Source organism: Cheilinus undulatus, linkage group 8 (assembly GCF_018320785.1).
Source record: "Cheilinus undulatus linkage group 8, ASM1832078v1, whole genome shotgun sequence".
Lineage (NCBI taxonomy): Eukaryota > Metazoa > Chordata > Actinopteri > Labriformes > Labridae > Cheilinus > Cheilinus undulatus.
In genome coordinates this window covers 25,293,125-25,581,482 of record NC_054872.1, presented here as the reverse complement: position 1 = coordinate 25,581,482, position 288,358 = coordinate 25,293,125, and the positions used below count along the sequence as shown (strand labels likewise).

The 288,358-nt window shown below is 39.2% G+C and overlaps 12 protein-coding genes across 17 annotated transcripts; 9 read left to right on the top strand and 3 right to left on the bottom strand.

Moving 5' to 3' along the window:
- Positions 1-5,447: 5,447 nt before the first annotated feature.
- On the top strand, positions 5,448-7,225 carry sp8b (sp8 transcription factor b). The gene is made up of 2 exons (XM_041794158.1): positions 5,448-5,468; positions 5,885-7,225. The coding sequence occupies exons 1-2, from the start codon at positions 5,448-5,450 to the stop codon at positions 7,223-7,225; spliced, it is 1,362 nt and encodes a 453-aa protein (XP_041650092.1).
- Positions 7,226-16,757: 9,532 nt separating this feature from the next.
- On the top strand, positions 16,758-25,411 carry macc1 (MET transcriptional regulator MACC1). The gene is made up of 5 exons (XM_041792800.1): positions 16,758-16,851; positions 19,245-19,366; positions 19,451-21,498; positions 22,862-23,050; positions 23,132-25,411. Exons 2-5 carry the CDS (start codon positions 19,252-19,254, stop codon positions 23,333-23,335), a joined length of 2,556 nt encoding a protein of 851 aa, XP_041648734.1. The 5' UTR covers positions 16,758-16,851; positions 19,245-19,251; the 3' UTR covers positions 23,336-25,411.
- Positions 25,412-52,000: 26,589 nt separating this feature from the next.
- twist1b (twist family bHLH transcription factor 1b) lies at positions 52,001-53,280 on the top strand. Of its 2 annotated transcripts, none has more exons than XM_041792721.1 (2): positions 52,001-52,565; positions 52,841-53,280. In XM_041792721.1, exons 1-2 carry the CDS (start codon positions 52,152-52,154, stop codon positions 52,877-52,879), a joined length of 453 nt encoding a protein of 150 aa, XP_041648655.1. In that variant the 5' UTR covers positions 52,001-52,151; the 3' UTR covers positions 52,880-53,280. The 2 variants fall into 2 exon arrangements, with proteins under 2 accessions (XP_041648655.1, XP_041648654.1); XM_041792720.1 differs by having other exon boundaries at positions 52,001-52,683.
- Positions 53,281-92,432: 39,152 nt separating this feature from the next.
- Positions 92,433-115,934, bottom strand: hdac9b (histone deacetylase 9b). 3 transcript variants are annotated; one of them, XR_005992264.1, is made up of 12 exons: positions 115,471-115,934; positions 108,145-108,386; positions 107,636-107,804; positions 105,207-105,339; positions 104,956-105,077; positions 99,417-99,548; positions 98,970-99,085; positions 97,307-97,429; positions 96,600-96,777; positions 96,269-96,477; positions 93,194-94,332; positions 92,433-93,130 (listed from the first exon to the last, which is right to left on the bottom strand). XR_005992264.1 is itself a non-coding variant. In XM_041794212.1 (11 exons), the coding sequence occupies exons 1-11, from the start codon at positions 115,577-115,579 to the stop codon at positions 93,982-93,984; spliced, it is 1,884 nt and encodes a 627-aa protein (XP_041650146.1). In that variant the 5' UTR covers positions 115,580-115,934; the 3' UTR covers positions 92,433-93,981. The 3 variants fall into 3 exon arrangements, 2 of the variants coding, with proteins under 2 accessions (XP_041650146.1, XP_041650147.1); XM_041794212.1 differs by having other exon boundaries at positions 92,433-94,332; XM_041794213.1 differs by lacking the exon at positions 115,471-115,934 and adding an exon at positions 115,191-115,459 and having other exon boundaries at positions 92,433-94,332.
- Positions 115,935-143,840: 27,906 nt separating this feature from the next.
- ankrd28b (ankyrin repeat domain 28b) lies at positions 143,841-163,190 on the top strand. The gene is made up of 28 exons (XM_041793426.1): positions 143,841-144,019; positions 148,389-148,472; positions 148,984-149,062; positions 149,558-149,628; positions 149,741-149,941; positions 151,621-151,708; positions 151,808-151,950; positions 152,087-152,299; positions 152,590-152,668; positions 152,776-152,890; positions 153,058-153,140; positions 153,288-153,351; positions 153,428-153,496; positions 153,585-153,725; positions 153,868-153,979; positions 154,065-154,091; positions 155,790-155,864; positions 155,956-156,157; positions 157,902-157,989; positions 158,076-158,193; positions 158,486-158,705; positions 159,002-159,089; positions 159,179-159,262; positions 159,371-159,516; positions 159,639-159,721; positions 159,869-159,951; positions 160,073-160,164; positions 162,165-163,190. Exons 1-28 carry the CDS (start codon positions 143,993-143,995, stop codon positions 162,446-162,448), a joined length of 3,159 nt encoding a protein of 1,052 aa, XP_041649360.1. The 5' UTR covers positions 143,841-143,992; the 3' UTR covers positions 162,449-163,190.
- An 8,083-nt stretch (positions 163,191-171,273) lies between these two features.
- LOC121513110 (sialoadhesin-like) lies at positions 171,274-183,940 on the top strand. Of its 2 annotated transcripts, XM_041792631.1 has the most exons (10): positions 171,274-171,397; positions 171,487-171,849; positions 175,256-175,546; positions 177,026-177,277; positions 179,803-180,054; positions 182,179-182,439; positions 182,526-182,613; positions 182,835-182,927; positions 183,103-183,175; positions 183,261-183,940. In XM_041792631.1, exons 1-10 carry the CDS (start codon positions 171,349-171,351, stop codon positions 183,294-183,296), a joined length of 1,758 nt encoding a protein of 585 aa, XP_041648565.1. In that variant the 5' UTR covers positions 171,274-171,348; the 3' UTR covers positions 183,297-183,940. The 2 variants fall into 2 exon arrangements, with proteins under 2 accessions (XP_041648565.1, XP_041648566.1); XM_041792632.1 differs by lacking the exon at positions 179,803-180,054.
- A 3,200-nt stretch (positions 183,941-187,140) lies between these two features.
- On the top strand, positions 187,141-194,988 carry hacl1 (2-hydroxyacyl-CoA lyase 1). The gene is made up of 17 exons (XM_041793863.1): positions 187,141-187,439; positions 187,680-187,784; positions 187,871-187,911; positions 187,991-188,071; positions 188,186-188,258; positions 188,330-188,407; positions 188,528-188,622; positions 188,724-188,836; positions 188,977-189,112; positions 189,321-189,426; positions 189,624-189,707; positions 190,271-190,372; positions 190,484-190,638; positions 192,532-192,690; positions 192,779-192,886; positions 192,966-193,152; positions 194,753-194,988. Exons 1-17 carry the CDS (start codon positions 187,389-187,391, stop codon positions 194,783-194,785), a joined length of 1,707 nt encoding a protein of 568 aa, XP_041649797.1. The 5' UTR covers positions 187,141-187,388; the 3' UTR covers positions 194,786-194,988.
- Positions 194,989-196,757: 1,769 nt separating this feature from the next.
- colq (collagen-like tail subunit (single strand of homotrimer) of asymmetric acetylcholinesterase) lies at positions 196,758-208,813 on the top strand. Its single transcript, XM_041793865.1, has 17 exons — positions 196,758-196,917; positions 197,443-197,552; positions 197,808-197,915; positions 198,639-198,683; positions 198,836-198,862; positions 199,609-199,680; positions 200,268-200,330; positions 200,428-200,454; positions 200,551-200,595; positions 200,697-200,732; positions 200,820-200,900; positions 202,615-202,711; positions 203,310-203,440; positions 204,102-204,221; positions 204,326-204,467; positions 204,635-204,737; positions 206,961-208,813. The coding sequence occupies exons 1-17, from the start codon at positions 196,809-196,811 to the stop codon at positions 207,028-207,030; spliced, it is 1,386 nt and encodes a 461-aa protein (XP_041649799.1). The 5' UTR covers positions 196,758-196,808; the 3' UTR covers positions 207,031-208,813.
- A 7,036-nt stretch (positions 208,814-215,849) lies between these two features.
- On the bottom strand, positions 215,850-230,333 carry plekha8 (pleckstrin homology domain containing, family A (phosphoinositide binding specific) member 8). Its single transcript, XM_041793499.1, has 13 exons — positions 230,169-230,333; positions 229,609-229,725; positions 228,344-228,499; positions 226,544-226,665; positions 226,169-226,327; positions 226,019-226,059; positions 225,639-225,757; positions 221,651-221,996; positions 220,779-220,864; positions 218,379-218,437; positions 217,978-218,179; positions 217,826-217,887; positions 215,850-217,737 (listed from the first exon to the last, which is right to left on the bottom strand). Exons 1-13 carry the CDS (start codon positions 230,206-230,208, stop codon positions 217,540-217,542), a joined length of 1,707 nt encoding a protein of 568 aa, XP_041649433.1. The 5' UTR covers positions 230,209-230,333; the 3' UTR covers positions 215,850-217,539.
- Positions 230,334-230,569: 236 nt separating this feature from the next.
- Positions 230,570-232,064, top strand: fkbp14 (FKBP prolyl isomerase 14). The gene is made up of 4 exons (XM_041793942.1): positions 230,570-230,907; positions 231,158-231,309; positions 231,400-231,527; positions 231,612-232,064. Exons 1-4 carry the CDS (start codon positions 230,711-230,713, stop codon positions 231,768-231,770), a joined length of 636 nt encoding a protein of 211 aa, XP_041649876.1. The 5' UTR covers positions 230,570-230,710; the 3' UTR covers positions 231,771-232,064.
- Positions 232,065-239,844: 7,780 nt separating this feature from the next.
- Positions 239,845-278,349, bottom strand: chn2 (chimerin 2). Of its 2 annotated transcripts, XM_041792713.1 has the most exons (13): positions 277,739-278,349; positions 261,862-261,900; positions 260,200-260,255; positions 256,167-256,198; positions 255,859-255,972; positions 255,476-255,746; positions 246,268-246,351; positions 245,266-245,350; positions 243,862-244,035; positions 243,571-243,648; positions 242,849-242,986; positions 242,653-242,758; positions 239,845-240,953 (listed from the first exon to the last, which is right to left on the bottom strand). In XM_041792713.1, exons 1-13 carry the CDS (start codon positions 277,785-277,787, stop codon positions 240,782-240,784), a joined length of 1,398 nt encoding a protein of 465 aa, XP_041648647.1. In that variant the 5' UTR covers positions 277,788-278,349; the 3' UTR covers positions 239,845-240,781. The 2 variants fall into 2 exon arrangements, with proteins under 2 accessions (XP_041648647.1, XP_041648646.1); XM_041792712.1 differs by lacking the exons at positions 261,862-261,900; positions 277,739-278,349 and having other exon boundaries at positions 256,161-256,198.
- A 4,090-nt stretch (positions 278,350-282,439) lies between these two features.
- On the top strand, positions 282,440-288,005 carry cpvl (carboxypeptidase vitellogenic like). Its single transcript, XM_041792422.1, has 13 exons — positions 282,440-282,577; positions 282,769-282,938; positions 283,015-283,136; positions 285,366-285,480; positions 285,603-285,661; positions 285,791-285,870; positions 285,991-286,057; positions 286,147-286,269; positions 286,424-286,555; positions 286,688-286,786; positions 286,906-287,079; positions 287,225-287,407; positions 287,483-288,005. Exons 1-13 carry the CDS (start codon positions 282,573-282,575, stop codon positions 287,579-287,581), a joined length of 1,428 nt encoding a protein of 475 aa, XP_041648356.1. The 5' UTR covers positions 282,440-282,572; the 3' UTR covers positions 287,582-288,005.
- Positions 288,006-288,358: the final 353 nt, after the last annotated feature.

Genomic DNA, 288,358 nt, shown 5'->3' with positions numbered 1-288,358 from the left:
ATGTAATCAACGCCAATCAGATGATCCACACTCTCAGCAAATGATGCAACTGTGTGTTGTTTTAACATATCTGTTTATCAAAAACACACACCTGACACTTGGTAATTACACTTGATCTCAGAAAATATTATCACCTTTGGAGAACATGTTTCATTATCACATCTATGGCAGAAAAGACTCCGAGTTGTTTGTGACAGATAGTGCAGAAGAATCAGTGTGTTTTTTTGAACAATACGAGTTTACCTCACTGTTAGGATGACATAACAGAAAAAAGCAAACATTTCTCCGTCCTGTGCCTCTCGTCAGCTTCCTCCACCCACACTTGAGAGGTGACAGGCGTGCACCCGGACTTCCATTATTATCCAACACAGCAAGAATGCCTCCAGGAGGATAATTACTGAAACTTGAAGAGCCGGGGCTAATCCTAAGTACTTCACTTTGTATGACTGGCTCGCCCGCCTGTCTCTTAGACTGCCGCTCACACTGACAAAGTGCAATGTTGGGCTCAGGGAAAGTCAATAAGAAGACCTCATGGCCCACAGATGGAGCAGGCGAGCCAAATGGTGGCTAATACACTGATTTGTGTGTTTATCATAAACAGTGTGTTTTTAACCCTGTCATCTATTATCTGAGCAAAGGAAAAGCATCATAACTTTGTAAAGGCTTTAATAAAAGCCTAAATTGTTCAAGATGAGGTATTTTTAATACAGCCTTCTGAGGATACAAAGAAACAGCTACAAAAGTTAAGAATACGTCCCTCCTACTGCTGTGAGACCAGCTTTGACAGACAGGTGCTCAGACGGATCATTAGCACCCTGTCTTGACATATTTGTGTGACAGAACCATCACGACATCCACCGCAATTCTGAAGATGTTCGTTATTTAACATACAATTATCCTAATATAGGGAGACAAACTATGCCCATCAACATTACCATTAAGGTAGTTTCCTTGAAAACCAACAACACAGACACTCGGAACAAAGAAGCCAGGTTGTAAAAACAATAACCAACTTTCTAACAGCCTAGGAAAGGAGGAGGAGGAGGAGGGAAAATAGCCTGGCAAGTTACTTTTATGATCTATTTTTTTAATGTTAATTGATTAAATATACACTGGAGGCTTTCTGTTAAGATTTTTCCTTCACATAGATACAGCTAAAAGAGTTTTTGCCATTCCTCTCCATTCATCCCAGAAAGAACCAGAGGCTCCCGTCATGCCACACAAAGCTCCAGGAACAGCTGGCTGATCGATACCCGACAAAGGCTCAGAGGTTAGAGCAGTCAAAAGATTGTTAACTAGCCATTTTATCTGCCAGACATTTATATCATTGTTTATGGTTCAGTGAACCCCTTTTGGTGCAGGCCATGCTGCACACCTGTGCTTGGAACACTTTCAGGGCCTCTCAGACCACTTTTGTGACTTCATGGGCTGAGAGAAAAATGACACATGATCTGAAATAAAATACTTTTAAACAGAGGGATGGATGCAGGTGTTTATGTGTGTTTCCCTGTCATTAATATTCTTATCAACACTTCATCAGTGTCAGCAGCTCTTTGAAAAACATGTGTCATGTATATCAAGATTGCAGCAAAAGCATTAATATGTGTATGTTTTAGGCTTGGTGCCATGCGCAGGTGTGAAAGACAGCCTGTATTTGCACATTCCTGCATATGCATGCTTGTTTATGTTTGTGTTAATATGAGTGTGGCTGTACCATGCATCCCAGCCTGGCCGGCTAACACATGGCTCTGCTGCCATTGCTCTGGCTCGTGTTGTGAGTGTCCCTGCGGGCTGGCAGAGAAGAGAAGGGAGAGATCCTCTCTGCGGCTCACCCAGGCGGAGAGGGGCTTCCTGCGCGTCTTTTGTCACACCATTTGGGCCCTTGTGTCTGTGGGCTGCCCTCACTCTGCTCTGGACCCACTTGGCAGCTCAGGGTGCAGACGGACATCTGCTGTTTGCAACCTCCTGGTGAAGAGAGAAAACAACAAGCAACAGAGCTACTCACTCTCTGCCCTGCATAGAGAGGACAGAGACAATGTTGATACAGCAGACAGAAAAATCTATCTATCTATCTATCTATCTATCTATCTATCTATCTATCTTAATTCCTTGCAAATTGAAATAACTTTGTATCAGACCATTTATAATGTACCCAATGTATTTTATTTGAAAAACAACAGTTTAAAATGTGACAAATTTTGACTTGGGGTGCTTTCTGTAAGGCATAAGAACTCCTTTAATTTCAGGTCACAGCCACAAGTAATTACCTTCCCAGAAACTTTCTGATAAGAAGGCCCCCACATTATCACATTGCTTTGTAAACCTCCGCATTTAAGTCGATTTCTGCATCTCTGGTTTTGACTCCTTTCTCCCGGTTCTCTAAGCAGCAGTGATTCTGCAGCACGCAAAATTGAACACACTTTGTTCGTGCTCAGCGGCCCAGAATAACTCGGTCATTATGGTGTGGAAAGGGACAGGTTTTGAGTTTGATTTCATGATGGTAATATAGCCCCTGTGCGTAGGAAAAAAGAAAGCCTTCAATGGGGACATCTGTTCAATGCGGGCTTACAGTTACAGCCGCGCGTTAAAGAACAACCTGTGCGCACCATATGAACTAACGCCGACCCTCCTACATGCTGAAAGCAACAGGCAAAAAAATGCGTATTTGCGGAGTAGGGCGCTGAGAATTAATCAGACATTTAGATATTTAGAGTGCATGTGGATTAAATATCTCTTACAGCTCCAGCACGAAGACGTTTCCTGTCGAGGAGTTATCACACTGACCTCTGACATCAGTCTTGCTGGGATGATCACTTGGTAATTTGTCACCAGAGGCCAACATGTCCCCTGTAGCTGCAGCTCAAGCCTTGCTCTCCAAATGCGTAAAATTAGTATTACGGACAATACTTTGAATGGTCACCACCTTTAGTGAGGGAATAAAAAGGGTAAGGGGAAAACCAGAATTACGCACAGATTTTAACAGATAAAATAATACCAAAACCATAATCACCACCAATGTATGCACATTAACACTTTTACAAGGAGAGTAGGAATAAGCCGACTCTTCCACCAGGTAATCCCTAAGTGAATATCCAGAGTTAGATTTCTCCTGCACGGTGCACAGTCACATCGGCAGCAGGGGATGTGCTTTCCTCTGCAGAGAGCAAACGTCGAGGGTCAATCAATGAAGGCAGCGCGGAGTGAAGCAGCACGGTACGTAGGTTTTTATTCTCGTTACTTTGTCAGATTTTTTATTCGCCCCTAAACGCGTCTGTACCAGATTTACACAGCTCGCTATGATGGTTTTTGTTTGTTTGTTTGTTTGTTTGTTTGACTGGTTAGTTTGACGGGAATAAAAAATAATGAGTGAGCAGAAAACAGATCGATACGAGTTCCTTTCTTATCTGCAGCGTCAATAAGGCAAGTGTGTGTTGTTTTTTTCCGGTTATCTTAAATCTGTCCTTGCTTTTCTATAAATTAATGTCTTATCCTTATCCATCATGCGCCATATAATTAATTAAATCGACACTTTACGCGCGAGCTTAAGAGCAGGATTAAAAAGAAATGTCTTGAAGTTAAGATTGACACTGATTCACGAATTTAATAAATACCAGGAAATTGTTTGAATTCTCTGCAGATGTTAGAAAATATTGACATCTTAATAAAAAAAAACGTGGTTTGAGAATAAAAATAAAAATAAGTGCATGTGTATTTCTAAGAGGTTTTCTTTTTCATTTTGTGACATTTCAGTCATTTTGGCCCTTTGCTACTTTTTCTATAACTTTATTTTTTACGCCTGAAGGTAAAGCGGTGTAAATTAATCCAAAAGCTCTTGTCCAATCCTAGAAACACAAGAATTAATCAGAGAGTCCATCTATCACGCTGTGTAATAAAGGAAGCGACATGGGTTAGGCAGATGATGTGATGAATAATCCCTGGTCGTTTTAATTAACTTTTCCCTGTCCTGTAATGACCAAGCTGGTCAACAGAGCCGGTCAATAAGCATGTTAATATCAAACAAATAAAAGTGCGGATGATTAAAAACCTCCTGCGTTATTAAATTTGAAATTCAAATGAAATTTATGCCTCCGGTGCACACTGCATGCTAATAGCGCCCACAGTCCCAGGGTTCAACGCGCGTTTAGCCTACAACTTCTTATTATGTAACAGCAGCTTTCCCCTATACATTTAACTAAATGTCACTGTGCAAAGTGATGAACCCATTCAATAAAAACAGCTTATTTTGTTTTCAGCCTGACACGGAGTATGAGCTCTTACTTTAATAAATTATCTCTGCTAACCTGGCGCACCAACACTGTCAATATACCATCTCTACAGCTAGCTCATTTCTTAGCAAAATAATCCAAAATAACCACCCCCCTCCCGCCATCTTCTTCGTGTGTTGTTTTAAAAGCATCATAAAAATGAATCATCCTCCAGCGGAATGCTCCATCCACCACGTTTTAATCAAAACAGCAGAAGATAATTGAGCACAATTACAGTAATGTGAAAGTTTGAGACGGTGTAATATAGGAGCACCAGCAGAACAAGGCAACCGTTGTATCTTGTGTAATAGTTTGTGTATATTAACTCTTCAGAAGTTAAAGCATGCAAAAATCCCGCGGGGTTATTTATGCCAGAGTCAAGTGAAGTTTCGATAAAGAGGGAAATGAAAATACACAGCATACATTTTAAAATAAAGACACAATTTGAAGTTTTAAGAGTGCAAAAACTGGCAGTTTTAAATTGATGTAAAACCTCTATACTAAAATTATAATAAGTTAAATAGAAACGTGCAGGATGACGTGGAGTTGAGTGACATTTTAAGCACGCTCAGGCTGTTGATGAAAAAAGATGGCGTCAAACTTTTTTACGCTGAAAGATCAAACTGAGGAGCAGCGTCGTGTTTAAAACGTCAAAAATACGGTTAATTTCGAGTTAAATGCATTTAAAGTAAACTCTGTCGAGTTGGGAACTTTCAGGTGTTGGTCAAAGTCTACCAACCTTTTTTTTTTTAGCCTATCACAGTCCACCTACATGACAAAAGCCAAACTCATCGTCCTGCTTTCATCAAATTTATGGAACGTGATGTTCTGTAAAATTTCAATAAGTGGCCCCCTAATTCCTCCTTCCTAATTCACTCTCATTTAACTTTACCTTCCTTCCGCTGTCTTTTCTTATGGAGGGGGCGGTGGGGGGGTGGAGGAGGGTGGAGAGCTGTCTGAGGGCGCTCTATTGATGACCTCACGGTGGTTTGTGTGGCGGTGCGGCGGGACGAGGCCGCTGATTGGTCGCCCGTGTCACAGCGGCACTTCAAAGCCCGGAGAGGAGCCTACAATTGTGGAAGAATGGGCGGAACACATCATTGTATTGCACACCTCTAAAAAAACAGTGCTCTGATTCATAAATATAAAAAGATCCTCTGAGGAGGGCACTGTTTTTGTGTGATGGCAACTTCACTTCTAGGGGTGAGTCGAAAGGACTTTTCTTGCTGGTTTAATTAGTTTTTGTCATTGTCCGGCGGAGGGGGATCAAACTTACAGCAGAGGCAGAGCGTCAGTCATATTTTTCAGGAAAGCGGTTAAGTGTGAGAAAGCTCAGACTGTGAAATACAAGTTTGTGTTTTCCTTGCTGTCCTGTTTGGCATGCATTTGTAAGCGCTGCTGTGTCGCGTTTAAGTTCTCTACTTTCTTTTTGTCCAGGTAGGAGGTGATAAGAATCTACCATAAAACTTTTAAAACACTAACAAAAAGCTCACTAATCTCAATCGAAGACTAACTTTTTCTCTTTGGAGCTAAACATTGCACATAGAAGTCTCAGCACTGAACCTGTTTAACTTGTCAGACTGACCACTCACTCACTCTCTGCTTTTCTTTCCCTCCAGGAGGAGCCGAGGTTAGGATCGACTCCTTTAGCCATGCTAGCTGCAACATGCAACAAAATAGGGAGTCCGAGCCCTTCACCCTCCACTATTTCGGATAATTCCTCGTCTTTTGGAAAAGGCTTCCACCCGTGGAAAAGAGCAGCCGCCGCGAGCAGCTGCAGCCTCGGATCCGGCCTGTCCGGCTTCGGGGTGTCCCGTAACGGATCCGGCATCACGGACTCTTTCGGCACCAACAGCTCAAGTGGATCGAGCGCCTTTTCCCTCACCTCCGGGACCTCGTCAGGTTCACACTTTGGAAACGATTACTCTGTTTTCCAGGCTTCTGTGTCGAGCAGCTCTCAGGAGTCCAGCCACCAGCCTGTCTTCATCTCAAAGGTGCACACCTCAGTGGACAGTCTGCAGGGCATCTATCCGAGGATGAGCGTGGCGCACCCATACGAGTCCTGGTTCAAATCGTCTCATCCCGGGATCCCCACAGGAGAGGTCGGCACCACCGGAGCGTCCGCGTGGTGGGATGTGGGAGCGGGATGGATTGACGTTCAGAACCCAAACGGAGCAGCACTACAGACGTCCTTACACTCCGGTGGGCTGCAGACGTCCCTGCACTCTCCTCTGGGCGGATATAATTCTGATTACTCCACTTTAAGTCACTCTGCGTTCAGCACGAGCCCCTCTCCACACCTGTTGACAACCGGCCAGCACCTGATGGACGGTTTCAAGCCGGTGTTATCCTCTTATCCGGACACGAGCCCCTCTCCGTTAGCCGGAGCAGGGGGGACTATGCTCTCCGGGGCACCACCTGCGTCTTTAGCGGGGTCTCCGAGGTCATCCGCCCGCCGGTACTCAGGCAGAGCCACGTGCGACTGTCCTAACTGCCAGGAGGCGGAAAGACTGGGACCGGCGGGCGCGAGCCTCCGGAGGAAAGGTCTCCACAGCTGTCACATCCCCGGCTGTGGAAAGGTGTACGGAAAAACGTCACACCTCAAGGCGCATTTGAGGTGGCACACCGGCGAGAGGCCGTTTGTGTGCAACTGGCTCTTTTGCGGAAAGAGGTTCACGCGCTCCGACGAGCTGCAGCGACATTTACGCACGCACACCGGGGAAAAACGGTTCGCTTGTCCGGTGTGCAACAAGAGATTCATGCGGAGCGATCACCTGAGCAAACACGTAAAGACTCACAGCGCCGGAGGGTCCGCCGGCTCTGGCTCCGGGGGCAGCGGAGGAAAGAGGGGAAGTGATACCGACAGCGAGCACAGCGCGCCGGGGAGCCCTCCGTGCCATTCGCCCGACCTGTTGCACCCACCTGAGTCCACCCAGGGAGTGGGCATGAACGGCCTCTAAAAGTCCCTAGAGTGAAGTAAAATTAACTGTAACAACAAAGTGTTGTGATGTCCGAGCGGACCTGAAAGTGGACATACTTTAGTGTATGCATACGTTGTTATTCAACGAGAAAAGGCCTAAATCCTTGACTTTTTCCAAGTGTTTCAAGCTAAAAATAACAGAATAAGCCGTACCATCACAATTCTCTCATTAATACATCTGAAGTGTAATCATTTCTTGTGGGCACACTGGGACAGGGCACAGCTGTTTTTTTTTTTTTTTAAATTTTGCAGTATGATTTAAAATTGATGTTTTATTTCCTTAAAATGCAAAAACAAAAACAACAACAACAACAAAAAAAAAAACACTGCTGTGAAAAATGTAGGCCTGCAATGCAAGTTGTGCTACTGCTGTCAGTCATATTGTTCAAAACCAAACTGTGGCACTTTATTATCGAGCAGGAGATGTGCAGTTTAGACGGGCTGCTCGGTGCGAACAAATACCTGTAGAGTTTGGGCTGGCATAGGTTCCATTTATGCGTCTGCTCCCATCATCAGCTGTTGGTTTTTTTTTTTTTAAATCTCATATTAATTCATACACCACAGCCTACATTAGTGCGCAGTCTGTAAGTAAAGCAGCTGCAAAAATGTGTTGTAAATACTGAGAAATGTAGGTTAGAAGAATTACAGCCCCATGTAAAGGTGAGTAATGTATTTGTCCAGGAGACGCTGATTTTGTATAGGTATTTCTAGTTGTATATTGACTCTAGTAAATATTTGAAATATACGATGAAATGTACTTTGATTTTTCTTTGACATGATAATGAAATGTATTGTGGGGACTTCTATTTAACCAACAGTTTTTCTTGTATTTAGGGGTCTATCATTAGGCGCACTTTGAATTTATTTGTAAAAGGTTTTGGAAAATCAGTTACTGTTTACCCACTCGTTTAATTTAAGCAAGCATGTTGTAAAGTGATTTTAATTTTACAATGACTTTTTTTTTTCCTCCTCCGAGAATGGCTTTTTATGTGAGCCACTCAATAAAGTCAGTATGGATTCAGATCAGATCAGCTTTGTCTTATTGTCGAGTCGACTAAAATAATGAAACAGCATCGAGTCTATTTGATTATGTTAAATTATATAATGATAATGTCTTTTATTGTGGAATAATGCAGGTGTTGCTCTCTTGACAGCTCAAGTTGTTTTAGGCCAGAGTGGGAAAATGGCCTATGGCAAGACAAGGGCCTCACCTTCAAATTAAAGTTTTTCTAATTACAAAATTACGCAATTAAATGAATAATAATCTCTATCAGAAAGAATTATTAGTGCTGTGGGATTTTTCTCTGTCAAATTAAAGGTCCGGGTCCTTGTATGATTTTTTGTTGAGCGTGAAAATGGAACTAAGTTCCCTGAGGATGGAGTTAACGCAGGTCACACACCATCAATTTTGTCAATCTACGACTATAGTGCAATCCAACCACTCCTTAACAGGCTGTCATTTACTGTATTTACAAAGATACATTCTACTATTTTTTTCTGTTGTGTTTTGTCCAGAATTTCCTTCAAATTCAGAATTAAGGTGGTTTCAATTCCTTGTGATCAAACTTTTTATTTAGGCACAATTACGCACACGGTTCACGAGGCACAAATCAATGCGTAATATGTTGTGTCAACGCGCAAACGATTAAACTGTCTACATTATTATTTTGATATTATGGAATTTAGTCCATAGTTAAGTTTAAGGAAATTGTGGGTTTGAGTCTCCTTACTCCCTTTAATTTGGGCTTAACTTGAAATGAAGTTTGAGTTTATTATTCTTAATTTAATGTTTTAAATAATCAAACTTCTGTTCATTTTTGTATTAAAATTATTTCTCTTTTCTTGTACATGTTGCTCATTTTATATATTTTATATAAACGCAACAATTGATTTTACGCACATACCTGAGGCCTTTATTAAACTTTATAAGCTTTGATTTTTATTATTTTTCCACATTTAAACTGATAACAGAGATGCCCCCAGGTTTCCCTTTTTAAATGTGTTTTGTTGGTTTCTTTTCCGAGTTAAATTTCTCAAACCCAGTTATCGTCTGAGCCACAAGGTTGGACATCATCATCTTAATTCGGGTAAAAATAATAATACTGAGCACGGCCAAAATATGATCCTTTTTCACGTTTGATTTTTTTTTTAATTATACATTTTCGGTCTCTGGCTGATCGTTATCATGAACTGAAGCCAGGGTCTTTCAAACTTCTGTTCTCTGTGCTCTTTATGCGCAGCTTTGTAGCGCCATCTAGCGTCTCCATGCTCAATAACACACCAGGAATTCAACTGCTGTTAGAAATGTTAGATTTTGGCATCTGAGTGAGCTCTATTTTAGTTTTGTCGTGTGAAACCATCTTTAAACTTAAGACTGTTTGTGCAGAAGTCTTGGACAGAACTTTGAGGGATTCATTTAACAAAGCTGGAGTCAGAGGATGAACACTTCCGCCCTAATAAGAACTATGAAAAGTGATGACAAAAGTCTGTCTAATCCAGTGGTTTTCAAACTTTTTTTTTTGTCAAAGGTGCACTGAATATCAAGCCAAAATCTCAAGGCGCACCATGTTCATATATTTGCAAACTTGCCACTGTAACACATGTAATAGTATCTTTATAGTTGTAGTAATAATGTATGGTTCTAAAAATGCCCAAGGCACACATAGACTCACCTCAAGGCACACCACTGCACTTAGCTGTTTGAGAACCACTGGTTTAACTAACCAGTAGATTGTAAAATAACATATAGTGTTTGATGTCACTGTCTGAGAGGCACACAGACTCTGAAAACAGAAGCTTAGAAGTGAATGGAAAACAACTAGAAAGCTTTACAGTGTGCCTATCATCACCTACATCCAATGTCCAAAAGCACATCTAATGAGAGTGATGGATATTTCTCTGTTTATCGGACATATTCCCCAATTACTGTTGCAAAAAAGGCAAATGAAAACACAGCAAAGGTTTCTAAAATGTATATTTTTAAGGCACTAAAAAGACCAAAAGCAAAAAAAGCATATACATATAAACTCAGTTAATTCTGAGTAGGGGCTCGTTTTACTCGTGCATCTTCCTGTTAATTACCACTGTTTATGTGATGATGGGGAACTGCAGAAAATGCTGCTGAAACCACAAAGTTTAAAGAGACACCTGTAAAAGTTCAATAAAAAACTGAGATAGCAGAGCGGAGGGGCTTTGGGGTAATCTTGCAGTTGGATTTGAATACGAGAGACATTTACAGAGTCAGTATCTTTATATTTTTTACAAAAGATTTTTTTTTATGTGCACGCCAGAACAAAAATTTCTATTTACCTTTAGAACTTGAATTGTTTGGTTATTAGAGGAAAAAACATGAATATATATGATTTTTTAATAATTTATCCTTTAGAAAACAGTTTAACTTTCTTGTTTTTTATATAAAATTCATTTTGTTACAAAAGGAGACACTGTCACTGAGACAATATCAGGAAAAAAAACATAACGCATGAGTGATTTAAAGAAAACAGCAGTATCAATAAAATACTGGCTACTTTAACTTAATTTGATCATTTTTTAGTCATTCAACAAGTGTTTGGTGAAAAACAAATAAATAAGTGGTTGAGACAGATGACTAGTAAAAGTTAGAAATTTACCATGCACAGGGTACTTTCAGTCTTTAGTCTCACTTTGCATGGCTCTGTGTTGTCATGTCATTAACACCTTCCCAGAGTGTTGCAGCCTCACCTGAGCCTCACACAAACATCCTGCCACTGCCTCAGAGAGGGGGTCCATACTCGCCAGGGCGAAGAGGCCTACAGCCAAACGGGACGAAGGTCACAAGATCTCATGGTGTGTTGGCAGCCAGTCACCTTGGAAACATTAAAGAGAAAACATTCAAAAACTTGACTGTGTCAGGAAGTTTCCTGGTCAAGGCTTGGTGGAAATACAAAGTGATTTTGATATAATGACTTACATGTTGTGCATTCCAGTCCTATTGGCCTATCACAGGGTTGTGGTGACATGATTCACCCATCATGCATCTATGGACAATTTAGAGGATAAAACTCTGTCACCACACTGTCACTGTCATCAAACAGTGACGGTGTCCCGGGAAAGACAATTTGACGAGGTTAGGAGGCGAGTCAAAATAATGAACAGAAATTACTGCAGCACTGGCACGGCTGCTCTTATTATGATGATTTCAGTGAATTACATTCACAGGTTATGCTATATTTCTGTCTAAACAGAGACTGAATGACACTGATTGTTGCTCTACTGGCTTTCTAAATCCCAATTCAATGATCCCAATATGCCAGTGTTGTTGAAAGCAAGTGTGAGTTCTCAACAGGATCAGTGTATCATGCCTAGGTGAAAATAAAGACCAAAGGAGGTATTTTCTCATATGATATGAAGGTAAGTCTATGCAAAACATTTGAATCTTCTCAACCACAAACAAAACAGAACAATTATGACTCAATTAAATGAAGCTAGGTCAAAATAAAAGCAGCTTTGTTCCTCTTTAAGCCATTTAAATAAAAAAAAAAAACAAAAAAAAACTTTTGCAGCAGATTAGGCCACAACCAGCATAATGTTGGCAGTGATTCAGGCCTTTACCGTTTAATCTGATTCTTTGCCTTTTTGTCAGAGATACCCCTCAAGACGACATTTAAAAAATACCCTGTTTGTAGCAAAATTTCCAGACCACTTAAAAAGGTGCAAAGAAGAAAAGAAAATATAACAATAAAATGAAGAACTTTAACCAGCAACCCACCAGTCCCCAACCCAAGTTCCTACACTCTAAGCTACTGCCACCCTGGCAATGCCATCCATGCTCTCACATCAATACTGACCGATAGAGACCATTATTTTGTGATGTATAAAGGAAGATCTAAAAGCTTACAAGGCACATCAATTATGCAACCACCAGACAATAGATAGGAAATTTGTCAATACCTGTTGCAAGAATGCTACACATTGCATGTCCTAGGGCTGCTCAATAATGGCAAAAATCATGATCATGATTATTTAATTTGGGACTGAGATCTCGATTATGAAGCACGATTATTCGATTTTACAACATCTGCAAGAACAAACACTGAAACATTTTAGCACATGACAAAACCTAGGGACAAAACAAGCATAACACAGCATGCTGAACAGGAATGGTTCAGTCACATTTATCTTGTTTTTATAGTCGCTGGAAACCAATATCATATTGAAATTGAAACTTGATCATTGTCCAGCCTTAGAATAGTCTGAGCTTTTTATAGTGAAAATTTTTAGGTTTTTGTTTCATGTTAAAAATGCCTTGAATCTTTAAGTTTGGACTGTAAATCAAACAAAGCTAAAAAAATCATTATGGACTTTAGAAAACTTGGATGTACATGATAAAGAAAATAATCAGCATATAAATCAACTATTAAAACCATCTCTGTGATGATTCTCTGTACATTCCTTGTGCATATTATGACAGATTTAGACATTGTTTTTTTATTCATGTTTCATTAACTCATACTTTTAAATACTCTACAATTTCTACATCTTTGTTTGGCATCTGCAGAGCTTCTCACTTGATAGTATCTGACCAAATGAATGATGGAGAAATAGCTCCACCAAGTGGCAACAACATGTATGTTTCACAATCCTGAGCAAATGTCAGAGAAGTTAAATATAAAGTGCACATTCAAAAAACACTTCTTTCTATTAACATGTTTCCTTATACAGACATATAAGATATCATTGTTGTTGCATGCATCTTTCACAATCTGTGCCTCCATTTTTATCATTTCATTTTAATACATTAGTATGAAATATAAAAGACTGTGGTTTATTGTGGTTAAGAAATAAAAAAATATGTGATGTATTCTGATTTAAATTACTGCAAACACACTGTGTTTTAGTGATGATCTGTCATATATTATTGGGAGGCAAAGTTACTGATGTGAGTTACTGAACAAAGTTGTAAAGTTACTCTGTCATTTAAGAATTGCCATGCCAGTTACAATACCAGAATTTCAAACTTGATATGATAGTAGCTCAAATCTGACATTATACATGTTTTGATACCACAGAATAAAAATAGAAGTCCTCAACACCATCAGTGTGAAATATCCTTTTTTCTAAATTGCTGATTCCTCTTCTTAGTATCTATCTTTTGAAACAGATGTAGATTTTTATAGCTTTGACACTTTGAGATAAAATCTTTCATCAAAATAAGGGATTGCATACATGTTTTATGAAAATACATGGTTTAGATTTAAAGTATTAAAAACGTTTAGAACTTTAATCCAACCAGGTAGCCCATATGTAGACAGAAAAACATATTACTGTACAAAGTCACCTTACAGGACCATACACTCTAAAAACAGGTATGAGGGCCCAACATTGAATGGTCAAGTAACAAGTTTCACAGCTTTAAGGGGCCCAGATAAGGGGCCCAGCTTACTACCTCGTGTTGTCATTTATTTATGTTGATACCCCAGAAATCGTTGGCTCTACTTAAATCTCCATGTTCACTTAGTATATACCTTACACTATTTAAGAAAGCCAATGTAATGTGTTGCATCAACTAGTTAAGTTTTAAAAGTGCACCCAATTCTTCAAAACTTGTTTGCTCAACATTAATCAAGTTAGATTTTTTTTTTACAGTGTAACTTCTGTTACTTCCTAGTGTTAATAATCTCTGTCCCAACATGACAACTTCCCTTTTCTGCAATATGAATTCCTTCCAGAAAACTGAAAACATCGTTGGTCTTACATCTGAAATCAGATAGGATAACCATTGCAAGCCACAGTGCAACAGTCGTCATTACAACTACCACAACAAACAGCAAAGCAGAATGCAACCTTCATTAATTGTTTAAGCAGTTTTGAACAAGAATCACAAGTTTACCTTTTTTGTTTAGTTTTTGCAGAAAAGCACAGAAAAACTAGGCACAAAAGAAAAAACACTTCATTTTAATTTCTACTTGGTTTCGACTCTGACTCTGCTATAGAATAAGCTGTCTCTGTTTGGATTAACAGAAAGTTCTAATCAAAATAAGCTTTTCCAGTTTTTTTTTCAGAGGTGAAAAGTAGCTGAATATAGTTACTTAGATAATATTAATTGCGTAGTTTTTTGGGTACTTGTATGGTTTTGAGTACATTTTGAAATCAGCCATTTTTCTTCTACTCAAGTACATTTTAACCAGAGTAACTAACTTTTACTCACGTCCAACGATCTTATACTTTTTCCACCTCTGTTGACTACACAGTAGCAAAAAGAGACAATGATTCCACATCACATCCCAAAATAGCTGCAAAAACTAGAGATATCTCAGGGTTAAACAATTTAGAGTTGATTTTAACTCTCAAAGTGTAATTTTAACTCCATTCTGAGTGAAATGGTCTTTAGTGTTGGAGTTATTTGACATTGTTAATTCACCAGTGTTAGTTCAACTCTACATTCAGTTGATCTAAGTAGATTGGCTCTGCACAACAGGAGGAATTTTGGACCATTCTTCCTGACAGAGCTGCTTCAGCTCACCCATATTCTTAGGATGTTTGATGTGAATGGCTGTCTTGAGATAATTCCACGGCATCCCTGTTGGATTCAGATCTGGGCTCTGACTGGGCCACTCCAAGAGGTGGATTTTCTTTTTTGAAGCCATGCTGTAGTGCTGTAGCCACCCTGACGTTATCCTGTAGGATACCTTGATAAACTTGGGAATTAATTTTCCCCTTGATGATGACAAGGGGCCCAGGTCCTGGGGCAGCAAAGCAGCGCCATACTTCACTGTGGGGTTGATGTTTTCATGTTGGAATGCAGTACCCTCTTTACACCAAATATAGTGCTGCTTGTTCTTCCAAAACAGTTCTACATACTTTCATCAGTCTACAAAACATTTTCCCAGTAGTGTTGTGGAGTGTCAGGGTTCCTTGGCAAACTCCAGGTGTGCAGTGATGTGTTTTTTAAAGCAGCTTCCTCTGTGGGGTCCTGCCATGGACATCATGCCTGTTCAGTCTTTAGCACAGGTTAGACTCATGAACAGAGATGTTGACGTGTTCCAATGATCCCTTTAAGCCTTTTCTGTTATTCTAGGGTTCTTTTTTACTTCTCTGATCATCCTGAGTTATGGCATGGATTACATCAGCAGATGCTTCTCATGAAGAGCAAACTCAATTCAACACCTGGTCCAAATCTCCTTTAAATGATTGGAGTTCAGGTGTGCTAACTCCTGACTCCATTTAGCTCTTTTTGGGGTCATTAGCCTAAGGTTCACTTACTCTCTCCAGCGGCACTGTGGATGTTGATTGGCTGTGATTAATAAACACTTTAAATGTTATAACTGTTTCTGTGGTATTAGGTTAAGTACATTGTGTTCGTCTTGTGACTTAGATGCAGATTTGATCACATTTGATGACCAATTAATGCAGAAAACTAGGTGAACTTCAAAGGGTTCACATGCTTTTTCTTGCATCTGTATTATAGAGGTGTGGCTTTACCCCAACAACCTAACCACTAGCACAGTTAGACCCCCCAAAAAACTCACTTTTTATTTTTATTTCGTAATTGTAGAGAGGGCAAAAAGCAGTCAGAGTTCTCAAATCAGCCACAAGGGAGCAGAATGTGCTTGTGCCTTTTTTTTCAATGTCAGATGATACAAAATGATCTATGTGAAGATAATGGATATTCTGCAACTGTGATATGCCAGGAAAAAACATTTTGATATCTAACATGCCCACATAACTTTAGTGCACTTTAAAGCAATCATTGGTCATACTCACTGGGTTAAAAAAATCAGTGCTTCATAATGTTTTACACATAACTCCATTAACATGTTTTTATCTCTTATCCATCCAGCTTTTACAATAGTGACTGTTGCAATTATAGAGGTGAAATTTTCACCTTTTCATTCTATTCTCAGTCTTCAGAAATGAACTGCAAATAGGTTTAATTATTAGGTTAAGATCAAATGTGATGCAATAGTCTCAGTTATTGATCTATTCAGAGCTTCATCACAGCACACAAGATATCATGAATTGTGTCTGTGATTTGATCAAGTCCTGTTAGCCTGTCTTCATAGTTTTGGCCCAAACCTACTGTAAATCAACACAGTGGCGCTGGTGCCAGACAGTAGCTGAATAAAATAAATGTTCTTCTCCAGCCTAACGACGGTCTAAATGGTCTAAAAACACGCACATGAACACCTGCTTCTGTGGTGTATATGACTTGATGCTGTGCGACTGCAGACGCCATTAATGTTTTAAATTGACTCATACTTTGGTTATCATTCAGCTAAACACTAACAGTTAGCATAGCCTTGTTTTCTGCGTCTCTTTGACCAATTAGTAAGCCCTAGCCTGTGTCATAGCATGCTTATCACTGCAGTCAGACTCTAGTCGATACTCCAAGTATCGCTCAGTTTCAGGTGCTGTAAGTCTCGTGCGTAAACATAGCGCTGCCTTGTGGGTATTGTAGGCCCTCACCTCCAGTGGCCACTCCTCCGCCACGCTCCTCTGTGCTGTTGTAAACTCTCAGTCCCAAAATGCTCCGAGCAGAAGCGCAAACAGAAGAGTAAATGAGGAGGAGGTACGCCCTAAACAAGAAGTGTAAATGATAGTTGGCTCAAGCAAAAGTCTCTTCTGAAGGTAAGGACACTTTTTCTGTTTTGCCTTTCGAGCTTTAGAAACGTATTCATTAATGTTTACATGATAGGAAGAGTTGGGTGTGCTTGCATAGATGACATTAAGCTGTAATAACTATCCTACATACACCTGTTGAGACGCTGACGGTGAGCTTCAGTTAGCTTACATTGATTTAACATCTGTACTGCTCAGTGTTTCTTTAAATTATCTATGAATGCAGGATAAATTTGACATTTTCAGATGACTGGATCTAAACGTTGAAAACAAGAACAAGATATATTATATTGTTGTGGTTGCTGCTGTAAAAGAATCACAGTACAGTGACTGGACTAAAGTAACTAAAGGAGCCTGCCATGCAGTATTTAATACAGTCTACATTATACTGTTACTGCACTTTGATCACAGCAAAACGCACTGAGAGAAGCGACTACTGTGTCATAGGCTTGACAAGACCAACCTGTTTTTGTGCACTGGTGTAAGAAACCACATTATTAATGACTGACTCACTGTGACAAGTCATGAATGGGTAGTGTCCTTTTACGCAAACAAGTGACAGGCTGAAGAGTTCAGGCTTTCTTCTGAGATTTGGAGCAGTTTTGTGTGACAGGCAGAGAGCCTGGGGCTCACTGTGCTGAATGAAGGAAACACATATCCGAGACTGAACAATATTGTCCTATAGACATATGTTTTTATTGTCTACTATTGCTTGTGCAAAATATGTCTCCTTAAGATGTGGAACTTGCAACTGTTTTTTCATCATCTACTTTCCACAATCCCTTGTTAAATGTCATACAAGTGATGCCAAACTTAAGACCTCTTCTATTTTTACCTCAAAACTCTAAGATTCTCAGTTTGCCATCAATAATACAGGAAAACATCCAAATCACAGCGATATTTTGCTGGGAAAACTACCAACTATTCACTACACAAGTGGTTCCAATTAATAGTTCCATGCAAATATTTGTGTTTATAGTTCATTTTTGTGTTGCTAGCTGCTTTTGTATGTTCATTTGGCTATGTAACTTTACCCTGATGTTACAATGCCAAGTGGGACGGAAGTAGTAAACATATATCACTAACATTAACACAAAAAGGACATACAGACTAACAAAAGGCCAACTGTATCACCTTCCACGCAATTTACAAGATAACACATATTAACTTGTAACCCCTGTGTCAAAGCATGTATTATATTGCCAGATGCATGCCCCTATTTACTATAACAAGGGAAAACTATTTAGTATCCATGGTTTTAAAGCTCTTACTAGTGAACTTTGATATTTATTTCTTTAAATGATCCCAAATTAAACATTTATAAAGAGAAGAACTTGCATTAATTAGCTGTTTGCTTAATTAACCATTGCTGTCAGTTTTTGAAGACTAACAGGAATATTAAAGGTGACATATTTTACCCTTTATATTGTTCTCAGAGGTCACCAAAACATGCCTGTGAAGTTTGTTGCTGAAAAAACACTACAGTATTGGATTTTTGCATGTCTTAAAAGCCCTCTGTTTCAGCCCTTCTCAGAACAAGCCGTTTCTTTGTCTGTGACTTTAAATGTTAATGAGCTGTCTGACTCTGCCCCTGACCACACCGCTCTCAGGAAATGGATGTGGCACTCCTGATGATACTGACACTTATACCCAAAGTTAACCTGACTGAGATTTGAACCATCAATATCCCAGAAAAAGTCAGCAGGTTAACCCACTGAGCTATCCAGCATCTCAGCTGGCAGCTGAGAGGAGGATCAGCAGACAAGCGTGGAACTTTATTTCAAGTGGGGAGGGCCAACCAAACCTTGAGGCAGGTGCTTACTCCCCATGTGACATCATTAGGGTAAAATCTGAGAACGGCTTGATTTAGCACACATTTTCTGAAAGGTGGAGAAAGAGAGAAGGGAATTGATTTTTCTGGTATTTGAGGGGATTGTGGACAGGCCAGGGGCACATATTTTGTTGGAAAAGCCTGAAAAGTGATTTCTGCATAATATATCCCCTTTAATGGATGTGACTCTCCTGATTCTCCTCTGAGCTGGCAGCTCAGAGGAGGATCAGGAGAGAGGGGCAGAACTTTCTTCCAAGCAGGGAGGGCCAACCACACAAAGAAGTGCTAACTCCCCGCATGACATCATGAGAGGAAAATCTGAGAACGGCTTGTATTAGCAGGGGGCGTTCTGGTACTTGAGGGGATTCTGAAAAAGTCAGGGGCACATGTTTTTGCTAGAAAAGTCTGAAAAAGTGTTTTTAAATAAGGTACTGTGGGTATAAATTTAAATAATTTCTCAATGATCTTGGTTTTTGTTTAAGGAAAATTTTGAGATCTTTTTTTTTTTTTTTTTGAAAAGTAAAAGCAAGCACAATTAATGGAAAATAAATAATACATTTTTGGTTTACAGATGAAATATGGCAGCTAGAAGAGCCACATCCTTCCAACGCTATGGAAGTCTCATGCGGAGTAAATCTGAAGGGACGCTGATTGATCTGAATGACAATACTTCAATCACAAACAATGCAAATGGTAAAACTGTCTATACTTTAAAATTTTACAATCCTGTCAAAATTGTTCACATTCATTTTAATCAACCAGCGATATTTTCCACAGGTGGATACGTGAAACAAGTAACACAAAACTCAGAGTGGCCACTTTTACAGCCAGAAGTTGCACTTTCATCACAGTCGAAAAATCCTTTCTGGAACAAACTGTCAGGATCAAATCCTTTCTTGGATGAAATTGTCCAGGGCAGTACGGACAAACACATTTCTGACACATCAAGTGCAAAACAAGACCATGAGAAACAGGCGGCTACAAATAATGATGACGCCATCAGCACGTCTTCAGATGAAGGCAATGTAGGGAACTTTTTGGAGAACAAACACAAAGTGAGCAACCGATCTGGGAGATGGAGAAGTGCTTCAGACATTCTGGATGATCTGGAGAGAAAAGAGCCAAAACGTGAGAACAGCTTCACACCACCTGGGCCAGTGCTGAATCCAGATTTCGAATGGCTAAAGAATGACAGAGAGGCTTATAAAATGGCCTGGCTGAGCCACAGGCAGCTCACACGCTCGTGTTTGGACTTAAATCTGATGAGCCAGAGCCCAGGGTGGGCTCAGACCCAGGCCTCCAACTTTCAGGTCATATCTAAGATCGGCCATGCTGGTGGCACAGTGCAATTACCAGACTCTGAAATCAGGATCATTATTCCAGAGGGTCACGTTCCTCCGGGTGAGGTCCAAGAGGTTACACTAAAAGCAATGCTTGATCCTCCTCCTGGACTCAACAACAATTACATGACCACTATGAGTCCGCTTCTAGAGGTGGTACTCAGCAACATAAACACCAAGGAGCGCATCTCTCTGGAGATGAAGCTGTCTGGAGAGGTCAAGAGTGATCCAACAAGTCAGGTGATGACTACTGTGGTTGGGCTGGTGTCTAATAAAAAAGAGGGACCTTATTTAAATGTAAATGACTGTAAAATTCACAAGAACAAGATGCAGATGAAGCTGCAGGACTTGAAGACACATTTTTATGTGGTTGCAGTTGCAGAGGCCTCTGCAATCCAAGCCCCTGCTACATCTGTTTGGGATTACCTTGACCGCAAAATCACAGTAGCAGTTTATGGTCCCAGGTTCATCCATCCTTCATTCAAGGTTGTCGTAGTTGTTTGTTGTCATGAGGATGTTCCACCCAAGCTTCCCTTTTCAGCAATCTGCAAAGGGAACAAAAACCTGCCTCCACTTGTTCTGCAGCTTTGGGGAAAAAACAGTTTCAAACCAGACAAACTGAACAACCTGCATGTTGGGATAAACCTCAAAGACTCCATGTTTAAAATCCAACCTGAGGACAAACTGAAAGAAGTGAGACAAAGTCAGCTCAAAATAGGCACAGTTCTGCATCTGCCAGTTGCGTTATCATGCGCAAGTACAGCAGAAATGACTCCTTTCAAACTAGATCTAGAGGTGAAGGATTCCAACTCAGCCACTGTTGCAAATTTCCAGGTGCCTTCCCCTCCTGCAGCATCTATTAGATCAGAAAAGCGAGTTCAGAAACCCTCAGACAAGCGAATTGATCTGGCAAGAACTGCACCTATTCCTGAGGAATCTGTTCAGGTTTTCCCCAAATTCGCTGACAGACCTGTTAACCTACAGTGGTATGGTGTAGCTCTGAAGTCAGTTCTCCGTCAGCCACGTGTAGAGTACCTTCTAGAGTACTTCAAGGGGGACACAGTGGCCCTCCTATCCAGAGAGACTGTTAGATCAGTAGGTAACTCAAAAGTCAAGGAGTGGTACATCGGATTCCTCCGAGGCAGGACTGGTTTGGTGCACTGCAAAAATGTCAAGCTCATAACCAGAGACCAAGTGATCGACTACACCGGGATTCAAATCACCACAGAGGTCCTCTTGGACAACATGACGCTGCCTTTCAGGAAGCTCACCTACATGTACTCTGCCATCCAGACACTGGTCACTGAACACATCCCCAGCTGGAGAGGATTTGCTGATGCTCTGGGGTTTAGAAACCTGTCTTTGGACTCCATCACACGGCGACACGCTGAGACCGAGGCAGATAAAGTAGCAAGTGTACTGGAGAAGCTGAAGGAAGACTGCCATGCTGAGAGGACCAGGAAGTTTCTGCATGAGCTAATGGTGGTAAGTTGAGGAAACAATGTGTTTTAATAAATGATGTAATCTTAATGAAAAAACGTATTTATCAAATCCACCAAATCAAGGAGATGCCTGTGCAGATGAATCCTGAAATAGTGAAATCATAGCCTGTACTGAGTTGATAAAGCAAAATGATGGTCTGCAAGATTTATCTTGTTTATAGCACTATGATTTTTATGTGTAGTCTAAGTACCATTGGCCATTTACATTGGATATATGTAGGAAAACATTCAACACAAGATAATGCATCTGTAGTAACACAATCCTGAAATCTTTAAAGTTGGTCATACTGTTTGAATTGAAGCTATCTCTGACATGATCAGAAAATAACTGGACCAATCATGTGTCATGTTTGATATGTTGTTCTCTTCCTTTTACAACTGAAATTGATAAATATTGGCTGGCGACCTCCAGCTACCAAATTATATTTGGTATGAATTAGCGTGGGAGTTTTTAAATGAAACTTTCCTGGCAATTGTCAGTACTCAGTTTTGATTTAACAAGAGCAGTGGGAGCACTCAGATCGTGACTGAAAATCAGACTCAGCAGTTGGTATGTTTACAAGCACAGGCAAGTCAAGCTACAGTGGGCTGTAGGCTGATTAGGCTACTTAATGGGACTACTGCCCCATATCCAACTATACAAGCAATGGGAGAAATCTATTTATTGATTGAAGTATATTTGACCCTGCTACGGATGGTGATGATACCCCCCTTTTTGAGAGGTACCACTGGACCTTCCTCTGGTCGACCTATTATGTCACAACCAATCCACAGCCACCGTTCTGCGCTTTCCTTCCATCGTGTTCTCCAAAATGTTTCACTCCTTCAACTGACTCAAAATAAATGGTGCATCTTCATTAGTCTAAAAATGTGTTGTTCTCCCCCTACACTACCCATGCTAATGCCTTAATCTTGTTTTCCTCCTGGGTTTTTTTCTATTTGTACTGTTTGATTAATGGGTCAAAGACTGGCGCTGGAACTAAAACACATGCAGAAAATGCTTAGCACAGTTTGGGTCTGATCAGGGTGTATACATGCAAGAGTTAAACCATCCTCCAGCATATTATCTAGATGTGTTGGCTTGACTTTTTTGACATAGTACGACCTAAGTCATGTAAGATACGTGTTGACATATAGTTTTAGTCAAACTAACAATAAATCAACTTTTTTAAACTCACACAACACACATTGGTGTAAAAATGCTGGGCACATCTGAAGCCCTTAAAAATTAGCTATGTCTCCAACAAGATGACAGTCAGTGGGTTCCAAAGTTGCAGCATTTATGTTTCATGACTTGCAAATATTCATGTGATTGTGAGAGCCTCTCTTTGTGGTCATCCCTCAAGGGCCTACTGAAGATGGATTCTGTGAATCTTGCCGCCCAGCTGATCCAGAACACGGTCATTTTGTCCACTGCTGTGGAGCTTGGAGCTCGATGGCGGGAGCTTGCTGAGAAGATGGGAAAACTTTCCAGTGCTCAGATAGCCGTGTATGAAGCACCACATCGAGGGAAGAGCGGAGAAGTTGGTTTGCAGGTCAGCTCAAAGGCATACTGTGACAAACCAGTTAATAATTATAGAAGACAATTCAGCTTATTTTCCTCTGTTCTGTTTCAGTCAATGTGGAAGCCTGCCTATGACTTCCTGTACTCCTGGAGTCTGCGTTATGGGGACAGCTACAGGGACATGATCCAGGACCTGCATCTGGTGCTAGACAAAATGAAAAACCCTGCCACAAGGCAGTGGAGGCAGCTGACTGGTGTCCTCATCACAGTAAACTGTCTCGATGTCTTTCGAACCTCTGCATACCCAAATTCCTAAATCTTGATGTAAATGCACTCTAGTGATGAGACAAACAGCCACACACTTGAGAAACACAGAGACATGCTCTGTTCATTGGCTGATAGTAAGTAAGAAGACATAGTGTTTTTAATAACAAAGTGAAGAAAACAATGATGCGCCCTAATGTTTTGTTTTTTCTTTGAGCAAAAAAGGGAGACCCACTAGTTGCTTAAGAAGTCTGATAGTGACCCTACTTCTTTGATTTAAAACCTCAGTTTACATTTTCGGACCCTCTTTTTTTAAATTCTTCATATGAATGAATCTGTAGGCAAACCCCAAGTTATTTGGTATTTGTAGTCATAGATTATTTTATTTTGCTGGTCAGCAGGCATTGGCTGTATTCAGGTACTTTTCTAGGGTCTCAGATTACTAGTAAGGCTGTTAACAATAACCGTTGCTGGAAAAGGAAGTAATTGTCCCAAGTTATATTGTCTGGATTGTTTTCAGAGAGTAGCTAATGGGTTTTGACATTTAGATTTTCTTGAGTTACTGTTTGTAATTTCATCTTTAATACATCATGTTAACTTTACAATGGTGCCATTTAAGCTAAAATGGTTAATAACGAGGATGTGCTTTCAGACTTTCACCATCGACTAAGATAAAGGAGAGCACACTATGTGTGTGTACCCTGTCATCCAAGATGGTGTTGGCCAAAACGCAGCACTGAAGGTTTCAAATTTAGAGTTCACAAACAAATGGAGAGATGGCTACAGCAACTCTGCTAATACTGTCTGAGCATATGTTACACTGAAAGGTTATGATGTTACATTGCTCTTTTTAATGCCTTATGTGTTTAATTCTTTATTTATACTTATTGTACACGATATATCTGAAGCAACTTTTTGATATTCACAAGGTACTTGCACTACATTTAGATCTCACTTGGTGAGTGCATAATATTTTGTCACAATTTTTAAAATGTGAAGGAGTGTCACACCATCTGTGGTTCAGTAGAAATTGAAGATGCACCTATGGCTTTTCTCTACATGTCTGAGAACATGTGATTAAGTCTGTAGGTGTACCATAATATAGTTTAAAGTTTTAAGGTCAGTAGGTCAGATGTCCTAGATATCACTCATGTTGACTGTTGTATCCAAATCCAGATATTGCTTCCATCTTTTATGCACCAGTTACATTTATTGTCTCTATGAATCTGCACTACTGAGAAAAACATGCTTCCTTTATTAATCCATCATTTTTATTAAGATCTGTATAACCTGTACTAATCCTGTGAAACTTTATACCAGAGGGAATTTTAGATTGTAGTTTTCTGATGTACATTGTAAAAAGTTAAAGGCCAGGGTTGGTTTACTGATAAATGTGAACACTTTTGCTAATTGACAATGTCAGTAGTGGGGTTTCCATCCACCAGGTTTAATGGTTCACACAAAAATGCCTGGAGATGCTGCAAATTAAAAATACTCAAAGTATCATGTTTTTACACTTAGAGGAGGTGGAAAAGTTGTTATATGAAAAGAAAAAATGTAACTTTTTTTGCATTGAAAAAAACGTAATAAATAAGCAGTAATGTCTAATAAGCTTAAGTTAGCACCCAAGACTGCTACCAGAACTCTTTTGAGAGAAAATACTGTAGAAAAAAAAAGAGAAAAGTTGTTCAAAATTCCCTTCTCTCTGGTGATTGCTTCTCTAGTTTCCATGATGTAGTCTGTTGGATCGTAATGTAACACAGAATGGAGCCCTTTTCTTCTGCAATGCACCAGCTATTGAAAACAAGCATATATACACATTCTCTTTTTAAGAATTTATAAAAATACATATATTTTACAATAAATTTGGATGGAAATCTCACTTATAGTTGCAATACTGACATTGATCTTTATTGAAGTTTGTGTGCTAAAGATGAAATTGTTTTACCAAAGGAGGTTTCCTGATTCCTGTAAACAAACCATACAGGTTTTACTGTGTATGTGTCATACTATAGAGGAGTTCAGTGTGTTTATTTTTATACTGTGACATTATGTTGTAGAATTGTAAATAACACATTATTTCATACTGTACCATGTGAGAGTTACATATTAAACATAATGACATTTATTTGATGATTTATTGCCAAATGGAACCTCATTGTTTAGAGTGCTGCCATGAGCAGTGTTACATGCTTTTAGTGTCTGAAATGATGGATACTGAATTGAGATGAATAAATATGAAGCGTGGAAAACTATCAGATCTGTTAACCCTTTTATGCATACAGTAATAGGCATGAGGATTGAATAAGTCATTTCACTCAGTCTTAGGTTAACTTCTATGCATTGCAGTTGCAAAACTACTTCAACTTTATTTAATCACTGTTTAAAACCTGACTTAAATGTTTGCAAATTTAATCTTTTCAGTTGAGTGGAAAAAAGAAAACAAATTCCCTGAAGTGTTTTACACTGATTCTCTGTTTGCTTTTTCCTGCACTGTTTGTTTAAGCTAGTTTCTGCTAAGAGCATTGTTTGCTGCTTCTCTATCAAACACAGCAGAGGATGTCTAACTGACTTTTACACATCGAACAGCTTGGGAAAAATAAATCACTATAACTGTTAAGAGTATCAGGCATCAGATAGACCTGATTTAATCTCAGAGCCAGGATTGTACAGTTTGTGTTGGTTTGGTCAGCGTGCAGAGATTTAGCAAGAAGATGGATCATCTAGGGTAAAATGAGCGGTGTGAAACATTGGATGTAAAATCAGAAGTGAGTCACCAGTCCAGTCATTTTCTGCATCTAACTCCTGAGCTTTTATGGCTCATCGCCAGATAGGTGAGGCTGGAGTATTATGTTTCCATGGTAGCCATCCATCCAGGCCATTCTTCTGAATGAAATGGCTCAAGGACCCTTTGTGGGATCATCTTCAAACTTTCCACAGTCTTCAACTTTGAGTCAAAGATGACCTGATCTGATTTTGGAGACAATATATCAAAGGTCAGGGTCATTAGGCCTTATGTTCATTCCTTGCTTATGAATGTGATATTTCTAGGACGCTTTTAGGAATTTTCTTCAAACGCCGCACAAATGTCTTTAACTCATGGAAAAGCTGATTCAGTTTTGGAGACCAAAGTGCCTTATGTTCATCCCTCTGATAAATGTTTTCTATAAATCACACACAAACAGAAACCACCCCAGACCTCCTCATCCAACATCAGTGCCTGATGTTATAAATGCTCTACAGAATGAATAGGCACAAATTCCCTGAGACTCTTCAAAGTCTTGTGGAAAGCCTTCCAAGAAGAGTGAAGGTTGTTATAGCAGCAAAAGGGAGCCAACTCCATATCAAAGTACATGTATTTGAATACAATGTCACTACAGTCCCTGTTGGTGTAATTCTCAGGTGGCCGAATACTTTTGTCCATATAGTGTATGTAACTTATAAGGAATGCTTGCAAGTACAAATGCTTGGGCCAAGGTGATAAAGTAATGTTAATGTCCTATTTCTGATAAAACATGAAAAACATTTGCAACACATAGCACATAAAAGTACAACGCAAACTCTCCAAGGCGTAAAGAACACACACACACACAAACACAGAAAAAATTTCCACAGACCAGACCTTAAATATAAATATAAACCTTATTTAAAGTATTTAATTGACTTAAATAGATTTCCTCAGAGAGACAGACAGCATTGTATCTCTCTGTGAGTGCTGCTCTCGCTGCAGCCTTTATTAGAGGAAACAAAGGTCCACTGTTTTCATGAGCACTGACCTTGAGAGTGGGTCAGCTCAGAGAAAGGGTTCACAGTCAGTTTATCTACCTGAAGCTCAAACATATGACTCATCAAGGCTCCAAAGTTAACGAGCTACAGAAACAAACATTACTGAGTAAATATCAATACTGAAGAAGTTCTATAGACATGAACGTTTTAACACAATAATGTCATGCTCAGCTCTGGTGTAACAACAGAAGTAACTGAAACATGAGATAGCAAAGTGAGTTATGGACATGTCACAACACTAAAACACAGTCGACAACAGCTCAAATTATGGCTACAAAGAAAAGCTTTAGTATTTCAGTGTCTCAGCTATAATCCTCTTTATAGTAAACATGCGCTGTAGTTAGCATGATGAGTTATTATATGTTTATATTCTTTATGTAGTAAAAACAGTAGCTTTTCCTGAACAAAAACACACAGGGCAAAGTCCTGATTCTATTTCAGGGAGATGAGTGAAAGAAATGAAAAATGTTCGAGGCTTCCAGTTTTTAGATGGACAATGCCTTTTGAGATCCCTTTTTTCCAATGCAGTGAGGTGTTAAACTTTGTGACTAATGAATTGTGACCACTTTTGTTTTGGGAGCTTTTTATAGCTGCAGTCTGAGAGTGCAGATAAGAGTTTATTAGAATTGGGCAGAGATGGCCTAGCTGTTAGATCACACCACAAATACAAAGGCTATGGTCCTCCAAGCCTACCCTGTCTGAATAAAGTTATCAAAGCCACAAAATAACAATCAGAAAAAGGAGGTTTATTAGGAAGTATGTTTTTGTCTGTCTGAAATTGTACTGATAATTTTTGTCCTCAGAGCATTCCATTACAGTGCACAGTCCATGTCATACTGACATTGTGTTTCAGCAATTTAAATAACACTTCAATATGAGTAGTACAATTAAAGGTGTATAGATGTATCAGCAGGTTTTCTTAATCAATCAACCTTTATATATGGATATATACATATATACTTAAAAATACAGTTAACTGCTTGCTGTCTTTTCTTCCATCTTTTTTTTTTTTTTTTTTTTTTAGCAAAGACAAGTTAGCAATTGTCAAGGTCAACAGGAAGTAGGTCCATAGTAAGTAGCTGAGAGGGGGCATATCATCTACTGCAGTGAACCTTAATTTTTTCACATTTAAGTCTTGTTATTCATTTTTTCATTCCATGTCATTATCAACATTATTTTATCATTTGTCTTCAAAATAATCAACGGTACTAGGATTTTGCTATCTTTATACATTCCCCTTTAGTCAACATATTACATCATGGCCATTCTTGCTTGCCAGTCTTTACAGAGGCCTATAGGCTAACTGACTATTTTTCAATGACAACATGGTTGTTGCGCTTTAGCAGCTGAATAATTTTCAGTTTGTTGGTATTTTCTTTTTTAAAAAAGTCCATCTTAAAAGAAAGCAGTTTTCAGAGATACAGCCACTTTATGATCTCTTCATATCCTTAACAGTGGCTGCTTGATTCTCATTGGCTACCATGGTGTTTGGTATTTTGAACTGATGGACTGGGATGTGAAGTGATTATGAAAATGTATCAACATGTCATTAAAGTAGCATTGTCACAAATAATTTTCATTTATTCATTTGCCCCCCCTTTTTGCTTCAAGGTCCTCAACTCCCCAGGGTGTCAGGAGCTCCAGTTTGAAAACTGAGGTAGGGTGTCACCTTTGTTTTGAAGCACTGCCCTCCTGTGGCCACAGACACAATGACAGCTACTTTCCCAAAGCAGCTGCTGATAAATCCTTTTGCTCAACTCTGCAGTTTTTTCTTTTTTTCATGTGACTTTTGTTTAAAAGCTTACTGAAATGTTTGAAATGTAACAAAGAAACTCACTTAAGTAAGAGAACAACATTTCTTTATGTAGAAAAACTAAATACTGTACAAACACGCTGTAAACATCCACAGTTTCTGTTTGACTCTGGGCTATTTTTAACTGTAAAGTTGAAGTAAATGTCAAACATTGTTAAAGAAAGCACTGCCTTTGTTCATTGTTATGGGCATTATTATTCTGAATGACTCATTTCCCATCAGCAGAAAACTATTTTTGCTTTCTTGGACTTTTTTGGATTTTACACAGTCAGTCCAGGAAAATTAACTGTACCACAACAGAGAAGCCACAACACTTCAACTTGAGCAACTGGCTTTTTTTGACATACCACACTGACTCATCCTCTTTTTTGCGGTAGGTCACAGCCTGAGTCCTCTCTTTATGAAACTCAGACCACTGTCTGTATTATGTTTGCCCCCCCACCATAGCCCCAACAATAACTTCTTTGGAAAGCTAACAATATTGTTTCTCTATAATCCAAAGAGATTGTTTAGACTCTTCACAAATCACTGAATGTTTCTGTCCACAGCTTTTCCAGACTGCTGTTGTGTTTCTTTCATCGTTGTGTGGCAACATGAGCCACTGCTGGTCCTTATCACACATTAACACATTCATATCACCATGACTCCTACCTTTCAGCATGAATATTCAACTGTATTCATTAAAAAAACATGCTAAAACATGTTTTGTCTCCAGCAGGAGAAAAATGTGACTCTGAAAATCTTTCTCACAACACATTCTTGGATGTAGCAGATTTAAAGCCCAGTAATGCAATGATCTATAAACTTATTCTGCTATGAATGTTATGTTTTTTCAGCATACAGCATGAATGCTTTGTTTTATATGTAGCTTACTAAATATTTATAGCAGGTAACATTTTAAGATCCCAACATTCTCCTGGAGAGTGAATGAGGTGAGACTGCACAAAGAAAGCCCATCTCAGCTGCTTAATCAGCTCAGGTGATCCAGGAGGGATTAGGTAAAGGTTACCAGGATTTGATTTTCTAAAAGTAGAGAAAACATGCTGACACTGCTGTTTGAACTGGCTCGCTTCTCAGCTCACAAACAGCCAAGAAAAACGTCAGTTCGTTATTGCTCTAAAGGGTGAAAATGTTGATGATACCTCTACTGAGAGAAAGTTTTAATTCTATGAATTCACTAACTGTACCTTTAGTATTGAAATGCAGGGGTGTAAAGGAACTAATCACATTCACTCAAATTACTTTAACCAAGTAGTTTTTCATGCACTTTTACTTTTTTGAGTTCATTTTGAAATCAATATTTTTCCTTCCACTTAAGTAAGTTTCAACCAGAGTAACTGTATTTTTATTTGAGTACAACACTCTTGTACTTTTCCTCCTCTTTTAGCTGCACGGTAGCATATACAGAGTCAATGGACCTAAGCTCTACCCACTGCGATTACGAATCTGAGGGAGAGAGTTCCCATCATGCCCTCGGGAAGAGTGTTTAGGTGTGTTTTGTATATGTTTAGTTGTGTCTGGATGTTGCCTGTTGGGGTTCTTCTACTCATGTTTCCAGTGGATTGTGTTATTATTGTTGTTAGACACATTTGCACCACGAGAGAAGGTATCCACTGAGTTAGAGTTCACATCTGTGACTTCCAGGTGCTCTGAAAGGATGTGTTGTGCATTGGTATGCATCACCTTGCTATGAAGTTGACTGCATTGTTCTTGTCAAAGTGAGAAGGGTGTATCTGCAGGCTTGCAGGCATTAGTTTCAGGTCTGCAGATTCAGGACCTTAGAAATAGGACATGTGCATTGTTTATGAGCATTTGTCTGAATACAGATAGCTAGCTATTGCTATTGCTACCATTTACAACTAACCTCACAAAGCAGATGGATACGCCCGATTCCGTGTTTCTCACTGGGGAATCCATCTTGCAAAGCTCCAGTCTGAATCGTTTGGGCCCCGTTAGAAAGTGACAGGACCAATCAGTGTCGAGGGGCAGTACTTTCGGGCGCAGTGGAGTCATGACATAAACAAGCAGCGACAAGAGGCTAGTGCACTTATGGTAGAAGATGGCGTGGATGCTGCTAAAGCACCAGTTTTATCAGAACTTGACAACATTTCTTCGTTAAAAGAAGAACAAAGAACAGTATTGAGATGTTTTCTTTTCAAAAACTACAAAAGTTGTTTACTGGCATGTCTATAGTCACCATGGTTCGCGTTATGCAGTTCTCTATGAAGATAACTCCTTCGGTAGGGGCGCAGCTTGATAGTGGCTACATCATGAGTTTTGTTGCTCTGATTGCCCCATAAAGATGTGACAGATAGAAGGTTCATCCAATCACCTTCCGAGTTTTTTTTTTTTTTTCAAAGGCTCTGCTTTTTCCCAAATGCTGTCAGTGAGTTGTTTACCAGATGGATGTGTCCATCTGGCATGCCAGGTTAATTTACAACAGCAATGGGCGATAGAGCAATGCTTTCATGTTGTTTTTAGTGGAAATTTTTAAAAAAAAGTTTGGATAAAGAGTTACAGATTTATTGGTGGATCAAAGATGTTGGGGGAAACAATGGTTTAACATGTTTAAAACAGTTATATAAAATGGAAAAAAAAAACATCATGAAAAATGACTTCAAGTTAACTTTAAATTCCTGCCAATCAAAGTCATGTCAACTCAAGCAATTTAATTGCAATGCTCCTCTACTTCGCTGGGTGGCGCTGTTGTGATAAAAAAAAAAAACACGGGTTCTATTTCTATGGTCCTGAATCTATGGTCCTCAAACTGCTGCCTGCAAGCCTGCAAATAGGGACTATTGGTCAGAGGAGACCCTTGCCACAGATTTTCAAGAGTCAGTGCAGCTCTGTCTTGTAAAAGTTTCACAAGTGTAGTTTAACTATATGCAGTGATATATACACTTATACAGAGTTAAATTTAACGATAGGAATTAAATTAACACTGTCAATGTTTCTGCGTATTTTACTTTATTATAGAGGTGTGACTTTACCTGAATAACCTGGTTGGAGATCTATTCTCTTGTTGTTCTTGCCAATAAGGAAATAACATGTTACGGTACAACTCCTCAGTTGCTACTCAGGACTTAAATTTTAAATTAAATACTTTTACTTGAGTAGATTTCTAGACCAGGACTTTTACTTAAGTAAATTTTAACTAGAGTAAATATACTTTCACTTGAGTACGATACTCGTGTTCTTTTTCCACCTTTGCTTAAATAGTTTAATCTTTCTTCAGTAATTTAACAAAGAAATCTGCACTTCAAAAGCCACAATGAGCTGCCTTTTTATTACTGATGAGTCATTTGCTGTATTTTATTTGGTTGTCACTAACTGTATTTGAGGAGGGGATTCAAAATAAGTATTTCTATAGGTAATCCTTAAAAGTATACATAGAAAACAAGGCTTTGCATTGGTTGTATCACCTTTACTCATGGAAGGAGAAGCTTCAATCCAGTGGGTGGCGCCATTGAATTGATAATGGGTGAGTTTCCTGCTTAGTACACAGACATTCATTTAAGTGAGTCTCCCGTTTTGTTAACCTGCACTGATGACCATAAAAAATGAATTAAGTATCCTGAACTACTCAGCAGCATGTCACAAAATCACATTGAACTAGACACTGCTAAAAATACTTTGAACAAAAGTCTTACATAACTACTGTAACAATAAAAGACAGCAGATGTAGTTTAGTAGATTTATAATTTAAAAATAAGAGCAGAGAAAGGAATGGTTGGATTTAGGGGTCCTTTTGCTATTTTTACTCTTTCAAGCTTCTCTATACATGCTGACATATGCCTCATATACATAACTATGCTAGCATAGTCCAAGTCCAAACAGTTTTACTGGGATTCTGCAGCCAGCAGCCAAGGGAGCGATCCACAAATCACTGTTATGAACAGAAGCATTCCTCTGTCCTCTGGGGTATATAAGGCTTCATTTGGTTTGCCTCCATGATATATGTTGAGGGCAAGAAGTCATTTAGCTTTCAATTTATTAGCCTGCTGATTTATGCACACTGCAAAAGGTGCTGCTAGTGTCTCCTACACCCCACCACCCCTCCACTTCACCCTCCCTCTAACTACCCCTTTTCTCATTGCACCTTAATAATGTGGTAATGGATGATGTGAAAGCTGAGAGAGTTCAGCAATTAGAAAAGTCAGAAAAATAAGGCTTTACAGAGCTGCACTTCATTAATCAGCTGTGTTTTAGAGACTCACTACAATAATTCAGCTGCCTTTCTAAGCTTTAAAAGGATTTCTGTAAATATGAATGGATAATCTTTCTGCGAACAGCTACATCTGTGATCAGTTTTGTTCATATCATAGAGATACACACTCTGTTGTAGTTTTATAGATTTTTAGTAGTTTTTGTGTTTCCATTTTTATCCAAAAATGTTTGCGGTGTATGTTACAAGGTGTCGATCGTTGCCCAGAGTTCAATGCCTTTGTGCTGACTAACAGCCTGTTTGGAGCCTCTTCCTATGACCACCGCTGGGAAGGAAGAAGCTCTGTTACTAAATGACTCACACAAAGAAAAAAAGAAACAACCTGCAGTGTTTGGCAGCGTTCAGAGCGACTTTGTGAGTAATCACCATCCACATCCTTGGACACCTCACTTTGCTCTCACTCTCACTTTTTCCATCAAGAAACCTCACAGAAAGAAGAGCATTTCGTCACTGCAGAAAATCATGATGAAGGTTAAGGAAGAACTAAAAGACACAAACAAGGCTTAAAGGATTTCTGATAAACATCCGAGGAAGCGTCCGCATCTCAGACCACAACAAAGGCTCTGATGTAGAGTGATTTTTTTGCAGTCAGAGGATTAATGGCAGTCTTCCCTCTGTTAGTAGACAGTTTATTTGAGTTGATGTGATCACATCCTACGTCGCAGTAAGAGGTTTTGTCAGGTGTACCATGATGGTTCGGGGGAGGTGCAGAGGGGGCGTGTGCTGACAGGTCTGATGTACCAACCGTGACATTCTCAGTGTGACAATGATGTAAAAAACAGATGGAGGAAGGCTGGGAATCAGACAGGGAAATGTTAAGGATTTCAGCACAACATCGTGATAATGAGCACTTCACAAGTGGCCCTCAATCATGTCTTATTATTCAAAAGGAGACATTTTAAACAGACTTTGTTTCATCCTTAAACCACAGACCTTTCTATTCATACTATACACTGCTGTTGTAAGCAGTCATCTGGGGACTGTTAGAGTGACGCTGTTGGAATTAGCATCTTGACAAGAGGAAATACTCTTACAAAAATGTATTAAAAGCAATAGACATGCATTCAGAAACAGAACAGTGATCAGAATTCTGGCTCTTTTTAGTGATCTGGATCATTTGACTCAGCTCAGTAAGAGCCAGCTCTCTTGGCTACCAAGCTTCTCTTTTTTTGTTTCCAATTTGGCTTTTAATGGAACAGGCAGAAGCAGCAGTGTTTTGACCTACTGTATTAATGTGCTTCTATTTTACTTAATTTGTGCTCAATTGTTCTTCAATAAATGAAAAATGAAAATATACCGTCTCCCCAAAATGTCTTGAAGGTGGCTGAAACCTGCTAACTGGTAACATCCCTGGTATAAAACGTTTATTTTATATCGTCAAGCTCCAGTCCTTAGTGAATGGTGTGCCTTGTTGTAGCAAAAAAAAATTCATTTATTCTAGGGCTGTCAACTTTAAAATTTTTTAAGTGTGATCAATCTAAGATATACCATAGTTCATCACTTTTTCACTGCTACATTTTAAAATTCCTCTATTTGCATTTGTTTTTGTTACATTTGGGATTTTTATACATTCTTCAACTTAAGGTACTCACTTCCTGGTTAGATACAGACCTGCCTACAAGGACCTTTGGGTTGATTCAAGATTAGGACATTAGCAGGGGAAAAAGGAACTTGTTATGGACTGAAAAGGAAAAAAGGGAATGTTAAAAATGTAAAATGTTCATATAGCATGGTGCAAATTACTTTGATTTTTTCCACTGAGCTGGGTGTGAAGTTTTTCTTACAGTGACATGAAACATTGAGGTGCAGATCAATGTGGCCACAGAAGGTAGCAGTAGCTTCACCAAGGTGCGTTGAAAGGGACAAATAGTTATGAACCTTAATCACATTGCAATTAACGTATTAATACTAACACCCCTGCTTTACTAAAAAAACAACCAAACAAACAAAAAAAACCCAAGATAAAATAAACAGGAAACTGGCTCTCTAACAGGACTATCTTCTGTTGTCAAAAGAGACCAGTTAGATTACAAAGAAGGGTAAGGGTTAAGAGACCAAAGGTTAAAAGTAAAAAACCAGACTTGGTTAACCTGATTTTAAAACAGTTAATAAAGGTGAGTACACAGTCTGCTTAGACTTAGACCTTCTGAAAAGAATCTTAGAGTAACAAATGCCTCAAATTTGGCTTCCTTATAGTATGGGGACACAAGGCAACTATATTGATTTTTTACAATGATCAAAATTTTAAAATTACTGTTTTTATTGACTTCAAATCTGAGAACTAGTTTCAGCCATCTTATTAGTCTTCAAGTATAATATTTTTCCCTTTAAATTAGTATGTGGAATATGAAAGCAGTATAAAAGCATCTATAGTTATGTAATATGTCTTGTCCATAGAACATTAAAGGTACACTGAACTATTTTCTTCACAACTACTGCTGCTTATTTTTATACAGACACATTCTTGTTACCAGCCTTTCACTTAAAGAATGTCCAGCAGATGGTGAGAACAGCCGCAGCTGCAGGTGTTTACATGTCACAACATCCAGTAATGTTTTTAACAGATACAAGTCTTCAGTATCTGAATAAAGTCCACACAATCCCCTCTAAAACAACAGCACTACAGGTTACCCTAGCAAAGAAATAATGTAATGTTGATTATGCCGATAAGTAAATCGTTGATGTGCCTGACTCAAGGGGAAACATTAAGTTTATGTAATTTATCCTTCTCAGTGCTGTCCTAAGTGGATGAACTGACTTCTTCTGGGGATCCTGAGCTGGGTGGCCATTACAACACAACTTCCACATTGATGAGTCAGAGTAAACAAAACCATGAGAAGAAAAATAACGGCACTCAGCTGAGAGTGATGAGATAAATCCCTCACAGAAGAGTGTCTTCTTGGCTAATTTCTGTCAACCAGAAGAGGGAGGGACAAGCAGGCTGTAGGGTTCCTGTTCCTAAAACAACAGAGCTAGAGAGGTAGCCTATTGTGTCCTGACAGATTGCTCTGACTGAAGGCGGAGGAGGAGGTCGCCTCTGACTGACACACAGGGAGGAGCAGAGGTGAGCAGAAATCTGGGGGAGATGGGAACACAGCTGCGGTTCAGAGGAGAGTTAGTGCTGTTACTACCTCATATAATTTAGCAGTGACTGCTTGAAAAGGTCCTTGAATTTATTTTGTTTAGTGTATGGGACTGAAAGCCACATCAATAAACTCTTAGAGGGTGAAGTAGAACACCATGTCATTTTAATATATTAATACATATTCAAAACATACACAGTAAAAAGAAATAAAAAACATTGTGTTGTGATCTCTTGAATTACGCCATAAAGCAATGTCAATAAATAGACGGGGACACCAAAATTACTCCATTTTGAAATCAATATGAATGACTTAGGCCAGGGGTGTCCAAACTTTTCCACTGAGGACCACATATGGAAAATTAACAGGTTGGTGGGGCCTCTTTCATATACCTCACCTGTAGGATATAAAGTTAGTAAATCCACCACTGAACCTCCTGTCAGGATTAGAATGATGCTCTATGCATGAGAGAGGGGAGACTGGCTGATGATATGTATACCATTTACAGTGTTGTCTCAGTTTATTAAAAAAAGAAGCACATCAATAAATTCTCCTGTCAAAATGTTTGTTTACAGAATAAGCCCGATAGCACTGCCTAGTGCTGAAACCAAATAAAATTAGTTATTCTATTATTCTATTAGTTAATCTGCTGTGTGCCAATAAAAATGGGCCAAGGAATGCATTTGGCCCTTGGGCCATAGTTTGGACACTCCTGACTTGAGGTATAATGATGGTGGAGCTTTGCTGCAGTACTGGAATTGCACGGAAAAGGCGCATCTAGTTAGCTATTTATCCTTCACTACATCTATCACTACATATAACAACTGGCCCACCTGTCTGTCCATCTAACCTATTCATCTCTATATATCTCTCTGATTTTTAGTTAGCCAATGTGATCCTCTACAGATTTTTTGGCAGATGACAGGGGACCCTTCCTCAGTCCTCTGATCACTCCCTATGTCCGCACCTCCCTCGCCCCCACACCTCTGCCCATGATCCCAGTGCACACTATTCATCCTCATGTGCAGCTGGAGCACTCTGTTTGACCTCCCCTCTCCACACAGAGCCCTTATTACTGGGGCTGGTAGGAGTCCCAGCAGCACTTGTGGTTTCAAATGAAGAACCACACCGGACTACTGACAATATGCGGCTCATCACTGACATAAGTCAATGTGACATTGCATGTTATACTGCTGTCCAACTATGCTTCAAGCCTCACTTGTGGATAAAGACACTGTTGTTACAATTCCAACTCTAAGTTTTTGTTTTATTATGTTTGGAGTATGAGGGTGACATTCCAGTCAGGTGGTCTTTGACAAGCCAGTTATGCTCAAAATATGACAAATAAAATGAGAGATAGCTCATGGAAGTGTGACAGCAGTCTGTAAGAACTATTTATTCACTCATGTATCTTTGTCATCCAGTATGCACCTGCAAAGCACTTTGCAAGTGGGTGTGCTCTTGTGAAAAGACCGTCTTCCAAAGATACTAAATTAAGATGACAGTTTTCAGAAGTCTTGATATTGGGCTAATAGAGTAATTATGTCAGATCCGAGTGTTGGACTGCCATCAAATCCCAGCACTGAATTGACCATCTTCTGTAGTAACAGAGTAGAGAGACACATGTATTTACTGTGTAGTCTCACTTCCTCTGCATGTCTCATCTTAAACTCTAAGTTTTTATTATAAAGTTAGAAAGATGAAATTCAACATTTATTTGGGTCAGTATCAGACAGTAGACTGAGCAGGGTCTGTAAACTGCTTTGTATAAGCATAAACTTTTCATTGGGACTATTCCTTCAGAAAAAAAACTATAAAACCAGTTGACAGTGAGGTCTGTGAACCATCAGGAGTAACTGGGGCATTGTTTCTGGTGCTATGCTGCTGCTGGGTTTCATCTTTTCCTTCTTTTTCTTCCAAACGAAATAGCAATGTGCATGCTTAATACCAGCAACCCTCGGTACACTTCAAGCTCTGCTACATAAAACTACACTATAAGCATCAATTATTGAGTTTGCAGGCCAGTCCCTCTGCAGGGTCTATAACATCCTAGGCATCACAGGGGCCAGGAGGCAAAGAGCCATCAAGGAGGCCACTGGGGTGGCTGAGGTTGCCTCAAAGTGACTGTGGATCAAGAGAATGGGTAGGGTAGCGCTACCTGGACACAAGCTGGGGTTTGATCAACCTCAGCTGGGTCACCAGGAAGAGAGTGCACGACGTTCGAAAGACCTTAAACACTTGAGGACTCCAGGTAACATCACTGATGATGTGTCCAGGTTGCATCACTGGTGGATGTATGTCACAAGTGGTCTAATTGTTGAGTTAGTTTTTTGTTCTCATAAATAGCTCTAACCATTTTGTTCTCTGACAGGTCATTGTGTTATTGAAGGCACAAGCCACTGTAACTCTTGTGTGTAGATGTTTTTTTTCGCAAGCATATGTGTGCAAAACCATATCATTTCAACATGTAACATTCTTTAGTTTAAACGCAATGATACATAACTGGAGGGAAAAAATGCAAGCAACACCTCTTATTGTGAGGCAATAGACCAGATTTCCACTGCAGCACTTTTTCTCTAACTACAGTAACAGCCTTGTAGTCCTGAGCTGTTCAAATAATGTAAACACATACAGTATAAATGAACATTCTTGTACTGTGATATCATTTGCTATTTAAACAGCAACTCAAAAGCCAACAGACAGAGGAATTCTTTTCAGACTGTATTTTCTATTAAAAACAACATATTACCATCTAAATTTAAACATCTCTAGCTTACAGTTTCTTAATAGTAATGCAGGTCTGCTGACATTAGTGCTAGCTATCGAGCTAGTAGCTAGTGGTAATGTGAATGGACAGTGAACTTACAGAATTAAAGCTAACTGTGAACAATGTAAGCTAGCAAACAGACATTTTCACAAGCTAGGTTAAATATTGGCTATGAGCTGGTTAAAATCTTTATGAAAAATATAACTTAACTGTGTTTTGTCTTCCTCAAGATTTTAAATACTTGTCATCTAATGTTCTGATAAATAGCAAAAAAAAGCAACATTTTAGATCCATGCATTTTTTAAGAGGCAATAAGTGGCAACAAAAAAATGTAACCAACGCAGAAGTCCAACAAAATTGCATTTCCCCAAGATGCCCACATGGCTGGCTGCAAAAGATGCAGAAACAACATTAACATTCATATAAAACTGCCCACTTTGAAAGAAAGGGATTTTTTTTTTATATAACTCTAAGGAAACGTACTGAGGAACTAACTAAGGAAAAGAGTAATGTGGCTGCTTTCTACACTACACTTAAGGCTTGCTACATCTCTACCTCTTTTTCTTCATCTAGGTTGACCAAAAGACACCTGAGTCTGTGGGTCCATCCAAAAATTCAACGAAAAATTATTCCCCAAATCTTTTCCAATACTCTTTACCTTTACCTTGATGAAAAACACCACATGGGTAACGGAAAGGCGGGAATAACATTATAGGAAAGGAGAACCGCAGTCATAAGGGAAATCTGACTGCACTCAATCCAAACAGATGTTGGAGACGTGAGGTAGGTTCATCTGTGAAAACGACGTTTTGACCTTTATGGCAGCAAATGAAATGTGAAAACCCCAAGATTTTCTCAGGACGAGGCATTGTGACTGTCAAGGTTAAAACAGCGGAAAGGTTTAATATCTCTTAATCAGAACTCTCTACATAGTCAGTACGATAAGAAAAAACATATTTAAGACCTTTTATTTTTGCAGCAGTGTTAATTAAATTGTTTTAAATAGTTTTATTCTCAACCTATACATTCGATCTTCAATTTTCTCTTGTTCTGTTAAAGTCTACTTTGGTTCTGTCCTTCTCGCTCGTTATGTACTAAGCACTATAAACCGCAAATTTTCAAAAAAAAAACTTTTTTTGGTCTTTCATAATGACAAACAAAATCATCAAAATATGGCAATATGCCAACTTTAACATCATTCAAAAATCAGAAATTATACTTTGAGATTTTTGCAATTAACTTTCATTACACAAAATTTAATATTTCACAATAGCACAATAAATGCAGTTTAAATAATAGACTGAGTGACTGATTAAATATGGATAAAAAATGAAAAAATGAATGAAATGAAATGAAGTGGCCTAGCAAAATTCACATGTGACGTCAAATACGAAGGCCATGCTTTTATGGTTATTAAATTCAACACTTTGAAATACAGAAAGTTGAAATCAACAGCTTTCAAAAACATCTAAAAAAATAAAGATCACTGCATATTTCATGGAGGAGAAATTGACTTTTAAGATAACCTTTGAGCTTGGGTATTTCTCACCTTTGTGTGATTTGTGCAACAAACAGTAATAGAGTCCTGTTAGACTCCTAAAGTTGAACTAAAGTTTGAGAACGCTACTGTAACTCTGAACAGACATTCTCTCTGTACGGGTCAATGCACAGGTCTTCACGCTAGAGTAGACTGGGTGCATTTGTGTGTGGTCTGCTGGGTGGAAGTGGCTTTATAGACAGCTGATGGCACAACCAAGAAGACTTGAGGCTTGGGTTTTGCAGTGGAACAGATACAGAAGATAAAACTGATTTTGAAATTAAAATCTCCATGAGCAGTCAGGGGTTAGTAAGTGTGAGTAACATGCAGGATTCAGTGATTCACTGTTTTTATTATTCCTTCATAGTATTGTGTTGTTTTGTGAGTAAAGTTAGACTGGTGAAACTCTTTCTCAAACCCTTGGAGGAAGCCCTGTGTTTGTTTTGAGTGTGTGTCAGCCTTTGTGTGTGTGTGTGTAAAACAGAGATTATACTGCTGGGATGCCAGGTCTTCCACAGACCCCACATCACCCTGTGCTTCAAGCTGTGAAAACATACTGAAGTTTGTTGGTTCTTAGTGGCTAATAAGGTGTCATTGTGCGGTGGAGCTGTCTGATATCCAACAGAGTCACTAGGGCGACATGAATAGATTTAACAGAACATCTATCACACTCACACATGTGCAACTTTTAATGATTGAAATCAGCCATTTGTTCTTCAAAAATTCATACTTTTTATGAGATAAGATTCCAGGAACGGGTTGGCTTTAGTCTCAGACAAAGTTAAACTGTGCTCTGTTGCAGGACTACCACGATTAGAACCTGCAACTTCAAAGCAGCTGGCTTTCAAAGGCTTTCTTTTACAGCTAGCTTCAGGAGTCCTGGCTCCTATGTGTCCAGACAGCTTATAAAGGCCTGTTTTCATCCTCACCTCCCAATTCAACACCCCAGATCTGCTCTCACCACCACTCCACTGCCATTATCAGAAATCCCCTGATATGAAGTCTGGATTTCTCTGAAGAACAGGGCATTTTGAGACAAGGGAAAAATGCTGTCATCCACCTCTGCTGTTTGACCTTGTTAGTCCTGAGGGTTGATTAGAGGCTATCTGGGACTTCTCTTTGAAGAACACACTCCCTGTCTTTTCTCATCCCGAGCAGTTGATCCATCTTGGCGAGCTGGCACTGCACTCATTGCGGTTAAACTTTTAATGGAGTGAACATGAATATCACTGTCAACTGTGGGAGCCTCATACATGTGGAGGACTGCGGTTTGTTATTTCAATAGATATGAGTAGGCTGATAGAGAAACACAGCCTTGCAGGGCTCGAGCAGAGAAAATAGACAGGTCTCTGTGGATCTGGATCTGGCTCAGGACTCAGTGAGTGAGAGCCTGAGTTGTGTCTGCCTTGATGTGACCTCAGGGAGGGTTCGGTTAATGATGCTCTGGGGTCACTCATGACCTGGTGTGTCAAATTGCATGAGTCAGTAATATACACTTTACTTTATCATAACACCCACTCACAGCTCTTTGATAAGCACAACAGTTTTCTCAATGTGATTTTAGCTGAGCGTACAGAATGTACAGTAAATACATTAAAAACAACCAGCGCTATTCTCCTCTGTATTCTCCTGATTGTCAGGCCCTGAAAGTCACTGACTGATGAAGGTTTTGTCTTTATTAAAGATCAACACTGGAGGAGTCGTCCTGTGATGACATCATATTCCCGAGAAGCAGCTGTGTTTTCTCAGAGTCACTTCGGCAGCAAAGAGCTGAACTCTGCAAAGCAATCTGCCAAGAAATGTAAATTTAAAATCCGTGTCAATATAAGCCTTTGCATTTTTGTTCTTCTAAAACAGGGGTTAATGGTGTTGCCTTATTGCAGACAGGGGTTTGAGATGCTTAATGGGCAGCCACAACATCCCCAGTTAAAATCTGCCACATGAAATGTGCAGGTTTGCTGTTTTTATTTAAAAATAAAAGTATAAAATCATAAGAGCTGATATGTGCTGGGGGAAATGCCTCAGGTATTCTGCAAAGTCCTCCCCAGTGACAAAGATACTCTATCAAGTGTAGTCATGAAAATAAGTCAGCAGGAATGCCATAAATGTGACAAGAGTGATTAAGACACGGAAAGAAAAAAAATGGAATCCCATATGTTAACTTGATATAGATATAGAGGTAGTAGAAGTATTCATAGTAATGAAGAAGTAAAAGTGCTTACAAAGAACAATAAATATTCAAATGGTCCACATTTGTAAGGAACGGGCATTTGTGGGATGAGCAGCAGAGCTGAGTTTGTGGGTTGTGCCTATAAAAATTTGGCCAAATCTTCTCTGCCAATGCCCAAAAAGTTAACCTACCATTGACTCTTGATTTATGGATTGGACGATTAAAGTAAGATAAGATAAGATATTCCTTTATTAGTCCCACAAGGGGAAATTCCAATTTAAAGCAGCAAAAAGTATCGTAGAAAAGCAGGCCATTGGGACAACACAATAGAAATAGAGGACAAATAAAAGTAGTGTTACAAGAGCATTAACAGGAACAAATCAGGTACCTGATCTTCAGCACCTAGGAGTACCAGAGGCTCCCAACAAGAGTCAGTAGCAACAGCAGAATAAACTGTTTGGCAGTGGTAGAGAAGATCTGGCAAATTTTTCAGGGCAACTAACATACTTAGCCCTGCTGCTCATCTGACAAATGGATGTTCCTTACAAATGTGGTGCCATTTAAAAGGGAAATAAGCAGGCTTTCCAATGGTACATTGTTACAACAAAGAAATAATGAACCAAACACACATTTTCTTAATTTTTGTGCCAGGTTTATTTGGTTTGGATGGTTTTGCTAACACACTGTAATAATTGCAAACGGACAAAAAGACTTTACATGACTAACCTACGTGATACTCTCATCAGCTACGTGGGTTACATGTCTATATAGTTTACATTGATTGGTGATGTCAGCATGTTGAATAATGCCCTAGCTTGTATTGTGTAAACAATGAATGAAATAGTAATCTTCGCCTTCATATTACCGTTGATTTACTACTACTATCAGCACAAAACTGAAGATCAGTACATATGGCTAGGCCGAGTTCTCCTTATAAGCTTCCTCATTGGACGACACCTTCATCGTAGATAGGAAAAGAGAAGAGTATGAAATCCTGCAAGCCATACCAATGCTGACGCAGGGGAGAAGGTGAGTGGGGTGATTAGTGGAAGCACCGCTTTTTCGCAGAGCATTGCACATATTCATATACTGCTGCCACAGTTTCTTTATCTTCAGGTGGTACTGTTCTCCCATCCTCTTGTATCCAAACTCTTTTTCCATGGCTGAACAGCTGCATGCATCACCAAGTCCAATAGAGTGATCTACACAGATACTGGACTGTGGAGCAGTGGAAGCATGTTCTGTGGAGCAGTGGGAGCATGTTCTGTGGAGTGACGAATCATGCCTTTATCGTTGTGGCAACAGTTTGGGGAAGGTCCTTTTGTATTCCAACATGACTGTGTCCCAGTGCACAATGTAAGGACAGGGTTTGATGAGTTCAGTGTGGAGGAACCTGACTGACCCACACAGAGCCCTGACCTCAATCCCACTGAGCACTTTTGGGATGAACTGGAACTGAGATTGTGAGCCAGGCCTTCTCGTGCAACATCAGTGCCTGACCTCATAAATGCTTGACAGAAGGAATGGCACAAATTCCCACATAAGCACTCCAAAATTTTGTGGAAAGCCTTCCAAAAAAGTGGAGATGGTTACAGCTGCAAAAGGGGGAACAAATTCATTTTTTAAGTAAATTTATTTGGATACAATGTCATTAAAGCCCATGTTGGCATGATGGTCAGAAGGCCAAATATTTTTGTCCATATGGTGTACATTTTTTTAGACATTTTATGCCTTTATTTCAACAGGGGGACAGTGGATAGAGTAAGAAACATAGATAGTGGGGTATGAGCTAAAGTCCAGACTTGAACCCAGGGGCACAACTGCATGCACAACCTAACCACAAGGCCATCTGGGCCCTAAATCAAATGTAATTTTGATAAAAAATAGTTAACATCATTATTCAAGAAATAATACACAATTTATTTTCTGTTGCTTCAAAAATATAGACCATTTTAAATTGCGAACCCCCTTCTTCTAATGGTGTTAGGTTTGTGTGTTTGTAATATGGACATCATGGGCCACTGTCCTCATCCAAGTAACAAGTAAACACCTTTTCTTTGGTGTAAGGGGGACATTGCATTGATAAAAATTAAAGTATATTTGGACACTTTACACTATACAGTACAGTACAGAACATTTATTCTAAGAATTTATTCATTTTTGGTTTTTGTTTTTTTAGGGGGAAACCAGAGCTCCCGGAGAAAACCCTTCACAGACACAGTGGACCATGTGACGCCCTGACAGACAGAAAGCTACCCTCTATCCATCAGGACCTCCTATGACCCACTGTGCTGCCCAGGCCTGTTACAGCCTTTATGAATCTGGAGAAGGGAGAGGGCTGAGTGTGGCCACTCTCTGCTGGTCTTGCTACCTCTTCTCCATCTTGTTCTGATGTTGGCATGATGGAGTGAGGGCCTTTTTAAACTTCCTCCATGTTGAGATGTTTTCCTCTGCCTGTCTTCTTAACTCGTCCACCTCTCTCTGCAGGACAATGCAGCAGGACGTCTTCCCTTCCAGCTCATTCTCCAGGCTCTCCAGCCGCTTGCTGACTGCGCCCCTGCTGGAGGCCTCCTTGTTCATTTTCTGTTCCAACACCAGGTTCCTGTCCTCCACCTCTGAGACCTGAAGCCTGACACCACGTAGCTGGTTTTTCAGAGTGTCAGCTCCCGACGTTTCAGCCTGCAGATGGCTGGTCTTAGATGCAATGAGGTCTCTTGCGTATTCAGTGTCTCTCCACAGGACCTGGATGTTGCCTTTCTCAGTCTGCAGTTTGAATTCCAGGTCACGGCCGTGGCTGGTCTGTACCTGCAGCTGAGGACCCATATCTCCTTCTTGAGAGTCAATCTCGGCCGTCAGCCTCTGTTGGACCTCCTGAACCTCACTCTACAGGGAGTCAGACCTCGACACTTCAGCCTTCAATCAATCAGTCTAAGAAGACACAAGATCCAAGAGCTCTTGTATTTTTATGGGATCGACTGATTCCTCCTTTGGTGCTCTGGAGGCTGGACGTGAGCTGGTCTTCAGTTCAGCGTCCTCCTTTGGAGATTTTTCAACTAAATATGACTCTCTGTCCTCATCAAACCTCACTTCCTCCTCATCCTGAGTGGGAGGTGCCACACTGAAGTCCCACATGTAAATCTCTAGCTGCTTTCTGAGGTTTTCCATCTCCCTCTCCATGTCCTTTTGGGCCTCTATTTTAGTGTGCTGTACCTGCAGCTGATGCTTTAAAGCTTTCAGCTGCATGGCAGTGCTGGCTTCTTTTTTTGGAGGCCTCTTCTGGCAGGGTCTTGTTCTCCTTCCCCAGGACTTCTTTCTGAGCTCTCAGTGTCTTGTTTTCCTGCTCCAGGACTTCCTTCTGAGCACTCAGTGTCTTGTCTTGGAGTGAAACCCCTGAGGCTTTGTCCTGGAGCTTTTTATTCTGAGCTTCAATGACACCGATGAGCTCCTCTTTGGTCTTAATGGATAAAGGCCAAAGTTTACCTCAGTGAAGGATGGATTCAGGTGCTTCAGCTGTTTCTTCAGCATCCTGATCTCTTTTTCACCCTCCATCCTCTGGTTGTTCTCCGGCTTCATTGCCTCATGGAGATCATTGATCTTTTTTTCTTTTTTGTCATTCTCAGTCTCTAATTTCACTTTTGACAGTTGGGGATGGGGTCCACAGTAGGGATATGGTGGTTGTGGGGGTCCGTGGTAGGGTGGCGGGGATGAGGGGGTCCTCTGTAGTGATTGTGGTGCTGCCTGGGACCTCCTTCCTTGGGAAGCATTATCTTGCTCCTCTGTTGTGACTTCTTCAGTCTGGATCTCATCCTCCATTTCCATCATATCCACCCAGCTCATTGAACTAGGCAAGAATGACAGTGTTCAAAATTATGAACCATGTTATACCGAGAGCTGTGAGCGCGGCAATGAAGGGTCTTTTCACACCTGAAAGTCCAGATCAAGGTTCACATTTTTGGTACATTCTATATAAACTTAACACAAAAAGTAAGAAAATTACTACTAAGTTGATTATTTCTTTGTTGTAACAATGCCTCTTGGCAATAAATCTTGTGTTGTTGGAAAGCCTGTTTATTTCCCTTTTAATATCATAGGAGTGAAGGCTCAAATTATGAGCAAGTACCTCTAACCCGTTATTAAAGGTGCAATGTGCAGATATCTGCACTGAAATGTCTGTATTAACAAAAAAGTCTTCTCCTATGATATAACTTTGAGTTACTACACAACCGCATTAGTTCCACCAGTTTTCAAATCCAGAGAAATTCTTTTTTTTTCTAGTTGTAATAAAACATGCCTTCTTACAGTGGATAACATGACAGAGTCACTGTGACGGACACCACTAGTTCATCATTCACATTGAAACCCTGGATGTTAAGTACAGTGTTAATTTTGACAGCTCTTCTAATACATCATTTTTAATTTTAGTCACATTTTAGTTATTTCTATCCTTTGTATTTTTAATCTAGCTTTAGTTGCTGAAATTTCAAAAACATTTTACTCTTGTTTTAGTCAATTAAAAGTCCTCACATTTTAGTCTTTACTTTTAGTCAAGACATTTATTCTCTAACCTTATCTGGTACTAAATCATGGTAGTGAGTTCAATACACCCTGCAAAACCTGGGATCCCTGCTTTCTATAGCTGAGAGGCAGAAGAGCTACAGATATGCTGTGTTTTGACAGGTTTACTCACAGTAGAAAAATATAATTGATTTTGAATGTCTTACAAAATCTAAATTAAATTTTAGTCTCATTTTAGTCATCTCAACAAAAACTTACTAACTGTCAGAGTTTTAGTTGTTAATTGTATACTTTTAGCTGGTCTTAGTCTGGCCTTTATCTTGGAAAAAATGTAGTCGACAAATATATTTAGTCATAGTTTTAGTCGAAAAAATTAAAACTGGTTACGTAGAAGACCGCTAGGGAACTGCTACTGGAAGCTGCTGTATCTCATTCATGCTTTGTACTGCTTATTTTTGATGGACATCATTCATTCTCTGCCATCAGTTGTGAGTTCAACACGGAATGAAACAAGGAACTCCATTAGCCCAGACCATGACAAATTTGTAGTTCTAGTTGGCATTTCCAGCTTGTGTAGAAACCAGATGCACTGCTAAGTGTGCCAACCTCCATGACTTATGGCATATTTACAGTACACTTCTACTACTCATCTTTTGTCACTGTTTTGATTGACAGCTCCCTGGCAGCAGATTTTACATCTTGCATTTCAGCCCTGTACTTTCGAAAATATTGACTGCTGTGTATTTCAAAATGTTCCACACTTTAGTAATTTTCAACACCCATGTTCTTACAGGATGCAATCTTTGTTATTTAATGAATAAGAATATTGAAAAGTGCCTGAGCTTCAAGAAGTATTACAGCTATTCACAAGACAGGTGTTGAGGATAAGAATGAATCCATCACAAATTAGTACCAAAACATTGCCAAGGTATTTGTGTGGTGTAGACAGTGTGTGGGAGCCTGCTTGCAGTTTTTGTAAACAAAAACGAGAAATTTCCCAACATTGGCTACCTTGGACTTATAATTTTGTGGCCACACTGGCATGAATCTAATTTTATTTACACCAGTACGTTAAAATCGTGACAACTCTATTGGCGAATCCATTACTTTATGATTAAAAAAAAGACAAAAAATGGGGGGGGGGGCTTAAAAGCATACTGAATCAAACTAATAATGTTAAAAGTCAGTCAATCCTTTTATCCACTCCCTGCATAAACAGTAACACATAATTAAGCATTTATTCTAAAACAGGACATTAGTCTGTTAAAACTACTGACTTGTAGTTACTTTCATTTAGAGACCAAGGAGAAAAAATATGGTAAAAAGAGTTGGGATTAGATGGTGGAAGATCTGCCTGTTTACCTGCAAGGTGCAGTGGGGTACTGTGCCGAGATCAGCACCATGGACAGAGCCATGCAGGTACTCTCACCTTGAAGAGGCTTCAGCTGCTATTTTTCAGGTTACTTCAGTCAGCATCAATATCTGCAGAAGTGAACACAACAAGCTTTCAAGCTTAAAAATGTATTTAGAATTGCAGCACAGTTATCTAAATAGCTGGATGAACATTTTTGTGCAGAAAAAGCCAGTAAAGTGGTAGCTACTGTGGAAAAAAGTACAATATCTGACTCATTAAGAAACACTTACACAAGCCTGTGTTTCTCCTGGAACAATACTTTACTCTCAACCTCCTCCAGGATGTAAATGGATGTTCACTGGTGTTGTGACCCCTGACCCTGACTGCCCCCCTTGTTTCCTGAACCAGATGCTGCTTCTGTGGACCACAGGCTTCTCAACCTAAACAAAGTAATCCTCCACTAAACAAGATGGATATTGTATCACCAACCCAGTAAATACCAGAGGCTCTTAAACACAGAGCTGCTCTCTCCTCCTTTCTGACCCTACAAGGGGAAAGATGAAGTCTTGTATTGTTTTACGCATGAACAAAGAAACTTTATTTCACTGTTTGACATAAATTTTGTGGTGAAGTACCGTATACAAACACATGCCCTCTTGTGGGGAATATAATTAGAGCATGCAGGAGTTCTCAAAGTAGAAGTTTGAAAATGTGCAGAGCTGGCTGCATGTCAAAAATGTAAGATTAGGATCATATGTTCGCTATATGACAGTCCTTTGATCCAACTTGATTTAAGCAAGAGTGGATGGAAACATAAATCCAAAAATCCATGTGGGTTCAGCCAACAGGGATGTGCCAAAGTTGCACAATATTTAGTCTAAACAAAGAAATGTCGACTCACAACTATTTGAGATTATAGCAAACACATAGCATGAGAATGAAAAGGAACTTTACAGCAGACGTCAAAAGGTTGATGAAGAATAGAAAAATGGGTTTAGTGCATCCATATCAGCATGAAATGGACAACGGTAACTACATGTTAATTTAACTATAAGCGCCCGCTTCTGAAAGTTTGGTTTGAAAATTAAGCATGTTTACCAAAACAATCAAACTTAGTGCTGCCTTGCCACCACAGTGCTCTATAACCCGATGTAAACAACTGTGAACTGGTCAAAAGCTTCTCAGAAGGCAGGTTCAGGTTCCCACTTAACCTGCCTTCTAATACTGAATCTCAGGGTGATGTGATTGAATTTGTGTCTTAAAATTACCTTGAATTCTTTATTGATGATTCTCTGACATTTATGCTTCATATTGAGCTACTTGTAAGGAAGTTAAAGTTGCTTCTGGGCTTTTACTTCAACAATACGTCTTGTTTTTCTTTTGCTGCAAAGAAAAGACTTGTTGCTGCCCCCTTTATGCCTTTGATTGATTACAGTGATGTTCTGTATGCATGCACCTTCCAAATGCCTTAAATCTTTGGATACTGTGTACTATGGGGCATTGAGGTTTATAACCCATCTTAAGACTTTAACTCATCATTGTACTACGTATGATCGAGTTGGTTAACCTTCTTTGATTACTCATAAGCCAAATCATTTTAGTACTTATCTATAATACGTTATTAAACCTGCTTCCATCATACTTTTGTGATTTTATTCATGTGAAAAGTTCTGGGAGCTACAGTCTTCGCGCTGTGACTCAGTCACAAGATGTACTTTTGCTCTCTGTGCCCAAAGTCCGTCTTGAGATGGATAAAAGGAGTTTTAGGTATGCTGCTCCTGAAGCCTGGAATCTTATGCAGAAACGTTTGTCAAGGGGAGCTGGCCTCTTTAAATTCTTTTAAAAGTAGATTGAAGGCATTGGAGGACGATGCATCAAGTTATTTAATGTTTCATGTCTGCATCTCTGTTAATAGTGCCGCTGCCTATCTTGGTCAGGACACTCTTATAATGAGAATACTGATCTCAGTGATGCTTTCCTGGTTAAAAAAAGAAATAAAAATCTCAAAGGAACAGCATGGTCTAGCACTATTTTGATCTAAAAACTGGGATAAAGTTTTCCAGATTACATTCACATGTAACTGAAGAACTGTGTGACAATATTCATCACAGGAATGGTGACGTCAACTTGCCAAGAGGATCATGGGCTGGCAGGGCTCGCACTGCTAACATTAGCCACATTCCAAACCAACTTTGCACCATTATGGTGTTAAGTGGTTTACAGAATGTTTACCTGACTTAAGACTAGTTGGCTTAACGCAATCCGATATGAAATTATAAAACTACGAACATCTCTGGTATAAGACTAGTTACTTTCAGTGATTCACATGTGTATTATGAATGTAAATATAGGGCTTAGAGTGAATTGAATAGCATTAAAATATATTCTGATTAACCCAAAAATTCACTAAGGGCAACTTTGCACACGATAGCAATGCTAAAGCCCCTCCAAAACAAAAAAAAAAAACAAAAGTCTTCATGTCAAGCAAATAATGAAGTGGACTAAATTGACTTGAGCTTGTATATCACTTTTCTAGTCGTCTGACTACTCTAAGTGCTTTTATAGCACAGGTCACATTTACCCAGTCACACCCTTTTACTCCATTCACTCCACATTCATACAATGATGGCTGAAGTTAATGGAGAATTGACCATCAGTATTAACTCACCCCATTCATACACACCCATGCACATTTGCATGCCACAACAAAGCACTGGGAGCAAATTGTGGTTGTCTTTCCCAAGGACACATCGACATGTGGCATCAGGAGCATCAAATCAAACCCACAACCTTGCAGTTGCGGGCCATCTGACTCGACCTACTGAGCCAATTCCTGTGTGTTAAATAGACATACTGAAACAATGAACACCTGAGTGGTAAAATGGCATAAAATAAATAAAAATGTATGTTCTGTGGCAGAGGAATGGATGTTGCACCCTTTATGAGCAAACTATATTTTTAATTTCTGTAAGTTACACCTGGACCAGAGACATGTTGCATCAAAAAGAATTTGAGCTATGATGCTTACAGGAGTCTATGAGCAAATACTGGTGGGTTTTATATTTTTGTGCTTAATCACAATTCAAAATGCTTTCACTACAGCAGAAAAGCAGTTTTTTATTATATTTTATATATTTTATTATATATATCTATGTATCTCTTTTTTGTATATAAATATATATTCCACGTTTTAATATTGTCAATATCACAATAAACTACTAATATTACAATTATATTATCTAAAATATTAGAATTGTTTTTGACTCATTTAGTCTAATATTGGAAGGGTACAATGTGAAACTGAAGTTGTCTTCTCCAACTCGGTATCATCAGCCTTTCAGATACTCCCTCCCCTCTCCTCACGTAATTCATCTTCTTAGCCAATCACATCCCTCCCCCGAAAAAAGTTTACGCCATACAGCCTATAAGAAGAGCCTAAGTTTCTCAAGTATCGGAAAAGACTTGTCCTCCCAGGAACACATCTATGGATACTTGGGTGTCTTCACAGAAAGTCAGAGGACCTACAGGTGGACTATAACGCCGTGACTTCATGAGAGGAAAGTAGTTGTTTGGGGGTGGACACACTTTTTGTGGGCGCCATCTACCCGGAGAGAGGAGATGTCTGAGGAAAACCTGGGGGAAGAGTCGGGCAGCTCTCCTGTCTCTCCTGTGGACAGCCTGAGCAACAGCGAGGGGGAGCTGGACCGACAGCCGAAGAGATGTGGGAGGAAGAGGAGACCGAGCAGGAAGAACGGGGAGGACTCAGATAGCCCGACCCCTGGGAAAAGAGGGAAGAAGTCCAGCAGCAGCAGCCCGCAGTCTTTCGAGGAGCTCCAGACGCAGCGGGTCATGGCCAACGTGCGCGAGCGCCAGAGGACCCAGTCTCTGAATGAGGCGTTCGCGGCCCTGCGGAAAATTATCCCCACTCTCCCCTCGGACAAACTCAGCAAAATACAGACGCTAAAACTCGCAGCCAGATACATTGACTTTCTGTGCCAGGTGCTGCAGAGCGACGAGCTGGACTCCAAAATGGCAAGTTGTAGTTATGTGGCTCATGAAAGGCTGAGCTACGCCTTCTCTGTGTGGAGGATGGAGGGTGCTTGGTCCATGTCAACATCTCACTAACATCTGGATAAATTATGCCCAAATGGTACGCTTGATTTTTAGACTAATAATGCATGATCCAAGCCTGAAAATATGGGATAATAACCCACTAAAACTAGCTTTAAGTCTACATCTACTGTGGTTTAATGCAGCTTGGGAGTTTCTACACAGTCTAGTGATAAATAATGCATTTTAACCCACAGGTGACTGCTGATTCTACTTCTCTCATTCTGACGGGATAAATCTGGAGTCCAATGCTGGATACATGGGATCACTATTTAAACCTAAGACGACTGAAGCTTTTTCTTACTTTTCAAGAGGCCTGTCAGGCTTCTGCAGCCGCAATGAAACTCTCTCATTCTGACGTGATAAAATGTTGTTGACGACGAATGTTTAAAAAAAAAAGTGTGTGATTTTTAATGCATGCCTTTGGACTTGTTTCTGTGGAGATCAAAGCACATTGTTGAAGCACATTGTCTCTGTTTTTGGTGTGAGACTGTCAACTGGTGGTGTAGCTCACATTACAGGCCGATTGTGTGGATCTAACCTGTGCAAAATAATAAAAAAATATTGTCAGATTACATTTATTTATTTATTGGGGAAACGAGTTACATCGTGGGAAAAATCCTGTGTCTGAAATATACAAATGCATTCCTATTTTTTATTATCGTTTTTGTAAATGTTTGTACATTTTTGCATTAAAGAAAACGACAATGAAAGTGCCCCTTCTCACTTTTGTGCTGATGTAATTTTATTGTGAAAGAACATGATAGAAATATGGTAGCAAATTAAATGAAAAATTATATGACATGATTTTTTTTTTTTTTTTTTGCATGTGTCACGTGGACTAAACTTCACATCAGATTTTATTACAAATGCGTCAGTCAGTTGGGAAAACACGAGGAGATATTATTGGCTCACACAAATGCGTTGGAGAAACAACAAGCTATTACATTATATAATATCACACGTCCAAAGATAGAAAAAAAATCTGGTTTTGATACAAGTTTGACCTCGTTTAAAAGTAAAAGTATCAAGAAAATGCCAATGTCAACAGTTAAAATGTGAAGGAAAAAGTTTTATTGTTTTATTGGAAAAAAAAATCTGATGCAGAACAAAAACAAGGCCAGTCTGTATAAACTTTGTTAAAATTCCTCTTTTAATTAAAGATTTTGTCTACAGCTTCTCTCCCTCTCTCCGTATTTCCCTGGGTTTGTTTACTGTTGGATTAAGGAGTAGACTTTAAGCTCAGTCAGTTACACTGGGGTCATGTCAGCCTGCTTTTAGGCCCACTTCTGGACTATTTTCGTCTTATAATCCAATAGAAAACATCAATCAGTAAGATTTTATGTCTGTAATAATAGAAATTATTTTGCCAATTTAATTGTAATAATCCCGTGTGATTTTGCAGACATGCAGCGCACAGCAACGTAGCTTCCATCTGAGATTTCGTGCGTCCTTACGCATGCCAAACGGCCCAAGAGGGTAACCCCGGGTATTGTCACAAAATAAATCCTTCTTGGTGTTATCGTGCTGTGATTGGTCTCAGTAATCTGGGAAAGTGTTTCCCACTGTCCAAATCAAAGTGTGTGTCCGTTTGAAGGTGTGTAATTGGCTTGCGAGGCATGTATGGAATTCCCAGATGTCTATGAAATTTAAGGAGGCCGTGAAGGTAGCTTATGGGCTACAGGTCTGCGCGCGCACACACAGAGGATACTCTCATTTAAAGTTTGGTCTGCCTCACACACAAACACACACAGTCTACATCAACAAACAACCTTTTTAAAACTTTCACGTTTGAGGGTTTTCACTCACTACCAGATAAATAAACAGGGTCTTTCATAAATATTAGCTGTAACCTATATGTGACAAGTAAAAAAAACAACCTCGGGTTTTCTTTTATAAAAACATGCTGCTTTGACGCAATGCAAAAAGCTTGAATACGTTTCCTCTCTTTCTGCAGCAGAGAGGATATGGAGGAGTTGGCAATTGACACGATGCAGAGGCTCAGAATGAAACCTATTTAGACCAGATGTTAGTATTTTTAAAAAAAGTCACGTGAAATGAGCAGATGTTCAGAGCGAGCAGCCGCGCTGCGCGTTAGTGCTCTGTAGAGAGAGAGAGAGAGCAAAGAGGAGCTGTGCGTCCACACTTTCACACTCTGCTGTTTAACCAAAATGTAATCCTCTGAGTTTGTTTCTGATGGATTTATAAAAGGGGACACCTGCGGGGAATCAGAGGAGCCCGCGAGAGGGTGAAGGTAAGCTTAGAGAAAACAACTAAACAAAGAGAGCCGGGAAAATGTTTGATGGTGTCAAATGTTGACTTGTTTCTTTTTTTAGATGTGAGGTTGAAGATGTTTCTTAAGCTTCAGAGTTAACGTCGAAGCTTCAGACTTTAAAGAGAAGTGTAGTCTGCGTGTGTGCGAGAGGAGCTTAGTTTTTGCGTGAATACGTGAGTGTGTGTTTGTGGAGGGAGGAGGCTTGGAGGAGGGGAGTAACTGAAAAAGCGAAAAGAATTTATCATCCAGCTATTGGGAGAAAAAAAGAGAAACATTCATGACACATATTTTCCTCTGAGTCTGAGCGGTGTCGTACATGTGCGATAAGTTTAGTAAGAACAGTGACGAATTTAAACGTAGGATCAAATTACTTCAGCCTACTTTCTCCTCGTGTTTATTAATTTAACTGTTGGGAAAAAACATTCCCAGATTATTTGATATAATAAAGTGTTTTTTGCGTTTTAAAAATCCTTCAGTGTTTATAAATTGTGTGTTTGAATAAAAATTTACACACAGCCTATTTGACTATGTTGAAAATACGTTTTACAACAACTATCGTCAATAATTTAGAAATCCTATCACATGAATACACTTAGTTCTTTATATTGTACTTGCAAATAAATATATAAGTAAAAAATACAATGATGCATAAATAAATAGGCTACATAACAGTAAAAAGTAATTTCTCATTTTACCTCTTCCTTTCCCCGTCCGCTCACGTGCACTAGCTGACAGGTGATACGTCACGAAATGCTCCGCATACAATTCACGTACTTTTTTTTTTCGTTTATCTAATTTTGCAATTTCCTGAGTAATTTTTGTCCCAATGGCATGTAATGTTGAAAAGTTTGGGTTTTATTTTTTTGTTGTTGTTTCTTTTTTTTATTCATAGAATTTTAATTCGATTTTCGAAGTCCATGGTTCATCGTCAATTAGTGGGCAAGCCTCATACAAATAAATAAATACATTTAAAGCAAAAAATATTTCCAAAAAAATTCAAGCTGTTGCATTAAACGTTTATTTCTGCAGCCCAGAGCAGGTGCAGACTTTACAGCCAACTCTAAGTGATATTCCAGACTTTCCATTTTGAGCCTCAGTAAGAAATAAAAAATCCTCTCAAGTTGGTAATCAGCCTTTTTCAGGCCCACACACAGTTTGATCCACACCTTTAACAACACATCAGAAGAGACATATTAAAGTGGAGAGATGTCATGCTGTGTGGAGATCAGCTCAGAGAGCAGATTTGCAGGCAGCGAAAAAGACTGGAATTGTGTTTTCCTGCATCCTTAGTCTGACTATTGCATACATTTACATCTGTAATGCCACTCTTTGTTTAAGGGGATATTTTTACTCCATTTGAAAGTAATCAAATTACATTTAAAACCACGTATATTGTGTGCCACCCCCTTCATAAAAATCCACATAATAGTGAGGAATCTCATGATTAATTAGAATGATAAAGAGGAGCCTTAAAAATGGGGAATCAGAATTTTTATGCAACATGGAAACAGTGACTGTACTGACATTATCATTCCAACATTAGTCAGACTGCCGTTAATGTGGCTGATTTCAGCAGAGAAAAGAGATTTTTTTTTTAATGTGGTGAGTACAATTCGATGGGCGTTGACCGATTGTAATCGCTAATCTTTCTATCTTTGCACATGTGTAACAGACAGCAGATGTGCATGTTGTTTTTCCTGATCTCATGCAGCCACCTGAAGCTCCATGGGCTTTTTCACATATCAGCAAAATGAGAAATAAATAAATAAATGAGGCTGTCAAAGACTAGAGGATTAAAGTCATACAAACCACTCTCTTGTCCCCTGACTGGAACATAATCATGATAATGTACAAAACCATATTATGAATGTAACACTTAGGAGAAAACAAGTGTAACAAAGTCAAGTCATGGCATCTTTTACAGTTCATGAATTATTATTTGCCACTTGATTTATAGTTGAAAGTTCTATTTGTATGAAATGTTTAAGAGCATATCATGCTGCAAGTGTAATGTGTCTTTTAAGCTGACCTTTTTTTAGAAACCTGCTCAATATCAAACACCTAAAACTGTCTTTATAAGAGGCAGAAACAGGGATGAGAGAGTGGGGAATGACGTGTGGTGAAAGAGCCACAGGCTGGACTTAAACCCTTGTCGCCCAGGGGTGCGACCTGATCATTAGGCTTTCTGCGCCCCAAAAGCCTGCAACCATTACAGCAGACTCTGGAACCCTGTCTCCAACCTGGCATGGTAAAAATACTTAGTAAAATAGAAATACTGTTTTGCAGGTTCATCGGTGCTCATATTTAAATTCTGCAGGCACCTCTGGTGCCCTACTTGATTCAAGTAAATTTGTCAAGAAAAACAATAAAAAATTTTCACAGTCACAGAGAAAAATTTTCACAGTCACAGAGAAAAAGTTTCTATTTCAATAATCAAGAAACTCAGATTATATTGTGTTTTTTATCATAAAAGTAGAAAAACAAAAAAATAATTCAACTGGAAATTTGGAGCCATTAAATAACGAACTGTACTATACTGAAAGAAGACAAGCTGTTTTTTTTTTCATTATTCCTTTTTAAGGTTTTTGTCACATACCACAAAGCTTTGGTTCATTTTATAAAAGTTGAGGTATGATGGATGTCATAGTACCTGTGGAGGACACAGCAGATGTAATTGAAGCCTTTAGCTGTTTGTGAAAATGTTAACTGGACACTTAAATAAACCTGGTTGAAGGCTTGTGGACACACACTGTGTTTAAGCTGGCAAATTACAGATTTCAGTTGAAAATATGAAGCCATGACAGGTCAGCGTTTCATTATGAGGAATGACTCCATGATGAAGGCATGAGATGTGATTCTATCCTTTGATACTTCAGTCAAACGTGTGCACCTCGTGTTTACACTGCTGTGTGTGATGCGTGCCACCCAGGCTGCAGACAAGACACGGATCAGTGTGTTTTAGAGGGATACACAATGATGTCACACACAGGAAAAGGGCTGCAGAAGGCTTGGCACCTTTCAGGATTGGCTCCATCCCTATTGGCTGAGCAGAAACGCTAGAATAATAAACAGGCAATCAGAAGGCAGCGTGAGCGTACACAAAAGCAAAGCAAAAGTTTGCAGATAATAAAAGCAGATTTTTCACCCGAGGGGGATGATTATTTGTGTTCTTCAGTTGTCCATAAATAGAGGGCCTCTCACAGGAAGTATAAACACACAGACGGAGCGTAGGGGGGGATGCAGTCCAACACAGTGATTTCAAACATTCCTGTTTATGTTCAATCAAGTTGGAGCGTATATATAAATATGAAACTGAAGAGCCAGTTTGTGCATGAAATACAAAGGGTTATTTTCTAAAAGAAGAGGAGAGAAGAATTTATCTGTATTTACAGAGCGTAAACTGTGTGATGAGTGTGAGTCACACATCTCATAGAACACACATCCATTCCCTTTCCCACCAGAGTGAGAAGTTTTTAATTCTTTATAAATTCTGTTTCATTGTCAGAAAATAAGCACACATTTTTTTGCAATATGTCTAAAAAATGTGCTTTTCTTGGATGTAAATAGAAACTGAACACAATTTGTGTCTTATTGAAGCCCCTGAGTAAAACATGGAGTCTTTGTGCATGACTTGGAGGTTAATCAGACTCTAATGATGCAGCATCCCTGAGGGCGCTCCTCTTCTCCCTGGGTATTAATCCTATTGGCTTCATTAACCTGCAGCCCCACCAGTATTCCACCAACACTAAATACCAGGACTCTAATGTCACGCTGATAAATGATGTGTTGTTACCTAGAGTTACAATGACTTCCTTATTCCCCTCCGGCGTCCTATACACGTCATTCTTCTGTGATTAAGTGAATTCCTCATTAGCAGTAGTATCATATCAGTGCAGACAATCAACTGCAGCCCAGAAAAGTGTTGTAATACAGTCTGATAATGGTAAGTCAGGATTAATTAATACCAGGGCTGTCATATAAATACATTTTTAATTGTGATAAATCTCAGAATTTTTGAGTTGAAAGTGTTTAGCTCCCCATTTTGAAATTCCAGTTTTGCATTAAAAATGAAAAACCAAATTTCATTTTGGATTTTTATACTGCCTATTAAGGCAATTAACTTTCTTGTGGATACACACCTGCATTTATTTTAAAAGACGATAAGAAAATTCAGGTAGATCTGCAATTATGAAATGAAGTTTTCCACAGAAAAAGGAACTTGTTATGGATTGAAAAGAAGATACTGAAAAAGTTAAAAGTCAATATTTGATAACATAAGGTCCAGATGACTTTTGGCTTGTCCACTGAGCTGTCTGTGATTTTTAAAGTGAAATGAGACATTAAGGAGCAGAAGTGGGGTTATTTTACGTCACTGTGGCTGCAGGGAGAGGCTGCAGTGGTTCAACCCACACTGTGCTGAAAGGAACAATAAAGCATGTGATTAATCGTGATTTTTTTTTAAAGAAAAAAAAATTAATTGCTATTAATGCATTAATTCTGAGAGTCCTAGTTAATACTGATATAGCCTGTTTACATAGCAGTCCCTGCCATCAGCGTGGAGTAAATGGGTGTAAATGGGTGAATGTGACCCATGTTGTTAAAGCATTTTGATCAGCTTGATGACTAGAAAAGTGATATACAAGCTCAAGTCTATCAATTTTGCTAGTAAAATAAAACAATAATAAGGCCTATTTCCTACCCAGTAACAAAAGTAGTCCTAGACACAAAGTTTGGGGTATTTTCTCATGTCAGCTATCCAAAAATTGCATGCAAACTCCTGCATTCTGTCTCTGCACAACACATTGAAATGAAAGAAACCAAATGCATAAGTGCAATATAGACAGTATGCAGGGATTTGAACATTTTAAAGGTTTCACTCCCCTCCAATGCACCTTTCTTATGAATTAGATGTAGCTCCTTTAAAAGCTCTTTTAATGCCATCTTTATGAAGACTGCTTTGTTTGACTTCACGTGGTATAAAAAAGTATAACAACCTCAGTGCACATAGATGCAGAGTTGAAAGTGGAATCTCACAGATAAGGGATGTTTTGTTTATCTATATGGCTATGGTTGGCAAAACTGGACATAATTCATGCCAGTGTGCAGTGGAAGTCCTTCAGAGCTTTCTCCTTTCAGTAGAAGCAAAAAATTTTATTTGATTTAGTAATTTAGCAAGGCCACAGAATTAGGTTTAGTCTTTAGAGGCTTTAAAAAGCAATAATTACAAAGAAATAGGAAAATTAACATAGTTCAATCACACTGATTTATAGAGTAGAAAAAGAATAGGAGTGTAACCGCAAACTCTGTTTCATCTGCAGGAAACATAACAGCGTGGTTGAACTGCTCACATAGACTAAGCAAATGAAATAAGAATCTTGAGGACCTAACTCTGTCATACGGTGTAAAGAGGGAATTAGATGTTCTATTTTCCTTCATGTTTTCCCAACCATTGCCATGCATTCGTCACCGAGTTGTAAACAGGCTAAGTTGTGTTGTGTGCATCTCTAGGCAAGTTCTCACCTGGCTTCAATGTACTTTATAAGTTCTGACTCATCGTTTGTTTCCTCTCATCCCAGCAGGACGTCCGTGCAGGACGCTGACTCCTCACACGTCAGTCGTCAGGAACCTTCAGTCCACCCACCGAGGAGCCGCCCTGAGAGAAACAAATGATGACATCGGGAACAATAGAAACAATATGGAAACAAACTCATAGGGCTGTATGCATATTAATGCGGTCAGCTTCATGACTGTTCTGTTGGTGTTTATAGCTTATTTTAAAAAGTAAGATTTGATTGCATGTCTTAATTAATTTCAGCATTAACTGATATATCTATATTTTGTGTCAAACCAACCAAAGCTAAATATGATTAGAATTTATCATTATTTCTCAAATGTTTTTGACTGGTTGCACAATCCATAAATAAAACATTAAAAAGTATAATAAAATAATAAAACTACACATATTTACACAGAACTGAATACTAACTAAATCATAAAAGTGTATAAGCAGCCCGCTTCACTATTAAGAAGAAGCTGCTATAGCTGTAAATTCAGTTTAAGACCCCCATAAAGAGCCCCCTGATAATCTGATTGTAAGACAACCTAAACGTGGACTTATCTCCTCTATCCGCATGTCATCAGGATGCTGACTCGTCCTCCACAGCAGAGGGCCAGCTGTTTGTGACCTCAGTGCTAAATCAAGTTCAAAGAGGACCACTGGTGTTTGGCAGATAGTTTTACATCAGGGCAGAGAGAGAGAAGAGTGTTTGGCCGACCTCTGGCTCCCTCTTTGATTCACAGATCTTTGTGACCTCTGGCAGAGCTGAGAGCCAACGCTTAAAGCTTCATTCATACACACAACTCAGTCTGATAAGATCAGAGAGACAATGACTGAAACTTTGAGCCACTTAACTATCTATTCATTGCTTAAATGCCTTGTATATACAGTTGAACATTAAAGAACTTAGTGGTAATTATTAAACAGACCACTTAAAGGTCTAAAACAGAAAAAGTACCCATCAGTGGTCAGTCTTATGAAGTAAACCTCCTCAGTAATTCACTGAAAACTACTTTTATCAATCTTTGCAGGATTGCAAGACAAACGCTAATTAAAGTTACATTTTTCCATTGAAACTTGTTGCGTCACTCTTGCATGACTGTGTGAAATGCTTTTGGAGGTGGGTGTTTTGCATTGTTGGCATGTTACTTTTGTTTTTTATCCAGAGGATATAAAAGAGGAAATAAAACTTCAAACACTGCTGCAACGAATCAAATCCCTGTTTATGATTTCTATGGCTCACTTAAGAGTTGATTGGCAGTTATTCAGCCTTCCCCCTTCATTCTTTTCAACAAAATATGAAAAAGACGTCACAACCACAGTATCTATCATGTGAAAGGAACAGCTCAATCTGGTCTTATAACACAAAATAGTCTGGTAGCAAATGCATAGAACATCTCCCAGGAGCAAAAAAAAAAAAACCCCACACATTAACTTTCTATAGATGATGTCTGAACAAGACAGGAAATGTATAAGAAAAAAAGCACTGTGATTATTTTGTAATATTTGGATTATTGTTATAACACTGGATAATGTAAGCTGTTCAAATTGCAGTTATCATGGGACAAAACTTACTAGATAAATAAAATGCTGATTGTAAGCATGGTGAAGGTTGATTATTTAGCATGCACTAAGTTGTTTTTCATGTGTTAGTCAAAGGATGCAGTCATAGCGCGAAAAACAGCGTCTTACTGGAGCAAAAGTAGCAAAATAATTGTGAAAAGGGATATTGATGGGATAATGAGGTACTCCACTGTAACCTTGACTAAATACTGCAGAAATCTGCTGTTCTGGCTGTCCTTGGAAACATGTTTCACCGAGTAATAGAAGAAATGTTTGAAAGAGCCAATGCACGCACAGGTTTGCTCTGCTGTGTTCATATGATGTGTTATTTTACTTCGTTTCCCTGACCTTTAACACTTGCCCCAGAGAAATGCAAATGCCCAAAGAACATAATGGCTCCCTTCCTGTGTAAAAATGAGACCGTAAAGGAAGATAATTAGAGTTGTCATGACAACAGGGTCCAGCAGGCTGACGGGGCCGTGCTCGCTTGCAGAACTTCAAACGGTATCAAAGCTCGACCACGGCTGGTACGCAAGCTCTGGTTTGAATTAAGGGCTCTCAGTCTCTCTCTCCAAATTCAAGATCAATATGGAATACCCCCTTCAAAAAAAAGAGGAGAAAATGGAGAAAAAGAGCCCAGCTACTCCAGGTCCAGACAGACGTAGAGATCTGGATTTCATTAGAAACAATTATCTTATCTGTTTCATCTCAGCACTGCCCCAAAGCATTGGCAGGCAGACCAGTGGGCTCTTTGCAGTTTGAGGAAGCCTGCAGCCAGCCAGAGGCCTGTGGATCAGGTCATTAAAACACTGCTGCCCCCGCTGCTCGTGATCAAATATTTTCATGCTTTTGTAAATAGGTTTTCTTCTTTCAACCCCACAGGACACAAAAAACACAACTTTTCTTCCCCCAGTGTAAGGATGTCAGAGATTTTGAAAGGAGTCGCCCAATTCACTGTTGCTTTTGCTTCCAGGTGAATCTGAAGAGACAAAAGGACTGTCTAAATGGCTCCAATACACTGCCACTGGACAGTGTGAAAGAGTTTGAATTCTATTTATGGTACTTTAAACAAGAAATTACTCATTGCTAGATGCTCAGGACTTTTAAGTTATGGTATTGGTATCCTTTTAAAGCAGGAAAACAGAAAATGATGTCATACTCTCACTGTGTCAGTGGCACCAAGCCTTAAGAGTTTATTTGCTAGTACTCATGTGACATCTAGCCAATCAGACTGTGTTGTACACAGGACATTTGGTGAGACTGTGGAAATGAAAAATAAAGCCAAAGTGGAAGACAAACTTTACAGTGGGACCAAAGAAGCGCACTTTTCTACCACTTTATCTTACCAGTTATCAGTAAGATAAAACACAGATAGCAATTATCTGCCAGGTGGATCCCTACTCCCAACAGCCCTAAAGTGGACTATGACTGCTACATGCTTTGTGAACTTGTCAAATAAATACTGACAGATCTGGCAAAGCTGCATGTATATTTCAGAGTCTTGACAGCAACACTCTACTCTAACCAGTAGTGTTAATTTTGTCAACTAAAATTATGACTAAAAATGTTTATCAACAGCCTTTTTTCCAAGACTGGACTAAGAGAAGCAAAAAACAGATCTTCAATGGCGAAAAACTGACTAAAAGTAAGTTTAGTTTTTGTCAAGATTACTAAAACTAGACTGAAATGTAATTTAGTTTATGCTGCACGTTCAGCTCCCATATTTCACCCCTGTGGGTAAATCTGTCAAAATACAATGCATCTGCATCCCCTCAGCCTCTCTTCTGTAGAAAGCAGGGACCCCAGGCTTGGCAGGATGCATAGAACTCACTACCATGGTTTAGTGCCAGATTCAGGCAAGAGAATAAATGTTCTGACCAACAGTTAAGACTAAAATGTGAGGACTTTCTATGGACTAAAACTTGACTAAAACTATAAAGGTAGAAATGTCTAAAATGGGACTAAAACTAAAAAGGCATTTAATCTAAAGGGTAAGACTGAGAATAAATTTTTAAAAAGCTTTCAAAATCATCACAGTTTAAAAGATGGGAACTGTCTCTGCAGTAACATTGCTGAAATAAAAAGCATCACAGAAATACTTATGGAAAATGCATCTGGCCACTTTTTGCTAATAAAAAGAGCAAAGGCTCTGCTACTCTGACAGCCCTCCATGTGATACATAACCAGACCCAGGGGGCAAGTATTAGCTTAGCATAAAGACTGAAGACAGGGGGAAGACCTAGCTTGGCCCTGTCAAAGGTAAATAAATCCACCTGTTAGCTCCTGCACAATTAAAAGTTCTCCATATTTTTGGGCATTCACACATTTCACTAATAGGACAGTGGATAGAGTAGGGAACCAGGTAATGTTAGGGAGCTAGGGGTCAAAGGCAAACAGGGGTCGACTGCTTAAAGATCATTTGTATATCAGACAGGACCTTGGTGCTAGGCTAAACCCATCACCTCTTGCTTAAGATTTTTTTAAGGAACATTATAAGAAATGACGATACAATCATGTTAATGATCCACAAAGCTGGGAGCTACTATAAAAAGAGAACTTGTGTTTTTGATTTCAGTGGTTTTAATCCTGACTCCTTTTCCATCAAAGTCTGACTATTTTTATTTAGAGTTCTGAGAAGGAGAGCACTAATGTTTTTGTGGTGCCATTTCTCTTCCACACGTTATTGATTAACCTTTTAGGAAATTCATCAAGTCTATCTTTGGCTCAATGAATAACAAATAACTGAGAACAGCTAATGCTTTTTTTTTAAAAGTGTATTGGTTTATCAGTTACAGCACTAAATATATATTACTTTATATCAATTACTTTTTGACAAGCAGATGCCACAGTTGGATTATGAAACATCCTAAAATTCCTACATATTACTGTGACAGGACTCCAGGAAGGTAACTTTCTGTAAAGCCTAATATCCATCCATCCATCCATCTTCTTCCGCTTATCTGAGATCGGGTCGCTGGGGCAGCAGCCTAAGCAGGGAGATCCAGACTTCCCTCTCCCCAGCCACTTTGTCCAGCTCTTCCCAGGGGACCCCAAGGTGTTCCCAGGCCAGCCGAGTGACATAGTCTCTCCAGCGTGTCCTAGGTCTTCCCCGGGGTCTCCTCCCTGTACACCCAGAACACCTCACCCGGGAGGCGTCCAGGAGGCATCCGGACCAGATGCCCAAGCCACCTCATCTGGCTCCTCTCAATGCAGAGGAGCAGCGGCTTTACTCCGAGTCTCTCCCGAATGGCCGAGCTTCTCACCCTATCTGTAAGGGAGAGCCCAGACACCCTGCGGAGGAAACTCATTTCAGCTGCCTGTATCCGTGATCTCGTTTTCTCGGTCACAACCCACAGCTCATGACCATAGGTGAGGGTGGGAACGTAGATCGATTGGTAAATCAAGAGCTTTGCCTTTCGACTCAGCTCTTTCTTCACCACGACGAACCGGTGCAGAGACCCCATCACTGCAGACGCCGCGCCGATCCGCCTGTCGATCTCTCACTCCATTCTTCCCTCACTCGTGAACAAGACCCCGAGATACTTGAACTCCTCCACTTGGGGCAGGGTCTCATTCCCAACCCCGAGAGGGCATTCCACCCTTTTCCGACTGAGGACCATGGCCTCAGATTTGGAGGTGCTGATTCTCATCCCAGCCGCTTCACATTCGGTTGCGAACCGTTCGAGTGAGAGCTGAAGGTCACGGCCTGATGAAGCCAACAGAACCACATCATCCGCAAAAAGCAGAGACCCAATCCTGAGGCCACCAAACCGGACGCCCTCAATGCCCTGGCTGCGCCTAGAAATTCTGTCCATGAAAGTTATGAACAGAAACCGGTGATAAAGGGCAGCCCTGACGGAGTACAACCCATACCGGAAACGAGTCTGACTTACTTCCGGCAAAGCGGACCAAGCTCTGACACTGATCGTACAGGGACCGAACCGCCCTTTTCAGTGGGTCTGGTACCCCATATTCCCGGAGCACCCTCCACAGGATTCCCCGCGGGACACGGGCAAATGCCTTCTGCAGGTCTACAAAACACATGTAGACTGGTTGGGCAAACTCCCATGCACCCTCTAGGACCCTACCGAGAGTGTAGAGCTGGTCCACTGTTCCACGACCAGGACGAAAACCACATTGCTCCTCCTGGATCTGAGGATTGACTATCCGACGGACCCTCCTCTCCAGGACCCCTGAACAGACCTTACCGGGGAGGCTGAGAAGTGTGATCCCCTATAATTGGAACATACCCTCCTGCCCCCCTCTTAAAGAGGGGAACCACCACCCCAGTCTGCCAGTCCAGGGGCACTGTCCCTGATGTCCACGCGATGTTGCAAAGGCGTGTCAACTAAGACAGCCCTACAACATCCAGAGCCTTGAGGAACTCAGGGCGGATCTCATCCACCCCCAGGGCCCTGCCACTGAGGAGCTTTTTGACCACCTCGGCGACCTCAGTCCCAGAGATAGAAGAGCCCACACCCAAGTCCCCAGCCTCTGCTTCCCCATCAGAAGGCGTGTCGATGGGATTGAGGAGGTTTTCGAAGTATTCCTTCCACTGACTCACAACGACCCCAGTTGAGGTCAACAGCGTGCCATCTCCACCATACAAGGTGTTGACAGCGTACTGCTTCCCCCTCCTGAGACGCCGGATGGTGGTCCAGAATCTTCTTGAAGCCGTACGGAAGTCGTTCTCCATGGCCTCCCCGAACTCCTCCCACGTCTGGGTTTTTGCCTTGGCAACCTCTGAAGCCACAAACCGCTTGGCCTGCCAGTACCTGTCAGCTGCCTCTGGAGTCCCGCAGGCCAAAAAGGCCTGATAAGACTCCTTCATCAGCTTGATGGCATCCCTCCCCGCCGGTGTCCACCAGCGGGCTTGGGGGTTACCGCCACGACAGGCACCGACCACCTTACGGCCGCAGATCCTATCAGCCACCTCGACAATAGAGGTACGGAACACAGCCCACTCGGACTCAATGTCCCCCGCCTCCCCCAAAACATGGTTGAAGCTCTGTCAGGGGTGAGAGTTGAAGCACCTTCTGACAAGGGACTCCGCCAGACTCCCAGCAGACCCTCACAATACGTTTGGGCCTGCCAGGTCTGACCGGCATCCTCCCCCCACCAGCGGAGCCAACTCACTACCAGGTGGTGATCAGTTGACAGCTCCACCTAAAGCCTAATATTGCCAAGAAATTACACGTTGATAACAGAGCTTTAGAAATGCTAGAGGGTGAACTTTATTTTTCTTCTCATAGTGCTTGTAGCCTTTGTGCTAAACTAATCCAGCAAGCTGGTGTTTGTGTCTCCTTCAACCAGTATGAACGAGAGTGTTACTGATCCACTAATTCTACATTTCAATTTTAAATTTAAAAAGCAGGAATGTTTGACTTAGAAGAGACCTTTTGGAAAATAGCTGCTTCTTCCAGGATGGGATGCCCTTTGTGGTGAATGGAGGAGGTGGGGGTGGAGGTAGGGGAGATGGCAAAGCAGCAGAGAGGGATATGAGGCCCAGGCAGGACCTAGAGCTGAAATTGAGAAGTCTCCTCATCAGGGGTTAGGGATCATGGGCAGAGACTTCCCTTCATCACAGCCAGGTTTGGAAATGCAGAGGACAGCATGGGTCAGCCGAGACAGCCCACTGTGTGCCGTTACCATGGCAAACATCCCATGGGCCAAAGAAAATAGATGACAAGCACAATAATATGAGGTGTAATCACGAAGGTCAGTTGCCTGCAATGTGCTGCCTCTACTCTTGGGGCCCCGTATTCTCCAAAAGTGAAAAAAGTGGGTTACTTTAAGGGAAAATGACTCAGTAATGTGGTCATTTTTCCTTCATGCCTCTAGAAATCAGGAAACCTTGAGGGACATGCTCTAGAGACTCTCCATGAGCCGCCAGTGAGAGATTCCAGTCCACTTCCATCGCCAGATATTTACTTTCCGGTTCTTTGTACTGGGTGCCCTGCAGATGGGATCTAGCGTCCTCTTTGAGGGGAAATTTTATGACTTATTAACTGTCAACAGTTCATAACCTCTGAGGAGCTATTACACGTCCTCCTGTGGTCACTGCAGAAATGCCCGTGTTTGATTTGGACCAGACAGATATTTGAATGTTTTTGCTCTTTTCCACCCTATGAGCAAGTGCAGCAAAATACAACAATCAGCTTCAACATCAGAGCATTATGTCAAGATAAGGATAATAATGTGTTTGTTTTATTTTGAAATTACAGAGGCAGAGTGTGGATTTATTGCCTAAGTTAACAGTTAATCATAAAAGAGATAAATAAACAGAGAAAATTCGGTCATGATACAATCCTGCAAATATTTAATAACTAATAAGCCATAAAATCCTTAAAAATAACCCAATAATCACACATTAAATAATACGTATATACAATAATAAATGGAGCTATATCATAGATATTTTTGGACTTGTGCAATGGTGTCAGCCGTGTGATCATTTATCAGCGGCCAAAAACAACCAGGATGAATAATTGAGTCCAGATGTGGCTGATTCAAGCTTGATAGCAGGGTTCATTTCCTGTCTGTGCTTTGTAAGACAACCTATTACACCTCCCAGGCAGCTGCTGGGTGCACAGACCCCGCCTCGGTATCAACACCCCTCAGGTGTCAGACAAAGAAACACATAACAGGGATGATATAAACTACTAGCCTATTTCTTAACCTCATACTTCAACACTGAGAAGTAGAGGAGGATATTATTAAGCTCTAAACATAACCGTGTCCTGGAATACAATTCCCATTATTCTTTGATTAAATTATTGCCAAGCGCTGGAATACGAATAAGCACATGTAACATTGACTGCCACAACACCAGAACTGAGATAAGATACAAGCTCATACTGTTACCTATCTTACTGCAGCAACCAAAACTGAAGTCCTAGCACCCTGCGTTTGTTTACTTCTTTTTTCAATGACCAAAAATTGCAGGCAAATTCTTCACACTGTCCAAGTTGCAAAACATGTTGCAAAATTATTGGGGGGGTGGGGGGGGGGGGATTGCTTGAGCGCACAGTAGAGAGTGGCTCTTGGGAAGCCTGCAATGAAAAGTGTGTTTTTATTTTTTCTCAGTAATTACTGTCATTATTAAATCAAATGCAACTACATGAGTTAGTCAGCAGACTGAAATCTCTATCAAATAGAGTGGAATAAATTCCGGGGGGGGGGCAGTCCAGTGCCACAAAGTAATTCAAGTAAATTTAATTTAACCATAGAAAAAAAATACTGCTCATACACTGGGAAATTATGGTTCAGAAATAAATTTAAATGCAAAGATATTTGTAAAAATGACCCAACATTTATTGCTTGGCTAGCCGGTTAAGGGGGCCCTTTGTAATAGTCTTTCTGGGGGCCCAAAATCCCTAGCTAAGCCTCTGACTACTTGCATTTAACAAATACTTACTTTTAGATTTTATATATAAAATCTTAAACTAAATATTGTTAAAAGCATATAGGTACAAACTTAAGCAATTGGACTTAGTTGTATTTAAGCCAGCTGATTTATATAAATATGCACCTTAAAGTGTAAGTGAACCCCCGGCTCAGAGCTAACTCCACCCACCTCCGTAATTCAAAAAATGCACAGAAAGTGAACGGTTTGGTTCTGAGAGGAGGGAGGGGAAAAGGACGGAGTTTCCAGATGAGGCGGGAGTGACAGTGATGTCCCCATGTCAGAGAGAGACACAGACAGAGTCCCACAGCACTGCTGCCTCATAGCGATCTTTTTAAGTGTAGTTTTCCCCTCTAGAGTCCCCCTAACGCAGGCTATAGTGTCGTGGTGGACTGTGGCGGTTCTGAGCACTACCTGTTCGGTCCATTGGCTCCAGCAGCGGCGTTACTATAGCCGGAGCTCTCAGAGCCAAGACAGTGCAGGTGCAGGCAGGAGAGGATGGGAGTGGTCTCTAAATGGTAACGTCAGTTAGAGGCGGTAACACTCCACCTTTTATACAGAGTTTGTGATGTAGAAACCAAAGCCCCACCTTTTCAGAAAAGATTTTTCAAAGCAGATGTCCGTTTGAGCTAATTAGAAGCCGTAAAATCCAGATTTTTATCAGTTTGGTGCAAATTTCAGCTATAAAACCAACACTGATGTGTTTTATTATAGTTCAGTCAGATACCTGTGTACAGTTGAAAAAAAATGTTGAAGTGTTCACTACCTCTTTAATGTGCAAATTATCATAATGTAACAGGGATTAAGCCTTTCAACCTTTAAATCTATGTAAATCAAATCAAATCAAACTTTATTTATATAGCACATTTCATACACAGGGCAACATCAGGTGCTTCACAGTCAAAAACAAGTGATCACAGCAATCATTATATTGCAAATTGAGAACACAAAATACAACTTCTGAGCAGAAGTAAAAGATCAACATGTACACCAAAAATATCCACACAGATTAGATCACACAACATGCACACAAACACACATACACATAAATAATTAAATACGAGCAAAGTACTAGTAAAAGGTGAAAAGGTAAAGATCATTGTTTGCATTATGGACAAAATGGTGGGCTCAATGACGCACAACAGTCTGTTGTTTTGCTTGCTAACTGTGCTTTCAGTCCAGGGTTGGAAATTAGCCACTAGCCAAAGGTCGCTGTTTTAGTTCATTGGCAGGTGAGACTGTCTCAACCTACCAGGCACAGTGGCAGCTGTATTAATTAAAATAACGTAACCATAATTCTCAGATGTCTGCCGCTCTGACTCAGAGCCAATCAGCAACGCTCACTGACTACAGTGCTTCACCTCCTCCTCATGTTAGAGTGCAGTGTACAGATGACAATTGAAATTGTTAATCCCCCAATTTCAGTTTTGTTTTCTTTTTCCGAGTGCTTTAAAAAAGAGAAAATATTTTTTAACAAAGCTTTTCCAAACATCTTAGTTTTATTTTGGGTGCTCACATTTTTTACTTTGCAAACAAAAACAAAATTATTTCACAACAACCCCCAAACTACCAGGGTCAATATTATTAGCCCCCCCGATGATAATATCAGTTGTGTTTCCTTTTTGCTGGATAACAGCCTGCAGTTGTTTGCTTTAGTTTTCAACAAGTATCAGACACATCTCCTGACGAATCCCAGCCCATTATTCTTTGGCAAATCTCTCAAGCTCCTCCAGATTTGGTCTTGTAGTATGGACCTTTGTCTTCAGTTCACCCCACAAATTTTCAATGGGATTCAAGTCAGGGCTTTGTGCAGGCCACTCAATAATGCTCACTTTGGTCTTCTGGAGGTAGTTCTTCACCAGGGGCAATGTATGTTTTTGGACATTGTCTCATTGGAAGACAAAGGCATGACCGAGACCCAGTTTTGCTGCTGACTGCTTGAGGTTTTCATTCAAGTCTTCACATATCCTTCTTTCTTCATGATTCCTTCCACCTTGAAGGGATTGCACTGAAGCATCCCCACAGCATCATACTCCCACTGCTGTGTTTCACTGTGGGGACCGTGTTGTTTGGGTCATACACCTCCCCCTTCTTTTTCTAAACATTAGCAACATCTCTACGACCAAAGAGCTAACGCATAATCTTTCTTCTGGTTGTCCTTCGCATACTTCAGTCTGCCCACTTCTGTATGCAGATGGGGAGTTTCTCTTAGTCTGCAAATTGACAGTTCATTTTCATGCATGGCTCTAGTGATTGTCTTCTTTGAGACTACGATTCCTGACATGGCTAAGTCATTCACTAGTGTTTTGGCACTTTTTCTGGGGTCTTCAGACACATCTCTTACTAGTTTTCTTTCCAGACTCTTTGAAATCTTTCTCTTCCTATCTCTGCCAGGCTTGTTGCTGTGCGGCTCTCTTTGAATTTCTTGTTGATACTTCGCACTCCAGCTCTTGACACTTGTAAACAGTGTGATACCTTTGTATATCCTTCTCCTGCTTTGTGGGCATCAACAATTATTTTTCTCAAGTCTAAACTATATATTTTGATTTGCCATGACGCTTTCTCAAGTGACAGCTCAAATCCTTAAACCCAGAAGTTCTTATATTGTGTTTAAATTAGGGGTGAGTATTGGCAAGAATCTGGCGATACGATATGTATTGCAGTACAGGGGCAGGGGTTAAAGCGAAAAAAAAAAAATCCTCAGCCTGAACTTTTTTTGTGTGCATGTGTGTGTGTGGTGGGGGGGTTGTTGTTGTCCTGTGGCGTGGACACATTCGCGGGGTCAAAAAAAAAAAAAAAAAAAAAAAAAAAACATATGGAAATGAATGATCTTCATAGATGATAAACTTCAAAGAAGTGTTGGTGCTTGAAGGTGATTAGAGCAGTATGATCTGGAAATTAGACCTTGAGATGGATCAGACAGAGGAGCAAATGAGCTCCATTCATGCTGCTATTTGCTGCTCTAATCCTTTTATCATTCATTTTTTTAACATTAGGCAAGACCAACTAACAGCTGAAGTCTTATCTTTTTTAATCCTATTTACTTAAACTTTAATGTGTTCTAGAGACTGAAGTATGTGTCTGTGTTCATCCTTAAACTGTGTTTCAAGGACTGAAGTCTTCAGTCTATTTTTATATTGGTATTGATACTGGCTAAATTTAACATTTAAACATCGCCATATTGTATAAACCCCAATATTGTTAATCCTCGTCAAACTAAGAAACAGAAAAAGTACAAGTTTTATGCTCTTATGTGGGCCTTTTTAACGGATTTCTTGCAGGGCAATTCAAAAGGACCAAGGGCCACAGTTGGCCCACGGCCATAGTTTGGACACCCCTTACATATTTACTGATACCCAGAGTAATAGGAAAATATTCCTAACATTATTAGACATTCATTAAACACTGTTAGAGTCTGGTCCATATCGTACTATCAAACTGGGTTCTGATGTTTATAGAGCTAATGTAAATTAAATAAATCCCAATTTTATATTATATAAAATTGGCAAATAACAAACTGAAACAACTAAATAGTCCTTTTTCACACATAATAACCAAAAAACTTAATATTTTGTATGGCCTCCTTTGGCCTTGATAACAGCTTGCATTCTTGCTGGCATTGTTTTATGTACTTTTCCACAGTCTCTTTTGTTATTGAGTTCCAAATAGTTTCTAGCTGTTCCCATAGACTTGCTGTAGATGAATTTTTTTGTGCCATCAATCTTTGAACCTACTAAAATCCCAAATTTGTTCAATAGGATTCAAATCCGGACTTTGACTTGGCCAGTCCATCAGTTCCAGTACTCCAGATTCCTTTATCTTGGTCAAATAGTCTCTGCACAGCTTTGAAGTATGCTTGGGGTCATTGTCTTGTTGGTATATGAACCCACAACCAATCAGATTCAGTCCGGAAGGGATTCCATGATGCACTAAGATGTTGTGGTAGATGTTATTGTTCATGATACACTTCCATTTTCACTCATTTGCCCAGCCGTATCCACAAATGTAACCCCATACCATAATGGAATCTCCACCGTGTTTCACTGTGGACATAAACATGACCATGCTGACCAAAGAGTTCAAGCTTGGACTTGTTCGCCCAGAGTACCTTCTTCCAGTCATCAACAGTCCAGTGTTTGTGCTCCCTGGCAAATCTGAGGCGTTTCTGGGTGTTTGCAGGCCTCAATAATGGCTTCTTAGCAGCTATTCTTCCCTTTAAGCCTTGTTCCGTCAGTCACCTGCTTATGGTCATTCTGGAGACTTTCTCAGACTCTGATCTAGAAGCATTCATCTCTGCCCGAAGATCAGCAGTGGTCTTCCTTCTGTCTCTAGTACTTAAAATCTTGAGATGTCTGACCAGACCTCTCCTCATGAATCCGGCCCAGAACATGACTCCACCCCCTCCTTGCTGACGTCACAGCCTTGTTGGGACATGGTGGCCATCCACCAGCCATCCACTTCTCCTGCATCTGGACCATCCAGGGTTGCATGGCACTCACCAGTCAACAAGACTGTTTGAAAATGAGTCTTCATGTATTTCTGGGCCCACAGCAACTGTTTCTGCTTGTGAGCATTGGATCGGGCAGCCGAATAGTAGGTTTATGCACGACTGCAAGCCTCCGGAGGATCCTACACCTTGAGGTTGGTGGGACTCCAGAGGCACCAGCAGCTTCAAATACCTGTTTGCTGCTTTGTTATGGCATTTTAGCATCTGCTTTCTTAATCTGGTTGCAGGAACCCATCTGTGCTCTGAATCAGCCACAAATTCCTTTACAGTGCTAAGATCACAATTAATTTTTTATGAAATATCTAATGTTTTCATTCCTTGTTCATGGTATTACACTATTTGACACTTTCAGCAGCAGAGAGATCCTTTTTCTTTCCTATATTGCTGAAACCTGTGGCCTGCTTAATAACGTGGAACATGTGGAAAGTGCATTTTGGGATTTTTATAAAAAAAAAAAAAATAGTTATCATTATGAAGTTTGTTCAAAAACATTTGAATTATGCTCCAACGGCTGATGACTTGAAAAATACTCCATCATTTGCATTATTATTTAGGAAAATAAGAGAAAAATGTCATTTGCTTAATTATGTGGAAAGCGGTGTATACCCAAATTTGAGCCGGCTCACTGGGCTTCTCTGAGAAGTTAGAAATTAATCAAGCATAATATTCAACCACTAAAAATAATTTTTCTGTTCAGGAATGACAGTAAATAACTATAATTTGACATATTTATGAAGAAATAATAATGTGCTTTACTATTTTCTCCGTTTTTTTGTAAATCAGTAGAGTTGAAAATTCATGGATAACAATAATAAAAATTTTAGCATTCAAAATATCATTTGGGTTAAAGAGCTTCTACATATTGGTGTATTGCAGAAACATAAAAAATGATTCCAGTAATTAACAACGCTGTTAATTTAGGGCAGCTGTGGCATAAATCTTACTTTGGGTGATGGTCTAATAAATTTGTTAAGCACTGTATATGTATTATATATATTAGGGCTGGGACTTTATCGCGTTAAGATTAATAAATTACAGAAAAAATAATGCAATAAAATAAATATAGCATTTAATTTCAATTTATTTTTGCACTCCAAACAGCACGGAACGTTTCTCATTGCACGAGTTCCCGGTATACCCGTAATACTGATGCACAGGACACAACACGACAAACACCATGGAAACCGATGAGAAGTCGTTTAGTTTTAAAAAAACTACCGGATGGCCACCTGGATAAAAGCACAGTTGTATGCAAATTGTGCAAGAAAGAATTTGCCCATCACCGGAGCTCTTCTAGCCTCCGCTGCCATCTCAATGCCAAACATGCTGCAGCTAGCACAGACAACATCCCTAGTTCAAGCAGGCAGTCTCGCCAATCCACACTCGACAAGATGACTGGGTTCAGAGCCAAAATGAGTAAGTCCACGACTGACAAATTAACAAACTCACTGGCAAAGTGGATTGAAGTGGACTGTCGACCACTCTCGGTGGTAGAAGATAAGGGGCTAGAAGCGGTGCTACAGATAGCGTCGTCTGACCCAAATTATGAACTGCCATGCAGAAAGAAAATTTCAAACAATGCAATCATAATATTCCTTATTCATATTGCACTTCAACACTCAGTGATTAAAATCAACACGGTTTTGTTGTTTAAGCTCATTTATGTGTCTATTCATTGATTCAGTCATATACCAAAATCCATTTCAACTGAAAAATTTTGCTTCTTGTGTCAAATATCGATATGCGATTGAGATTAATTAATTACAAAGCCTCTAATTACATTATTTTTTTTGAGTCCCACACTAATATATATATATATATATATATATATATATATATATATATATATATATATATTTTCTCCACTCTCCACTGTTGGTCTGCTAAGGTTCAGTGAGTCTGATTATAGATGCATTCTATTTTGTTACACACAATGAAAGGTCCCAATTCTTTTGTTGATGAGAGACCTTTATTGTGAAGTTGCAATATCAGGAAATTTGATTTTTTTTTTTTTTCAGCAGCAACTGGACACCATTTAGATGCCCTGGGGTTTATAAAACATTCTTTAGCTATAATCAACTCTAAATACAGATTTATTTGTACTTTAGGGGAACTTTAAATGATTGCTTTTCTTTTAGTTACTATAAATAAGTTTTACAACAATTTGTCTTGAAAATACTCTCACATATTTTTTTCAACTGAAGGTGTCTTTACTATTGTAAAAGATCTCTTCAAACACCTTTTATAAGCTTTAGGAGGTAGGAAGTAATGTACTTGTATTTGTTTCTTTGTGTTTGCACTTTTTTGTGTAGTTTTAATAGTACGTAATATCACTTATGTTTTGTGGGAAGTAAGTACTTGGCTATATTTAAAATGGAAATGTTACAGGGTAAAAAAATACAAATGGCAGAAAAAAGGAGGTCCAAGCTGTCCATCAGCCGCATGAAACAAGCCATTTGTTTGACTTTTGCTGCCATCACGGTTAGTAGCATCTAGCACAAGAGTACTTCCACATTGTTTCCAAAACTGCCTGCTGCATTTCTCTTGATAATAAAAGGTTTACCTCTCATTTCATATTCTCTTGCTGATTTTTTTAACTCCACACCTCAGGTATAAAAAGTAACTTCTCAGTGGTCATTACTTTGGACAAACTTAAAATGATTAACTTTACTTGAGTGGATTTCTAATTGAGTAATTTTACTTCTACTTAAATGTATTTAAATCAAAGTAACTGCTCTTTTACTAGAGCACAGCAGTTTTGTACTCTTAAAAGGGTATAGTATTCTACAGTTATCACAGAATGACAGAGTTTAATATAAAGGTACATAAAATGACATAAACATGCATGCAGTAGCAGTTCTCTTGTTTATTTTAAATGCTTAAGAATCTGGGAGGCCATAACTCTCCTGCTGCCGTAAAAGCACTCTCTTCCGGCCCTTTGGCTCCATGTGGTTGCAATTACGTCGTCCGGCTCGGCCGTGCAGGTGACTGACACTGAGTGACCACTCCTGTGCACTCTCTCTGCATCCATGCAAGTGTTAATGAAGCACAGTTTCCTAGTCCTCTGAGCATTTTCACTTTGTGCTTATGTGTCTCCCTTGGGTGTCTGCCAACTTTGACAGTTAAACATATTATACTGTATCTGTTGAATGTCTTAGCAACTTGAAGATTGGTATTTTCTGCTATCTCTTCTGTAAAACCTGGTTATTCTCACCAAGTTTGAAATGCCATTGCAGTTTGCAGGTGGAACTACATCAGCTGTCTTTCAATCCAAGCTCTGGTCTTTCCAGATCCATCCATTCCATGAAACATCCATGAATTGCGTGCAAGTTTCAAACAAATAAACACCAGCAGGGGCGGTTTCTAAGGAGAAAATCAATCTGCAGAGGGATGTCAGGATTGTTAGGAAGAAAAGGTAAATAGTAGAGCAGAGTGCCCTGCAGACTTTAATGTAGTGTTTACACTGTAATTAGTCTTTGCAGAATGAGATTCCTGACAGAGGCTCTGGGTCAGCGTGGCATGATAAAATAAACTCTAAACAGAGCTTTTTCAAGACATCCTCCATGGACCATAAACCAAGACGGCCTCCACAGACTGCAGTCACCACTCTCTAATTTTCTAAATGGGTGGTCTTCTTCATCCCACTTCTATTACATCAAATTTCTTTGTTTTTCTTCTGTTTATTCCACTCTTCCTTCTCTTTGCATTGGCATTTTCCCTCCATTTTTGTTTCATTCCTCTGAGTGTTTGCCCCCTCACTTCCTTCTCCCCCCGCTCTAGAATGAACCTGGGTTGGAGCCCCAGCTTTCAGCTCTCTGCGGGTCCCTCCGGACCCTGACTCGATGACACAGTCTACATCCATGCGTGCAGAAAAAAGCAGGGACAACTGGGGCTCATTCAGAACTATGTCACTGTCCACCTGAGCAAACAGAGTCCTGGGAAGCAGAGAGAGAGAGAGAGGGAGAGAGGGAAACGGGGGAGGAACTGGTAAGGAGACTAGGATCCAATTGGTGAGGGAGTACTGGCAGAGTGACAGCTAATGTACAATAACATTAGTCTTCCGCTCTGGCCTGAGTGAGCGCTCCTTCTGGACACAACTCTGCCTTAACGTTTCTTTTTTATTCTTTTTTTCCCTCTTTTCTATTCTCCAGTGGAAACACATTCCTGTCATGCCTGGCTGCTGCTCCCTGTTTAGATTTCTCATTACAAACAGCATTACACGCATGAGCTGGAGCTGGACCGAACTCAAGACAGGCAAAGGGCGAGGACCTTGGTTGTCCACAGCCTGCAGGAGAAAGATGAAGGGACTAGGTCTATTACGAAACCAAGATATGAGCTTTTTTCTACCTTCATTAGTTGAGAGGATAAGAGAAATAAAGCTGCATGATACATCCATCATAAGAGGAAAATGTTTTTTTTCCAAACTGAACTTGCATTGAACTCCAACGATTGAACAGCTGCCTTCTTGTGCAAAACTTCAAATAAAAGCGAACAGAAACCTTGGGAAAATTCAACATTTTCCTTTTACATTAAACTGTCCCGAGAACAGCCAGCCCATCTTTTGATTTTGAAACTGCCTTGTTATGCTGGAATATGACGAACCCCCAATTTCCATCTAGACGATTTATGATTATGAAGTGGAGCTGCAGAACTTTATGGAAAGCAGGCCTCCTTCTTCTCTCCCCGCACTCTCTCATCTCTGTCCAAGTGCAGCACCAGAGGACTAGAGCCGCCGCAGCTCCCCAGGCAATCTGGGTATTGTTGACTGACACCTGACGTTGTCTATTAGTGTGAAAAACCAAGGTTACAACATACTACCAGTGCAAAAGTGATGCTGAGGGGGAAGAATGACCAACAAAAAAGGGCTCATATTCATTTTGTCTACAACAAAACTCACTGTCAGCAGATATTCAAAGTGCTGCGTATAGCTCTCAAAACTAATATGATTGTTACAGTTAAAGATACATTTAGCACATAATTAACATGTGAATCACTTTGCTTTCATCACCAAATTACCACATCTAAGAAAAAATCTTTTAGCATTTTAGGAGAGTCAAATGTTATTTGTCTTATTTTATGTCTGTTCTTAAACCATTATGGTAGGCAGAGTCGCTGCTGTTTTGCTGAGTGGCAGAAAGCCCAGGCTGGTGTCAGGAATCAGTGGGAAGTAAGCAGGAAGCAGCTTCAAATCGTCTTAAAAGTGCTGTCTTAGCAGAAATTATTTCTGATGATGTTTGATGCAGTATAGATCCTCAGCTTATCTACTATGTGGACAAAAATATTTGGCCAAACCATGTAAATAATGAACTCGAGTGTTTCAATCAGACCCATTGCTATGAGTGTATAAAAACAAGCAACTAGCCAAGCTGTCTTCATTTAGAAACAACATTTGTGATACAAAATAGGTCGATCTGAAGGGCTCAGTGACTAAGTGTGGTACTGTGATGGATGCCACCTTTGCAACAAGACGGTTTGGGAAATTTCATCCCTGCTGGATATTCCAGTCAACTGTAAGTGATATTATTAGACACAACTAGGGATGGGATATTTTGCTGGATAATCATACAGTAATACACCACAATATGTGATAAACTGAAGAATATGCAGTACATGCCTCTAAAACTTTAAATACTGATGTTCAGCACAGCATTAGCTAATAACTGTACCACACCAGTTTAGGTGACATTATTCTGTCACATGATGTTTTGCTACACCCTTCATCTTGATATGTTACTACCCTTTATAAAGTCTCACAGACAATCTGTTATCAATTTGTCCAAATCCAATAAATCACCCTTAAAGCCACAGCCAAGATATAAGTGATAACAGAAGATGAGTTCTTTTGAAGATACGATGAGGGCATTCCTTTAAACAGACGGTCTGCTGTCTTTTAATGTACAGAGGGAGTAATTTATGGACAGGAATATTTATGTTTTCTTTTTATCTTAGGTGGAACAATAGACGTTTTATTTATGAGATGTTAAAGATGCATTCACACCCCAGGAGAGATCACACAACTTCTTCAAAAGTTGTACTACACATAAACAAACACACGCCACATTTTGATTTCTTGTGTGGTTATCAATGCTCTGTTGTGAGAATGTGCTGATTTTTTACAGAGTACTGTATGTCTTTGTGCATGCAATGGGAAATGTAAGATATAGTAAATTATAAACATAAGGGACGAAAATAGGCTGCATGGTGGCACAGGGGTTAGTGCTGTTGCCTCACAGCAAGAAGGTTCCTAGTTTGCTTCCCAGTCAGGGCATTTCTGTATAAAGTTTGCATGTTCTCTCGCCTAATGACAGCTGGGATAGGCTCCAGACTCTTATGGGGCTTTTCTATTACACGGCGCAGCTCGGCTCTACTTGGTCTGACTTGGCATAGCAGCCCAGCGTGGAATGGGATTTGCTTTTCCACCACAACCAGGCTACCCACTTGAGGGCATGACTAGAGCTGATGACGTGGCATCCTGAGCCCTCCTCGATCTTGCTGTCTGATCTGATTGACTTTACAATTTTAAAGCAAAAATCAAACTGCAGACCGAAACCTGCACACCGCTCTTTTCACATTCCTTCTCTCTCTCTCTCTCTAGCTCTCTTTACGTGATCAATGGAAAAACAACACAGAGGTGGCACCATGACATCACTAATGTCACACGTCCTGTTATGTGAACGTTACGTATGCACACATCACAATCACGATGGAAAATAAGTTTTCATCCTCAACTACAGCTAAAAAAATTCAAATCAGGGCAGAGGTGGCCTAGTGGTTTAAGGTGCGTCCCATGTATGCCCCATGGCCCGGGCTATAATCTGGCCTGTGGTGCTTTCTCGCATGTCTCTCCCCAGCTGTCTCATCCCTGTTTCAGGTTCTATCCACTGTCCTCCTCTTCTCAAATCAGGCATAAAAAGCCCAAAAAATTCAAATCATCTCCAGCAACAAGCCGAAGCTAACAGATCAACATCCAACACTGGCAAAAAAAGGTATCAAGTGGCAAAGACAGTGGTGCACTCTTGTCTGAAAAACTCCCTTGAAGCTGAGGTATAAATTGTACAGCTGTAGAAGTTTCACAGTAAATCTTTCACAACGTACTACTAAATTTCACAAATGATGTGCTCACATAATGTGGTTTGATTTTCTGGCACAAGAAAAGTACCTACACTGTACAAACTAAATTTGAAAGTAGCACTGACAAGTGTCTACGAAGTTTCTTTTGAGAAATTCCCACAGATAGGAACTGCATTAAGCACTATTGTGTTTCCGTTGCATTATATGCAAGGCCCAAATACAAACATTACCCGAAACACTCACACGCTCACACACCCAGCATCATCAGTACAAGCTAACCGGCAAGCTATACAAAAAATACTCCCTTGCAGCTGGAGCTCTGCATCTATTTCCTGCAAATATTTCTCTCATTCATATCTTATATAACAGGGGGGAAGATTTGTTAGCCATGCCTACTGTTGTAATGGTGATCTCAGACGTCTGCCAGTTTTGTGCAGCACAGTGAGAGAAGCCGTTAAGTTGTGAATCAAACCATAGATCTTCTATCCCCATATGGGAGCGTCCACAGCTGTATGACCAAAATTTTAAACATGCCAGACATTCATCTGACCAGTCAGAAGCAGCTGATTGGGTCGTGATAGACCCTCCTGCCCTCTCTGCCCATCAGTTGGCAAGCCATCTAGCTGAAACTCAGCTTGACTTCAAAATGAGTTGTGTAGCCCAAAATTCAGGTCAAAAATGACCTCAAATTCTTGTCTAGCCTATGTCTGGCCAAAATTTTAATAAGTCTTTAGGAGTATGTTGTGATTACTCAACATAAGCATATTATAGAAGCTCAATTCCAGTTTTTGTGCTAGCCAAGCAATGAACTGCTGGTGGTTGTATTGCAGCAATTTTTTTACATAACTTTTGGAGGGGGGGCTATTAATATTTACCAAAATTACTCTCAGCCCATTCACTAAATTTGAGAGCTATGCCTTGCACAAATCCACAGATGTAAACACTTGAGTAATATTTGAGGTTCTGTTTCACTCACTAATAAAGTGGCTTGGAAGGAAATTCCCCCATAGAAATGCAAGCTGTCCAAGTCTGTGTGCAGAAGCCAGCACGCAGACCAGGAATGAGAGAAAGTGGAGGCCACCTGTTTCCCACTCACTTCTACAGCTCTCTGGCATAATGCAAGCTTGTTCGTGGCAGATTAACACCCGGCTGTATGAGGTGGCAGTGCCAGCTGAGCTTCAAAACATGAGCAGAACTGACATTAACTCCAGTCCACCACAATTTGAGGCATCCTATGCATGTAAATCATATGATCCCCTCATGTAGATGGTGATTTCCCACTTTGTCGAAAGAAATGCTCAGTCACGACTCTTAGCACCAGCGTGGGCACACATTCCCATCTGGTCGGGTAACACATTCTTACATTACATTAGTGGTGTGATATGTTCAGTTGACAGCATGCCTATACTGTGGTGCTCTGTTAAACTGTGATGTAGCGGCGTGGATCTGTCACCATGCTGGTTCACAGTCTAGCCACTACCCAAACCAGACACACAAAATGAAACTAGGTCATTCAATCCTCATTGAGAATTATGTGAAATATACAGTGATTGTCCAGGGCACCTCATTACTTTTCAAAGCTCCTCTTTATATTGCTTTCAAACATTTTTACAGGGTTGTACTTTAGCTATAGTCTCTGCTAACATTGGCAATTCATGCCAAAGTTAACTGTTAACTCATTCTTAATTAGATGAACATAACTCAACTCGTTTAATATCCTCATTCACAGATTTTAAATGCATTTGGTTAAAAGCATTTATATGTTCAGTTTGACAAAAGAAATATCAACACAAGTTAGAGAAAAAAAAGTTGAAGCTACAGCTATAGCTATAAAAAGCTGCAATATGAATGTTAAAACTTACTTAACTTAACCTAAGTGCTGTCTGTACACAAAGTAAAATTTAAAAATAAAGAACTAACAGATTTGAGTGTTCAGTAACGGGTATTTAATGAGAAAAAGGAGAATTTGTAACCTCTGTTTCAGTTTAAGGAGTGACTGTGATACCAGGGGACACTTGTTAAAGAAAAATGAAAACCCATGTAAACACTTTTATTTCTGATAAGTTTTATAATTTAAAATAATAGTGAAGACGCCCAAATGAGGAGGCATTTGCGAGGGCTCCAAGTTTTCAAAATCTGTTGTCACGGAAAGCAACAGACTAACAGCAAAGTAAAGTATGCTAGCATCAATGTAATATTATTAACCTGTAGCATCCTGTGATCAGTTGTTCAGTGACCACTTCTTATGTTGTTTATCAAGTTAACTACTTTCATACCTGCAAGGAAGTGGGTGGTGGTTCCGGAACGCATGTCCACGGAAGTTTAATGGTGTTTTTCCACCGTATTCACTCGTATTTCTACCGTCAGTTGCTAGCTTGTTATCTGCTTGCTGCACCTGTCCTGGGCGTGCGCGTACTAACGCCGGCTGACGTATGACTCACCGTTACGTTTTAGCGGGGAAGATGTAAACAAAAGCACTTCCGGTTAAGGTTGCGCGCTGTTTTTTCTTTATTCGTGGACCAATGCTGTAATAAGCCCCTACATGACACATTATGGAGGCAGAGGTAATTTTTAAAAAGGCCAACTTTGACTAGATAGATAGATAGATAGATAGATAGATAGATAGATAGATAGATAGATAGATGACAGATAGATAGATAGATAGATAGATGATAGATGACAGATAGATAGATAGATAGATAGATAGATAGATAGATAGATAGATAGATAGATAGATAGACAGATAGATAGATAGATAGATAGATAGATGATAGATAGATGATAGATAGATAGATGATAGATAGATAGATGATAGATAGATAGATAGATAGATGATAGATGACAGATAGATAGATAGATAGATGATAGATAGATAGATAAATAGATAGATAGATAGATAGATAGATGACAGATAGATAGATAGATAGATAGATAGATGATAGATAGATAGATAGATAGATAGATAGATGATAGATAGATAGATAAATAGATAGATAGATAGATAGATAGATGACAGATAGATAGATAGATAGATAGATAGATAGATAGATAGATGATAGATAGATAGATAGATAGATAGATAGATGACAGATAGATAGATAGATAGATAGATAGATAGATAGATAGATGACAGATAGATAGATAGATAGATAGATGATAGATAGATAGATAAATAGATAGATAGATAGATAGATGATAGATAGATAGATAGATAGATAGATAGATAGATGATAGATAGATAGATAAATAGATAGATAGATAGATAGATAGATAGATAAATAGATGATAGATAGACAGATAGATAGATAGATAGATAGATAGATGACAGATAGATAGATAGATAGATAGATGCTTTAAGAATCCTGAAGAGATGAAAGATTTAATTATAAAGTCTGTTAAGATGGCTTTTTTTAAACAACCTTATCTCAATACTTTAAACCAGTGGTTCCATATACAAAAACGTCAATATTCTTTGTTATGTAAATTACAGTTGTTGAAAGTTTTCAGAATTTGGTTTGTGGTTGCTCCCTGAAGAGGTTGTGGTGGGTACTGAGGCTAGACAAATTGAGAACCACTGCTTTAGACTACACCATGCCTCCCTCTTTGGCGTCTTGCTTTTTGCTGGCATGAATACCTGGTTTGTTCACTTTATTATATACAGTACTATGCCATCCTGCAATTACCTAGTTATTCTTTGTTTTATAAATTGTCCAGTTTGTTGCTGTATACATATTACCTTATTTTCTCCCATGGTGTCACAGTGTTTTAGTCGAAGTCTATTGTTTTTTAATGTTCTTTATAAAACTCTTTTGACCTGACTTGTGCAGCTAGGCCAAACATTTTGTGTTAAACTGGTTTTATTTAGTATGAGCATAATTTGGTAGACAACATTTTCATATATTTGCATTGACATTTGACTATAGGAGTGGTCAAAGTCTGCCTTTTTTAATCATAGGAATTGATATTATTTTGGAATGATCTAACATGGCAGCTGCATCATAAATAGAGCTTCAAGCCCGGCTGTTCCACAGTACACCTCTGAACTGCTGCTCATATTTAGCACTACATGCATGTATCCTCATACAATCTCTTCTGAGGTTAGCCTGTGATTGTGTGGCATGAACTTTCATGCATACAAATGCCTCAGGGACCTCTTCAAGGGCCCTCATATTATTCTCTTAATATATGGTTATAATGAAAGAGCCTCAAACCCTGCCTGGGCAATATTGCCCATAGAGAACCCCTGGCTTCATTTCTCAGGCATGCCTTGTGTCTAATATCTGTGGAAATCTAAAAAATATAGAAATATTTGCAAAATTAACTTAATAACTGATTTTTTTCTTTCTATAAATGGTCATGTTGCTATTCTTAATGACAATCTGAGAGTTTATATTGTGGTTAATTGGAAGCTGGGTTTTGATATAAAACTGAGAGTAGTTCAAGTAAGATTTCTCTTTGAAGTTTGAGGTTATGTGAATTTTCACTCAGCCCATTATTTTGTTTTTTCTGTGTTTCTCTTATGATTTTGTCTATAGTTTAAGCACAGCTTTGCTCTGCTATACCCCAGGGGTCCATGGTCCTAAGTTACAAATGCCAAAGTTTTAGAAGAGCTGAGCTGGAACACAAAATGGTCTCTTGGCATGAGCCCGGAGGAGAATCACAAATCTTACTAGCCCTCGGGGTGTCGTTTGGCCTGGCGAGGCATTCAGGCAACACTTACAAACACGTCCTGTCCAACTAGCAGCAGAGCGGCAGACCGGCTTTATGGGCTTTATGGATTGGACATTGTGAGGGAGGCAGGCACGTAAAAGTGTCTAATTACAGGAATCAAAGAAAGGAGGGGACGCCAGAGCCCCACTGATGGGATCCTCTCAGACAGCAGAGGCCAAGTTTGTTGGTCCCCATCTCCTGAGTATAGAGGCCACTTCCCCGGGTCACTGTGGTTCCTCAGTATCACCTATCAACCAGGTCAATCTTTAGGAGATAAAGCAGCCCCTCAGGCCGGATGGTCCTTTGAACACAGCAGGAGGAGAACCCCCCCAGTTAGCTTATCTCATTAAACTTGAAAAGGTTTATTAATCCTTGAAAGGCTGAGATAACAATATGGATGACAGCAGTCAAAGAGAGTGACAGTAATACAAACACTATGTTGGGTCATCAAAGTTACAACTCAGGAGCAGTGAGAAGCCATGCTATTTTCTGCTGCTTTGCTTTTTTAATACGCTCTCTACTGGGGGGTAAGGTTGGGTAAGGTTGTTTCATGTGTCAATAGACAAAATAAAACATACTGCATACTACTCATAAATATGTAATTCTTCAGTGAAGAGCTTCAACAAAAATAGAGATATGTGTGAAAAACAGATTGAGATATATTCATGTGGTCAAATTTATGACTTAACATTCAGTGACCGACACACAAGCCAGCAAAGAGACTGATCTTGGTCTTACAGACCAAAGAACAACCCCCACACCCCCACCCTCCCAAAAAGTAAAAAAAAAAAAAAAAAAAAAAAAGGAAGCTCCTTGCAATGTCAGAAAAAGTTGCTTTTTGTGTCTCCTGGGTCAGGCCCACAGAATTGGCTGGACCCGTGATAAACCCATGGGCCCTCCCCAGTGGTGATGTGTATGAAACTGTCATAGTTTTCTGATGTTGTTATAAACAATTTTTGTAAACTTGAACCTACTTTTACAACTTTTTTTCTCCATTTCTGCCCATTTTGCCACTTTTTTTTACCCATTTTGGCAATTATTTTTGCTACACTTACCATTTTTGCTACTCTATCCATTTGCTTCATTTTTAAAATCAGTTTTTGCCTTTTTTAAACTTTATTTTTTCCATTAAACATATTTTGCCAATTCTTTTCACCACTTTTAACCCACTTTTGCAACTTTTTGCCTATTTTGCCACTTTTAACCCATCTTTGCTACTTTTCCTGCAGTTTTGCCCCTTCCTTTCACTTTAAACCCATTCGTGCTACCTAACGCTCTTTTTTCTACCAGTTTTTACCTGTTTTTGCAGCTTTTCCACTGTTTTACCACTTTTAGCCTTTTTCCCTTTTTTTGTCCATTTTCTCAACTTTCTTGCCCATTTTGTCTAATTTTACCCATGTTGATCACTTTTTTTCCCTTCTTCCAACTTTTTTGCTCATTTGCCAATTATTTCATCACTATTAACCCACTTTTGCCCATTTCTTCCCATTTTGCCTTTTTTTTTTACCCATTTTGGTGATTATTTTTGCTACACTTATCATTTTTGCCACTCTGCTCCATTTTGCTTCATTTTTAAAAATCTGTTTTTGCCTTTTTTTCAAAGATTTTTCTCCTTTAAACACATTTTTGCCAATTCTTTTCATCACTTTTAAGTAACCTTTGCAACGTTTTCCAATTTTTGCCATTTTTTGCCCATTTTTGCCACTTTCAACCCATCTTTGCTGCCTTTCCTCCAGTTTTGCCAGTTCTTTTCACTTTAAACCCATTTCTGCTACTTAACGCTATTTTTTCCTGCTAGTTTTTACCTGTTTTGCAGCTTTTGCACAGTTTTGCAACTTTATTGCTCATTTGCCAATTCTTTTCATCATTTTTACTCACCTTTGCAACTTTTTGCTCATTTTTGACATTTTTTGCCCATTTTGATATTTTTATCCAATTCTTGCCATTTTCTTTTGCCAGTTTGACCCATTTTTGCAGGTTTATTTCTCTATTTTACCACTGTGTTCCACTTTCAATTAAATCTTCTCCATTAAAGTTTTCCCAGTTTCTGATACTCTCTTTTCTGGCATACTAATAATTGTGCACTGGATGTTTTTTGATCCTGAAAGATCCTTTTTTCATTTTTAAACAGATGTATACAGGATACTTGCACTGAGGTAGCTTTACAAAAACTTATGAGCACTGCGTAAACTTGAAGCGAAAACAGAAATGCTAAATAGACTGTGCTTATTCCTTGTCTTCTGACTTCTTAACGTGCTATTACATTATATAACCCCTTCACCAGCACGCATTCGTACACAGCCAATCTTAAACACATCACAACAACACCACAATGTGGCCTTGCTTTTTTTTTCATTTGTTTCTTTTTCCTACTATTTTCAACGTGAATTTGAACATTTGTATCATTATTTTTACCCAACGGGACTTGATACAAAGTTTGGGAGCACCTGCCACAGCTGCTTTGAACAGGGAAAGATGATGACTGTCCTACGGCAGCAGAATCCACTGTTATGAGTCTGAATGATGCTCACAGCAGCAGCAGCTGGAGATGATGGAGTTTCTTCAACCAGAAGACAGTAAGATGAAGGTACCATGTTTTTTTTTTATTTGATGCCTCATGATGATATGCTTGATAGAAATATATACTTTTTTATGTTCAGCTGCACACCGTAGTCTCAACTCATCTTAACAATGAAAACTAAACACACATTTTGTCATGTTTTTTTTTTCTTAAAGGTCTCTTTTTAGCTTGTTATTGTTTTATCTATCTCATGAGGAAAAGGGTGATCATTTTCTATCGTATTGTAAACTGACAAAATCAACACTGTGTTCAGTGACACTTTGGCCTCCAGCTAACAGATTTATTTACTTTATGATAAAAATTTTGTAAAGACAGTGATTTAGCTTCCCCAACAATCTAATATCTACATGATACAAGCAGCATGATCAGTCAGTCCAGACAAAAGTTAACTCATGTGACCTTACAGAGACAGTGACTATGAAAAAACTGAAACTTCCTTTTCACAGAAAGAAACCTTGAGCAGAACCAGATTCACTGATGAAAATCTGTTTGCATGACTGAATCAAACTCAGTATATATGCAATACATTAAAAAACAAAAACAGGATTGGTTTTCCCCATGGGTTCTTCTTCTACATTTTATCATGTGTTTTGTTACTCAGAGCTTATCCTATAGTGTATATAAATCACCTTAAGTCTTTAAAGACGAAAACATAAACTTGGCTTCATATCTTTGATATTTTTTAGGTGCAATTTTTCACACCAGCAAGCAAAACAGACTTGTCTTTTTGCTGCCAGTTCTGCTCTGTGCTAGACTTTAAGCATGGTTAAGAACATGGAAAGAAAAACACCACACTGCACTACTAGATGCCAGATTCATACACAAGTTGACATGCATATAAGATGACTAGAAAATGTTTTTGATGTGATGCTTAAACGCTTTGTCGTCTTTGTTGTTGGTAGGCAGGGTTTGAATTCTTGGAGGTTAACACATGACCTGAAATTCTCCATTGTGACTTGAACGCCATGGAAAGCACTTGAATAATGTAGCTAAACTATATGGTAACATTTATACATTATGAGTTTCCAATAGTGGCACACATATACATCAATTTAACACCGTATTGGCCAATAATTGCCCTTTTGGCCAACATCAGCAGTTGATTTCATAGATTGATACCAGTAACATTGAAAAAAAATCGAATCAGTTATAGGCTTTATGATTCAAAAACTGCTATTAATAATGTTGATAATTTGAGAAAGATTACATTACTGGTAGAATGAATAAAAATGGAAGCAAAACAATTGGAAAGCACACATTTCTGAATGGCATTAAAGCTTTTTATTAGCTTTTGAAACAGAAGAAGAGGAGACTGAGGGCAGATTGTCCACTAACTGGTCAATCTAGGATGGTGTTAATCTGTAGAATTTGGATTTTATCCTTTAAATTATCAAAAATTAGGAGCACTGAGATTTTAAGCATTCCCGATGAAGTTACAAATTTACTTTAGCCAGTTTTGTGATGGCATCACAGTACAGTTAATCAGTATACATTTTTAATAACATTTTTCACCCCTGTGATAAATTCATCAGAAAGTTTAATCACAGTCGTATCAATTTCATGCTCCTATACCGAGTGGTTAGTTCAGAGAAGGTATTTATTATAAGACAGAAGATGTGGCCTGTTGGACAATCTCATCCATTCATTTTCTACACCGCTTTTCCCATTTGGGGTCGTAGGGGGGTGGGAGCTATCCCCGCTGTCATTGGGCGAGAGGCAGGAACACCCAGGACTAGTAACCAGTCAATCTCAGGGCTGATATACAAACAAACAAACAAATAGACATGCTCAAACCCACACCTACCAATTTAGAGTCATCTCTTAACCTACAACATTTTTTTGGTGGTGGAGGAAGTCGGAGTGCCCGGAGAGAACACGCAGACTCCACACAGAAAGGCCCTGACTGGGAGTGAATCTCAGATATGATATGAGAGAAAATGTTGCTTTTTTTAAAGATTATTTTTTGCATTTTTTAGATGGGATAGCTAAAGACAGACAATATTAGCAACAAACAGCACCAAGACTGGGAATTGATCCTGCGACCTGTGGGTTAATGACTATAGTCTATATGGGTGCCCACCCTACTGCTTAACTGGCACCCATATGCTGGTAGAGTTAGCACTGATTTTTAGGATTGATGCATCTCTAGTTTCCAACAGATTTTGACTCCACTTTTTCCTTTACAAAAACAAGAATGATCACAGCTGGAATCTTCATCTCTCTAAAAAAAAAAAAAAAACCTTGTCTATGATATTTGTCTGAATTTAAGTACTATCTTTGGATTGTCAAATGATATTGAATTTCTTTCTGTTTTAGGATGTAACTTTTAGGCCTTTAAGACTGGTAGGGATTCGTGCCAGTTTCAATTCCTGAAACTAATTTTGAACCAGCCGGTGCATTCAAACTGAAAATAAATTGGTTCAGAACCTGAAAAGTTGGTTCTTAGCTGAAACCTAAAAAAAAAAAAGGTTGGCTCTTCGTCACAAACCAAGAAATCTACAGAATTCCAGGTGAAGCTGGAGAGTAGTACAAAGAAGAACAAGTTATGTGTGGAACTTGCAAGGAGATGGTGAAGGCTGGGTTCCCCTGACCAAATAATTAATAAACTCAAGAAACCGCTTGAGTAATGCGAAGCTACAAACGCGGACTAGTTCGCCAGAAAGCACCAAGGCTCCAGAGTGGAGCCAGAAACAGAATCAGAACTGTGTCTGTCTGAAAGCACTTTAAGTTGACCCAGGACTTAGAAAACACAGGTGCAGATCATCCCAGTTTTTCCTCTTCCCTAGCTGTGTTGGGTAATTACCAAAGATTTGTGCATTAAACTGTGTGCCAAATCCAGGGGGCACTGACATGTTTTTAGTGGCATGCACTAACCTGAGAGCACCATTAGCTGACATGTATTAATTAGAGACTGCAGAAAGTAACATTATAACAGCTGTTCTCTGTTAACAGGGAAACTTTGGCTTCAGTGTAAGGCCTCTGATTCTTTCATGCTGTTAAATCTTTAGTTTTACTCAGTTTTTATGACTGTTGTCTACATATTTTTTTTTAATTATAAGTCACTAATCTAAAGTTTAAGGCATATGAAATAAATTCATTATTTAAGGTTTGCCATTTCAGACTGTGTAAATTAAGCATTTCCATCATCATAAGCATACTTTTATGTGAATCCATCCAAAAATTTAGTTTGTTATAGCCCAAAAGTTGATGAAAGTTCAGGCCTAGTTAGGGTCTGATCCATTAAGAGGAGCTTTGTGTGTTCCTTCCTTACTTATACCTTTAAAAATGCTTGTTTGCTTTTACAACTGGCTCTGTGGGCAGGCGGGGAGGGGTGCCACAGATGGATTTGGGCTTCGTTATTTTTTCTGCCTTTGTAACAGCTCATTTGAAATCACAAGAGCCTGAAGCCCAAGACAGATGGAATCTACTTAAGGAAGAGTGTCTAATTTAAGTCAAATACTTCCTAGTGTGGAGTAACTCTACACCTTTGTGAAAATACTTTAGTAGAGCTCATGAAAGTTTCATGAAGTAGTTGGCATGTTTCAGCAAAGTATGCTGATTTAAACAATATGAACTGTAAGGCTGTCATGTGAACAGCTATTACAACTTCTTCTGAACATGTTCTCCAAGTGGTGTTTTGGTGCAAGCAGCATTAGACCATGAGTGAAATTTTCCAGTCTCATCATTGCGTGTTTAACATATCAGACCGTTCCCATGGACTGAGTTTGCTGTGAAATTGCTTAAGCTCAGTTTGAAAGGACCTGCACAAGTAATATATCACTCTCATGCAGCTCACCTTATCTCTACTGTTCTAATACTACCACAAGAAGCCTCGCTGCTCACATCAAAGTCATGTTTTGAAAGCCTCTTAAGCTCCCTTGAAAGGGTTACAACAACCCCCTTAAAATAAAAGAGCTGGGTTGAAGGACCCGTTGTGGGAAAGTGGGGCTAATGATTTAGGAATTGTGATGTCTAAATTTGTGAATTATAAGATATAATGTGTATTTGTAAAGACTTTTAATGGAGCACTGTCTTTTACATTCTTTTCTGTGCATGCAGCTTTCTAATAAGATGGGTGTGTGTAAATAATTTGAAAAAATGCAGAGAAGTCAGAGGTAAATGAACTTTATTTTTAAAAAAATGTTTTGTTTTTTTCACACAAGGCAAAAAAAAAAAAAGATGAAATGCAAACTGCTATGAACAGACCACAGGACCCCAAATCTCCTCTGTCCCCCACTGGCAGCAAAGAGGTTCTGTTACAACTGAATCAAAGGAGCAAGACAACAAGACTCACATTGCTCTGATTGTGTTTACTTACACTAGAAACATTAAAACCGGACAATCTGAATGTACAGTATAAGACAGACAGTTTTGATTTTCACATGAATCCAAACACAGAACCTGATACTAGAATTTTTTTTACATTTAGTTGACGGTACAAATGAAACAGGAAGGTTTACGGCTATGCAATACATTTGATTGATCATTTTAAGACAGACTATACATGTCGCAATGGGCACTTTTAGGGGAAAACAGGTTCAAAAAAAGAAGAAGCGAGGTCCCATCCGGGTTTTTTTTTTTTATTGAAGTAACATCAAACCTGCCTGTTGAGGTAAGCATGCCACGAGGGAAAACGAAGGAAGCGATTCCCTTTAAAAGGGACTCCCTTAACCATATCCCCACTCACTTTGTAATTCACCTTGACAGTAAATCAATTCTCAAGCCTGGCCCCTTGGACTCCTCCAACCCCAGGTCCTCCTCTCTCAACATTCCTGCACACATGAATCACTCCGAGTCCTGGCTTTTAGAAGGCATTTCCTGCCCGGCCCTCTCTCTCTCTTTCTCTCCGTCTGACTCCTCTGCTGAAAGCCGGGCAGGAACCCGCCGAGCTTTGATTTGGACCCAGAGGGAGAGAGGGAGGAGAGCTTGGCTTAACACAGGACCTGGCTCTGGGACTGTTCTGAGATAGAGAGAGAGAGATGGAGACTCAGGGTGTGTTGGGAGAAGCCTGCACACCGAGGCAGGGGTTTAGTGCTTTATCCCTCAAATTGCAATATGAGCAGCAGACCATGTTCCAATGCCAATATCACTCCTGGTGCAATAAAGTCCGCCTGAAGGGAGCGTCCTCTGTTAGGATTTACATTCTCTCTAAGATGGATGTTCATTGTTGTTTCAGCTCTGACACCATTTAACAAAGTGTTTGTAGTGTTTTCAATTCTTTAACATGCTGTGAGGACTTTGTGTTGACTCTTTAACATGGGCAGAAAAGCATTCAGATATTCTATGGCAAAAATGTACACAATGGGAACTAAATTTCCTCTTCAAAGCTGTACACCTGTATAACCGGCCCTATAAACATCATTTTTGATGATTGACAATTTATGTACAAATGACGCTCTGAGAGTTGAGCAGACTGGAGACAACCAAAGCAGCTCTAAAAAAGTTTAAATTGTCATCATATTATATACATAGAAGTGAAACATACATATTTTACAGAGATCACTACACAAAGACCACAAACAGAATGTCTTAGAGTGAAAACAGGTTGTGATGTGACAGGGAGAGCTGGCCTATTGTGCGGTTGTGTGGTGTTTGTGTAAACTGCAGAGTTTGTAGAGACTTGTTTATCTGTGAATGTTGCGAGTGTGTGATCTCATCTTCTTCCCCTCTCAGATCATGGCTCTTATCACCAGTCTGCCTTTGACCTGGTGCAGATAGGTGCTCTTCTCAGATGCTAAGCTCTGATTGGTCAGGGCCTCGTCCTCACTATCAGCTGGCTCCTCTTTGACCTTAATGACCCCACAGTGGGCATCTGGGAGCTCTGCGCTGGAGCCGCTGCTGCTGCTGCTGCTCAGTGTGTGCTTCCGGATGACTCCTCCAGGGGGCAGCCTGTCCTCCTGCATGCTCTCTGTGTGCTCACTTTGTTGTTGCTGCTGCTGGTGCTGCTCCTCCTGCTCTTCCTCGGACTCCTGCAGGTGTGCACTGGGCTGACGTAACTGCTCAATGGACTTGGACAACAGCTGCAAAACACATTGGGTCCATATTAATGGTGACATCCTGCAGCTGATGATCTTAAACAAGCAAACTTTTATCATACCAAACAAAGAAGAAACCGATTAGAGCTTTAAAACAAACAAAAATAAAATTACAAATATATGCAAGGAACTGCTTTAATTTTGAGTCACAGATGTGGAGTTTTAGTCTGCCAGATTACAACCAAACAGTTATTCTTATCCCTTAAAAAAACAATGTAAAAAGGCAAATCCTGTTTTTGGACCAAATTTCAGACAAAAGAAAAAATACTGAAAAGCCACAACTGAGCGCCTTTTGTAAATTTAGTCTGACTGATAGTTCTCATGGGTTCATATGCCAAAAAGAGAAAGAACTACAATTTTGATAGTTGAAGAATCTGAGGCAGATACGCAGGTTAACTTATACTCCTTTCTTATTAAACTTATTAAAATTTGACCATGGTGGCTGTTGTAGGATAGTTGATTGGTGTCAGACTACCTTCAAAATGACATTAAAAACAGTTGTTGTTGTTTTTTTAATTATAACAGTACCATTAATTATTAAATAATTCTTACAGAAACAGAGGCATATGAGTTTAACCTCAGCCAGACAGAGGAACTATAGTGAGCAGGATATTTCATTGTCATATCTTCGCCCCATCAGAACACCTGTACTGGTTCCAGGATGTGAAAGCTCTTCCACAAGAGGGCTCCAAGAGCAGGACTAAGAAGTGCATATCACAACACGTAACCAACAAATTAAGGTCTGCAGAATTCAGGTCTTATATAAATATCCCTCCAACTATTAGAATTAGCCTCCTTAGCTTGGTATTAGTAAACACTGTTCATACCTCCTCCTGAAATCCCTAAGCTCTTGTAAATTTCCATGAGCTCCCCCTGCTGTTGCAGGCACTGAAGGACATTTAAAAACAACTGCAGACAAGCCTCTGTTAGGAAATTAATTAGGGCAATGTTTCGGAGATCCCTCTCAATAAACACCGAGGGCTCATCCCCGATTAGTGGCCATTTATAACCTCCACTTAAAGAGGCTTTACTCGCGATCTCATTGGCCCGAGTGATTAGAGCATGGCCTGTTCACATGTTTCTAGACAAGATGTCGCAATTATTCCAAAGCTCTTTTTCAAATCAACTTAATGGAGTCTTTTTCAATAATTAAATCAGATACTAAAACTCATTCTTGCTGCTTGGCGGTGATATGTGCTGGTTATTTTAAATATAAGGCAAGAATTAAAACTCAGCTGTTTGCTGCTGTTAAATCTGGACATCGACACTGTAAAACTCAACAAGTGCTTGTAGTGCTTTGTGCTTTTTATTACTTCTAGGTATGGCTTGCTCGATGGTTCCCATGGCTCTTTCAGGGCACAGCATTGGGACACATCAGTATGTGAGCTCACACAATGCTGCCTTTCACAGTGTCTGCCACCTCACACACATCCCTCACCAGAATAATTACACTTTGTGTATAGAGAGGTCACCTCGGCCAGCTAACAGAAACATAAATATTGCCACAGAGGAACAAAATGTATTCTGGGCACTTTTCCTTCATTTGAACTTAGCCGAATTGAATTTCACAGAGTGAGCATGTGAACAGCACTGATGCCTTAAGCTATGATAACAGAATTAGTGCAGGGGAAGCATTTCTTCTCCATTTGAAGTCAAGCAGAAGTCCTTCCCTTTGCAGAAATAACACCAGGATTCCAGGGAAGAGCAGACAGCAGTGCGGTCTGTAAACCTGAGCTAACACGGATGCTTTTACAAAAGGCTAAAAATAGATCAGCATCTGTGTGCTTAAAATGATTAAATCAGACTCCCTGCAGTGGAATAAGACCTCACGAGACCTGAAAGGAAAAGAGAAGGTTGCAAAACACTATCTAAAAGTCAAAATCCTCCCCTGTAATCTGAGTATTCCTAAAAAACACAATACCTTATTTATATGGACCTGCTGCTGGTACTGTTTCTGTTTCTCTAGGAAGTGCTGGTGTTGCTGCTGGATGACGAGTTGGGCCAGTGTGTTCTGAGGCAGTGGCGCAGACTGGGTCCTGTTCAGGGGCCGGTGTTTTGGTAGTTTAGGGCGACTGCTGGAGGGGCGATCCTTCATGGCCAGAGGGGACTGAGGGTGGGAGGAGCCTTGACCTTAATGAAAAAAAAAAGGCTGGTCCTGAGTCTCTTATAAAGTAATACTGATTATAAAAACTAGCTCACAGACTTTTTATATGTGGTGTAGTACAAGTTGATGTAATGTAAGACAGTCTCACCAGAGGAGAGAATCTTTTGCTGCCTCATCTGCTCCTTCTGGAGAAGGTGTTGGAGAAGCGCCTGGTGACTGGGGCTCACTTTGGACTCGAGGCATGTCTGAAGGGGTACAGGGCCTAGCAGGTGCCCGGGCAGGCCATGTTTGATTTCTGTGGATCTGTCCTTTAACCCAATGGCAGCCTAACAGAACAGACAGAAATAATAAAGCAATGGTTATTCCTAAAGCATAAGAAGTATGCTATTGTGCTAAAATTGCCCTAAATTTGTGAACTTTGCAGGAAACAAAAGTCTGTATTTTAACAATACATTCTATAATATTTTTTGTTGAATGAAATGGAGTTTTATTTAGGAATCAGTGACTTGAAAAGAGTTTGAGGGCAGTGATTCTGATGATCAGGCTCCTGAGGAATGTGCAAGAGAGCTTAAACGTGATCTATCAGATGTTGTGTTATCAGACATTGCACTTGAGTGAACATGGCCTTTTTAAAAGTTGTGATAAATTAGGTAATAGAGAGAGATAGGAGCATGCCTGACATAAGACACTGCAGAACAATATTTATCTAAGGGTGATAAAATCATTTGGGGCCACAGGTCAGTGACCTGGGATCCTAGACAGCCACTAACAGACAGCTTTTTAACTCGTATACTGGGCAGAAAATTACACAGGACATTTGAGAGTATTGGAAAATAAAAGTGATATTATACTCACACTTATGGGTGAGGATGCTGTTGAAAGCCCCAAGGAGATGTTGGGTAAAGATGGAGAGGTGTATAAGCTCAGCATGGACACAGAGCCCTCAGGTCGGAATAATCTCGGCTGTGAAGGCCATCTCTACATCAAACACAACAGAGAGATTTAGAAAGAGGTGACAGAAATCCCACTATGGACAATTTCATAAGACAACATGGACAGCTGTGTGAATGTCAATGCACCATAAAAAATCTCTGCTTGCAACAAAAGGAAAGGTATGAGTTTTTTATGGTACATGGTATAAGGGATTGACACAGTGGTAGTTTCCTGGAGCGTCACAGAATGGCACCAGTGAGAATACCTGATTATAAAATTTCAAACCTATAAATCTACTGCTCCTCCCTCACTTCTTCTGCCTGCTCTTTCTCCTCGGTCCCCACCCTCGGGCTACTCTCTCAGAGAACATCAGCACTGGGGCATACTTCCTGTACCCAGCAGAGCAGCTGACCAGCATGTGGTTTTGGAACAGCCATGTTTATCCTTCCAACCCCTACCAGTACTCAGTGACCTGTATGTGGATATCCGGCCCATATTTGACCCGAGGGACCTGTTCCCTCTGAAAAAGGATACCTAATGTAACGGTGCACAAACATGCCTTGCTTTTGCAACAGGCATGAGGTCTACAGGCAGCCCCACAGTTCACCGATGACTTTCATGAGAGCCTCAGCTTGGCCCAATACAATAGCAATCCTGTGTGTTTATGTTGTTAGCATGTGGATGTCTTTGGCTACCAGCGCCTGGGATATCAATTAAACTGAGCCCCAACCTTTCAGCTGGCTGTCAGGGTGTCTCTCCCCTCTCTGTGTCGCTGGAGGTCCCAGGGAGAGTAAACAGCGACGGTTAAGGAAAACACAGCTGTTCTAGTAAGATTGTTCAGAGATGTGTCATATCTGCCACCCTTTATAATGGTCTGCTTTGTGTGCTAGGTCCAAGGGGAGCTCAGGTCAGTAACTCAGCCATGAATCTATTGGGAAACGCCTCAGAACATTTCAGAACAGGCATGCTGCCAAGCAAGTGACAGAAAACGCAATGTAGAGCCAATAGCAAACTCACAGCCAAACTAAAGATGTTTGATTTTATGCAAACATAAAACCCACTGTACAGTCTGGAAAAAATGTACAATAGAAAATTATGAAACTCTTACCACTGACTTGTCAGAATTTTAACAAAGAGTTAAAAGAACCCTTTTCTGTCATTTTGCCACTTTTTGATATCAAAGATGAAAAAGCGGCAAAAACACAAGAGAAAAAAGGGCAGCAAAGAGCAAACGAGGTGTTGCAACAAGGACTCAGCCTTAAATGTTGCATGAGCTACCAGGTGAGCATTGGCAGGTCTGTTTATTTTTCGACATAACGTTTCATCTCTACACAGACAAATGTGGGGTAATCAGACTTGTAGGTCAAGCCGTGCCTCTTTAATGTCACTTTAGGGAGTTACTTCCACTTAAGTGTAACAGACGGAGGACAACTGGCTGTTTTTATAGCTGTGAGCAGAAGGACAGACAGACCTAAGCAAATTATATCCTTGATAAATAAATTACATGGAGAGCAGCACCTGCGGCAAGACTTTTCCTTCATGTTTTTGGCAAATCAATAGGAGTTCTGATTATTTATAAACACACCTCGGTTTTTGTGGTAGTAGGAAGAGAGGAGGGTCCGTTTTCAGCCCCCAAGGCACTGGAGGCCCCTATGGGAGAGCTTGGGCCAGAGCCAGGGGCACTGTTAGTGGGCGTCGAGTCTACGAAAAACATCAAAGAGTTATGACACAGTATGCATGCTCACACTCTGCACACACAACACACACACAGAGGCTTGGCGCAACAGCTGCAGCCTCACAACAGTTTAATGTGTACGGTCACGGCTTCATAATTACAATGGGCTTTCTAACATGAACATAATATGCTACCCATATTTGTAAAACAGCTGATTACTATGCAGCCCTGTATTAAAAACACAACAAGATATGGGCTTATGTTTCCAGAGAGCATTTGAAGCAACAGTTAAAAAGATCATTTACTGAAGTATATATGAAAAGAAAAAGGCAACATATAAGCAGTGATATTGCATACCCATTAGCTCCAGGGCCCTCTTCTTGTAAGGAGTCATTATGTTTCCATCTCTCCTCTTTAGCATCGGGCTGCTTCTCCTCTCTGCCACCTTTTGCTTCAGCCTGGATCGTACCTTCAGGTTCGGCTCAGACGCTAAAAAAAAAAAAAAAAAAAAACATGTTTTGGTCAATCTCAGTTCACACTCTTAAGGCCATAAAGAAGCCCCACAACAGGAACTCCAGCATCATGTGGGTGTAATATTTTTAATCATGTTTATAGAGTCAAACTCTGTGTTTTCATCTAGTGTAATGAACATAACCAAAGAAAACAGCAACATAATAAAATACAGGGAAACTATAAAAGAAATAAAGACACTATAAATCAGTTTTTTAAAAATGCAGTGTTGTCACGCCATGTAACAATTTCATTTCCAGTGAGATGCAGAGCAGCTTTCACATAAATGAAATGAGAAGGCTTGGGCCCATTTCCACCTCATCTGGACTAAATTAGGTTGAGCAACACACAGGCTCTAAGTGAAATAGTCCGCTACCTGCCGCCCTAGTGACCACAGTCTGATACAGTAGCAACAGTTAAACTAACACAAAAACATGGCAGATGTTTCAAGCTCTCCCCACGCCCCCTAATCCTAATGCAAAACAGAGATACCCCTATACACACTCTGGACCAAGCCACAGTCCCGCACACTCATGCATGCCTGGCCTGAACTGATCCAGACTTAGAAATCCAGTCCATCAGTGTTGATGGAAATGCTGAATTTGTGTTTTCACTCTAGACATACTGCTTTTAAACCTTTCAACTGCTCGTATTTATAGATTTAAGAGTTTTTGTCAACAATTGGCATTTTGTTTCCCCAAGAAGATTATTTCATCATTTTAAACCTTTATTTAGCCAGGGTAGATTTACCTAGCATGGCCTCTTTCTTTTTTCCAGGAACTCGCTAATCCACGCTAACTCTGTTACACACAGCTGATTATAGCCATCCCTGAAGTACCAAAACAGAGTCAAGTTTAATGGTATTTTATTTAAGGTTAAAGCAAATGGGCAGTAAATTCATAACCCAAGTTTTTTTGGCCTCTATTGATTCTGAATGACTAACACAAAGTGTGACTAGGCATTACCAGGGACTTTTCAAGTACTAGGTATAACAAACTCTGCAGAATTAGGGTCATGTGCAATCCATAGTTTTTTTCCTTTCTTTATTTTTCTGATGATTTAAAAAAAAAATTTACAAACAACAATATTTACAGTTTTTAAACCCTTATAATCTTACTCTCCAATACATTTAAGAGATAAAGTATTGGGGAGGGGAAAGGAGATATCTGAACTCTTTACAGTTACTTTTTTTAAAAATAAATTTACATGTTGACTTGTGTGTTTACTTGTTGTCTTCCTGATTTTAACATATAAGACATATATTTAACATGTAAGAGGTGGAAAAAGTACACAACTATTTTACTCAAGAAAGTACACTTACTCTGGTTAAAATAGTGAATTTACACAGTATTGAAAGTTTATTTAACAATATGTCAGAGCAGCAGTAACTCTTGAAAATCTGTGGCACGGTGGGTCTCCTCTAGCAAGAACAGAGCAGAGTCAACCTCATTGAAAAATACTAATGCATACTGATGCACTATATGTCCTTAAGGATCACCTAAAATCACAGGTAGGAACTCTAACTCAGTGGATAACTTCACTTGTGGTACAAATGGTCTTACATCAAAAACAACAATCCACCAGAAACATGAGCAAAACAATCCTAGCACTGATCACTGTACAACAGAAAACATTCAAACACAAGTGAACACATAAAACAACCCCCTCAACAGAGGGGGAAAAAATACAAGAGTTTTGTACTCAAGTAAAAGTACGGTTACTCTGGTTAAAACTTACTTAAGTAGAAGTAAGACTGCTGATTTCAAAATGTACCCAAAAAGCTACTAAATTACAGTAATTTGAGTAAATGTAATTAGATACTTTCCACTCCTGCATATAAGGACTATTCTGTACCACTGAGTGTTTTATTATTGCTTTCCCAATTAAAAAAATAACTAAATCCTAGAAATAGCTACAGATTAGACTTTCAATGTAAGATAATATGAATATAATATAAGATGAATATAATATAAAAGATAAATGAGTTTGCTTAATGAATGATCACTTGAGAATAAAACTGAAACACATCTAAAAATAACTGAGGACATGAGCCCAATCCTCGTAATTACAGCCCTGTAAACTTCTGAAATAATAAGAGGATGTCACTGATTGGTTAACTAGTCTGGAAACAGTTTGTTACACTGAAGTCAGGATGAACCATAAATAATGCAGAGAAATAAAGTGGAGGTGGGATTAGCAAAAAATGTACTTGTCTTGTCATGCTCGCAATGACTCAGTGGGTCAACAGGTCTCATGTGACTTCCCATCAACCCTCTGGACATAGGTCCACAGTGAGCCCTACACTCTCAAGCAAACAAGCAGAATAGATCATCTCTTCTTCTGACTGAGAGCCAGAGCTCGAAGCATTGAAGTTATGTAAACTGTTACACAATAACCAGCCCGCTTCAATTATTGAGTTCCGATCAATAATTAAATAGGTTTTCTGCTCTGTGTACAACATACAGCTAGACATGATAAAGTGGGGCTGTGACGTGGGAGCACTGCAGGGAGGAGGAGGGGGAGCGCTGAAGGGGGCACAGCTAGGAGAGTGGGCCAGATGCTGCTATTTCTGGCTTTTGTCAAAAGCAGCAAAACCCTTTTCCCTAATACGTGGCACAGACCTCTAATCCTGTGGGTGTGAGGTAGAATGAAAGAGAGTGAGGGAGGAAAAAAGGAGGCAGGAGAGATAAATGGAGAGAAAGCGCTGTTGGGAGTCGTATGAATCTGCTTCACGCCCTGCTGCCTTGATTGCTTTCTATTTTTACACGCTGCTGCCACCAAGCTACGCATCCCAATTGGTCGCCACGGGAACGCCAGACAGCAGCATGGGGAACAAACACTTTCTTGCTGGTCTCCATGGAAAAAACGCCCTGGTGCTCAGCGCAACAGGAGGCAATGATGGCAGAGGCAGAACTACAGACTGAGCACCTGGGTCACTTCATTAAAGCATGCAGTAATGGCAGCAATAAGCATGAATCAATCACCTTATTACATTTAAAAGTGAATGCGTTACACCGTCTCCTGTGAGTGCCTGTGCCCATTAAAGCGTGGACCTGGACAGATGGTGGTGTAGAAAGCTGAGGTGTGTTCTGCACATATGGGGGTTTGCTATGCATTTTCCCAGCATTCCTGTTAAAACTGATGATATACTGGATGAATTTAAGCTATGAGGTTGCTGTTCCTAAAAAACATTAACCAATTTTAAGTCATAGTACCTAAGAGCTTTAATACGCAAAGTCATCATCAAGATCAGTTCTTTCATTCATATTTCTGACAAACAAAATAAGATTTTATACCCAAGATAGGGAGTTAAACACAAACTTTTCTTTCTCTGGCTTTACAGTTTTACCTTTGTAGGATTATTTTTGAAAATCTTTCCTGCACCTGCTGAATGCACCCTTTTGGTAACTGGGTCAAGACCAGAGAGGCTGTTGCACTTCTTACAGCTAAGCTGCGACTATTCTTGCCACAGACTATCGTGTGTTCTCAGCCCACTCTATACTAGTCCCTGGAAGTGAAACAAAGAGGATGTACACTGAGTAAACAACTTAATCACGTGAAATTCTTTTAACTACTCAGAGGTGAGGACATCTCTGCAATTCTTGCTTTAAGGGTCATATTATCAAGGCCATGGTTTATTTATAAAGAGACAAAAAATTATCTCTGAATATCTCTGTGATTGTCTGGTGTAGATTTTGTCTTCTTGAAGTTTACTTACTGAAAAATCTAGAATGAGAATATGCTAAATTTCAACATTACTTTGACTTTTTCAGTGGAAAAAGGGCATAAACCTTATTTTTTATTAACAAGTTAAAAAAATAATTTATGTCTGCCTCGACAATCACAGACTTTATCGTGAACCTGAACCAGAGAAAGCTATCTCTCAGGCTTCTGGCCAGATGAAGCAGCAGGGAGTCTAAGGCAGAGCACTGGAGTCATCTCCACTTTGTTTTCAGAGAGCTATCTTTGCTTAAACAAACAGACCTGTTGGGGTTCATCCAGCATGTTCCCGCCTTAACTCTGCAACACCTGCCAATCAGCTAGAAGTGACAGCCAGTGGCTTGAGGAACAACACTACCTTTGTGCGTCCCCCACGGGTGCAAAGCTCTCAGAGGACTTTAATGAAGACAGACAGGAAGTGGGGGAGGAAGGCTTGAGCAGGAAATGACCACATATAGATTCAGGAATCCAAGGAGCAAGTAGAAGCTTTATCAGCGCAAACAGCGAAGGAGGCGCAGAAATGGGGCAGTGATTTCGTTTTGAATTAAAGGATGAAGACGTTTACCAGTATGGACTAAATTTTATCTAGGTGTTTGTTTAAGCATGTCTCTGTGTTCCCTCAAAAAGACAAACAATGTTACAATGAGTGGTTTCTCTGTTATTTTAGAAATCTGTCTCAGACTGGTTATTATACTTGTGAGGTACCTTCTTACTTAATGGATCTAAAGTCATGACCATGAAATACAAATACAAATTTACAAGAGGTTGTTCTCTGCTCTGAATACAGTTTAATTCAAAGATATTACAATAAATAAAAGCCTCCAAAGCTTTCATTTAACTTTTATTTATGTTACTATGCAGTGACTTTATTTTAAAAGACATTCCTCTGCTTGATCTGTAAATTGTGTATACATGCAAAATGACAGGCCTGCAGTTAAAAAACTCAACAAGTATAACTGTTCTCCGAGGTAATTAAAAGAGACACAGAGGGGAAAAGAACATAATGTAATTTGGTGACCTCATTGCCAAATTATGAAGTTTTATGCCTGGCAAGCTCTCGTGCTCATGCAAAGTGAAGGGCAGGAATTATTCTTATTTACACAGCCATCCCCAAAGGAATTGCCAGCTTTAAACCAACAAACCTGAGCTGCTTACTGGTGGGAACCTGTGTCTTTTCAGAATATTTTTTAATGCCAATAACTCAGGAGAAATTAATCTGCTTTAATTCTCACACTTACCACTAAAAAGTTTAAAGTGGATTTGGAACTGGGTTTATTATTATTATAACATAGGGACAGATGTGGTTCCTTTTAAATAATAGTGGGGCAATTTCAGTGCAAATAACACTAATTAAAATGTTAACTCCTGTTAAATCTATGTTGTTGCCTGTGTTGAGCCCTGGAGGTATGGGGGGGGGGCTAACTGATGTTATTAGCAGGTCATCAGCAACCCCAGGAAACACTTGATGGGTATATCGACCTCTTGATTGACAAGGGTCAAAAGGACGTTCACTGTATTTATAACCTGAAGAAGAACTAACTAATGAATACAAGGCAGCTTGATGATGCTAGTTGTGCCCTGGTTTATGTATGTATTTAAAACTGTGCGTGTATCGGCCGTTTTATGTCTGTGCTCTGTGTATGTATGTCTGTGCAAATTAGCAAACCTGTCTTCCTCAAGGGGAAGTCGTCCTTGCTCTCTATGGGTGATGGCAGAGTATACTGGCAGGTGGGGGATGTGCCGCCCAGAGGTGGAGAGCTTTGGTCCAGTGATGTGTGGTGAGAGGACCTGAGAGCACAAATAAATCACACATAAGAGAGGGAAATAAGACGGGCTGATATTATGTTCCTATGAGATATAAAAATAGCATCTATATTTCTAATTCACTCCAAGAAAAACCAAACAGGAAATACTCACGTGTACCAGAGTTTGGGGTGGTGGAGAAAAGAATGGTTGGCTCCGTTGCTAGCAGGGTCCTTGGCTGATTTACTTAACAGAAACTCTTGGAGTTTCTGCTTCACCTCCGTACTGGCCACCGCACCTGTGAGGCCAAATGGCAGAAACAGAGGGATTGGGGTTACCCTAAGGTGAAGTCTCTGATCAAACAAATACAGTTGTATTCCCATTTTAACTTTCAGATATTCATTTACTTGTTTTTGATCAGTCAAAACTCTCAGATTCAGCACAGTCTGTCAGAACAGAAAACTCATGCAGGGACATCTCCCCCTAGTGGTCTCAGAGCCCTATATTAGTTTCAAGCAACTAAATTGATCTGGCAGAGATGTTCTTTCCCTTTGGAGGGTTACAGTTGCAGGGCACAAGTTCAAATTACCTGACCCCACAAACTCATAAATCTTTTCTATTATTAGCCATAAGGTAAAAACAGAAATGAAACACTATATCCAAAGCTATTTTGATCGTGCTATTAAAAGATGTTTTCTCCTAAATTCTGAGCTTAAATGTCACTGTCTAACCTTCTGTCATCGATTGCATTTAAGTGTTAAATACCATGTTATCATAATCCACCATAAATTGTTTGATATTTTAATGACAGGAGTAATTTTCAAGCTTGTTCCCTCACTAGCCAGTTACATATTTGAAGAGGTAACCTGTTTGTAAAAAGTAACAACAATGCTATTATGCAGTGAGAACATTTAATACCCATGTACGCTTTCTCTACCATAGCAGTTTTACTACTGCAGTGAAGAAGATCATCTGAACATGAAGTTCTATTAAGGCACGTAAAAGGAGGCTCTCTAAAAGAGCAGCTTTACCAAACCAACCAAAAGATACTTCTTCTTACTTTCAGTTCTTACAGTTATTCACATGTAGGGCTGGACAATTAATTGAAATATAGACTAAATCTCAATGTGACCTACTGCAATTATTAAATCACAGAAGGTGCAAAATGTCTTTGACCTGAATTTCAAAATACCAGTTAAAGATATTTTGAAGCAGAGATATTCTGCTCCACACATTATGCAGACATTCAGGAGTCAGATTTTAGTTCCTACTTACCTTGTTTTTGTTTACATATGTTTTATTAAAAATGAGAAAAATGTAAAATCAGCATTCCCTTCAACACAAAAGATCATATCAAAATTGCAGTGAGTCATAGTAATTGCAATGAGATATTTTTTCTGAATTGTTCAGTCTTTGTTTAATCTACCAAATATTGCGCTCATTGTAATATTGAATGTCTAATTTCTTGTTTGTTGAGAAATATATCAGCTGAGGAGCTTAAAAAGTGATTGCAAAAATAATTAAACTTGCAATATTGGGGGAACAAATTGCTATAAAATTTTTTTACCAAATCATTCAGCCTTAGTCATATGTGGATAGCTACTATGTCGCTTTAATTGTGTTGTTCAAAGTAAGAGTGTCCACATTAATGCATCAATGGCTATTAATCAAGGTCCATATTTAGTACATTTATTTATCTATTTTTAATCATGATTAATTACATGCTTTATTGCCTCTTTCAGCACACTTGGGTAAAACCACTGTAAAATTTCCCTGCATCCACAGTGACATAAAGTAAGTCCACCACTGCTCCTTAATGTCTCATTTTAATTTTAAAAAAGACTCACAGACAGCTCAGTGGAAAAGCCAAAAGTCTTCTGCACTTCATGATATCAAACATTTACCTTTTTACTCTTACCTATTCCATATATCCATCCATAACAAGCTCCTTTTCCCTGGTTAAGTTCATGTCATAAACTCTGATCTACCCTAAGTTCCTAATTTCTCTCAAAATAAAAGCAAGTCTGTAAACAAACAAGAAGTCAATTACCCCTAGCTTAAAACATTAAAATTAATATTAAATCTTTAAATGGGGAATTGTGTAATTTCAAAATGTGGAGATTAATGCTGATAAACTATAGAAATTATTAGATATTTGAAGGATATCAAATATTGTGAGAATCTATCTAGAGGTGTTACAACAACTAACTGGGAAACAGGCATTGATATTCTTATATACAGACACTGGAAACAACTTTGTACAGTAAGTAAAATATAGTTTTGAAGCTAGCAAAATAATAGCTATAATGTCTACTGAGATTATAATGGATATCTGCTGTAATCCAGCCCCACAACTAGTCTGCTATAAGTAATAAAAATGTAGCAGAATAATTTCATGACCAGTTTCATTAAAGCAGAACTACCAGTACTCAGCTTCTATATGCACATTTTAATTCTCTATTTATGGCAATGCATAAAAACGGATTGTAAAGAGGGAGAAACACACTTTGCAACCCATGCTTGTTTTTGCCTGGGGTCCCCAGAAAACAAATTCTGCTCCTGATGCTAAGTAGATGGCTATGATGGCGGTGTCGAGCTCTTACTCTCACGGGAGCGCTCCTTGCCCCGGAGGATCAGGCTGGAAACATGCTGCTCTCGCCGATGCCTCTCCTGCTCCTTCTCCTGCTGGTTCTGCTGCTGCTGCTGCTCTAGACGGCGCTCCTTCTCTGCAAGTTCCTGCTGCTGTTTCATGGCCTGGAGCTCCTGCTGGAGCTGTGAAACACAAAGATCTCAAGTCAACAATGGAGAGCAGACTGAAAAATACTCTTGAAGTGGCAGTGGCTTATGTGAACTGTTGTTCACTGTTGTTGCTGTTTCTATTTTTCTGCGACAGACTTCTCTGTAAATGTTGGTAAAAACAGGCCTCATCCTGTTCTGTATTACCCAACACCTTGCCTCGCTTTGCTGAGCTGTCTCTTCTTTTCTGTACCCTGTTATGTTATCCTGGGCTATAATGTTTTCTACTGATCTGCACTATGCCAGGCTATGCTGTGGTGCTGCGCTGGGTACACTGCTGTGCTGTCTCCGTACAAATGTTCAGTGCGATGATGACCTTGAGATGCTCCTGGAGCTGAGCCTGGTGCTGACGGGTCAACTTCTCATGCTGCTTCTGGAACTCGCTGATTAGTAGCTGCTTCTGGATTTGCTGCTGCTTCTGGATGAGGAGCAGCTCCTGCTGCAGCTGCCTCTCCCACAGTCCCGGGTCTGAGCCTGGCCCTAGCATCCTTAGATCTGTGCGCAGGTCCAGCGGGGACACAGGCTCCACAGTCAATGGCACGTCTGGCTTTATGTCCACTACAGGACCGTGGAGGGAAAAGCAAGCAGAAAGAAGAGAAGATTTGTCAGTCCCTTATTTTCAGCTTTAGTGTTCAAATCATGAAACCAGAGGCTGCTGTGTATAGTACGGTAGATCTGTACATCACTGCAGAACAAAACATGTTGTTCTGAGTCAAAAAAGGGAAAAACAAGGTTTCTATAAGAAAGGCAGGGAGTTTAAAAAGTAAAAAAGAGAATGAGGAAGGAAGAAAAAAAGATCAGAAATGAGGAGTACAGCTTTCTCTCTCATGATCCTCAGAAACCTGCAATTATAACAGTTTCTATAAACAAACATGGGATCACATCCGTCAGCAGGGAGTCTACTGGGAGCAGCTGTAAGACAGACCAAATGGACATTTGGCACGGCATGTTGAAGTGGTCATTTTAAGTATTTACATAAATCCTATCTTCCCACTGAAAAACAAACAAAAGACATCCCTATCCATGTCCAAAACAGGAAATCATGCATATATCCCTTTTTGGGATAAATCTTTCACAGCAGATTAGTTTATGATTCTGGAAACCTGCATGTATCCTGAATTCACATTTATGTGATCTTAACATATCTGTTCCTGCGATGCTCACATTGGTAAGAGCTGCCATTGACAACTACCTCTATTATAAGTAATTGCCAGATACAAAGTGAGAGGGCATCCCTTTGGTCTCTGCGCTCTATATATAGGTTGTTCCACAGAGAAAATCAATTGCCAGTTCAGAACATAAGAGACAGGGCTACTTTAGCTCTCTATTCCACAGAGGAGGATTAGTGAGTGTACAATATTTTTAATCAGCCCCGTTACATTTCAGTTTCTTTTTACAATACTGAATGTAGTTGATTGATACAGGAGGATTTTAGCAGAAAACATCATATTGGAATCAATTTCAGACATCAAATAAGGCTTATATTTGATCTGTGATTGATTAAAACTCTTGAAAAAAGGCTGGTTATTAATGCTGATCATGGTGTGACATTCAACGAAGGGTAGAGATCGCCCAGACTGTATTTTGTCTCTTCCATTTTGAGACCAGAGAAAAATTCAAAGCTACTTAAAATTCCAGTGGCTGGAGGGAGATTTATTGAGTGCATTCATTGCTGTAATCTTCTCAAGGGTCACATGTGAGGGAACAAACACAAGCAGTGTTACTACACCACCTGTTCTTTGGAAGTGTGCCATAGAGCTCACACGTTACATTTTATATGCCAACATAAATAATCTTCTGTTGGTCCTGTCGCACATTTATCCTCTTAAACGGTAATAAAATACCAATAAAAAGGAAGTTTAAACCTGCACAGTCAGTATACAGTAGCCATCAATTAGGCAGCAGTGCCCTCCCGTTCTCAGATGCTGTGAAGCTCTCTGGCGCTCATTTGTTTTGTCATGAAGCCTGTTTTTCACTGCCACCATCCATGTGTATGCGGCGCTGATGATTATAAATAGAAACATAAAAGCAAGTGGCGCAATCCTGGTCTGTGACAACCCCCACACCCTAGTATCCACCACCCTAACTTGCCGCTGCCATGGCAACGCTGGCGATGTAATTATGTCTCCCCATCCTGCAGATATCGAGTCTCACTGCATGTTGTCTCCTGCCTACAGTGGCAATGTGACATGTTGACTATTATATCAGCCTCTCCGCTCTTATATAAGAAGGAGTCCCCAGCAGAGAGAGGCAGAAAGAATCACAAAAACCCTTCACAAACTCACACAGACATTCAATGCTGCGGTGATAACTTGTCTTAAAACATGTTCAAAGAGAGAAGACAGTGAGAGGGGACTCCCATGCAGTAATTTTTCACTCTGTGATCTAAAAACAGCTCCATCAAATGACGGAGGAGGGCAGCGGCTCTGCGAGCTCAGAGAACAGGCACCTGTAGAACAGAGTCTTCTCTCCTGACAGGGAATATTAATCTTGGCTTGTAAGCACTTGACAGAGGACTCCTTGCTAGCAGGCTCAGTTCTGGGGGCAACTGTGAACCTGTGAACCGTTGAAGGGCTCACACGGTCAGATAGCTTCAGTGTTCCTTTTTGCCTAATAGACCTAAAAATAGCAACAAAAAAAACACCTGCTGCCTGAGAGAATTCACCACTGAGATATCTAATTAATCTCATATTTCATCCTGTACCCTTACTGTGACTGGCATTAAGGATCTCTACTTTGATCTGCACATCAAGCTGAGCCTCCATCAGAAAATATCAGACAGTGCTTCATCAGGATGGGGAGGGGGAGGAGGAGGAGTGTGAAAGCTTAAGCCACCTTTGATAACCAAAGCTGGATGAAATGGCCCTTGAGGAAACGACAACAGCCTCATGTGCTCATTCTTTTTCTGTCCAGTGTCGGCAAGAATAACTCAATGAGATGACAATGTTGAGGGAAGATAATAGGGTCCTAAAGGCAGAGAGGCAGTGTTTGTGCTTAAGCCTAAATTTATTTGTGTTTGACACTATTCTCAAACAGAGAAAAGTTTAAATAACAATTCTGTTCTTTGCTCAACTGTTGAATACATTAGACCATAATAACAACAACCACGAATTTACAGTTAATTTATTTATGTCGACTGCACCCTCAAACTTTATGAAACTAGATTTTCTGTTTCTGTTTTACAAAAATACTCCTCAGGCAGAGGAGAATACGGAACCATCAGTAACTAGTGCTAAATATAAATGCTTTTCTGAGCAGGGTCTTAATATAGACAATGTGCGAAAGACTGTCACAGTTGTGAGGCCGCCTGCTCAATTTAACACGGGTGAAAATAAAAGCGCAGGGTTGCATTTATGTAACTTTAGGGTCTCTTTTGAAATCATCCCTGGTCTTGTAGTGCCATCATGACCCCTTGGTAAGAATCCTTTTGTCCCAGTGACTGTGAGTAGGATGTCTCCTGATTGGTGGAAAGTTCATAGAAGTGTCTCTGGGCACTGGTAAACAAGAGATTTATGAATGACAGGTCCCAAATTTGTTTTTAGCACAAGGGAGCGACAAGCACCCTGCCCCATGCCCAAATTCCTCCCTGTGGAGGGCCCGCCGAGGGGGGGATAGGGTGACTCATGGCCTGTGACCACGCTCCCACTGCAGCGTCGCACCGCCAGTGTCCCCAAAGTGTTTATTTCTATAACCGATCTGCCTCTCATTAGCCTCGGTGGCGGTTGGAGTGACAATCACAGCCTTAATTTGAGATGTTGGATAGCTGTCTTTTTTTCGCCTCAGGCCACATTAGCAGGCTTCCCACCCCGGAGAGAGAGCAGACACACATCAGCAGTGACATTACTATTACGTGAGAGGAGTCTGAAATACACACATCTACGATGAGGAAAACATTATCAAGAATAGTGATTATAAAGCTTCATGTTGGACTTATTTCTACAAGTTTTAAAGGGCAGCTTTGACAGCTTATTTTTTTATCCCTCTAACACATAAACTGACAACTAACTTGAGAAAGGTGTTATTATCATAAACATTTCCCACTGAATATAAATGCTGCTTCTATTTTCACACCTAAACAAGTAAGTTTGCAACCTTTTTCTAATGCTAATCAAGATAAGATTTTATCACAAAAGCAAGCAACAACTGCTTTTACACTCCAAACACTTTGGTCTAAGTGTTGTTAAGAGTGTTTATGATTTATCTACACTTACCTATCCAACACTAAAACAGTCTCAGTTGTTATGAAAGGAACCCTATGGAGGATAGCATGACGCATGTGATCAAACTTAGATGGTAATCTCCAATATTAAAATCATATATGTTTGTCATATTTATTTAGGTAGTTGATTTGATGTTGCTTTTAGTTTATTTAGAAACTATTCAAGATTATAAAGCAAATCTAATTTTTTAAGCAAGTAGGTGTACATTTTCAGAGCACTGAATTCAAATCTTAAATCAGAATGTGACATAAAACCTGATATAACCTGCATGGTCACTGATATTTTGCAGATTACAAACAGCTTAAATTATCTGTTAATATTTGGTTACATTTACTGCATGTTGTTATGACCATAGCTTTTTACAGCCTTTTCTAAATGCCTGCTTTTTTTTTGCTTTAAAAAAACCACAAACTCCCCAAGCATTACTGCTATTTAAAAGGCTTTATCATTACTAAAGAATGACCTGTTGCTCTGCTTATTTCCAGTGCAACACTGTAGTCTGTAAACAAAGGGTCCGTGCTGATACAGTTTGGCCCAATGGATGATAATCTTGACATATTCTTTGATATTAACAATATACCTGTTTTGGCATGGCACACTTTGTGCTTAAGCTTGAAGCATGTAGTATGTAACATCAACTTGGTGTGCAGTGGGGATGGTTGTTGATCTAAATTCCCTGTCTGATGGTATAAATAGAAGCAGAGATACAGAAGATGTTTGAGGGCAAAAATAAGCTGATGCTTGGGACTGCAATGTGGCGCTGGTTCTCTCATTAAGTGCCTTGTTATTTTGAGCAGCTGGCATGTCTAAAGCAAGAAACAGGTCTTTATTTTTAAGGATCAGGCTCGTCCTTGTAGCTGAGCCAGAGCTACGGCTTGTAGACTATCTGACTATCTGCTAACAAAGAGAGCTAAGCTGAACCAGCATGAGGCTTTTACTGAGGGGAGCCAGGAGTCCAGTCATCTACTGTCCTCCCATCATGCTAATTTATCTAATAACAACAAACAGACATAAACAGAAACTACATCTGATAGAAAAAGGGGAATTAGTGCTTTGCACTTTTGTCAAGACATTTTAGCATTAAAAGAGATCACAAAAAATCTAAATGCCAAATAGATTTGTCAAAGAGAGTTAACTTTCTTAATTTTTGAACCAAACTAACAAACAAAAGCAACTCCAAGCAACATGGAAATAACATTAACCATAAACTGAGTTTTTCAAGCTGAAACAGAATTTTCAGTTTTCTCACTATTGCCATTAGTTGAAAAAATGCATTTCTTTTTTAAAGCATACAACTGTTGAGCTTTACTAAAACAAATCCTTATTTGTGTTTTTGCATAGCCTCTTTAGGGATGAACACTTGAAACACACAGGAAAGCAACCTAAATGGACACACAATACAGAGGAGCGAACTTGAAAGGTGCAGCATTGTTATTGTCTCAAAGGTCTCTATTGAAGTGAGCCTGCATGATATTTTACATAATGTTTTCACTCAGGAGAAAATAATTAGTTTCCCCTTGTTGGAGAGCCCTTCTGATAACAGCTTTTGTTTGCAGTTTGTTGTGACCGATGTTAATCAAAGTAAAAATTGGATTGTGGGCTTTTTTCAACTTTATTTGAAATGTAACAGCAGAGAAGTAGACTTGTATAAAATGTCAAAATGTTTGCTTTAGAAAACAATTTAAGATCAACTTTTTCAGCCTGCACATGGAGTACTTTGACAAAAACACTTGTGGTAATAGATTTATGTAATTTATCATTATTGCACAGCACAAAATACAAAACAAAATGTGAAAGTCTTAGAGGAAAGTATCTACTTTACCAACAACACCTCCATCACATTATTATCTCAAACAAATACTTCCTGCACTGACATTTTTAGGCATTTATGTTTGTCACTCTCTTGTGATTTACTATGAAAAGTGGAAAGAACAAATTAAAGACACAAATGACAGAATTCTCTATAAATATCTGTACCAAACCGCAGTTATATCAGGAGCATGCTGAGATGGAATGATAACGCACAGACGCCTAATCTTAGCAGGCTAATGCCATAAGCTGAAAATAACTCACCTAAGAATAGCTGACCCACAGAATAAGCAAGGAGCTCAAATTCAGGCGCTCGGTATATCTGTTGTTTGGCTTTCAGGCCGGTGAGACGGAAGAAGAAGAAAGCCCTGCTCCTATAGCCCGAGAGTCAAATAACCTGTTCTATTGACAGAGATGCAATGTGTCATCCCCCTGCCATCTTCTTGTTTTATTTTTAAATGTCCTCACGTTTAGCCCACTGCCTCAAGGCTGTTTTAGTTTCACCTTTTGCTTACCTAAAGACAGACTTAAAGCTGTATTTTTAAGATTTTCTATATTTTCTTTGACAGCAAAAACACCAAAATTAACAAAATAAGTCTCAGTTTTTACATTTAACAATACACTAAGCTACTTCACATCATGATAAACTCGATTAATATTGACCAACTGTAACTACTGTACAACCAAGTCAAAGTTCATAACATTTTCTACAATAAATGAGTCCCTCCCATGACTTAGTCCACACTTTCTCACAACTAATGCTCCTTCACAACCAACATAGCAATGTTTCCAATGAGGAAAAGGCTTTTTTTTTCTAAAAACATTTCCAAAAAAATCTGTCATGTTATCAATGGCTTCATGCTAAAAAAAAAAATCAAAGCAAACAAGATGTGACTCATCTTGAGTCAATACAGTGAATAGGGGTTACTCATACTGATGTCATCCGCGTACTTTTCAATTCAATTCTCAGGTCAAAAATAGAACAGTCAATGTCTCCGGTAAATATCCTGAGAGCAACCTTTTAGTCGTCCCCACAGTATTTCTGTCACAGTTTTTCCTGTTCCCTGAAAAGTGCACGCTGACATGGAAGCTCACAAACACTACATCCCCTTCATGTTCACCATGACTCATTTTAAACAACCAGAGCCTGGGAATAGTGTTAACACATTTCCTTATTTTAGTAGAAAAACAACTCTCCGTGTATGTTAAACACATGACGGTAAAGAGGGTTTAAAAGCTCGTTACAAAACACATTTTTAGAAAAATAAAGGAAGCCATCCCACTGAGAAAAACAAACCATAAAAGCAGTCTTAACCATTGCAAAAGCAAATACCTTGTTTCAGGAGGAAGTGCCTGCTCCTACCACGCTGCTGCTTAGAGTTCTCTTTTCACACAGAATGGATGACCAGCTGAGCGCAAAGAGTTGCGAGTATGTGAGAGAGGGAGAGAGGGACAGAGCGAATGTGTGCAAGAGAGGCACAGAAGATAGCGGAGAAGTAGGAAGGGATTCAGAAATAGGGGAAAGACGGAGAGTGGAATGCAAAGAGAGGAAAAAAGGAGGATAAAAACAGATTTCCCTCAGAGGGAGTAGAGACTCCAGGCTGTGTGGTCACCTGAGTTGTTCACGTTGTGCATCTTGCTCTGGTTGGGGAGCTGCTGGTGTCCAACGCGCCGTTCTGTTGTGGAGAAACTTGACTCGCCCTCGTAAATCGTCTGCAGCATACTCCACTCAGCGCTCAGGTCTCATTGCAAGCCTTGCGTTTCCTGTCACCAAGAGCCACCCCTCAGCCACTCAGGGGAGAGACCACGACAACAGGCAACTCTCTCCCTTCCTCTGCTTTGCCTCCTCCTCTGATAAACCACTCTCACTGTGGAGCTCGAACACAAACTGCTCACTCTCTCTGCGGGGCTGCCTCAGCCTGCTCCAAACACTAACACAACACAATCTGAGGAGAATTCAAAAGCTTCTTTTAAAATCTTCCTTCAGTTGTTAATGTTCTTCCTTCTTCACAGAGAGTGAGAAAAATGTAAAGCTGAGTTGCCAAGAAAGCTGTGTACTGTGCACTGAGCACCTCGCTGAGACAGTAATGCAAGCCAGAGAGGGAGCAAGCTTCATTTGCATGTGAATCAACAACTGCGTGGCCCACAGGTGACAGAAATAGAACAATGGCCAGCCCTGGCTAAAAATAGGTCAGGCGAGGCGCGGGGATTGGAGCAGCATTGATGCGTTTAAAAATACCACACCAAACACAGCTGTCTTCTTCAGCTCCTGCCAGAAGGCATGTCTCCTGACTCCCTCTCTGCAGATGGAGGCTTGATTCCCCCCTCTCTCTCCCTCGCTCTTTTTTGATTTGTTGAACAGCCTCTCTCTCACCCACTCTATTTATGTCTTCATTTTGTTCTCTCAGGTACACGGGAGCAATGATCCATTTCTGCCTTGATGTTCTAAAAGAGGAACACGTAAAGTTTACGCTGTGCAGCACATGTCATGTCAAAGGTTTTTCAAAATGGCTCTGTGGTTTTTATGTGATTCACAAAACACAAAAATAGTGTTTTTGGAATTTTGGGGGGCAAACAGTAAAAACAAATAATATGATAGCATTTTACTACAAAAAGAAAACCAACCAGGATGTAGGGCATGTGGCTTAAAAGCTTATCTATATGTGTGAAACAACCAAAACAAGATGTGTTAAATAATGTGAGACGCCACATGAACACTGTGTTCATTTAAGACAGAGCATTAGCCGGCATTACATGTGGGGTTCAGTGTGTATCCAGGGCAGTGCTGCTACTCAGGAAGCATGCTTTCAGCTAGCCAAGGAAGCCAACTGTAAGATGCCATAACTGCATGATCGCAATTACATAAAGCTCTCAAAGTGTGTCAAGAACACCTCTCCGGGATTTACCATCCCATTGCCTTGAATTACCCTTCGATAATGTATAATTAGAGATAACCAAAATAAAGAACAAGGCACTTCAATTTAGAAGCTAGAATAATACATCTGAATACTGTGTCACTATATAAAAAGACTATTTCAATTAATATTACATCCTAACATGGCCATGATCCATGGTTAATATAACCTGACTCCAGTCCATAAAAGTCAATTCAAATGTTCTATCTGACCGCTGATGCAGGGCTGGGTTTGTGGCCAAGCAGCCTGTGCCTTTAAATTTTTCATCTTCCTTCATAATTTGACCTGTCCCCCAGCCAGGGGCGTGGAGCCAGCGCGGCTATTTTTAGTTCCTGAGCTCTGACGACTCTGCTATAGAGACACAGAGAAGGAGTTTTTACTGTGTTGTTTCAGCTGGACAAACATTTAACCCCTCAGTGCTTTTATCACAGTACAACTATGAAGCCAAGGAGGAAATGCATAGCTTTTAGGTTCATCCTAGACAAAGAAGTCTGAAGCTACTGTATTATGTTGTTCTACATGATTACTCTAACAAAGACAACAACAGGGCTGAGTGTATGTTCACTTTGAATTCATACTTTGTCATCCTAATTTTCAAACTCAAATTGATTATCTTCATATTAGCAGTCTAAATGTCTTTCACACAGATATTAATGAAAATGGTGGCTAATCCCTCAAAAACACTGACTCTACCTTCCTTTAGTGATACATAACAGTGAAACAGATTTAGCAAACTCCTGATCTTAGTGAATTAAGTTTTGGCACTGAAGTTGGATCGGATGGTGTGAGAGATAACAAGCTTTCAAGTCCAAGGTAATGATGGCTAAAGACCCAGAGCTCCATCTGTCACAGTATCTGTCGGAGCAGGCCAGCTCTGACCCTGTAGGCTGACCTCCACATTGGCTAAGACATAATTAATCAAAAGAGGAAGTAAGCCTGTCACATGAATGACAATTACCATGACAAAGGAATTCCTATTTATACAACATGATAGCGTGATTTTATCTGAGTCTTGACTGTATCCCAAAAATAAAAGGTTAAAAAATGTTATGTTCCTGTTGTGGGACTTTCCACCCTTACTGAATAAAACTACATATGCTGCAAACGTATTTTCGGTTTGATTCTAATCTTTTATATCTGGATTTGCTTTGCTTAATTCACATGCATTAGTTAATCTACCAATTTCAGATTTACATAGATGTGTGTTTTATTTACAAGTAAGCAAACTTCTTTCTAAGTGAATACTTAGTTTCCAGTATTATCCTAACTAACCTTGACAAACTGCCCTACTGCTCCTAAAATACAACTAAACCAAGACATTTCAGCTGGGCATGTTAGCAGCGATTAACCTATACTTTTTATTTTTAACTAGCTTCCTGAGGCTGATGAGGGATTATGGGATTGAAAATAGTTGTGTCCAATAGGCACAGTCCAGTAAACCTGCAATGTGGCAAGCCCATTATAGCTCCTACTGCGTCACCGGCGGCCTTTGTCTACTTTAGTCCTATTAAAGCATTTAAGTGTGAACGTCAGCGTCCCTGCTGGAGAGCCACTCCGCTTTGCTCTCCAGGGCCGGGGCGCGACTGTCTGTCACCTCCCTCATATCAAACACAAACTGTGTGTGTGTTGTCTGTATATGTGTGAGTGTCTCTGTACTTGCGCGTGTGGATGTTATGACAGGAGAGCAGCGACGTGGAGGGAGGGAGTATAGAGATGAGGGAACAAGTGGGCCAGACCAGCAAAGAGCCCCTAGCACTTTCTAAATTTAAATGAAAGGCCATTATAGCCTCTTTGATAGGACTAGGGATGACAGCAGGACACAAACACAAGCATGCAAACAAACATAATTTACTCCAACTTAGAAATTTTAGGCATCTATTGGGTTTAGAAATACAACAAACAGGGCTTTGGCACTTACACAAAACTCCTGAAATTTTCAGTTTTTCACCCTGACGTTACACAGTTTTTACTGTCAGCGTTTGGTCTGTCACATTTATTATAGGCCAATCCGAGCAACAAGACATGACGTAGTGGGCATGTTCAGTTCCAATAAGTATACTGCATAACATGAGCATGACAAGCAGGTGCAGTTGTTGTTTACTAACACTGGAGCCAGTTGGTGAATAAAACTCATGCCAAAGCTGGTCAGGTGAAGAACAAAAGCATCTTTTCTGCCAAGAAGAACTTTCAGTGCAGTTCTTTGTTCTTCTTTAAATAAAAATCTTTTGTCCAGCTCTGATTAAAAAAACACTAAAATAGCTTCATCCAAGCTGATTGCTTCACTGGCATTAGCAGCCAGCTTGCATTACAACTAAACCACATCTGTAATTACGTAAACTCATGCTGAAACCGGTCAGGAGAGGAGCAGACAGATCTTTTCTGCCTAGAAAAGATTCAGTTGTTCTTTTCACTTCTTCAGTAATGAATAGAGATGTAACTATTTTGTTAATTTCATGGTATCAGTATAACAATACCATAGTGGACGTGTGACAGTTTTAAACAATATGTCTTCAGGGCAAAATATGTTTATTGTTTTTTTTAGTGGAGCAGAGAGAAGGCAAGTGGGAACTACAGTTACCACTGGCCCTTGCATACACATTATCCTTTGTGCTATTGCTATTATAATAATTACAGTAATGGTCTAATATCTTTAAGTGAATTTTGCTCACACTAACATTACAGTCAGGCAGCATGGCAGCTCAGGGGTTGGCGCTGTTCCCTCACAGCAAGAAGGTTCCTAGTTTGCTTCCCATTCAGGGTCATGTTCACCCTGTGGATGCGTGGATTCTCTACGGGTACTCCGGCTTCCTCCCACCACCAAAAACAAAATCATCATTAGGTAAATTCGTGACTCTAAATTGGCTGTAGGTGTGAGTGTGAGCACGCCTGGTTGTTTGTCTCTATATGTCATTGACTGGCAACCAGTCCAATGTGTGCCCTGCCTCTCACCCAGTAACAGCTGGGATAGGCTCCAGCCCCCCCATGACCCCCAAGTAGAAATGTGGTGTAGAAAATGGATGGATTGTATTACAGTGATCACTGCGTCAACTATTAACATCATTCTTACTTCTATTATTATTAGTAAACAGTTTAACTGAATCTAAGAGCCATACTACTTTGCTGCAAAATTCATTAATAACAGTTTTCTTTATTTTATTACCATCCTTGCTGCTAATGCTAAAATTGTACTGATTTGTTTTCTGTTTTCTATCAATCATAGCTCTTACTGCTAATTTCTTTTATATATTACCACCATCATTCATAAAGTTATAGCAATTTCCTACAAAATGAGAGATAGGTTTATGGTCACGTCTGCCATAAACTTGTCTTTCATTTGTTGTTTAGTTGTTTCTCTTGTCCCTCTCCTCTTCCTGCTTTTCTCCCACCCCTACCCCTCCTTTAAACAAAGGTTTATGTTGCCACTATAGTGGGGCCAAATGCTGCTAGTTCTCTGCTCATGGCAATGCTGGTCTTTATTATAATATGGGATAGTCAAATTCTAATCTTTATGTTTAATACTAGTCTATAATAATAGACCACATCAGAAAGAACGGTCTAAACCTGCCCTTTTTGGTCAAGTTTTCGAACTATACAAAGATTGATTGATTGATTGATTGATTGATTGTGCTTCACTCACTGGCTTGATACAACAACACAAAAACGGTGGATGTTAGTGGCAAAGGAGAATCAATTAACAAAGTTTTAAAGATTAAGGTGATGGACAACATCAATATGCAGACACTGACAGACTGAGATGACACACTTGATGGGGAATGTAAGTAATGTGATCACCACGAAAAGATTCATGAAGATGCGAGGAGCAGAATCCAGCCATGCCAAAAGCCTCTTAAGAAAGCATTCACTATCCCAATTTCCCACAACAGTGCAAGGACTCAACAGATCACAAGGTATATTGGTGACTACATCAGCAAAGACCTTCAGCTGTTTTCAGTGCTGGACACAGGTTTACGAGGGTTAGTAAACAAAGCACAAGTGTGTATTTTTTAGCTTAATGCACACCTTCAGCACTTTTTTGCACATATTGTAATATTCAAAGTGAAACTGATGTTTAGCAAATGCCGATGTCACTTTTTTCCACGTCTACTGAGGTATCATTGTACCATGAGATTTCGATACCATTACGTCCCTAATACAGAACCGTTGTCCAGTTCTGGTAAGACAGCCGCTAAAGCTTCATCTGAGCTAATCACTTCACTGGAGGCAGTCATTGTTTATAGGCTTGCAGTATAACTACACTACGCCCATAGCTGCTGCCTCATTGTCCTCAAATAACGCTGATGGGTTCAGTAATTCCTAAGACCAGCACAAACGTTTCAGATTAGAGCTTTGCAAGGTGGATGTGTCTGATGACAGACATGGAATCTGGCCAATCCACAGCTTTGCAAGGTTACATTTTTGTTGATACTGTGAAAAATATCAAACCACAAAGAACTGATGTAAAGGCAATAATGTCTTCATAGACACGGATTCTGTTGATTCATAAGCCATTTCCACTGATGTTTTAATAATACATCCTACCTCCTGAGAGCCCCCTCCTCTCAAATTCCATCAGGGATGGTCACCTGCTGTGACGTGCAAGTGCATTCATCCAACTCAGAAAGATTTCAAGGCAGCAAGAAATCTTCTGAAGTGCACATGTGAAATGGGCTAAAGAGATACTTAATGCCACCGTTTTCTTGCCTCTCTATTTCAAGGACTGAACTCAGAACCTGAGGACTTTTTCACAAACCAAGCTTACTCACAACACCACCATCACTGTACCAGCTCCAATTCAACTCCCTAGTTCTGCAGCTTAATCACCATAGCACTGCTGACTTGTGACACACTGTGAATGATGAAACCCAGCGGGGAGTCAGATGAGAGAAGGAAGGGAGCTGAACTCAAGTGTTGCAACAGACACTAAGGCTGGACAAACACCACTCCTTCCAACTAATTTGATCCGGCTAGAAAATGTTTTGTTCCCCTTAATAGCGGATGATCCATGTGTGGGAGGGAGTGAGTCAGCCATGTTTTGTTGTTCCTTGTTCTCTGAACTTCAAAGCACTTATATATATCTCAGACAGAGGATGTCTATTGTTAAAAAAATATTCGCAAATTGACTCTTATGTGATCTTAAACAAAATATATTACAACTTTTTTTTTTTTTTAAGAAAATCTGTTCCCTCACTTCCTGACTGTGTACATGCAAAGTTTCATCATACCACCTTGGGAGGACTACGGCGGATGTTATCATTGTCAGGTGATGATTTCTCTAGTCAGTGGGGATGTTCCTCCCAGGAGAGGGTCTAAATACTAACAGCAACTCCTGACGTAACCATGCCACCCCCTCACTGTTCCCTGAGTTTCATCTCTCTGGTGGTTAACACCGCTCTTGGGGCAGCCCTGACAGGAGGGAAATTACTTCTCTACACCAATTACCTCAATGTCGCCATCTTACTTACATCAGCCCCTAATGAGCCACTGTTGCTAACTGTGGAGGAGTTCCTGGATCAGTTTAGAAAAAAAAAAAAACACATTACTCCCCTAACATGCTCTGCTAACAACCAACCTCAGCCAGGCTACGTGCTAAAAGCCATGGGTGAAGTTTTGTCACTTCAAACAGCCCATTTTCCCTTTACCTTGCGGTCAGTCTCATAAAAGCACAAAGGCGCTACAACTGTTGATCTGATGGTAAAATCCAATTAGTCTGTACATCTGGATGTGTTATGCGAGCACGTTTCCCACTAATGATTTGGGCACTCTTGCTTTTATTGGGTTACTCTGTCTGGCGTCCTGTGGTATTTCCTGTTGGACCTTCAGGGTGATATAGACTGCACTTAACAGGTTGGATCAAATAACATGAAAACACATTTGAAGAGAGTCATGTTTTGTACTCACTCTTGAACACTGCTATGAAAAGTTTTGCAATACAGCTGATAAGAACACAGAGATATGGAGCCAAAGTAGCTTTGTGTGTTTTTTTTTTCTTGTCAGACCAAACGTGGAGAGATAGTGTTGTTAAAGAAGAGAAAGAATACAGTCTTAAAAGTGTTAAACCTTTCAGACAGATGTGCTCATTCTTCTGCCTTGAACTCTTGCTGTGTTTCAGAGAGAGGCTAAACCATATCAGAGTTTCAGAAAGGCAAAAACACTATTTCAAAGCATCCACTTATTGTGCACTGACCTTGGGGTCAGTTTACTTTCTAACTTTGAATAGGTCCCTGATGCCGTGCCTTCATCTGCTGCCATAGGCTTTCTAAAAATAGATGTAGAGCATGAAGGCACACTGGAAACAGAGGACAGCTCTCTGTATTTTTACTGATCAATGTGCTAATCTCTGCTGGAAACCATCGATCCACAGTTTGTAACAAACACACCATGGTGCTGTTGAATAACTTTCACATTGCATACAATCATGATAGGACTGTTTTTATTCTGCTTTGGCCTTTTAGCCCTTCACCCTCTCACAAAGCAACCCAAGCAGCTGATCTTCTAACATCACTGCAACACCAAAGGGCTACACATTGATTAGACCCTTTAAAAGATCATTTCAGATGTCAGCTGATATTTTCACAAGCTTTATTTTCAGATGACGATGGGAATGGCGGAAACTTTCTGTGCAAAACCACAGCGTGCAGAATCATTGCATCAGTGGCTCTAAGACCTACATCACTGAATTGCCTGCAGGAGTCAAATGCCTCATCTGTATCAGGCAAACACACAGCCCCAAATCAGCACATGTGACTTAGATGGAACACAGCCAAGCTTAACTGACCTTAGAAGTCCCTGAGGGATTAATAAATACAAAGGTTCTCTGTTTCTGAGGCATCCTTGCAATCCGCATCCTGCTAGTCGAGCCAGTTTATGAGTGGATAATCATAGCATCATCCATCTAAAGCAGCCTACAGCTATTATCTTAGTATGATAACACACTATATTTGTTGGAGTTTACCACAGCTTTTTGAGAAAACATATTTTTGGAGGCTTGTTTGTCCTTTGACAAAATACCAGCATTGTTATTTCAGTCACAGGAAAAGTACAGGCACTATTAATTCAGGTTTTCTTTCACAGGGAAAAATTGTACTTAATTCACCTGAATGTTAGAGAGACTATCAAGAAGGAACCCAACAACAGCAAAAAAGGAACTAGTTGGTGTTCAATATGTAGATTTACTTTCTAATTTACTGCTGTTCTTGATTTGTCAATGACCTTTAAGGTTTGTTTAAAAATCCATTCATGGGTTTTTAAAGTTTTCTTTTTAAAAATATCAACAGGAACTCAAGTTTACTATGGGAAGGGTGGGTTGACGCTCATTGTCCTGGCCACTTCCACCTACGCCACCACTTCTTTTACTTGACCACAGCACAGTCACAGCACTCTCCTCCTGTGGTGTCTCAAAGGTCCCCAACACAACAATACCTCTGAAAAATAGCTTTTCCTCTGATTATTAAGGTAGTGATGCACATACCAGGAAATGTCCCACAGTGTACCCACCATAACCACCTCTGTTACAATGTCAGTGTCTACTCTGCTTCATATGCATAAACCTGGAGGGGCTCCAGATGTATTTTTAAACACTTCGCTCAGGTGACCTTGAGCTTCTGGATCTTATTACAGCATCATATTCATTACATACATATATTTTTCACCAGAGTTACATTCAGCCTGATGGGCTTCCATACTCTTATGCAGTGGGAGTTGCTTGCTCGCTTGTTACACAAGTACATTATGAAGACAATGTTCTACTTTCACAATTCCTATGAGAATTCCTAAACAAGACTAACAGCTCCATATTCTTATTTCCCTGAGAGGCAAACATGAGGTTGAGGGGTCATCTCAACTTGTGCAATGGGAAAATAATATTCTTGTTACATTTTCTTCATCACAGCTCAATTTATGTGTGGTGTATTCAGCCAACCTGAATCCTTCTACATCGACTTTTATATATGGAATTCTCAGATAACTTTCATTTTTATACTGGCACTTTTTCTTAATATTGTGGTTAGTACTTTTCCCCATTAAATTACAAAATTCTTACCTTTTATCTCTACCATCAGTTTTCTGAGAGAGCATTGATAACTAAGGCATCAGGACTTGTAATTGTGGGCCACAGTCCAAGCAGGGTAAAACCCCTGGTAGATCCTTCAGCAACAGTGCACCCTGCAGGATATTTAAAAAGGAGCAAGAAGTCCAGAAACTAAGTCAAACACTGCTGCAGATATTACTATAAACTTCACATAGCGAGCTCTCAGGGCCAGGAAGACAAACTCTCTGACACAGAACAAACACTGTGCTGTACACATGGAGAGATGTTAGAAAATGAACCTACAGCACAGAGGTCTGAGAGGTACTAATACTGACACTCACTCTGCAAATAAACATGTACAAACAAACAGGCACTCTCCTGCCCACACTCATACACATAATTCCACATAGTGATGCCATCGTGCTGTGTTTGGGAGTGGCTGCAAAGTTCCTGACCTCATATTTACAACTCCAGTGACAAAACCAACTTCTTATCCTGGACCCTAAATAATATTAAACTAGTTTAAGTAACATTTGGGGTCAGTTCATGAGGTTAAGTTTTTTTATTAAGATTTATCTTATCTCAATTCCAAAAGGAAAGCAGATAAAGTCAGAAAATAGGAAGAGAAAGAGAGTGGGGTATGAAATGCAAGGAAGGAGTCACAGTCATAAATTTGAACCCAGGCTACCCACTTGTACAATAGTTGCTTTACTTGGGATGCGTTGCCTTAACTCCAAGGTACCAGTGGTTCCCAATCTTTTTTAACTTTAACCCCCCACCCACCCACACACACACACACACTTCTGTTAAAGAAAGTATGAGTCCCCCCCAAAGGCCACAGGAAAAAAAGTGATTCACTGCAATCAAAAACTAACGTCAATTTTAATTCTTTCTATTGTTTGCACAAATTTTCTTACCCAAAGACGCTATTTATAAGTCTTGATTTTAGTTAGAATGTGCACATCTTATTTAACAGCCTCAGAGCAAAACCTCAACAGCTCTAAAGTGTCTAGCTTTGGCAGCGTCTTTGGTATATATTGTGTAGAAATCACTACAAAAAGTGGACCAAAACAGTTTAAGGCTCCACAGAGCCATGAAAATCAAATTGTAAATCTAAGAAGAAAATGTGGAGGTTTCTTTTTGAACTACAAAGTGAGGACATTCCTCCCTTTAAAGACCAAAATAGAGCCAATGAGTTGAAGACACATTCAGTTTTTCTGTTCGGCTGGCTGATACAGCTTGCCTTGATGTTGTTCTGTGCTTTTAAATTAATCTAAAGACCATGAATAAAGTGTCCTTTTTGTGATGACTGTCGTTTCTCTTTTGTCATGACAGCATGGTAGATTTCAAGGCTCACCTCTTGTTAACTTTAAGTTTTGTCAGTGCCTCGCTGAGATAATGCACGTCAGAGCTAAAAGGGAGAATTTAGAGAATGTTGTCACCTCAAAGGGGGTAAAATTTTCTGTGATAGGGAAACAGATGGGTCTGGTAAACCTTTCACACCTCTCTGGCCACAGAGACCTTTACGGGGGCTCTGCTTTTAGATATCCAGCCAGTGTGTCCAATCTCTGTGTAATTCCTGGATCCGTTTGTTCTGCACATTTCACGCCAAGTGGGGAAGGGTTGCAGCCATGACCTCCTGCTGCCCCATAACTCACAGGATGAGCTGATAGAGGTGGCAGGTACCCAGAGATGAAAGGTAACAACAAAGAGATCTTTAGCATGACGTATGGCAGCATAGTCAGGGCCCCAGAGGATGATGGGTTGGCATTGAATGACAGACTAGTGGGCCTGTGAAGTCTGAAGTTTGTCTGTTTCTACCATCAGGAATCACAGCCCCACCCTGTGATGGTTAAGTGACAATCTGCCTGTTAGAGTGAGAATACCAAGAACTGAGAGACACAGCTCATTAATCAACGTCACTGATTCCAGTGTGCTGATCTGACAGATCAGGACCAACTAAGGGCAGGGGCACTCTCTGTGGTACTCATCAATGTGCAATGTGACAGATAGGCAGATGGGATGAGTAGTCATGTAAAAACACACGTAGTTTCTGTAAACTCAGACAGCAAGCCTTTAAATAACTATGTTGAACCAAAGAACAAAAAATGCTTAAACATGTCTAAAATATGTTGCTTGAGTGAAAATCATAGCATACTAATCTATCTTGAAAACTCAAGGCAGGAGCCTTAAATCTCCCCATTTTTCATCCACTCAGGAGGCCCCTCAAAGACATGAATAATTCATCTCTCCAACTCCATTTGGACAGGAAGTGAAAACAAATGGAGGCAGGTCCCCCCTGAGAGTCCAGGGGTCTGCAGTGAAGCTGAATGAACAACACCAGGCTAAACTTACCCAGCCCTAGGTCTCAGCTGCAGCAGGAGCAAGGTTCACTCACCAGGCTACTCATCTCCTCCTTCTGTCTATAAAGACAGCAGACAATTGCTCACACTTACACAATCCACTTCTTTATTCACAAACAACCCTGGCCACAACTTTGTGCTGTGAGATTATATCTTAACTTTTCACCCTGAAGGAGGTGATCAGGATTTTTGAGGATGGATTTAATAGTTTAATCAATACCTTCATCAGTTCTACGAATATCCTCTAACTACAAAGCAAACATTACAGCAAACAATTCAAGTCAGAGTAAGTGAATGTGAGTCTGAAAAGTTTAAGGAACTCTGGATTTTGTTGAAGTTTCTGCACAATGTCTGCTGCACAGCCACAAATCGTTCTTCAACTGAAGCAGCAGCTGCCAAAAACAGCAAAATAAATAAAGGTGTGAACACAGCTCTCCGTTTCTTTTTCATGACAACACACTGAGATAAAGCCCAGGGCTGCACTCCACATGCTGCTGTTTAATCTCAAAACACATACAACATACACAGAGAAGATGAATAAAAAAACTGATCCAATGCCAAAAAGTTACAGTACATTACCTACATTACGGAGAACATAAGCATCTGCTGTGTGTTTGGGTGTTAATGAAGAGGAACAGTGTGTGAGGCTGATGAACTGGCCTAAGATGCCTGATTTCTAGTATCACCAAAGACGATTATATTTAGGCCTCACAAAAATGTTACTTCAGTAACAAACCATCCTATCATTAAGGTTTTTTTTACTTGATGTTTCCAACAAGTTATGTTTTTCACTGACCATTGAGGCAATGTTTCACTCATAAATGACTATTTTGTTTAAAAAACACATGAACAATAAAAGCCAGGACTATATGAGTTTAAGAGATTAGACAATTTTCCCAAAGCAGATTAAATAGTGTGATTTATTGCCTTAGATTTAAATATGCAATTCCCCTTACAAACTGTGACAATTTGTCTAGTTCTTGAAGGTACTATCCATGATTTACAGTAATGTTCATCTGTAAGAGGACCTGTAATGTATGAAAGACATTTAATTGCTGGTACTATCCTGTCATTTAAACTCTGCAGTCAATATATTTGAAGAGTATGTCACAATGAGCCACTGCAAAACAGAGACCAGCTCCTTTTTCTGGGCATTTACACCCCCCACCCCCCAAAAAAACTCACTGACCTAAAGCCATTTTTTCCAGTCTCAGAGAAATGTTAAGTCCAGAGACTAAGGATTTGTTTCTCTGAGGCGAACACAGCAGCCAAATATAGCCTGCATGTCTCTCCACCTCCCGACATACATCAGGCTCTACCGGTTCTGCTAACAGTGGTTAATTTTGGCCGACTGCCATGCAGTCACTAACTATTAAACATCATAACAATACAAAGAAAATTATAACCAAGCAGTGGAGTGTACACTGTTGCCTGGTAACCTAATGCCATGTTGGGGTTTCATCTTGTTATGGAACAGAAAACACTTAGAGCCAGAGCCAATAATAGATTCTGGCCGGCACAAAAATAGTTTAAGGGTGTCAACAGGCACAGCAAACATGAAGCAAAAAAACATATCATAAGTGGTAAATGTTAAAGAAACGTTTTTCAGTCTATCGAAGCTTTTTAAAGAAATGTTCATTGTTGTTATCTCTGTAATTGTAACTGCTGGTGAAATTATATAATTATTATTCAGCTGTCATTTTTCTGGGAAAATGATGGATAGACCAAGAGCTTATTACCAAGTGTGAAATCCAGCTGAAGCTCACATTATGCAGACTGGCGCTGGTTACTGGATACTGATGCCAACACTGTTTTTAAGTCTTCTTTATCCAAACCACACAAATTGCACCCTTACTAGAGTATGTGAATCATCTTAACACTGCAAAAGCTAGCATATATATATATATATATACAGCTGCAAGAAAAAGTATGTGAACCCTTTGGGATTTCTTAGATTTCTGCATAAATTGGTCATAAAATGTGTTCCGATCTTCATCTAATAGACAAACACAGTCTGCTTAAACTAATACAGCACAAAAAATTATATGTTGTCATGTTTTTATTGAACAAACCATGTAAACATTCACAGTGCAGGGTGGAAAAAGTATGTGAACCCCTAGGCTAATGACTTCTCCAAGAGCTATTTGGAGCCAGGAGTCAGCCAACCTGGAGTCCAATCAATGTGATTAGATTGGATGTGTTGGTTAAAGCTGCCCTGCCCTATAAAAATCGCACACCAGTTTTGAGTTTGCGGTTCTAAAGAAGCATTGCCTGATGTGAACCATGCCTGGCACAAAAGAGCTCTCAGGAGACCTACGATCAAGAATTGTTGACTTGGATGAAGCTGGAAAGGGTTACAAAAGTATCTCTAAAAGCCTTGATGTTCATGTGTCCACGGTAAGACAGGCTGTCTACAAATGGAGAAAGTTCAGCACTGTTGCTGCTCTCCCTAGGCGTGGTCATCCTGTAAAGATGACTGCAAGAGCACAGTGCAGAATGCTCAATGAGGTGAAGAAGAATCCTAGAGTGTCAGCTAAAGACTTACAGAAATCTCTGGCACATGCCAACATTTGTGATGACAAATCTACAATTAGTAAAACGTTAAACAAGAATGGAGTTCATGGGAGGACACCACGGAGGAAGCCACTGCTGTCTAAAAAAAATAATTGCTGCATGTTTGAAGTTTGCAAAAAAGCACCTGGATGTTCCACAGCACTACTGGCAAAATATTCTGTGGACAGATGAAACCAAAATTGAGTTGTTTGCAAGGAACACACAACGCTATGTTTGGAGAAAAAAAGGTACAGCACACCAACATCAAAACCTCATTCCAACTGTGAAATATGGTGGAGGGGCCATCATGGTTTGGGGCTGCTTTGCTGCCTCAGGGCCTGGACGGATTGCTGTCATTGACGGAAAAATGAATTCCCAAGTTTATCAAGACATTTTGCAGGAAAACTTAAGACCATCTGTCCGCCAACTGAAGGTCAACAGAGGATGGATGATGCAACAGGACAACGACCCAAAGCATAATAAGTAAATCAACAACAGAATGGCTTCAACAGAAGAAAATACGACTTCTGGAGTGGCCCAGTCAGAGTCCTGATCTCAGCCCGATTGAGATGCTGTGTCATGACCTCAAGAGAGCGATTCACACCAGACATCCCAAGAATATAGCTGCACTGAAACAGTTTTGTAAAGAGGAATGGTCCGAAATTCCTCCTGACCATTGTGCAGGTCTGATCTGCAACTACAGGAAACGTTTGGTTGAGGTTATTGCTGCCAAAGGAGGGTCAACCAGTAATTAAATCCGAAGGTTCACATAGTTTTTCCACCCTGCACTGTGAATGTTTACATAGTTTGTTCAATAAAAACATGAAAACGTATCATTTTTTGTGCTGTATTAGTTTAAGCAGACTTTGTTTGTCTATTGTTGTGAGTTAGATGAAGATCAGAACACATTTTATGACCAATTTATGCAGAAATCCAAGAAATCCCAGAGGGTTCACATACTTTTTCTTGCAACTGTATATACAGTGCTTAACAAATTTGTTAGACCACCACCCAAAGTAAGGTTTATGCCACAGCTGCATCATGCTGACTCTTTCATTTTCAGTGAGCTCTCCACGTTTTACCATTTTGAACAGGAAGGAGGAATTTCAAACTGAATTCACCTTTTTATACCCAAATTTGAGCCGGCTCACTGGGCTTCTCTGAGAAGTCAGAAGTTAATCAAGCACAACATTCAACCACTGAAACTAATTTTTCTTTTAAGGAATGCAAGTAAATAACTATAATTTGATAACCTGACATGCCAGATGGATGTGTTTCTCACATCCATCTGGGAAAGCTTTAATAGGAAATGTTTGAGAAAAGGCAGAGGCTTTGAAAAATCCTTGGAGGGTGATTGGGTGAGTGTTCTATCTGTCACATCTCTACAGGCTAATCAGAGCAACAAAGCACGTGACGTAGCTGCTAGCAAGCTGCACGTGCGCAGCTACTGAGGAATAACGCGAAACATGGCAACTATAGACATGTAAGTTCTCGACTTTGTTGTTTTGAAAAGAAAACAACTCACTGCTGTTTTCTGAACTTCTTTTAACGAAGAAATGTCGTCAAGTTCTGATAAAACTGGCACTTTAGCAGCATCCACGCTAATCTCTTCCTCCATAACTGCACCAGTTCTTGCTGCTGCTTGTTTATGTCATGACTCTGCTGTGCCTGAAAGTACTGCCCCTCGTCGCTGATTTGTTCTGTCACTTTCTAACCTGGCCCAAACGGTTCAGATGGGAGCTTTGCAAGATAGATTCGCCAGTGAAAAACAAGGAAATGGGCGTATCCATCTGCTTTGCCAGGTTAATAATTTGACATATTGATGAAGAAATAATAATGTGCTTTACTTTTTTTCATTTTTTTTGTAAATCAGTAAATTTGAAAATTCATGGATAACAACAATAATTATATTTTAGCATAAAAAATATCATTTTGGTTAAAGAGCTTCTACATATTGGTGTATTAACCATTGCAGAAACAAAAAATGATTTTGGTAATTACCAATACTGTTAATTTAGGGCAGCTGTGGCATAAACCTTACTTTGGGTGATGGTCTAATAAATTTGTTAAGCACTGTATATATATATATATATATATATGTATATATGTTCTACCGACGAAAGCATCACATCAACTTAACTATCAAAAGTCAGTATTTTAAGTTGCCCGTCTATCTGTAAAAAAAAAAAAAAAAAGAAAGAAAAAAAAAAGATGCTCATTCAAATACAACTGCATACTGACAACCTAAGGGTTGGCTCATTCACAAAGTACAGTAAATAACCCTATAGTTATTCTACTGTATAACTGTCATATATTTTTATATGTACAACATATTCTTACACAAGCACGTCTTGCCACAGAAATCAGAGCTCACACACACAGAGCATACATACTGTACTCAGCTGTGTCTTTTCAACAATTCATTTCTGCCCATCCGAGGCAGAGGATTGGCTCAATCATTTTTTCATGTCATTCTGTGTGTCACCCAGCACAAAACACCAGCGCTTCCTTTTTCTCTATTGAAACTGCAATTTCTGCTGCGTGACATGAAGGCTGCCTTCACACTGTCACGGTCAGTCAAGTATGGCACACAAACACAGGAAATGAATCCACAGTGACAAAGTGCAATTCATCACTCTCAACGCTTTAGTTGTGAAAAAAGGGAAAAGGCATTGTATTCTTTTCGCTTTGATAAACAGGCTCTCTCTCACTTCTTATGTCATCTCAGTGGGCACCTCAGTGATTATTTCAGAGGTGTCTTTCAAATATTTTCGACTTAAGGTTGCCAATTCTACAAAAACATTATTTCACTATAGTTAAAATGCTTTATCCAGCAGGTATACCATACAACATGCTGTTATTGTGAGCGCTGCTTGCCAATCACAGAGCCCAACATGCCAACTTATCAGGTTTGTGAATAATTCGCAGATGCCTGCCAAGATTTGTTCGATCAAAAACATTTTGTCTCATTAACACATTCATTGGTACTATGAAATTATGTGTTAGGTTTAGTGTAAGGTGCTGCTAAAATGACTTTCTCTCCCTGACACAGCTCAGATGGTACCTGCCCCCTCAAGCCATCTGAGCAGTGCAGACATCTGTGAGGATTAACCTGCCAAGAACAAGTCGAATGTAAAAATATTAATTTTCTGAGATGGAAAGGCAGCAGAGGGTCATTTGAAGTGGCTGTGAAAGGCTTTTATGTCAAGCATGAGCAGTGTTTTTCTTGTGTGGCTGTCTAAGTGAAATTGTCATGTGTGTACACTTGAGGGTCTGAGGTTGTTGTGCTTTTTTATTACCCTTTTCAGATGAGAGTGAGATGATGTCATCTTAACTGCACCTGTGGAAAGAGCACTGGTCACCAACGCCATCATTCAAGAGCTGTTTCAAAAACAACACAAAAAGTTTTTGTTGGCGTTGCATGGTGGTGAGCTTTAATCCAACTCTCATTTCAACAGTCACACTGTTAAATTAACTTCCATTTAAATACTCTAATAGAAAAAGGCATTTGAGACTTAAATATGCTACTTGCTTTCGATACTACCCAGGCTGATCCATGACTTCATCTGCTGGTGTTTGCAGTTTTGGTTTTTCCTTATCTGCAAACAGAAAATACACACAATATTAGCATTAGACTCAAATATGTATTAATCATGTACATAATAGTTCACTGCACAATGTCTAGTAATATCCACATGTTGCAGTATATCACAATGGGAGCATACAGACTAAGTTTAGATTAAAGCTATTTGTAAATAGCAAAATTTTAATATGCAATGCTGCAAATAACAAGGTATCTTATCTTGAAAGATGTGCATGCTATATGATTTTTACTGAAAAAATAAGAAAAAATTCATTAACGATAAGATGTAATGGATGAAGATAGCCTAGTGGTTAGATCATGCCCAATGTGGGTAGTGAGAGGGGTCTGGTTGCAGACCACATAGATATCCACGGCCAGTCTCACAAACTAATCATCTAAGACCCTGTATATCTCAGAACTGAAATAAGAGACAACTTTGGAAATAAAATTGGATTAAACTACCGTTTAGAGTTAGGGTAAGGGTTAAGATAACGGCTAGAATACCAAAAGTTAAAGTTAAAAATCTGACCTTAAAATCTGATTAGAAAATGTTTTAAAAAGCCAAGTAAAGAGTCTGCTTACAGGGGAAAAAAAAAAAAAAAAGCTTGTGAAAAACATTCTAACGTAGCAAGTGTAGCTTACATAGCTCTTTTAGCTACGTAGATAATAATAGTTACACAGCTACATAAGCTACTTATCTGTGTTATCTACACAGCTAAGTTAGCTTTAGCAACATTTGCTAAAGCTAATGACGCTAAAGTGAGCCACCATTTGTATGAATACTTTTGAAATGAATACATAAGCTAATCTTGGATTAGACCCCTGACTTTTTTTTCTGTTTTATTTAGGAAACGTTGCTTAGTCTGTAATGTTTGCTGTGTGGTTATTTCATTAATGTAACTGCTAAACTTATGAATAAAGTTGAATCGTTGTATCTAAAACTGGAAATACGTTGTCCCAGCAAATTAGTCCTGTTCTGACATATATACGGTGCCTCAGATGAACGTCTGTAAGAGTGGCCGTCAGAGATGAACAATTACAGCCAGACTATTCTGTTGGTGGCCAGCCCAGTTTCAAGTCTGGCCTGTGGCTCTGTCATCACATTTTCTTTCAACCCTGTTTGTGGCTCTATCCACTGCCCTATTCCTCTAAAAAGGCAAAAAGGCCCAAACTAAAAATGAGATTTAGAAAGTTTAAGTTAGCCATGGATGGAAAATAGATGCATCCAATGCAAGGACAGCTACATTTTACACCTTTATCTTTAAGGTACTTCAGCCTGATGATCTACAACACTACTGGGAGAATTATGTGCTTTTAACTCCACAATTCACATTGATATTTTCAAAATCTATTCAATAAGTCATAATGTGATATACAATACTGCCAATGTATAAATCAGATAAAAATAGCTCCATCTTGGCCACCTACATCCAAACAGTGCTTGCATACTGTATTTATTTATGACTTAAGATTACATAACACTTACGAAGATAACACTTAAGGGAGTATATCTGAATTCAGTACAATACCTTCCGAATATTTTGGTCCATTTTATTTTATAAAATCGTATTTTAATTGATGAAAAAAAAATTATATGACCTGTACTTTGTGATTTTATTAATATTGCATTGTGCGGTATTTCGGGGTGTGACGAGATATCAAAACGTCACGAGATGTCTCGTCAAGGTGAAAATTATCTTGCCAGATCAATATTGCCCAGACACCAGAAACAGCCCCCTCCGTGACCCATTTGGAGCCCCGCGCGCGCGTGGGTTATCCTTCTGGAACTTAGTCCCATCATCACACTGATCTCTGGATCGACTTCTGGGTTTACTCTTTTACTAATGCCGCCTCCACCAATGGCTCAGTTTGGCCGGGTGACCACCCTCTTCCATGGAGGCCACTGTGCTCTCTGGGACTTGTAGTGTTCCAGAGAGCACATCACCTACCTTTTGTTGCCTTCGCCTGATCTGTGCCTTGTCTCTGAGCTCTGCAGGCAGTTACTTTGAACATGTGCCTTGGTTTTTGCTCTAATATGCTTTGTCAACTGTGAGACTTTCTCTAGAGGGGTGCATGCCTTTCCAAAGTATTAACAAAAATTAATAAAAATGAAGGGGGGGTCTGACTATTTTATGAATGCACTGCATATTAATTAAACTACAAGCCAAACCAAGTCACGAGTAATCTGTGACAAGGATGAAACATCACTGACGAGTTTTTCAGTCAGGACTTTCACACTTGAACCACGTTTGGTGAGCTCATACATCCGTAGACGAGTCTATTTATAGACAAAAATACACAAAATATATCCCACATCTAGTGACAAACAGTCTGCGAAAGCAATGATGATGAAGTCCGTCTAAAACTGAGCAAAAAACCTTTCCGTGTGTGGGTGACTGTCTACAAGAGATGGAAAAGCCATGACGGCCTCAATGCGCCATTAACACCCACCATTAACTGGACTATAACTGTGCTGTTAGCAAGTTTATGCTATTTTTTTAAAGTTTAGAACATAAAACTCATTCTTCTGTGATTTCTCTCTCACATTAGAAAAAATATTATTTTACTCTTTACACATTTTCTCCATCTTAGTCTATGTTTACTTACATACCAAGAGTGCCTTCACTAAATTATTTCATGCTAACGCCGTCTACTTTCACCAGAAAATAAACCTTAGTAACACACGGTGGTTCATCTACATAGTAGGCTGCTTCTTTCTCACCTTTTCACTTTAACACGGAAATTAAACCATGTAACAGCGGGAAAAGCCTGCCTCAAGCACAAAGTTGAGAGTTGGCTATGCGTGCAGCTGCCTGAGATTACATAAAGCAATATGACGAACAAGCTTTTTATAGTCTGGTCGAACCGGGGACTATAAAACCTCCTATTCAACGTAGTGGCAGACGAAACACTCCATTGTCCTCCATAAGATAGAGGATTTGTACGGAAGAGCATTGGGCCACTGAAAACAACATTTTTAGACACATTTTTTTGTTGTTTTCACTTTTGTGAAAAATGTCAGAATTCTGAGATTAACGTCAGAATTCTGACTTTCTTCGAAGAATTCTGACTTTTTTTCTCACTAATTAAAAAATGAAAAGGTGCGTCTCAAACATTTGTTTTATTCATTCGCCTTGATGCTCTTCAGTTGATTAGGGACACAGGTGAAGGTAAGAAACTATGCCAGGCACTATGAGTAAAGTCGAAATGATGAGATTAAAGTCAAAATGTGTGTATTACAAATACCCTAAGACACTGTGCCTCTTTATAAAAATGCTTCATAATTTAAGAACAAAAATCACAAAAAGTAAATTACTATTCATGTCATACAAGCAATGTCAGATTGTAGAAAAAGTACGACACTTGTCCCTAAGGGTAAAAGTACCCCTCAATAAAGACTGCCATAGAAATAATAGCATTCCAATTGTTTTGAATAAATACTGCTAGTAACTTCAGTCCTCACCATACATAACAAATATTCATTCTCTTTCAAATTTTAACCCCTTAAATGTTCGTTTTTGTGATTAGAACTTGATTTGAATTTAAAACAAAAAACACAAATAGTGAATTATTCTCCATCCCATACATGTATAATAGATTTTTTTGGGTGGAATTATCAGAGCCTGGGAGTGTCAAAGATTGGAGGAAACATTGATTTTGCTCCATGCTTATTTTTTGTGCAGTATCAGATTGTATAAAAAGTGCTACTCCTCTGTCCCTATAAGGGTAAAAAAAAAAAAAGAAAAATACCCCCAATAAAGGCTGCCATAGAAAACCCATCAATCCATCCATCATCTCTTCAGCTTATCCAGGGTCAGGTCGCGGTGGCAGCAGGGGAAGCAAGTCAACCCAGACGTCCCTCTCTCTCACGCTGGGCGCTACCATGGATTATATAATCCCTTCAGCGAGTTCTGGGTCTGCCTTTGGGTCTCCTCCCAGTAGGACGTGCCTGGAAGACCTCCATAGGAAGGCGCCCAAGAGGCCTGAACCACCTCAACTGGTTCCTTTCAACATGAAGGAGGAGTGGTTCTACTTCGAGATCCTTCTGGATGTCCGAGCTCCTCACCCTATCTCTAAGACTGAGCCTGGCTACCCTCCTGAGGAATCTCATTTTGACTGCTTGTATCCACAATCTCATTCTTTCGGTCATTACCTTGAGCTCATGACCATAGGTGAAGGTTGGGACATAGATCGACGGGTAAATCAAAAGCTTTGCGTTTCGGCTCAGCTCCCTCTTTACCACAACGGTACAGCACCTGCAAAACTGCTGATGCTGCACCAATCCGCCTGTTAATCTCATAGTCCATTCTAAACTCACTCGTGAACAAGACCCAGAGATACTTGAACTCCTTCCGTTGGGGCAAAGACTCACTTCCCACCTGGAGAGGGATACCAATAATACCCAACTGCAGCTTTGGCCACCATACAAACCACGCCCCCTACAAAATACGCCCACTTCTGTGGGTATGGTAAAAACCATGCCCCCTACAAAACACGCCAGCTACAAAATACGCCCACTTGTGCTATTAGCTTAGCTTTAGCATTTTAGTTTCCCATGGTTAGGTTTAGGGGTAGCTCATTGGGGTAGGCGTGTTTTGTACGGGGCGTGGTTTGTAGCGGCTGCGGCTGCAGCTAGACCCTTGTCGGGGAAACCAGCTGTTTCCTGGAAGAGGACCGTGGCCCCAGACTTGGAGGTGCTTATACTCATACCAACTGCTTCACACTCAGACGCAAACTGCTCCAGAGCCTGCTGGAGGTCCCCAGGTGAAGAAGCCAGCAGAACCACATCATCTGCAAACAGCAGTGATGAAACTCTGAGCTCCCCAAACTAGAAACCCTCCTCCCCCTGACTGCGCCCTTAGATCCTGTCCAGGAAAATCACAAACCATATCAGAGACAAGGGACAGCCCTGGCAGACTTTCATTATACAGGGACCTGATGGCTCGCCACAATGGCCCCAGTACCCCACATTCCCGCAGAACTTCCATGCTCCAAAGTAACATGATAAGAGCAGTTCACATAGTGCGGAAACGGGCTGTGCAAAACTTTCATCATGTCTCTGTGCTCAATAACAAAACTTACGTCTCCAAGAAATGATGTTTACCTTCAGCATAAAATGTGCTCAAAGAGCAGCCACAGCATGGTCATAAGTACTTCCTGTGTCTGTTAAAGTGTAGAAAATCCACTGGGCCTCAGTTCCTATGCTCTGCAGCAGAACAGCATGCTTACGGGCATCAGACCACTTAGCTCCAGCCATGTCAATTTCAAGCAGGTATTTTCAAACATCTTTAGCCATGTTTCAAAAGGTATTGCAGGTTCTCCTAACCTTGCAAAGTAGATGGATACGCCCGTTTCCATGTTTCTTACTGGCAAATCCATCTTGCAAAACTCCCATCTGAACCGTTTGGGCCAGGTTAGAAAGTGACAGGACGAATCAGTGACGAGAGGCAGTACTTTCAGGTGCAGCAGAGTTGTGACGTAAACAAGCAGCAACAAGAGGCACAATTATGGAGGAAGACATTAGCCTGGATGCCTCTAAAGCGTAAGTTTTATCAGAACTTGACAACATTTCTTCATTAAAAGAAGAACAAAGAACAACACTGAGTTGTTTTCTTTTCAAAAACAACAAAAGTACTGTAGACTGTACTGACATGTCTACAGTCGCCATGGTTCGCGTTATGCTTTTCCTCCTCGGCAGAGGCATACCTCGGTTTGGGGCTACAACGTCCCATGTTTTGTTGCTCTGATTGGCCCATAAAGACGTGACAGACAGGACGTTCATCCAATCACCCAACGATTTTTTTTCAAAGGCTCTGCCCTTTCCCAAATGCCGTCTATGGAAGGTTTACCAGCTGGATGTATGAAACACATCCATCTGGCGTGTCAGGTTAGGACACCGGCACTTAGCCACCAAAATAACCCAAATTACTCTCAAATTTAAACAACAGAAATTTAACCTAAAACAACATGAATTGAATCTAACTCTAAAAAATATATGCAAAAACTGATTTTATGAAAACAACAAAATGAATACGACCTTCATTCTTGGAATCCCCACCCAAATCTCCCCACCCCCTTGTAGAATTTGTGTGCATTCCACTTATTCTCAGCAACCATGGTACCTGGGAAGCACAGAGCCTACCTGATCAATACAGTCATCCATTCTTTGCAACAAAAAACAGTCAGATTTGGTGGCTGCACTTACTTTTCAGAAATCTTTACAAAACCTCAAAGTTTTATCCAGGCTTTGGTACCAGGATGCAGGTGCCCAAAGGGAAGAGGATGGCACAGCAGTGTTATTTTCACTTATGTATTCAATTTCAGGGTTAAGCCCCATAAACAATAGATGATAAAATGGCCTTAGTGTACATATTCATCCCTTATTGCGCTACAGTGCTTGACTTCTTTTTTGGCCTATTTCAAACTGCTGTAATTTAAAGTTCCCCAACATAGTTACATGATTAATACAGTTCAAGGATTTGATAATGGAAGTATTGGATACAAAAATAGCTTTATGCTTGTAAAGAGGTTATTATTTGCTTGTTATTGCATAACATTAAATTCCAAAATGTCTGTGCAACAACAGCTGCATCCACAGACTCCAGTTTGCAGTTCTTCACCTCCTAAAAATAGTACCTGTAGCTCTACAAGTGCGCAAAGATATTTAAAATGCAAACAGCACCATCTAGTGATCATACATATGCTTATTCTTAGCTGGAACATTCACAGAGGTGGAGCTTGGTTCAGGCACATCAGCTTCTCCTGAACAGCATAAATATTCTGTGATTTGCTGATAAGAATTGCTTAGATTTTCAGGCCTTAGCAGTCAGTTATACATGCAAATAGATAAATGATAAAGTAAAACTGCATGTGATTGCTCTAAGTCTCTGACCTTAGACCTAAGAGGGAAAATTAAGCTGTGAACCAACCATTTGGGCACTTCTCACTACAATACTTAGCAGTAGGAATTTAGGTAGAAGAGAAGAAGCTTTTATCTCAACCAGGAGCAAGGCTTGTGTGATTAGCACAGATTATATGCAGATTTGTCATCGTCATAAATCTACAGCTGTCCACAGTCTCACATTTTTATTTGTCACTTCAAAGCATTTTTCACTACCTCCTCTTAGCTGACTGCTTGGGAAAGAGGATAAATGTCCACCTCTTTTTCAGAAGAACAATGTGCACGTCTTTCAATAGTAACCTGGTCGCTGATTTCTTGCATCACTGTTCAACGAGTGCCACAATGTGTTAGAATTTATATACATCATCATTCTATTTGGCCTCATTCACCATGAATTATTTTTGATTTATTTCAGAACTCATTCAAGATGGACCTTTAAAATAATTACATAAGTCATCGCTGGCTCTACATCAACACCTCAGTATCAGTGGTGGGAACTGGCCCGCTGAAATTCTCTCTCTTTCCTCAAATCTCACATCTGTCCTGTAGCAGCTGGGAATGACCCACTCAGTGACACCACTTTCATCCCAGGACTCCAACTGTCCAGCTGTTTGCTATCCTTCATCCTGACGGCTGGACAGACAGGAGCACAGCCTGACATCAGAGAGCCTGAAGGGTGATCCTGCATGCATATCACAGTGGCTGCCTCATCACCGGACAGGACACTAAGGACCGTGGTATTTCTCAGCAAGAGCTGATTAAGAATGTTACGAGTTTAACAGTTTTCAAAAATATGTATAGACATTAACAGCCAGATGGTTTTATGACTATTTATCACTGGGTGACATTGCACGCTGGCACAAAGCACTAATAACACTTGGAAGCGTTTTAATGTCTTATTTATGCTTTTAAGATGTCTTTAATTTTGCTACAGTAACTGAAGAGGTAGATCCTGCAGCACTTCAAGCTTTACAAACATAAGCAGCTATAATAATTTCTTAATTAAAGTCTTTGCAGCAGTATTAGGTAGTTTTGATTTTTTTTTTAAAAAGTGCTAATCTCATTCTTACAGTGCATTAAAGACTGTGACTTCTAAATGTAAAGCTTAAAAATGCCTGAATAATTTGACATCTGTGATATTTTTTGTTAATTTAATTTCTGTGACATTTTAATGTTTTTTGGTGAGACATGTTTGTCTATTAAAGAACTAAAATATTTTTTAGCTAAATAATAGTAAATGATTATTAAACTATATATATAAAAAGAAAGAAAAACATACAAAGCTTGATAAAAGTTCCAGTGAAAGCACAGGATGTCCAGAAGACTACTACATTTATATCTTCCCCTCTTTTCCTTTCCCCCACACACCAAAGGGTCTTGTAAACAAGGAGGGTGTAAACACAGGGTCAGGGAGCACTCCTAAAGAGGGCTGGAGGTATGCATCTGTTTTCTCCATTCATATATTTACTCCTTTGGCCAATGTTTCTTCTCTTCTATTCTTAAATTAGTATGTGGGAACTCAAAGCATTCCCACTGAGTTTACTGTGGCCTTTGGGGGGCTTAGAGACATATCCAGTCGGATTACCCCCCAGCAAAGGTGCCCAACCTGCACCTAAAATCATCAACACGGAAGCCCCAACCTTTTCCCTCACCCTTCTCTTTCTATCCAGCGCCTTGAAATGTGAGACAACTCTGGAAAGTTGCCTGATAAGCATAACCCACATTCTTTCACAAGACCCCAGCCACATCCCTCACCCACATAACCAAACTGCTTCTTGTTTCTTCATTTACATTAACATTGTGTTTCATTTCTTTAATGATATTTTCTTCTATAATGCCTGTGTTGTAGATATTAGATAACTTCTCATGGTGTGATCTGACTTGACAGTAGATGATACATATCCGTCTACGAATGATTAATGCAGCACATCTAGCACTGAACTGCTTCTCTGTGAACAATGAAGCTCAATGTACTGAATGCGTCTGTGACATAATCACTGAGTCACTGGGTGCACCAAAAACAGGCAGACACATAGTTTTCTTGTTGAAACCTTTTGGCACTCTTCCATGATGCTATCCCCACCAGTGTTTTATGTTGTGTTTTCAACATACAGAGGAAATTACTGTTCCACATCATCAGCTGTTATAGCTATTATTCTTTAAGTGCTTCCAACTATGAAGAAAAAAAAATACCCCTTTTACCCCTGATTAATCCATTCAGAACCATTTTCTTGAAATGATAGCACTGAGTTCAAGATCAAAGATTCCTGAAAATCAAACTAAATACTGCCTTACTGCTCTGAATTGTTTTAAGCAAGAGCAAAATTTACCATCTCATGTCAGAAATGCTTTCATATTTACAATGTCAATATAAATATAAATATTATTATCGAGTAAAAGTAAAGATATGGCCTTTTGGATCTCAGTTACGAATTAGAATTAAATACATACATTAAATTTTGATGTACACTAGCTTCTTTAAAGCCTACTTGTAATTTAAGGGTACGTCACTAGAGGGCGATATTCCATCAATATTCGGTGTTAGGTCAGGATACCAAATAGCGAACACTAACCTGTAAATTTGGTCTCATTCGTTTAATATCACTAGTATAATTGATATTTAAGCTATTCATGTTTCTTATTTAAAAATAAATCATTTTCATTATATCATAGGTTCTTTTCAGAGTGCATTGATATAAAGCACTTGTAGATTGTTTGAGTTGTTGATGTGATGTCAAATACTTTACTTGAACATCTTGTGCAGCAAAATCCAATTTTTATTTTGTGTGAAATTGAAAGAACCTCATTGTTAACTTTTAAGGCATTTAGAACTGCTGGAAAAAGAATAGATAAATGCGTACATACATAAATAAACCCTAAACTAGATTAGAGGTGACTGGTGGAATATGGTAGGCTTGTGCGTGTGGCCTTTGTGAATAGGCTGACAGTATGAGATACTGACAGACTATGTATAGCATGCTGTTTATAGCGTTTAATGCGTTCAAAGGCAGACACCGGGCACCACAGAGGTTATTTAAGGTTATACAGTGTCATGCCTTCAACGATGTTTTTCTTAATAGTTAAAATAAGGGCATGGGGTCTGACAGGTGTCACAGATTGGTCCGGGGGAGATATAACTTTACGTATCATGAATGTTGTATTTCCACTGCACGGTTATAATATCTAACTGTATGTCAAAACTAACACTATCAAGAGAATAAATCTTCATAAATCACCCCTTGGCTATAGCCGAGCCGTTCAGCGGTCCAGGGCAACGCGCTTGACGCTTTTTGTGCAACTTCAAGATGAGTCACGGTGCTTAAATAGAGAAATAGGCAGCTGATACTCAAACACAGCCCGGCTCGATTGACCACAGTACGGTTGCATTATAGCTTGAATTCATAAACGCTCGATGGGATCGTTTATTATGGTATATCAGGATTTATTACAACGTGAGCTTAGACAGCAATGTAATATTCAACACAGTGCGCCTTTAACCGATAACAGTTAATAACAACCAATCACTAACACCCTTACTTCGGTACTGAGTACGTCTGACCAATTACATTGCAGCTTCGTGGGTGGGGAAGTATGGTGGCGCCAATGTTATGGAGTTTCCGCTACTCCTCTGCTTCCATGCCATCAGGTTAGGAAGCTAGCAAGTAAGCTAAGCTAGCGTCACGCTAGGCCTCCGGCAGACCAGCGGGAGAGCTACCAAGATCAAACACTGCTATTCGGAAGGAAAGAATTATCTCTGTATGAATCTGCATGAGAACAATTAAAATCCCAGAAATATGGTGGTTCTCAAAATTCGAGACCAGGTAAGTGATCACTCAGTCCAAAAAACAGACTCAGGTTTGAGTTACAGTTTCTGGGTTCCGTTGGCTAACACTAGCTGCCCCGATTTCAACTGTCGCAGGCGGAATATAGCTCAGGCTATTCTCAGAAACGGAAGCATTTCCCTAAACATTCACGAGAGGCTAAGTTTATACGTTAAACTGTAAAATTACGAAGGAAAAAATAATAGCCGTACTGGCGGTTGAGTCACATTTAGAGTAATATTTTGGTGTTATACAGGGCGTATTATACACCTAAGACATTGTCCCCAGCGGTTGTTTAATTATAGCCAGCTAATGATACTGTGTGCATCTCCAGCAATTAGCCAGAGCCTATGTGAAATGCTACCAGGTACTCAGATGGGAAGTGACTTGATAGCTTGTTGTGGCTGAACAAAATAAACTGGGCTGAGTTGCTGCTTACAAGAAATCATATTAATGTGAAATTATTACCGTAACATATGAGCATATCGTTGCTCGTGTCGTTACAGTGACAACAGTACATATATGACACCTTCAGGTTAGCTTACGTCAACTCAGCTGGTGAGGTTTCATTATAGCTAAAACGCTGGACGACATATAAACACACAAATAATATGTTGTGATGCACTGATTTATCAAACCAAAAGTTTAAAGTGATATGAAAACACAATGTGTCGTTGCTGATTTGAACTGCAGAGGCTGTGCTCATTGTTCAGTTTTTCTTGGTTTCCTTTATGTGGATCGCCCAATGGTGATGTATAGAAAGTGTTATTGATGAGTTGTGTCTTAGATCTTAAGCCTATCATGATTTTAGCCTTGCTACAAATAATACTGTTAATAATTAAAACGTCAGGTGTTTAGGAAGTCGCTAGCTTTTGGGGAAGTAGTGGTATACCAATATTTAAAAAGCAGCACCATTCTAAAGGGTACATATAAGTGCTTGTAATACTTATAATAAATGCATGGAGTGGCAGGCTGGCAAAGGTGTGGTATTAGACACGTGTCCCTAACTTTAATAGACACTTGCCACCCACTTGAGATCACGAAAATAGCATGCTGTTATCAAATAAGGGCTGTGTTTTGAACATGCCTGCTACTCTTGTACCCTATGAATAAGCATGTGCCTTTCATTGTGTGTGTGCTTGAATGATCATGTACCTGAGCTCATGTGAGCTGGTTCAGTTGCCAGAGAGCTGTCTCCATGGTGATGGTATTAACTAGGCTGGCTTGTATGAGGAGAGGAGGTGCACAGTCAGTGCAGCCAGAGAGGCATTGAAAATCTCCTACACTAGTCATGCAGGGCTGGAGAATTGAAAACAACAGAATGCAGATTTGTTCTTCTGTTTAATTGTAGAGGGTATGGAGAAATTAAATCGTGAAAGAAGGACAAGTGTCTGTTTGTAGCCCTGAATCAATCCAAAGTAACACAAACCACTGTTTCACCCTGCAGAAATTCATGGACTGAATGAGAGGGCTGTCTTATGTTTTTAACAAGCCAGTGTACGCTTCTTGGTTCTTAATTGTAGTCTTTCTTTTGCTTATTCTAATAACTTCCATTCGTCTGCTTAAGCGCATCATGTGGATCAAATTTTGTACATGGCTGTTGTTTTTTACCCTGTTTGTTTCAGTGGACTTCAAAGAAATAATCTTGACCATGTACACTTTGCATTATTCATAAAAGACTGTTAACAGTTTGTATTTTAAAAAGAAGTGTTAAAACTCTGACTGTTTTCTCTGTTTGTTTGTGCTATCGTGTTTTTTTGCATACAGTACATACAGTCCAAGTTCATTCTGTGAGCTAAAGGTGAAAGTGCTTGTCTCTATGCTCAACTTTCACAAGGCCTTGTTGGTCCCTTGTTGTGATCGCGGATAGCAGTATGGTTGAGAGCCAGTGGAACATATAGGGGAAGATTAAGGAGCTACCAGATACAGACATATCATGTTCCATATGATATGGCTTATTAGTCAAGCATGTGACCTGAACTAAGTCATATGAATTAAAGATTTTTTAAACTGAGTTTATGGCTGTACTTTAGCAAATTTGCTTGTTGGCTGGGCTGGTTGCTTAAGTGAGGGATGAAGGCTTAGCTAATAAACAAATGCATCATGTTGCATTGTTCAGACTCAGTTGGAAATCTATCTTATGGAATTGATAATGAAATGCCCAATAACCATTAAAATATGGTTATTATTGGACATTAAAAAAATCAATCCACAGTATATTTTTCTCTCACATATTAGGTATGAACACTATCTCGCTTACCAACAAAAGAAGTATTTACTGCAGATTAAGGATGTTATTCAGGTTTTACCATGTTAAACACTTGTTGTTGAACCTGCTGAGCCCAAGTGCTTTCTTAATCTTAGCTTTTGTTTTGGCTACAGGGTTGCACATTGCTTGTTCAAATGTCATGATTGTGAACGCATAATGCAAGTGCTTAAAAAACAGCTCACCTGACACACATTTGAGCACTGCGGAATTAGATTTCACAGCTTTTACCTGTGTTGAAAAAAAAGAAAAAACATTTAACGGTGGTTGTTGTGGATGCTAGCCCACATTAATGACTCTCTTTGTGTTTTAAACTTGGCAAAAGTCAGGAAAGAGTTAAGTGTTTTTTGTGAGAGCCAGGAGGAATGTTCCATCTGGGCCTTTCATGGGTAACCAGTTGCAGCCTCTGGATGGGATCCCCCCGCCTGCCTTTACTGTTCTCCCCCATCCATGCCAGCCTCCTCCCACAGGCGGTGGAAAAGTGCCTGATCAAAGGCTCTGAAAGGGTGTTATGGTGGATCAGATAGGGCAGTGCAGCAGCATATAACTGGCATGGAGGCTCATTTGCACACTTAACTACTCAGTGCTGATGGAGCCATTGATTTGAACACTGTTTCCAAAACAATTTGATTAAGTCATGTAGATGTAACTCTAGTTAATGACCTAAAAGCAACCATTTTACAATGTGTGAATCAAATTACTCACACTGATGTCAGTGAATGTCAGTAGCCTTCTGTCTCCTGTTTGACCACACAAATGATGCAGTTGTTCTACTATATTATCTCATTATGAATTGGCGAACATGAGGGATCTGTTTCATGTTTATATTGGTCAAAAGTACAGATTATTGCATTTGCAGTTATAGAGTTTTACAGGCATTGTCAAAAGTCTTACACTTTTTCTTCAGATGTTGACAACTACATTTATCTGCTGACTTGGAACATTGTGTCCTCAGGTCCAACTCACTATTCAAAAGCACAGCCAGTGTTGTAATGCCTTTTTTTCTGCAAGAGTTGGCCAAAAGCTGCAACTGTGTCACAGTGAACAACATTTGCAGCAGGCACATGGGTAAACATTGTGTTGAATCAATATTATGGCTTCAGTTGCTTATCTCTTAAACACTAACTTGTGGCTTATATTTGATTTCTTGTGAGGCACAAACATGAATTAATGTGCATAATGGCAACACACCTTATACATTTTTCTAAACAGCACAGGCTCACAGAAGACAGTCTCCATGTGCACACCCCTCACAAGGGTGGGGCCAATCAGCTACTTTTTAAGAGGCCTGGAGAGGACTTGCATAATCCAAAAGAGGCAGGCTTCACGAAGAACTTTGACATTTTTCTTGCATTCTTCAGTTAAAATTTAGAAATGGAGTGTCACTTGAATCAAATTTGCCTGATGTTTTCCTGTTGGATATGGTGACCAGATTTTCCATGTGGACATCTTTTTCTTTTGTTCGTGTTTGTCTCCATTGAAGGTGCAGACAGTCTCAAGAAGCCGATGTGCGAGAAAAAGTGGTGATGGACGGCTCATTAGAGTACCATGTTGGACTGATTATTCTCTCTTTTCCATGGGATGGATGTGGTTCCAGACTGTAAACATAGAGAAGAATTTAAAAAGTGCCTACTCAGCACTTGTCAGAATCACTCTGGACAATCTGCTTCCATCATCCTCTGATTTGTGGAGTCATCATTTTGTTAAATGTCCACTTTAAAGTCTGGTCCAGCCTGCTAGATTGTCTTTTTCTTCCTCACTGGTGTAGCCTAATGTTTCAGTTTGTGCTTTTCCTTCATTGGACAGTAAACAAAAATTTGTATGGAGTGCCTTTAGCAGGGTAAACATGATTGTGTAATCTCTGAGCAAATGAGTCGCGTGTGTATTGTGGTGCTCGATGATGAGGATCCTGAAGTCTCTCCAAGACGCAAAGTCTCCAAGGTCCAACTCGCTAATGTTTTTTAAAACTGCTCTTGGCATTTAATTCTGACTTGCAAGTTTTTTGGCTTCAGTTGCCTCGTAGAAACATTTATTGTACATATGAGAGTTTGGGAAAAACAACCTTAAAATTCATCTGATTAATCCAGTCTCTCTTTTTTGCAGCCTGCTTTGCTGAAAGCCATTTTCAATGTTGATCCAGATGAAGTACGCTCGCTCATATTCAAAAAAGAGGATGTGAACGCACAGGTAATCCCAACTCAGACAAAGTCTCTGCATCTGTTTCCTCTTATTATTGCTTTTTAAAAACTTAACAGCTACACTGAATTTAGAGTTCAAATGTATAGGTGTCCTTGAAAGGCCTCTCATAACTCATTCAGGGCAGTGTCTTGGAAGCACATAACGTTTTTACAGTTCCCACCGCATGATCTGGATCTGCTTATTTTATTGCATTCCTTACCATTACTGCTCCGGTGGGGGACGTTTCTTTCAAAATAAGGCTATTATTTTTCACAGGAAAAAATTTCAAGAAAATGTATTATTATGAGCTTTACCAAATTTTTTCTGTGATGGCTGAGAACTTAAAGCTTACTTTTCTTTTCAAGGACTACTAATACTACTAATAGTTAAGAAAAAAACTGTTTTGAAAGTCTGACTTATCAAGCCCATATAAACCAAAAAAAACATAAGATTGATATGTACTTGTAAATGTTTATTTTTTCTTTTGTTCTAATGTTGTCTTTCTGTTACTTCCTTACAGGACAATGAGAAGCGAACACCATTACATGCTGCTGCCTATCTGGGAGATGCAGAAATCATAGAGCTGCTGATTCTTTCAGGTAAGTTTCTTAAAGCAAGATGCATGGAAGCTGTTTTGACACATGTTGCAATGTTGTTGATATCTAATAAACATTGCCAAATCCATTTAGGATTTTATGGTTTATATGACAGCCAACAGATTAATATCTCATCCATAAACACAATTGCTTTTCTTTCCCATGCTGTTCATAGACGTCCTGAAATGCTGGATTTGAAGGGCAGGTTAAATGATCACAGATGTTAACCTGACTGTAAGCATGATGGTATTTTGAAACGAGATTCCCAGAACAATGATATGCTTACGTAGCCAAAGAGTGCATCTGCATTCAATATAGTAAAATACCTTTACTTGCAGCCTTCACAGTCTGCTTTTTCTTTATATGGATTGAGATATCAAAAAACAGGACCTGATATCTGTCAGAAAAGCTCTTGTCATGTTGTTGAAGTGTTGAACAAGACTTCATGTCACTAAATGACCTTACACAGTCTGATAGCCGGCGTCCTCTAACTTGTAGGTGCCAGAGTAAATGCCAAAGATAACAAGTGGCTCACTCCTCTGCACCGCGCTGTGGCCTCCTGCAGTGAGGTATGTGAAACATCCTTTGATTCTGATTAACACACGCTGTTACACATTGTTATGCAAGACTATACAACCTATGTGTGGTGATGATGATGATGATGATGTTGATTTCCTTCAGGAGGCTGTTCAGGTGTTGCTGAAACACTCTGCAGACGTAAACGCTCGAGACAAGAACTGGCAGACTCCTCTTCACATTGCCGCAGCAAATAAGGCAGTCCGTTGCGCAGAAGCCCTTGTCCCACTGCTCAGCAATGTGAATGTTTCAGATAGAGCAGGCCGGACCGCGCTGCACCATGCGGCCTTCAGCGGTCACTTAGAGGTAAAGTAAAACCTAAAGTGTTTTTTGATTAAGCTCTGAGCAGCGCCTGAATAAGTGCTTCTGTGCTGCAGGAGCTGATATAGGGGTTGCTTAATGGATAGAACTGGCAGTGCATGAGAAAAATCTGCGTTAAAGAAACAAAAGAAGAGTTTAAGTTAAAGGAGCTGACTACAGCCAAATACATGGCTGTACAGTCTCTTCTGAATTTTTGTGCATTGAATACAGCCTCTTTAATAATTCTCATATTGGCAGAAAGAGTTATTCTCCACTGGATTGTTTTTATTGGCAAACTATCACAGCAGGCTCATGTCCAGTGTGCTTCTCTGGCTTGTTTTATGCACTCAGGATCTGTCCCTCTCACTCTAAGGAAGCATTTCTGTTTGACTTATATGGGTTAACACAATGTGCATTGTAACTTGTGCCTCTGAAATAGAGAACAACAAAACAATGGCTATTTTTGCATGTGTGTTTGAGAAGTGTGAGATGAAAGAGTCAACATTACCACATAGCTCTGGCTGTTATCTGCTATAAACAGCTGTGTGAGTCATAACTGCAACTGTCATTACCTCAGCAAATCACGTATTATTATACAGGTGTCTATAGACTCATATCCTGTTGTGTACTCTTACATTCCATTGAAACAAGTAACTGAGATGAGTGCCCATTATAACAGTGTTTAGTTGAGCTTTGATATATTGATAATAATTGGCTGTTTGATGTGGACATCAAGATAAAACCCTCAATAATAGAGGAGCTCCTCCTCTATAAACAGTAGACCTTCTCTGTGTTAAACTTGTCATAACTTGTTTTTTAAATAACTTTAGCACATTTCCTAAAGAGGGCGTTCACAATAAAAGCGTTTTATAAAACTAACAGCTGCAGACTTTTATTATGAAGAGCTTGGCAAAAGTAGTGTGTTTATCATTGATTTAGCTTAGCTTTGGCTGCCATACTGTCAAGTTTTTGCTGCTAGTTTACAGCTGCTTCTTGGACCTTGTTAAACGGAATTGGCCAATAAAAACAGAATCTACTATTTAACGCAGAAATTGCGGAAATTGAATGAATTTGACTGAAATGCTGAGTTTTTTAGAAAGAGGAATGTATATCTGGAAAATATGTTCCGGGGATCACTAAAGCAGTGCTCAACTTGTGCCTCACTTCACAAATACTCACCCCGCCCCCTCCTAAACAATACAACGCATGTCAAAGCACCTGCATGAAACACTGGCAAACATCACATAGCTCAACACGGGGCAGTACCAAGCAGCAACCTCTGGTCCAATAAAATGAAGCCAATGCGGAAGTGAAAAAAATTGCAATACAACGAGTGTCCACTTGAGGCTGGCTGTAGGAACACCGGAAGTCCAGTATGGACACCTGTTAAAAAGCCTGTTTTTTTACACAAGAAGTCACTTTGACATTAAAGAGGTTTTTTGTCTTAAAAGCCAAATTATATTGACCATGATTGATTTATAAAGCCAATAAAAGGGTAAAACATCAGGGAGGTGAACACTTTTTATAGGTACTGTATTTGTGACTTAAATGGCTGGTATCACAGAGTGAAATAGATTTAGTTATACTTGCCATGCTGAGATAAAGGCAGCAAAACAAGTTAGATTCTGTTCTAATGTTTTCCTTTAAATATTTCCTGATTGCTCTTTTTCTGTTGGTGCTTTTAGATGGTGAGGCTCTTGCTCTCCAGAGGAGCAAACATCAATGCCTTTGACAAGAGGGATCGCCGTGCAATCCACTGGGCCGCCTACATGGGTAATTAATCAAGCTCAGCGATATCTACATTATATTGTTGTTTCTGATTTTTCTAAGTATAATTGTTGACATTTTGATTTTGCTCTTTTTTATTTCCAGGGCACATAGAAGTAGTTAAGCTGCTGGCGTCTCACGGAGCTGAGGTGGCCTGTAAAGATAAGAAATCTTACACCCCCTTACATGCAGCAGCCTCCAGTGGGATGATCAGTGTTGTTAAATACCTCCTGGACTTAGGGGTGGATGTAAGTTGCACCTGCGTTCTTTTGTTGGCAAACTGTGGTAGATGAAGAGAGATCAGAAATGTATTAACTACACTGTCATCATGTATAAATTACTTTTGTTTTGATAACAAAGGTGACGTTTCTTTTTGCCGTCCAGATAAACGAGCCCAATGCATACGGAAACACACCTCTACATGTGGCCTGTTACAACGGGCAGGATGTGGTTGTGAATGAACTCATTGAATGTGGAGCCAACGTCAACCAGGTGAACGAGAAGGGCTTCGCACCTCTCCACTTTACCGCCGCCTCCCGCCACGGGGCATTATGTCTGGAGCTGCTGGTTTGCAATGGGGCTGATGTCAACATCAAGGTGAGTGTTCCCCGGACAAGTTGATCATGAGGAGCTGGGAAAACTGCTGCTAAGTAACCGATCTTTAAGATAAAGTTAAAGAAATAAAAAGATTAATTTTGTGGTTCAGAGTTGCAGTTATCACTCCTGCTCAAATTCAAATGTTTATGTTGTGAATTGTAATTGTATCAAACATTTCTGTACCTTTTCCCTACATTTTTTGATTTGAATTCACTAATTTTTGCAGTTTTTCATGAGTGTAATCAATATAACTCTTTCTGTGATACCACTGTGTTTTTGTTTTACTCCAGAGTAAAGATGGAAAGACTCCCCTCCACATGACAGCTATCCACGGGAGGTTTTCTAGATCTCAAGCAATCATCGAGAATGGTTAGTTTGTCTTAAAATTCAGCTTTGTCATGCTGGGCAGCAAAACCAAAACTGCTTGTCAGTGTAGCAGCCACTAAGTGCTTACTTTGTTTTTGTTCCCCCTTAAGGTGCTGAGATAGACTGTGAAGATAAGAATGGAAACACACCACTGCACATTGCAGCTCGATATGGACACGAGCTGCTCATCAACACCCTCATCACCAACAGAGCTGACACAGCCAAGTGAGCGAGCCAGCACTTTTTCAGCAACAGTTTAATCTGTTATAATTTGTTATTTAAAACTGTCATATTGCAGTTTCCTGCACAGATAAATCTGCAATGTCCTCACCCTAAATTAGCACCAAAATGTGTGATGCAGAGAAATACATTATTGTGCTTTTTTTTTTCAGACGAGGGGTTCATGGTATGTTTCCACTACATTTGGCTGCTCTCAGTGGATTCTCTGACTGCTGCCGGAAACTTTTGTCTTCAGGTGAGCCACTCTTTGTTCATGAATGGTATCTCTTTGTACCAAATGGCTTTAATCTAATAATAGAATGGTTCAGATATTTGCTAATTCATAAGTCAAAATCCTTCACTGACTACAGACTTAATTGCATAATCCTTTACTCTGATGCAGGATTTGATATTGATACTCCTGATGACTTTGGAAGGACTTGTTTACATGCTGCAGCTGCTGGAGGGTGAGTTAGGACAGCAAATCTTTTTAACTAAATCAATATGTCTGTCATCCACTTACAAATCTTCGTAATTCCTCAGAAATCTGGAATGTCTCAATCTCCTCCTCAACACGGGGGCAGACTTTAACAGAAAGGACAGCTTTGGCAGGTTTGTAGCATTTCTGTATAGATTTGAATCAAGAGTTTGAGTTTTTGTAAAGTTTGAACAAGGAGCTGAGCTGTTTTTGCTTTTCCAGGACCCCTCTGCACTATGCAGCTGCCAACTGTAACTACCAGTGCCTATTTGCTCTGGTAGGCTCTGGGGCCAGTGTCAATGATCTAGACGAGCGGGGCTGCACTCCTCTTCATTACGCTGCTGCCTCAGACACAGACGGAAAGTCAGTAATAGTTTGAAAAATATATTTATTTAAAGGAGATGGGTGCTGTGTGGTAGAAAGGATTATTTATGTTCAGTAAACAATCAAGCCTTTAAAGATGGTGATGTTTCCTTAACCAGAGCCTTTTTTGTTTTGTCTGCAGGTGCCTGGAATATTTACTGCGTAATGATGCAAATCCAGGGATCCGGGACAATCAGGGCTACAATGCTGTGCACTATGCCTCTGCATACGGACATCGCCTCTGTCTGGAGCTGGTGAGAAGTTATCTTTGCAGTTTATAGCTCTTTGCAAAATTCTCTTTTTGTTTAATACATTTCTGACTCCCTCTGTTTCTGACAGATTGCAAGTGAAACACCACTGGATGTGGTGAGTTGGAATTGTACTTTTGCATGTTCTGAATCAAAAATCAGCACAAATGTAGTTTTAACAACAATGTTGAAAAGATCACATAGAAAAATATATGAAGGGGCACCATTGCGATGCATCGATTAATCGATATTTTTACCCACCCCTACTTATTGTAACCTTACAGTAGTCGTGCATGAATACACAACCTTTAATATAGCCATGCCTCGTAAACCACCCATGACCCACGTACATACACTTAAACACACACATCAATTTATAATCTGGGTCAGAAAAAAGCATTTGATGAAATGATCTGGCCCTTTATTTGTGTCATAGAACTGAAAATCAAAAACCATCCTAGATGAATAATTAAATCTAATACTCCAATGCTTCACTGATGAGGAATTGGAATGAAATGTGTGTAATCAGTTGGAAGCCTGTTAAGGCTGCTAAATAAGAGATGAAAGAAAGCCCTCTAATAGTAAATTTTTCAACCAAACATCTGAGAGAAAACATTAATTCGCTTAACCAGGTAGAAGCTGATGGCGGACCGGATGACTTCCACAATAGAAAATCATCCTACTTGCTAAGAGGGTAGAGAATGCAGTCACATTGGCTTGTTCTGCACATGTTTACAACATTTTCTGACACCTTAAAAAAGCAGTTAAAGAACATGGTTGTTGCTTAATTTCCAATATGTCAGATAAGGTCTTCAAAATGAACCCCCAGAATTTCTGCAATTTGTGATAGAAGTAAAACATGTGGCCTAGATTGTCGGGGCTACATCCGTCATAGTTGCTGTTTAACTTGGATATAATTCTGCTAATGTGCTAATTCTGCTATTCATGGGATCTAAATAATAGATGAATAATGAATGAATGAATAACTTAACCGAATGAAGCTTAACCGTGTACATGAAGTAATGCAATTGACCATATTAATTGCTTCACCCCGCCAGATGCTAAAACAGTAATGTTCTCTTCTTTCTCCCAGGCAGTTTTTTGCTTTAATAACAGATTGATTGTTAAATGACAATGAGGGAGAGGTACATCTGAGAGATGAATGATTTTTGATTTGGGCTTAATTTAAAAAGTTCTTCCCAAGGCAACAGAGATGTGGTGAAGGAAACTCTGTGACTTGAGTATACACATAGGGCCTGACCTAGAAGTAATGAAACCTAATCCATTATTCTGTCGAGGCATGCACCAGTGCATCCCTTCCCGGTGTGAGACTGCATCAGCGTGTTTTTAAAAAGGTCAAATGATGTGGAATGAACAGATATCACTTATTTTTATGTGTTGTCTCCTGTTAATTTAATGCTGGTATTTGATATGTAGCTGTTGAATCAAATGAGAGAAGTGACCAGTTTGACAGACTGATCTGTTTTCATTACTTTTTAACAACATTGTATTAATTAGATTTGAACTCTGGATAGTAGCCATAAATTAGTCTCTTCAGGTTTGTAGTTCATCAGGTAGTTGTGTGCTGCCTCAGCCCTCGGGTGTGCCCTCTAAAGGTGTCTTCCAGTAACACACTTTGCATACAGTTAACTATATTTTAAAGACCGTTCAAATTAGCAGCTAGACGCTAGTAGTATATCTCTGGCCTCCGAATGTGCCATAATACCATGTACTGTTTAATTGTTTCAAAGAGTTATAAAGCTTAGTAATTTTTATATGTATAAAGAAGGTTTTAACCTGTGCTCCTGTTTTTTAGTTGATGGAAACCTCAGGGACAGACATCCTGAATGACTCTGATGTCAGAGCCCCTGTCAGCCCCTTGCACCTTGCTGTGAGTCAAGTTTTTTTCCTGTCCTTTCCCTAATTGCAGCATTATCCTCAGACCTAGTATGTAAATGTCTCATGGTAATTTTATCTCTCAGGCATACCACGGTCACCACCAGGCTATGGAGGTTCTGGTTCAATCCCTGTTGGATCTGGATGTAAGAAATTCCCAAGGGCGTACACCTCTAGACCTTGCTGCCTTTAAGGGCCATGTTGAGTGTGTGGACGTCCTAATAAACCAGGGAGCCTCCATCCTGGTCAAAGACTTCACCCTGAAAAGAACCCCCATCCATGCTGCAGGTATGAACAAGACTGACTATGTCAGACAAGTTTTTAATCTAAACTTCATTTCAGACCTTCATGTTCTTGAACGGAAATCAAGGTTTCCCTTGTTTCCAATGCTGCTGTGATTATAGACACATTGAAACAGGGGGAAAAAAACAAACATGTTTGATCCATTATAAAACAATAAAAATCAATTTAAACACTTAAGTGATGGGCACAAAGCTCCTAGAAATCAAAATCCTAAACCCTTCAAGTGAAGGGAACAACTAGTTGTTCCTTCAAGGGAACAACTTCAGTCTTAAGAGTTCCACGATCAAAGGAAAATGCTGTTTGAACAAATTCAGTGCAGCCCGTGGGACTTTAAGAAATTACTGATTAGAAGAAAGGGTCATGTAGGCGGATAAGCAACAGAATTCTCCTCCCAACAAGTTTGTGATGTTAGGTGGTTGCTTTCCCATAAGAAGCAAGAATGGTCTGCACCCAGGAAGCTTCTGTTTAAGTTTTTCTAGAGCAACAAGTGATGTTTTAAGCTAGCATACTCTTTGTCAAACTTGCAAATAAATATGCAAGTTGTCATCTTAAGATGTCTAAAGGCTGGCCCATACTATAAAATCTAAAATCAATTTGGTTTTAAAATGTTAGAGACCTCACACATGACAACAATTAAGGGCAGATTTACCTGGTTTGTTCTTGTAGTTTGTGTGCAACGGGATGAGCAACATAGCACGCCACACACTAACAGATTCTTTCACCAACAACCAGTGCCACAGTAAATATAATGAAGGGAAGCAACAGCAAAGCTGTTGTAATTGTTTGGAAAAATATCTGAGATCAACACTTTGTCAGAATTTTATCCCAGGCTATTTTTGGTCACAAGAGCCACAACCAAAGACATTGCCACGATTGGTCATCTTTCGTCTAGGACAGCCCAAAATCGCACAGTGGATAGCAGGCTTAAGTCGCTTGAGATTTAGGCTGTAGGCTTTGGTAATAACCTACACAAAATGCCTTATATTTTTCATACACTTCGGGTGCTGTTTGAGGATTAATGGTAGGCAGGATAAGTTATTTTTAGCTGTTAGCCTGTTATGAGATAACTAGACACAAAGGGCAGCACTATAACAAACACTGGATTATAAGAATACTTTTCACTGATTGATTAAGTGAAAATGTCGATCTGCAACAATATTTTGGTTAGTTTGGATGCCAAGCTCTACTAGTTAAGAGGGACTTAAAGTCTTTGTTGTACAACCAAAAAATGACACAACTTAGGTTATAACTTAACTAGTTTCCACGTAAGGTATAAGGTGAACTTTATAGACAGAGCTTGTGCACAGCTAGTGCAAAAGGCTGCAGAGAGGGAAAGATAATTCTTTACACACCACAGGAAAATCTAGAAAGATAATCTTCAGAGCCATCTAATGAAATCAGGCCTTTACTGATCTGGTTGATGGGGAGGAATTTTGCCCAAAATTGGTTTTATTATCTTGTAGTGTGTACCACATGTGTAAGAGCATGCAGGCTCAAAATGTCACTTGTTGCTAAATAAATCCTCAAACGGGAGCTCCCTGGTGAGCAGACCTTTTCTGCTTCTTTATGCTTGTTCGTTTTGAATCCAGCACCCACCAGTGGATGTGTGTGTAGTATTTTGAATTTCATTCATTCATCAATCTAATTGTTTGTGCCTACAGGAATAATTCTCCTTCCTTTATAAAGTTGTTACTATTATTCATAAAGTTTTTACATTCTCCCCCTGCAGCTACTAACGGTCACTCAGAATGTTTGCGTTTGCTAATTGGAAATGCTGATCTTCAAAGTGCAGTCGACATTCAAGATGGCAATGGACAGTAAGGAAAATTTCTACCTCCTTTTTTTCTATTCCCACTTTAGATTGGAAGTAATTGCTATGATTTTATTGTCTGTTTTCTCTCAGAACCCCATTGATGCTGTCAGTCCTGAGTGGACACACAGATTGTGTGTATTCTCTTTTAAATAAGGGAGCAAATGTAGAAGCCAAAGATAAGTGGGGTCGGACAGCCCTGCATAGAGGGGTAAGGATGTCTTATTTTTCCTTCTTATTTACAAATATTTGTTGTGGAGTAGTTTTTTTTCCTTTTGTCTTTATTAGCTTTCTATTTAGACATTTTTATCAAGGTTTTTGTTTTATTGCTGGGCAAATTCTAATTAAAGAATAAGCTGATGCTTGATTTGGCCCCTTTACCCGTTTGTCTTTGAACCCGCAAACCGATTAGCATCCTATCCGTTCATTTGATATTCATGACTATTTAGGATAAGATCACTTGGCAGTGGAAAAACACTAACGTCCTCTGTTTGTGACTGCAGGCGGTGACCGGCCACGAGGAATGTGTGGAGGCCTTGCTTCAGCACAGCGCCAACTTCCTGGTGCGAGACTGTAAAGGGCGCACACCGATTCACCTGGCATCAGCATGTGGACACATTGGGGTACTGGGAGGCCTGCTGCATGCTGCCCAATCAGTGGAAACACTCCCTGTCTTAACAGACAACCAAGGCTACACTCCACTGCACTGGGCCTGCTACAATGGTACAGAGATGAGAGAATGAAGAAATCTAAAATAACAATAAGATAAATGGAAATGTATTCTTTCTTTAAGAAGTGTCTGCTTTCAATTACAGGCAAGAAAAGATTTAAGATAGGCATTAACAGATTTGCTTTCTTTTTTTTGTGTGCTTGTTCTTTATGCATTTCTACATTGCAGTGTCCTTGTGCACCTAAAGGCTAAGGTTTGACACATGCTGATAAAATGTTCTTTTGAAAGAGCCGTGATTGTTTGTGCCAGAAGATTGAGGCTGATGTGGTTTACTCTTTTCTTCTTGCAGGTCACGATACGTGTGTGGAGGTTTTGCTGGAACAAGAGGTTTTTCACAAGGCTCAAGGCAATTCTTTTAGCCCCCTCCACTGTGCTGTGTAAGATCCTGAGCTGTCTCCTGTTTGGATCAATGCATGTTGAAACTGAGGCTTGAACAGAAGAATTAATCCCACCCTCCTCTCTTTAGAATCCATGACAACGAAGGTGCTGCTGAGATGCTGATAGACACTCTGGGCCCTGCCATTGTCAATGCCAAAGACGGTAAAACCAGGTAAACATGCTCATGCAAAGTCAAGTGCAACTTCATTAAAAATGATGAATAAGAGTGGAGAAAAATACTGGCCTTACAGATTTTAATTTTTTAAATGTTATTCCACAGGACCCCGCTACATGCAGCAGCCTTCACCGACCATGTCGAGTGTCTCCAGCTGCTGCTGAGCCACAATGCTCAGGTGAACAGTGTGGATGCTGCTGGGAAGACTCCACTCATGATGGCTGCTGAAAATGGCCAGACAAACGCTGTTGGTAGGTGCTTTTTCCTACTTCTACAAACAGAAATAAAAGTATTGCTTTGGGAAATAACAATTGTTGTCTTATTAAATTGACTGTCATTGTTTGGTATTCATTTCACATCCTCTGCCTCTCAGAACTGTTGGTGAGCAGTGCAAAAGCAGATCTCACGCTGCAGGATGCTGTAAAGAACACTGCTCTTCATCTCGCCTGCAGTAAGGTCTGTACTGCCATACGGGGGCGCTCTTTTTACATTCTAAAACAACAAAGATGCAGCATGATCCTTCAAGACTGTGTTGAAATACTTGGAACGATTTCTATTACGTGGAAATTAGAAAATGAAAGTTAATTTGGATGTTTTCTACAGGGACATGAAACCAGTGCCTTGTTGATATTAGAAAAGATTGCAGACAGAAACCTCATAAACGCCACTAACGCCGCCTTACAGACGTATGTACCACTCGTTTACTTTGTCTTGTGCTGAATCAGTGTGATCAAATGGATCAGATGAATGTTACAGATTTATAATGATTTCCTTGTCAGTTCACTGTATTTTTATCTTTCATTTTAGGCCTCTACATGTGGCTGCAAGAAACGGTTTAACTGTGGTGGTACAAGAGCTGCTTGCAAAGGGAGCCAGTGTACTTGCAGTCGATGAAAATGGTAAATTCCTATACCTACCTACCTACGTAACACTGACCCATACACATAGAACTTATTCCTAATGTCATGTATATCTTCAATAGGAAGTACTGTACAAAGAATGGTCAAGTGGTAAAAGACGGGTATGAATTTGAGAGGAAGAAAACTAATTGATTAAAATATGGTTCAAAATGCCTTTAGAACATCTTGGACTGGGCTGGGGGGTAGAGAGGAGAACAAATGCCCACCTTTACTCTCCAAACTTCCACATTCTGCTGCTGCTATTGACTTAAGTAATATATACACAGATTTAGAATTACCTGTGGAGCTCTGATCATTTGTGAATTACCCCCTGACGTCAGTGTTTGGTGTGGTGCATTCGCATGGGATAAATAAAGTCTAATGTACTCAAACTTACTCACATTTCTGAAGGGAAACATGAAGGTGCTAACCTTGCAAAGCAGATGGATACACCTGTTTCTCACTGGCGAATCCATCTTGCAAAGCTCCTGTCTGAACCGTTTTGGCCCGGTTATAAAGTGACAGGACCAATCAGCATCGAGGGGCAGTACTTTCGGGCACGGTGGAGTCGTGACATAAACAATCAGCAACAAGAGACCGGTGCAATTATGGCAGAAGGCGTGGATGCTGCTAAAGCGCCAGTTTAATCAGAACTTGACAACATTTCTTCGTTAAAAGAAGAACAGAGAACAGCATTGAGTTTTTTTTTTTTTTTCAGAAACGACAAAAGTCCTGTACTGACATGTCTACAGTCACCATGGTTCACATTAGGCAGTCAAAGAGTTTACTCCTCTAGTAGGGGCGCAGCTCGATAGCAGCTACATCATGTGTTTCGTTGCTCTGATTGGCCCATAAAGATGTGACAGAAGGTTCATCCAGTCAACCTCTGAGTTTTTTTTTTCAAAGACTCTGCCCTTCCATCAAATGCTGTGTATGAGTGGTTTACTAGATGGATGTGTGAAACAAATCCATGTGGCATACCAGGTTATGAAGGTGAATTGGTTGCAGCATTGACAACAGTGATTGTTTTATTTCTAAAGTTCCTACAATAATACAGTGTTGAGCACACTGCATTCTGCGGGGGATGTTGGCTTCATGTGCCCAATGCATACTTTTAAATGTTTTTTTGCCCTATATGTATTTTTTAAAACATTTTTTGATCTATAGCAAGCTGTCCATGTCCGCTAGTGAACAATCCCCCTTAAATCTTCCGTTACGCATTGAGGTTGTATAACCCCCAGTCACCTGAGTGCATCTGCAGCTGATCAGACAGAGGAGAAGAGAAAGAAAGTTGAGCATCCGTCCTGAAAGAATGAGATGTCTTGTGTTTAATAAGAATATTTAATATTCTCCAGTCATTTTCATCAGTTTTATGTAGATGCTGTGGAAATTATTTTGCACTCTATTTGGCATTGTTACGCATACACAGCAACTTTCCTCACGCAGGTCAGCTGTTGTGGTCTAATTACTTAATGTTCAGCGGCACATGTCAAGTCGCAAATTGTGTTATGCATGACTTTTACAGCTAAATAACCCTGACATAATATCAAGCTCTTGTGGGCATCGGTTTTGCTCAGCTGGTATAGCAGGCGCCCAAATACAGAGACTGAAGTCCTCAATGTAGTGGCCATGGGACCGATTCCCTGTCTCAATGCTGTTTGGTGAATATCTTCCCCCACTTCTCCCTTTATTTCCTGTCTCTCTTCAGCTGTCCTATCCAATAAAAGCAAAAAGCCAAAAAAATTTAATTTTATTATGAAAATGTCCCTTATTTTGACCCTTACTGATGAACAGTACTGTTAACTCCTCATATACATAGGTTTTCATCTGGAAAAGGGTCATAAGACTTAGTTGGTCTTTGAATTAAGAAACTTGCCCTAATGCACAGGAAGCCTAGTTGTTCTGTCAACTGTCTTTTTTGTTGCTAATTCTGAAATAAAAGTAATATTAACTTTTATTTTTGTACAACATGTAACTCTGCTTTACATCGGCTGATTCAGGTTACACACCCGCCTTGGCTTGTGCCCCCAACAAAGATGTTGCAGACTGCCTCGCCCTCATCCTGGCCACCATGATGCCTGTATCCCCCTGCACCCCAGCACCTACCATCCCCTTCAGTGCCATTAACCACTTCACCACCAGCCCCTCCAAGAGCGTCACCTTCGACAGCCTGCCCGTTTTGCGTGGTGAGCACAGCTCCTACTGCAGCTTCAACAACATCGGCCACCATGACGGCTTCTATAAGGACGAGGAGCTCAACGACTCTGATTCAGAGACATACTGACAGACAGGAGGGAGCGACAGAAGCAGAAACACACATTGTGTCTTAAATATTAACCCACCACCAGCTTTGGAGGTAGGGTAGAGGATGAGAAAAGCCCCCACTGGAGCCTTAAGAGACCCCCCGCCATCAGAGAGCAAAAGATGGAGAAGGTGCTGAAGGCTGGCCCGCACTCATCCTGACCTCATCCAGCACCAGGTGTCCTTCAGCCAATACTGGACCTCAGTAAGCGCTGCTGTACCAACACTGACTTCTTGAGTGCTTCAAAGTGTACTTGTTGGGCGGACAGCGACTTTTGTGCAGCAATAACATGCTGGAGAGCGAAGGTAGCACTTAAGAGAGCTAAACCGACAGGGACCAAAAGACAAGAATGCATTTCAATACAGTTTTAATGGTGTAAATGAGATTTCTTTGGGTTTATTGGTAAGCTGAAGGGGCAGCCCTTGTTTTTCATTCTGAAATTTCTTAAGTCAGACAACTTTGAAATCCGCACACTACAACTGTAAGAATGAAGTTCAAGTCTGTAGAGAGCGTAAAGTCATTTATTTTTTGAGATACAAATTTTATTAAACTCATGATCACGTGTTAAACTCCTTCCCTGAAAAAAATCTAATCCATCAGCCTGTGTGACATTTGATAATTACACCAGGCTATTTTAAGTTGATCAAGCTAACCTTTGTATATTGACCTGTCCATTACGGTTTAGTCTTTCAAGAATAAATTATTTGTGTACTTTGGGTTCCTATTTATGTGTTCATTTTGTGCCTTCATTAGTTACTGAGAAATGCTGGGTTTGTAGAGGCAGCTCTGAAAGTACAGTGATGCACACTAGGTAAGTAATGAACATTTCTAAGACGCACTGATCCAGTACCGAGGTATGTGAGGCTCTGCTTTGTGAGGAGAAACACTGTAAACCAATGACATGACACCGATTGATTTTATTCTGTTTGATCATTTTGCTCTTATTAGTCGATGTTTGTTGACTGGTTTTGCTTGCTTTAACTTAAAAAGAAACCACTTGATCCTACCATGACTCAAATCTTCCCTTCTCTGTCTGAAATTTATTTCAACTGGAAATATGTAAAAATACTTTGCTAGCTTCATTAGAATGGAAAAAAAAACCTTTTTGTTTTTTTTTTTTCTTGAAGAGGGATGAAACTAGCATGTATATAGAAATTATGACTGTGAATTCAAAGCTCCAATGAGTTCTTTCAGTACGGAGATTGCTGTATATTTTATGAGTAATAAAGAAATGAGTTATTTAATAATGAACATGAGTCTTTTTATGGAATTTGACTTAAAATCTTAAATATATGACACATCTGACTACTCTATCAGGATATGTTTGAGTGATATAACTGGCTATTTCTACGAAGTAGATTTCTGATAACTGGCAAAGGGTAAGACCCACTCATTTTCAACATGCAGGAACAGCTTTAACAGCAATTTTTTATGATTCCAGATTAATGTAAATATAAAATTAAATTACGATGGTATTTTTTTGTCAGAAAACACTACCCTCACATGCACAGGACAAGATCGGACAGATGAGAGGTAACACTTTGTCAACAGGGGGCGCCAAATTGATGCAACCTAAAAGTTCCTGACAGGGGCTTTAATCAAGACGGTACCTTTGTAAGTTTCAGTATTTCTATCTAACTTATAAAATCGTGCTTAAGCCAATAAAGGAATTTAGTGTAAACATACTCTAACCTTGTAAAATAGCTTTGACAACCCCAGCTGCTGTGGCTGTGTAGTTTTACTGGTGTTTTCTTTGAGATTTCCTTGAGATTGGCTGTTCGTTGTGAATCTCAAGCAAAGTTTTGTCTTAATTCTACAAACACAAATGCTAAAATCATAGCTCACAGAGGTTCTGGTGGATCTATGGACATGCAGAGCTGTGATCAAAGTTCTGTACATAAAACTAAATCTTTGTCTATCCTCGTCTGGCTCATACTGAAGCGTGAGCTTTCATTTTGATTCCAGCCACTGGTTTGATAATGAAGTTTAACAGGATATGTAAAGCCTTGATAAACACTGCTGATGTAATGCTCTTGGTCTGATGATACGTATCTGCAACAATGGTGAGAATGCCTGCCCACAGAAATGACTGTGCGTCAATGTTCATAGCTATACAACATGACATCCTGTACATGTCTGCTGCTCGTGACAGTAGTGGTAGTGATAGTATGGTTCTGTACCAAGAATGCAAAATAGGTGAAGTGAACTCAATCCAGGGGTGTCAGAACCTTTTCTTTTCCCCACTGAGGACCATTTGGCTCACATGCCCTAGTTTGGACACCCCTGACTTAATGTTTTCAGTGCAGGGTTTGAAGCTTTTAGATATTGCCCTGAAAGCAAAATCAGAATTGCAAAGAGCAGTGAAAACCACACAATGTTTCCCTCAGCACTGGTGAGCATCACTAAATGCAACCAAAACATTAAATCCTGACTAAAAAGGCTAAATACCAAACTCAGTGAACACAGTACCTTTATAACACTGATGTAGACAGGGTCATCAATGTCATTGAGTTTGTCCATTTTGTATATATATATATATATATATATATATATATATATATATATATATATATATATATATATTCATACACACACAAGTAATAATACATATATATCCACAATCCCCAGAAGTACCAGAAAAATACATTCCCTTCCACCCTCTCTTTCTCCACCTTTCAGAAAATGTGTGCTGAAACAAGCCGTTCTCAGATTTTACCCTCATGACCTCATGTGGGGAGTTAGCACCGCCCCCAGGTCTGGTTGGCCCTCCCTGCTTGGGAGAAAGTTCCACCTCCCTCTCCTTATCCTCCTCTCAGCTGCCAGCTGAGATGCTGGATAGCTCAGTGGGTTAACCTGCTGACTTTGATCTGTGAGATTGATGGTTCTAATCCCAGTCATGTCCTTCACTTTGAATAAAAGTATTGTAACATCAGGAGTGCCACATCCATTTCCTGAGAGGGGTGTGGTCAGGGGCAGAGTCAGACAGCTCATTAACATTTAAAGCCACAGACACAGAAACGGCTCGTTCTGAGAAACAGAGGGAATTTTTGACATACAAAAATCCAATATTAGAGTTTTTCGGCAACAAACTTCACAAGCATGTTTTGGGGACTGCTGAGAACAATATAAACTTGTCTTCAAAGGGTAAAATATGTCCCCTTTAATGAACAGATTACTGGCACTATTAAAAATAGCATTTAAATTGTGAAAATTCAAGTTAGAATACTTTAGTATGATTTTATGGTTGAAATCTTTGAAACAGACACATTATTAAAATTTATTCAACTTATAGGATGCGCAGATGGCTTAGTGGTCTAAGGTGGGACCTATGTACACAGGTGGGCCTGTGGCCCTTTGCTGCATGTCTCTCACCGCTCTCTTCCCTGTTTCCGACTCTATCCACTGTCCTCCTCTATCCAATAACGGCACAAAATGCCCAAAAATACATTTTTAAAACGTATCAATATGAAGTCAGTAAAATCATCAAAAAAAATCCCTGCAAAGATTGTAGCATAATTGAACATTTATTTGATGCCAGCTGACACTGATGGCTAAGTGAAATGGAACTCAGTATAAACAGGAAGACTGTTTCATTCATTATACACCACTCATTCATAGCTCTCCCGTTTCCATCCTTTCTCTTCCTGCTCTGGTGATCAGCTGATTATGGGAGGTCACGCTCTTAAGTAATAAGCTAATCAATTCCTGCCAAAACCTTGTTTGACCAATCATCATTCACCTGTCATATTTTAAATCTGTCATTCTCTTTCACAGTCAGCCTGTCTTTTTAGTGTGGATGCTGCAGCCCTCCTCCACCCCAGCCACCTCCATTCATCAGCATCTGGTCCAGATCCTTATAGGTCTCCTGCTCATCTCATCCTGTGTATACCTCAGTCTCCTCCAAGCCACCTCATTGATTCCTGGGCCAGCTTTCTTGAGGTCTACTCCTCATCTGATCCTCCTCCAGCGTCTAGACTCCATAAGGGAGTATCCTATTCCTGCCATTTGCTCCATGACCCCATCAAGTACATGAAGTCATCACTTTCACTGAATTTTTAACATAAATTGTAGTTAAACTTGTATTAAGTCTATCCTGATTTCAATGGTTTATAAATTATTAGATCATTTTCAAGTAAAGATAAAATCCTTTCTTTTCAGTCGCAGCTGGGCAGGTACACTTTCCATGTCAGGTGGTAAATTTGGGAAATGATTGCCTTAATGATTGGAGGAACAGGGCTTGATTAACAGACTGATTGATACAAACAAATGTAGTTAACTTGTATTTTTTGGGCTGTCTTTTATCTCTTTTAGGAAGATAATGACTGTCAGTTATTCCTTTGATGGTAGACGAGGTCAGGCCTCTGGAAGTGTCTTTAAACCAAGGAGCCTAAACACATGTCATGTAACACTGAACAAGAAGGAACAGATGGAACTCCACTCGTCTGCTTCAGTTAACAGGTAAATAGGGGACATATGCTGTCTATGGATTTATGTTTCAGGTCATTTCTAACTGTTTACATGGGTATGTTTTCTCCCCTAACAGACAGATTTCAATTCAGTCACATTTCCTGTCATGGGTAACACTGCATCTACTAGCTTCATTACTCCTATGCGTAGGAGACTTTGTTGAGGTCCCCAGAAAGAGGACACAATCAAGCTGGAGGACTTCCTTCCGAAATGTGATGAGGATCTCTGGAAAGTAAAAAGAAAGCAGAGCCTTTTTGCAAAGAAGGCCAACATCACTCGCAGCATCCATTACTTGGACTTACATGACAGTGATAGCTGCTCTCCGAACATTGGGGAAATGGTGAACCCCACTTTTGTTGGAGATCAGGGCCCATGAAGATGAAAATGAGTTCACTGTGGACTTTAGAAATATTGAGTTTAAAGTGGAAGCCATGAACAGCTGGTGTAATGTTACTTGACATCTGCAAGGGCTGTTTGCTGTTTCACCACAACAAGAGAGGAGGGTAGAAGTGATGCCTGACAGGTCCTCTCTGTGAGAAATGAAAGCACAGATGTTTTTTGTTTTGTTTTTTTTTTCAAAGAAAAAAAGACACCTTTAGCTGTGGTTGTTTGAGAGCGTTAATGTGCAAAGGAAGTTCTGTTTTCACACCTCAGTGTAAGGGCAAGTTACTATTGTTGCTCTGGTAGGTGGGTGAAAAGACTCCTTTCTTAAGTGAGCCATTGCAAAGAAAATATTTGCATATTCGTGGTATTAAAGCAGATCATTGTTCACACAATTGTTCACACATTGTTTTCAATGAGGTTTGGTCATTGGTATTTCCTGATGTCCTTGTTAAGCCAAAAAAATCAACTCATCAAATGCATAAATCAAACTATAAAGCGAAAGCATTTTTATTATCTAGCTTACTGGTACATGAGCCAATCTAAGGCTTCTGATTGCTTTGATTTTAGCACCCCTCTTGGGGTCAGTGCTCTAAAAGTTTGTGATGTAGATGGTAAAAGAGGCCTTTTTCTCCTTGGACTCTGTGGTGGAAGTTATTACAAGCATTAAAATAGCTTTTGTGAAATAATCAGTATTGTTGATGGCCTCTGTTGTGTTTGTAAGTCATAAAGAAGCATTATCACTTATTTTAGTCAGAATAAAAGCTTTGAAGTGTCATAACTTCCACGATTCAACAAACTGACAAATGGCCCTTCAGCAGCAGGCCCGCCCACAGACAACATCCGGCCCCTCAAAGGCGCAGTTATTAGATCCTCTTCAGATCTGATTTAGTTATATCAACACATGGACCAGCAACATTAATGCTAGCCTACCATTCACCTCCAAAGCCAGGCTCATACCAACTTTTAAGTGGACAAAAAACAGTTAAGTCGTTGTTGGAGTCGTATGCACCTCCTTTGTTGTCCTTTATTTTCCGGTATCGTTTTTGTATAGGTCCTGGCATGGCCTTGAGACCAGTCTCAAGACCATATTTTGAATGTCTTGGTCTTATCTTGGACTCAAGAGCATTTTTACTAAAACACTGGTTGCGCCACCTGACATTTGAAACTAATTTTAAACTAACAAAACAGAAAAATGCTTTCACACATGTTGTTACTTTTGCTCTTGTTAGAAAGTGGACTTTAAAAATAAAAATCAAGTGTTTAATTCTAACATTATTTTAGCAGCTTTACATTGGTTGTACACCTGACATGGAAAGTGTACCTGCACAGCTGCGACTGAAAAGAAATGATTTTATCTTTAATTGAAAAGGATCTAATTTATAAACCATTGAAATCAGGATAGACTTAATACAAGTTTAACTACAATTTATGTTAAAAATTCAGTGAAAGACAAATGTGAAGTCTTTGGCAATTAGACTCCAACTTGATGACTTCATGTACTTGATGGGGTCGTGGAGCAAATGGCAGGAATAGGATACTCCCTTATGGAGTCTAGATGCTGGAGGAGGATCAGATGAGGAGTAGATCTCAAGGAAGCTGGCCCAGGAACCAAAGAGGTGGCTTGGAAGAGACTGAGGTATACACAGGATGAGATGAGCAGGAGACCTGTAAGGATCTGGACCAGATGCTGATGAATGGAGGTGGCTGGGGTGGAGGAGGGCTGCAGCATCCACACTAAAATGACAGGCTGACTGTGAAAGAGAATGACAGATTTAAAATATGACAGGTGAATGATGATTGGTCAAACAAGGTTTTGGCAGGAATTGATTAGCTTATTGCTTAAGAGCGTGACCTCCCATAATCAGCTGATCACCAGAGCAGGAAGAGAAAGGATGGAAAAGGGAGAACTATGAACAAGTGGTGTATAATGAATGAAACAGTCTTCCTGTTTATACTGAGTTCCATTTCACTTAGCCATCAGTGTCAGCTGGCATCAAATAAATGTTCAATTGTGCTACAATCTTTGCAGGGATTTTTTTTTGATGATTTTACTGACTTCATATTGATAAGTTTTAAAAATGTATTTTTGGGCATTTTGTGCCGTTATTGGATAGAGGAGGACAGTGGATAGAGTCGGAAACAGGGAAGAGAGCGGTGAGAGTCATGCAGCAAAGGGCCACAGGCCCACCTGTGTACATGGGTCCCACCTTAGACCACTAAGCCATCTGCGCATCCTATAAGTTGAATACATTTTATTAATGTGTCTGTTTCAAAGATTTCAACCATAAAATCATGCATAAGTATTCTAACTTGAATTTTCACAATTTAAATGCTATTTTTAAAAGTGCCAGTAATCTGTTCATTAAAGGGGACATATTTTACCCTTTGAAGACAAGTTTATATTGTTCTCAGCAGTCCCCAAAACATGCTTGTGAAGTTTGTTGCTGAAAAATTAACATTGGATTTTTGTATGTCTAAAATCCCCTCTGTTTCTCAGAACAAGCCATTTCTGTGTCTGTGGCTTTAAATGACTGACTCCGCCCCTGACCACACCCCTCTCAGGAAATGGATGTGGCACTCCTGATGTTACAATACTTTTATCCAAAGTTAAGGACATGACTGGGATTAGAACCATCAATCTCACAGATCAAAGTTAACAGCGTAACTCACTGAGCTATCCAGCATCTCAGTTGGCAAATGAGAGGAGGATCAGGAGAGGAAGGTGGAACTTTCTTCCAAGCGGGGAGGGCCAACCAGCCCTGGGGGCAGTGCTAACTCCCCACATGAGGTCATGAGGGTAAAATCTGAGAACGGCTTGTTTCAGCACACATTTTCTGAAAGGTGGCGAAAGAGAGGGTGGAAAGGAATGGATTTTTCTGGTACTTGAGGGGATTGTGGACAGGTCAGGAGCACATATTTTTGTTAGAAAAGCCTGAAAAAGTGATTTTTTGCATAATATGTCCCCTTTAACTTGGATTGTCACACCACCTGACATTTTAGGATTTGAGATGCCAAAATGTGAATTAATCATATTATTAAGATAAAAGGGAAATGTATTGAAACAAAGTAGGTTTCATTGAATAAATTATGTACCATGAAATGATTCATTTTTTAAAAGGAAATAATAGACTTGGACAGAAAAATATGCACATCATGACCCTTTAGCTAACCTTCATGGATACCCGAATGTAGCTGGGCCCCAGAAAACTTTCCCCCCTTGTGGGTGGCCTTGCTTTGCAGTATTGAATGCCCTTAATATGAGTTGATGTGGAGATAATGTTTCAGCTAAAAAGAAGAATTAAGGACACCTTTAGGGAGGACTTAAACCCTCCAAATCACAGATGTGTTGTTGGCGATTGATGAAGAAATATTTCATAAATACTCCAAAAACTGAGGTGAGAGAAAGACACAAGAGACAAGCCAGGGGAAGTGGAGAGACGCATTAGTTTCCACTCCTTACCGTACATCCTGACCTGGGCTTTGAATTAGCTTAACAGAACATCTATGAATCATAGAAATAAAAGGAATATTGGAAATTTCCTTTTAATCAACATGAGGTCAGGGGGCATGAACTGCAAAACATGCTTCACAAAAATAAAACAGAGAAGGTAAAATAAGTGAACCAACTGAAATAGAAAAAGAGAAGTGAGACAAGATGTTCACCTGATAGAGCCTGAATGCAGATGCAGAACAGGTTAAATCTAAAATTTAAAAGTATAGAAAATTTCACTTCTTTTGTCTTATTTTTATAACCGTAGTTTATGGAACTGAAGCTGAAAAAGCCAGAAAAATAAACAGCTTGTGCAACAGTTGGATGGAGGAAAAAAAATAAAATAGAGATGATTAATACAGTGGACTTCCTCAATATACATGTGATGAGACAAATGTGTGCAGCACAGTGGATGTGTAGTGTATTTAAAGTGGAATGGAAATTAGACATGCCATTTCTCACCGGAGGAAATGACAGCAGCGCAGCACGAGCCTGGAAATATCTGTCACTTCATCTAGAGGTCTCACCCTGAGAAGACGACATGGTTTCTTTGAAATGGCTGTTGTTTTTCATCTTTATTTTCTCTACAGGTATGTTTTGTTTCCTCTTTTGTTGTTTTCTGTTTTCTCTCTGCATCCTCTCTCTGTTTCATTAAGTCATACTCTCTTTTCCTTTTCAGCTCTCCAAACCAAAGCCTCTGCCTGGAAAGCAAAGGTGCCCTCCTCAGTGAAAGGTCTCCTCGGATCATGTGTGGTGATCCCCTGCACATTTGACTACCCAGATCCAAAGAGGACGCTCACTGAAATCTCTGGGATGTGGACCAACGCTGACCATCAGTTAATCTGTCATACAGTTCAGTCTAAAGTAATTCAGCAGTTCAGAGGTCGTACGGAGCTGCTGGGAGACGTCAGACAGAAGAACTGTACTCTGAAGATTGACCCTCTTAAAGAAAGTGACCGGGGGCCTTTGAATTTCAGGATAGAAATGGCAAACTACGAAAAGTATTCTTACAGACAGAGCGCTGTTACCATTGCAATAAACAGTAAGTGATCATTACAGCTTTTAAAACACAGAAGTCTCAGGCAGACATGCATCAAGGCAGTTTTATTTTTCTCAGGCTTCCTGTGACAGTGAGTAATTTCCTTTTTTCTTGAGATCTCAACTCAAGAAAAAAGTTAAACTTTTTTCTATGAGGAAGACAAAACCAAGACTATAGACCTTTAATGATAACAATTCATATTTCTACACTGTGCATATAATCATAAACACTAGGAGAGTTGGAGAGAGAGCATTTAAGGTATGTCATATTTCCCTCAGTAAATTTTATGTAATTAAAATACTGATATTAATATATGCGTTTTACAGTTGTGCCAATTTTGCAATTTGGCTGATAAAATTAGTTGAAAGAAAATAAGAAAAACATAAAACAAGCAATCTTAAATGTTCAGTAACTGTCAGAGTTAAAAATATGTCCAGGATTTTGATTTTCCTCTTGAAGAGACATGTGATGAGATGTTTTATTGTACTTGCTGCTGTAACTGATGAAGTTTTAAAATATATGACAAGAAAATCCTTTCATGTTTATAAGCTTTTGCTGAGTGTATAGCAAGAAAAAGGTGTGACGGAAATTTGACAGATTGAACTCCAGGACATTTGATCATTTTCAAACAATTTCCTTAAAATAATATTTGAATCAAATACTAACCAAGATACTTGAATGGTTTTACCACACCAAATCTTTCTCCACTGAATAAGCTGCAAATAATAACACAAAGAAACCATGATGACCATTTGAACTGCACTGTTAATGTCTAAGGTTTATGTAAGCTTTCTTAAACACTTGAAGTTGAGGTTAAAACACAGTCAACAAAAAATTTGGATGATAATTCTGGGCTGGTAACAGAGGTCATTTAAGTTTCAGCTCTTGTTAACATGAGGATTCCTAGTTCCTTATTTGTGTTGAAACAACACTTACCATCTCCTTTCTTTAAATAGCATCTATCATGAAAGTTTCATTTCACTAGAAACATAAATGAAAACAAAGACAAACAGCATGTATTTGAAGAACTGCCATAGATTAAATTCTGCACCAACGGAAGCTCACGTCAGGTTCAATTTACCCCCAAAAAATGAAAACCAAGTCTAAGATTTGATGTAGTGACTCACAGTTTTATTTAAAGGAAGAAATACAACAGCCCTGTTCTAGTATTATTTAATTACTGATTGAAACTGCCAAAAGATGAGGTTAGATGAGATGGAGGAAGATAAGAATAAAACAGCAACATCCCTGCAGCAAAAGGCACCATAATGACCAGACCTGCCTACAGATTTCGCTGGTCCCCTGAATAACCCAGAGAATGGGCCCTCCCTAGTTGTGTTGATGCTATCAGTGTATGCTTGTTGGATCAGTAGCATTGGCGCTAGTCTTGGTACCACTTTTCATCAATTTTGTGCACTTTTTCTGCCCATTATGGCAAATTTCCACCCTTTTGTTTTGCTGTTGTTGATGCTATTTTGCCACTTTAAACACATTTTGGCGCTATTCAGCCACCCAGTGCCACTATTTAATCCTGTTCCACCACCTTTCTGCCCATTTTGGCTACTTAAATCCATTTTTGTCACTTGTAACACCTTTCAATACATTTTGCCTGTTTTTGACCATTTTAACCTATCTTTGCCACTATTAACCCCTTTTCATACTCTTTTTGACCAATTCTAAGCACATTTGATTAATTTTATACCCACTTTAACTCCATTTTTGCCACTTGTAACCCCTTTTAACCATTTTTTTCTGATGTTTCTTCTCACTTTTAACCCACTTTTCCACTTTACACATATTTTTCTCTCCGTTATATATACTATGGCATAAATAAACAAGTTATTAGTTGCTTGGAAAAGAGTGTTTATTATTCAGGTTAAAAAAATATGGTCATCACAGCTTAACCTAACAATGGACCATGATATTGCTGACCTCCATGACCTCCAAGTTTGGCTGGGCCCCAGAAAGCTCTCCTTTATCCCCCATTGTGGACACCCGTGTTAGATGCAAAAGAAATAGAGAATATCTCTTTATCTATGCCTTTTCTCTTCACCCATTTCAACATTATGTACCACTCTTTCCTACTTGTAGAAAGGTTCAAAAAACGACTGACACCAGGCAAACAACAGCTTAATATGCTTTAAACAGCTGTGTTATTCTTCTAACTCCACACCTATAATCACCACGGTTGGGGGCACTATATTATCTGGTTGTCAATCCTCCATTTACACATCTTTGTAAAGAAGACAATTCAAGAAGGAGGATTTTCTTCAACTCTGACTCAAATATTAAATGGTTGGAGTTTGGAGGTCAAAGGTCAAGATCGTTGGATGCAGTGTTCATTTTGACAGCCATTCTAACTTTAGTCTTTTACTTAAAATGTTCTTTAGCTGTAGTTATATTTTTTAACCTTGACAGTTTTAGTCCAGTTTAAGTTGACGACTCAAAAACATTTTAGTCAAGTTTTAGCAAATAAAAAGTGATTACATTTAACTCAAAACTTTTGCCAAAAGTTGATTCTCTTTGAGCTAACTTTATGAGCCTAACTGGGAAATTAATAGAACTGTTAAACAATCATTTGGGAACATGAGTGATGTAACAAAGACATATGTTTTAAAAAGCACATCAGTTCAGAAGGACACGTATACTTTATTTTACGCAATTTCTCCCAAGACAGCATGAAAAGGTGATTTTAGGACATTTCTAATTATCTTGGGAAAACCAGCTTTGTTATCTGGGAATGGGAGATTGGTCATTAAAATCTTGGGAAAAGAATGAAATTTACTTGCAAGAAAATAAAAACAAATATATATGTTCCTTATTTCCACTTGACCTTTGTATATCATAAACTTTCTGCTGCATATTTTTTTCCTGGCCCTCATCTATGACCAATTGGGAACAGCTTTTCAACCCACTTTGGAGTCATGACCCACCAATTAAGAACAGCTGTCCTACAAATGATGCAAACACTTGTGTTTAAAAATGAGAATGTCATCGAGTCTTCATTCCCTTCAATAGAACAATTTATATCAAATTTGCAATGAGTCAAATATTGCGATTCGATTTTTTTTTCAAAATTGTTCAGCCTTAGTTTAATCTCCCAAATATTGTGTTTATTATAAAAGAATAATTTGTTTACTTGTTTACTTGTTTTGTTTGTAAGATAAGAAACTTGAAAAAAATCACATATTAAATTGCAATCAATATAAAAAAAAAATTGCAGTTAAGACTATTTTCCCCAAATACTTGAGCCGTACTATTAGATACAAAAGATTTCTACAAATCCCACCACCACAAAAACCAGCTCAGCCCTCCTTGACCCACCATTTTTCTTTCATTGCCTGCCTCACTAAAGTAAATAACTATAAGATGGTAGTTGCAGATGTTATCTCCTCTTTTGTTCTTACAGGGGAACCAGATCCGATCAGTCTCTCAGTGAAAGATGAGCTAGTGGAGGGTGAAACTGTGTCTGCGTCTTGCTCTGCGTCTCACTCCTGCCCCTTCTCTCCTCCCCTCCTGAACTGGAGTCTCTCTGGGAAGGAAACTCTCCAACATCAGCAGCATGATAATGGCCAGTGGCAAACAACATCCACTCTAACTTTTCACCCAACCAACGCTGATCATGGGAAGGCTTTACAATGCAACGTGACATACAAGGGAGAGAAGCACCTGACCGCATCCAAAGTCTTAAAAGTTAAATGTAAGTACTAAGGTAGTGATTTCTGTTTAATAAGTTGATGCTATTGGATGCAACATGTTTTAAAATGATACAATATCTGCTTTTTTAATGATTGATAATATTAAAAAAGTGCCAACATTTTAAATTAACTCCTAAACCCTAGAGATTTTTTTCTCATAAGCAAGAGGAAGCACCAATAAATAGCACAAACACTATTTTTTAAAGACAATTTTGGGAATTAAAACAAAGAAATTGCCCAGTTTAGGGAGCTTATGACTGCTAGTTTTGCTGCAACGCAATCAAAACAAGTATTGTTATCATTCCAATAAATCTGTGCAGTATTTGAACCAAAGTTTTTTGTTTGTTGTTATTTTTCAGAGATTTGTCATAGTAACTCATGATATTTGTCACAAAGCAATTCACATATAAAAATGAAACGTCCCAGAAATTTAAAAAATGATATCTTGTAATTTCTGTCCATAAGATCAATGAAAATCGTCCACCTGTTGGGATAGGGGGCTTTGTACTTATGCTCTAAAACATAACAATAAATATGAACTTGAAACTAAACCACACTAAAGGCAACGGTACTTAAAGTCTGGTTGACAGGTTTTGGTTTTTTATGTCTATGATGCATCCGTTTGAATATAGGAGCTTTCAAAGTTCAAGTCCTTTTGAGTTGCTGTTTAGGAATGTACAGTCATCACATGACTGGTAAAAAGAGCATCTGCAATTTCTGTTATTTGTATCAGATGTGTTGACTGTATGGCGGTCCTACTGTATGAAGCTAAACAAATAAGAAACAAGAAAAGAAATAAAAGAAGACAAAATATAATTAAAAATAAGACAAAAGAAAGTACACAAAGACAAAATAAGATAAAATAAAAGAAGACAAGATAAAATTAAACAAGACAAAAGAAAAGAAAAGAAAAGAAAGACACAATAAAGTAACAGAAGACAAGATAAAATGGAGTAGAATAATGCAAGACAGGATAAAATAAAATGAGACAAATTAAAATGAAATGAAATAAGATAACACTAATCCCAGATTAAGCCAACATTGTTTTTGACCCCTTTTTACCTTGATAAATTGCACACAGCAACTGTACCCCTCTGTAGAACTGTATAGCCTACTCCCCCCTGCTTAAAGGGACAATGCTCACTGAAATCTCAAGAGGCTAATGCCACTATTGCCAAGTACCTTAGAAAACCCAATATTAGAAAAACTGAAATATTCCTTTAATGACAAACACAATCTTTCTTTTGACACACACATGCATCAACATTGCAACTGAAAAATGTTGTTTTACTTCAATTTAACTTTTGTATTATGTTGAGCAGGTAGAACTTATTCCTCTATTGAAATTTAAAGCATCATCTCCAAAAACATCTTTAATAATCTGCATTTACATCAGCTTAACCTTGATTTGAGTAAAAGAGTGCTATTCTTAAACATACGTTGTTTTTTTTTACTGTGACTACCTTCATATTTCCACGCAGATGCCCCAATGGATGTGAAGGTTGAGTATAAGTCAGATGTAAAGGAGGGGGAATCCGTACGTCTGAAATGCTCCAGTGATGCTAACCCTCCGGCCAACAGCTATGACTGGTCTAATGAAACTGGTGCTCAGCTGCATCATGGGAAGGTCTACATGCTGCGCAGTGTCTCCAGGCACACAGGAGCTCTGTACTGTACTGCCAGTAATACAGTAGGACAAGGAAAATCAAGCCCTGTGCACCTCAATGTGTTACGTAAGTTAACAACATATGTTGTCAACATATGAAAACATATTTTTTTTATATCAGCTGCTGCTAAGATTAGACTTGTTCTCTGGCTTGCTACAGGAATTATAAATGGTAAAATAAAATTTTATATTATAATCTTTCATTGGCTTACCATGAATCTTTTGCATTGATTTTAAACTCTTTGTCAGACTTTCAAGGGTTTACACCTTTTTATTGCTGAGTTAATAGGGGCTCTATAGGGCTCGATAGATTACACACAATCATCATTATTCCACGGTCCAGGCCTCCCAAACTAAAGCTCAACTCTAGCCCAGCCAGTCACTGCTTTTAAATCACTTTTAACATTTATTCAAATAAGCATCCATCTCTATATATTTGTATTCTACGTTTTTCTTATGGTATTTCATCAGTTTTTCAGTCTTTATCTGTATTTCTCTTAAGAAAAAAAACCCATGCAACAAGCATGGGTTTATCAATGTCCAAGTGTCCATGCATTTATAGATGTCTAATGTTTGCTGCTGGGCTCTCTTGGGACAAGCTGTTTTAGGCTTCTCTTCTCTTGTTCAACATCAATTGCTGAATCAACAGCTCTTATCAATGTCACCTTTTCTAAAATAGAAACATGCATTGTTTTCCACCTCATTTCCACTATACGGTTACAGTGGCAAATCAACAGGGAGTCCACTCACAGGAATCTCTGTGTGATATCTGACGTAACTGAAATACTCGGCCCAAATGTGTTGCGACACCATGATTCTCTGAACCCATTTAAATACTGAATAACAGACAGGCAAAACTCCCCATGGCTGCAGGTGGTTTCCAGTGTTCATTTTGTTGACTGAAACTATGAATAAAATGTCCTTCAACTCTCTTTCTTCCATGAGGAAGACCAGACTAAGACAAGCTAAAAATAGGCATTTGGGGATAAAAACTCTAACAAAAAGTAAGTTTAGTTTTTATCAAGAAGACTTAAAAGAGACTAGAAGATTAGTGCTGGTTTGTTGGACATTCAAAATCCATGATAATTCTCCACTGTGCCTATAAGGTATGTCAGTATTATCATTAGTGTATTTAAAATGAACTTAAGTATTGATAGTGCATTAATGTGTGTGCTTTAAATTAATAGTAATTCTACAACTTGGCTGATTTAATTTTTTTTTTCAAAGAAAATAAACTCCTTGACTTAAATTAAAGATTAAATGTAAGGACTTTTATTGACTACACCTGGAATTAAGTGTTTGAGTTTCTGTTCACTAAGACTAGACTAAAGCTGTTGAGGTAAAAAAAATCACTAAAATATGACTGAAACTATATATCATATAAATGTAAATACCATGACTAAAAATAAATTTAAAATGTAGCCTCCATATTGAGCAGGGTTAGTTTCTTTAGGGTTCCTATACTCTGTAAAGAACTGCATTCCCTCATGTAGCTATATTTACACATGTGCAGACATCACACATAAGTGGAGACGAGGGGTTATTTAAAACTATACAACCTCCAAATTAAGACTTACTCCTGAGGATTTACTGTAGATATGACTATGGGTGGAACTACCAGTGATATAGCAGATATATAAAAATACTCCTGAAGTTATTCTCCCTGTGTTGGACTATAGAGGCTAACCACCACCAACAACAGCTGTTTTGCGAGGAGTTCACCCTCAGTTTAACAAATTACTCTTCAGATTTAAAAAAAAATCAAAATCCATCTAAATGTCCTTATAAGCTGTAATTTAGATTTTCTGAAATGTCTGAGTTCTAGTACCTGTTGCTCTGTTTGTGGTAGTGCTAATAACAAGGGGTGAAATAAATGTCTTTCTAATCAGGATAAACAGCAGCTATCTAGGTGAAAAAAATACTCTAAAAATTCTCAATATAGTGTGCATTTGAGCCAGCAGTATGTTTTGGTCCATTTTTACCTAAGACTTGTTTAATAACTCGGAGCTTCTGTACCCATCTGTAGTGTTGTTGTATAGCCTAGCTTTCCCCAACACACCCTGTTAAAAGAGGCACTGCTCACTAAACTTCTCACTAAAATCTCTGGAGGCTAATGTCACTACTATTGCCAAGTACATCATGCAACCCTACCCCAAAAATACAGAAATATTGCTGCAAAGACAATAAAAAACTTTCTTTTGAAACATTCATCAGTATAATATTTGGGAGCTTGCATTAGCAAAAAATAGGCTAACTGTTTAAGTGTTGGGTGCTAATAAGCTAATGTTAGCAGGCTAAAATGATCTACTAAAATGTTTGGTCAAAGATAATAACGTACTTTGAAAGAATAAACCTTGTCATTATGTCGAGAAGGTAGAAATATTTCCTCTAGTATTTAAAAATTTTACATCTTCAAAAACATCCTTACAAATCTGCTAGCATAACTCAGACTTGTTAGCGCTAACATGATCTTGGTATGCACTTAAATCAGCTTGACCTTGATAGTATTTTTAAGTAAAAGGGTACACTTCTTAAACATACATTTTTTTGTTTTTGTTTTTTTACTGCAACTACCTTCGTGTTTCCATGCAGACGCCCCACTGAATGTGAAGGTTGAGTATGAGTCAGATGTAAAGGAGGGGGAATCCGTACGTCTGAAATGCTCCAGTGATGCTAACCCTCCAGCCAGCAGCTTTGACTGGTCTAATGAAACTGGTGCTCAGCTGCATCATGGGAAGGTCTACATGTTGCACAATGTCTCCAGGCACACAGGAGCTCTGTACTGTACTGCCAATAATACAGTAGGACAAGGAAAATCAAGCCCTGTGCACCTCAGTGTGTTACGTAAGTCAACAAAGAAATGTCACAATAAAGCACAGCAGCAATCTCCATGATATTCCATGTGCCTGTGATACTCATCCGCTCTATAATTTTTTTTCCCTGAATGTGTAAGTAGATTTTTTAAAACAAATTTTAAAACAGTCATATTAATCTGTTTGATAAAGAATAGAGCTTTATTTATCTGGTTATATAAAGTGCTCTCTCTGTAGTTTTAAGTTAAAAGGTATTATTAAATAAAAATATGTACATTTAGTCTAGAAGACTTAAAAAAGACTAAAATGTTAGTGCTGGGTTGTTGGACGTTTAAAATCCATGAGAATTTTCCACTGTGCAAATTAGGTATGTTAGCGTTTTGGTCAGTGTATTTCAAATCAACACGAGTATTGGTAGTGCATTAATATGTGTGTTTTAAATTTAAACTGACTGTACGATTTTGCTGATTTAACTAGTTCAAAGACAAGAAAATGCCTTGACTGAAGGTAAATACAAAAATGTTGGGACTTTTTACAGACCAAATGTTTTCATTTCTGTGGACCAGAAGCTCAAAACAAGAGGCAATAGAAACAGCAAAATAAGCTGTTTGGCATTAGCAGAGAAGATCTGGCAAATTTTCTAAATGGGCACAATCCACAAATGCATGTTCCTTACAAATGTGGCACCATTTAAAAGGGTAATAAACAGGCTTTCCAACGGTATAAGATTTATTGCCAAGAAGCATTGTTACAACAAAGAAATAATGTACCAAACACAAATTTCTTACATTTTGTGCCAAGTTTTATTTTTCTCACTTTACAGGGAATGTGAAGTACTTAAGGCTGAGTCCCCACTCCATTACAACTTTGCAAATATTGATACAGAGCTAACAAAGTTAGCTAAATATGCTTTTTTATGTTATCTAAAGTTATTTATACCTCCGTCAAGGAGGTTATGTGATAGGGAGGGTTTGTTTGTTTGTTAGTTTGTTGGCAACATAATTCAAAAAGTTCTGGACCGATTTTGATGACATTTTCAGGAAATGCCAGAAATGGCATAAGGAAGAACCGATTAGATTTTGGGAGTGATCCAGATCACCGTCTGGATCCAGGAATTTTTTAGGATTCTTTACTATTGGAAGATAGGGCTAATGGCTGTGCTCTCCGAGTGCTTTACTAGTCTTCATATTGTCCTCTCATTCTGTAGCCCTCTAAGACCTACGGGAGCGCCAGCGCTCTCAATGCACTTCTATCTTTAAACGTGGCTTGAACTGCAACCAAATGAGATAGAGCAATAATTCCTTTTGCGTATAAACCAGAAGAGTAACACTAACTAATCACACATTCAATGAGTCCCATAGTACTGTTTCCTTCCAGAAATATCCTTCCTTCATTTGCAGAAATGTAGTAAAAATCGCACACATCAAAAACTGTTTGCTATAATATGATCTGGACTGCTCCCTTTCACAGCACTTCCTACTTTACATGTACGTGATGATGTATGATGATGTTTTGTCTGCATGAAACCTATCGGTTGTTTTCTTGCAGGTCAGGAGTCGTACTTGTTATTGTTTCAACATGGTCTTCTGCAAACATATACCCAAAAGTATCTGGCACACTTAGAGACTTGCTTGCACTGCTGTGAATAGTTTACTGTGTAGAAAAATGCTGTCTTTTTTTGCAAATTGAGCACAATTTTATTTTATCTTTGTTTTTGCCTTCTATGGTAGGTCATAAAGGGTTAATAGCAGAAGGCAGAGGAACAATACCTTCTCTCTTCTAATCAGAATTAACCTATGATCATGGCCTATGATCATCTCTTTACTATAAAAAACGGCACTCTGACAAGAGGCACTGGAAGTCACAGCCAGGATTCATACAAAGTATCATAGAGGCTAGAAATAAGGTGGATAATTAAGGTGTAAAATAAGGAAATAAGTGTTTTGCCCTTTATTGTTCGAGAATTTAATTAAAAGAAATGTATTTATTCAAACATTGACTTCAGTCTCAGAACTTTGTAAAAACCTGGAACTCTGTTGAATAAAATGTTAAATTTCATGGTGACATAAATCCTCATATGTTTGAAATGTCCTTTTAGTTATATCATATAAAACAGAATATGGCTGATAAATTGTGACATTTCCTGTGATTACAGACGCCCCTGAGATTAAGACCGTCTCTTCCTGCTCCTCGGAGGCAGACATGGTAAAGTGTGTGTGCATTGCAGAGTCCAGGCCTCCCAGCATGGTTCACTTTGTGCTCTCTGACAGAGTCCTGCCTAAAGCCAAGGTAGAGAAACACGGCCCTGTCACCATCGGGACGATACAGGCTAAGTTTGGCTCCTCAGAGTTTGTCCACTGTCTGGCAAACAACACGCAGGGCAGCGCCAACCTCACGCTCTATTTCCCTGTTAACAGTAAGCATGATTTAGGATCATACAGCAGTTTGGCTTTATCTAATAAGTGTGCATGTGAGGTGATTTTGTTTGATCTTTTTGGACAGGTAAGATGCAGAGTATTTATGTTTTCATCGCTATTGGAACAGCTGTGATTTTGGTGATACTTTTCATGGCAGTTGGAATTAAAAAATGGTAAGGTTTTTTAAAAAATGTGTTTCTTGTGGCAAAAAAAGATGTTTAAAGAAGTTTATTGAGGTTTCAACCACAGAATTGAAGAGAAAATAAGTCCAGTTTGAAAATTTCATGAAGAGTTGTTTATTAAAAACACTTCAAGTGTGTCTTGTAGAAAAACATCAGTGGTTGTGTTGTGTTTTTTTTCCAGGGTTACTAATTAAAAATCCATTTTCTGCCAGTAGGGGGAGGTCTGAGGCTGCATCAGAAACACAACTGAGCACCATGAAGGCCCATAAAGATGTGGAGCATTCTCAGTATGCTGCAACACAAAGGTGATAGATTTTTTACTGTGGTTTATCATGATGCCCCCCCCCCCCCATGTTATTGAATAACAAATGGAAAAAAAATCTTGCTTATGCTGTATGTTTATTTTGGACATACAGTCAAAAAAATGAGGAAGCAAATTAAAAGAGAATAATATTTTCCCCCCTTTTGTTCTTCCCTCAGACAAGAGAGAGCCTATGATGATGTAGATTTACAAGGCATTTATACCAATGATCACGTATATGGAAACATGGAGGTATGTAACGTTTCCTTCTTTTTTTCTAGGTTGGAGAAATAATAAAGAAATAATAAACATAACTGTGTTGTGCATTTCTACACAGACTGACCCGGATGATGCGATATACGCTAACGTGTAACAGGAACAAGAACATCAGATTCGCTGGAAGAGCTGCAGTTGTGTGAAATCTAACTAATGTGGGTCAAAAAAGTTGCATGAATAGAAACGGCACAGAGTGAAAAGGAGATCACATATGAGTTAATATCTGCCATAGTCTGGTGTTTTAAAATCATTTACATAGGGTAGAATCGAGCATTAAGGATGGATGCAGAGACAAACCAAAGCAACTTTGCAAGTTACTGCAATGACGGAAAAACTGTCCCTGAAAAATTTCAGAAGAAAAACATCATGCGAAAATGTGGGTAGTCTCCCCACAGTACCACCAGGCTACCACTCTGCTGATTCGTTACTTATGAAAGACCCCAATTTGCACTGAAACTGGTAAAACTGTTTTCTTTTGATACCCCAAGCTCATTGAAGACATTAAACACAATGTAGAGACGGAAATTCTTCCCTCTTTTGCAAAGATTAAGACTTTGATTTCTAAATACTGTGTTTTAAATTGTAGCCGTCACTTGATTTCCATTGCTCTGCTTTTGTGTTTGTTCTCTATGATTGTTTGCTTTGTTTTACTTTGCTGCTGTTTTCATGAGTTTATCTTAACATCAGATATGGGAGAAACATCAGTGTCCTTTGGTGAATAAAAGAAAGTTTGAAACATAATCATATATGAATATATTAACATATTTATCATAAAGGTATTTTAGATAGGAACTCCCGTGATACATTTACCATGTTTTGCAGAATGGATATACAGTTTTACTTGGTGGAGACGGCTCTGCTTATAAGAGGCTCCCTGGCAGCATGCTTTGACTTTCCAGGGAGCGCATGGCTAGAAACCCCCTATGGATACACTAAAAATATTCTAGGCCTTAATAAAGATTAAGATTTATTTTTGGGGTAAAGTGTAGCTAAATTACATCAAATTAAATGTTATTCAATAATAACAATTGAACCCAATGTAAATATGCTTTGAATAAACCCAAAACAATTTGAGTAAGCTGAATGTGTTTAGATGGGTTTGCTCTAACTTTCACTAAAATGTGGCTGTGCACTTGTATGATAGCACTGGTAACATCAAACGTTAGTGTTCATGATCAGAAAGTACAATAAAGTTTCAGTAATCATAGAAGAACTAGTTTATTGTGCATTTGCATTAACAAATAAAGATTATGAGAAAGATCAACTTAAGTTTATATTTAATAACTAAATGAACACTCAACCTTTATGTACAAGTTTGCATAACTTTAATTCAACTAAATATGTTGAAGTTACCCAATTATTTCAAGATTTTTCTACAAGGTTTTAATCATTTCTTTAATGTACTATTTTACCTTGAACTAATGTCATAAAAATGCATGGAAAATTTACACATAATTTAATTAGAGTATAGATGGACATTTATGACAATCTGTAATAAAAGCTATACACTTAACTCAGATACTCTCAAAGAAGTACTTTGAGAGTATTTATTGCCAGAAACACAAAAATCCTATTAAAAAAGAAAATATAAAAGAAAAAATGATCTTTAACAAAAGAGGTGGTACATTTCAGGACAATCTGCTGCTTATTTTTATACTTTACAGATTTAAATTAATCAATATTTTTGTCATTCTAAATGATTGGTTATGTCTCTTATCTCACAGAGGGCACAAATTTTTGGAATTCAGTACAAAACATGTCATCTTTAAATAACACAAATGTAAGACATTGAATTGATGTGTTCAGGTTATATCCTGAGAATAATGGACTTCTTGGCCTGCTTTTTTCCTTTGTACATCAGCATACAAGTCGACATGGTCTCCCACTTCCATTGATTCAGTCTTTTCGAACGAAGGGACACGACCCCCCTGCCAGTGCCTCCTAAATTCCAGGAGAATTTAGGAGGCACTGGCAGGCAGGCATGAGACACAGAGCAGGAGGCTGTCACTTTATCTTCCACCTGCACAGACAGAGACCGTACTGGTGGATTCCCTGCAGAGAATAAATATACAGTGAATGAAAGATTAAAAACAGTTAGATGATCAACACTTACATATGACATTGATGGTCACTGCGTTTTTAGTGTAAGAGTAGCTTTTGTACTTCTGAATTTCAATCCTGAAGTAGCCAAGGCTGGTGTCACTCCTCCTGATGTCACCCATCACCATGGCGCAGTTACCCTGTTTCAGATCTCCCAATAACTTGGTCCATTTTTCAAATTCATCTGTCAGTTTCAATTGTGGCTTACTGGTCAAGACGATAGTTCACCCCTTTCCAAAATCCCCAGAATGAGAACAGGGGCTTCTTGGAGAGAGGCTTGGGGTAAGAGAGGGTGCAGGGGATGACCACGCAGGAACTCTCCAGGACTGTGATCCTTGATGGGACATTGATGACCCATCCGTCAGGAGAAGACTGGACGTGAATCACTAGAAAAACATGGAAAGAAAATCATTTCAGTCAAGTGAAACTTAGATATTTCACTTACCAATATTTAAAGACTCACCAAGTAGACATGGAAATAAAAGCTTGTATCTAAATGATTTACTCACATGGGTCTGCTCTTCGGTGCTCCTTAGATTTGATGTGTCATTGGATCTCTGATTTATAAGGTGGATCTGCCTTTTAGGATTGAAAGTGTGAACAATGTTAGATAAAGACTTGAGCTCATGGTGTGAATTTGTATTCAAACAGTTGCAACAATAGCACAGGAGGCAGATATTTGTGATTGCTTTCTCATGGTTTCACCTTTGTTGTAACTTGGGTAGTCTTTGATTTCTCTGAATTCAAGAACAAAATTCCAGAGAGTTCCAGTAATGCAGAGAAGCTACATGTTGATGGACTTGAGAGAAAAACTGATGAGATAAAGAAAAACCTTGCGCAACAATGGAGTGTTGTGTGGTGAAAACATCACATGGACTGAAGACACTAAGTCTCAAAGAATTCAAAGTGGAATTTTCTCCATCTTGCTTGATGTGCATCTTTAGTTGAACAGTGTTGAGTTTACATTGTTGTATTTTGCACTTCATAATGCTCCATACATTTTCAATGGGAGACAGGTGTGGACTACACGCAGGCCAGTCTAGTGCCTACACTCTTTTACTGTGATACACGTGAAGCATGTATTGCACCAAAACTTGTATTTACCTCTTCCTATTAAAGTCCCTGGAAGGTGAAATCCAAACTTTGTGTCTTAACACATAAAATATGTTGGAATAAGGTTGCTGTAAATGTGTGAAAACACTGAGATCTACGTGTGACTACATTTTTTCTTTGGATGTTGTTCTGGGTTCTGCTGTGACCTCCTGGATGAGTTGTCCTTGCCTTCTTGGAGTAATTTTGGTTGGCTGACCCCTCCTGGGAAGGTTCATCATTATTCCCAGTTTTCTCCATTTGTGGATAATGGCTCTGGCCATGGTTCACTGGAGTCCCAAAGCCTTGGAAATGGCTTTGTAACCTTTTCCAGACTGATAGATTTCAATCACTTTCTTTCTCATTTGTTCTTGAATTTCTTTGGATTGTGGCATGATGCGTTTCTTTTTGAGATCTTGTAGCCTACTTCACTTTGTCTGACAACTTCTATTTAAGAGATTTCTTGATTCAATCAATCTGCCAGTAATCAGGCCTGGGTGTGGCCAGTGAAATGGAACTCAGCTTTCCAGAAACTGTGGTTAATCACAGTTAACTCATGATTTAACAAGGGGGGCAATTACTTTTTCACACAGGGCCAGAAAGGTTTGGATCCCCCCCCCCCCAAAAAAAAAAATCATTCAGACACTGCATTTTCTATTTACTTGGGTTGTCTTTGTGAAATTTAAAAATTGGTTTGATGATCCAAAACATTTAAGTGTGATAAATATGCAACAAAGTCAGAGATCAGAAAGGGGCGCCTATGAAGTGGTTTAATGTTCCTTTAGTGAGGTCACACGTTGTGGCTCCTGTGATTGGTTAGTAATCCGGAAGTGGTAGAAAAGGAGTCGTTTAGGGGCGAAGGGTGTAGGTGAACAATCCAGGAACAAACAACCCGAGTGGATGTTTGTGTTTTTTACAGCATTGACAGTTTATGACATTGTGGCCTTACCTGTAGCTCTGCAGGTACACTGAAGTCGTAGATTAAAACCTGTCGACAAACATGGATGAAGTGACGGGAGCTCAGCTCATTGCTGAGTCTCTGAAATCTCAGGTAAGACTATTAAAAATACTAACTTTGCCAAGATGTGTAACTTGTCGTTAGCAACAGTTGAACTATTAAGCAACGTCTATGCTTCATAAAACCTTGCATAGGCGGCTAAAAGTGTGTCAAAGTTCAAGCATTGAGGAGTCATGTTTAAACTTGTTATGCTGTTGTAGAGTGAGGTCATTCTTTATTTAAACTCATATATTTAAGTGTGCATTTATTAAGGATACATGTCTTTGCTTGTAGAAAGTGGAGTATATGTTTGGTATAGTTGGTGTTCCCGTCATTGAAGTGGCCATGGCTGCTCAGGCTGCAGGGATCAAATACGTGGGAATGCGGAATGAGCAGGCGGTAAATAACACCATTATAATACGCACTTACACCACTATTACCTGCACTTAATCCTCTATTATCCTATTTTTTGTCTCACACATTAGGCATGTTATGCAGCATCAGCTGTTGGATACCTCACAGGGAGGTAAGAGTCTTCATAATTGTGCAGGATAATATCAGCTTGTATGTTGTTGTATCTTTATGTCTGCTGTGGTTGTATCCAGGCCAGGTGCCTGTCTGGTTGTGTCTGGACCTGGACTCATTCACGCTCTTGGTGGAATGGCCAACGCAAATATCAACTGCTGGTAGGACTTAAATAACTGCAGCTATCTGTATGTACTTGATGTGTACAATTTTGATATACCTCCATTTAATCTCTTGCACATATTGCATGTAAAGTGTATGTTGTGATCTCACAGGCCCGTGGTTGTCATTGGAGGGTCCTCAGATCAAAACCAAGAAACAGCAGGAGCCTTTCAGGAGTTTCCTCAGGTCAGGCTTACCTTCATTGTCAGGATTTTTGCCTTTTATGCATCGATCTGACTGTTTCCATTTGGTTCAAGGTGGAAGCATGTCGCCTTTATAGTAAGTTTTCTGCAAGACCCAGCAGTCTAGAGGCCATCCCTTCAGTGGTAGAAAAGGTAAAAGATTATGTTACACAATCTGTCTGATCTTCAATCCTTCCCTTTTACAGGCAGATATTTTACGTAGTCAAAACAACAATATGTAATCAAAGTTTGATAATGTTTGTTTTCTCATAGGCAGTTCGTACAAGCATCTTTGGGCGTCCAGGTGCCTGTTATGTGGACATAGCAGGAGACATGGTCAATGCTAAAGTAGACAGGAGCAGAGTCAGGTTGTTTTTTATTTATGCAGTTCTGTTTCTTACATATATTTTTGTTGGATCATTACTTGTGTTACTTTTGGCATGTGAACACTCAAGTGTTTTATCCACAGGTTTGTGTCCTGCTGCCCGAGTCCTCCCTTGAGTTTTGCTGACCATGCTGCCATTACTGAAGCCATCACAGCCCTGAAACAATCCAAAAGACCTCTTATCATCATTGGAAAAGGTAAGATCAAAAGAATTGTTTGCAAAGTCTCTCAAATTATTAAAGGGAATGAGCTTGGAGCCCTGCTTTGTATTAATCAAAAGTTTATCAGGGGTAAATTATATATGTCTTTATAATACGAGTGTTGTTGTTTACAACAGGAGCAGCGTATGGTCGAGCTGAAGCTGCTCTGAAAGAGTTTGTAGAAATGAGCGGTCTTCCATTTCTGCCCACACCTATGGGGAAAGGCGTTTTACCTGATGACCACCCCAACTGTGTGGCTGCTGCCCGCTCCAGGTCAGTCTTCCTATTCAGATAGAAATCAACAAAACTTTTTCAAATTTTAGCCTATCATCCTGTTTAAGTAAATATCCTGAACACCCAATATGTTTAAAAGGATTCCAGAGATTGAATTTTAAAATCTGCTCTGTCCAATAACATACTTCTACACGCTATTGCATTTCTCTTTTTTCTGAAGTCACTCTCTGATGTTTCTGTTTCAAAGAGCTCTTCTCCAGGTTGATGTTGTCCTTCTGCTTGGAGCCAGGTTGAACTGGATGCTGCATTTTGGTCTTCCACCTAGATTTGACCCCAATGTCAAGATTATTCAGGCATGTAAATAATTATTCAGATATCACTGTATGCTTATGTCACCTTAAAAATACATTCAAGAATACTTTACAGGTAAAAGATGAAGTGTATATTTTGTATGTAATTTCCCAAAGATGTTTTGTTACTTTAAAGTGTGTTTTTGGCCCTAATGTGCCAAAGGTATGCAGTATGCAACAGAACTGTCCGCTGTTTACAGGTTGACCTCTATGCAGAAGAGATGGGGAACAACGTGAGGCCTGCTGTTGCTCTCCTGGGAGATGTCAATGCTATTGTCACTCAGGTAACCACAACAAGCTTCACTTCAGGTCTTGAATTTTAATTTTCCTAAGTTAAAATATCCTATTGTGAGATGATTTTGCAAAGCCCATGGATCAGGCAGATCCATCTTGCAGAGCTTCAGTCTGAAACTTTTATTCCCATTCAGAGAAAAAACAGACCAATCAGAGTCATTTGAGTAGAAGGGTGGTAGCTACTGGTGTGATTTAGTTGTACAGCAGGATGGTAAACAATTGTTACCAGTGGAGAAACCAGTGTGGATGCAGCTAAAGCAGTGGTTTTATCAGCACTGGACATTTCTTCATGAAAAGGAGTGACTACTGCATCATATATTTTGTTGTTCTGATCGGCCTGTAATGAATGTGACAGACTGAATGTTCTTCTATTACTGCCAGAGATTTTTTTTTTCTGCCCCCAATTTCTGCCCTTCCCAAATCCAGACAAAGGGCTGTTGCCCAATGTATGTGCGATATATCCCATGCAATGGATAATTCAAAGTGTCTACCTGTTGTGATTGAAGTATGTTTTTAGCCAAAGTAAATATGGTTTCAATACTTTGTTTTCTAGCTCTTGGAGTGTATCCATAAAGATGGCTGGAAGTATCCGTCTGGTACTGAGTGGTGGAACACACTAAAGGACAAAATTGTTGCTAATGCGAAAATGTCAAAGGTGGGTTTAGACTCAGCTGTGATATTATAATTAATCTGGTTACTTAAAATGTTTATTAGTGTCACACATACTACCGCAGTTCACAGGATTTTTAACCCCCTGTATTCACAGGCCCTGGCTCTCCAGTCATCAGTGCCCATGAACTACTACACAGTGTTTCATCACGTTTCCCAGCTGCTGCCACATGACTGCATCATCGTCAGTGAGGGGGCAAACACCATGGACATAGGACGCACTATGTTGAACAACTACCTACCTCGTCACAGGCAAGGCAGCATCACACAAGCAGATTGTATAGGACTTTTTAACAATGCTAAATGCCAGTCAAAATTTTAGTTTGTGGTTTTCACGCAAAAAAATGCAAATTAGAATTGACATGACAAAAATGGATCACATGACCAAGGATTTAAGATGTTAAAGACTGTAAGCTGGCAAAGTGAAACAATACAAGAATAAAGCTTGAAAGTTGGGGATTTTTCAAGAAAATACAACGACATTCATTGTACCCTTTAAAAACAGATAACTTAGACATATTAAATGTACATATAGTTTTCCAACATGGAGGTGTAATTCTAAGACATAATTGTATTTAGAAAGAATAAAACTGAAGATAAATGTTGAATACAATGATCCCAACAATAGGTTGTGGTGCAATACCATACAATATGATATACACTATATTGCCAAAAGTATTCACTCACCTGCCTTCACTCGCATATGAACTTAAGGGACATCCCATTCTTAATCCATAGGGTTTAATATGATGTCGGTCCACCTTTTGCAGCTGTAACAGCTTCAGCTCTTCTGGGAAGGCTTTCCACAAGGTTTTGGAGTGTGTTTATGGGAATTTTTGACCATTCTTCCAAAAGTGCTTTTGTGAGGTCACACACTAATGTTGGACGAGAGGGCCTGGCTCTCAGTCGCCGCTCTAATTCATCCCAAAGGTGTTCTGTTGGGTTTAGGTCAGGACTCTGTGCAGGCCAGTCAAGTTCATCCACACCAAACTCTCTCATCCACGTCTTTATGGACCTTGCTTTGTGCACTGGTGCACAGTCATGTTGGAACAGGAAGGGGCCATCCCCAAACTGTTGCCACAAAGTTGGGAGCATGGAATTGTCCAAAATCTCTTGGTCTGCTGACGCATTCAGAGTTTCTTTCACTGGAACTAAGGGGCCAAGCCCAGCTCCTGAAAAACAACCCCACACCATAATACCCCCCCTCCACCAAACTTTAGACTAGGCACAATGCAGTCAGACAAGTACCGTTCTCCTGGCAACCACCAAACCCAGACTCTGTCACTCCAGAGAACGAGTCTCCACTGCTCTAGAGTGCATTGGTGGCGTGCTTTACACCACTGCATCCGACACTTTGCATTGCACTTGGTGATGCATGGCTTGGATGCAGCTGCTCTGCCATCGAAACCCATTCCATGAAGCTCTCTATGCACTGTTCTTGAGCTAATCTGAAGCCCACATGCAGTTTGGAGGTCTGTAGCCATTGACTCTGCAGAAAGTTGGCGACCTCTGTGCACTACGCGCCTCAGCATCCACTGACCCCGCTCCGTCATTTTACATGGCCTACCACTTCGTGGCTGAGTTGCTGTCATTCCCAGTCACTTATACTTTGTTATAATACCACTGACAGTTGACAGTGGAATATTTAGGAGCGAGGAAATTTCATGACTGGACTTGTTGCACAGGTGGCATCCTATCACAGTACCACACTGGAATTCACTGAGCTCCTGAGAGCGACTCATTATTTCACAAATGTTTGTAGAAACAGTCTGCATGCCTAGGTGCTTGATTTTATACACCTGTGGCAATGGAAGTGATTTGAACACCTGATTTCAATTGGATGGGTGAGTGAATACTTTTGGCAATATAGTGTACGTTATTGTCTCCTTGGAGAAGTTTGTCATGACTATTTCTGCAGGCATTTAGCTGCCACTGCGGTAGAACCGATAAATAAAATCAATAAAACAAACACCAGACAGCAGACGTTTTTACTAATGCAAACCACAAGTATATACTGCACGTTTTTGTAGTGCAAAAGATCTCTACCCAACCTGTTGAAAAAGACCACAGGATTAGTGTGACTACGTGTTTTAAATTTATGTCATTTTAACTCTGTGGTTGAAAGTTAATCCTGCTGATGTTTAGGTTAGATGCAGGTACGTTTGGGACGATGGGTATAGGTCTTGGTTTTGCTATTGCAGCAGCTGCTGTGGAGAGGAGTGAGAATAAAGGCCAAAGGATCATCTGTGTGGAGGGAGATAGTGCCTTTGGCTTTTCTGGCATGGAGGTTGAAACCATGTGCAGGTGGGTTGGTTTCTTCTATTTCTATACAACATAATCACTCTTTCCCCATCGCTTCCATAATACATAATTTCTTTGATTTTTCTTACAGGTATAATTTACCTGTGATCATCATTGTGGTCAATAATAACGGTATTTACAGCGGAGTGGATCCTGAGACGTGGAAAGAAATGGCAAAAATGGGAGATCTGACCTCCATGTGAGTTACAAATAAGGCAGATTTTCACATCACATTCAGTATATAATGATGCAATGAAAAGTATCATGTTGTTTGTCAGAGCCCCCCCTGTGACCCTCCTACCTGAGGCTCGCTATGATGAAGTCATGACGGCGTTTGGTGGACGAGGGTTTCTGGTGAGGACAGTGGAGGAGCTGCGCAGTGCTCTTCAGCTCAGCCTGAGTGACTGTGAGAGACCAAGTCTCCTAAACGTGCTCATCGACCCGTCATCAGACAGAAAACAGCAGGTAACTGTCACCTGTCAGGAATAAACGTGAATTTAGCAATGTCTCAGTTTACCCTCAGATGATTCCCCTGAATAAAATAAAGTTTATTGTAAAGTTGAGGCAGACTTACCACACACCTCCTAGTGGCCAAGAGTGGAATTCCTGCTCACAGTTCTTCTCAGTTGCTTTGCCACAGTTCTTAAGCCATTTACAAAGTTTCCAGCATGAATGCTGCAAAGCACTAAAGGTAACCTCCAAAAGACAGTTACACACCAAAAACCTCAAACTGTGTGTAAAAATAAAGTACTTGTGTCAGTGAACTGTTGTTTGCAGTCATGTGATCCTGATGTCATGCGAATGTCTGTTGGGAGTCAGGAAGTAGGGGACAGCCATAAGGAATGAATGGGAACAGAGGGAAGTCAGTCCTTAACAGCTCTAAGTGGATCTGTATGCTGCAATTATCATCAGAAAATGTCTACATACACTAAACATGATCCATACGCTTACAAAAAGAGTAATTTTTTTCTCCAGTTTAACAGATTTACCACAAACATGCTTTTAATTGATACAGTGATAGACTACCAATCAAATAAGTTAGTTATTTCACATATCTTCATATTCTAATCACAATAAAACAATAAACCTGATGCAAAGCAGCTTAGAAAGTTGGCTGAACACCCCTATAATATCCTTACTGCAGTTTATCCCCTTGAATTAATTTAGATGGTTAGTGAGGTCTTAATTCACAAGGTTGCATGGAACCTCCACATGATAAATGTCGTTTGCACTCTCTCATTAGATCAGAAAAAGAACATTTGGATTAATGACAAGAGGCCATTAGCTTCACGATTTATGGCTCACTGAAATTATTCTGACTTATGCGCACTTAAAGATTTGATGGGTTTACAGACACATAGAGGTGAAATATAGACTTCCTGAGGTTGTCCTAGTCATAATTTATGCACACTTTCTTGCAGAGTTTTAGAAAGAGCTATAGAATCAAGAACTTGGCATTGGTCATAGTGATTTTGAGTCTTATCCTGTACCATGTTTTACCACTGAGGCTCATGCAGACATGACGTGAGCACTTGAAGCGTGACAGAATTTATGATGTTAGTGTGCTTCGGCCTCTGATTCATTTTCACCTGGTTTCCCCCAGGAAGCAGAACCAAGCGGAGATGGACAATGACTTAAATGACATTGACAGTTGGAGCAGTAAATCTTTGCCTGATTAAAAGCAGCAGCGTTCGGCTTCATGATTAGTGCGGAGCAAACAAACAGCTCAGTGTTTACTTGGCTCTCAGCTCATCCTTATAGAGCTACATGGCTGACATGCCTTCCTAAGCAGTAATCCATACAGTCCAGGTGCATCTCAGAACTGCTGTATTCCTCTCACAATCCCTGCAACTCACACCAATCTGACCTTTCTATTTCAGAGCCCCCATAATTAGAAAGCATGGCCCCCTGTGTTTATGTTGAATGTATCCATGCAACCCCCCCAAGACATGTTTGAAGGTTGTGTAGAGGCCTGTTCCAAAGGAAAGACCTACGTTCAAAAGTCTCTATATTTCCACATATGAGGACTTGTCGCCATTTAATATTTCTTATTCTGTATTTTCAGGAGTTCCCGTGGCTTACACGTTCCAACTTATAGAGTCCAAGAGGAATGTGCTCCCTCCTTTGTCTGCAACATCATCAGAACAGCAGAGACAGTTTGTCAGACTCGAACAGCTGCCTTTGGTCTTTGTGATTGTTTCCATGAAATAACAATAGGTTTTTTACAGATTTTTACTACACTGTAGTACTAAAATTTACATAATGATGAAAACAACAATAAAATACATTTACCTAACCTCACAGCTTCTTCTTCGTCTTTTTTCTATCTTTTTTCTTGTTGTTTTACAGATTTCTTTGTTATAGTTTCTCTAAAAAAATTATTAATCTAATCTGTTTAGTAAATTAGATCATTAGTAATTGGCCACGCCAAATACAAGGATTCATAGAAAGTATATAAATTAATTTTATGGTCATGTTTCATGATTATGTTTTTTTAATGTGCTTTATAGAAAAACGCTGACTTGACTACCATTGACTAAAATATGAAAACTTCATTTGTTCTTATCCTGGATAATAGGTGGAAATGAAACACTCTATTTATCATGCCTGTACATGCAGTGTCAAAGATGTGCCCATTAATTCAAAAAGTTGTATATATTAACAAATAAATCATACACTTGAGCTAGATATAAAGGTATTATACCATTTTAACATATTTTGCACAAAATTAACAAAACCCCATTTTTTTAAAGCTCCAGTGGGATGTTTAAACTCCTTATGAAGCAGACTGAAATCTATGCTGATGACTCTTTTTGACCACTAAATGGTAATGAGGCCTTAATCAACAGAAGCTGCTAATATGGCTGGGCATTATGCCCTAAAAATAAAATCTGAGTTTTTTCACAGCAAACCCAGTCAAGATTTCAACTGATTTTCTTCTCTGCTTAAAAATGCCTTAAAATAAGTTTCCCCTTAATTTTCATCAGCAAAATTGATCAAAAGTGGTCTTAATTTATTTTTTTTTACAAAAATATTCAGGGTTTGAGATGACTGATAATTTGATGTTTGCAGGATGTGTTTTGTTTAGATAGAGAACGCTGATTATATATGAACAATGTTTAAATAAAAGACATATTTTGTTTACAGGGGTCAACAAAACTAGCATAAAATTAGAGTTTCTGACAGTAACTTTCTGAATTATTGCAGTGAGTTTCTAGAGAAAATGTTGATTTTCAATTTCAAAATCTCAGTTTTCCAAAAATCCAGTTTATCTCCCAGCCCTACCTACCTTAAACCACTGTTTTGTGGATAAGTAACACACAAAATCACAACACAAAAAGCTTTATTTCCAGTCTCAATGGCAAAGATTTACAGTGAGCGATAGTTCCTCACAGGGGCTTCAGTACACTAGAAGTTTATCAAAAATGTGAGGAAAGTATGCTCATTTTTGTTGTATGAAAGTAAACTTGTAGATTTAGGGGCTATTGAACAGTTACTTATTCAATCTAAATGGTGCTGCAGAAATTTCTGTGGTATTGTATGTGCATTTTCTGCAAAACAGCAGGCAGTCATTTCTGTATGACTTCACTAGAAGTTATGCCAACTGCATTTCTACATGTTTGTCTTACTCCATTGACAGCTTTCTTAAGAATGCAAACACTTGATGTTTTGGTGCTTAAACCAGTCTAGCCTGGACTAAATGAACACCACATAAAATAGATGCACAGAAGAAGAATTGATAATGAATAAGACTGATATGTGCTCTGCTGCCATAGATCTTTATGGAGAAACTTAATTGAATCTCTTACAGAAACGATGTCTGCGTGCGAGTCATGATAAGCCTCCCTGAGAGAGGAGTGGAAACAACAAAAGGCACCCCCCTGCAGTAGTAGAGATCTAATATTGGCACCCGAAGCAGCTGGCGGGCTGTCTTCTGTAATTTTAGCGCACACGGATGCAGAGGAAAGATTTAATGGGCATTGGTCAGTGTACCCTCTTGTGAGGGCGTAAAGGAGACAGAGCAGAGGGAGCGGGAGAGGGAGAGGGAGGGGAGCAGAGGGAGAGAGGAAGGCAGCGTGTGAAGGGGCTGCTGTGGATCAGAAAATATAAGTCAGGAAACTATGTGGAGCAGCATGACTCCTCTAACACTTGGATTGTATCTGCCTCTCTGGTTCTCTTATGGCCTGGCTCAGTCATCAGTCCTGGACAGTTTTATTTCATTCCCAACAGGTAAGAGGAATATTTCTTCAATCTTACTGATCCTGCATGTGTAAAAGAGTGCATACAGTACCCTGCATGCACAGGTATTGAGCGAGTTTCGCTGTGGAAGCCTATTTACTAATGTATCTAGTTTAAAGGCTCATTTTGAGCTTTAACTCTCAGTAAAATACACTTGTTTTTATTTTCTTGTCCATGAGGGAGACTGGAAATGCCTCTATAAATAGCCAAAGCAGCTCCAGTCGTTCAGTGAGACGCACAGGCACTTCATATCTGTGTCCAGCTCTAGGAACTCAACTGGACGGGTGTCATGATCTGATAGTTTGCACCTGTCTCCCTGTTGCTTATATGCCTTGTGCATGTTATTACCTTTCATTTCTCAAATCCTAACTTTATGTTTGGGAGAGTAGTGGTCTGTGCATGTCCACATATCTTATGATTCAAACATAATCTTCTTATTGTGATAAAGGTGTGAATTACATGCTGATACCATGACCTCCTCTGACTCATTTTGCTGACTGCATGCTCACCCCTCAGCTCTCAGACCTGAGGAGCAGCAGAGGAGGTTCAACCCATGCTGTTTACTGAGTCCGCCTCCACCCCCGCTGTTTCCTCCACCCCCTTCACTTTGGCGCCGCCACGCTCATGTGAGTCAAAGTCATGTGACTTTCTATTGTGGAATATCTGTGTTGATATGCCCTTGGGTGGCGTCCAATCAGCCCCCATCTCTTACTGTGTTGTGACCCTAAATAAATCTGTAACACCACTCAGATGGTTGAAAATGTTCAGGAAGAGCTTGTTGAGCATGTTTGACTTTTAGAGAAACTTTATAAAATCATTTCTGTTGACTCTCTTTTATCCAATCAGATGTGAAATAATGATTTTTTTTTTTTATGTAACAGATTGAAGGTGTTCCATCTCACAGCGGAAATTCAGAGCCGGGCAATGAGGACAAAGGTTCTGCCTGTGTCCGAGGCCCCCCCGGGCCAGCTGGCCCCCCTGGCCTTCAGGTGAGGTCATCACTCTTTCACTACTGTAGGTAGTGAACACAGGATTCGCAGTCAGCCTCATGTTTGAGTCTGCATTTTTCAAGTTGTTAAGAATTAGCTCTCCAGCATGGAATGACCCCCGTCTCCTCTCCAACTTGAGAGTTCCTGCAGAGAGATGGGGAGATGGGGATTTCTTTGGCCCATGCAACACAGCGGCCCATTAACGCTCTACATTTAGCTCAGACACAAATAGCCTTTTTCCACTGGCTGCCAGTTCACCACACATCATTCTCAGAAACTATCCAAAGAGCTGTCTGCCTGGAAAGGCACACTGGTCTGCGTAAATTCCAGGGATTACCAACACAAGCATGTGTCGGTTTGTTTGTTTGTGTACTCGGGTGATGAGAAGACATTCTGGTTTAATATGTTTTTGTAAATTCAATCTCTTCCTTTGTTAGTACTTTGAAATGCAGATTCACTGAATTACTGGTCGAGGTTCGCCCAGCCCAGGCTGTTACAGTCCCAGCTGGACTGCAGCAGCGTTTCAGTTCATCAAAAGACACCCACGAGGCACTTTTTAAATCAATAGTGACCACTCAGCCTTTAGCTAATTGAAACTGCAGTTGTGGGCCTCCAAGAACAGACATGGCTCTGTGGTGGGATGTTGTGGACAGTAAAACTAATTTAGATAAATAGCCCAGTGATTTATGAGCATTTATGTAATATATTTTTCATTTTCACTAGGGTCCACCTGGGTTACCTGGGATCGGAGGGCCCAAAGGAGAAAAGGTAAGCATCCTGGTGTTTCAATAGCTTTGCCACTCACTTATTATTTTATAAATTCAAGTTTAATAGATGCGTTGTATGTGACTGAAAGATGCTTGCTAGAAACCCGTTAAACAACTCCTGTCCTTGTCTCCTCCTCTGCATCTTGTCATCAGGGAGAAATCGGAAGACCTGGGCAAAAGGTGAGAGTTCCCATTAATCACTTCATATCCCAGCTAAGTGGATTTACTCAAAAATGAGATACACTGCCTCCGCCTGCTTGCTAGCAGTAACTCAGAGCAATCCCTGCCACTGCTTGGTTGTGCACATCAAGAGATTGTGAGCAAAAACAACCTTGACAGGAGACAGCACACATACACTGACAGGATGCAAGGGACTCAGAGATGCTGAGACAGGCTGTTTTGATGGTTAACATGCTGGTCTCTTCTTGCCGTTGACCCTTCAAAGGCACTTTTTCTGTCAGCTGTTCCTTTCTCTTCATTAAAATCAGCGCAGCTTTATTGAAAGCTCAGGTTTGATCCCCAGAATGATCAGACAATGTGGTCAAGCAGTAAAAACAGCCCGCTGGGAGAGCTTTGCCTGCTGGTGGTCTGACTGAGCAGCTTTGCAGCACCGCAGTGCAATTTAGCTTAGTGCTTCAGCCAGGTCATAAATCATTTTATTTCCCACAAGCATGGGCCTCTGTTCTATATACAGCCCATCATTTAATTAAAGAGAGCAAAGTGACAGGGCTCGTTAAAGTCATTCCCCCCCTACATGTGCAGCAGAGTCTGATAAATACTGGAGCAGGCAGCCTGTCAGCTTAGAAAACAACCTTAAGAGGTTTTTATTTTATAAACAGATAACTGCTTCTTCATCTGTTATAGAAATCATTGTACTGTAAGTTATTTCTACTTCTAAGACATTAAAAACTGATGTCTGATGTCAGGGTCGGACAGGTCCTCCTGGACTTCCTGGGAAACAGGGACCCGCTGGATGGCAAGGACCAACTGGGCCCAAAGTGAGTAAGTCAGACCTCATAATGTAGAGAATAGAAGAACAACATATAACAAATATATGACATCATGAGACCAGTCAGTGCAAGTATAAGGTAGTCTAGATTATTATTAGATGTAATCTGTCTTAAATCAACTTATTAAATGTAATATGTCCTAGATCCTTGGTTCTCAACTGGTGGGTCGGAACCCAAAAAGTGAGTGCAAAGCCATTTTCGCAGGATGTGTTCCTGGGAAAAATGTATGGCAAAAAGTCTATGATGGGCTTTTATTTTGAAGGACTCCATTTCCTTGTTCATCACATCTTTTTTTCCATATCAAATCCAAAGTGATCCAATTTTCACTAAAAACATTGAGTTATGATTGAAAATTTTAAGAAATGTGGGTCACATTTTGTTGTTAAAGAGGTAGTGGTGAGTCCTGATGCTAGACCACTTGAGAACCACAGTCCTAGACCTTATGTGATATAATATCATTAAAGAACTAACAGATATAAAACTTCTCACTCTTAATTTTCATGCTGAGTTGAGACATGAATCAGAAACATAGTCAGTCCACTCTTTTCTAAATCTGATTATTTTCTCCTTGTCAGGGTGAGAAAGGTGATCCCGGGCTGATGGGTTTGCCTGGAGCCAGAGGACCAATTGGGCCACGGGTATGACTTAAAATGAACTGCTCCATCTATGATGATCAAACTATTAAACTACCTTACATTTTATTGACTTTTTTGTGTGTGATCTTAACATTTCTAGGGTTTACATGGGTATAAAGGAGAAAAGGTATGTCCCTGTTTTAGAAATGAACATCAGTAGAAGATGCAGTGAGACATATTTTATATTATCTGTTATGTAACTCACTGTGATCTGCTCTGTCAGGGCTCTCGAGGCGATCGTGGTGAGAGTGGAGTCAAAGGTGATAAGGTTGGTGGAGTGAGTCAGCATGAGTGTTGCCAATAAAAGCCTCTATAAAGAATCTATACTGTTTGTAGTATGTGTTATGAACTCTTGCTCTTTCACTACAGGGGGCGATGGGTTTCCCAGGGATGCTTGGACAGAAAGTAAGAAAATTCAAACATTTAGTAGTTTTGCAAGGCTCAAGTGTTCAAATGTGAGATCCTGAATTGATCAAATTTTTATGTTTTTAGGGTGAAATGGGTCCAAAAGGAGAACCTGGAATTGCAGGAAACAGAGGACCCACCGGACGTCCAGGGAAGAGAGGCAAACAGGTGAGGAAACAAGAAACACTTGTTTGGGCATATGTTGAAATTGAAGAAAAAAAAAAAATGATAGTTAAGATTTTGAGTGTGCTTGGGGACTGGAATAGCAACATGCAGTCAGTGAAACCAAAGGTTTCGGGTTTAAAACTCCTGTGAGGAACTTTTAGTTTGAGTCAGTTTTGGTGTCCATTGTAGATGAAGTGGAATCTTTGATATCTCTGTACTTGTGTAAGTAGTGTTTGTGTCAACATACACTAAATAATAATAATAATAATAATAATAATAATAATAATAATAATATAATAATGATAACATTAACTTTATTTATATTCCATCTTTAAAAACATGGGTTTATAAAGTGCTTTGACATGTGAGGAAGCAAACAGAAGAACAAAGCAACAAAACCCAAACCCAACCAAAGACAGAGACAACGGAACAGATGACCCCCAGCAACATCAACGGAACCCAAACACTTCAAGAACCTGAACAAAAAATATGATCAAGATCAAAAAATATTCAGCTTCCTGACCATTACACCAGCAGGGACTGTAATGACATGTACCCTAATATAGAGTTGGCCATTTTTTTGGCCAGTTTTGCACGTATTATAGCATCTACTCTTCTTGGAAGGCTTCCCACCAAAGTTTGGAGTGTTTTTGTGGGAAATCATGCCATTCTGTAGAGCATTTCTGAGGTCAGGCACCGATGTCAGATGAGAAGGCCTGGCCCGCAATTTCCATTCCATTTCATCCTAAAAGTGCTTGATGGAGTTGAGGCCGGTGCTCCGAGTGGGCCAGTCAAGTTCTTCCACACGGAGTCACCAAACCATGTCTTTATAGTCCTTGCTTTATGCACTGGGGCTCAGTCATGCTTTATTAGAAAAGGGCCTTCCCCAAACTGTTGCCACAGAGTTGGAAGCAAAGTATTGTCCAAAATGTCTAGGTATGTTGAAGCATTAAGATTGTCCTTCACTGGAGATAAGGGGCCTAGCCTAAACCCTGAAAAACAGTCGCATACCATTGTCCCTCTTCCACCAAACTTCACAATTGGCACCATGCAGTCAGGGCCGTAATGTTCTTTTAGCATCCGTCAGACCCAGACTTGCCTATCTGACTGCTGAAAAGAACAGGTTTCCACTATTGCAAAGGTGTTATCTATCAAAGTATTGAAGTCATGGAGCTTTACAGAACAACCTATTTTATATCACAAATGTTTGTAAATAGCAACTGCATGGCTAGGTGCTTGATTTTATACATCTGTGGCAACGGGTCTGATTGAAACAACCTGAATTCAATGATTAAGAGGTTTGGCCAAATACCTTTGTCCATATAGTCTATCTTCCTACTTTCTTTTAACAATCATGTTGCAATCATTGTAAATTCTTGCTTCAGCAAATTAAAAAAAATGAATTATTAAAACATATGCTGATTAATCACACTGGCATCACACAACAGCCCAAAGTAGCTTTGTTAATTTGATGAGAAAAAAATGCAAAAGGTCCCTGTGCTTTCAGTTTTTATTACTTTATCCATCCCAAAAATCAACACCATCTGAGATTGATTAATAAGTGGGCAGTCTGCTCTCTGTCTCTACTCCTACTCCCGTGCACATTTGCAATGTTTTCCATGTTATATAAATGTTGCTGTGTCAAAGGCTCATAAAAAGTTAGAGTGGCAGCACTACTTTAAATCTGACACTGTGCATTGCTGTGATTGTGTTTCAGGGAATGAAAGGAGACCCGGGCAGTGTGGGTCCCATGGGACCTGCAGGCCCACAGGGACCTGCCGGCCACCCTGGTCCTCCTGGTTCACCTGCTACAGGTGAACTATTGCTTTTCCTGCAGGTTTCAAAATTCAGTTCAGTGAGGGCATGAATTATTCTCCCTTAATTTAAACCTGTTGTTCTGCATGTGGTCCTGCTCATATTCTGCTCTGTGAGAGTGAAAAGCTGTGTTACTAATGTGATGAGTATTGAGCTCTGTCAGCAAAAGGAAGCAGAGTTTAGAGAGGTGTACAAGGTTCCAGCAGAGCAACTTCATATCCTTAGGTGAAACATGATGCTCTTACCGTGACATCATGGGACTAAAAAAGAGTCACAGATGGACACACTCTCTCACAAGTATTATTTCAGCAGATCATTCATGTGACACTTGTTATCTTTGATAAGGTTTAATTTGGAATGATTTTTATTGAGTTTATTTCTTGACAGATGATTTGAGGATGCCTTATGTCATGACCAGCAGTATCTATCATAGTCAACACCAGCTTATTGCTTTAGCTCACTGAGCCTGAAACACTCTCTTACTATGACTAAACTTGTTGCCTTTGTATCCTTTTTTGTTTTTGTTTTTTTTAAAACAATTTTCTGCCTTGACATTTGGTGTTTAATATATTGTTTCCTCGTTCTGTTCTTGTTCAGGACTGTATATGGTTGGATCGAAGGGTGCTAGAGGTCCACCAGGGCCCCCTGGAAAGTGTAGCTGTGGCTCTCTCAGCACTTTTCCATATGATGATTATCCTTCAAGAGTAAACTACGCCAAAGTACCAGCAGTGAGCAACTTTTTTTTTTTTTTAAAGATTTATTTTTGGGCTTTTTTGGTGCCTTTATTACATAGAGGAAGACAGTGGATAGAGTCAGAAACAGGGTCAAGAGTGGGGGGGGATAAGGTGAAGGGCTTCAGGCCGGATTCGAACCCGGGCTGCCCGCGTACATGGGGAGCACCTTTTACCACTAGGCCACCTGCTCCCCAGCAGTGAGCAACTTTTTAATCCAATAAAATATAGAGACAACTATTCTGTTCTGTTGATTCAGATTATTTACACTTTATTTTAAATAGTAGGACATATGAGTAATGTCTGCTGTTCTTTTTTTTGAGAAGGAGACACTGAAAATGTTTTTATTATCATGTTTATACTGTAAGTTTATAACGCTCAGATATGATGCAACTAGAAGCAATTTTGATGTCAAATTTTTAACACTAGGTTCCTTTCAGGTTTTCATAACATCAGGTTTAATAATTCAAAGATAAAAAAAGAGGATCAAAGTACACTCAGAGATGAATATTGCTTTGAGACAGTATCTCTAGCAGGATATTACATTTTGATACTCAATATCTTAAGACTTCACTGCAGCACTACTCAGCTTTATGTTGCAAAAAGCAGTAAATATTAAACACGAGACACTGAAGTTTCTCACTTTGCTTTCTTTTAGATATTCGTTGTGAGCAACGAGGAAGAACTGGAGCGTCTCCAAACAGACAACGCTCTTGCATTCCGTAAAGATCAGAGATCTCTGTATTTCAAAGACATCGATGGCTGGTTACCAATCCAGGTATCAACACATACATCACAGTCACAGTTTTTAGCCCTTTTACTACCTTTTCATTTTCATGCAGTTATTTCCTTTGTGATCAAGTTTACTAAACTCTGTTAAAGACTTTTCCATTCCAGCTGACGCCGTTCCAGTCCATGGAAAATGCTCCTGATGATGAGGGTTACTGTGGTGATGGGATTGTGCAGATTTCCAACGGGGAGGAGTGCGATGACAGAAACCGGGTCGTGACAGATGGCTGTGTCAGTAAGTCATGTGGTCTTTAGTTTGGTAGACTGTGATTAATCCTTGGGTTTCATTTTGCTTTTGATGCAAAATCTCACCTACCCCCCCCCCACCCCCACCCCCCCCCACCCCCCACACACACACACACACACACCCACACACACACACACTGTCTTCCCCTCACACAGAATGTAAACACGCCTACTGTGGAGATGGGTATCGCTATGAGGGGGCTGAGGAGTGTGATGGGAAGGACTTTGGATACCAGACATGTAATTCATATCTTCCAGGGTAAGTAAAGTATAAATATATGTTTTATTTTATAATTCATTTGTCCTTAATTTGAACAAGAAAACCTCAGGTGCTGGTTCAGCTCAGAAGTCCATGTAAAGAGGCTACAGTCCTCTAGATTTTATCTAACGAAGGCAAAAGCCCCACAAATGTTAAGCTTTAAACAAACAAACAAAAACTTTAAAACCTTGTTGAGATTAAAAATAACCTTTTCAAGCGTGCCCTGGGCAAGACAGGAAGCATCCCAGTTAACATTCCTGATAAACAGTAAACTTTCAAGCAAACATAATACAAGATACACAGCTATAAAACACAGAAGGCATGAAATGATAAACTAAAACTTCTAAATACATTAATCCTTAGTGGTGACTGGAGAGGGATACTCTATTGATTCCCCACATTTTGGAAGCAGCCTGTCCAACAAAGAATAACCACTCTGAGATATATACAAAGGCGTGAGACTATCTTGCATATTTAGTTCACCTAATATGGGCCTTTAGTATTTGCTTATAGTAACTTAACATATGCTGTTGCACTGAGCCAGATTGTTATGAAATTAATATTAGCCAAAGAAGAGCAGATTTTATAATCACCACTGACCCAAAGACTATAGGCTGTGTACATATTCTTCAGTAGAGTTGGGGGTAATGTACTACAAAGAAGTGGGTATACTCTAAAGCAGTGATTCTCAAATAGTGTGGCAAGGCATTTAGGTGTGCCTTGAGGCAAGTCTAGGTGTGCCTTGGGAATTAGTATAACTGTGCATTTTTGCTACAACTGTAAAAGAACTAAAGATACTGTAACATGTGTAACAGTGGCTATTTTGTGTAGATATGAGTTTGGTGTGCCTCAAGATTTGTGATATTAGGTGAGCCTTTGGCAAAAAAGTTTGAAAACCACTTCTCTACAGTGACTGAAATATAAGAGAGTATACACCGTATACCTGCACTACATCACTGACTACAGTCTTCTAAACAGTCAGCTTGGAGTCAGACCTGTGGCTCCTTTCTTGCATTTCATTCCCCACTCTCTTTCCAGTCTTATGGGACATGCCCATTAAGATTCAGGACTTATGATCTTTGTACAATTAGTCCAATGCATTTTCTTTATCTGTAACCCCCAAAAAACTTGTCCTGTTGCTCTGATTGGTTCATAATGAATGTGACAGACAGAAGGTTCATTCAGTCACCGTCCATCAATTTTTTAAAAGTCCTGCCCTTTCTAAATACTTTCTATGGGAGGTTTCGATGTGAAATATATCCAATGCAGTGAACATAAACAGTCTATCCGTCAGTCTAAAGTTAAGAGGGATATATAATTCAAACCCACATTTTTAGTAACCATAAATTTGGTTATCTAGGGTAGCTTCAAATCCACAAAATGTGGATTAAGATATGTGAAATAATAACCCAGTTCTTTGTTTGTGGTCCTCCTATGTCTGAGAACATGAAATCTAATGGTCTGTTTAGAATCTGCTCTCCTTGTGACGTCACATTTAGTCATCATAACAGTGCCTGCCTCTCACCATGATATCAATCTCCATCCATCTTCACTGAAGCCGACAGTTGTCCTTTTGTTGCATATAAAGAGTTGCATACCAGAACAAACCATTCCAAGAGAGGCTGTTAAGAGCTTGTTGATACAGGGTCAAAAACCTCCTCCGGTGCTTAATCTATATTATATTTTGGCCGAAGCAAGATTGATTTTTTCATTTAGACCACGGGGCCTGTGGAAAGGGGTGATATGTCACTTTTAAAGATTTTTACACAGTTTATTTAGAACAGATTGAAAAAAAAAATTCTGAGACTGATGATCGCAAGTCCTTGTAGTCTTCTATGTGTTGTAGGTTTGAAGATTCAAAGGGAGAACACCTAAAATAGAATTGTAAATATGAGTTCTCCAGTGTTTTAGTCATTATGTGGGCAAAGACGACCAACTGACACATTCATACTGCAAGCAGTGAACAGTGAGGGATTTAGAACAAATATGTTATCAGCTCGGAGCTCCAAGATACAGTGCCCAAAGCATACAAGCATTGAGAAGGGTGTACATGTACAATGCACCATAGTAGTCCAGTAGTCCACATTAAAATGGCAACAGCCAATCTCTTTTTAGATTCAAAGGAGGGATCTGACTCTGAAATAAAAACCCTGTTTCACTGCTGACAAAAGTGCAACTGCCGGCTCAAATTGAATATAAGTTTGTTTTCTCTTTTCCTTTCAGGTCATATGGTCACCTCAAGTGCACACCATACTGTGTTATTGACTCCACAAACTGCAAGTACTTCACCTGAGGAGGAAGCTGGACGCTGCAGTGGGATCCTTTGTGTTTTGTTTGCTTGACACATAACAGGAATATTGATGCAAAAAAAGAATGCTCCAAGCAAGCAAGAAACTCTGAAAGTAGAGGCACCTAGTGATGAAATTTCTACTTCTATGATGAAAGAAAACATAAAAACACACGTGTATATAACTCCTCTGAACTGCTGCTGAGATGCCATGAAAGCTTCCTTGAGCTGAAGCTCATCAGTGGAAGTGGAAAGCTTTCACCCACACATAGGAAATGCACAGGACAACTGCACTCCGTCTTAACATGCAGGACTCAAGACCGGCCTTCTTACCACGCCCAAATGGACCGGAAACACCTTCTGGATGGTGTGACAGCAATGCAGACTCTAAATGAAGTAAAGGATGGTGATGTTGCAGAGGAGCCTGAGGCACAATGACCCAGTTACTGTTGAAAAAAAAGAGAGGCAGTAGGACAAACAGAGCCATGGCCTCAGGTATTTTAAATGACAGTGCACCGCATTTGCATGAGGCTGGGATTACTGAGCTGTCACTCTCTGAGCATGTAACCCATCACTTTACATATTATTGCCACGGGAAGGTTTGCATCACACCCAGAAATTCAGTTGTGAAAGTAAAACGAGGCACATACAAGATCAACATGTATATAGAGGAAAGAATACATGATATAAACTTGTAAATTTCAGTCAGACTGTTATACCAGGTGACCACTCTTTAGAGGCTTTAATAGCTTGTGGAGATGTTTTACTTGACAGGGATATTCAGTCTGGTCAAGGTTTCAAAAATCCCCAAAATGTCTCAGGAACCAACAGGTAATAATGCTCCACACATCACCGTTCACAGGCATCCACCACTACTTCCCTCTTTGTAAAGTTAAATGGCAGTGACTGTACGCCGAAGCACACAGGAAACTCCTATAAATGCTTTAAAAATATACACACGCTTGAGTTTCTTCTCTGTGCTTCAGCCAGAAATGAAATACTCTGTATGTGAAGGCTTGAAACTGTTACGTTCTTAATTTTTCTCATGGCACAGGAAAGGCTGGTAGAAACTGTTTTAGCTGCTAAAGGTGGAAGGAAGTTCAATTCCAGCCTGCTGTATGGTCATTACTGTATTTACTCTAATACCTCTTTAACCAGTCGTTCTGTCTTACAATGTAAACGGCAACACAGAAGCTCAACGGTAAACTTAACAGTGTAGATGTAGTCTGCTGTGTGTTGGGCAATGACTTTGCCGATATATAAGCTGACATTTCATAAGCTACTGTACAAGTCGCAGTGCCAAGGGAGACATTTCTCAACCATACTTACAGTAGATGTAGTCAGGTAAAAGTAATCGAAAGATGATGACTGTTATATCGTCTTTGCATGCTCATGCTACTGTGCTAAAAATGTGTGTGACACGCTTCCACTTTGTCAAGCAGTGTTTTATAAATTCTTGTAGCATTCTTCAGCGTAGCAGGTGTCTCAAGAAGTACTGTATACGTGACGCTTCTTATTATGATAGTGATGAACTGTGCCATGCACAAAGCTCAAAAACCTTTTTGGAAGTTGTGTTGAATGTTGGTGTATCTGTGGCCTGTGCTGCTGTGCTATATCCTGTCCTGTGTGCACAACACTGCTGAAACATAACATGCATGTGATAATGTACTGTTAGCTTTATAAAATTTAGTATGCACTGTGACTGGGATAGTCTTTTTTTGCTATTATATGATTTATACAGTAGTTGTGGATAATTTTGAAAAGAAACAGAAATAAAACAAGGATTGAAATCAACACAAAACCTTCTACACTGTTCTCATTTTCTTTTAAGCCTCCTAAAGTGATGAAATATGGTTAAACTTAGTTATGCAATAATCAAATTTAAATGTTAAGATTAAAAAAAAAAACATTTGTATAATTAAGGCTCCTGTGAGGAACTTAGATGTTGGCGCGCACTATAGACAAAGTGTTATGTAAGCTGATTTTTTTTCTGTACATGTGTGAATAGTAAATTATTTACTCTGACAAACAACATCATTTTGCTTCCCTTGGCTGCCAAATAACTGATTCTGTGTATTTGTCATGAAAAATGTAAAGAAAAGGCTTCCTTAGGACATTGTCTGAGCATTTACCCTCCCCTTACCCCCAACTCTGATGGAAAATTTTTTAAAATCAACATTAGATGCAGTCAGGCAAACAACGTTTTGACCCATCACTTCAATGTCTGTCCTCGTGCAGCTCCATCTCGTAAAGCTCCAGTCCAAATCATTTGTGCCTGGTCTGAGATTGGATGGACCAATCAACGAAGCAGTAGTTTAGGTGCAGCCGTGGTGCAAGTCAGTTAACAATGGCTGCCATTGAGGCGATTAGCTTGGATATAGCAATAGCAATAATTTTTATTAGAACTGCATAGCATTTATTTTTCAAAAGACTTGGCAGAAAAGATGTTTTTATTTTTCCCCTAACTGGCCCCACTGATAGTGAATAACAAAAGCAGCTACCTGTAAGACTCATGTTTTGTAGTCTACTTCCTGGGGCCGTGCATGCCCATTAAGGTTATATTTCTTGTCACTCTGACTGGCCTGTAATGCATGTAACAGGCAGAATTTTCACCCAATCACCCTGAGAGAATATTTTCAGTGATTCTATCCTTTCCAAACACATGGGCAATGTATGGATGGACTGTTGCCTGGAAGGCAGTGAAATTATTCTGAGCAATGGATTTATGAAACAGTCTATCTGGCATGCGGGCATTGTCTTTAAAGACATCTGAGGCCATTCTGGGGCCCCAGAATATTGAAAACACTCTCAAACCAACTTTCAGTCTAGCAAAGACAAAGAGGTGGTGCTGGGGCAGGTCTTAAGCCTCCTAACCCACAGCCATACTGTCCTGGCATGTAGTCATATCAGCCATGCCTCTGATTTTACATGCCTTACATCCATTTAAAAAAAATGGTAAAGAAATTTAAAAACTAGAAAAGCACTGGGAGAGCGCAGACCTCCACCTTTAGCCCTATCTCCCAATAGTACAGAATCCTTTAAAAATTTCCTGGAGACGGTGATCCAGATCACTCCCAAAATCTAATTAGTTCTTCCTTATGCCATTTCTGACATTTCCTGAAAATTTCATCAAAATCTGTCCACAACTTTTTGAGTTATGTTGCTAACAAACAAACTAACTAACTAACTAACAAACAAACAAAAAAAACGTGTTAACGTGTATTTGTGCTGTAAAATGTGTTGTCCTGTGGTGCCTCTGCAGGCAAGGAACAGCAGTTTTTTTTCCTCATTAGCTTTACTTTCCACCCACAGACGTAGCCACTCAGTTCTAACTCATGATTGTCTTGGAAAGCCTAAGATGCTAATTCTTGCAGTGCTTTAAAACACTGAAGTGCTAGGAAGCTGGATTATACTGAGGAGTCCAAGTGGGTCATAACCCCCCCCCCCCCAAAAAAATGAAACTATAAATCCATTATTAATTAGACAGTTCTCAGTCTTTCTGTTTCCAGACATCTGAGGAGACTGACTTAAAACTGAATTTAAAACGGGTATGTTAGCAGCTCTGTGTGGTGGCAGAGATCAGCTGCTGAGCAAAAATCCAAACGACAGTGATAGAAATGCTATTGATGTTCCTTCAGGGTATTCACTTGGGAAAAAAAAGAAAAGCAGATATCTATCAAGTAGGGAAACGATGTTGTCAGCAACTTCTCTTAAAGTGCTGCGTTAGACTAAATAGAAAGCAGACCACACAGAACTCTCTGCAATAGTAAGCTTTTTATTCTTTTCCCATGATACCCCTCCGAGGAGAGTTTCAGCCCGTAGATGTGGCACAGAGATACAAAGCCAGCTAGTGTTGCAGCAGAGATGTTCAAGGCTGGATTCGGGCATGTAACTCCATTACTGTGCCATATTTCTTTTCTAAATCACATCAGGACCATTTGTCTGCGTTGATGCCCAAGTAAAAGCTTACCTTGGTGTATTTATCCCATCATGTGCATTCCCTTGACCCGGCCAATCAGATTTGGGCCACAGATGTCTCAGGAAAATGTTGCTTAAGATGCAGAAGACATCCTGATTCTGTAATGAAAGATCTGCTTTGAAGACATAAAAATCCCACAACTTAAAGAATTTTAGGAGTTTAGGATCTGTGAAATTGTTTTACAGTCAAATTATTTCAGAACATTTCACTTTAATGATCACCTCACTCTCAAAGATTCGGGTCATGAAGTTCAGCCTGGGGTTAGCTGGCTCTATTTTGAGCTCTCATAGGTATTAACTTGATGAGTGAAATCAAACACTTTTTCCAACAAAAGGAGCTATTTTGGTGCAAGTGTGTGTGGTGTGGGATTACTCCTGTGGGGGCAATGCAAAGGAGGCCACAGGGACAGGAAACAGGCAGGGACCCAGCTATTGGCCCGGGCTGAGTGAAAATCCCTGACCTATAGGCAGGAATGAGCAGCATGCAGGATGTCTGGTCCTGGCAGAGGACACTCAACCACTGCATGTGCAAAACCCTCATTTAACACTCAGAAAGGTATGCAGCTGTTAATCAAGATCAGTGGCACTAATGTTTACTCAAACTTCCTTTCTAAATTTACTTTTTCATCAAGAGTGCTAGCATGGATGTCTTTATATCTGATAGGACGCAGTGTGTGAAAATGAATGGAGCCTCTCGAGCAACCTAAAAGCACAATAGGTGTGCCTTAAGGCTCTGTGATCAGTCCCATATTATTTTACATTTACATCTTTACATTACTGATCCTCCACAAGTGTGTCATGGTATCAAGACAGTCTGGCTTAACCTTGCAAAGCAGATGGATACGCCTGTTTCCTTATTTTTCACTGGCGAATCCATCTTGCAAAGCTCCCATCTGAACTGTTTGGGCCTGGTTAGAAAGTGACAGAACCAATCAGCGATGAGGGGCAGTACTTTCAGGCTCATTGGAGTCAAGAGGTAAGCAAGCAGTAACAAGAGACCAGTGCAATTATGGCGGAAGAGCTCAGCGTGGATGCTGCTAAAGCGCCAGTTTTATCAGAACTTGAAGATATTTCTTCGTTAAAAGAAGAACAAAGAAAAGCAGTGAGTTGTTTTCTTTTCAAAAAAGACAAAAGTCGTGCACTGACATGTCTTGGTTGCCGTGGTTTGCGTTATTCCTCAGTAGCTGCGCACGCGAACCTGTGTTCTCTGTCACATCTTTACGCCCGTAAAGATGTGACAGAGAACATTCATCCAACCACACTCCGAGTTTTTTTCAAATCCTCTGCCCTTTCCCAAATGCTTAGTATTGAAGGTTTTCTAGATGGATGTGTGAAACATATCCATCTGGCGTGTCAGGTTAAGTCTGGCTGTTATCTTTGTCAAAACAAAAGTGCCATAATTTGCAAGTAAATCTTATTTCCAGATTTCTTTTTGTTTAAATTTAACTTTATTCATAAACAAAGTCTGGCATTACATTCATGAAATAACCAGACTGTAAACATTACAGTCTAAGAACATTTCATACATGAAACAAAGGTCAGAGGTCTAATTTTGATTAAACTATGTATCAAACTGTTTTAGAAGTAGATACATGAACAGTGGCACACTTTAGCTGTTGGAGTAAGCTAAAGCTAAGCTCAGCTGGCTCTGTGATCAACATTTAGAAAAGCCAATGTAACTAACTTAGTTTTAGCAATGTTAGCTTTAGCAATGCAGCTATAGCTAACATAGCTATGTAGCATCTTTGCAAGCTTAGCTTCAGCCACATTGTTTCATAGCTGAGTTAGCTGGGTAGCTACATCAGCTGTGTAGCTATGTTAGCTTCGTAGCAGCTTCACAGCTAACAGAGTGACGTAAGCCACGTTTGCTGCTTTAAACGTTATCATGGAGGACAAGCTTTTTCTCCTGTAAAGCAGACTGTTTACTCTGCTTTATTAAACATTTTGCAATTAGGTTTTGCAGATACGCTTTTTAACTTCTAACTTTTGGATTCCTAAACATTACCATAACCCTAAACGGAACTTTACTCCAATTTTATTTTTAAAGTTTTAGCATATTGCATGTTCTCCCTGTCCATGATTGGGTTCTCTTCGGGTACTCCGGTAATTGGTGACTCTCAATGGTCTGTAGGTGTGCCTGGTTGTCTGTCTCTATATGTCGTTGTAAAGCCACATTATGTAATAATGCCGCATTATGTAATAACCCTAACCATAGGACTTAGTGTGGGCTCCAAGGTATGTCCTACCCAACTACCTTGCCCTAACTCTAACCACTTAGTGACTTATGCCTAAACCTAACCCCCCTTCAGGGCTCTAGACTAAACACCTACCCTACTGCCTTGCCCTAACCCTAATCGCTTAGTGGCTTAGAAAATACAGCGTTATTACATGATGGATGGAAAATGTATTACATTATCACATAATGCGGCGTTATTACATAATGCAGCGCTACAGTCGGCCCTGCTATTGACAGGTGACCAGTCCAGGGTGTATCCCACCTCTCGCCCAGTGACAGCTGGGATAGGCTCCAGGCCCCCTGCAACCTCAAATGGGATAGGGGTATAGAAGATGGATGGATGGAGTTTTAGCGTGTATTTTGTATATTTCTGTCAGAGGTGTATGGTCTGCAGCCAGAACTTGAAGTGATCACACCCTGGCTTGACTTGTGACATAAGCAAAACAAATGGCATGTTCTTTTTAAAACCAAGCAGCTTTTCCATGCTGACATTTTCATTATAGCCGGGGAGATTAAAACAGTGTATCCAAATATCTTTGTGTAATGCTTGATTTAAATCTTAATTATACATAAAAAATAAAGAAACTTTTGACCAATTTAGACACATAGAGAGTGATCTTGCCATGGTTTTGGAATTAAGGCTATCAAACATAAAATATCAAAATATCTAAATTTAATCATTTTTACTTAACTGAAACTACAATAAAAATATCAAAACAAAACAAAACTGACTGAAGCTCTATTGTGTGCTTGCAATGATAACCAAAATGAAATTGAATTAAAAACCAGGGAAGGTTTGTCCAATATTCTATTGAGCCTGGGTGAAATATTTATCCTAAGTTTCCTGTTATTAGCTGACAGGAGGTACACCCAGTGTGGTCTTCTCCTGCTGTAGCCCATCTGCTTCAAGGTTTGACATGTGCATTCAGAGATGCCCTTGAATACCTGAATACCTTGGTTGGATCGAGAGGTTGAGTTATGTTGCCATTTGCTTGAATTAGTCTGATTTTTCTTAGGCTTGCACAACTGGATACTGCAATTTTACTCCATCCACGTTTGCAAAACTGCTCTGTCAGGTGTCATAGTGATCAGGCGTGAACAGCCCTTTTCCAGCCTCAAATTCTCTATCAAACTGAAGTCTGGGCTTTGACTTGGCTTCTCCAGAACATTCACCTTGTTGTCTTTAAAACATTTCTGTGTAGCTTTCACTGTATACTTTGGCTTATTGTCTTGTTGAAATAGATAAATCTTCCATGCCATAGTTCTCCTGCAGACTCGTTAAGATTTTCCTCCAGGATTTTCCTGTAGTTCTTTCATTTAACCCTCTACCTATATGAGCATTCCAGGGTTATGGTGTCAGCCAAACAAAGCATATTGTCTGATGAACAAGAAGCACCATTTTGGTCTCATCAGTACAAAGGACTTTGTCCCATTTGACCCTGAGTCTCCAACATGCCTTCTGGTGAACTCTAGTCGAGATTTAATGAGTTTTCTTCAACAGTGGCTTTCTCTTTGCAACTCTTCCATAAAGCTTTGACTGGTGAAGAACCTGGCAACAATTGTTGTATGCAGATTCTCTCCCATTTCAGCTGCTGAAGCTTGTAACTCCTTCAGAGCATTCAGAGGTGTCTTAAAGGCCACTCTCACTAAGCAGATTTAGGTGCCAGATTCCTTGTTTCTTAATGATGGATTTAACTAAACTCTGGGGATGTTCAGTGCCATGGAAATGTTCTCTATCCATCCCCTGGCTTGTACTTTACAATAAGCTTTTTCAGAGTTGCTTGGAGTGTTCTTTTTTCTTCATGGTGTAACAGTGGCCATGAATACTGATGAAAGAGGTTTTTTTTTTTTTTTTTTTGACAAGCCAAATTATATTAACCACTATTGATTTATCAAATCAATAAACAGGTAAAACATCCAAGAGGGTGAATACTTTATATAGGCACTGCACACCTAATGGAGCATTTGGTGGGTGTACAGTGCTTAACAAATTTATTAGACCACTCTCACCCTAACCAAAGTGAGGTTTATGCCACAGCTGCCCTAAATTAACAGCATTGGTAATTACCAAAATCTTTTTTTTATGTTTCTGCAATGGTTCATACACCAATATGTAGAAGCTCTTTAACCCAAATGATATTTTTAATGATAAAATAGAATTATTATTGTTATCCGTGAATTTTCAAATTTACTGATTTGCAAAAAAATGGAAAAAATAGTAAAGCACATTAATATTTCTTGATTAATATGTCAAATTATAGTTATTTACTTGCATTCCTGAACAGAAAAAATAGTTTTAGTGGTTGAATGTTATGCTTGATTAATTTCTGACTTCTCAGAGAAGCCCGGTGAGCCGGCTCAAATTTGAGTGAATTCAGTTTAAAATCCCTCATTCCTGTTCAAAATGGTAAAACGTGGAGAGCTCACTGAAAATGAAAGAGTCCGCATTAATGCACTTCATGATGCTGGACGGTCTTTGAGACAAATATGACAGGTGGTCTAATAAATTTGTTAAGCACTGTAGGTCTTCATAAATCACAGCATGCATATCTCAACTTGGTAGACAACAATGCATTTTTCTCTGACAGGACTGAACACAGAGTTGGACAGTTTAGTTATTTATTATGTAAAAATCAGACAGCATTTTCTATACAATCATAGAAAAACAAATCAAGTGTTTGTACTATTACAATAGCATTATTTCAGGATAAACAGTGGAATTATCTGCAACAGAGAAAGCTATTGCACATCAGATGTGTAAACCTTCTGCCAATTAATTATTACCAAATGTAATCCTGAAAACGCAAGGAAAAAAAGTTAGAAGTTAAAAATACTTCATGGTTTGTCTTGGTTTAAAAAAAGCCCTGTGAGGATGTCCCTGGTTTGTTCGAATGGCTCAGTGGTTCTGTTGACAAACTTGAACCTGCCCGGGGAGCAGACTCTAACCAATCATCTTTGTTGAACTGACATCATAAATTATTGAGAACAGCTGGTAATAATAATCAAGTTACTGTAGGACAGCACAAAGATGAAATTGTGAATGGCTGAAATCTGTAGCGTAAGGAGGATGCTGAAGGAGGATGTTCAGTATCAGTGCAGAGATGAAAGAGAAGCAATTTAATAAAACTTTGATGTTTTATACTCTTTGAGATGATACATTTACTTAAATTAGTTCTAGGTCTTAACCTATATTCAGTTTCTACTGGCACTGGTGTTATTTGTTACATAAAACCATGCAATCATCCAACATGCGCTGTGAGTACAAATGTCCATACATTCATACAAAAGTTCAATAAACATGTCACTAAATCCAAATGACATTGGTATGAACTTTATAACTTAAGACGTAATAAATAGACATTGTGAAATTGCAAACAATGCATAGGTTTGTGCAGAGGACGTCCACATAAATATTCAGCAGTTGTCAGTACACAGCTACACACTTAATTCACTCTTGTTTGTTGTGGTACTGTAGGCAGCGGAGGCTAAAGCCATTCACATGACAGTTCCTTTTTGGTCCCATGAAAAGTCTCTAGAGTGTTAGCTCATAACATGTTAAACAATACATTGTCAAACTGCAGAGTTAAGATTCAAATTTCAAGACGAAACTAAATTTATATTGATTATTAGCCATATACTTTTGTATATCATTTCCACCAAACTTTAGTTAGTGCAAGGCAATATGTTTACTCATTACACCAATGGGAGCCCAGTACGCAATTCTATCTCATACTTTAGGCATATAAAGGGCACTGTAACAATCTGACTTATCTTTAAATGGCCTGTTTGTTTGCTGCAGCATTCCTCTTTGTCCAAGGGCAGAACAATCATGATCACACAATAACTGCATTCTGGAGAGAGTCATAAATAATCTTCAGGGTTGTTACTGAGGCTTAACTCCCTGTGCTTATGTACCTCAAACATGTACAGTTCAAAACTGCCACAATGCACCCCAAATAGTTAACCATGAATCCTTAAGGTTTGCATCTGCATAAAAACCACTTCACTGTCTTTTAAATAAGACACAGAATCTACATTTTGTCAGCAAATAACACCTTCATTGTTAATGCCTGCTTTTCCTGTTGTGGGCTTCCAAATGCCTGTATTCCGGACCTTCTTCAAAACTTCACCCTCTACAGATGTAGAATTCAACAACTCACACACGGGACATGCTGCACTATTTCGTATACGAGATGCACCTTGATGCACGTGGCACCTTCCTCCAGCAGGTTTTCACTTCCCTACCCCCTGCGGTCAGGATCTGCTCTTCCTCAAGCCCCGATCATCTATGTGTTCAGCTTTCACACCACTTCATCAGACTCCAGGTTGTATTCTTCGTACAGAACATCGAGGACTGCCAGCTGCTTCTCCATGGCGGGCAGGTACACCCCCAGGTCCCTGTGCATGCCACTGGTGAAGCTGCTCTTCAGTTCATCGCCTTCTTTTGACACCAGGGCAGCAGTGAAGCTCTGATAAGATGGGGCAGCTCGAAGGGCCAGCTGGAACAACAAAAACAAGTGGTCAAACTCAAAATACAGAGTGACCTCTGAGCAAGAAGAAGAAGAGATGAAAGTTAGAAATACTTACAGCAAAAACACCTCGCACAACCCATCCATGGTACTGTCGAAGGGTCTTTCCATAAGCGTTATCTGTATTTAAGACAGAGTATGATTTACCCTGACAGTGAAGAGATAAAGACAGATCTTTGTATTAAACTTATCTGTAAGAATCACACTCACTCAGTGCTCCTTGGATGTCTTGTTCTCCTGCATTAACCTCTGAAAGAAACTCTTTGAGGAACTTCAGGCCTCGTCGGAGCCAGAGCAGAGCTTCTGTGGCTGAGTTGCGCACCTTGGCAACATCTGTGTGGACCTCATGCAGAACGATGGACTGTAGTGTGGGGAAGTTGTTGGGGTCTGACATCAGCTTCTGGTGAATTTTCTGCAAAGTGGACACACAGACTTAAATGTATTTTCTGTCCGTTCACATTTTTAAAAATGTCCGAAAATTTCTGTCAATTTTTGCGAGATAAAATGCGAATAAGGGAAAATACAATGCTACAGTTTCCCTAGGTTGTGAAAGGTGCATAACAACTGTGCTATAATTTATTTTGCAGAACAACCGCAATGTTTACACGTACCTTAATATTTCCAACAAAATCCATTTTAACTGGTGCAAACACTGTGGACCCCAGCTTGTCTGAGAAGAGAAAATCCATTGTCACTTCTTTGTTGTTCTGAAAGACTGAGTGCTTAATTTTTTTGAGGCTTTTCTTGTAAAGTTACAATAAAGGAGGAGAAAAATCATGTGAAATAACTTCAGCAAAAATAGTACTATAAACTGCATATTTACTGAGAGAATAATAAAAGCCTGAATATCGCTAGAACTTTATGGGAGTTTTTAATTTGTGGTGAAGTGAGATATGAGCAGGCAGAATCAAGTAAAAGATTGAAACTTGATTTATATTAACCCCCTATCACCATCAATAGATTAACAAAGTTTACGAAGACCACTGAAGAAAGGCATCATGTTACGATTAATTCAGCCTACAAACACAATACTTTAGTCTTCACTGTAAACATAGTATATACTGTTAGCTCTGTGAGTATTTGGACTACAACATCATTTGTATTATTTTGCTTCTCTTCACCACCAATATAGGTTTGAATTAAAAAAAATCAGTGTGACTGTAGTGGAGACTTTCAGCTGTAATGTAAGAGGTTTGCAAAAATCTTGCATTTATTATTAAGGAGTAACAGACATTTTATTCAGAGTACCTCCATTATAAGGGGCTAAAATACCTGGAAAAATCTTGCATAATTAAAAACATTTAATAAGACTAAAAACTTGGCTGAAGATCCTTTACAGTCAATGGCTGCCTGATGTCTGGAGCCCGTGGACATCACCAAATTCTGAGCTTCCTCTTTGCATGTCTTTTGCCAAGCATTTACTGTAGCTGCCTTTAGTTGCAGCTTGTTTGTGGGTCTTTCTGCCCTCAGTTTTGTCATCAGTAACTCAGTGCTCTACTGGGTTAAGATCAAGTAGTGTCCTGGCCACTGAATATTCAAAATGGATTGCAAAGCCATTTTCAGTGGGCATTTTCAGATGTGTGTGGCGAAAAGTTTATGATGGGATATGTTTCCATCTCTTTGTTTCTTTACATTTTTTGTTCCATTTTAAATCTAACCTGGCCTTATTTTTATTATAAATTCAGCTGAATTATAACATTTAGTTATGATGAGAAAATTGAACAAATTTGGGTCGTAATTTATCATTAAAGAGATGGTGATGAGCCCTGATGCTAGATCAGTTGAGAACCACAGATTTAAAGAAGGCCAAAATACACTTTGCAGCATTTGGCTAAATGTGAGCAGAGTATAGTATCTAAGGTATATAGTATACACTTCAGAATTTACTTTGATCGCCAGCCACATCATCGATAACCACCACTTAAATCCATTGTGGTGGTTCATAGGGAAATGATATAAATTGAGTTGCTGTCCGTATAATTACAGACCTAGCTGTACAGTGTGTTCACTTCAGACAATGGTTGGAAATACTGCATGTATGCATCATTGGCAAATCCATAATGGTTGTGTAAATGCAACTCACATCCAATCAGACAAGCTCAGTCGCCTCTCCCATTGAAGTCTACGATAAATTGAGTTTTAATTGTATTCATGATATTTGCCTTACCACTATCAAAGAAATAAGATTGAAAGCATTTTTTGCACCCTCAGAAGACTCATGGTCCTCTACTGAAAATGTAATACTGTAGCTCGTTTATGTGATATACTGTTTTCTATGCTTTAATGTCATTTCTTTTTTTTTCTCAACTTCACCTTACTTCCCTTCCATTCTCTTCTCCACACTCAACCAGTCTAAACTAAAATAATATCAACAATCTTAATTCATAATTATGATCTCAATATTGATCAAAATAAATGTGGCTCAAATCATTCAGCTCTACTCTCCTCTTTATTAATGTGCAGTTCCTGATAAAGATCACAACAGGAGAGGTATCTTATGTCTCGAGTTTTGTCAGCTGTCTAAGAGATTACAGTAAAAATCACAATCTTGAACTTGTTTATGTTGGTTTTGCACCTGTCATGTGGCATTAATGTTGGGTCTCTGTAAATCATATAACAAGTTCAGTCTGGACCTTTTATTTTAATTAATTTGTTAGGAACTGGCACTAAACAATCAATAACATTAGAACCATGTGTGGTACACAGTAATAAAGACACAACAATGACAAAATGTGCAACCAAATAAACATATTGTAGACCAAAAGAAAAAAGAGCTGCTAAAAACAGTCAAGTGCAGAAAGAAATAATGAAAGCATGAAAGGAAAGGATGATGATGAACCCAAGACAGAAAGCTTTCCCTCCTTGAATACAGAAAGAAATGATTGGCAGGGCATGCACAGGCAGAAAGAAGAAAGTTTCCCATATAAGGTCATAAAGGGTGACCACATGTGTGGTGTCAGGAGGAAGAGGAAAAGATTAAGATGAGGAGAGACTAAAAGTGACCAGCCTACCTAATACAGGCACTATTGCATAGCATGAGTCCAAAAACTCTTGAGTAGGGATACCATTGTCGTCGTCCAGTCTTATATCACTAAATCTAAAAGAGGTAAAACAGATTCAAACAAGAGAATATATTAGAGAGGAGTACACCATTTCAGGTTTTATTTGATCAAATCAAACAGAAAAAGATACAAACGCCAAAATCAAACCAGAGAAATGATTCACACTGTGTCATGCAATTCTTTGCCTGACAATACCTGAGACTATTCTGCTACTTTAACTATAACTTAACAGAGTTTCTTCTACTTTGTGCTTATGATGATGGTGTAAAACTTCCTAAAAATGTGCTAACTGTGGTCCCCATCTTGCAGCTGAATACTGGATTATTGAGACAATCATTATAATAAAGATCATGTCATATCTAAATATTACAGACGTTAATAAAACATTGATGTCCATTGTTCAGTAACACTCTCCAAGGTTTTAAAAAAGGAAAGTAAAATATATGCATCATACAGAGGAAACAAAAAAGCTTTACAAACCCAAATATCAGCTGAGGGCCTCTCTGTGTTGTGATCAAGAGAGAACACACTAATATAAAACACTTATCAATACATCTTTGTTCAGTTAAAATCTTCCATACTTCTTGTTTTACATTTATTCTGTGTAACACTGTTAGACAATTAGAAATAGTTCTCATAAACTACCGGTAAGTATCTGTGCAGATAAAAAGTGCAGTGCCTCAAAGAGAAAAAACTACAAAAGCTTAGATAAGTTAATCCTAATACTGTCAGAGTGAAATGCAACAGATGATCATACAGTAAATTCATACAGTAATCATGTCTCCTAAAGGATGTGACCTTCTGGAGTAGCATTTTCGTACCTGTGACTCATTGTGCTGAAGAAAGTTTCCACCTGCTCTGTATCCTCTTGTTCTGTTGAACTTTCACCTTCCCTCTGAGCCTCTTCTTGGTCTGAGACAGCTTCCTGTTGGTGTTGAGACTCAACAGCGTCCACTTCCTTGCTATTGTTGTCGTGCTCTTGACTTTGGTCCGGTGTGTGCTTCTGCTCTTTTTCTGTCTCGTCTTTATCATCCTCATCGTTTTCATCTTCACCCTCCTCTGCTGGCTGCTCGTAGTGTTCTGTCTCAGAGGTATTTTGAATAGTAGCTGATGAAGGATCGACTCGCTCCTCTGAGATGGAGCTGTTTCCGTTTGCGGCTTCACTGTCTGCATAATACAGAGGACAAATAGAAGACATGCACAATGATTTTTTAAGAAAAATGCTGTGGAAACTCAAAAACATCCAGAATATGGTTTCATTACATTAATGGCACTTAGTGAAGAGAACCCTGATCTCAATTATGCCTCTGTGTGCTTCTCATAAGTTACATAATCTACCACATGGCCCTACCTGCCACAGCACCGCCACCCAGGCTATGAGCATGAAAGCTTCAGGTAGTGAAAATGCAAATGCCACTTATCCCATCAAGTAACCCCTCAGAGTCCCAACTATGTTGACTGATGGGCCACTAAAGTCAGTTCATCTCCTAAAGGGAGAACATCCCTTCACAAATGTCTTACTCAATTAGACCCACCACAGAAAGGCTGGACAATGAGTTCAAGCACCCAAGACCCAAGCTCTAAACATGGAAGGCCCAGTTAGTGAAAGCACTGAAGCCCCTTTTCGACTGAGCTGGTGCTAGTGCTAGTTCCAGGCTGGGAACTGGGTTAGCACCAGTTCTTTTAGTTTCCACCAACAAAGCTAGCCCTAGGCCCCTAAAGGGTCCCACAAACAGACCACAGAGAGTCAAGTAAGGCACACATCATCACAATCAGGTGCAAAAGGTTTCAGTTGTGATTGATTCTGCACTGGGCTTTGTGAAACAAAGGGTAAGGACAGATCAGCCAGGAAATTAGGATAGCACTACAACCTGAGTTTTTGCCTGTCTATTTGTAGTAATTCTAATGAAGTCACTACTCTTTCTTTGACTGCTATTTGCAGTTTAGACAAGTTTAGCATCCATAACTGCAGTAACAGTCTAACAAAACGTTTGTCAAATCTTTCATAGCTCTTATTCAAGTCTTATTTTATATTAATCTTCTTACATTGGAATAATGCATATGTTGTAGAACTGCCCTGCAGTTAGGTCTTTTTGGACAGAAGTCTGTAAGTAAACCTCAGTAATTATTAAAGTAAATATTGCTCCATGTCCAGCTATGTGTCTGCTGGGACACGGCTGCACGGCTAAAAACAAGACAGAAAGACAGTTGGTTTAGACTTTTTGGCTGCCAAAAGAATGGTTTTGTCCAACTGGAAAATTCATAAACTAGAATGTTTCTCAACAGAAGCACTGGTTCTTAAGAGTGCATTTCAACATCACAAATATTAATTGTGATCAAATCAGATCAATTATGAGAAATCCTGTCTGTCTGTCTTGTTCTGAGGCCTGTCAGCCCTGTACAGGATAATTGCAACTTTTAATTATGAAATGAATATTTAGACAGGTGAGAGTACATGCAAGCTATATTCTCCTTATATGTGGTTTTGTAATGAAACATGTTGATGTCTTTTTTGTTTTGTTTGTTTGCTGTTGTTGGTATTAATCATGGTCATGGTTTGGATTTGTGTGTAACCCTGACATGTATAAATGCTAAAGTATAAATCAAAAAAATAAACAGATGACAAAAAAGGAAAAATAATACTAATGCTACTTTTAATCTTATTATTTCACTGTTATATACAAGTGTTAAATGCCTCACTTATGTAAACTTGGAATCAAAGTAGTGCATTTTTATTTACAGTGATTAACTGAGTCAAAAGATGCACTCTGTTGACCAATTTGACTTTTTTCAGATAAATTGATTGATTAAAAGTCATGTCTAGTACATCAGTATAGATAAAATGTGACTTCTCAAGTGTGTTTTATAATGTGTTTTAAGGGAATCTAAAGACATCTTTTCCTTATTAGAATATCAGCTGTGTCTTTTAAATGCTTTTTGTACAAAGAAACACAAGATTTCAATATTTTAATACAGTTAAAAAATATATGCATTTCACATGTTGCTATTGTTGTTCAATGCACTCTAGGTTGCGATGCTCTACCCACATCTTTCTTTATAATCACCTTTATCTACATTACAGTAAATACTTCCTTATTGTCCTCTTCACTAAAATCCCACTGTTTTAAAAATAAAAAGGCTTTATGGATGACTTTCCAAAGGAAGAAGAACAAAGACATCACTAACCAGAATGCATTAAGCAACAATGGCAGCCTACATTTGCATATATCCTTTTAACTCATCTAGACTGGATTCAACATTTCTGTGTATAAACCCTTAAGACCTAATGCAACATCAGTGTGATTTGGATGATCTTATTGCTTTTGAGAGATATAACCAATGAACTGCAACATGTTTTGCTAAAACACACATGTAAAAGGCAGATAGGATGAAGAATGTTTTAGGCTCATTAGCCACTACATGGGAAAGTTCATGGATAGAAAAGTTTTCAGAGTTGAGCAGTGAAACCTTCCGATGCTGAGAACAACAATGAATTTAAAGAGGTAGTGAACACTATAACGTTTTTTTCAGCTGTACACTGAAGTATCTGACTGAACTATGATAAAACACATCATTGCTGGTGTTATTTCTGACGTTTGACCCAAACTGATACAAATCAGCATTTTATGGCTTTTAATTAGCTTAAAATGACATCTGCTCTGAAAAATCTTTTCTGAACCATTCAGAGACCACTCCCATCCTCTCCTGCACCTGCACTGCCTCAGCTCCAAGAGTTACAGCTTTAGTAACGCCAGTGCTGGAGCCAACAGCCAAAGCAGGTAGTGCTAAGGACCACCACGGTCCACCACCACACTACAGCACACTACAGGGGACTCTGGAGGGGAAAGATCCCCCTCCTCAAAATATCACTCTGAGGCTGCAGTGCTTTGGGACTCCTTGTAACTTTCTGGCAAGGGGACTTCACTGTCACTCGCAACTCATCTGGAAAACCCCGTCATTTACCCCTCCCACCTCTCTGCACCAAACTGCCCATTTTTTGTGCATTTTTCAAAAGTCTGAAGTGGGGGGAGTTAGCGCTGAGCTGGGGTTTTACTTACACTTTAATGAAAACCCAGAAACGAAGTGAACTGGGACCTGCTAGCCAAGGCTCAGTGGATGAGAGATGTGTTTTGAAGAGGAGGAGGAAGTTGATGATTTTGATTTGATCAATGATTTTATAAAATGTTAACAACATCAGGGAAAAGACAGCAATTTACATTTAAAGCCAAGAGTTGAAGCTTTTAAATGTTTTTATTTAATGTATCTAATTCGTAATGAGGCAAAGAAATAAAGATTTTAGTAAACATTTAAATTCTGTACAGTTATGCAGAAAACTTCCTGGTTTTTGGCAGTTTAAAAAAACACTTTGGTTACAGAGGCTGTTTTTTTGGCGGCCATAAGTCTATGTGGGTAAATGTACAAACTGAATTGGTTTCTTTGTGCACAGACATATAGAAGACAATAATGTTAATATAACAAAGTAATAGTTAGTTAATATGCAGAGTTCCATTTAAAATGTATGAAAAGCAAAATGAAGTATGTCTTAATTCAACCAAAATAACACAGAAGAAAGTACATGTTTAATCCATATTTCAGCCTCAGCAGTAGACTACTTCGCCCTGCTCAGAGAAATCTAATAATAAACTAGGCATCCATCAATGTCTGTTCACTAAAAGAAAACAATCAGTTCAGATGACATACAGACACAAAGAAGTCACAAAGTAAATCCTTTTGTTCAGTGTGGTCTTAACTTTCAAGAATGCATCAAGTTTTGTTACCTCAGGATCAGTGTTGGGAAACCAGACTTACCTGAAGGGGAAGAGTGATGATCTGGTCTGTCTGGCTCATCTGGTCCCTCTGCCCCAGAATCAAGGCTCTGGTTATCATGTGCGATTGTTTCTCCTGAATTCTCTGACAAATCTCTCCACCTGGGATGAATCGGAGTACAATTTGTTAGTTCTGAAACTTGGGCTTGACTCCTTTGAGATGAATCATATATAGAACATTTTTACTGTATTTAGAATGCAAATATAAATCTAATTTTCCATCAACAGAAAACATATAAAAGTGTATTTCATTTCTGCATTACTATACAGAGTGCTACTTTGAACATCTATGTAACCATTAATGATAGATGAAGATTCAATGAAAGGAACATAAATATATGATGACAGAAAAAAATAACCTACTTTTCCCCAAGATTCTGATTTAAATGATTGACAGGTTTAATCTGTCGAAGAGAAGAAAATCATTAATAAATCATTTTTGAGCCATCCTGCTTATGCTAGAAGGTACTGAGTTATCTGGCTGACAAAGGGATCATGGAGACATAAACATACCTTTTGAGGTTTGATGGCTGCTACTGGAGGGGATCCTGGTGGACTCTGTGATACCATTTCTGTATTGAAAGTACGATTTGCTATCTGCATGCATTCCTCTAGCGTCTTAAGGAAAGTAGTACATGTAGACTTCACCATGTTTCCGGTGTCTATTCCTGTCTGAAAAGGCACATGGACAGAAACAAATGAGGTAGCACTGCCACATATCCAAATAATGTCCTAAAGTCTCGCTAACATTTGCTGCCCCTCTGGCACATTGGAAAGCAAGAAAAGAGATCCATTTAATTCAGTGCTAGTTGAGGCTACCCCATAAAGCAGATTCACACCAAGAGGAGCTTCTCTTATTTCGTCAGCTCATCCAAACTTTAACCTTACCTCCACTGTGTCTCCTAGCTCATCATTCTCCTTGATCCTGTTTACTTGCTGTAGGAGAAGGTCACAGTACAATCTGAGCTCTGACATCTTTGTTTTCAGTGCCTCTGTGTTCTCCTGGAGCTCTTCAATAACAAATAAAAAACATTTAGAATGACGTTTAAAGAATTTTATAAAAAACTACAAGCCGTTTGTATGCAAATTCAGATGCACAGGTACATCTCATAAAATTTGAATATCGTGACAAAGTTCACTATTTTTTTGTCAGTCATTTCAGAAAGTGAAACCCATATATAATATAGACTCATTATACATAGAGTGAAGTATTTCAAGCCTTTTTTTCTTGAAATGTTGATGATTATGACTTAGAGATAATGAAAACCCAAAATTCAGTGTCTCAGAAAATTTTAATATTACATAAGATCATAAAAAAAGGTTATTTTAAACAGAAATGTCAGGCTTATGAAAAGTATGCTCATTTCTATGCACTCAATACTTGGTTGGGCCTCCTTTTGCATGAATTACTGCATCAATGTGGCGTGGCATTGAGACGATCAGCCTGTGGCACTGCTCAGGTACAATGGAAGCCCAGATTGCTTTGATGGCAGCCTTCAGGTCATCTGCATTGTTGGGGCTGGTGTCTCTCATCTTCCTCTTGACAATACTCCATAGATTCTCTATGAGGTTCAGGTCAGGCCAGTTTTCAGGCCAATCAAGCACAGTAACACCATGGTCACTGAACCAGCTTTTGATACCTTTGGCAGTGTGGGGAGGGTACCAAGTCCTACTGGAAAATGAAATCAGCATCTCCATAAAGCTTGTCAGCAGAAGGAAGCATGAAGTGCTCTAAAATATTCTGGTAGATGGCTGCGTTGACTGTGGACTTCAGAAAACACAGTGGACCAACACCAGCAGATGCCATGGCAGCCCAAATCATCACTGACTGTGGAAACTTCACACTGGACTTCACGCAACGTGGATTCTGTGCCTCTCCACTCTTCCTCCAGACTCTGGGATCTTGATTTCCAAATGACATGCAAAATTGACTTTCATCTGAAAAGAGGACTTTGGACCACTGAGGAACAGTCCAGTTCTTTTTCTCCACAGCTCAGGTAAGACGCTTCTGATATTGTCTTTGGTTCAGGAGTGGCTTGATACGAGGAATGCCACATTTGTAGTCCATGTCTAGGATTCGTCTGTGCCTAGTGCCTCTTGATGCGCTGACTCCAGCCTCAGTCCACTCCTTGTGAAGCTCCCCCAAATTCTTGAATGGATTTTGCTTGACAATCCTCTCAAGGCTGCGATTATCCCTTATGCTGGTTAACCTTTTCCTACCACACTGTTTCCTTCCACTCAACTTTCTATGAATATGCTTGGATCCAGCACTCTGTGAACAACCAGCTTCTTTAGCAATGACCTTTTGTGGCTTGCCCGCCTTGTGGAGGGTGTCAATGACTGTCTTCTGGACATCTGTCAAGTCTGCAGTCTTCCCCATGATTGTGTAGCCTACTGACCCAGACTGAGAGACCATTTAAAGGCTCAGCTGATTAGGGTGTGACACCATGACTTTCCAATATTGAACTTTTTCACAATTTTAAAATTTTTGAGACACTGAATTTTGGGTTTTCATTATCTGTGAGCCATAATCATCAACATTTCAAGAAATAGAGGCTTGAAATATTTCACTCTATGTGTAATGAGTCTATATATGGGTTTTACTTTCTGAAATGATTGACAAAAAACATTGAACCTTTTCATGATATTCTAATTGTTTGAGATGTACCTGTAATGGCACCTTCATACCTTTTTCTCTCTTTGTTCGGTTGTCTGTAAGGCAAGCTTTGGCTGTCCCCAGTGCCACCAGCCATTTTTGCCTCTCTGCTGCATTGATAGCTCGGAGGTAAAAGTACTGCTCTCCTGGGATGGTGAGATCAACTCGTGTAGAGTCGGAGGGATGAACTATAAAAACACAGCAGCAGACAATATATTGGTTAAATACCAGTATCAGTCCTGTTTGACAGACATCAGCCCATCGGCCAGTGATATGGCATAAACTGACTTGTTTATCTACACGAGACACACAATTTGCTGTGATATTGATAGATTGTTTACAAGGAAAGAATAAAGTTAAAAATGTGCTGTGAGGTAGGAAACGTAAACCTCACCATATTATAATAGAATTTGTAACAAAGAATATAATCCCACAGACAGTGTGATTAAAAAAAAGAAACAAAAAAAGAGTGAAGCACAAGAAAAAAAATAAAATGTGAATACCAATTTCTTGGACATAGGTTTTCAGACAGATAGTTACGTTGCATCTATATGGTAAATTATTATGGAGTTATGTTGTGCATACCAGGATATATGAGTATGTGCATACATTTACATTCACATCTACATAAACAGTATCTTGAACACACACACTACCATGAAATTAAACACTTAGTATGTCTAATATTATTATTATCAATACCATATTTTGTTATTGTTGACCACTTTCATTGTTATGAAAACCATTTATCAACCTCATCATTTTTATTGCAACCATTTCAAGCACCTTTATCCTTCTTATAATGATCACCTAATCATAATTATGTTATCACTTTTGCTGGTGTCAATGGCCAGTGAAAAATATGTTGTGTTGCATCAATCTAATGCAGGCAAGCTAGTAAATCTAACCGTAGGATAAAAAGAAGAAGGTTTTTTATCAAGCAGATTTCACCTGTTGGAAAAGCTCAGATCTTTTCTTCCTACATGAAAAGATATATCAGGATGTGGAGGTATTACATCCTCTTTGGGAATGAGGAGCCCCATGCCATTTGACAGACATGTTCCTGTGACATTTTCAGAGGAGGAACAACTAGTAACAGTTACAATATATCTTATAACTGATTAAAAACAGACACAAAGAAGTGGTACATTAGACATCAGAATCGAAATTTGACATTGGGTGTATCGATATTTAAACATTCTCAATGCCAAAAGGCCGGATGTCACAATCGGTGCATTTACTGACGCACATTTGTATGACCAAACACACTGGACCGGTCCAAATTAGTAATACTGACCTTGTATTTCACAAACTGAAATTTTAATGCTGCCCTTGCAACCTTTCCAGGCATCTTCTTGTGAGTCATAGTACGATAAAGTTCCTCCATCGAGCACAAACCAACGAGGCTGCCATCCTGAAAAATATAACATGTTAAAAAATACGTGTCGTCGCTGCTGTTTTAATAAGAATAGGCGTTAAGCCTTTAATACTGGAAGTCACTAAGTAAAAGTCAGAGTAAAACAGTGTTACAGTTATCCCTTACGTTATGTTAGCAACAGCTAATCAGTTAAGTCAGATTAAAATGACAGATGGTGGGAACTACCGTAACTAGCCAGCACAACCTTAAAGATAAATAAAGCCACTCTCTTATGGTTTACATAGTTTGCTTTAATAAGACAATAAACCTTACTTAACTTTAAATGGTGCAGAAACTCCAACAGTATAAAGCTGTGGCCAGCTAACGTTAGCTGCGAGTCAAACTCAGTATAACTACGCTATGACGTTGTCATGCTAGCTAGCAACCACAAAAACGAGCACTACGATCAAAAACACCCGACGACTACGGAGTAGTCTTACCGCTTATGTAATTGGTCCATTTATACAGCATTCCTTCCATTGTTTAATTATGTCTTTTGCCGTTCATTACTTGTTTATCATAACAAGAAATGATGCACAGCTGATTGCGGCGACTCCATCGGGCCCAGAGTATGATTTGTGGAGTAACGTTCGCGGCTCCACGGGCTCTATATCTCAGCTACGCCAATTAAAGTACGTAAACTTTTTTGTGAATGTTACTCTACGCAAGCACGAAAGCCTGGAGACGTTCCGCCCACTTACATCAGAAGGATTTATTTTTGGGGTGTGTGGATGATTGAGATTGACACAAAGACTCACCAATGAAATAAGAGAATTAAGACAAGAGGCGGAACTAAGAATTCAGTTATCCAATCACAGACGGAGGAGGGAAGCGAGTTGAACAGTGGCTGCCTTCATTGCAGAAGTTGTTTGCCACGTAGTTGGCATTCCAACATGTATTTAATTTAATGTAGCATATTTTTTTCACTTTAAACTCAGCCTTTATTTCTTTTTTGTTAGCTAATAAGTTATTGTTTATCAATATGATTATTTTTTCAATTTGTTCGATATTACCTTCCCTGTTTGTGTTTGTCACTGGGGGCAAACTGCCCGAGCCAGAGGTGAAAATAGAAGTTTTACACAAACCCTTTATGTGTTACCGTAAGTCAAAATATGGAGACATGATTCTCGTTCATTACGATGGATACTTGGAGAGCAATGGCACCATGTTTCACTCAAGGTAATGTGATGCTTAAAGCTCAAACATGAATGTATCATGTACTTATGTGCTACTCTAACTCTCTAAATAGCACTAATATTTACCATGGATTCATTTAGCAGTTGTAATTGGTTTATTTATCTAATGGAAAACGCTATGTAGCAGCACACCACGTGTCTGCATCTAAAACACTTACTTTTAAAATGTGTGCAATCAAATCTGTGTATTTCTCTCAAAGAAAGCTGCGATTGATATCTGTGACTCTCCACAGTCGCAGGGATGGGGATAAAAATCCAGTTTGGTTCACCCTTGGGATCAAAGAAGTGATCAAAGGTTGGGATAAGGGTCTCAAAGACATGTGCACAGGAGAACGCAGGAAACTGACAGTCCCACCATCTCTGGCATATGGCAAGGAAGGAAAAGGTAAGATAAGAGCATAATAGAGATGCTTGCATGAAAGTCCCCTCTTTGTGATCCACCATGATATATAACTTGACATGTTGGTGTTCACAGGCAAGATACCACCAAGTAGTACCCTCATTTTTGACATCGAGCTCATGGATATCCAGAATGGTCCGAGATCACATGATTCTTTCAGGGAGATGGATCTAAATGATGACTGGAAGCTCTCCAAGGAAGAGGTCTGTTAGTCTTTCATTGTCATTTCACTTTGGTAAAAGAGGTTTGACTTCATGAAAGTAATTCCTATTCTGTCCATGCTGCAGGTGAAGGAGTACCTGAGGAAAGAATTCCAGAAGCATGGATACTCACCTAATGATACACATCATGAGGTGATGGTGGATGACATCTTCAAAAATGAGGATGAAGATAAAGATGGTTTTATATCGGCAAGGGAATTTACCTACCAGCATGATGAGCTCTGATTTCAGCTGAATGTTTTAAGCTCCTAGAGTTTTTTGTTTCCAGAAATTTCACCAAGACATGACAAGAATTTAGTCATTATGTATTGGTCAGTGGGATGTTGTTACATGAACTGCAACACTTGAATACACCTGCTCTGTTTAAAGAAAAATAATTGAATGGAATTAGTATCCATACATTTTATATCTCCTCCTTCATGCACTGACAGTATCACCGTAGATGTATTAAGGTAGTAATGTCTACTTCTTTTTAAATAAATGTATTTGATTATATTGATAAACATAACAGAAAGTTTGTATTTTGTGTATTATTATTTGTGCTATGAGCAGGGGTCACAAGGTTAAATAACTGTGGTCCCCAACACCATTTGCAGCCCCTAACCAAATCTGGCAATAACTATAACCACATCTTTATTATGCTGATGACCCTTTAAAGAACTATAACTTTGCATTATATCCTTAAAAATGTATGTGCACACCACAAGACAGTGTGATGTTTTGTTAGCAACATCTATAGTCAAATATTTCACACATCAGTGTGCACATGTACATGAAGGTACGATTGAAGAAATATTTATTATACAAATTTTGCTGAAAGAGAAATTTGCTATTTACCCCCTATGGAGTCTATAGACTGGTGGTGGTGTTGATGAGGGATGCAGGATCATATGAAGAAGAGAGTTCTGAGAAGCTGGACTGGGACACGGATGAGGTGGCTCAGACAGAAGACTGAGGTATGCAGGATGAAGTGAGCTGAACACCAGAGTAGATCTGGACTAGTTGCGATGAACTGGAATAGAGGTAGCTGGGGTGGAGGAGGGTTCCACCATCTAGACTGAAAAACCAGGCTGACTGTGGAAGAGAGGATGACAAATTAGAAACATGACACAAGACTGAACACCCATAATTAGTTGATCACCAGAGCAGGAAATCATAAGTATTCAAAAAACTACTGGACAACACTTAGAGATTTTATTATGGAGATATTTGTTTTTTTAGCCCCTTTTGTGCCCTGTGTCAACAGGAAACATGTTTATGTTTCAGCTACAATAAGAAAAAAAGACATGGCTTGAAAAAAACACAACTTAAATGTTAAAAAATGAGATAAACTCCTTCCAATGCACTGATTGAAGACAGTCTACCAACTGGCATATTTATGGGTTTTTGACTCAAACTTTTTTTGCACACAATGCATGATCTCAATCTACCTAGATATTCCCCTCTCCATGTGTAATTGCTTTGATCATTTCCCATCATTTAATGTAATTAAACCTTATTACACATTTCAAACTCCACAGTTGTCTTGACCTCAAAATTGAAACAATTGCTCCCAGTTTACTTGGTTTCCTTTCTTCAACTCAGAAACTTGTGGATGATCTATTCAAGCACCATCTTACAAATAGCTGCTAGGGTCTCATTAGTGAAAGGACCCCTGGGTAGTTCTTTTTCTGTTGTTTTTAGCCTTGGCCATGAGCTAAACCTTGATAATGATGATATGCTACTGATTTTTGTTCTTGTTTGTGCCTGTCTTCTTTTACCAGTAGAGGGCAGTCTTGTCCAAATGTTTTTTCTTTCTTGGATCAAAAATATCACATGAAATCTCAAAACAACAATATACAGCAGCTTCCCCTTTCTCCTTTTATTGTTTTACATCATATTGTCCACAGCAGATCAAGTGATCACAACAAAAGGAATGTTATATGTAATCAAGGATAATTTATGTGAAAAGATGTGGAATATAGCTTTGTTTCCACGTCTTAAACAGGCATATATTTTAAAATCTCCATAAACCTGAAAATGATTCAAAGTGAATAGCTTTACAAATACACATGTAATGATGGTCAACTTTGAATTACTATTATTCACTCAGTGGTAACAATGATATGCATCTGAATATAAAATCAGTCTTTTTAAACCCTAAGTAGGAAAAATGATGTGAAAATGACAGTAAATGTATACTGTTCAATCCATGAATGAAGAGAAAACTCAATCTGACATCACTGACTAGCCTTTCAGGTATTCATAGCTTGTACATTAATTGTGTGTTGAGCATCACCAAGTCCACATAGCCAACCATAATGTTGTTGTTTAGAGCAGTGGTTCTCAACTGGTTGAGTCATGGGTCCCACCATCAACTCCTCAAGGAGAATTGCAACCCATATTTTGGAGATGGAGGTCAATCAGATGTATTACAGTTTTTCTCAGTCGCTTTGATACATTTCTCAGATCAGAATTGAAATTCTCAAAATTACTTGTTCAATCTTCACATCATTGTGCCACTTGTGCACATCAAAAAAGCATTTTCTCATTTCTTTGAACAAGTTGCAAAAGCTTTGGTACATCCATGCAAATGATTATGTACAATTCTCTGCTGCTTCCTACATTATCAATTGCTTATGTCATGTTGATCAAAATGTATTATAATGGGTCTCTGTTGAATAGTCTCACCCCCCACAACATTTAGGCATTAGTTCATTGCATAAGTATTAACATGCAAAATGGTTGAACATGTTGTCATAATATGTCAAGCATGTTTCTATACATTTCCATTAGACTTTTTTCCCCCAAGTCTGTCCTGAATTGGTAAATTGCTCCCAGGTGGATCTTGACTTTCTCTAACGAAGGGAAATGTGTGAAGCATTAGATCAACCAATAATCAAGGAATTTGACTGAAGAGAATTTGATGGTTGAGGAATTTTCTCAGCATGGAGATGGAAAGTATATCTCGCCAGCCACATACACAGATGACCCTTCTGGCTGCCATGGATGCAGCTTGTGGTGACATAGATAGATAGATAGATAGATAGATAGATAGATAGATAGATAGATAGATAGATAGATAGATAGATAATCAGATAGATAGATAGATAGATAGATAGATAGATAGATAGATAGATAGATAGATAGATAGATAGATAGATAGATAGATAGATAGATAGATAGATAGGTAGGTAGGTAGATAATCAGATAGATAGATAGATAGATAGATAGATAGATAGATAGATAGGTAGGTAGATAATCAGATAGATAGATAGATAGATAGATAGATAGATAGATAGATAGATAGATAGATAGATAGATAATCAGATAGATAGATAGATAGATAGATAGATAGATAGATAGATAGATAGATAGATAGATAGATAGATAGATAGATAATCAGATAGATAGATAGATAGATAGATAGATAGATAATCAGATAGATAGATAGATAGATAGATAGATAGATAGATAGATAGATAGATAGATAGATAGATAGATAGATAATCAGATAGATAGATAGATAGATAGATAGATAGATAGATAGATAGATAGATAGATAGATAGGTAGGTAGATAATCAGATAGATAGATAGATAGATAGATAGATAGATAGATAGATAGATAGATAGATAGATAGATAGATAGATAGGTAGGTAGATAATCAGATAGATAGATAGATAGATAGATAGATAGATAGATAGATAGATAGATAGATAGATAGATAGATAGGTAGATAATCAGATAGATAGATAGATAGATAGATAGATAGATAGATAGATAGATAGATAGATAGATAGATAGATAGATAGATAGATAGATAGATAGATAGGTAGGTAGATAATCAGATAGATAGATAGATAGATAGATAGATAGATAGATAGATAGATAGATAGATAGATAGATAGATAGATAGATAGATAGATAGGTAGGTAGATAATCAGATAGATAGATAGATAGATAGATAGATAGATAGATAGATAGATAGGTAGGTAGATAATCAGATAGATAGATAGATAGATAGATAGATAGATAGATAGATAGATAGATAGATAGATAGATAGATAGATAGATAATCAGATAGATAGATAGATAGATAGATAGATAGATAGATAGATAGATAGATAGATAGATAGATAGATAGATAGATAGATAGATAGATAGATAGGTAGGTAGGTAGATAATCAGATAGATAGATAGATAGATAGATAGATAGATAGATAGATAGATAGATAGGTAGGTAGATAATCAGATAGATAGATAGATAGATAGATAGATAGATAGATAGATAGATAGATAGATAATCAGATAGATAGATAGATAGATAGATAGATAGATAGATAGATAGATAGATAGATAGATAGATAGATAATCAGATAGATAGATAGATAGATAGATAGATAATCAGATAGATAGATAGATAGATAGATAGATAGATAGATAGATAGATAGATAGATAGATAGATAGATAGATAATCAGATAGATAGATAGATAGATAGATAGATAGATAGATAGATAGATAGATAGATAGATAGATAGATAGATAGGTAGGTAGATAATCAGATAGATAGATAGATAGATAGATAGATAGATAGATAGATAGATAGATAGATAGATAGGTAGGTAGATAATCAGATAGATAGATAGATAGATAGATAGATAGGTAGGTAGATAATCAGATAGATAGATAGATAGATAGATAGATAGATAGATAGATAGATAGATAGATAGATAGATAGGTAGATAATCAGATAGATAGATAGATAGATAGATAGATAGATAGATAGATAGATAGATAGATAGATAGATAGATAGATAGATAGATAGATAGATAGGTAGGTAGATAATCAGATAGATAGATAGATAGATAGATAGATAGATAGATAGATAGATAGATAGATAGATAGATAGGTAGATAATCAGATAGATAGATAGATAGATAGATAGATAGATAGATAGATAGATAGATAGATAGATAGATAGATAGATAGATAGATAGATAGATAGATAGGTAGGTAGATAATCAGATAGATAGATAGATAGATAGATAGATAGATAGATAGATAGATAGGTAGATAATCAGATAGATAGATAGATAGATAGATAGATAGATAGATAGATAGATAGATAGATAGATAGATAATCAGATAGATAGATAGATAGATAGATAGATAGATAATCAGATAGATAGATAGATAGATAGATAGATAGATAGATAGATAGATAGATAGATAGATAGATAGATAGATAGATAATCAGATAGATAGATAGATAGATAGATAGATAGATAGATAGATAGATAGATAGATAGATAGGTAGATAATCAGATAGATAGATAGATAGATAGATAGATAGATAGATAGATAGATAGATAGATAGATAGATAGATAGGTAGATAATCAGATAGATAGATAGATAGATAGATAGATAGATAGATAGATAGATAGATAGATAGATAATCAGATAGATAGATAGATAGATAGATAGATAGATAGATAGATAGATAGATAGATAGATAGATAGATAGATAGATAGATAGGTAGATAATCAGATAGATAGATAGATAGATAGATAGATAGATAGATAGATAGATAGATAGATAATCAGATAGATAGATAGATAGATAGATAGATAGATAGATAGATAGATAGATAGATAGATAGATAGGTAGGTAGATAATCAGATAGATAGATAGATAGATAGATAGATAGATAGATAGATAGATAGATAGATAGATAGATAGATAGATAGGTAGGTAGATAATCAGATAGATAGATAGATAGATAGATAGATAGATAGATAGATAGATAGATAGATCTTTAAAAAAAAAAGAAACTCTACTTGAGTGTTTTTCAGTGGCGCCCTTATGCAGAGGCTACAGTCCTCAACACACTGGTTGTGGGATTGAAACCCGGTCCCTACGCTGTCTGGTGCATGTCTTCCCCCCACTCTCTCCCAACGTTTCCTGTCTGTCTTTACCTGTCCTATCCAAATAAAGAAATAAAAAGCTCCCCAAAAATCTTTAAAAATTAAATAAATAAAACGACTATTCGCCGGATCCTTGGCAGTCAGTACTAGAATCCTTAATTGTTTTAACTAACAATAATTTTACGGTCCACTCTGCTGGTCACCCCCACCCCAAATAATGCAGCAGCCAGCCAATTATAGCCACTAACTTTTCTTAATGACAATTGCCTTCCTGCCACAATATTGTTTAACCCATTCTAAACAACAGTGAACTGATAGTACCAATAACATCCCAGATCAGTTTAGCACTATTTAGATCTAGAAAATAGGGATAGAGTCATCTAGAGGCTGTGTAAGCTTATAAAACAAGAACTTAATCTAAATTAATGAAATTCATGGATTCATGTCCTCCCAGGGCTTCCACAGAAATGATCTGCAGTGAAGGAACAAGCATTTAGTAGCAAAGCTACCCTCAGTTGAAAAAGAACCCTATAAAAACATGCTTACTTTTATTAGATTAGATTTGCCTTTGAGAAATTCAATAAATAGATTTACATGTAGGCTGCTGTGCAATGCACTCTGGATACTGATGTCAAATGGTTGCATTGTTCTGCTTCCCACATATTTTCCCATGATGTGTCATCAAAGTCTTTTTCAATTTCACCAAAGCACAGTTTTAGTGATGAAGTCAATAAGGAAGAAGTCACAGTAATGTAGATTGAGGAGGGGGAGGTCATAAAGATATGAGCAACATTCGACACCGATCTAGAATGCATAGTTGTCAGCCTATATGATAAGTAGTCTGAAGAAGCAGAAAACATAAAAAACATAAATTTAGGAGACACTAAAGTTAATCTAATAAAGTCAGTATGTCTTAAAATGCAGGGTTAAATGAATAAGTACGAAGACTTAATTAAGACTTGAAAAGTTAATATACGGAGATAACTGACTATCATAGTTTGACTGATACTGGAGCACAGAGGCATACAGCATGTGTAAATTTACATATAATTTTTAAGCCACTTTGTCATCTGTAGCTAATAACTTTGCAATCTAAATAAATATGTCTACATACAGTGCTTAACAAATTTATTAGACGACCTGTCATATTTGTCTCAAAGACCATCCAGCATCATGGAGTGCATTAATGTGGACTCTTTCATTTTCAGTGAGCTCTTCACATTTTGCCATTTTGAACAGGAATGAGGGATTTCAAACTGAATTCACCCAAATTTGAGCCGGCTGACTGGGCTTCTCTGAGAAGTCAGAAATTAATCAAGCATAACATTCAACCACTAAAACTAATTTTTCTGTTCAGGAATGCAAGTAAATAACTATAATTTGACATATTAATCAAGAAATAATAATGTGCTTTACTATTTTTATCTCAGTTTTTTTGTAAATCAGTAAATTTGAAAATTCATGGATAACAATAATGGTTATATTTTATCATTAAAAATATCATTTTGGTTAAAGAGCTTCTACATATTGGTGTATTAACCATTGCAGAAACATAAAAAAAGATTTTGGTAATTATCAATGCTGTAAATTTAGGGCAGCTGTGGCATAAACCTTACTTTGGTTAGGGTTAGGGTGGTCTAATAAATTTGTTAAGCACTGTATATAACAAAGAAAAATATGTGAGACATAACACTGTTATTGTTTTACAACCTTTTCCTGTTAACATGTTGCTCTGATGAAGGATGACATGCACCACTGATATTTTTAGAAACCAAAGATAGTATCAGCCTGAGCGTGAATGCTGTGGAGCAGCTATGTTTTACCTCTGCAGTTCATGTGCTATCTGGCAAATTTCCACCCTGCTCACCGCACCTACAGGTAAACGTAGAGGAGTGGGAAGGTTATACAGCAAGACAGGGATTAAATTTAAGAGAAGGCCTTCTGGGTAAAGAAAACCTGGCAGGAACTTAGAGGCAGCTGTCACAGGATTAAAAACGGGGTTGTAAAGCACATACCTGCGATTCAATATGCTTCAGGCTAAGAAACAATCCTCACAAGCACAGGGATGAGCCCTACTTCTGATTTAACCTCCTCTACAGTGAACACTCGGGTAACATCATGCTGAATGAGGAACGGGTCAGATGGTTTCATACTGAAGTTTTCTCTCCTTTAATAAATCATCATTTGATAAATTACATTTTAAATTGCAACCGTCACAAAAATACATTTTGATAGAATGAATTTGTAGAAAGAATTTTGTAAATCACATTAAACTAACTGTGAAAGAAACACGCTCGGTACAGCTTTAGCATGAATGTTCACCTCTATGGCTTTATGAAGTGAAAGGACACTGCAGCTGCATCGAACAATGTTACTGGCATAAAAAAAGGAAAATAATAGATGTTTAATTTCACCTGAACATTTCCCAGATTACAGCATGTAAACAGAAATAATACAAAAGTGGAAACAAGCATGTTTGCAGAAGAATGTTGCTCATGTGTTGCACGTAAGACATGTTAAATAAGAAAATTGATCTAAAATCCCACCGTAACACTGAGCACAGTGCAAATGAAAATAGTACATCAACAAACTTTTGCTGTTCTGTTTCTTCTTCTCTCATGTGAACAGTTCTGTACTGACATCAATGAAACAAACATCTTTTCACTAGTTTATATTAATGTGACAAAAAAAAAGATGCAGAGTAAAAGACAAAAATAAACATCTTTACAAAAATTTATCTGTACACTTGTTGCAAAAAGTGCTTCATGAGCGCCCAACAGTCTCTTCTCTCATATTTAAGTACACACAGTTTACATCGTGATCATTTCATGATCTGATTTTATGGGCAATAAAGTTTACACCAGAGTTCCTATTTAAATCTTAATATTCACACGTCATATAGAAACGCTGGCCCAGCTGCTGCTGTGACGTTGGTTTACTCAAAACCAGACTTTCAATGATTGACAACCAGCCTGGGGACAGGTTTCACTCAGCACTGACATGACACAGTCTACACCAGGTAGTCTTCAATTTAAACAGAAGAGGAACAGCGCTGTAGGAAGTTAAACATACACGATCCTTTTTAATTTAAAAAACAAATGATGGTCTTTGCTGGGAAAGAAAGCCCCAAAACATACAGCAATGAGACGATGTTAACACTAAACAAACTCCAACTGAAACAGTCATGCGAGAGAAAAGAGTTTGAAGTTCATTTTGATACAAACTGTTGAGAAACTTCATCAGAATCTAGGTGGCTTGAATTTCCTCTTAGACAGAATAAATAATTTTCCTTCGTGTGTGTAAAAAGGGCCTGCATGCCTCAGTCCTTAGAATAAGACATCTTCATGCTCGATCATGAGCTGCACCACGAGTTTCTGTAGCCTCATGTCATTCAGGGTTGTCAAGGCATTCAGCTCTGTTGGCTGCATAAGCGTTGGACCGAAGACAATCCCCAGGTTCTCAGCATTCATTAAATTGTCCTTTTCGAACAGTGTCACCCTGTAAAACAGATAATAATAGTCCAAGTCAGCAAAATGCAAAAACAGAAACACATTATAACATTATATCTTTACTGTGATTGACCACAGGAATATTACATTCAAGGACATTCAGTCCAAGGTTTCTGCATGCTATTCAAATGAAACTCAAGACTTAAAAAATAATAAATCAATGACTTCTTTTCAGGACACAAAAAAACAGGCAAAATGAGAAATTGGGGACCCTAAGTCTTTTTACAAACTTTTAAAGACCCCAGCCTAAAAAGAGAAAAATGAATGCATTTTTGTTCCCCTGTAGCCTGTGCTTTAGTGGTTTCACTTCTTTCATTTCCTTTTTTCCAAATATGAAAAGCTTTTTGCACATCTAGTTTCATAATCATTATTACCCCTGTCAACCTTTCCCTGTATTTTTTATTTTGAAGCCACATTTCCTTGAACCTGTATTGCCCCTCTCCTTTTGTCTCTCGTTGAAAGTTTGTGAATGCAAACTGAAAATGCTATTATAAAAGCTGCAGTACAGGCCATGAATTCTAACACTGCCATGTGGATTCACATAAAAAAAGGAGGGTAAAAATCTACATAACACTAATTTAAACAGTCTAGATTTGATATTATTTGAAATATTAGAAAATGCAGCAACCTGCCACCTAAAACTTAATATCTCTTATTAGTGAGAGGCATTCACATGCAGTCACACTAGGCCCAGTTGCCCCATGCTGTACTGAAGCACACTCTTCCCCTTCCCCCAATCCCTAACTGGCCTGGCCTCACATGGTCCAAAGCCGAACTGGGATGCCATCGCCTCATAATATGACACACAGTTTACAAAACAAGCTGTCCCACAGAGTCAGCAGAGCGGAGAAATACAAAGACAACATGACAGTAATAGTGGCTTATTTTGAGTCGTTTTGGTCAGATATGCACTCTAACACTGCATCAATTTTTAGAATGATCGTTGAAGGGAGCAGCTGTATCGATTACAAATCACGTGCACAATGAGCACTCGTGCTTGTGCTTGAACGTGAGCAATCACACCATGCCAAAGCCCACCTCTTCTATCCATGCCAGGGCCAGGGAAGTGCACCACGCCTGAGTGCAGCACAGAGCACTCACACTAGTCAAACCAACTGGACTTTGGGGCTCTAGTGTTCTTGGAAACGGTATGGATTGCTTAGTGTGAGTGACTTTTTAAGATATCTTAAGGGTCTTTGTAATTCTATCATTTTCAAATATGGTCATGAACAGACCATAAGAATAATGCAATATACTACAAACCTACATTATACATATCAACATAATTTATTATAGGCACCATGGTTTAAATCAGCTGAAAATAGTATGTTTTAGCAAATGTTTCCCCCAGCACAGGAGCTTTTGGCAACTATGAACAATTTTAGTGTCGCATTGAGCTTTTGACGGTTAATACTAAGAGGAATTGGTCAAAACAAACACACAAAAATAAAAAATAAACAAAAAAAAACTTCATTGTCTATTTCCCTTTTCAAGACAGCACTGCATCTCCAAGAATTATGCTTCATCTGTGACCATGAATAGTCACAGAAGAAGGAAAGGTGGATTAATTCATTGTTAGTTTTGGTCTTTTTAAAGGATTTGCAGGAATTAAAGAAAAAGTAACAGACCACCAGTCTTATTCGCTTCATAAAAAACTTAATTTTGATGCTCTTAGTGTAAAAACTGACCTCTTTAGGTGGGCCATCAAGTACCGTAAGGTCTCATAGTGGGCTGGAGGGAGCTGCAGCAAACTCTCATGTATTGCCTCCAGTCTGGAATCAGCATTTGGAATTTCTACATGACACAAGTGACATGATAACTATCAGAAAACAGCAGGATACCCGTGACACAGTCACAGCTAATGTGGTGTAGAGCAGCACGTACTTGCAGCTTGAATAAATTTGGGGTACAAGTCAAACGTAATGACTGGAATGGGAAGGTCTCTCAAGTAGAGCTTCAAAGCACCAGTGATGATGTTGATGTCTGCAAAGGCACTGGCACTGATGTCAGCCTTTTCACCATCTGTTCAAGACAAGGAGAAATCAAGATGTCATTATATCTGCATCCATGGATAAAAAAACTGAATGTTTTTGTGTAATTTAGAAAATAACTGAGAGTGCAGTTCGCCCGGCTGAACTGCAGCAGAAACAGGCGTCTTATTTAAATCTATCAAAGCCTCTGTGAGAAACTTTTGGTTTCTGGTACTGCTTCCTGTGAACAAAGTAGCACATCATATTTCTTTAATCTGTCTTGTGCATGTTTACATGAATATTTTAACAAAAAGTGTTTCCCTTTTTTAACACTTAAATGCTTTGGTCAGTGTGGATATTTGCACATGAAAATGTTAAACAGAGTGTTTGTACTATGTGTTGTAAATTTTCATGTTGACACCTACCCCACAGTAGTTGCAGGCATAAAAACAATTTAAAAAATAGCCTTTCTTGTTAACTGATGGTCTTATTTGCTTTTGCGGGTCATGAAGAGGCAACACTATTCCTTTCAGCCTGTTTCATAACAAGTTAAAAACGCCTCACAAGGGCTTTAACTCGTGAACTAAAACCTCAGAGGCCCAGATCCTGAGGCACAAGACTCTGATGTCAACAAACCTCGATCAAAAGCCAGCCGCACATCCTCTATGTGCTCCGAGAATCCAGAGACTCTGTAGAGACCTTCAGACTTCAAACCTACAAAAAAACATTGAGAATTGTTTTTATTACATTTTTATACCCCCAATCTTCTTGAAGTAGATATTTTAAAAACAGAAAGATCAATCCTATTTCTAATCACTGCAGACTATTTAGTCTGCAGAATATATGAATATTTGAGTCTTATCTATGCTCTGTTCTTTCTTCTCTGGATTGTTGGTGTCAAATGTGATAAATAAATTTGGGCTCTACCTCTGAGCTCTATCTCTTGGATGCACATATCCACCACCATGGGCCGTGTCGTGTTGTGAGCTTTGACAAGTGTGGTGAGGTCACAGCTGAACACTTTCTTTATTCTGCGCAGGTCTGGCTGGCAGTCGCTGGGAACAAGTTTGGAGCATTGTTTGTGTACATTCAGTCCACAATCTGCAGGAGAAGGAAAAAGATTAACAGAGAGAAAGAGAGAGAGAGAGAGATTAGTCTTAGATGGATGATAACATAACCATCACAGCAGGCTTAGGACACATGTTTGAAAAGGTTTCCTAGAGTCAGTGACGAACGGCGCTGTCATACAGCACAGACGCTGCTAAGCTGTCATAGTGAGCTGTGCAAAAAGGGCGATAACAGCAAACATGGCAGCACAAGCGGAGGTTCTTGTGGTACTTTTAGTCTCATAGAGCGTGGTAAACAGCTGGCAGGAGCAGAAAGGGAATTGGAATAGAGGTTTTGAAGGAGCTGCATGTGTAGATTGGTCTTTCTGACTGAAATCGTTCATCTTATGGACGTTTTTACTGCCCTAGCAACTTTAACGGCGGGCGCCTGATTGAGGTCCTCACTCTCGGTGGGCACTCAGAGAAAAAACAGCAGGAGATAAGAAAAAATAGAATCTGGAGACCAAGTGAGCCAGGACAAAAAAGTCTCTCCCCTGTTTTCCCATAGCACATGAGGTGTCTGATGATAGCAGTGTTCGCCTCTGGCTTATCAGCATGGCAAATGTCTCAACAACAAACACTCTGTTTAAGGAAGAAGCGAGCCAGTCCACTGATGTGCACATCGGTTTCAGGGCTCTGTGTGTGCAGAGGACCAATCTTGTGACCTGCCAGGACTGCAACGTTCAACTGAACTTTAATATGCAATCAGTCAATTAGCTTTGAAACAGAATTTGGTCAACAATGACACACATGTCTGATATTGTCTTATTTATCATTCATGTTCTCTTTGTGCTGATTTCTGTACACAGAGAAAAAGTTTAATGATGTTGGAACTCTGAATCACAGGGCATTTCCTTGCACTTCCTTGGCTGTTTTTCATTCTGGTATGACTGTGATTTCATATCCTTGATATAAAAAAAATACAGCAGTTATAGCTTTGACTACACAAAAGTCTCTGTGCCTTACTGGATTTTTCCAGCAGGATGTGCTCTGATAATCACTGATGAGAGGATTTCACATTGTTTTTCACAGATATAAAGTAAAAATAAGCATGAAAAGTGACATAATCTAACCACAAATAAAAAAGGGGGGGCATATCCACTTATGCAACTGAAACATTCATAACAGATGGCAGAATAGGCCTCAGATTGTGCATAACTTGTATAAAAAAGGCTTGCCTGACTTCCTGTGTAAAACTCTTTAATGTTGATGAGTGTTTAGTTACCTGAGCAGCGGACCCCCTGTGCGATGAGGCCCCACATGAAGTTGGCACAATACTCGCACCAGTGTGGCCCTCGAAAGGTATGTACCTGTAATTAGAAATGACAAGGTTATACTCACTCAGCATACTGTAAGCCACTGAATCTCCCTGAAGTTCCTTCTTCTGATGTTCTGGTTGGTGATTACATTTGGATCCACAGCTACAGTGCATGGGACCCCTGCGCCAAATGAGAGCATTTGTATATACAAGGCAGATTAAAGGATTTACAATAATGTGTCTGGCATCTGCTGCTGGGCAATCGGATACTTGCAGGCGAGCGCAAAGGCAAGCCTGCGGGTCAAAATAACAGATGTAGAGCTACCGTTCACCCTAAAACACACAGATAAGATGGCAAATGGAGCCACACATACACACACCTGAGTTTGAATAGGTAGAGTGATGAGTGAAGAGGGCAGACGGCAGGTGGTGACTGGGTGAGGATTTTGTTCTTCTTCAAAGAGGAGTGCACAAAAAGCTGGGGGTCATTTTCGGTAACTGAAACCGAAGATACAATTGCAAGAATGCAGGGGAGCCCAGAGGCGAAGTATCCCCAAATAGTCCTTTGTATATTCAAATACATCCATTATACGCTCTACAGTGTTTAATGCACTCACACCCCCTACTGAGACAAGAGTGACTCTACGACACTTGCTTTAACAAAATGAGCAGCCTCCAACAGAAGTGGATCGAAGAGCTTTAAAATCGATGTGCTTGGCGTTGATGGCTTGTGGTAGAGTGGGCCCATTAGTTCCCCTCAGTGCATATGGGTGTCAGCTGCATGTGTTCACATCCACACAACATACACTCTTTGGCTCTGCTGGGGCAGGCAAACATCTGAGGCAAAAACCACATCTGTAAACACAGCTCTCTTGGTGATATCTTAGCCATTGATTAAAAAATAAAACTTTAAAAGCTAAGAGAAAAGTGCTATTCTTTAGCCCTTAAAGGAAGATTAAACATGCTTACCTTGAAGTTGTGTATTTTCTCGTAGGAGCACTGCTTCTCCGTTGTATCTTTCAAGGCACTCCGTCGCACCAGAGGTGAGGAGATCTGTGGACAGGAGGCCAACAGTTTAATGGGCTTCCATAAAAGTGTCCCTTTACTCCCCAGTTTGACTCCCAGAGCTAAAGCGAGCAGCTCCTGACGCTTCCTCTCGTGTCTTTTTGCCTTGTTTGTGATCAACTCCCCTCCTAACCCTCCTTTGTTTTCCTCTGCCTCCATGCTTGACTGCTCAGGTTCCCACAGACTCTCCATCTCCTCTGAGGAAAAATGTGGAGGAGAGATGCGGGCGGTGTGCAGCAGACGCTGCCAACAACAGCCCAATGCAGACGAGGCAGCTACGCTCCACTCCCCTCTGACCCAGGAGGGCGACTGATGACAGCCAGCACGGGGTTGGCTGTGCATCTGCTCTGAATCCAGCAGCAGCAACAAGCAAGAAGAGCAGGGGGAACGGGACCGGCAGTGGGCGGCCTGGGGGCAGGAGTGTGCCTCACACAATGGCCCTCTTTCACATGCCCAGAAAGGAAAGAGAGAGAGAGAGGACAGGGTCCTTGATAGGGAGGGGCCAGGAGGTTGAGAGTGAGGGCGGTCGGGTGCTGTCAGGACCACTTCACACAGCTCAGCAGCTCTGTGAAGAGGGATCAATAGTGCAGTGGACGCCTTCTTTATAGCACACAGCACACTCCCATTAGCACGCTGCCTTCCGGACACACTCCACTCCACTTAACAGGAGATAATACTGGAGTGCCAGCAGCGCCCAGTCATCTCCTAAACGGGTCACTCTGCTGCACAAAGACTGACCCAAGATACTCTGTGCTGTGTCCTCATCTCTCAAACAGACCTCAACCTCCAGCTATGACAGTCGACTGGAGGAATTCCCCTCACTGCCGACCAGACTGGCTCTTCCAGACACTTCGGCTACAGACTCCTCCTGCCAATCACAATCATTTGTCTCAGAGGGCCAGAACAGCCAGACCCTCAACTTGGACTGGGATGAGATTACTTCCATAATCCTCACACAGGGAGTAATCCCAGAGTGCTCAAATCTAAGTAAAATCCCAAAGGAAGCTCATTTGCAGGTCTGCAGTCATGTTGTACTTAGCAGTGGGGGGCTGTTGCTACATTCATGCTGAATTTTGTCCCTATTAGCTCTGCTTGTAAACAACCAGATAACAGCACCAGAAGGCGGTCTGCTTTTTTAATTAAGCACAAAGATCTTAACTCAGGCACAGCAGGGTAAACTGCATACTAAACAACAAATATTTTGCCCAAAAATAATTCCAAACATGACAGAAAAGCCTGAAACCGAAACAAAATCACAAAAAATAATGTTAAACTGATTTATAGAGCAGAGAGGAAGGTCAGTAAGCAAGCAAGCACTGGATTTGTGGTGATAGAGATGAAGCAGGGTGGCGTGTCAGGCAGCAAAAGACCCACAGGGCAACTGCAACACTGAGATAAAACCAGAGGATTGGCAGTGCACACACAGAACAGAAGCAATGTTTAAAAAGTGCTGCAGGCCTTTTTTTATACAAGCTTTTGGTTTTTTGTCTCTGATGTTAAAGGACAGGAGTTAAACGGCTGTAAGAGTGACAGGACAGGTGAAGATATTTGTCATTGTGTTTGACATTCTTGGAAAAGACCTACACATACCATACCATACAATATAGCTCTACAGCTCAGACTGAAAGGACAGATGAGGAATAGACCCTTGGAGGTATTTTAGCCTTGGGAGGGGGTTAGAGGGAGGGGGCAAAGGGCTGAACTCTTTGTGTGCAGGCAGATGGCTTCTTGTCTCTTAAAGAAGAGCTTGGAGAAAAAAAAGATACAAAAGGTGGTCACACAACAAGCCCTGCTTTCTTTTCAGAGGCTTGGCTCTTTTATTCCTTTTGTGAGTGCCGGGTGGACTCATGGGCAAACATCACAGTGGGCAATGACACAGTGAGACGGCAGGATACAGCTACACACAACAGAAACAAAACAGCCCTAACAACATGTCCAACAAAAAGATTAATAGATGTACTGTAGAGGGGATGGTGACCAAGGAAATCAGCCATTATTTAAAAGAGAGAAAGTGACACTTTTGTCTTCACTGGAAACAGAAAAATATTTATTTCTCCATGTCTGAGGCTCAGAATAAATCCACTAAGAAAACTGTGGGAGGACATTGTACAGTCCACAACTTAAAGCGTTAACTGGCAGTTTTTAAAGCATTACACTCTCATGACATAGGAGGAAATTATCCTAACCAGAAAAAGAAGTGCTAACATTTTTTTGGAAATCTTTCCAGGGCATGCAGGCAGACCAGCCTGACGACAGCTCCTCACATTTAACCAGCATGGTGACTATCAGGGGGAATGTGGCAGAGGTTTGGACCACAGAGCAAATTCCTGCACATGCAGAAGAAAGAAATCACAGGAGGTTGATGTACAGGTCGAGTAAAGTATCCCCCCACTCACCTTTAGGGAGCTTTTTAATTACACAAGAATCTGCAGTCACTGCAATATGGCAGTATCAACATGACACTGAGTAAATACACATCAATGTGACGATACAGAGCAGCTACTGTTGCTGTAAAGCCCCGGGCGTGGCTGTGTCATTGGTAAACATGAAGTTCAGAAAGCAGCCATAGATTTGAGCCAATCAGCCCAAGTTTCTGCTTCATGAACCCATAATATTCATGCAGCAGACAGAAAGCAGTTTTCTTCTCCTTTCTGTCTCTTCTAGAAGTGACTGGCAGGTGGTTTTCAAGTGCTGTCTGACTCTGAACACAGTGTGCCAACATCACAGCTGTCATTGACTCAGATCCTCTTGTAGAAAACTTGGCAGGAGGAATATGAAATCAGTTTTTCAAAAGATTACCGACAATGTGACATTAGAGACGTGCTCCAGATTTACTTTTCTAAATGGAGGTTAAATGGAGTCTGCAGTCCATACATATTCAAACATCAAAGCTAAAAATCAAACAGAGAGCAACAGCATGTGACAGTGTTCAATAAAGCTCTGTGTGTTAAGCAAACATAGGTTAGAGGACGATTAGGGGAGTTTTCTGCCTCAGGGACTTTCTATACATTAGCAGTAGCATGTGCACTAAGACTCCACTGTAAGTCAGTTTATCATACTAGTGCTCTGGCAATTTTGCTCTGACATCAAGCACAAACTGAGAAGATCAAGTACTGTTACTATGTCGTAGTGATATTTTTAGGTTGCAAATTATTTGAATTTTATATGAAGGAAATCAAAATATTGTGATCATGTCCAGTTTTCTAACTGGTTAGTTACCAGGAAGACAACAGTGATGAAATCCAAAAAGACATGTGGCAACAATCCAACGTGAAATAATGCATCTATAATCTAAGCCCAGCCAACATCTAACACCCACATTCAATCGCTCCCCGGCTACTTGGTTTAATGTTAAATTACCTTCTGGAAGTGCTTCGCAACACGGTAAAAAAATATACATCTCTAGTTTACGGTACTGGAGACAAGGAAGTTTGCTAACTTTGACTGTTGATAGCATAGTAAAATACAACTGAAAAGGCAGGTATTTCAAGCTAAGTGTAATAATAGCAAGGAAAGTTGTGAAATATCTAAATTTTGGAAATCTTACATTCATTATTGTATCAATTTTTGTAATTGATCAGCAACTGAAGACAACAGATAGTGGTAACGATTAAACAGATGTCTAACCATCCAACAAGGACAAGTAATATACCTACTGTAAGACCCAAAGTGGCTGGATAATAAATTAACTTTTGATTATACCGAGTGACAGCAAAGGCATTCTTTTCTAACTTATGGTGATGATAACAAGGTAGTTGCGGGATGCTAACAACAGATATTGACAGTATTGTCTGACAAAAAAGACATCCAGTGTGTCCCACATCACATACTTCTGTACTAACTGAAATATATCTTTAAAACAAACATTTAAAAGTGCATTCATACTAAGAAATACACTCAAATGCAGCATCCTACTGGCGCATTCAAACAGTCTAAGAGGTGAGTGTGGAACGATAAGCACTTTGAACCCTCAATGAACGCCTAGCGGATGTTGTACTGTTAACATGCTTGTGCGCTAGCTAACATTAGCATCAACTAGATAACATTATTAGCAACAGGCAACACATTTCAATCAAGAAAAAGGCATTAAATGCAAAATAAGTTCACTTTATTGAAGTCGATAATAAAAGTTACATGTATCTAATAAGCTGTCTAACTTTAATTATATTTGCCTAATGTCTGTCAGGTGTCTCCAGTTCAAAAAAAGAAAAAAAAAAAGAAAAAAAAGGTGGTTAAACTGTCTTAACTTCCTGCTAGTGCAAAACAGCAGTGCAAAATTTGAAAAAAAACACTAACTTTGTAGTGATTCAGTGCTCTGAACTGCTTTTGAGTGTATTGTAATACAGAATACTAACAGATGTATGTGATTAGGGGCACGCTAATCAATTTTTAGACAGCTTGCACTGAGGAAGTAGCTGTATTCTAATGATGACTGTTGATGTATGACAGAAAATGCATGGCTTTAAGCTAACAGTAATGCTAGCGAGGAAAAGCTCAAATATTAGCATTTGTCTGGTCCTAACATGGAGGTTTTAAATGTGTTAACATTTTTCTTCAAAAAACAGCATTTTTTTTCGATAAGCGTTCAAAATCAGTGGTTCTCAGCTGGTGGGTCGGAGCCAAAAAGTTGGTTGTGAAGCTCTTTCCAGTGGGTCGTATATGTTGATGGGAAAAATAAGGTGGCCAATGTCTTTTTACAGATGCCCTTGCTGAAATACACTAAATTCATACATGATTTTTTTAGGTTATCCTATTATTAACATTAAATTTCAGTATTTTTCTCAGATAAAGGTAAGATAAATGAAGACATCCCTTGAGAAATTACAAAATTTCCACGCTGTCTCAGCAAAGGTTTTTTTTGTTATATTTTGTTCCAGTTGGGGTTCAAACTGCAACATTTTTCATTGAATAACTTCAAATCTATAGTCTAAATCATTTTGAAAACATATGCCCACACCCTTTAATGGCTCTGATGTCTTGTTCTGTGTCTGAATTTCTGACTTCAGAGGCTCTGAAAGGCATTACAGCATTATAACCTTATTTAAGCTTTCCATAAGCATGGTGTCAGTGAAGAATGGCCACCGTGTAAATATGGTCGATGGACTACTGACTGACAGAGGGCCAGCAGGTTAAAAATGCTGCATTATTGGCTCATGAAACAAAAACAAACTGTAGCCGGGTATTAATACTACAACTGACACGCTGTCATGTGTCTGCCATTAAAGGAATGTCAAGCTGATGCTCTACTGGCTGACATTTTCGCGATAAAGAATCCCAAAAGCAATAACTCTGCCCTTCAAGCTGGGAGATACATAAAAGATCAGTAAACAGACAATCTCTACAGAAGAAAAAAAGGCCAAGAACTGATTGCTGATAAAAAGAGCTTTGTGTGGGTCTGTGCTGCCATTAGGTACAGAAGAAAGAGGAAACAATCTAAGACTGCCCCCTGGTGGAGGGATAATTCTCTAAAATAGAGAGCAGACCTCCCTGGCACCTCATTGATAAATCATTCACAGACTTCAATCCAGCAGTAGCTCAGTGAATACAATGTGCAATTTGTCTCACCCAAGATGAGTGTGTCTGATATGCACGGCAGGCGGAGCAAAGTCCCAGTCCCCTCGGTCATCATTACCTTTCAGAGGACGCAACAAAGCGTGGCAGCAGTGAACACACCCAGGGGCTACAGGGAGAGTGTACGTCTCACTCACAGGACAAAGTGTCCTCTCATCCCACTGGGAAAGTACTGCAAATGTTCAGCAGCGTGGAAGTAGATCAAAATATTACACAGTGTGTATCAAAAGCCTGGAGACATGTACGAGAATTTTACAAGTACTGAGATGAAGCTTTACTCTCTAAATTAGCTCCAGTGCTGCAGAAAGACAAGTCATATCATCACATAATTTAAGGTTATTGCCATCATTAGGACTGTCTATAAGTCTTAAATATCCAATTAAGATAGTCAAGTCAAATGGATGGATTTTACTAACGGGGTGTTTTTTAACTGCCATAGAAAATTTAATCTAAACTTTACTTAAGCATGTTTCCATACTATAAATGGTTAAATTTATTGTTACTCTTTATAAAACTTAAATAATGTTTAAGCTCTTCACCTCTTCATTTACAAAATGGCCCATTGAATGTCAGATAATAGCAAAGAAGTAAGGTTGAGCAGTAAATCAAAATGTTGATTACACTGGAGTATGTGCTACTTCAATTTTCAAATTGCAAAGATGCAATATCTCTTTAACCTCAAATGTGTGTCAAAATTTATGATCGATGAAGCTGCTGATCCTTGCTGTTTTGTTACTCTTGGCTGTCTATCATTGCTTTCATTTAATGCTAACCTGAGCTGGTGTAGCTTTGCATATACAGCAAACATAAACTATAAAGCATACATACATACAAAACTATTGATGCACCAACATAAGTCTCTGCAAGAGGACAGCTGAGCCTCTTTTTCAAGTTTTTAAAAATCCCTTGAAATGATAACAGAAGCAGCTAAATTTAAGATAGCAGAGTGATAGCTTTCAAATCTATTAACAATGATTAAGTGTGAAAATTGATTTTCTTTATTGCTAATGAATTTATTGATTAACCCTTTTAACTCTTAGAAGAAGCATCTTATCAAATTAGCAGCAAGGTCTTCCTGAAAGCTAGCCTATTACTTATACGCTGTCTCTGCAGCTAGAAACAATATTGTCCTACACTATAATATATTGATGTACAGTCTCAGTGAAATCAACCATTTGTTTCAGAAGAATTTACTGGACTTTAAAGACCAAGTGTTAGCAGGGGCCATATAGGAAGTGCTTTGTCAATCTTTCTTTCTGGCAATCTAGTAACAAGCAAGGAGGTGAGAGCTATGAGCCTCCCAATCAACTGGAATCCACATACAATATTCCTACGGGAATCTCCATGATATCTGACGACCCTGAAAAACTTCTACTCTCTGTAATATTTTCATTCAGAATGGAAAAATTGAACATCTGCTGTTGATTTTAAAGAGAGTATATGGCTGTCTGCTAGCTTAGCAAACAGGCCACAAATAGTAGAGTATTTATCAGTTTGATATGAAATATGGTATGATTTATCAATCGATATGAAGTGCTGTCAGAAAAATATTAAACAATGTAAGTAAAAATTACAAGGCATAATCAAAAACAAACAGGTTAGTTAGTTGGTTAACTTGCAAAATAAACATTTGAATGGCTTAATGTGTTTTTTTAGCTTAGCTTGTTCTGCTGTTTTATGTCATTTTCCTAAAAAAAATTCTCAACACCTGCTCTTTTCCTGGCAGGCCAACTTCCTTATTTATTATTTGACAAACAAAAAAGTTCTTATTTCGCTGGGTAATTCCCCAAACACATTCAAAACAGACAAAATGATCCTTTCCTCATGGCTACAGATAGTTATTACCAGGTTTCTACCTTTCTGCAAAGATGTGTACTTCCTTGCATTGAACCCTGGGTGAGATCATCTACATTTATGGATATACAGACAAGGGCTGGGCAATTAATCGTAATTTAGATTTACTCGCAATATCGCCTGATGCAATTTTAAAATCACAGAAGATGCAATATTTCTTAAACCTGAAATGCATGTCAAAATACCAGTTTAAAACTTTTTTGCAGCAGGGATGTTGTGCCCTTCAAATCATTCAATCATTTAAGTGTCATTTTTTCCAAGAATAGATTACCATAAATCCTACTTTCCTCGTTTTTATAGATGTTTTTCATAATGAAAATGAGAATAATATAAATAATAATCCTTTCCTTCGATACAACAATTCACATCAAATTTGTAAAGGTCAGTACTAGTACTTTCCATTTTGTTGGTTATAACATAAAATGATTAATTGCTTGTGTTTGTTGAAAAATACACAACTGGTTTACCGCCTAGTTCAAAAAACCAAACGTGTCTCATTAGCTAATGTCTTCATGTGCTCTCGCTGTACGGGGGGGAAATTTTTTGTACCACAATCATTAAGATTATATTTAGGAAAAACCTCACTGCGAACTGATTGGCACATCTCATTTGATTGACAGATAGCTTGACAGGCAGAAGCTACATTTCTGTCAACCAGAATGCTAGCTAGCTAGCGGACAGGAAATCGCACTTAGTGGGCCGGTCATTAGGTTGATCCAAAGTTCAGTTGAGACCACAATTTCAGTATGGAAGCCTCCGCGGATTGGCTTCAAGAGCTGTTTGAGTCCACCTATTACAAGCAGACGGCTGATGTCACACAGGGTTTGTCCAATTCTATCTACAGTCTATGAAGTACACACAACTTTTGTTTTATCCAGACTTCTATTAGGCAGCTTTTTAAATCGAAATTTGGCGTGAAGCAGACTTGGGTCCGTCTCCTCACTCATCACCACTCAACCTTTTCACCCCAGGGATGTAAACATCTGTACAGGAGGACTATGGGAGGAAGCTGTGGTCAAACTTAGTCATACGATGAAATTGCGTTATTATTTTTTTAACCTGTCAAGTTTTCTGGATTAATCACGAGCGTTAACACGTTAATATTAACAGGCCTAGTTTATTCTTTCTACTCACTGCAGAAATTTGTAGTAAGAGACTCCACTCTAAAAATGTAGTTTTTACAGTTTTGTATTAGCTTCCATCTAAAGGTTCAGTGTGTAATATTTAGCCTACAAGCATGCAGTGAAACAGACTCGGTTAAAAATAAAACATGACATTTATAAGTAAACCTATCTAAATCAGACTTTAATTGTCTGAATATATAAAATAGTTTTTTCTTTTGTCCTAGAATGAGTCTTTTATCATACATAGGGAGGGTCTTCTTCAGAGACTGTGTCATCCTGGATTTTTCCATCTTACATGGTTCTACAGTAACACAGAAGGGACCAAATAGCAGATATACATTTCTCCTTTCCTCCTCTGGTCGCCACAGTTATCACCAGAGAGGGGAGCATCGCTATCTAGAATCTGACTGTTAGATGCTGCTGACATTCCCAAAATTAAACACTACACCTTTAACATGCCACTTAAGCAGTACTATAACAAAAAGAAAAAATATACAAATGTTTAATAATAAACTTTATACATGTCTGTTTTGGTGTCACGTACATACAGTCTTAAAACTCACCCTTTCATCCCTCTGAAAGGTGACTCTTCGTGGTTCTGTGCGTCCACGGCTCAGCCTGTGCACCATCTTGTCCTTCAGCAGTGAGGTGTAACCGAGATGTTCATAGATGGGGTTGGTGGTCATTTTGGCAATGTACTCCGCTGCCTTGGTCTCGATGTAGAGTGTGATGAGGGCATCTGTCACGAGGTCGTGGACCGACTCAAACCTCTTCTCCCCAACGAAGTGCTTCCCGTCATAGAACAATCTGTAGTTAAGGGTCTGAAGCCCGAACCTGTACAACGATACGTGGATGAACAAGGGGATGATGGAGCTTTAGCGAGAACTTGGCTCCTTAAGGGGCAACTTCTCAGAGATTCTGTGCTAAATACTGCTAGTGTTGGTACCTCAAGGCCAAGGTGTGTGTCCCTGGCTGTCTTTGACTCTCTCTGATGAGGTAAGAACCCTCCACTCCAGCCAGCAGCTCATCTGCATATTCTCGGGAAATCATGCCATGAAATCTGTAAAAAAAAGTAATAAAGTAGATATAAGTCTTCTTATATCTTCTTATGTCTTCTGTCCTTCAGTTCAAAATAATTGCACACACAAATGAAGAAACACATCCACCTAAAAACCCCTTAACCACATCTGATGCTATTCCAAAAAAAGAAAGAGAAATCTCTGCAAAATAACATAAAAATGTAGTTACACTCACTCTCTGCCATAGTACTTTGGTCTGCTCTCCATCTGAAAGACAAAAGAGGATATATTAACTGGAGAAATATATAATGAAAGCTCAATTAAATGGCCTCTGAGTTATTCTTTCAGTCTGTGTGAAAGATAAAGGACTCTCCACCACAGGACAGATTATCTCCATCTGTGCCCCTGCTTCTATTCACAGCCACCAAACCATGAAGCGAGATCACAGAGTGTGGCAATGACGTACATGCAGAGCCAGAAAACAGCTGGTGAGACTCGACCAGCTGCAAGGAATTAGTTATTAGTGTGTTTCTGTGTCACATCGTGCCGTGTAGAGTGTCTCAGCATAAATCTCTCTAAGATGCATAAGAAATAATTCCTCATCTTGTATATGAAATAAAGTTTCTTAAAGATTGCCACAAAGGTGCTTAATAACAGCATGTAAATTAATCTGAATGAAAGATTAATTATTCATAAATGTTTGTAGTATAGGGGATGTCTTGTTAAACTCATGTCTGTAATAAAAATGTCTAGATTGAATAAATACATGCTTGACATAATTCAAGGCTTTGAATTGATGAGCAGCCAACCCACGGCTAATCACAATGAAAATAGGAAAAGACATACATTGTTTCTGTCACACTGTACAATAGGAGATTGGCAGCTTCGTCTTATGGAGGGTGGTAACAAGTAGAGTAACTTGCTTTGCAAGTATTATTCACATGACTGAAGAAAAAAAAGTCTACGCTAACTTACCAAAGAGTCCCTGCTGCTCGCATTTCTCCACTTTACTCTCCATAAACTTGCAGTGACTTGGTAAATATTTTTAAAGTGTGAGTGAAACCCCCGGCTCAGATCTAACTCCGCCCACCTCCGTAACTCAAAAAAATGTCCAGAAAATGCGCAGTTTGGTACTGAGAGGAGGGGGGGTAAAGGATGGCGTTTTCCAGTTGAGGCGTGAGTGACAGTGATGTCCCCTTGTCAGAGAGAGACACAGAGTCACAGCACTGCAGCCTCATAGCTAATTTTTAAAGTGGAGGAGTTTTTCCCTCCAGAGTCCCCTGACGCAGGCTATAGTGTGGTGGTAGACCGTGGTGTTTCTTAGCACTATACGTTCGGGTCGTTTGCTCCTGCAGCGACGTTACTATAGCCGGAGCTCTCAGAGCTGCAGCAGTGCAAGAAAGGATGGGAGTGGTCTCTGAATGGTAAAGTCAGTTAGAGGCAGTAACGCTCTATCTTTTATATAGAGTTTGTGACGTAGAAACCTACCGATGGTTGGTTTCTACATCTCATAAGCCTATTTTTCAGAAAAGATTTTTAAAGGCAGATGTCTGTTTGAGCTAATTAAAAGCCGTAAAATCCAGATTTTTATCAGTTTGGAGCAAATTTCAGCTATAACACTAACATTAATGTGTTTTATTATAGTTCAGTAAATTACCTCAGTGTACAGATGAAAAAAATGTTACAGTGTTCACTACCTCTTTAAGGACAGTTTTAAGGCAAAAGTTAAGCATTAAAGTGAACACTGAACCACACCATCGCATGCTGTTATTAACAGCATCCTAATGTTCCGTCCAATTTAAGTAACCAGCACACAAACCACTAGTATATTAAGAATATGAAAGGCTGATGTGTACTTTAGCTTTAGACAGATTAAGTTAACATTCAAAGGTACAGGTTAATAAAGACCAAAATCCCATCTAAGAACATCCAAAAACACTTTAAACATCTAGAATTAGAGATAAGAAGTCCTCTCTCTCTCATGCAGATGTTGGCACAGACTCAGCTGACTACATTAACAAAAAACAAACCTTCTCGTCCTTTGCTGACCTTTGCTGAAAACAAAATACAAGCTCAAAAACTGACCAAACTTTCTTTTTTTTTTTTTTTTTTTACCAAATTACATTTTTATGTACATTTGAGGCTAGGAATATGCCATGCAGTCAGAATAACATGCTGAGTTTTCTGAGCTTTAACACTCTGCAGGAGTTTCATGAAGTAGCCAGTCACTCTCCATAGGTTACTGATTGGTCTAGCCTCCAGCTGCCAGGCTCAATCATTGCTCAGTGAATGTTTTCCAAAGTGAAACCTCCGTTTGCAGGAAGTAGTGTGGCTGTCGTCTAGTCGACTGAGTTTAGAAGCGAGGGGAAAGAAGTCTATAAAAAATAAATGGGAGCAGCAGGTGGTGAAGTTTGCTTAAGCAACCCTTGTGAAAAAAGGAAAACTAAGTTGTTTTAAGATTCTAGAGATTCTAGAAAAGGCCCTTAGCTGTGATTTTTTTCCTATTTCTGAGCACATCTATACATTAAATATGATGTGCAAATAAAACTTCACAGTAAGGATTGCTTTTGATGAATAATTAATACATAATTTATCTAAAATATGTAAAACAGTGTACAGAATTTAAACTTTGATACAATATAAGTACAAGACAAAGGATATATACTGTATACAGTGCAGTCATAAAGTATTCAGGTGCCTTTAACTTTTTCATTTTTTGATGTTGTAGCCTGATGCTACAGTCAATTAAATTCATTTTGTTTCTCATTAATCTTCACCCAGTGCCCCATAATGACAAAGCAAAAACTGAATTTTAACATTTTCTTCAAGTGCAAATTGCCCACTGAAAGCCAATTTGGCTTTCATTTCGAGTGTGTGGCACTGTGCAAACCTCAAATGGGCTTTCATGTGTTTACAGAGAAGCTTCCATCCAGCCACTCTTTCATAAAGTCCAGGTCAGTGGAGGGCTGTTGTGATGGTTGCCCACTGGAACTTTGTCCCATCTCCAGACAGGGCCTCTGGAGGTCAGTCAGAGTGACCATCGTTCACGTTCACCTCTCTTGCTAAGGCCTTGATCCGCTGTTCTCTTTGGAACCTTCAGTGCAGCAGAACTTTATTTTGTAGCCTTTCTTAGATCTGTGCCTTGCAACAAGGTTGCAAAGGGTCTGAATTCTTGTTTCAATGTGATATTTCTTTTTTTAAATTTTTCAGTTAATTTGCAAAAAATGTTTAAATTCTGTTTTCACTTTGTCATGATGGGGTATGAATGAAGATTAATGATAAAATATTAATTTAATTGACTGTAGCATCAGGCTGCAATCTAACAACACAAAAATCTGCCGGCTGACACGTCACACGCCGTCAGTGAGACGCTTCTGAAGAAGGCGAGAGCTGCTCGCCAAAACTGTCAAGGTAAAAAACTAACATCGTTATTTTCACCTTATGTATGAACAAAAGAAACTCAAAATTCCTGCAATCTAACAAAACTGAAAAAGTGAAGGGTTTTGAATACTTTCTGAATGCACTGTATACCACACCCAGTACTGCCTAATTCCTTGTTTTTAAGCAACAAAAATTGCAAGAAAACTCCTGTACACTGTCAGACACTGCTCTCTTCTGATTAAAAATATAAGTTTAAAATGTGAATAGATTTTTGATACCGTCGCTCATCAACATGAAGTCTTTTTTTGAATGGGAACATAAAAGGTTTGATTCACCTTATTAGCTTTTACTCAGAGGAAACTAGAAAATCCCCAAGAATATATTTGAGAAGAGATTTTCTGGGAACCTTCCATCGCACTGCTTTGGGCAGTAAGCTTTCTCCATCAAAGCTACGACCCAGTGGAACTGGATAGTTTAAAGAACTGTAAATTTATCGGCAGCTTTAGAAACATTGTGTAAAATCTGCTGAAAGATTATCAACTCAGTACCTACTGATTTTATACCGCTGCTTTCAATATGAATATCTGTGGCAACAATTATGTTTAATATTGTAAGTGTTCCCTTTACAAATAAAATAAAACAAAATTAATTACAAATGTGGTTTCAAAATCACCAAAGTATCAAATCCTTGATCTAAAGTTGTAATGCTGCAAGTATTTGTCAAATCATAATGGATGATGTCACAAACCTGATCTATGACTTTGTTAATAATTATTCACCTGCCATGATGAGTTTGTGAGGGACTTTTTCACTAGTACTGAATGGAGACTTTGTTGGCCTCATAGTTTTTTAAACTGTAAACATACAGTAAATTCAAATGCACTAACCTCCTGAGGACATGTGATCCTCTTTGGTCTTGGAGCTTCCTGCTGTAGCTGGTACACTGTTAGAGAGATACATGCATATTAATGAGAGTTGCTCTGATTCATGTACACAGCTTAGTATAGGCTTCAATCACACGTTTACTGAAGATTTTTTACAAAGTAACACTGTACACCAGAGAAAGGAAGTTAGCTGATGCAGTGCAGCTTGTAGACTCTCTATATAATAAAACACTTTAGTCCAGCTTCTGACCACAGCTCTGCATCAAAGTACAAAAGATGCCATTAGCTATTATATGAAAGGCTAGGGTTGTTCCTGACAGGAGCCATATATCTGCAATGCATTTCTGTGAATTAAGACCTAATGTGCACTTACAGGTTCACTTACAAGTGCACATTAGGTGACTGCAGAACCCCAAATACTTGCACTTTTAAATACACTTATAGAGACACACAGTGCACATCAAAGCGCCTCTATATTTAAAGTAATGGAAGGAATTTGAAGTAAATCAGTGAGGTATGGGGAAATCTGAATTGAGGGATTTGTGGCAGGAAGAAAAATCGACACCAACACCTCAGCAGCCACATTTAACCAGTCGTGTTAAAAATAGTTAAAGAAGCCAAAACCCTTCTACAGAACTCAGAGTCTGTCAGGATTCAAGAGAAAATGCCTGCATGAAAAGTATGGGTATATGAGTGTGGTTTATCTCTGATTTTTAACCCTTAATATGGCTAAAATGAAAGCTTCTCTCACACTACCAAATTTCCAAAGCTGCCTCTATATATAAATCTTGCAGTAATAGGAGTCTTTTCTGTGTCATATTGTAGTTCAGGTACTTCTCAGCAGGCTTAACCTTCTGAGGTGCAGATACAGAATGAAGACTGTGCCTCCCTTTTCATACTCCAGTATTACAGCACAGAAATCGCTGTGTGAGGCTGAGCTAAGTCTTGACCGCAGCAGATCCTCCAGGCAGGGGAAGGAAGGCTCCTGACTGTGAATTTGCATGTTTTGTCAGGCCGACTTAAGCCAACCAGCAAGATCTGGACATCATCCAGTCCTGTGACATGGTGGGCTCTAAAAATACCATCACAGAGGAGCAGTGAGAGGAGTGAGAAGAGGAATCAGAAAAGAGCCATTTAATTACAGGGGAAAGGTATACAGTCTGTACATTGTAATTGGTTAACTTGAAATCACTTTCAGGACACTAAGCTGAAATTATTTGCGCTTTGCTTTGCCAAATGCACCAAATATATCCAGCGGAGTGAACCCATTTCCTCCCACAGGGTGAATAAACATTGTATAATGAGGTGGGTGTTGTGAAGAGCACATTTCAGCTGAGCCTCTTTGCAGGTAGAAAATGTTATTTTCCCCAGTGACGGTAACCCATTTTACACAGATCAGGAATTGGCTGCTTTGCATTCGTGCATGAGTGAGTGTGTTGTGTGGGTGACTGTGTTTGAGTGCCGTGTGTGCGCGGAGGCCTTTGGAACCTGTAGCGTGTCTAATTGTACTATGTGCAGCAAAACCCAATTCTTCCAAGTAGAGGAAAACGTGTCTTTGTTATTTATAGGTCCTGAATGAATGAGCTGTTATTTAAAGAAAATACACTACAGGCCTGAGCAGGTCAAAGACTGCCTATCAGAATATTAAATGAATTTATTACTCACAGTATGACTTCCATATGGGCGGCTGGTAATCCTCAGGGTCTGTAAAAGACAAAATAAAGCAGGTTTCTGTTAGCAGTGTCAACACTGTGGCCTGTTTGATTTCATTAAAGCCACGATTTCATTCAGTGGACTGACTGTGAGTCCTTCACTGTGCTGTGTCACTGTTGTTTATCTCTGTTATGATTATGCATATGGCTTCACAATGTGCAGCTGCCTCTTAAGATGCAGCCATGAAAATGCTTCTAATCAGAGCTTCTTATCTGATACATAAACATATTCACTTGGCAATGGCACGCAGTATTTTTGAATTACCTGCACAAGTCTGTATTTTGGCATCAAACTTCAAAAAACCAATAAAAGTTTTCGAGTGAATAAAACCTACAGTTGGCATCACCATCCCTAGTCAGAACTCGCTAAGGCAGTGATACTCAACGCGTGGTTCTTTTGTGATAATTTGTGGCTCTTTTATGTCTTAATCTGAAATATTATTCCCCCAGAAAACCTTTAAAAAAGGAAACTATGACCTCAGAAATTATCCACTGCAAGTCACATTTATCAGTTTGAATCCCCACATTTATACAGTTGGCTTTAATTTTCAGCTTCCTTATTTATATGTATTTTTCCATCACCCTTATTTGCAATTTTTTGGCTTTTTTTCAAATTTTTTGCCACTTCTAATTCAACTGCTTTAAGCCCACTTTTGCCATTTCTTTTTGCCACTTTTTTGCCCATTTTTACTACTTCTGTCCCATTTTTGCCACCAGTTTTTTGCCTCTTTAGTCATGCTTTTAGCTATTTGCAATTTTTTTCATTTTTATGCCCCTTTTTGCCCATTTAAGCTGTGTTTTGCTATTAAATGCCATTATTTTCAGCATTCTTGCCCCTCTTTGCTGCTTTTTGACCATTTTTTCCACATTTTTGCCAATTAAAGACACTTTTATACTCATTTTCTTGCCATGATTTTGCTGTTTTTTGACCATTTTTTGCAACCTGTAACTCATTTTTGGTAAATTCTCACCCATTTTGCCACTTCCTGCCCCATTTTGCTACTTTTTCTCCCTCTTTTTTCCCTTTTCATTCACTTTTCACTAACCTTGAAAAGCAGATGGATACGCCCGTTGGCGAATCTATCTTGCAAAGCTCCCATCTGAACCATTTGGGCCTGGTTAGAAAGTGACAGGACCAATGACAACGAGGGGCAGTACTTTCGGGCGCGGCAGAGTCGTGACGTAAACAAGCAGCAACAAGAGTCCGGTGCAATTATGGCGGAAGAGCTTAGCCTGGATGATGCTAAAACACCAGTTTTATCAGAACTTGACGACATTTTTTAAAAGAAGAACAAAGAACAGCAGTGAGTTGTTTTCTTTTCAAAAACGACAAAAGTCAAGTACTTACATGTCTATAGTCGCAATGTTTCGCGTTATTCCTCGGTAGCTGCACATGCGCAGCTTGATAACGGCTATGTCACTTGTTTTGTTGCTCTTATTGGCCCATAAAGATGTGACAGACAGAACGTTCATCCAATCACACTCCAAGATTTTTTCAAAGCCTCTACCTTTTCCCATCCGTTTCCTGTTGAAGCTTTCCCTAGATAGATGTGTGAAACACATCCATCTGGCATGTCAGGTTAACTTTCGCCATTTTATGCCTACTTTGCCCCTTGTTGCCACCTTTTTGCTGCTGTTTGACCATTATTTGCCACCTTTAACTTATTTTTATTGCCACTTTTTACCACTTACATCGTGGCTCTTGCAAAGGCATTTTTCATCAATTTGGCTCTTTGGTTGAGCAGGGTTGAGTAACACTGCACTAAGGGAAAGGTGAGTTATGATGATGTGAACAGACTCTCAGAATATGTGATAAAGTATGCTGTTAGATTAGCTTGAAAACAGTCAGAGGGGTGATGACGTAAATGCCCTGTAGCTGCTGATAAATAACTGTAGTAGCTTTTGGCTAAAGTAATGACTTGTAATAAAACTTGTGGCTTAATAAGTCAAAAGTACAGCAAAATTTGCTGCTGTTTTACAATGCCAGTAATGTTATAAACAGCCTTTGAGTCATTATGAGACAAATGGTGCAGCATATTTCACTTACAACACAATTATGATGCACATGCCACACCAGAACAAGTATGGTGAAAAAACGAGGAAGTCAAATGATGCAGAGCAGCTTTCATGCACTAAACAGGAATTCAAACTATTTTCATTCAATAGCCTTTGGTAAAGCCTCTGACCTCAGCTCTGACTCTGTGCAGAGGTGACGACATACAAAAGAGGCCATTAGCTTACACTATTTACATAATGAGGGAGTTTTATGGCAGGAACTGTATGCTGTTTTGTTTAATCATGTCACATAGCCTGTGCTAGATAATGTAATGTTTAGTGGTGGACAGTAATAAAGTATATAAATACTGCAGTTCTGTACTCAAGAGTATCTGTACTTTACTTATCATATTTTGTGACTCATTACTTTTTCTTGACTACATTTGAAAGACAAATATACTTTTAACAGGTGACACATGCCAAGTGGTACTGCCGTACATGTTTGCAGGGTTTTCTACAGACATATAGTGTAGTTAGCCTGGGGGACAGTAGCCAGCAAGGGGGGTCCAAATGCTTGCCTTTCCTGGTTCAAGAAAAAAGTGAGGGAAAGTAATAAGAGGTCATCTGGGGTTTCTCCCTCAGGAAATTTTGAGCCTCCAACACTTAATTCCCTACAACCTGGAGAATATTTAGGCTACAATGTGTTTTGGAAATTCAATTAAATAAAGAGAAAACACAGTTATTAACCAATTATTATGACAAAGTTCAGCTACCTCATGTATGTGGCTGAAAGTGATGCAAGATTTGTTATTTTTCACATGGTCATTAAAAAAAACGTGGTTTAATACAATCTCACAGGACCAATACACTATGTGGACAAAAATAGTTGGCCACACCTTTTAGTTACTGAATTTAGCTATTTCAATGAGGCCTGCTGCTACAGGTGTATAAAATCAAGCACCAAGCCATGCAGTCTCCACTTGCAAACATCTGTGACACAAATCAGCCATTCTGAAGAGCTCAGGGACTTAAAAGTGTGATACTGTGATGTATGGCTGCTACCTCTGCAGTAAGATGGTTCATGAAATTTCATCCCTGATGGATATTCTACAGTCAACTGTAAGTGATATTCTTAGAAAGTGGAAGCATTTAGGAACAACAGCAACACAGCCATGAAGTAAAAGGCAGTGAAAAATTACAGACTTCTAAGACCCATGGGGGATAAAAGTTGACAACACACTGCTGATTCAATAGCTGGAGAGTTCTGAACTTCTACTGGCATTAATACTTGCACAAAAATTGTGCAACAGGTGCTTCATGGATTGGGTTTCCATAGCCAATCAACTACATGCAAGCAAGCATTTGCAAATAACTGGCAAGGAGTCTTTTACATCGCTGTGGAGGAATTCCACTCTTCTTTGCTGAATTGTTTTAATTCAGCCTTATTGGAGGATTTTCGAGCATGAACGCCTGTTTAAGGTCATGCCACATCATTTCAATCAGATTCAAGCTGGACTCTGACTTGGCCACTAGTCTCTGGTAGAGAGCAGAATTCATGGTTCCATCAATTACAGCAAGTCGTCCAGGTCCTAAAGCAGCAAAGCAGCCCCAGACCATCACTCTACCACCATCTTGTTTGACTGTTGTTCTTTTTTTGAAATGCTGTGCTATGTTTGCACCAGATGTTATGGGGCACACACATTTCAAAAAGTTCAATCAAGATGTTTTTTTTTGTCAAATGTGAGACAAGCCTTTGTGTTCTTTTGGTTGGTTTTGGTCATGGAACTCTCCCATGGATGCCATTTTTACACTGTTTTTTTCTTAACCTTAACTGAGTCAAGTGAGGCCTGCAGGTCTTTAGATGTTATTCTGAGTTCTTATGTGACATCCTAGATACCCCATTAAAGCATGCTTGGAGTAATTTGGTAGGCTGGCCAGTTCTGGGAAGGTTCACCACTGTTCCAAGTTTTCCCCATTTGTGGACAATGGCTCTTGCCATGGGTCGCTGGAGTTCCAAAGCATTAGAAATGGCTTTGTAACCCTTTCCAGACTGATAGATGTCAGTGACTTTGTTTCTCATCTTAAATTTCTTTAGATCACGGCATGATGTGTTGCTTTTTGAGATCTTTTAGCCTACTTCTATTTAGAGGACAGGTTCGATTTTAGTGATTTCCTGATTCAACAATAATCAGTCCTGGGTGTGGCTAATAAAACTGCACAGAGCATTCAAAAAATGTGGTTAATCGTACTTAATTCATTGCATTTACTTGGGTTATTTTTTTGTCTATAGTTAAAATTTGTTATTTTTTCACGTCACTGTACATTTTATTTCAGAACTACCAACACATGGAATTTGTTTGCCCCACTGACAGATTAAAAAACACTTCATAACTAAGTCAAGCCCTATTTTAGATTTCTACATGTTAAAAAACAACTTTTATATGGACTTGTCAGGTGAATGTGCCTGACATTAGGGTACCAAGGTATTTTTGGCAAGAAACTGGACAAAACACTCCCTAAAGTTTGAGTTTTTGCAGTGTAATAAATGAACAGAATGGCATCTATGACAATTAAAGCTTCATTTGCCAAGTGTAATAACTCAACAAACTCTCACCACCACATCTAAGAGACTTCACTGATTGTGTGCATAATGAATCATGTTGCTCCAGAGAATACATGTTCGTCATTTCAAACATTCCTCTGCACTCATCAGTAAATCTGCACCACACCCCTGTGAAGAACACCTGAGAGGGCATAAAAACCAGTGGGTACTTGTTGGATGTGGGCAGCAAAATGTGGAGCTCACTTAGATGAACTCACCAGAGTCAAATCTAAAGGAGTATTTCTCTTAGGGTAAAAATTGTCTATGTATTTTTGTGCTGTATCCATCTTTCAACACAGGGAAAAAGCAATCAGATAATTTTTTCATCCTGTTTCTGTGCAGCAGTGTGACTGGAGGCTGTCTGCATTTTAAGCACAAATGTCAAAAGCACGCCTTTACTTCATATCAGAATAGCACACTTATTTCTGAAGGAGCTGATTTTAATTGTACAGGAAAGACAAGGCAGGTGTGTGTGATCAAATGCAGAATAATTATGGTAATTCTGAAAGAAGGAGTGAAAGTGTTATTGCTGAAGCCCTCCTTGTATACAGTCTGCCCTCTAATACAAATAAAAGGTTGTGGACTCTGTTTGCTGATGTGTGGCCAAGCTGGTGGGAAAATGAATTGTCCTAACGCAGGAGCTTTGTCACTGTGTATCGGGCTGGCAGCAGCCTGAGAGATTTATTCCACTGCGGCTTGTTTAAAGAATGTGATTTCATCTGGTGGCCTGCCAACTATTCTCTTTTCAATCTGTTTCATTTTAATGACGAATGGCATTTCAGGCCGGAATTCTGCTGCAGCTACGGCTCAGGGAAAAAGGGAGCTCTTAATGGTCGATTCTGATGCACACACTGGCACAAACTGGCACAAATATACAAACAAATAAGTCCTGCTACACTGTACAGCCCGCTCTTCTCCATGACATATATAAGCGCACGCACAGACAAACGCGCACGTAAACACATGCAGGAAGAAGAACATCAAAAAGATTGTGTAAGTAGCTTGGAGTCTGTGCAGCATCTGATGATGAGGGAGAATTTAAAATTCTGGAGCAGCCAGAGGGCTCTCTCCCCCCGAAGAAACATCTATTAATTGTGTTGCCCTCCATTACTCACCAGTCAGAGACATTCAATAAAATAATTACCGACGGGTGTTTACTTAGGTGACAAAGAGAATATGTGATGAATAAAGATAGGGCTCGCCTAAGACTTTTATCTCCTGAGACAGTGTCTGCATAAACAACTGCAGCACTTAAAACACCAGCTATCGTTCAGGGGTAATGAGTACATGGCTGACAATTGTAAGTGTAGAGCAGAGACATGATCAGTTTCACTTATTTTAGAGAGAAGGATGATGTCAACAGAGACCATATGAAGCTGTCTGTGTTTTCATCTCACTGATCCAGACAGAATGATGGAAAAATAAATTTCATATCAAGTTTTAAGGTGACACAACAAACAGAACCATTTAAATTTGACTTAAAAACAACATATACATTTTTGAGTGAAATAAGACCCCTTAGGACTGGGAATTGGCCTTCGAAATCCTCCTGTTTTCTTGGAGAAGAGCTGACTGTCTTTAACAGTTATGGACTGATTTCTAAACTTTCTGTGTTGTCTATAGCGCTTGAAACCTTGGCCACCGATCAATTAAAAGAATACCTGGCTCAAGCGTCATACTGGCTGATTTTCAATCAGGACTCAGAAAAAACACAGCACTACTGCTGTGGCCATGAAAGTTGTGAATGATATTCTTGAGACCTTAGCTAACAATGTTGTCTCTTTTTATAGACTTCTTTAAGGCCTTTGATACTGTAGATTACAGCATCTTATGTGTTCGTCTGAAAGCTTCTGGGTTTTTCAGACCATGCTGTTGCATAGTTTGATAATTATCTCACTGGCAGCAACCAGGCTGTTCAGTTAGAGGGCGTCACATCAGAGGTGCAACAAATTCACAAGAGGGTACCTCAATGTTCAGTGTTGGATCACTATTATTTACTACCTACAGTACCTATAAAAAGTATTCGGCCCCTTGGATGTTTTACCCTTTTATTGATTTTATAAATCAATCATGGTCAATAGAATTTGGCTTTGTAGAAAAAAAAAACAATTCCAGGAAAATTTCTTTGATGTCAAAGTGAAAACAGATTTCTACAAAGTTATGCCAATTAAATACAAGTATGTAAGGTGAAATAAGTGACTACATAAATATTCACCCCCTTTAAAGTGACTGACCTAATTCAACAGAGGTTCAGCCAACTGGTGCTAGCAATCTCAAAATTAGTAAAATGTTGATCCCCTAAGTGTCTGGAAGGTCAAGTCACTGGTTAATCAGTATTCCTGGCTACCATTACACCATGAAGACAAAAGAACACTCCAAGCAACTCAGAGAAAAGGTTATTGAAAAGTAAAAGTCATGGTATGGATACAAAAACATTTTTAAGACACTGAACTCTCCCCAGAGTTCAGTTAAATATATCATCAAGAAATGGAAGGGACATGGCACGCACATGTGTAAATCTGACAAGATCAGGCCGTCCTCATAAATTGAGAGACCATGCAAAAAGGAGACTAGTGAGAGAGGCCACAAGACACCAATGACTACTCTGAAGGAGTTACAATTTTCAGCAACTGAGAGGTGACAGACTCTGCATACAACAACTGTTGCCGGGCTCTTCACCAGTCAAAGCTTTATGAGAGAGTGGCAAAGAGAAAGCCACTGTTGAAGAAAAATTCAGATTAAATCTTAACTAGAGTTAGCCAAAAGTCAAGTGAAAGAAAGTGCTTGGATCTGATGGGACCAAAATGGTGCTTTTTTAACAATCAGTCAAGATGCTACTATACTTGGCAGACACTAAACACTGCACACCACCACAAACACACCATCCCCACTGTGAAGCACAGTGGTGGCAGCATCATGCTGTGAGGATGCTTCTAAGCAGCTGGCCCTAAAGGGCTTGAAAAAAGTTAGAGGGTTAAATGAATGCATCACAAACCGTGGTTTTCTTACTCATGTCTGTACTTTAAATTCTAAAGTTAACTGGGCTGCTTTACACGTCATCTTGGACGTCCCTTTATAAAGGCATTCTAGGCAAAATTCTAGACTACCTTTCCTCTCTTTTAATCTTGAAGGACAGAATCCAAAACTTTTGTTCATTTGATGTGCAATTTATTGTACTCAAAGTCTGAACTGAGCTGGGAACAGTAATTTTAAGTCATCTACACCTTCCACTTGGGACAACCTACTGACTGATTTTAAACCGCAAAACTTGATCACTCTAATTTCAAACCCTTGGTAAAAGTTCTTTAATTGAATCTTTCACTATGCAACTCTATTAATTGATGCTTTATTACTGTTGTTAACATTTATTGTGTACTGTATAAGTTTGAGTGTTTTGTTAAAAAAATATATCCCTGATCTCAAAGGGACTAACATGGCTAAATAAAGGTTAAATAAATAAGATAAATATTCATCTGAGCTTCTACTGCCAAATATCCATTAAACTCATAACAAGGTGCAGAAATGGTGTGAGTGACTACTCTCTGAAGAATGGCATGATTATGAGTACAAAATCTAGCAGTATTCATGATGATATTCATCTGCTGCATGCACTGACAGACAAAGTAGAGATAATACACAAAGCTGATCATGTTTCATTTCCGTTTCTTGTAGCAGGCACACATTGATTACTCATTGTATATTGCGCCTATATATGCAGCCTCTGTTGTACTTGAACATTCGTCAGGCAGACAGAAGCACTTGCTTTACATTTTGGAAACAGCCAGGTAAACACACCAGCTTTGACATAGATCATTTTTAGTATTGGCACCCAGTCAGTAAAATGTTTTAAATATTGATGAGCCAAGTTAGAGGCTTTTTGAGTACTGGGAGACCTGGGATTTCTCTTTTTAATGTACTTCGGATTGTGCCAAAAGGAAATGAAGGAGTAGTAGTTTACATGAGTAAAAAAAAAATGGATAAAATAGATATAACTAGGGGAGCACTAAAGATGTATTTAAACCAATTTGAGATTTCCCCTGTTTTTGCTTTAAAATTCTACTCTCAGATTAAAACAAGTACATACATGCTAGATTTTAGCAAAAAAAAAAGTAGGTATCCTCTCCTCCCTGTTATGATTCTTTATCAATACTTGATGTGGCTTCAACATGCATCAACAAATCACACATCTGAACTCTACAACAGCAGCTAAAAAGAGGAAATCTTAGCACTCAGTCAACATGTTTTTATGCTCATTGTGCTTCAACTTTTCTTTACTAGGATCAGGATGTCTTTCTGGGTGTCAGAAGGTAAATCACTCTGTGGTGTTATATTGTGTCAACACATCTACAGTCTTTTTTATTATCAGGCTTTGAGCATGATAGGCAGTAGCGTGATACTTTGTGATCCCTGTCTTTTCTGGAGACCATGTCCTATTTTAACGTTATGCTTATAGTTTTATTAATGCAGAATCTTTTAAAAAGTGGATGTTTACAAAGTGCTTTGACTGACAGAGCAAAGTAATGTCAATAAAACTAAAACATGTAATGTAAAATAAGTGAATGTTTAAATATTCACCCCCTTTAAAGTGACTGACCTAGTTCAACAGAGCTCTAGCCAACTGGTGCATGTAGTCTCACAATTAGTGAAAAAAGAATCACCTGATTGCAGTGAATGTGTCATAAGTGGTTGTAATGTAAAGACACCTGTGTCTGGAAGGTCCAGTCCCTGGTTATCATTACACCAGTCAGGTTATAAGTCAGGGTATGTATACAAAGAAAAATTCCAAGGCAGTGAACACCCCCTGAAAGTTCAGTTAAATCCATCGTCAAGAAATGGAGGGAATATGGCATGTGTGTAAATCTGCCTAGATCACAAATAAACCATCCCCTTTGTGAAGCACGGTGGTGGCAGCATCATGCTGTGGGGATGCTTATCAGCAGCTGGCCCTGGAAGGCCTGAAAAGCTACACTAAGAAAAATGAATCTGGGCAAAAGTAAATTTAACTTAATTTATCTTCGATATCAACAATAAAAATCTGAGTTTCTAGCTTGACATAAAAAAATCTAATTTTGTAGTCAGTTTCTTTTGTTAAAAATACAAGACACTGTGAATCTTTTCCTAAACAAGGATAATTTAGGTAATGTAAGCCAATCTTTCAAAGTTTATCCACATAACTAAGCCTGACTTTGTTACCTTTACTGTTTCATTCTGTGTTTTAAAATTACAAAAAACTACATTATCCATGAACAAATGCCCCCTGTGATGCATTGTGGGTATTTCAAATAAGTGATAAATGGCTTTTTCTAACAACCAGGAATAGATGAACTGCTAACTGAAGACATGGCAGTGATGATAGATCAGATTGGTGGGAAACAAATCTGGGGATATGTAGGCAGAATTTTCCCATGATGCCCTGGGGCAGAGTTTTTATATGTGTTTAGATATGTTTAAATGTGATCAGGTGAGTTTAGATGTTGAATGTTGTACAGAGATCACTGCTCAGATTCCTTTGTTCATCTTTCTGGTGGATTATTGTTGATTTTGATGGTCAACACTTTTGCACCATGAGTGAAAAGAGGACTTCCTGAAAATGAGTTTGACTGCCTGACTTACTCTTGTGGTCAAAAATGTAACCATTCTCTGTTAGTTTCAACAATTAGGTGAAATCAAGAAGGAGTGGAATCAAATGCAGACACTTCCTTTGCAAGCATTGTTACAGGTGTTACTAATGAATGCCAGTAGTGGGAGGCAATAATATATTATATTATTCACATTATTGTGTTAAACTGCATTGAAAGCATGAGCCATTTTTACAAGCTGAGAATAACTGAAATTACATGGAAGAAGATGTATTTTCCAGCAAGGCAATGACCCAAAGCATACAGCAAAAGCTACACAGGAATGGTTTGAAGACAACAAGGTGAATTTCTGAGTAGCTGAGTCAAAGTCCAGACCTCAATCCAATAGAGAATTTGTGGCTGGAATGGAAAAGGGCTGTTCACACCTGATCCCTTTGCAAACTGACAGAGCTTGAGCAGTTTTACAAAAAAAGGCAAATTGATTGATTTATGATTGATTTATAAAATCAATAAAAGAGTAAAACATCCAAGGGGATGAACACTTTTTTTTAGACAGATACTTTATCAATCCCCAGGGAAATTCAAGGCACTGTATTGAAGCCATAAGCCAGCCACCCATATATTTTGTAGCTTAATATATTTATATATTTATTTCTTCTAAAGGAGGTGGTTGTGGGTCTTGAGGACAGACCAGCTGAGAAACACCAGTCTAGAAAACTCAAACAAAAAGGCAAGAACTAATTGCAAACACCAGATGTTGAGCAAAAGGAAAGAAATTAAAGTAATGAAATTGGTAGATTCCAAAGGGGGGGGGGGGGTACTAAAAATACAATCAAATAACTGAAAGAATAAAGGCCACTGAACACAAAACGACCATAAAACAGGGATACTGAAGAGGCAGTGAGGCTGAGGACCAGGCTGGTATACAGTATGTATGCACTGCACCACAGACGTGTTTGACTGCAGCATTTTGACAATGATTGTCAGACTTACTCTGCTCTGTGAGAACTAGGACATGAAAAAATGTAAAATAAGAAGTCATACAGACTGTGGTTAGTTTGATCAAACATTGTGCTTCCTGAATGATTGGCATGATTCTATACTGACCCATGTTTTGAACATTACTTGCATTTAATTGCTGTTTTACTTCATCTGACCTTCAAATAATTACCTTTCTGTCCAATGATGGAGCTTGTAGTGTACCATAAAATAAAGCCAGAAACTGTGATTAAGCAAGGATATTCGAACTGACCATAAGACACTTGTAAATCCCTCTGTGATTCATTAAATTAGACCTACTACATTTCTGGCCTGTTTTATACACATGCATGAGACACATTCCTGTATAGCAGAGTGCAATGGTACAGATACATGCAGACCCTCACACAGATAAAAACACTATGGTGTCAGAAGGATGCAGCTGAGCTGCAGCAGGGAGACCATCTGTGTATAAAACTGGTCCAAAGCATTCTCAAAGTGCCTGCCTGAGCAGATAATATGTAGTAGGTATGAGGGCGTAACCCCAGAGTGTGTTTGTGTGTCCCTAGGCTGTTCTCATTGCAAAAAGAAAAGACTTTAGGCGAGTTTGAATGAAAAAAATATCTAATTCAGTTATTTGACAGTGATTCTTGTCTACTGCAGAAAAATAGTAAGTTGTTGTAATTAATAGAACATCAGGAACATGTAAACCCAGATCAGGAATTCTTCAGGGATGATTTTGTCAGTATATATGACACAGATCCAGTCCTACATGATTTACACTAGCAGAGACAGGAGAAAATATGTAGTGGAAAGATTTGGAGGTGAACTGCAGGATTTGTCAGAATCGTGAGCCTTATTATGTCAAGCAGACAGCCTCACTGTAAATACACGGCTGTATTTCTGCCTCTCTGACCAATTTTGTCATTTGGAGCTTGAAGCTGTGGGCAAACGTCCATGGTCTATCCCTCGATTTATTTTCAAAGCATTATTTCCTCAAGCTGCCTGGCAATGGCAATTTGTTGGTACAGTACATGCTTCCATGCCCACTCATGCCAAGAATGTGCAGGAATCTCCCTGATACTGACGAATAGCCAGAAAATATCTTTCCAGGGAATTTAGGCCAGAAATTGTAGCTTGGATGTTGCAATCATGATGAAATCTTCTCAGTTTGACAGTTATCTTCTCATGACTGGTCGAAGAAACGCCTTTATTTTTCACCTGTGTATAAGACTGCAGATAGAGGCTGTGTGTAATGCAGCCCACACCTTAGTAAGTGAGTAAGTAAATTTAGTTTGTATAGCACCTTTCACAGAACAAGGTCACAAAGTGCTTCACAACAGAAACAACAGAAACCTTACACAGAAATAATAGAAACCTTATACAGTGGTTTATAAATATTTTCCCTATCATTTGCACATTTGATAATTCAAAAAGGAAGGCAACTGAATAGAATCTGAGACAAGTTTTCACACGTCTTATATAAAAATCTTACATTTAATGTTATTAAATATGTTGTATTGAATCATTCTGTATCATAGCTGATCAGGATGCATACATAAATATAGGTATTGGCTATTAATGGATGACAAAGATCGGCCAATATCAAATAAAGTGAAATGAACAGATATGATCAGCTAATGTTTATCTGTTGTGTCAAATCAATTTAATGTTGGCATCAAGCAGTTATTATTTTCAGTGTAAACAAAGTCACCTGTTGGACAAACTGATGTGGTTTTACAGTCAAATGTCAGACAAAATGTTTTAGGAACACATAAAGTCTTAAACCAAAATAAATGATGAAAAAAATATTGGTATTAGGCATCCTCCAACTCCCTAATTTTCACAAACATTTCATTCTGGTTTCATATCTTATAGTAAGATGTAGTATCATATGCATTTAAAAAACAGCCTGCAAACAAGGTCACTGTAGACAAACTTCCCCAAGGAGGCCATATAGGGTCTGAAGTAAACACAAGATACTTGCACCTTACAGAAAGGATAAATGCTCAGCAAAGAAGTCCCTATACCCAATTTAGGCCTTAGTATTGGCAGCGGTATAAGTAGTTAGCATGAGAAACAAGATGAATTTCCCCAAGGGTCCCACAGGAGTATCGTTTAGTAGTATAGTAATATTACTTAACCTTGCAAAGCAGATGGACACACCCATTTCCTTATTTTTCACTGGCGAATCCATCTTGCAAAGCTCCTGTCTGAACCATTTGGGCCCGGTTAGAAAGTGACAGGACAAATCGGCGATGAGGGGCAGTACTTTCAGGCGCAGCGGACTAAAATGTAATATTCAGTGGACATTCAAAAATCCATGATATTTTTCCACTGTGAGTAAATCTGTCAGAAAAGATAATGCAGCTGTAGCTATTCTGCATCTCAGCTGTGGAAAGCAGGGGACCCCAAGTTTGGCAGAATGCATAGAAAACACTACCATGACTTGGTGCCAGATTAGGCAAGAAAATAAAAGCTTGGACTAAAAGTAAAGACTAAAATGTTTTGAGTTTTCTTCAACTAGAACTAGACTCAAACTGAAAAGGATAAAAATGACTATAATGTGACAAAAACTAAAATGCATTTCATTTAAAGACTAAAACTAAGACTAAAATTAAAAATAGCTGCCAAAATTAACACTGTTTATTTCAGACTATACCACATCATATCTTTTTATATGGTATATCATATCAGATCTAATTGTGTGCTATTGTACTGTATCATATCCTAATACATCCTTTTGTTTCATACTTTATATTACTGTATCATACTGCATGGTATTCAGTCTTATCAACTATTCTATCATATCGTATTGTATGTTATCGTATTGTATCGCATCATGTCGTATCGCATCGTATCATCATCGTATCTTACCATGTCATATCACATCACATTGTATCATATCATATATTGTTGTATCATTGCGTATCATATCACATTGTCTCGTATCATACTGTTTTGTATCAAATCATGGCATCATATTGTATTGTATCGTACCGTGTCATGTGGTATCATATTGCATTGTTGTACCGTACCTTACTGTATCATGTGATGTCACCAAGGAAAAACACAGCCTCCAAACAAGATTACTGTACGGACTTATCATTAGAGGCAGAGAAAATAACTATACCAAGAGCACTTAGTTTGCAGCCAAAACAGACGACTTAATATTGAGCAGACACTGAGCTGAGATTCATTTTTTGACTCATATGCCTCATAGACAAGATTATTCAAATGTTGTGTCTGACTGCCAAAGAGCTCTGCATGAAAATAATAATACCCTTGTGACAAGCACTCCATCCCTGGCAGCAGCACAGCTTGTAACCTCTGATAATTATATTGAGAGCCCAACAGTAATGACAACCCTCCTCTGCCACAGAAAGAAAAGACTTTCCTCTTAAAGCAGCGGCGGTCAAACAGTAAATCCACTGCTTTTCTGAAAGGCACACATGAGATAATGCTTTGTGAAGCATGTGGTTAGCCCAGCCTGTATCAGCTCTGGAACGACTGTCTATCCCTCCCTCCTGTTGGGCTAGAGGTTGGGAAATGTGACTCTGCTGTGTGGTGTGGTTAGGATGCAGAGAGTAAAGAAGAAAACAAACATTGTGTCTGCTATACAATATCCTCACCCTGTAATAAACATACAACCAGGAAAGAGTATCACTACATGTTTTCTTACTGGTAAAAATGTGAAATATTGGTGAGAACAGCAAAAACAAGCCAAGCCGCTGAGCCTGGTGTTATACACAACCTCCCCCTCTTCTCTGTAACACACACAGCTTCTCCCTCTGGTTGTTGGTGAGGCTTTCATATCAAACAGCACAGTGATAGTGGAGTTTGTACTTTATACCCTGGCAAGCACAAGTAGCGCGCTTTATCAACACAGAATGTGATACACATAGAGACAAGCATAAAGCGCCCATATTATTCTGGGTTTGTTTGAGCAGCTGCTTATCCACTTTCTGTTCTCACTCTGCAAAAACTCAACCCTGAAATTGAAAATTTTGCAAATGTATAACACTGAGTGAGCTGCACCTCATTATGCAAAGGGGATGTGATTGGAGGCTTTGTGCACACTGTAGCAGTATGCACTACAATATAGTGTGCCCCTGAACCAGAGCATATTAGGGATGTTTTATGATGTCAGAAAATTGCCTCAGCCCGCGCTGCATTTTGGAAAATGGTAGACTACATGGGCCAAAGATAATCCTCAAAGCCAGCCCAGTGGAAAGTTGGTAAGAGAATTATGGAGATGATTGGCAATCTAATGATAACATCCAAACCCACCGTCAGGGTGACTGCAACTCATTCACAACCATATAATCCCTCTGCACACCAAAGGTGCCCTTTGCCTCTGGTGTTTCCACCACTGCAGCCAGATATAACAGATGGGGATGATTTCTATTTATCAATTATCCTAAATTACAGAAGTCACTGGAAGCTGCTACAGTGATGTTTGTGTTGTGTTTACCATGCACATGTGGGATTCAGATGAAAAAAGAGATTTACTTTTATTTACTGCTGCAATTTATATAAGTAAATATGTTAGACGTGGCTTCAAACAAGTTATTATAATTGTTATTATTATTATTATTATTATTACTATTATTATCATTATTGTCTTGAGTTCTACGCCTGTGTCTACCTGGAGTGTGGCTCCTGTGAACTCTTACCAGAGGACAGAGATGAACCTGAGAGGCTGGAGTTACTCGATGCTGCCATCCCACCCGCTGTCACGGCTCGGTTACTCCCGTTTTGCCAAGGTGCGCTCACAGCAGCTCGTACCCGGTGGTGGTGCCATTTCACTCCCGTCCCAGTGTGCTTCACCTCTGTCGGCTCGACGGGTGACTATTTCATGTCTCGTCCAGAGCCCCTCACCACCACCTCCTCCTCCACCACCCGTCCGTCTGAGTCCTCGGCTCGCCGCGCGGCTCGGTGTAGTGAGCAGCTCAAGCTGCCGCAAACAGTGGAGGTGCTGCCGCTGCAACAGAATAAAAATAGTCAGGCAGGCTTACAGGAATATACTCCCTAGATCAGTTTCGACAGAGAGCTCCCTCGCGCAGGACAGACACAATCTGTAGGTTCAGATGTGTGCCATGTAGGCATCGGCAGTTATGGTTTCCATGTGCCACTTTAAGGATTGTAATAAACACACTACACTGCAGCGTAGACGCGCCTTCTTAAAGTGAAAGTTTGAGTTGCCAGATTCCAGCACAAGAAGCCCAAAATTACTCGATTTCAGTTCTGTTTTTAGGATCCAAAACACACAACAATCACACTGCAATATGAGATCCAAAGCCCCAACTGAAAAAAACACATTATCCCCAGCCTTGACATTGCACAATTTCATTAGATGTCATGTTTTGTCATGTTGTGTTCACAGACACAGTGATTGTTATTGTTTGTTGCGCCATCTGGTGGGGCTGCTTGGTCAACTTTTCTGAAGATTACCACCTGAAGATGGATTTGGTGTTTCTGTCACATTAACACAGTTAAACTTCAGGTCCTTTCAATATGACACAAGTTCTCAGATATAAATTCAATGCACAATCTTGCCCTGAGAAAATGTTTAGTTGCTATAACGTTGATTTTATGCTCAATCATCAGGTTGGTGGTTTAATAGGTCAAAGTAAATCTAGGCACCTACCTCATCTGAGATTTTTTTTCTTTTTGGTGCAGTATAGAAAAACAATGAAAAGCTGCAGTGAGTGTACAGCATGTTATAGGCTGAGAAACTGATCAAAACTACCCAAAAATGGGGCACAAATGGCCTAATGGTTAGGTTGCGCCCCATGTATGTGGGGAGCCCGCGGCTCCTTTCCCTAATGTCTCCGCTGTCCTTCTCTCAAAAAGCCCAAAAATGATTTTAAAAATCTTCCTCACTTTTTTCCCTGAACTCCAGAACTCTCAAAATACCTTTTGGGGGGGATTTTTCATCTCAGACAAACTATATCTCAAAACAGAAATGCCGCAATTCTATGGTGTTACAAGTCATATGTTCTGTCGTTTAGTAAATGTTTCAGTGTTTATACTATATTTTGGCTCTTGATTAATTATTTTTTAATACATTTATTTTCCTTTATTGCTTGTTTCATGGTGTTATGAAAGTTTAAGTTTAATAATGCATTTGCAGTGGTAGTAAAATCAATCAGTAATTGTGTTCAACAATTGTGATCTCAAAATAATCATGACTATGATTTTTTTTTTTTTAATTGAGCAGCCCTGCTACCTATCTAACACTAAAGTGTGGAGCCAGACACTCTGTCTAATTGGTCAAAAGAGTCATCACTTCTGTTACAGCTGACACTATACACAAAGTACAACTCCAATTTCAAAAAAGTTGGGGCGCTGCTGTGTAAAATGTAAAACAAAAAATATAGTGCAATTATATGCAAGTCTCATAAATCCATAATCCATGTATAAAAAGAATATACACATCATATCAGATGTTGAAAGTGAGACATTTTACCAATTTGTAAAAAAGAAAAAAAAAACATGCTCATTTTGACTTTGATGGAAGCAACACATCTCAAAAAAGAAGGGAAAATGCAACAAAAGGCTGGAAAAGCACCGATGAAAAACAGCTTGGAGGAGAATTTTTACTACAAAATAGTGCAAACTGTGTGCAAGGGACAAGGCCAAAGGTCAGTATTGTATGCTTGTGCTCTTCAGGCCCTCATGTGACATTACATAAGAAACAAGCATGATTCTGCACTGAAAACCCCAGCATGGGCTCAGGAACACTTAGAAATCATTGTCTGTCGACACGGTTCACCATGCCATCTACAAATGTAAGTTAAAGCTTTATTATATAAAGAATTAGCCATAAGTGAACCCAATCCAAAAACACAGCTGTCCTCTCTGAGCCAAAGCTAATTTATGATGGAAAACTGTTCTGTGATCAGATGAATCAAACTTTAAAATTCTGGAAACCATGTTATCAACGTACAGTACAAAAGCCTGTGTTTCTGATAGTATGGGGTTGCATTAGTGCCTATGAAGTGGGCAGCTTAAACATCTAGAAAGGTACCATCAATGCCGAAAAGTATATAGAGGTTTTTGGACAACATATTCTCCCATCCACACCACAAGTCTTTCAGAGAAGGCCTTGCATATTTCAGTAAGACGGTGCTTAACCACATACCGCATTCATCACAACAGCATTGCTTGCAGTAGAACCCGGGTGCTGAACTTGCCTGCATGCAGTCCAGGCCTTTCACCAGTAGAAAAAACAAAACAAAAAACAAACAAAAACAAAACAAACAAACAAAAAAACAGAAACTGTTGAGCAGCTAAAATCCTACATCAATCAGTCATCAATAATGGGACAATATCCCTCTCCCCAAACTCCAGCAACTGGTCTCCTTGCTTCCCAGACATTTACAGTCAAGAGAGAGATGCTACACCATGGTAAACATGGCCCTGTCCCTACTTTTTTTGAGATGAGTTGCAACCTTCAAATTCAAAATGAGCTAGTATTTTCCATGAAATGGTAAAATGCCTGTTTCAACATCTGATATGTTGTTTATGTTCTTTGTGAAAACAGTATGGGGTTTATGAGATTTGCAAATCAGTGCATTCTGTTTTTATTTACATTTTACATGGTGCCCAAACTTTTTTGGAATTGTGGATGTATGTGCCATGTTTAAATATCTCATGAATTTTAAGAGAGCAATTTTGAGGCTGTTTTTATGTGAATAATGTTACCTACTAAGGGTACAGTTGGCTGTGGAAAGAGAAGCAAGACCAGACTGAGCTGAACCAAACGAGACTGCTTGGTGGAAACGCACCAACAGTGTTGTGCATGTTGGCCTGTTGAGACAATGACGAACAACAAGCTGGAGTCACCAGAAAATAACAACTGTAATTAATGACATCTTTGCGTTTCCCAGTTGCATTTCCTTCATATAAACAGTCACAGTTTTTTTTGTTGTCAAAAACTGGCATAAAAAATAAAATTTACACACCTAACAGACCTAACAGCAGCATTTCAGTCACAGTGGAGTTGTGGCCACTTGATGAATCCACATCCAGTGTTCTTGCTCCGCGTTGGTCTACTCACTAACTTGATGTCTGTTGAACATCTTGTGCTGGCAGAGGAACCAATAGATCCAACACTACTTACAGAATACAGACAGAAATGCCTAAAATAGAGACAAAAACATACTATAAAGCTTTAGGTGTGCATTAATTGTGATTTCCCCTTTTTAAAGCATTTTTTTTCTTCTTTGGTTGACATGCCTCCCTGGAAGTCCTGGTGACTTTGTACAAATCTTTCTTGTTCTTTGCTGATGATAGTAATAACCCCCCCCCAAAAAAGTGCTGTCCCAATCTTTAACCATTGTTATGGCTGTATTGAATCTATGGTCAACCACAAATTTTACCTAAAAACAAAACCATCCTTTTTAATATCTGAGTCACTGACAAATTTTCACAAGACACGTCTTACTTTCAAGGATTTAAAACTTTTTTTTTTTTTTTGCTTTACAGTGAGCTATTATTACACTTTCACTTCCCCTTTTTTGCAGTAGTGCCATTAGAAAATGAGACATGTTTGTAACTTGAGTATTTCAAGTATCTAAATGTGCCTTATTTAGGCATTTGCTTTACTGAAATTCAAAGCTAGAGAAGCATTATATTTGCAGAAACAATGCTAAGTAAGACAGAACAGAAGGTTAGTAAACCTAGAAATTTCTCCTCATACTTTTTAAAAAAATTGTGGACTGTGTTATGCATTTATTTTACTCGGAATAAATGAAAATAAATTTACATCCATAATGGTAGGCTTACTTAGCTGCTAGGCTAGCCCCTTTCTTTCCTTTGCTAATAATGCTAAAGTGAGCCTAGCAAATAGCCTAGCCATGTGGGTTAATTGAACCAGAAGCTTTTCAGCAGCTCCTCAACAAACCCGACTTACCTACTCTGAAATAAGTAAGTTTTTGAAATGCTCTTTTGCCAAAAAGAAAACAAATTTCACCTTTCTGTTTAGGAAACTTAAGCTACAATGTTACGGTTAAACGAGTGTCCATGTTAACTGGTAACTTGAGTCGAATGTATCTGTGGTTGTCACAGTTATAGCGGTGTCGTTGACGGAAAAGTAGGGTCCAAACAAAAAATTGTTTTTATTACATGATATATTACGAAAACACACACTGAATATGTCTTTTATCAAACACTTATTAAAGCTCTTTTCGTCAGGGCATTCGCTGTCTTTAACACTGTTGTAACTAAGACAACCACAGACGCATTCCGTTGAATGTCGCCAGTTAACAAGGACACAATTTCCTGCAAGACCACGTTCAGGGCTGAATTGTCCATGTAGCAAAAACAAGAACCATGTGATCTCATATCTCATATGACCGTCTCCAAGCTGATCATGTGACGAAGCTTTACAAAAAGCACCTTGCTGTGTACTCATACAGTTAATGGTCCTTTCTCGACGGAGTTAGAAACCTCTGTCCGATTAAAGGCTTAACTTCAGTTGTTGCTATTGAAGCAGCAGTCAACATGAGGTAAGTATGGATAACACATAGACGGGACAACACTGTGATTGTTTTCGCGCGTACCGTCTTGACATGTGCTGTGTTTACGGTAACAATGTTTTGAAATCTTAGGGAGTTGTGGTATCTAGTTTAAACTCAAACCGACCAAACCTGTTTTCTCTGATATATACAATTTGTGTGAATAATCTCGGGCTGTGCAGGCAAACCCTGGGTGTCCTGTTACTATGGGCCTGTTTAGACTCGGTGCTTTCACGGGGCTGCTCGTCATTTTTCTGCCGAAAATCTCACCGTGTCAGCACCCTGAATGGAGTCGACCCTGGGACTCCTCTCTTTCTGACTCCGTACCTGGAGAAGGGTGCCATAGATGAAGGTATGAATTCACCCACTGCTATGACTGCAATTTAATAACAATGGCTTTGCGACACTGACCTGTGCTCTTGTTTCAGCCAGGAAGCTCAGCCTGGTGGGAGAACTGCCAGGTGCAAACGTGAAGAGTTATTCAGGCTACTTCACTGTCAACAAAAAATACAACAGCAACCTCTTCTTTTGGTTCTTCCCTGCACTCATGGTAGGAGCAAACTTTACAAAGGGCCTTTTTAAGTTACATAATAAATCAATGATCAATGGGATCACAAGGAAAATATAGATATTTTGACATGTATTATTTGCTTTTATAACCCACCGTGATGTGTACCTCTCGTATTACCTGTGCTCCCTCAGTTAACTTGTGATAAGGAATTTCACTGGGTGTTTAGTCAGCTGTGCAAAGGATTTACAGCTGTGATTGTGAACTTTGTTTTGTGGTTTTTTCTAGTCATGGTTTTAAAGGCAGACGGGACTTCCTATGCTGTTTTGAGGAACTATTTTGCAATCTTAGTTTGCAGCACCGTAACCAAGTGTCATGTCAGTATTGTATACTGCAGTGTTATAATGTCACAGCAATCCCATAACTGGTACTGAATGAAAGCTCATTGCTGAAGCCTTCAAATTTAAGTCTTTTATTATCTACCGTGACATTTTATATAACTCTTGACTGAATAATAAACAACTCAAGATGCTGATCTGTGAGGGAGCTCACTGACCTTGCCAGGCTTTCATATACTCTACCTGTTATGTAGACACCTTGTACATTAGTGAACGATAATCACACAGTGAAATAAACATTAATTATTCACTTATATCTGCTGTTTTGTTTGGGTAGTCTAGAGACATTGTAGACTTTAAACAAAGGTAACAGTGTATGATTTTTTTATTTTTTATTTTTTTGTTACATTTTAAAAATCTAGTTATCAGTTTATCCAGAGTTGAGACATGGAGGCAGAGCTGTGGTTTAACATGCTCCTCTGCACTTTGCTTGGAGCAGTTTCCCAGCCACTCTTACTCTGATTACAGGATAGAGATGGTGTCTTTCCCTAACCTTGCAAAGCAGATGGATACACCCATTTGTTTCCCTGTTTCTCACGAATCCATCTTGCAGAGCTCCCGTTTGAACCGTTTGGGCCCGGTTAGAAAGTGACAGGACCAATCAGTGACGAGGGGCAGTACTTTCAGGCGCAGCGGAGTTGTGATGTAAGCAAGCAGCAATAAGAGGCTGGTGCAGTTATGGTGGAAGAGCTTAGCGTGGATTCTGCTAAAGCACCAGTTTTATCGAAACTTGACAACATGTCTTCGTTAAAAGAAGAACATAGAACAGCAGTGAGTTTTTTTCTTTTCAAAAAAGACAAAAGTCATGTACTAACATGTCTATAGTTGCCAAGGTTCACGTTATTCCTCAGTAGGTGCACATGCGCACCTTGGTCATGGCTACGTCACTTGTTTTGTTGCTCTGATTGGCCTGTAAAGATGTAACAGACAGAACGTTCATCCAATCACACTCCAAGTTTTATACTAATACTCCATATTATACCATGACGCTGGCCGTGGTGGTGGGGTTGCTGCTATCTTTAACAATCAACTCTAGATCAAGGTTGAATTATACTTTGTATGAAAGTTTTATTGGTAACAGGGCTAAATACTGCAAGTGCTCAGCTCATGGTGATTAGCGCTGGTCTTTATTATAAAAGGCCACAACAGAGAGTATGGTCTAGACCTGCCGTCTTCAGAGTCTTGAGATTACTTTGGTTTTGAATATGCGCCATACAAAGATTGATTAATTAATTGTTCTGTTTTCATGGTCAAATATGCCTGAAAGCGCTAGCATGAAGTTTTACACCAAAAACACTGGCATCTGCCCTGTCCTTTTACAGTTTGTGCATCTCTAATGTTAAATATACTTAATATTTACTCATATCATTTAGCAATTAAAAACAAAACTCAAAAGCAAGCTGCTTGCTGCAGCATGGGAAAGAGGATTTTATGTAGAATCAAAATGTGAAATTCAAAGTGAGAAAATGTAATTTCATTGTTGTTTATTTAAATTGTGCTCTCACAAGTTGCGTTCTTGTCTTTCTGAGTTTTTGGCATCCCAGGAAAAAACATTCACCTTCCTCACTTCTCTTATTGTTGCTTATTAGCTCTACAGTATGAATTCACAATAAAACCAGGAAAAAACATTTATTTTGATCATCCAGAAGATCTCTTACTCTTAAATGAGAGAGGACAAATATTTTTTACCATCTCTCTACGCTCAGTGAAATCTAAAGCTGTCCAAACCTTAACATTCATAACTTTGAGGTAGGAAGGGAAGTTTCAGCACAGAAAAGAACTGTCATAGTAAAGTGTTTATGAAACTGCAGTGACCACCAGGTGGTGCTCACCTCTTATCATTGTTTCTTTTTTTTAATCTTCCTCCTCAAAGGCGAACAGAGATGATGCTCCAGTCCTGCTCTGGTTGCAGGGTGGCCCTGGTGGCACATCCATGTTTGGTTTGTTTGTGGAGCACGGCCCGTATGTGGTGTTTAAGAACATGACTGGTAAGACGGGATCTGGTAGCTTACCACAGAAGAAAACATTAAAAATCACATTCAGCCTCTTAGTGTTGTTTTTGTTGGAGCATTGTATATCTTTTCTAAATTGATATTATTTTCCTTTTCAGCGGGTATGAGGGATTACGCTTGGACGTCAAGATACTCAGTTCTGTATATTGACAATCCAGTATGTATTATTTTATTTACCTCAGATAAAAAAGCTACATATTTGATTCCAGGTTTCTCAGTTGCCAAGTATTTTTGTGCTTATGTGCTTACTGAAAGTCCTTGAAGAAGAGTGTTTTTTTTTCTCCAGGTTGGAACAGGTTTCAGCTTCACTGATGATGACAGAGGTTTTGCTCAGAACCAGGATGATGTTGGCAGAGATCTGTACAGGTAAAACACTAATAATAGACCTAAAAAATGCATATTTTTGTTACATCACCTCTCTAAACCTGGTGCTGTTAATTCATTATAAGTGACTGTATCATCCTTGTATCCCTTCTTATTTTTAAGTGCTCTAACACAGTTCTTCCAGCTCTTTCCTGAGTATCAGTCCAATGACTTTTATGCAACTGGAGAGGTATGATTTCTTACGTTTGAAAATTGATTTTGAATCTATTGTGTAATGTGTTCCTTATATGCATGTAACTCAGCTCTATCCTTCTGCAGTCCTATGCAGGGAAGTATGTTCCTGCCATCTCTTACTACATCCACAAACAAAATCCCACTGCCAAAGTGAAAATCAACTTCAAGGGGATGGCTATTGGTGATGGGCTCTGTGATCCTGAACTGGTGCGTATGGGGTCAAAGTCTGAAATATATCATCGTGACTTTTTAATATTTTTCCTCTACACTGAACTTGCTTTGTACCAGCTCTAAAGTGAGTTTGACTTTTGTTGTTTTGTCTTACCTTTAGAAATAAGATGTCGAACCTTTTCTGTTTCAGATGCTGGGTGGTTACGGTGAGTTCCTGTACCAAACAGCCATGATTGATGAACTCCAAAGACAGTATGTCAATGAGCAGACTGACTTGGGAGTGAAACTGATCCAGCAGAAGAAATGGGTTGAGGCTTTTCAGGTACCGAAGCTGTCTGTCAAACAAAAACCCTATAAACATGCTTTTGTCAACATAGTGTACTTCGTCTACATTTACGTAGTTGTTTAGTGAATAATCCTTAAAGAATGAGGGTTTTTTTTCATCTGATTTCAGGTTTTTGATAGCTTGCTGAATGGTGATGTGGAGCCGTATCCCTCCTTCTTCCAAAATGCCACAGGCTGCACAAACTATTTCAACTATCTGTCTTGTCAGGTAATTATAAACTTGAGCAGAGCTACCTACTGACTTTTTATAGGGGTAAAAAAAACATTTTGTACCCCAAACAAACCCTTTGAACAACCCAACATGCTCTGCTGTGCTCCTCTCCACAGGAACCTGAAGACCAGGAGTACTTCTCTAAGTTTGTGACTCTACCAGTGGTGCGTCGTGCCATCCATGTGGGGAACCTGACGTTCCACGATGGCTCCGAGGTGGAGAAGCATCTCTTGGAGGATGTCATGAAGAGCATCAAACCATGGCTGGGGGTGCTGATGGACAACTACAGGGTGAGGGCTGAAGCGTATCAACTGTAGCTGTTTAACATACACTTGTCACTTCATGCCATCCAGCCCTGTTGGAAATGAAAGGCGTTTGTTTTGCCTACATTTAACAAATCCCTATTATACTGTTGTATGGTCCACATACATCCAGGTGTTAATCTACAGCGGTCAGCTGGATGTCATCGTAGCAGCTCCTCTGACTGAAAGGTTTCTGCCCACCGTGAACTGGACTGGAGTTGCAGAGTACAAAAAAGCTCCTCGCTTCCACTGGAAGGTTCAGCCCACCGACACAGAAGTAGCTGGTTATGTACGACAAGTGGGAGAGTTTTACCAGGTGAGCAGAACACCATAACAGTTAACACAAAGTAGTGTGTAGACCTAATTTACATGATGTCCTTTTGCCTCACAGGTCATCATCCGAGGAGGAGGTCACATCCTGCCTTATGACCAGCCGGCAAGGTCGTTCGACATGATAGACAGATTCCTCTCAACACAGGGCTTCATATAAACATTTAGATGCTGCTGAAAGAGAGGCAGAGAATATTATTGATCACTGACTGTTTGAAAGATTGTTGATTGTCTCAGGTAATGTAAATCAGCACTTTGTTGGATCTGGAGACATCTTTAAAGCTGATTATTAGCAGAGGTGTTGCTCCGTTTGGGACCGCTCTCTAATGTACTGCACATGAAATTTAAAAAACCTCTCTAATTCTTAACAGGGACAACTGAATCTGCCTACATTTTCTTTTTTTGTTGTCTAAAACAAGCCTAACTTCCGTAAAATAAATCATGTTATGTTTATTTTTGTTTCAAACAGGACAGGGAAATGCAGTTTATGTTGTTAATTCACTACTGCTATAAGATTATGTGTACAGAAAGAGACTAAAATATGTGGCTGTGATGTCTTAAATAAAATGTTTCATTTTTTCTAATTCAGAGTGTCTACTTTCAGATAAGATTTTCAATCTGGGTCCAGCAGCTTGATAAAACTTATCTAAAACAGCATTTCTCAGCCTTAACTCTGATGAGGCATCCTTTAAAATTTTGAAAAATCTCAAGTCTCTCTAATCAAAATATATTAATAAAATACCAGCATTCTACATCCCTGCCCACAGATTCATCATGCAATTTAAATGATGCAGTGCCTGTAGAAAGTATTCTCCTTCTTGGATGTTTTACCCTTTTATTGATTTTATAAATAAATCATGGTTAATATAATTTGGCTTTATTGACCAACACCCCCCCCCCTTTGATGTCAGTAAAATAGGTGACTACATAAATATTC

Excerpts from the sequence above, each read along its gene's own strand:
- macc1 (XM_041792800.1), top strand. The coding sequence starts at position 19,252 with ATGGCAGCTAGAAGAGCCACATCCTTCCAACGCTATGGAAGTCTCATG. Across the intron at positions 19,367-19,450 it reads AATCACAAACAATGCAAATG|GTGGATACGTGAAACAAGTA; the intron begins GTAAAACTGTCT and ends TATTTTCCACAG. Across the intron at positions 23,051-23,131 it reads GCGGAGAAGTTGGTTTGCAG|TCAATGTGGAAGCCTGCCTA; the intron begins GTCAGCTCAAAG and ends GTTCTGTTTCAG.
- hdac9b (XM_041794212.1), bottom strand. The coding sequence starts at position 115,579 with ATGCTGCAGACGATTTACGAGGGCGAGTCAAGTTTCTCCACAACAGAA. Across the intron at positions 96,778-97,306 it reads CAGCATCCTCACCCATAAGT|GCTGCCATTGGGTTAAAGGA; the intron begins GTGAGTATAATA and ends CTGTTCTGTTAG. Across the intron at positions 94,333-96,268 it reads AGCAGGTCCATATAAATAAG|CTGTTGTCCAAGTCCATTGA; the intron begins GTATTGTGTTTT and ends TGTGTTTTGCAG.
- sp8b (XM_041794158.1), top strand. The coding sequence starts at position 5,448 with ATGGCAACTTCACTTCTAGGG. Across the intron at positions 5,469-5,884 it reads TGGCAACTTCACTTCTAGGG|GAGGAGCCGAGGTTAGGATC; the intron begins GTGAGTCGAAAG and ends CTTTCCCTCCAG.
- hacl1 (XM_041793863.1), top strand. The coding sequence starts at position 187,389 with ATGGATGAAGTGACGGGAGCTCAGCTCATTGCTGAGTCTCTGAAATCT. Across the intron at positions 187,440-187,679 it reads CTGAGTCTCTGAAATCTCAG|AAAGTGGAGTATATGTTTGG; the intron begins GTAAGACTATTA and ends CTTTGCTTGTAG. Across the intron at positions 189,708-190,270 it reads TCAATGCTATTGTCACTCAG|CTCTTGGAGTGTATCCATAA; the intron begins GTAACCACAACA and ends TTTGTTTTCTAG.
- chn2 (XM_041792713.1), bottom strand. The coding sequence starts at position 277,787 with ATGGCAGCATCGAGTAACTCCAGCCTCTCAGGTTCATCTCTGTCCTCT. Across the intron at positions 260,256-261,861 it reads GCCCATATGGAAGTCATACT|TGTACCAGCTACAGCAGGAA; the intron begins GTGAGTAATAAA and ends TCTCTCTAACAG. Across the intron at positions 255,747-255,858 it reads ACACACACCTTGGCCTTGAG|GTTCGGGCTTCAGACCCTTA; the intron begins GTACCAACACTA and ends ATCGTTGTACAG.
- ankrd28b (XM_041793426.1), top strand. The coding sequence starts at position 143,993 with ATGGTGGTTCTCAAAATTCGAGACCAG. Across the intron at positions 153,352-153,427 it reads CATGCTGCAGCTGCTGGAGG|AAATCTGGAATGTCTCAATC; the intron begins GTGAGTTAGGAC and ends GTAATTCCTCAG. Across the intron at positions 155,865-155,955 it reads TCAGCCCCTTGCACCTTGCT|GCATACCACGGTCACCACCA; the intron begins GTGAGTCAAGTT and ends TTTATCTCTCAG.
- cpvl (XM_041792422.1), top strand. Across the intron at positions 283,137-285,365 it reads GGTTCTTCCCTGCACTCATG|GCGAACAGAGATGATGCTCC; the intron begins GTAGGAGCAAAC and ends TCCTCCTCAAAG. Across the intron at positions 286,058-286,146 it reads ACTTTTATGCAACTGGAGAG|TCCTATGCAGGGAAGTATGT; the intron begins GTATGATTTCTT and ends ATCCTTCTGCAG.
- twist1b (XM_041792720.1), top strand. The coding sequence starts at position 52,152 with ATGTCTGAGGAAAACCTGGGGGAAGAGTCGGGCAGCTCTCCTGTCTCT.
- plekha8 (XM_041793499.1), bottom strand. The coding sequence starts at position 230,208 with ATGGAAGGAATGCTGTATAAATGGACCAATTACATAAGCG. Across the intron at positions 229,726-230,168 it reads ATGGACCAATTACATAAGCG|GATGGCAGCCTCGTTGGTTT; the intron begins GTAAGACTACTC and ends TATATTTTTCAG. Across the intron at positions 220,865-221,650 it reads TTCAGCACAATGAGTCACAG|ATTTAGTGATATAAGACTGG; the intron begins GTACGAAAATGC and ends TACCTCTTTTAG.
- fkbp14 (XM_041793942.1), top strand. The coding sequence starts at position 230,711 with ATGATTATTTTTTCAATTTGTTCGATATTACCTTCCCTGTTTGTGTTT. Across the intron at positions 230,908-231,157 it reads GGCACCATGTTTCACTCAAG|TCGCAGGGATGGGGATAAAA; the intron begins GTAATGTGATGC and ends GACTCTCCACAG. Across the intron at positions 231,310-231,399 it reads ATATGGCAAGGAAGGAAAAG|GCAAGATACCACCAAGTAGT; the intron begins GTAAGATAAGAG and ends TGGTGTTCACAG.
- LOC121513110 (XM_041792631.1), top strand. The coding sequence starts at position 171,349 with ATGGTTTCTTTGAAATGGCTGTTGTTTTTCATCTTTATTTTCTCTACA. Across the intron at positions 180,055-182,178 it reads TGTGCACCTCAGTGTGTTAC|ACGCCCCTGAGATTAAGACC; the intron begins GTAAGTCAACAA and ends CTGTGATTACAG. Across the intron at positions 183,176-183,260 it reads ACGTATATGGAAACATGGAG|ACTGACCCGGATGATGCGAT; the intron begins GTATGTAACGTT and ends ATTTCTACACAG.
- colq (XM_041793865.1), top strand. The coding sequence starts at position 196,809 with ATGTGGAGCAGCATGACTCCTCTAACACTTGGATTGTATCTGCCTCTC. Across the intron at positions 199,681-200,267 it reads AAGGACCAACTGGGCCCAAA|GGTGAGAAAGGTGATCCCGG; the intron begins GTGAGTAAGTCA and ends TCTCCTTGTCAG. Across the intron at positions 204,468-204,634 it reads CGTGACAGATGGCTGTGTCA|AATGTAAACACGCCTACTGT; the intron begins GTAAGTCATGTG and ends CCCCTCACACAG.